The sequence below is a fragment of the Lepisosteus oculatus genome, chromosome 5, assembly GCF_040954835.1.
Source record: "Lepisosteus oculatus isolate fLepOcu1 chromosome 5, fLepOcu1.hap2, whole genome shotgun sequence".
Classification (NCBI taxonomy): Eukaryota; Metazoa; Chordata; class Actinopteri; order Semionotiformes; family Lepisosteidae; genus Lepisosteus; species Lepisosteus oculatus.
In genome coordinates, this window is record NC_090700.1 from 6196409 (window position 1) to 6478522 (window position 282114).

Below are 282114 nucleotides of genomic sequence, written 5' to 3' on the forward strand. Positions count from 1 at the left end.
CATGCAAACTCCCCACAGAAGGTATCCCAAAAGTCAAGCCCAGGAGGCAGCAGCTCTGCACATAAAGCCCTACACACTTAATGTTTAATTACATAAAGTGCCATTTCGTATCGACTTCGTAATATCAAATTAGGGGGGGGTTTAAACATCCATTTCCATGTTAATTAAAGGTGGAACTAAAAAGGCCAGTCCAGTCTCAGCATGTCTGGCTTTTTATGAGGTTGTGCTGCAAGTCTGCTCTGCTTTAAGGAAATGCTCACTTCAGGGTGAACAAATACTGGTCAGCGTGGAGGTACCTGGGCAGAGCTAGCAGCAGAAACTGAACTTTCTTGGAAGTGGGTAAGTGCAATATTTCTAGAGAGTCAAAGTATTTGAAGTCTTTTAAGGAACTGGATTTTATGTTTTATATACCTTTAAAAGCAACGATCTCAAATATGAAAAAAAAACACATCTCACAATAAAGATAACATTGAAATGACAAGCTTATGAAAATAAAGCAACACTGATGAGGAAACAATTCCGAAAAAGCCCTTCCAAAACAGCACGTTTTAGTTTTGAACTTGCTTATCTGGCAGGGATGATGCAAGGATTTTCGTGACCACAGGGAATACTGTTCAGATGTGACTATTATAAACAGATTCATGCTGCTTCATCTGTTATCAGGACATCTGACAAATCACATGGATAGACACGATCGTTACAATCCCAGGCCTTCTGTTTGCAGCAAGCACTTGACATAACATTGCTAGAGATCATCCCACATTTGTTCTTTTCCAAAACAGACGAGAAAAAGCCATAGCCCCCAGTTTCTGGTTGATTCCTGTGTGCTTTGTGTGGGCATGGTTTGCCTATTCCAAACAGGGACGGCAGTCTACACGTCTGTGTATGTGACGGGTGTAGAGGAACTACTCAATGTACCGTGTACAAGGCACTGTAGTGGGGGTCAAAGGTCTGAGGGCAGGAAGTTTCTCTTGCACAATCGAACCTTACATTGAGGAATTGCAAAATAAGCCTGCAAGCAGAGGAAGTGAATGAATTCAAGCGCCGTTCTTCGGCTGCCGCCTGCGTGTCCGGAGGTCGTGTGCCGTCTCCCCACAGACCACCATGAAGGTTCAATTTGCGCCTTTAAACATTCCTCGAACCAGGAGGCTGCAGACCGCAGCCGTGCTGCAGTGGGTTTTCTCCTTTCTTGCGCTGGGTAAGTCCTGCTTATTTACACCTTCCTCCTTGAACATCTCCGTCTGAACTCCATATTCAGAGCGCTACTGGTTAAGACGTCGCTTTTGTCAGCGTGTTGGCTTCCTGTTTTGGGGGGGGGGTTAGGCAGCTCCTTTCCTGTTGCATGCATCCATGTGACAACGGCTGTCCCGAGAATTACTGCCCTGACGGTTTCTTACAATTCCATTCTTACAAGGCAGCGCTGCTCCCTTCCACCTCGGTTTTTTCAGCAAAGCTTTGCTGGAACGAGGCTGAGAAATACGTCCCAACTCATTCATTAACACTGCAGAACCTGAAAAACCCATCTTTAATAAGAAACATATCTGTACACGAAATAGCGGTGCCTGCAATACTGTTCACACAAGCGGTAGTAAAGAGAGTCCCGCCAGCTGAAGTGTGTTTGGTTGAGGTGTTATGGAGTCTCATGTGCTGGCGATATTTCAAAATAAATGATCTGACACTGGCAGTGGTGGAAGAGGCAAACACAGCATTGCAAGTGTCAGGCCCTGCGTCTTGTCTTGGAAGGAGACTCTGGATGCCTACTGTCTGGGGCCGTAAACTGAATGGATTTGTGCGAAAGAGAAAATGCATACTGTGCATTAAAAAAATGCACATGACAAAAAATGTACAAAAAATTAGTAAATTAGTGCTAGAAGTGCAGTCGATGGGCAGCACGGTGGGACAGTGGTTAACATCACTGCCTCAGAGTGCATGGATCTGGGTCAATGGGGTCTAGGGTGTGATCTGCGTGAAGTTTGTATGTTCTTCCCATGGTTGTGTGGGCTTCCTCCTTATGCTCTGGTTTCCTCCTGGAGTCCAAGGACAGGCTGGTAGGTTAATTCCCTTCTGAGAAGACTGGGCCTGGTGTGAGTGTGTGTATGTTTGTGTCACCACCGACATCATGGACATTTCACTGGTGGGTGTGACATCCCATCCTAGCGACTCTAAACAGTATACAATATTCTCCATGCTCGTTTCTCCCTGTTGGCAGTGTTATTTTCATTTTTTCTAAGGTTCAGAAACAGTTTTAGCTTTCATTCTTATGATAAAACAATTGCACGGTGGAAATAACAGTACTGTGCATCGGTATTATGCGATTCAGTGCTGCACCAGAGTGTCGATCAAGCACGATCAAAGAAGTGGCTGCAGACTTCTGGGAACGCCTGCCCTGCACCTGCAGGCTGGCAGACTGCTGCCAAACACAGCCAGGCCTGTCTGTGCTGCTTGGGCCTCGTCTGAACAGTCATTTGTCAGCAGGAAAAAGTGCTCCAAACCGTTCTGTATTTCTTACGATTCCCATCATACCTGCAGTATTGCGGTGTCATCAGAATGTCAGTGATGCAGACTCAGGCTGATCTGTATGGAGTGGCACCTCATTTACTCTCCAGTGGAGCCTTTCTGCACATCAAACACTATTTGAGTTCTGTGTCTGCAAAAAACAAACAGGCAGGAAAACATGTACTTTTACATTTATGATGTCGTTTTCTCTTTGAGGAATAAATGCCGTATCCGTGTTCCTAAGCTCATTGACAGAGAGAGGATGCTGTGTGCACCAGTCCTTAACTGGGTTATTGTCTTCTCAGCGCAGTGCTGCTTCGTGCTGTTTTTCGCCCTGATCTTCACTCGATTCTGGCTGATCAGCGTCCTGTATGCCACCTGGTGGTTTATTGACCGCGATACACCATCTCATGGGGGTAGGAGACTCCCCTTCATGAACAATCTGCCACTGTGGAAGTATCTCCGGGACTACTTTCCTGTTAAGGTAAGACACCTGAGTCTCATTCGCTCACTGGGCTGAAGGCTGCGGAGGATGAAAGGCGTTAGTCCGAAGAGCAAGCATTGAATCTTTTATGGGATTTCAAAGTCCCACCAGTAGAAAATGTGTATGCACTCTGAATCCAGGCTCCTTGCCACGTTCGGAGAGGAGGAGGGGAAGATTTTCACCCAGTAGGAACATTAGCCTGCAGAATGGCGTGTGTACATTGTTGGACTGCAATACCCAAATGCCTCTTACTTGTTGTACACTTACACAAATATTCAGATCATAAACAGTCAAAGGGTGGCCTAGGTCATTTAAAGCAGGCACAGCAAAATGTGGAAAAAGTTCTCCACAATAACAGCATCACCGATATCAGTGTGCAGCATCAAAAAGAAACGTGGAGAGTTAGTTTGAGGGAAAGTTGCAGTTTGTTGCTTTTCTTTTAATGGGCGATTTGCGTGCTGACTCAGACCACCCGTGCTCTGTCTGTGGTTGTTAACAGCTGTTTAAGTTTTCTCAGTCAATTTCTTGTTGTCAGTTGACCTTCTCACCTTTGCCTTTCTGTCTGTGCAATATCAAATTAGTCTGGCTGTTGCGATTGGGGAATTCATTCTAGAAGGTACTGTAGCCTGTTGCTGTCATCCAAAACTGCCTTATAGCTTTTTTGGTCTGTAAATAGTTGGAGATAAAGAGCACCCTTGACAGATAAGATAAGGTAAGTGTACAATTAACCTCCGTATCTCAGCCCATTACAGCTATATTTCTCCTTCAGACACATTTCTGCAATTCTTCAGATCTGCCTTGAGAAAATATTGCAGATCAAAACACTATTTTAGCTGCTCGGCAGTTTGTTTTTTATTAACAATAAATGTATTTTTTCTTAATTATTGTTTCCCACACATTAGCACTAGTAAGTGACCCCTCTCTCCTGAAGCATAGATTCTGCTAAGCAGCATGTTCCAAACTATTTTTTTTTAGCAATTGAATGTTACCTTTCTCGATGCTGTTTATTCTTAGGTATGGAATACATATATGGCTTGGATTTTAAAATGAATTTCACCTTAATTTCTGGTATATTCCATTCCCATATGGAGCCATTTTATCTTGCCTTCACAATAAAAGCTATATCTCATGCTCTGCCCTGTAAACATCGTCCTTGATGGAAATCAGAGATCTTTGCATTTTGGACTCTCGGTGAGAGGGGCACATCTCAGCCTGCCAGAAGATCTCTCTCAGCTGCTCTGGCACCGACTGGCTCCTTGTTCCTCTGCCAGGGCCCGGCGCACACCGGGGCTGAAGGGTAATTGCTGCAGTCATGTACTGTTGGCTGTAGAAATACTCAGTTTCTAGGATGTCTTTACAAGCCTGTGGCGGCCTGATTGTTCCTGTAAATTAATTTCTATCCCAGGGAGATCCTGCTGGTTGCTCTGTGCACAACACTGTGAAGACTAGTTCAGTTCTTTATTTCCAAATGGAGGTTCAGCATAGACGGTATCCAGAACTTTCTCGTGAAATGCGTGAAAGGAAACGTAATGTGAGTGCCAGTCCAGTCCAGTCCAGGCAAAATAAACACCAGGACCATTGGTGAAAAAAAAAATAACTGGCAGAGTGAGTTATTGCCAGCTCTTTAAATCTTTCACTGCAGAACATTTGGTAATGTATTCTTTATAGCACACATCTTAGATTTGCAGTTTGTGTTTTGTCTATTCGTGTACCTCACATGTTCTGATTAATGGCTTTTGAGGCCTGAATTGCCACTGGTTTACCTTGTGCCAGTCTGGCTTGTGTTGTGGTGATTATAAAAAAATGTTTTTCAGAAATTTCACTACAATAATAATAATAATAATAATAATAATAATAATAAACAAAAAAACATGTTCTAGATGTTGAGATTTTACTCCCAAACGTTATGTGCATGCTTGAGTGACATTGTGGCATGCACCTAAGTGCTGCCACTGTACACAGTTCTAGGGTCCTGGGTTCAATTCCTGCCTGGGCACTTTCTGTGTGGAGTGTGCATGTTCACCCCATGCTCACATGGCTTTTCTAGCTGCCTCCCTGGGTGTGATATTGCAGCCTTTAAAGCATCCCGTCACTCTGTGATGGGTATGGTGTCTCCTTAAGCTCTGTGCTTCCAGTAAAGACGTGTACTGTCCAGTATATACAGCATACAGTACCTAAATATAATTTTTATTGCCATGACCCTTACAGGAATAAGCCATTTTCTGATAATAGTTGGATGGATATCGATCCTGATTGACAAATGGTATAAAGTCAGAAATTGCTCGTGCAGAGGTGCTAGCCAACTGTACCAAAGATACAGAGCAAGAAGAGAGAAGAGAGCTCCAAGCTCAATTCTGGAGACAGAGAGCAAATCTGGCTGACAGACCAGTAACCATAGAAACCTTTAGAGTTCTATATTTTAGAATTAATCTGAATATTGTAGCCAAGTCGACGCTATGGAAATGCAATGGAAACACGACAGATTACAGGCTAAAAAAACTCAGAGCATGTCACCGCAGTTGACTGGTTTAATCTAGTTTGGGGCTCATCTGTGCATCAGAGTCCTCACTGGTCTGGACAAGCTGTCATTTTTGTCCTCAAGTTCAGCTGGCAGCTCTCATCAGTGTGATTCCAGTTTTCTTACATAAGTACAGTTCATGGATTTACTAATACTAATACTAATACATACTAATAAGGATTGCTTACTTAAAAGAAGAGGCGTAATAAAAATGCTTTCTGAAATGTAAAAAGTACAGTAGTTGCAGTCAAGACCACGTGAAATTTAATATTTTAAATAATATTTAAATCAACTATAACTGCATAATGAAAATTTGATGTAGGGTTTATTAGTGCTTTCTCTTTCATCTTTCACTATTTTTCGGTGGACTTTCAGTTAAGGTGTGTCTGTGTTTCTTTGGCAAGCATAAAAATATAACTAACATTACTTTCATTATTACAAGTGGGCATAACTTGTTGAAAAATAAAATAAGTACAGAGCAGTCGAAACATGGGAAATCGGGTGTTTTGTAATTACACAAAGTATTAAATACAGATTTACATTCCTGTCTCTATGTGCCACAGGTGTTGAGGAATAGACAGGACAGTTCCTTCAGAAGCAGGTTATATTAGTAATATTTGGCAGAAGCAGTACAACACAATGCTGCCACATTTTGGTCGTAAACGGTACTACACAAACCCCGAGAAGAATTTTTATAGGATTTTTAATAACCTCGAACAACACGAATAACTGTAGATTGGTTTTGTTCAGGACAGAGTATATGATGAGCTATTGACTTCTAATGTTAATGACAAGGGAGTGCAGGTGTGACATTATCACTGAAGTTTTATTTTTAAAATATAAAATATTAATGAAATATACATTATTTTACTCTTTTATATTTTGGTCAAATAAAAGTTGCCCTAAATGTACAAATGTTCCCAAACTGTACAAAACGTAGTCATTAAAGGAGCACACAATAGTGCCTACAATTGAACAAGGAGTTGAATATTGAACACTCTGTTATTCTTTGTTATCTTTTACTCCTGTCCTGTGGACTTTCAGTAAAGGCGTGTCTGTGTTTGTCTTCCTCTGGATGCCTGTTGTTCTGACCCTTGTCTAACTTTTTGACCTCAATACCAGATAGCTGTTAATGTTTTCTGCGGGACAAGCACTGAGAGCAAAACAGCACCAAATCTTCAAAGCCTAGTACCCACATCAAGGATTTTATTCTTTCTCCAGTTGTTTGCAACAGGATTGGAACTAGGGGCTCTGACACAATGTCGGTTTGGTGTTTGTTGCAGCTTCAGTAGTCAATTTAATCAATTAGCCAAACTATTTACTTTGTCAGAATTTTCTTAAGCTCTTTTATGATAGTTTACTCAACACATTTACATGATTAAGGGTAGATTCATATAACTCCACAGAGCCAGGTTGCACTGTTCTTTTACATTTAAGTAGTAAATTCACTAATTGGACCAACTAAGTAGTTGAAAGCCTGGTTGGAACAAAAAAATCTAAGGCACTGTGCTGTCCAGGAATTGAGTTTGAACTAGAGGTATTTATGGGTTACAGATGGAACAAAAACTCCTAAGCTTCATCAAGTTTGAAATGGAAAAAATCAACTGTTAAAATCAACCACCTTAAAATCAACTGTTTTAATCAGTGGTTGTTTTATTGAAGCCACTTAAATGCTCAAAGAAAGAAGACCAGAGCAACACTCATACCAAATTCATTTACCGACAATAATAACTTCTTATAACAATAAGGATAAAGTCTTGGCACTTCAACCTAGATCAGAAAAAAAAACCACAAAGATATACAGTAAACACAGATAAACACAAGCGTCCCCTTCACTCTTTAGATACAATAAACACTTCAAATGACAAGCGTGTGAAAATGTAACTTCTAATTATTTTATAATACCTAAAAACATTATTTCAGAAAGAATTTGATCAAGTCCAAACAGAAAATGAAAAACCATCATTCATTAAGTTTTATTATAAAAAGGAGCACTTCATTCTACAGCATGTGCCACCCAATCAATCTGACCTGGATAGAAATACACCAAATACTACAAATACTGTACATCTGTCTTACTTGTCACGTCACTGCACTGAGCACAGTGGCTTGAATTCATACGTCACGAGATTCTTGCTTGTTACTCGGGCACAGTTTGAAGGGTGCCGAAGGGTACTGTATCTTGCCTAATTCACTGGTTTAGACTCCAAGCAGAGAGGAGGGTTTGGGTGTCTGTCTTCTTGCACTGGAGTGTGCAGCAGGAGCCCTGGTCTGCATATCCTTGGCTCATCTTTCAAGCCCGTCTACAGCTTTGCTCAGATAAGCCTGCTACCTTGGAAACTCCATGCAGTGTGCGTTTGACTCTTGGTTTGTAACCCAGAGTTGCTCACTGAAGCTCGGATTTGCTACGCTGCTGCAATAAGGGCTGGAGGAGAAGATGTCCTCTGTTCGTCTCTATAGTTGCGGATTTGTTCGTGTAAATACTGTGCTGTATATGTCTGTCCGGTCATATCAAAAACTACATCTGGGTGTTTGAGTTTGGTTTCACCTGATTTTGAATACATACTGTAGGCACAGTGGAAACATATGTTGTTCCCAGGCTAAAAAAAATGAAGTGGTATTAAAATTAAGTAGTGAATAATGCAGTTAGGTTTTTAGGAGCTGGTGGCCTGGGGCTTTCTTGGAGCAGAAATGCAGACCCCTTCTGTAGGGCAATGAAAACCTAAGAAGTGAATGAAGGGAGACGAGATCCTGATGGAGAGTAAGAATGAGATATTTCAGACTACTCTGGTGACAGAGATACCCTTTAAAGGTGCAGAGCATGTATGCAGAGCTTTAAAAGAGGCACAGGGGATGGGGTGGTCTGAGCCAACATATGACTTCATGCGTCATCATGGAATGTGTTAAACAGCAAATTTCACAAGTCAAATGCGTATCCTGGAAATTCAACATCGATTTGGGAGAGGTTCATTAAATCTGTGACTGTCTCTGAACAAAATCCCTTTGTTTTTCAAAAAGGCTGGTTTGTATTCACTCTGTCACATCACTGCTTTCTGTTATAAATCCATCGTGTGGGGATTCTAGATATGATAAATGGCCTTCATGTGTCAAAGAAGACTCCTGCCCTACTGTCTAATGCTGATTTTAAAAGAATTTCCGTCAATTAACCTTTAAAAGGATTCCCTGCACATTTCCTCAGTAATGTATATCTTCCTGTAGACATTATAACCATGCAAAACGCGAAATCTCTTAGACTTTCAAAGATGCAAAATTGATGAGACATTCAAATCTCTCACCTTGAATTATGCGCTCATAGGCTTTTTGTTCTGAGTTTAGCATTCAGATTTGCAATAATATGTCTTTCCATGAAGGAAAATATAGCTAGTGTCTAAATTTTTGGGCTCAAAAACACTGTTTTGAGAATGATGAAGAAAATACAATTTAGCTGCCATCAAGTGACCAGATGGCAATGGATATCTGCTTCTGTATTCAAGTAGATAAGACTATCTCCCGCAAGCCAATACATATTATTACATTTCTATTTGAAAAAGCCCCAGATCTAATGGAGTTTCCTTTTACACATTTAAAAAAACTGTGTTGCTCGTGGAACGTATAGGTGAATTAATCGGTTGTGTGCATTTTTGTCATTCACGTCATTGTCCCTCATATCAGCACCTTCACCTTCCAGTTTCTCTGAGAAAAACAAGCTGTGAGGATGTTTTTTGAAAACGGGGCCCAGTGTTTGTAAACACTTAAAGAGCCTGAGCTGAAGAACAAGAGACAATGATTAATCTGTGGGGACAGAGGCTGTTGGCACAGGCAATGAAAGTAGTGCCTTTTGCTTCAAACAATGGGTGAGTGTTCACAAACACAGGCAGCCTAGTATCGGTAGACCCATTCCAATAGCCAATGTTTAAAAGATTGAGCATCAGCTTTTTAATTGACCAGTAGACCTTTTATTTTATAAATATAATACGCGAAAAGAGAATGGCCTCACCCATGAAGATATTACGTCCGTCACTCTCAGTATTCAGTCTCTGTCTGAGAATAATGTGTCCCGATCCTTATGGCTTCTTTGCTATAACATTACATAGACATTGGCTGTAAGTTTTACCTACAGTAAGACACTTTGAAATCCTCTTTGAAAGGTCATTCAAAGAAAGAAAGGTCAAAATAAGTCATTTAACTAATATCTTTCACTGAAGGAGGTGGTTACATTTCTGGGATCTTCTGTTAACTGTTCTGGCACTGAGGCAGTACATATTCAAACAAACGTACACATAAAACTACACATGTACTTAAAGCATCACTTTTACTTCAAAAGGGTGCTACTTTTACAAACAAGCTATGTTGGAGCTTTCATCACTTTCTGAGAAAATAACCCTAAGAAACCAGATCAGTATGAAATAACAAACCTTCTCTGTTTTTTAAAATGCATTTGATTGGGGTGGTTTTCTTCTACGCATTCTCGGAGTCACACAGTAAGTTCTGACGTGGAAATGTTTATGTAATATTTACGTAAAGTTCCTGTTGCTGCTGTTTTTAAAAGACAGAGGTTCTCAGTCCAGATCTTGGGAAAACCCTGTGTCTGCTGGTTTTTGCTTCTGTTGGGGCCTTACTAACCAAAGCGTATTGCACCCAGGAATTAATCTGCTTGCTTGTTGAGACGTTTTTCCCTGCACACAATGTAAAAATACCCCAGTACGGCAGTTCTCAGTCATGGACCGGGGTATCTTCTGGTTTTGCTGCAGCCAAATGCTTTATCATAGGCTAATTTATATCTGTAAAAGTGAGACTCAGGACTGTTGTCATTCAGGTGAGGCAGGAGGAGAAGAGCAAGAGAAAAACAGAAGGAAAAACACTGACTCACCGCGGGAGTTGTCTGATACTCAATCAATTCCCAGTGTCTGTTCATTATCAATTGATCACCTGTTGTAGAGCTGTTTAGACAGTGATAAGGATTCATAAATAGCAAGGTGGGGAGAGACTGTATGAAGTTTTGCCTGATAAAGGTATTGGAAATAATGTACTTTATATGGGGTATTTTTGAAACCAGGTGATGAGTGCAAAAAAAGTCTAAACCAGCAAGCAAATCAGATACAGGTCCCGGTTAACACTAGTGTTTAAGGGCCCAGTTAGGACAAAAACCAGCATACAGGTCGTCCGTGACCAGGACTGAGAGCCTCTATTACAAGATAATGATGCAATAAAAAAACCCAGATAGTTACTTAAAATGGTAACTTTAAAGTTACCATTGATGAATGTAATGCTTGGCTAATTAGTCAGGTTTTTGTTTTATATGGAAACATAGTGTTCTTCTTTTTGTCTGCTTCAATGTTATCAGGCCCTAATATTGTCTTGGCTTTGAACATTGTGATAATTTCAGCTGGGGGGGGGGTATTGATCTCAGAGATCTCTGACCTTGGACTCCTTCTAATCTCCAGCACTCTGAATACAAACAAGCACGTGCATTTTGTTTGGACAAGGATCCTACAATACATTGGCACTCATGGAGCTCACATGGAGAGCACTTGGGTGATGCCCTTGCCTTGACCGATCCTCACTCAACTGTGGGATTACCCAAGCCTGATGTTCTGATGTTTATCTCTCGCTGGGTCTCCAGGAAAGTAAAAAAAACAAGGTGGAAAGCAATGTGCCCCAGTACAAAAAAAGAATTAAAAAAATAAGATTTTTAAAAAGCACAAACTAAATTTGAATCGAATACGTCTCGGGAGACGCAAAAAAAAAACTTTTATTTGCCATATGTTGAGTTTTTCAAAAGCTAGCTTTTCGAAAGCAGACTTCTCCCCATCTTTAATGGGAATATCGGTTGTGATATTAACGTACTGTATGCCTGTGCAAGACCAAGTGTTGATATTACTGTATATTAAATGGGGAGCTCAGGACATATCCTTATTTCATTCTGAACTTGTAACACAATTTCTGCTTGGCCTGCTGTTTCTCTGGTGCTCTGGCCGCTCATGTTTCTATGCTGTGTGTCAGAGGTTGACCAACTCTTAGTTTGAGCAACGCCAGAGTTAGTGACATGGGTAACATGCCGAAACCCACTCTGCACCTCCGGCTGGTTCATTGCGATTGTGATTTCGGTGGCCGGCACGTTTCCATCTTTTAATTCCCCGTCGTTCCCTGTTTCTGGCCCCCAGCTGGTGAAGACGGCCGACCTGGACCCGAGACTGAACTACGTGTTTGGGTTTCATCCTCATGGGGTGCTGGTGGCTGGGGCCTTCGTGAACTTCTGCACCCTGTCCACCGGATTCCTGCAGCTCTTCCCCGGAATGACGCCCTTCCTGCTCATGCTGCCGCTGTGGTTCAGGGTGCCTTTCTTCCGGGACTACATCCTGTCTGGAGGTGAGGAGAAGCCGGCCTGCCTCTGAGACAGGGCGAGCTGCGTGTGCTGGGCAGAGACAGGGGGCATTTCTCAGGGCTGGTTAATGATCACAGGGGGGCGGGAAGGGTCCATTTCACCTCACGGGCCTTTTAGCAGCAAAGAACTTCCTGTAAAAACAAATCAATGCGGAATTGAAGGAATTAAAAAGAGGACACGTTGGAACTGTGCTTTCCAGGACTGATCCCCTCGGACAAAGAGAGCGCCAGCTACCTGCTGCGGCGCCCGGAGGGCGGGAATGTGGTGGTCATCGCAGTGGGAGGGGCGCCCGAAGCCCTGGACGCCCGGCCGGGAGCCTTCACCCTGCTGCTGGCCAACAGGAAGGGGTTTGTCAAGTTGGCGATTGAGCACGGGTAAGAGCATGGGCGGGTGTGACCGCTCCACAGGAAGCACTGGGGCAACGTGCTACTGGAGACTCAAAACTCTAGAACTGGACGTGCCTCAGAGCTCAGACGCGCAAGGGTTCAAGATGACAGATCCGCGCGACCGCTCGGTATCCTAATCGGGGGGGGGGGCTCTGAGAACGAGAGCTGGGCAGTGACGGTGCCGTCTGTCCCGGTGCTCTCCAGGGCCCAGCTCGTCCCCGTGTTCTCCTTCGGGGAGAACGAGGTGTTCGACCAGCTGGACAACCCCCGGGGCACCTGGCTGCGCTGGCTCCAGGAGCGCCTGCAGAAGATGATGGGCGTCTCGCTGCCGCTCTTCCACGCGCGGGGCGTCTTCCAGTACAGCTTCGGACTCATCCCTTACAGGAAGCCCATCTTCACCGTGGGTAAGCCGGGTCAAAGGTCGGGGCCTTGGCTGGGTGAACAGGGCGGGCTGACAGACCTAGGCTCCTAGCGCCGGCGTGACTTCAATTCCCCACGCCTACCGGGAATTTCATTTCGGAGACGTGTGGTTTGCTTCTTTTGCCACTGAGGAAACGATGCGTTCCTCAATTCAGTTAGAGCAGTTGGAGAACACAAATTGTTCTTGGAAAGCAGGTGGGCAAGGAGGTCACTTTCTCCACTTTTCTGACATCTTTATTTTCCCAGGGCAGCCTCAAGGAGTAAGAAACAAGGGCTGGGGTTGCAGGCCTTGGTGTCGCAGACTCAATACATTAAAATCGAATCCACTGCTGTGTCTCTGCTCATGCATTCTGTTAAATGAACAAAAATGGAATCATGGCTCGTTTGCCTGCATTACCTTAAATTAGTCAGGTTGTGTGTACTGACATGCCTGTGTATAATGCTGGCTCTTCAGCAATATACAGTATTTTATTCTGATATCATTATGACCTTCATCTAAGCAAAAAGGACATTTTCAGAATTCCTCCTTCAGGCTCAAGGTTTCCTCCTTCTGGTTTTTGGATACCACGCAAGTATTGTAGCACAGGGAGAAATGCAGTAATGCTGACCCTCTTTTTAAATACTGTTTCATTTGTGGACAGCAGAGAGCACAAATCATGTTTACTTGCTTTCCTTATCATTCTAAAAATGACCTAGATTATAGATTACTGAATCCCAGGGCCTTGATGTAATAAAATGTTTCTCATCCTCAGACATCTGAACAATTGTTTAAATAATTACAGTGTGAAGCCAGTAGCTAAGGCATTGAACTTAAACATTGAAGTGCTGAAAGTCTAAAGCTCTAACCAGGCAAGCACTTTGTGATTTAACTGAAGATGCTGAGTGAAAAAGATTACTACATAAATCTACATAAAGCACAAGCATTTTATTTACTATGTCCTGGAGTCGCATTAGTGACCTAAACATGGTGCATTTTGATGTGTGAGCAACAGGTATCATTGTGTGAGAAACAGAAGAGCAATGTGCTCAAATATAGGCACCGAGTTCTTTACTAACAAGTAGCATGTGTGCTGCAAGCTGTGGACAGGAAAGTATTACAGCCACTTAACACGATTGTGGGCCCATGATCTGGTACTGTATATCGGGGCTTTAAAGCAACTGCGTACTAATGTCCAAGTAGAATGTCATCTGGCTCACGGACAGGGCTAACACCCCTGCACTGCTTTCTTGTTTCCACCTGCAGTCGGGAAGCCGATCAAAGTAGAGAGAAACGAAAAGCCAACCGAGGAGGAAGTGGACGCACTTCATGAGCTGTACATCGAGGAGCTGTGCAAGCTGTTCGAGGAGCACAAGGGCAAATACGGCGTGCCAGAGGACAAGCACCTGAGCTTCATATGAACCCTTTCTCACTGGAATCCTTTCTTCAAAAGAGCAGACGTTGCATCATCCCCAATCACATGCAAAGGGGTTTTCTTGTAAATCTTGCAAGTCTGTGTCACTCCCTGGAGGCTTAACTAGAAATGTATTTTTGTATGTAACTTTTTTTTTCTGGAGTTGAATGAAACAGACGGTTAAGTTAATAACGTCGTTGTTTGCAGTTGCCCAGACATTTGAGTTTCTTTGCCCTGACATTAAGCACTTGTAATAACACTGAGGTGTAAATCCAAACTCAGCGGTTCAACCAAGTTCACGAGTGCCTCTAACCTAATGAATGACTGCAAATGAGGCAAACAGGAGAAGCATTTATTTTGACCTTGGCGCCTGGCACGGGACCAGCGTGCTTTAGCCATTGTTTATGCGCTACCTTTGCTTAGTTTAGCCAGAATTGGTGTCTGTGTAACAAAATGTTGGATAAGGTTTTTATCAATTTCAGGCACAGAACTGGGAATTATAGTTTGTAGCTCTTGATTAAATGAATAAAGTTACAATTTACACATGACGTAATGTTGTGTTGATAGTGTACATGCCCCTTATCCAAGTCAAGGTGACGGTGATCGCGAATACTATACACAAATGGCAGCTGAAATACTTCTGTAGTGCTCCCAGGCCAAATTTGTACATTTATTCTGAATGTTAGCTCTCTGAACACCATGCTCATTCCAAGTATTCCTGTCTCGGGGGTCCAGCACAAACACAAACTGCAATGGGCAGCAGGTCTTTTTATTCAAACCCATGACATTACCACTAACCTCTAGAAAGCCGAGAAGAAGCCACAGAGGGTGCAGAGGGACAGGGAGGTTACTTGAGAAAATCACTGGAAGGTCAGTGTGGGACAGGACAACTTTTAAAACTGCATCTATTTAACAAACAAAAGCGCCCAGCACAGACTCTCCCCCACAGTCGGTTTGCCAAGGAGCAGCCTGACTGGGCAGCTGCCTTTGCCACAGCTTCAGTGTCTCTTCACGGCAGCTCAGATATCGTTGTGCTGCTACTGCAGCAGAACCAACGCTCTTGCCTGGACTGGAGTCCTTCCATACAAAAAGGCAATTTGGCTGCCCTTTACAGTTTTATAATAATGTCTGATTTATGGCAGAGATCAGTTATTTCAAAACTGCAGAGTGTCTCTGTCTGCAACTGTCTGTTGCAATATTCCAGACATTTAAAGACAGATGTCCAGGTGATATTTCAACAGAGCACGGTCACATAAAACATTTGGAATGAATGCTAACGTTTTGTCCTTGCGTGGTCCCTGAGAGTAAACTCTCAAGCACGTTGATATTTAACTATCTCTACGGCAACACCACTGAATTGTGTATAGTGAGTTGCACAAAATGACTACTGTATATGATTTTGATGTGCTATGTGAAGTGGCATATGATCAAAATATGATCTCAAAGCACTGTATAATAAGTTTAAGCAGGAAACAAACACTGTACATCAATATACAAATGACAATATCTTTAGGATCTTTAGGATTGCCAATGTGAAAACACACATTTTGAAACAATATTTCACATAATTAATTATTTACTTCACATAAATCAGTTTGCCTAGGAACAGGTCAACAAAAAGCCACAAATCTTTACCGCACAATGTGGCTCAAGAAAGATGGGCCCATGCCCTCCTTTTGTTTGTAACCTTTCGTATGTTCTTGAAAGTGCTAAGCTAGCAGTTTTGGGGGAAAACAGCAGCTTTAAGTTGTGAGAAATGACTTGGACTCAGGACGAGTCCCCTAGATTTGGGGTCTCAGTTCATTCAGGAATTAAATAAAGTAATTCTGTAACCAAAACAAAATTCTTTCACTGCTCGATGACGTGTTTGTTAGCCTAGCAGTACCTGAGACCCAGGAAGGGATGCCCTCTTCCACATCGCACGTCAATGTGTACTTTGTGCCCAATTAGAATAGTAATAGTTTCCCTGTAATATTGACAAAAGCTGTTCTATGTATATACTTAGAATGAGTTTTTGCATGTTAAAATAAAGACCCGTGTCCTGCACTTCCTACTTCCATGGGGTATTACTTTTAAAGGTTCCTAAAACAAATTCAGATTACATATCCTAGGACAATGTACAGTTTCTTTTTAGTCATATTTAAATAGACAAGGACTCTATTGCTGTTCATTGATGTGTCCTTTTAAGTGAGCTGAATGCCAGCTGTATAAAAGCCGATATCCTTTAAAAGGCATATATTACTCAGGTTATCCGAGGCAACCTGAAGTATAATTTTACATGAAATACAGGAAACAAATTACGTATGGTAGAGCAAAAGATAAATGCTGATTGAGTTAAAAAATAAAACATTACGTTAACTGTACCAAGCATTAAAATATAAAATGGGAAAATTGTGTGAGTGGATCACATTTTAGAATATTTTATCAAATTTGACAAATACAGTTGCCAATGGATGGAAAAAATCAAGTTACAAGGATCGTATGCAAGCACTGTGAAGAGAAATAGGTATGAAAATACAGATTTGACCCTAACCTGATGCAAATCCTACTCCTTCCCCTACTGTATGCTTCCAGTACAACTCTCAAAACAGCCTGTGGTCCATCTTCAAGTGCAGCATTGGTCATTTTGAATTCAACCTTTCAAATACAATGTGTCGACTAATTCTAACAGACACCAAATTATTTTTTCCCAAAATACCTCAAAAAGTACACGGTTTATTACAAAGTTATATTTTGGACTGAACGGTTAGTTTACAAAGTAGTAATTTCCATCTATTTCTGTAGCCTATATTAGGTCCTACATTTTAGATAGATCATACAATTGGTAAAGGTCAGCCCATGTATTTTTTTTGGGACATATTAATCCAGGGAAAGGTCAGCAGCGAGTTGCAAAATGATAAAACGAGATGATTTCTTAATTTCTGTAGACAAGAATGCGAAAGTAGGCATGCCTGGCTGCCAAGTTGTGTGTCAATGATTCTGCATGCCTCCCGAAACGATTTCATCAATACTGTTTAGTCAGCTGCCATTTCTTCATCGGTGTCTGTCTGGCTGTTCACCAAATGGTGCCGTTCATGCAGACAACCACACCTTTTACACGGTTAGCATGTTCTGATACAAAGGCTTGTGCAGAAGCTCTTCTGATGTCAGTGCACTAATAGATGAGCGCTACCTCCACTAGAGTCGCAGGATGGTCATGTCAGGTCACTGGGTGGCCTTTGCATGCTCGAGTGTCCTCCGTGACTCGGTTCAGTGCCAGATGAACGGAATGCAAGGGGCAGGGGAAGGCTGCCATGCCGTTCAGACTTGGCGATGGCCGTCCGGGGACCTTGAGTGACTGTGGACTGGACGGCTGGCACGAGCAGAGCCACCCCCTACTGGCTGGCTGGCACCCGCTGTGCACAAGAGAGAGGAGCGTGGCTCTTAGGGGACTGGAAGGAGTGAAAGCAGACGAGGTCTGTGCTGATTGATTGCTTGTTCGATTGATTGAACAAATGATAGTTGCTTACTTACAGCACTCACGTGCCTCCCTGTGCGATTAACCTGACATGAAGTTAAGAAAAAGGTGATACTGTAAGCGAACAGAAAAATAAATGAAGATGGAACCAATAAATTAAAGCAGGTCAAAAAGCAATGCCACTGTACCGAAACATAAAATAACCCTCCATCCATCTCCAGCCCCCTTATCCAAGTCAGGGATGTGGGGGAGCCAGAGTCTATTCTTTCAAGCAATGGGCACAAGGCAGGGTACGCCCTGGGCAGAACGCCAGTCCATCACAGGACACCCAGAGAGAGGCAGACGCACTCACACCCTACATCAATATCTGCATTATACCGATTTTCTACATCTTTTTTTTTTCCTCGTTGCGAGGCCTGCAGTATCACAGATCTAAGAAGTTCATTTGGCATTGTCACTAGATTATTGTCATTTTGGTGCCCCTCTTTCCTACTCCCTTCTGCAGGACAGCTGTTGAGGCGGCTGATGGCGTGCAGAACACCGTGCTTAGCCACTACAGTCCTTTCAATGCATTCAGGGGGGCTTAGGGGGACAGCTTGGATGCAAAATCAAACTTCAGAGAAATCGTACCGTACGCCATTCTTATTGACCTGTGCAACAAGATCGCGATTTGAAGGCAAGTAACTTTCTAGCCATCTCATCCAGGCCTTTTAGAAAATAATACAAGCACTCAGACCCACGGTATTCTCTCTGTTTCACCTGATTGTCTAAAAGCCTTTACTAGTACTAAGTAAAAGCCACAGATGCTGTGTACTGTACATACCGTTTAAATCCACAGACTTGAAACTAGCCAGAAAAGGCCACATTTACACAACTGTCTTTATTAATGCCGGCTAAGAAACCAGAGGTCACTGTGGGATATTCTCTGTCAAGCAACGATATTCTTCAATCGTGACACTAAAACGAAATGCGCTGCTTATTTAATGGAGATGTTTTCAGATCTGCCACTGTGCTTGAATCGAATGTACCTATAAATATTAAGAAACCGAAAGCTACAACTCTCTTAACAACAGAAAGGTATAAGAAAATCGCGCGAATACTTCAATAAAGCAGGAATGAAAGCCTTTATTTTTTGCATTATCTTAACGATTACTGATTTGGAAATAAATAAAAAAACAACCAAATAAACAAACCGGAATCTGAAACGAAAACCTAACCGGCAGTATAAAATATGTAAAAACTGCCGAACTCTGTTTGTTGTATATGCAGCTTCACTGCAATAATCAGTATTCAAGCTACATTGCCTTCACCTGTTCTGCAAGCGAGGAACTGCATTGCAACCAGGCATTTAATTGTGCGACGGATACGACGGGCATTTCTCGGGAGCTGCCTTAGTTTTTGTTCTGTTATCAGAGCATATTTCTGCATACAATGTTTAGAAGTGTGTTATGTTTGCAGAAAATAAATTAATTGTGACAGAAGACTTCCTAACATCTGTATCCTCCTTTCAGCGAGTGCTTAGCTCCTCCCCTGACAGTTAAATCCGTGCTCGCAGCCTGGAGAGCGAGTTAGTCAAAGGTAATCATGGTAGTGTAACAAGGCTGTATCAAGTAAACTTTTCATTTCTTTTTTTTTCTTCTTCGTCTGATTATATCCAAAGACACGATTATGAAGACGATAATTGCTGCGTATTCCGGCGTTTTACGAGGTAACGCATTTCAGTCTCGGTTCCAGGTTCATCTTAAACGTCATATTTGAGTATTAATGTTCTGTCTTTTCGCTGTATTGTTATACAGATATGTCAATATTTCCATAGCCGATATTTGGCAACTACAGTGCGACATTGGCTGCAAGGTGGATTCCACGATGGCTGACATTATTAAACATTTACGCAAATCGTTATTTGTAGCTGACAATTTCTGGGTGGCGTTCAATGAATTCATGTAACGCAAATATTCTTTCACAAAAGCCGTTTACAATGTAGCGCCATAAAAAAACAAAACAAACATTTGTCAGACCTTGTTGGTGATGTCTAGGTTTTCGGTTTTTGTTTTTAACATCCTCGACTGATCTAGATAGAAAACGCTCCATTTAAAGATGCGACAGTTACAGATTTCGGACATGGTGAGGCAGACAGCACGTCTTCAAGGAAGAATAACGTACAGTATTTGAACGCGTTCACAAAATGATTTTCATGTGCCTGCGCTGCCGACGTCCGAACGAGCCCTGTCCCCTTTCAGAAATGTACAGTTTGCCTGTGTGTTCAGTCGTATTCTGTTTGCTGTAATTTATAGTGGAGTCAAAACCGGGATAAGTAGAAGTGCGGTGCATTTGTAATGAAGTTCAGTTCTTGCTAATCGTGGTAATGATGAGAAGCAGCCCTCACACAGACAGGATACCGTCTGGAAGACCTGCTAGCCCTGTGGCGTGACTGGTACCCACCGCTTCTTGTCAGCTTTGTCTATCCACCGGGATATGTATGGACAGTACTTGTCTATCCTTGCTTTTCCATCTCCTGCTTGTCCTAGGAGTGAAGTCCTGCTGTGCACCAGGCAGAGGGTATTTCCTTGATGGCATTACAGGTTATCCGGTATTGGAAGAGTTCGACAGTATACAGTATGTGAACCTGCAAATGACTAGGGGCTCAGTGCAGCTGCAAGAGAGAAGATTCCCTTTGCAGGAAGGGACTGGATTTGTGGAGGTTCTTGCTGTAACCTTTAAAGACGCAGTTTATCTGGTGCTAGTCATCTAATGTAACTCCGGTGGTAATAATACCCTACAACGTGAAGGTTGTGGTTTCTTTTCATGTATCGTGAAAGAACTACGTCGGTAACGTAATTTGAAAAATAAATTGTGCTTCCATGTTTTTTTTTAATACTGATTCTAGTCCCATATAAGATTAGATCTAAATGTTTTATTTAGATACCAAAATCTTTCCTTTTGGCAGACAAGAACATTTACGTAATGCCCAATACATTTTTATTTAACAATTTTACATTGATGGCTAGGTTTGGTGAAATTAAGTGATTAAAAAATAATGCCTCGTTTTTGCTGAATGAATTACTTAAATCAGGACAGAGTAGCTTGATTTGCAGGTCATCGTCAAAATCTGGGGTACAGTATGCCATTGATGATAAATTGATGAAGTGCATATTTTGCCTAGGAAAATGTTTCTTACACTTAATGCTTTTAGGAAGTGTGGGGTGTTTTGAAAGCCTCATATAAGCAGTGTGTTCCCAACCTTAGGTTTTCAAGCTAAATTCTTTGCTGATGAGTTGTTCTTAGCAAAGCAAGTCATTCATGTCTTCTGGTTTGTCTGTATGCTCAATGTGACCTTAAAGGGTCCTTAAATACCCCTCTAGTGTAAAATCAGAAATGCAAAACCTTGATTTTAGAACAAACACATTTGTAGGTCAATGCTTGTTTCTTTCATTACGAAATTAAGATTGCATCCAGTGTGTCATTCCATGAATTTCTATAGTATGAAATCAAGAATGTTGTCTTCAAAGTTTTTTTTTTCTTGGTGCATTTTGTTCCAGCTTAATGTGAGACGATCATATCACATCACATGGGCATTTCAGTGTATGCTAGTGTTAATGTGAAGCAAACATTATGTATAACATGGCCCTGTTAACTCTATTACTCAGTCTGATTTTCACTTTTCTGCAAGTGAATCAATTAAGCAAATACACATTTCATCATTTCTCTCTTTTGGTTGGGGAATGGATAGCAGCTTAAACATTTGTCTTTTTTTTTGTTCCTTCTTAATGGATGTCTATTCAGCTTTACTTCCTCTTTTATAACTGCATGTTAATGTTTTGAGCACCAGGATCACAGCTTGACGACTCTTCTTCCTTGAGTTTAATTTTTCCAATCAAAGCATGAAAGTTTCATACCTGTATTTGACAATCATTTCTGATAGTGCATTGAGTACTTCTTTCAAAGGATCGAAATAGTAGATATAATGTGTCTTTTTGTACTCATTGGTGAAAAATACATGTACCCACAAGAACAATAAATGGAGCAGAAATGAATATTTTAAGTACTGATTTAAATTGCAGTATGCACACATTCTTATATAAAAGAAAATGGTGTGGTATTTTCTGGGCCTTCCCTAGAGAATAAGGTTGTGCTCACTCCTTCTGTGCATCTTTGACTGTTTGTATCTGGCTGTATTTTCAGCTGTTGAAAATGTGAATTAATTGAGCACAGTAGTTCTGTGTCATCCATGAATAGTACCAATTTTTTTAACCCTGACTTGCTGTAAGGAGCTAAACTGACCTTAGGCTGCACTCTTCGGTAACATTCTGTAGTAAGTTACCTTTAGCTTTCTACGTGTAAGGATATTTTTATAGCTTTTTGTTTTAACTACAATCCAGGAGGCTGTGGAAACAGTGCAGTCCCAGCTAACAGTGTCTTGTCTGTGGCTCGGGTACTGTACCTCTGCAGAGAGACGTGGAGAGCTCGTCTGTAAAGTGTGGTACAATGTGTTTTATTCCAGGTGCTCCAGTTTCATACCTTCTTTTAAAGGGCACACTGGCTGGGCTGATTGGATACTCCAAATTGTCCCTAGTGCCTGTGCACTTGCCACGCTATGGACTGGATTCCTGTCCAGTGTATTACCTTGCTTTGTGCCTCTGGAGTTCCCCCCACCTTTATTCACTTTAAATAAGCAGCTTTTCAATGGAGGTTCGAGGTCCTCGGTCATATTCCCTGGTGTTGTATAAATGTGGAGGAACGTGTCAGTGGTAGAGCTGGACATTTGGAAAGCAGGTCTTGCAGCACCGTGTCCCCTGGATAGCTGGTGTTTGAGGTTTCAAAACATCAGCACCTGAGGAGGTGGGAGATGCTGTCACACTGCTCCAGTTAAGCACAGGACACTGAAATGAAATAAAAGCCCAGAGATGCTAGCCCTCCAGGACCAGATCTGAACACCCAGGTGTTCTTCAAGCGGTCATGTTGGATGCACTGAACAGCGCTCTTCTGTGGCAGGGGAATGACATGCACAGACTGAGCCTTCCTGGGCTGGTATGGGACAGCAGTCAAAAAAAAAAAAGAAAACCTTCTGTGTTTCCTTTTTACCAACGGTTTGCAAATCTGTTACTTTTTTTTTGGCCCAAAAAGTGTCACTGTTCTATTCATGCTCTTTTCTTTTCACGTGATTTTGTTTTTAAATGAAAGCTCTTGACGATGAGCTTTCTGTACTTCCCCAGTCACGTGAGCTCTCCGTGGGTTATAATGCGATTGCAAGCTTTAGTGAATGAAAAGATTACCGTGGAAGTTTGGACTAGGCAACTAGCTGATTATATGTGCTTTTCCCTAAATGCAACCAGAGACCCATTTGATGGGGGGGGGGAGTCTTTACCCAGGGGAGTGCTGGAATTGAATTGGTGGAAAATACTAGCTTGACTAGGTCAATAGCCTTGTTAAAACTTGGTACAAAATTCTCTCTATCACCTGTGAAACAATACAGAAGTAACTCAGAAACATGGCCTAGGGAAGTTAGGAGCCAGGGTATTGTTTTCTTCTGGGATCTCGAATCCCTGAGCAACCCAGGTCTCTTGGGATCAACCACCCCATCTTTCCTGGTTGTCCTGCCATGGTTTAGTGTCAAAGTCAACCCCCAGCTTGATGTGGTTCAGCATTTGGGTTCATTGAAACAGCATTTTACAGTATTAAAACAACATGGGCGTTTGTGACAGGACTCCTAGAGGTTCATTTTATGTTGCAGAGCTGTATCCGTGGCAACCGGGACCTTGTTGATTCTCAGCAAAGCAGTGATGAGATGGAAATCTCCTCGTCTGCAAAAAGATGGAGACTACAGACAAATGAATCCAGCTCTTAACGTGTTGTGCAGACTGGCTGCTTGGCTGTGTAACTCTTCAGCCGAAGCGGTTTTGAAGACGGAGCTAACGCTGTGTGTTTTGAAGTGAGAAATTTCCTATGGTTACCTCTGTCAAATGACTGAGTCCTCAATTACAAATCTGTCTTGCCACGATCTTGTTGAAGATTTTAAATCTGTACAGCAGAAAAGTGACGCCATTTTTGAAAGCTCTGTTCTAGCACCCAACCTCTAGACTGCGCAGTAGGAGAGATCTGACTTATTTCTCTTGGAACATCAAAGACAGAACCTCGCTGTGTGCAAGCGACGGTAAAAAGCCTTCGCAGAAAAGAGTCACTCAAAAAAAAATTGCACAAGCAAAAAAAACTCAAAACTGAGTTGCTGCCAATGCTGGTAATGGAGAAAGTGGAGAGGGCGGCCTGTAGTGACGTCACCTGTGTCCTCTTCTCCGCTCTGCGCAGGTACTGGCTCCAGCATCCTCTCTGCCTTCCAGGACCTGCCCTCGGCCCCCTGGCCTACGCGGGCGAGAGTGGAGAAGCAACTGCAGATCATCTCGGTGATGCAATGGGTCCTCAGCTTCCTCATCATGGGTGAGTTGCCGTGGGAAACCAGCGCTCAGCTGCCCGGGACACACCCCCTGCAGTGCCACACTGTCGTGAGTCGAGCCTCAGTTGTAGAGTCAAGTAATTCCTGATTGGCTGGGCTCAAGTATGTTCTGTTTAATTTTAATAAGATGAGATAAGAGCACTTTATTGGCCATTTCCTTGCATTAGGAATTTGTATTTTCGCATACCTCAACTTGCTCTCCACGAGACACACAGACAGGGAGAGAAGCTGGGGGTCAGAGCTCAGGGTCAGCCACTTACACAGCGCCCCCGGAGCAGTTGGGGTTAAGGGCCTCACTCAGGGGCCCAACGGAGTAGGATTCCTCTACCGGCCGTGGATACGAACCGGCAGTTTCCTGCCCCAGGCGCAGATCCTGAGACACAGAACCACTGCAAACTGGTTCACTTGCTTATTCACCCTGCATCTTAAGGTTCTAAGCAACTGTACCAGTATTAAAATTAAACAATTTAAAATTAAGGTTGAAAAGCTTAAACCAGTGCCTTTTGACATTATGTTGTTTGGTTGATTTAAATGCATTGCTAGTCTTGGTGCTGGCAATGGGAATTTCAGTTTTTGTTGCCCTGACATCACAGTCTACGTGCATCAGTTAAAGGGGTAAATAGATTTGACAATTTCAGCTTTCATTCCTGCAAAAGTGGACTGGAACTGTCTAGTTTGAGAGCCACTAGGAAGGTCCTGTTGGTATCCAGTATGTGGTTTTAACATTTAATTTAAGCTACTGCATACGAAGTGGTAATTCCATGTATTCAATGTTAAGGTTTCTTCAATCAGAATTAGAAGACCTCTTAAGGTGTTTAAAAGCAACTCTTGTCTGTTTCTCTAGGTGCAGCATGCACTGTGGTCTTGATGTATGTGTTTTGCACAGACTGCTGGCTGGTTGCTGCCATGTACATGGCATGGATGATCTTCGACTGGGACACCCCAACACAAGGCAAGCTACTCCGCACACTGTAAAACTATTGTTTTACAGATGCTAGAAAAAAAGTAAGCCTTAAGTATGTTTTCAAAGGTCTCCTGCCTCGCTATATGCATATCTCTCACCTAGAGTGAGCATGGGTATTGGAGATTAATAATAATGTTATAATAATGTTTCTTTATTAGCCCTATACAATTTCTTGCATTAGGAATGCGTCTTTTCGCATACCCCAGCTTTTCTCCATGGAGACACAGACAGGGAGAGAAGCTGGGGGTCAGAGCGCAGGGTCTGCCATTGTACGGCGCCCCTGGAGCAGTTAGGGTTAAGGGCCTTGCTCAGGGGCCCAACGGAGTAGGATTCCTCTGCCGGCCGCGGGATTTGAACCGGCAACCTTCCAGTCACAGGCGCAGATCCTGAGCCACAGAGCCACCGCTCCGCCCCCGATCAGGAGATGTGAGCTATGGTTCATATAAAAGAAAATGCTCTGAGGTTTAACGTGATCCAGTACAGGCACTATCTGCTTGTACAGTTTGCTGTACTCTGTTGATGTAAATTTTCTTTTCCTTAAAAAGGATTCTAGCCTTTTTTAATAGTGGAATAGTCTGGCTCATCAATCTTGGCATTGAGCTATAAAAGCATAAAAGTGACAGATCATTGCTCCATCAGGAGCTAATTTAATAAAAGTGATGTCCAATGTTCCAGTACTAAGGATGGCTTAATTGAAGGGCAAGCCTTGCTTTGAAGTTATGACTGCAGTGAAATGTCATCTGCACTTACTAGTCAAGCATTTATGTGCAGGTAGGAACATGAGCTTGCGTATTTTTAATTTCTTTCCTGCATTGCTATTAGGGGGGAGAAGATCCTCATGGGTCAGGAACTGGACAGTGTGGAGATATTTCAGGGACTACTTTCCTATCAGAGTAAGTGTTTTGCTTACAGTATGTATTCATTCCTGCTCCTATTAAGCGTATTGTATTGTGATGGGTTGTAACAAGAAAATATGTTTAATCCCTGCTGTATATTCACAACGCCCAATACAATCCTAAACAAATGTGACCATTCTGAACAAATGTCAAAGCTGGAGATTAAGAAAAAATATTCAGTGGAATATTTTCTTTTTTTGTTCCATATGGTAATAATGGAAGGTAAGGTATTTATTCAAATAGGGGAGCACAGACTATTTTTATGAGGGGAATATGCTCTAACAGAGGTTTGCCAGGCTCTGAGTATTATATCTCAGACTATTATATCTCTCCACTACCGTATCTGAAACAGATCAGGTATGGTCTCAGAGTAATTGGTAGTAAGTGCATACATGCTGAGCTGGTATTTTTAATATTAACTAGGTCTGAAGTATTTTTTATCAGTTTGCAAGAAAGTGCTGGGGACAAGAGGAGTCTTGGTCATGAGCCCAGCAGTAGATATGCTATCTGTCTGCTCTTTGCTGTCTTAGTGCTGTGCTCAGCTCCATCTCTTCATTCTGGGTGCACCTGTGTCAAGACACCCAGCAATCTGCCACGAGAGCAGGCAGTCAAGTAGACTTTGTTCTTCTGATAGGAGACGTGCCCATCTGTTATGAGTGCAGTTTTGCTCTTCTTGTACTTGGAGGCTGACAGTAGCTCCTGGATAGTGGTCTTATCACCTGAAGGTGGGGAGGGGTGAGTGTGGGGGCTGTTAGCACTAATGACTACCCACCCTACTTGCATGGATTACGGTTGTTCTTAATGGGCAAATGTAAGAGCAGATGGACAGCAAATGTAAAAAAAAACATGTTTAGTGTAGATGATAAGCACCCACAAGATATGGACTATAAATATGTAGCCTGAATCGTTGCTGATTTTGCATTTTTTTAGTTTGTAGTCCCTTACGTGTCTACTGTACGAGGAAAGTCTCACACCTCTTCTAGAACTGACGAAAATTCTTGCATACCTACTGTAGTTGTACCTGATGCAGTACTGAGATAAACATCACTGACCATAAGGAAGTCTATATATATTGTATAGACTAATTCCAATCTGAAGAAGAAAGAAGAAACAACTTTTTGAGTCTGCTTTTCGGATCTGTGTGGCAGTAATACTCAGTTAGTATTGCGTATGGATTTCTATTGATTAAATCCACTTGACCTGCATATTGTGCTTCATTTAGGCACATTTCATTTAAAGTATAGAGAAGTTATTGGATGCGTTATTAGGAATTAAAATTAAATTAAACTGGCATGTATTTAGTATTGTTTTGATTTATGGAATATTGTTTCAATGCTGTGTGAGCCTATTTGACCTGCTGTAAATAGGGCATACTGTAGTTCCCCGATTCTACCAGTATGAGAGAGGTTTTGACAGTTAAAGAACAGAACATAGTGAGATGCCAGCCTAGTGCCACGGACGAGAAAATGTAATCCCTGGTGTTCTTGCAGATTTTCAAACTTCCAGCGCCTTCACCTTGCCTACACTTTTGATGTTTGGAATAGTTTGAGGTAAATTGTTTTGCCTAGGAATAAACATAGGAAGATTCCCTCCTACTGCCCTGCCCCTGAAATTGTGCTGTAGATACAGTAGGTTAGGATATTTGGCTCCAGCAGAAACTGATGACACATCTGTGGCACAATGGCTTGTGTATGCAGTGCTGCACGTTGCTTTTAATGACCTCCTGTTAGTCACAGAATAACCCTTATAGATTGCATAACAAACCCCTTCCTTATGGTGTTGGGATCTTAAGAAATCATAGCTGTGTTGTACTGCAGTGTGCTGTATCAGTCTCAGTCTTTTACTGCTGCCAGAGAGTGATTGTGATCTCAGGGTTTTGAAACCTATTGACTATGACAAAGTGAATTTGAACAATTACTACAGCTGGAGTATTGTAAACACGTTATTAATAATGTTTAAATGCTGATACTATCACAAGCTGACCAAAAGCCGTAGCCGAGACAGTTTTGTTTCGACAAAGTGGGTGAAAAGTCAGCTAACCCAGGTAGTGACTCGATGACTAATGGGCAAGAATCTTCTGTAGTGTTGTCACTGCACTGTGAACTTTTGCCTAGTTTACGTTTCTACGTGAAATCTGGAATAACCCAGCTTTTGTGTGAATCACAGTGACGAAATGGGAAATACAGTGTTCTGACGAAGTCTTTGGTTATTTGGCAAATCTTGAACTCTGTCTTATTTACTACAGTCTTCCTTGAGTCTTGCTTGATTAAGAGAACAAGGGGCATGAATTACTCAAAGCAGCATTGAAGATCTCTGTCCTGGACAGAGCACTGAAACGTGCCAAAAGACCAAATGGTCACTTAAAACCCTCCTGTGACTCCAGTTCAACTCGTACAACAAACCATAAAACGACGAGCTCACTGCTTGAAACCAATTTATTTTGGGTCAGGGGTCTTCCCTTGGCTTCAGCTGAAGCTGGGCAGAGGTATCGGAGCAGATTAGCTTTAAAGCAAACCCATCCGATAGGTTTTTACTTTCTTCAGTTCTGCTGTCTTTTTGTATCCAGAAACCTGCCAGCTGTATTTTTAAACTAGTCAAACTATTGGCTATAGCATTTACTTAATGAGTTAATCAGCTTTAAAGCTCTGAAGTACAGTAGATGAATTCTTTAGATTTTTTTCCTTCTCTCCTTTTCTCCCCTGCTTATGTATTGTATTTAGTCTGGTGATCCAGAGAATTAGTAGATAATGTAGAACTGAAACAACTGTTGTTAAAAAAAGGAAAAAAGGTTGCGTCCACCTAGATAATGTGGAATACCTTTATCAATGTGTTTGGTAGAGTAGAATGATAAGTTCCATAAATAAATTGACTGCTTATTGTTTGGCCTAGAGTTGCAGGGGTGCAAACAACAAAGTGGTAGATTACAGTTTGCTGGCAGTTGTTGGGCAAGCTGGTTTGCTGGCAGGTGTTAGAGCAAACTCCCAAGAGACAAAGTGCAGATCTGTGGCTCAAAGTCCCCAGCTGGGTGTTGCGCAACTCCTAGCGCCCCTGTGTAGCATGCAAGGGACGCATGGCTGGATCAGTGGGTGGGGGGGGACAACTTTTAGATATGTGCCTCAGCCGGTTAGGCATCTGCATGGGATTCTCTTCTCGTGGCAGCTCTATTCGTACAAGTGGTTCAGTGGAAATGCAATTAAATCTCAGGAGGCACTTTACCCAAAGGGTTGTGGGAGTATGCAACAAGCTATCCAGCCACATCCAGCGTCTTTCAAGAAATGGCTCGATGAGACTCTTGGATCAATTCACTACTAGCTGCTAAACATGCTGGTTAGACTGCATGTCCTTCTCTTATGTTATTTACTGTATGTATACCCTTTCTTAAATTCTTACTAGGATTTTTTCCACTTTCAGTACATACAGTAAGAGTATTATTGAATGGGCACCATTCAATTAATTCCGGACAGTCTGCATCTTCTCCTTCAATTTGCTTTAGTATAGTTCAGTGAAAAAATGTCCTCGATATTCCTCTGGTGTAGAACATCAGGAAGGAACCTAAAGATAGTGACATAGCAGGATAGCAAAGGTAACTCGTTTCCTTGCCATCTGGATCATAAAATTTAATTGTTAATGTATTTTCTTTAGACTGAAAGCAACTTTTAATTTTCAAGATGTATCCTTAGCTCGGTGGTCCTTACTTTATTCTAATTTTTGGAACACTAGATTTCTTTCTAGTTGGAACACATTTGCTATGTATAACATTTCAAGCAACACTAAAATAATTCCCATTGTACGTGAGCAGACCCGGATTCTGTAACATGATTTATTTTCACACTAGTCTTTAGCACCTAAGTTAGGTAACTTTATTTGAAACTACACTGAGAAAGTGAAAATCTAGGGATCGTTTCTAATACTGCAGTTATGTAAAAGATTTAACGAAGTTTCTGTGTGGGTTGTGCACGTGCCAGTGGTTTAGAAACTATGTCGCAACCACATTCTGTTGAAATTCACATACATACTGCATACATGCATCACTTTCGGATATAATACTATGGCATAGAGTGTTAGATGCATTTTCTTTAATCAGGCCAGTGGACAAAAGAATTTTCAGCAAGATTTGTAGTCTTCTGAACAAGCAATCCCACCTTTGAATGCATAATCCCTTATTTGCAAAGAGAGAATTCCTGCATTTAGCCCTAAAAACCGTGCTAATTGTGGCTGGCAGCATAGGTGAATGAAAACTATTAACATATTTCTCCTCTGTCTCCAATATACCATTGATCGTGAAGAAATGCAGTTTCTGCGAAGCTGCAGACTGGAGGAGAGTGCATGAGAGAACGTAACTATAGTTTTCGCTTTTCCTGCATCTTGTTTTGCAGCTGATTAAAACGCACAACCTGCTGCCCAGCAGAAATTACATCTTTGGCTATCATCCCCATGGCATCTTCTGCTTCGGAGCATTCTGCAACTTTGGAACAGAAGCTACTGGGTTTGGCAAGAAATTCCCTGGAATCCGCCCCTCGCTGGCCACGCTGGCCGGCAACTTCCGGCTGCCGTTGCTGAGAGACTATCTCATGTCTGGAGGTGAGCAGCCAATGCACGATGCAGTCAGTAGGTGGGGATTTTACAGTATGCACAGTAAACCAATGAACTTGTGCTGAACATGGGTTGTTTCCCAGTTAATCGCGAGCTGGGTTGCACGATGCCTTGTATAACATCTCAGTGAAGGATTTAAAAATCTGTCAGGGAAAAAAAAAAGGCTGGATATACAAAGCTAAGGGAAAAGTGCTGTTGCGACAGAAAGCACTACATCAGGGAGCATTGAGCTTTGCCCTCTTGTACAGCTGGAGAGCAGAGGATGTGCTCATGTAACAGCTGTAGCCAGTTGCATGCTCTTGCTTAAGTTGGGTTCATTGATTTGGTTTTATCAGTGCCGTCTTTACAGTAACCACGGGAGTTTGTTTCGGTCTTGGATCAATTGCAGTCCAGGGCCTGGGAGAGAGAGAGTTCGGCATTTAATGGGGAAAATTGTTCAGTTTGAACATGAGAATTGTGACATTATCATACGAACGATTATTAAACCAGGCTTTGACTAGAAGTAATTTGTGCTTTTCTCAGAGCTGACCTCAACAATGCCCTTTTTTTTCCTTAGGCATCTGCCCTGTGAACCGCGATTCCATCGATTACATTCTGTCGCGCAACGGGACGGGCAACGCGGTTGTCATTGTCGTTGGGGGCGCCGCGGAGTCTCTGGACTGCGCCCCGGGCATGAACTCGGTCACCCTGAAGAACCGCAAGGGATTCGTGAAGCTGGCGCTGCAGCAGGGGTAAGGAGAACGCCAGCGAACTGGGCTTCCCAGGTCTTTAACTGTGACAAAGTCAGTAGCCCAAGGGACCCCTGGAAGAAAGGTTTACCATCTGATGGGTTGATAGTAGACCGAAAAACACAACTGGGCACAAAGTGTGATGGGTATTTATTTATACAGCTTTATACTGTAAGTTCAAGTTTCAAGTTTCAAGTTTATTGTCATTACACTCATATACATGGTATATGGTATAACGAAATGCTATTTAGCTAGCTCTCGGACATAAGTAGTACAAGGAGAAAAAACAACAACAACAACAATACAATTGTGTAGCAAAAGAAAGACGGAGACAACAGGCAGTGTGCAAAAAACAACAACAAACGATGTGCAAAAAAACAAAAAAAACAAACAAACAAAAAAATGTAGTACCCGTCCAGTAACTACATTTGTTTGGATCCTGAGCTTGCCCAAGCTGCATAGACTCATTTAGAAACTCCACCACCTGGCTGGAATTGTTCTACAAAGATTTTAGAACGCTTGCAGACAAACGGTGAAGAAAATGTCATGTCATTAATAAAGTACACTGTTCAAGCTCTTTTACTTTTGTGCCAGGCGCTGCAGATGGAGTCTGCAGACAGACTGCAGATCTTCTTCAGCTGTGTTGAAAGTGTTGGTGAACGCCAGTTTGGTTTGGCGTTCTTTGTAGAGCTTTGTAATTTCAGCCTGTTTAATTAAAAGAATGGCATATGTACTCGGCAAATCCCTCATGTTATGGCCTAAAGAAGCTTAAGAATTGATCTTTCCGAACAAATTAAGTTTCTCGCAGGAGCTATCACCCCGGGGGTTTCTCGAACATTCCTAGACCTCTTATTTAAAGTCATGTGCAGGGAAACGGTCAACTGACTTGTTAAATCTGGCCCAGGATTTTGCTTTGGCCGGGCGAGCCGGTCTGGAGAGGAATCCTCTCAAAACAAAGGAACGCAGGTCTGTTCGAGTACTGAATTGAGAAAATGTCGTCCGGGATGACGTTCAGGAAGGCCTTGCGGATTAGTATTTGAGCCCTTGGGCAAAGAAGCGTCTCCCGCGGGTGGGGCAGTAGGAGGAGGCCGGAGGGCAGGCACAAACCCAGTGGCAACTGGTTTCTTCTTCCCTGGCAGTGCTGACCTCGTACCAGTGTACTCCTTTGGTGAGAATGAAGTGTACAAGCAGCTGATCTTTGAGAAGGGTTCCTGGGGGAGGCTGGTGCAGACGAGGTTCCAGAAGCTGATGGGTTTTGCCCCCTGTCTGTTTCATGGCTGCGGGCTGTTCTCTGCGGACTCCCGGGGCATTGTGCCATACTCCAAACCCATCAACACAGTGGGTAAGTACCCTTTGCCACATGGCTCACTGTAGCACTGGGCTGTCCTGCAGAGCTCCTGTGAATGATGGGTGGCCATGTGGCTAACATTCTTCCATTCTTGACCATAGCTCTGACTTGAAATGGGAGAAGAAGCAAAGCGGACCCTTTATAGCTTAGTGTCAGGGATTTGTGTTAGGAGATACACCAGCTGACTCAACTTTGAAAGCCATGATGACTTAGCAGTTACCAAGCAGTTCAAGGCTTCAACTCCCCACTTTCATGCAATGAATCCAAAAAGAGGCCATGATCAATATTTACACAGAAGAACGCCGAGGTTATATTAATGTTTAACACTACGACATGCTTTAAGGCTTGCATGCTGTAATGATATTAGTAGTTCATCTTTTCTGTAAAGGCCAAGTTAGCGATGTGCATTAGAAATGTTCTCATGGCTTTTTTGAAACCAGGTTTCAACCAGGTGTCTTCCAGAAGATGTTTTAACAAGAATCTGAAGATTCTTTAAAAAAGAAACCACGTTAAACCAGACGAGTAAGGAATTTGAGTAAATGGTGCAAGGATCTGTATTCTGCTGCATTGTCAGTGGCAAAAGCCCACTTGAGTACAGCTAACCTGTGAAATATCTTGGTTTATTTTTTATTCCATAGTTGGAGAGCCCATCACCATCCCCAGGATTGAAAACCCAAGCCAGGAGGAAGTGGACCAGTATCACACCATGTACATCAGCTCCCTCCTCAAGCTTTTCGACAGGTACAAGACCCGATTTGGCCTGGCTGAGAGCGACCACTTGGTGATCCACTGAGGGGTGTGGATCCCCTGAGGGACTCGTGGCAGCTGTTCAGTTTTTCCCCTTGACAAGTGCCTGGCTCCAAGATTGGCTCAATTAAGAATTTTTTTTATTTTTTTTTGGTCCATACTCATGGTGCCATTCCAGAAAACCCGGGTACACTATTTCCTTGAGATGAAAGTGCAGCGTTTTGTTACCCACGCTAAGTTTCTAGCAGAGGAAACTCTTACTGGGTGTAATTCACGTGCATGTTACCCCAAAATGCAGTTGAGCGGATCTAATGTGTGCTTAGTGGTTTAATAACTGAGCATTTCAGTGTTCCATCCCCTCTCATAACATTTGGAAACGACAGAGGGGACTATAACAGATTCTCTCCAGCAACTGGATGGTGCGCTGCCGAATTCAAGAGAATTCTTAGCTGGAGCTGTTCAGTTCCCCCACTAGGTGGTACTATAGCTCTGTCTTCAGGTATTCGGATGTCTGGCGTATTAAAATCCTCTATTTAAGAATGTATTTTTTGTAGTTGTTGCTAGGGAAAGAACTGATCATACTCTGAGTTATGCAAGAACTTCTGACTAGTTCTATAAATCAAAACAAACAGATCAGGTAGCTTGTTTTTAACCAATGAAACAAGAGGACCCAAAGGTTTAATTATGACACATGACATTCTTGGTATAAACTCTAGGTGACCTGAAAAAGCTAATTATTCAAGAAATGTTTAAGGCACTTTTAATACACCGACTTCTTCATTCTAGTGTAGTTTTAATTTGCACAATTCTGGGTTGTTCTTTCAACTAGTATAGGATATTTTTAAGAAAAATGCACAAACAATGCAATTTTAAAGGGGACTTTGCCCTGTATAAGATATTGGTTGTTTTAAAAAAACAAAACAAAAGCCAAAGAACTGTTTCTTCTGATGTGTATATACAGCCTTTATTCTGCCTGAAAGTTCTGTCGCTGTAAGTTCAGTACTGGGAATGTGTTTCAGCAGAAGCAAGCAAATCTGTGTGGAAGCATAACAAGATTGTGTTGTACAGTTGTGAAGATCTGTGTACGTATGCTGTGATTTAGTGATGCTGTTGGAACGTGACCTGACCTGAGGTTCAGTTTTCTGTTTTTGATTAAGCTACTGGACCATAAGTACAATTTACATTTCCTCATGTTTGCACTGATCGACTGCATGCATGTTCGTATCTGAAGTTCACGGTGATTAATATACCTTGTCCTCTTTTAGTCTGTGTGACTTTAAAATCCGTATTTCGGTGAAAGGCTGAGGAATATTCTTTGGGTCCCTGACCGTGCTGGTAGTGTTGGTAGACTTGAAGTTGGAGCAAATGTTTGGAGGGTGGTGGTTTAGCTTGATGATCACTTATAAAACGTCTGAGGAAGTGGATTGCAATAAATAATGAATGTTTGCAGCAAGACCTAAAAAAGCTGCTTTATTTAACTGAAGGGTGATTTACACACAGATGTTATTGGCTCTGTAGTAAAAGTATCCTTGTAATTCAGTATTTCTTGTTAAGATGTATATCCAATTTTGCTGTATTTTTGCCAAGCTGTTCAAGTATTTCCTGTTTTTCTAAAGAAGTTTACATGTTAAATGGATACAACAATTGAATGTCAGCATTTCAAATATTGGAATAAAGCTTGCATGCTTTTCCATCTTGACCTTTTTGCCGGTGGATTTATCACTGTCTGATTGTTAGGTACAATGAATACTTCAATTATTTGAAATGTCGTATACGCTTTATATTGTCTTTCTAGTCTAAATCTTTTTTTTTGGATTAGTTTTCTATGTTTAAAGAATAAACATGAAATCTGCCTATCTCCGTTGATAATGACTTTGCATTTGTGCTTTTTGCAAATATAGGATAAAATCACTTTATTGACCATGTACAATTTCTTGCATTAGGAATTTGTCTTTCCGCATACATGAGACACACAGACAGGGGGAGAAGCTGGGGGTCAGAGCGCAGGGTCAGCCATTGTACAGCGCCCCTGGAGCAGCTGGGGTTAAGGGCCTTGCTCAGGGGCCCAACGGAGTAGGACTCCTCTGCCAGCCGCGGGATACGAACTGGCAACCTTCCAGCCACAGGTGCAGCTCCTTAGCCCCAGCCACTGTACTGCCCCCTGGGGCTATAGACTCTGGGGCTCCTACAGATCATACTGTATGTGTATATATTATATCCTGAACTAGGTGGTGCCAGGTTACAGCAGGAACATGAATGCTGCTGGACTATAAGAAGAGTTGCAGTACAGGTGCGAGGATATGGTTCCTCCCATCTCGCTTATTTGGTTGGAAAACTTCTTAATCTAAAATTTCTCTTCTGTAAGACTTCTTCGGTTCTGGGAGTACGGGCTCTCGCTTGCGCGGAAAAGTGTTATAGTTCTGTGGGAGGTCAGTAGTGGCCCTGGCTTGCTGCTTAGGGGTCTTCCCGTGTTTTACACGATCCTGGTGCCTTCAGTGCAGAGTCTGCACGTTCTCCTCGTGTTCCAGGTGCTCCGATTCCTTCCCTGCTTCCAAAGACATGCCGGTTAGGCTTATGGGTGTTTCTAAAGTGCACTCCAGTTTACTGGCATGTTGCCTAGCATGGTAGTTCTGCCTTGTACCCCATGCTTCCAGGACAGGTCGGGTTCTGGGAGGCTCCAGCCCTTACCAGGAATAACCAGCTTTCTGATACCCTTCGAATGGAAGAGTAAGTCCATATACCTTCTTGTTTTCCCTGTATTAAGACGCATCCACTTTTTGACCTGGAATATATTACTCTGATACTTCCGTTTGCAGGTAATGGGGTGAATGAAATGTCTGAACTTGCATGTGCTTCCCTGAATCCCAGCAATAAATTAACTTTTGGAGTTTTACTTTTACTTCAGCTGGGAAATTTCCAAACAAACAGTGTGGTGAGGTAGACACTGTGTATGGAGATAATGTGAAAGGGTTAATAAGATTGTAGCATCTCTAGTGGATAAAACCAACACCTGCTAAAGGCCTACTGTGCTATTTCAATCCACAACATGAATATAGAGGGTTTAAAGTACAGTAGTAGTTTAGCACATTAACGACACAGATTAATCATTATCCTTAAAATAAAAATTAATCAGAATGGACTGCACCATACAATAAATTTTACATCTACAGTGAAATATTTATAGGGCTGTCACATAATGCTGTCAGAAAAAAAGATGCATTGAGTTTAGGAAGCAAATTGATAGCTCATAACAACCAGAGTCACAAAAGTAAAGATACTTATACTACTGTATTTTAAAGATCAATCAGTTTATTTAAATGTTTTGCATATTATCTCCAATATAACAGGGCATGCGCACAAACTGGAACCAGGTTCAAGAGCCGGCACAGTTTGTTTTCTGTAGAAGAGGGATCTCAAATGTAGTTCCTGCAGGACCTGCATGTCTTCTGTGTTATATTTCACCCACTTTCTCATTAACAATGTTGGCCTGTTTATAACCTGGCTCCAAGGACATCTATTGGTCACTGTAACTTTAATGAAATGAATGTCTTGAGTGATCAACTGTAAAATTTGTAATACAAATAAGTTAATTCCCTATTTAGGCTTAAACATAACGCAGAAGACACAAGGCCCTTCAAGAACTGTGTTTAAGACCAATGCTTAAGTTCTCTAAAACCACACTTAACCATAACTTACCTCTGTTCACCTTAAAACCAGCCCATTCATTTATCACTACATTGATTATCTCCTAAAAATAATTGATAAGTGTACTTGAAAAGCTCAATAACATCATTACTTTAAATCCTTCTGCAGCTCATCTAGACTGTCAGTGTCAACAGCAGTCCGGTTAAAATCTTATTTTATCTTAGTTCATCCAGTACAGCCTCCACCCCCTTATGCTTATAGACCCCGACGTCATCAGTGGACAAGTAGCAATTGACTTCATCTGCAATGAAGACACAGACCGGTTCAAATGAAAGCTGATCACAGATTATAGTCTCCAACCAGCCACATCTGTCCTATCACAGTGCTGCTCCTGCAGAAAGAATTGAAATGCACAGATAGCAGACTGCTAAAACTCTTCATTTAGAGACATGGACATATCAGTAAATTACGATCATACAAAATGATATCTTGCCGAGTAGTAGATAGAGAGATCTAGCCAAAAGTTATTATATTTACAAAGACACTAGATACACTTGAAAGTAAGGAAGTCACAGAGAGCTTAACATACTGCCCATCAACCATGACCCCAGAGAAACTCCTATCACAGAATGATTAATGCAAACCCAGATCCTGATGTTAGAGGACAACCTACCTCTGAGAAATTAACCTGCTCAGGACTGTCCAGTCCTTGTCCTAGAGGGTGGGTGTGCCTGCAGGTTTCCAGGTCTTTTCAAATCGCCAGCACCTCAGCAACAGTGAGAAACCCTAGAATCGGTCCAATGAAATAAACAGTCTCTTAATTAGTTGCGTAGCAGTGAACCTGTGCACACATGAACCAGGCCAAGTATCAGACATACTCTGTGCTCAGCACTTCTTAGCTGTGCTGCAGATCTGTCCGGAGGCTTGAGGGATATCCCCTGGGCCCCTCCCTACCTGAGGCGTGAGACTTCACAGGGGACAGCGTGAAGCAGGTGACACTGCCAGCGCTGTACCAGTCTGCTGGAGACTGGAGCAGCAGTGACGCCACCTGCCCGGGACACCTCCCAGTCCAAACGTGCTGTCCATATTGGAAACTAAGATAGAGAGGCTCACAGCGAGAGAAACAAAACTACCCTTTTCTGCACTACTGTGTTCGGAATATATTATTGCCAACAGTGGTCTAACTAAAATGTCCATTAACACCTAATCAAACTCACTGTAATGTCGGTCCAATCTCATGCAGGTGGGGATTGGCCAAGACTGTTCTGTCAGTCTCAGTTAATAAATAAACAATGACAAAACAATACTGGACAGGGCTAGAAAGGTCGACGACTCCTACGGCACACACACACAAAGCTAGTTGTACACTGGCAAAACGCATTTAAGACCCGGGTTAGGTTATCCCCTTAGCTGGATATATGACACGTTTTTCACCCTTATGCTTTAGTAGAAAAAATGAACAGCAACTACACAGGGACAAATAACAAATATACAATACCCCTCACGGTTTCTTAGCTTTCGATTCCGTTGTAGACGATATATATATTGTGCAAAATTAAGAACGCGTGTGAGGTTAGCTGCTCTCTGTAAAACTCACTTTTAATTTTACTGTACGATCCAGCTGCAGCTATAGTGCTTTATATACTCTTTCTTTGATGGTCTGGCTAGCGCCTCGGCACAACCCAAACCGGCTCACCCATTAAAGAGTGCACTGCACTGCACTGCACTGCACCGTACCGTACCGTTCCGTTCCGTCCCATGACTGTCAGGTCTTTCCTGCGGCCACAGCACTAACTCCGAGGCAGATCGCTTTATCAGGGCAGTCCTCCGCCCGCCTCGTCGCTCGTATTGACAGGAAAACAGACCCCGACATGAGTTCCTGTTGTACTGGATGCCCCGCCCCCTCTCCCGTCCCCCGTGATTGACACCAGAGCGCCCAATCAGCTGCGCCGCGTCTTCTACGTCCCAGCGCCTCACCGTGATCGACGTCGGCGCCACTCAATCGGAGCGGGGCCGGGGGGCTTGACGCCGCACGGCGGGGTGGGCGCAAGGTAATGGCTTCCTGAGCAAGTCTCACTTTGTTTATGTCGCGGGGTTGCCGACAGCCAAGAGGAGCCCGCGTTCGCCGAAGTCCGCGCTTGTTCCCCCCCGCGTCTGGTGGCGATCGGCAGGCGAGGCCGCTGTCGGGGCAGTCGGGGCTCGGGTGGACGGGGGATGAGCTGTTGTCTTGAATGAAGCGGATGCCCCCATAGTCCCGTTAGGAGGATGAGCTCCGTCGCCGGTCGGGAAATCGTCTCTGTCAGTAACCCCGGAGCCGCAGCATCCCGGGCCCTGCATGTCGAGCTCAGGTCCCAGCAGGTAGGGCAGACCGGGGGCACCTCCGTCTCACCCGCCGCGGGGGCGCCGCGACACGGCGGCTCAAGCCGAGCGCTGCGGGCGAGGAGCGGGTCTCAGCCGCGCCACTAGCCCCGGGCCTGGGCAGCTCCCGCGACATATGCCCGTGTGGACGTAGTGTCACCTGGGCGCGGAGAGGGGGGGGAGAGAGATCGCCGATGAATGACCCAGTCGGTTAACGCACAGGGCTTGCCCGAGCCCGTGAGTGGTGGGACACGCACTGGACAGCCCTGGAGCGCTTGCGAGAAGTCAGTCCGGCTTGAGTCAGATGTCAAACCTTGCAAGTGCCCTCCACGAAATCGCCCCCCAAGATGAATGAATATCTGAGGTCCACCTGCGTGTTAGGAGCGCTGTCAGGTTGTTTTCTTTCTTTGCGCGAACGGGAAAAAAAAGAAGGCAGAGCTTTCATTTCTTGAAACAGAGCGCCGTAGTCCCCTGTGTCGCTTGTGCTGGGGGGGGTCAGCACGTGTCTGGGAGAGTATCCCACTTTACCGGTGTCACTTCATCCCGCCGCTGTGAGCTTTGAAGCGTCTTGTGCTGTGTTGTGACAAAATGGGTAGTGAGTGTTTTCACCTCCGGTATTTCTGTCTCATTGAGTCCCGTTTAGCATCTTTGTCATATTTCAGTTTGGGGGGGGGATTGCAAAATTACTTTGCACTCTTGAATGAATGGTAACATATTCCTGAAGTACTATGGATCGTTGGGACAAACAACCTTCTGCAATTAACCCTTTTCACCGCATTTGACACCCTTAATATGAACGGTTGCCCTTTGAACAGCTCTGTTGTTACCCTTGCTGCGTAGAAAATGATTCTGCTCGGCTGTGCACTGCTTAGTTTGATTCTCCCCTGGAGTGTGCACGTTGCACCTAATGCATGACAGTGTGTTTTTGGATAGAGCTGCTGGATATTAGTATTAGCCACTTCTAATTTTCCAATGGTTGATTTGTTTACTAGCTTGTTTCGTTGTAACTTAACCTAGCTATGAGTTTGCTCCGAAGAGCACCAGTCCCTAACCTGAAAAGCTCGTCCCAGCAGGATGTGCCCTCCTCTTTTCTGTCATTGTCAAAAGCAGAGCAGAAATTCAAGTGGTAACGTTTTACTGCGACTGTAGAACTTCTTAAGTGAGCACAGAAGACCTGTTACTGATTTTACGGTGAGAAAAAAAAAAAGGAGCCCGTGGGTTATAAACCTTTCCCCTCTGGGTTAACAGACTGTTTTTTATTACTTGTCCCTCCTGAAACGTTAGCCTACGTGATAACTGTGGGACGTGTCTCTCTGTATGCAAATACCTGACAGCGCCTCAACCCGCACAGCCATGGAGCATGGAAAAAAAGGGAGATACAAAGTCTTCTCGAGTCCAGTGGCTGTAGGCATTGACAGACAGGTAGGGAAAGATGAAATGTGGGGTAAGGGGGTGTATGAGTCTGTGCAAACGCATTTTGTTCTGGTGAGGCAGGGGGTCTGTTGTTCGTTAACTGGCGAAAAGCCTCAGACCTGCTAGGTGGCCCAGTACCCTCCTGTCATTTGTAACCTTTCCGGTGTTGTCAGTTGGAAGGTGTGTATGCAAAAGCAAAGTGCCAGGTGCCTTAAAACCTCTTAAAAAAGGAGACCATTTCATGCAGTAGTACATCAAATAACAAAATAGGCATGCACCACTGAAATTGCGCTTTGAAATGCATTGACTTGAAAGGTACTATAAGCTGCTATATAAAATTATCATCCTGTATTACCAACAGTTTTTCCTTTTTTTGAGTATGTTTAATTTTTTTTTATGAATAAGACTACGGATCATAAACAATTGAAACAACTGGCCTCTCTTTCCGAATTCATTCTCAGATTCTGGAAATGATACCAAGCTCTGTTTTAACTCGTTTACTCCTCTCTGCATTATTTCGTTAAGCCCCTGATTGTTGTCCGTGGCTTGGTTGATTGGACACGCAGCGGTGAAACTTATTGAATCAGCTGCCGTAATGGGGCCTTGGCGTCTACACTAACCCTTTCATAAAGGGTAGCAACCTTTCAATGCGATTTCTGAATGCCTTTCACCGATTTCAGAAGCATCAGTAATGCAGTACAGTATCTTCTGCTTATTGGTTTCCAAATTCATGTAAAAAACCCATTGTACTCTTAAAGGCACATGGATGAACCCCAGACCTAAGCACTGTATGGGCTCAACTATTGTTGAGAACACACAGATAAGTTAGATGAGGTTAATGGATAAACATGCCTGTGTATTTTTGGTATATGAGGTTTTCCTGGTGCAATATGAACAAGCTTTCATTTATGCTGGTCGCTGATGGTTGAGAAACACTGGAACAAATGTCATTTGTTTAAAGACCTAGACTTACAGGGAGCCCCATGACTTAGATTTATGCTAATGCCTGCAGTAATTTTCTGTGGTGGTAAGTCTTTGGCTGAAGAATGTAATTCACAGGATCAGCCTGAAGTTAAGTGGTAGAAATTCCTTAATAAGTGGTTCTTTGCTGGTGCCCAGTTGAGCCTAGAAAGGTCTGTTTGTTTTATCTTTTTTCCTATCAGACAATGAGTACGGTCTTCCATTAATAAAGTTTGCCAAGCAAACTGCAGACATTAGGGCTGTTATGGTGGTTATGGTGGTTATCAAAGGCATCCTCCCCTAGAAGTTTGTCAGGAATAAATGCTTCCTTTTTTTCTTCATTGTCTTAAGTATCGGTTTTCTGTTAAAACATATAGAGGCAGTTACTACATGTCTGCACAGTAACAAAAAGTTGCTAAATTTACATTTTTGAAATTCTGTTTTAGGATTTCATTTGTTTTGCAACAGTTGTGTAGCTGTCTGACGGGCTATTTCTTGTTACGGCGTATGAATGTGTCATTGCAGATTGCGTTTAATGACAGTTGCATCGTATATAGAATTATATAGTGAAGTACAGGTTTCATCTTCCTTTGCCAGTTGTATCCTTATTATAATTAACATTTCCATACTCCATGATTTATCAAAGTATGTGTAGAATAAAAATAAGTAACAGCCAGCTGTTTAACTGGTTAACAGCTCAAATACTTTTGGGCCTGACCTGCAGGGAGCTCAGTTACACTGTTTGTTAATGCTGGTCTCTACAGAATAACCATGAGTAGCCTCTGCCGAATAACCAAGCTGTGTTGAGTTAAGCTCACCATCCATTCTTCTTGGGAAGGCCCAGCCCCCTTACATGCCTGGTCTCTGAATTTTGAAATCATTTGCGTTTGTCTTCCCCCCCCCCCCCCCCCGTGTGACCTCCTCGTTAAGTCTGTACCCCGTTTCTCTCACAGCGTCGCTTGCGACACCTTCGGAGCATCGCGGCCCGCAACATCGTTAACAAGAATGGATCCCACCTGCTGGACACCTACTTCACTCTGCACCTGTGTGACGATTCCAGAATCTTCAAAGGTGACGGGTGTTTTCTAAGCAGGAATCACTGGAGTCCTCCGTGATCCGCTCCACTTATCACAACAAGGCAAAAACCAGTGGCATTTTTTCTTTATAATGATTATTCCACAATTTTTGCCATTTCAGTTTTTTTAATATACCTTTGTAGTTACGTAATCAAAACGCGTGTGGGAGGAAAACCCTTTAAATCCATTTTTATTTAGGTAGGAACCTAAAACTCTCTGTTGTTTGAGAATTTAATACTTTTAGCCAAGCCTGGAGCGCATTTCAAACAATACTCTTCCAAGCAGCTCCTGGTAACCATCAGACTTTTTTTCTGAAGCTTGTCTTTTTTTCCCCCACTCTCTCACTTGCAGGTTTTTACAAGAGCGAGGTCATAAGGGACTCATTGGTAAGTACTTTAAAAATAAAATAAATCAGAAATCACACTGTATAAAAAGCTGATTATCACCGATAACCTGAACTCGGGATTCCCATCTCCTATCATTGGAGTCCATAAACCAGCAGGTTTTTCTACATCTTTTAAAAGTAACTAACAGCTCATCGCCTGGGAGGAGGTTCAAGCAATTAAGTTTTAACTAGACCAAATAGTCCCTTCTTTACAGCTTTCTGCACCCGATTAGTTAAAATGACCTAGACAGCCTGCCTCATGATCCCAGTGTTTAGAATTGGAAACAACTGACCTAAAGTATCTCTCTCATTTACCATTTTACCATTTGCCATTGTACTGTCATTTGACGTGCTGTTTTGCGAATGTCAGCACTGGCACCATGATGCAGTGACCAGTGTCCTCAAGTCTTTATTGTCCCTCTTTGTGAAGACGAGAGCGGTGAGTCTGCCCAAGAAAAAGAAGCAAGTGAACCATTTGGGACTTCAGAGACTGTGTGTTAGAACTGATCGAGTAAACACTGTTTCTAAAGGAAGTCTAAGCATGGTAGTCCGTGGCTAGTTTCTTTTGTTCAATTGTTACGTTAAAATAGGTTAAAAAAAAGGAAGCACTTGGTTGCATATCGCTTTTCTTGGGTAGAGATGTCACCTTCCGACGCGCAGCTGAAACTTCACGTCTGGTAGTGGTAGTACTTGACTGCAGCATGAACCATCTGCAGAAGGTTAGCCCTCACCAGAGATCAGGAGGTGATCCGCCATCTGTTAGAAACGGTGCTGAAGAGTGGAAGCTCTGTTGGTCTGTACAGAAATCTTGGTATTTTAAAGGCATGACCATGTGGCTTTCGTTTGCAAGTATCTAGATGGAGCACCAGTTGATTACTATGGTAATTCAGAAACTTTCCATAGTTTTTTTATCTGTACTTGCAGTGGGTTCTAAACTAGTTAGCTCTTGTCAGCCATAGGGGCTATAAATGGATGCATCTTTCATGTTTTGTTACGGAGCATTTGGTAAGATTGACAAAGCGAGCTTGTTTTGGAGGAAGCTGCTGTAAACAGCTTTGTGCATTGACATCACTCGACACCGCACAGAAGTGCTTTAACAGGGTGTTGTGGCTCACAGTGGGCTTGTGTTAGCTTTTTAGAGGGCAAAAAAGACAACGACGAAAAAATATACTTTTTCACGCCAACGTCTGCCTTTCATGAGAACAAATATGACAAAGAATCAGCAGAGGCAGAGTTTTGTTCAAAAACATTGCAGGCGGTCCAGGTTTTTTAAAGTTAGCCAGAGAATGGGTGAGGATATAATTGTCTTTTAGGTTCATAGGTGGAAATGTATAAGCCACTACAGGTACTTATATCTGGGCTTATTGGGCTGCCATGCTGCCTGTTGTATTGCTGATGCTACTAATTAAGTTTTCGTCTTGTACTGAGAGCTATCCTGCTGCAGATCTCTGGCAACCCACACATATAGTTTTAATGCTTTAGCTTGGTGAGGCTCTTCTGGTTAAACTTCCAAATAAGCCTTGGAAGAAATCCCCCTGCAAAGTCGTCTTAATCTTTCAATCTCTTTCCTTCTCCATCGCAGCAGGGCCATGTGATGACAGATAGAGATTCACAGGGCAAACTTTATTTCACATTGTTCCTGCTGTGGTTTGCCGTCATTTCAGACGGGGGGAGGGCTCAAAGTTCACAACATTCCAATTCCTTGTTTCATTTTTGTTTTCTAAGGAGGGTGGCCATGGGTATTGACACGACACAACACAACAACTTGTGATCGTTTTAAGAGTAATAAAACCGAATCTGCACTGTAAATCTCCACTTTAACACCATTTGATATGTAGTGAATTAGCTAGCTACGCTGTTTGACAGTTTTGCTGGTGTCTGTGCTATAAGGGCGAAAATGCTAAGATCGAGGCGATCGTGTTATTTGTGCAAGTGGCAGTGGAACGAAATTCGTTTCAGAGACCTGGCTGGTGTAGATTGGCTGCTGTGTAAAAATAAAAACCGAGGTGAGCGGAAGCCATGCAGATCCAGGTTCGAGAGGGGGAAAACGAGAACAGGATGGTGAGAGTCAGGCTCTGCTGCACCTGCGACCAGTGCTGATTGCAATGTTAACTGCAATGGGCAGATCTATAACGGGAGTGACTGACGTGCGGGGCCCTTTTTGGGTCAAAAACATGTCAGAACACACGTTACATTTTGGACATGTGCAGCATGCTCTAGAGGTTACATGCTGTCATTCATGAATGAGGACTCGGACAGAGATCCATGTTATCTTGACACTGCTGTATGTAAGTGGTGTCTCACTGTGACTCAACAATTTCTAGCTGGGGGGGGGTTTGTCATCGTTAGTCTGACCAAAAATATAAATTTAAGTCCCAGGAATTATCATGTTTAGGTTATACAGTACATGTAGTCCTGGAACAATTTCAGTTTCCTGAAATGCAACCAAATGGACCTCTCCAGAAAGAGAATACGATGTCTGGAACTCTGCTCGTCATCAGTTGATCACCCAGTAAGAGCTGTTCAGTCAGACATTGCAGCTAACAAGCAGAGGAGAGGCTGTGTGCTGTTCTGTTAGCTGAAGTTGTTGGCACCCTAGACGTTGGACATTTTTGACGCTCAAAACTGACAGAAGAAAGAAAGTTAAATAAAAATCTTGGCAAGCAAGCAGATCAGTTAAGTCCTCGGTTATCACTGGAGATGTTGATCTCAGCTGCAATGAAAAGCAGTAGAGACACATTATTCCTCCAGGACCAGGGTTGGCCATTCTTTCCCTAGACTGAAGACTATGGAGCTGTCTGCTCAACTCAGCACTTTGCTGTCTGTTTTGGCACTGGTATATATCACAGTTTCCTGTGCAATCTTCTGACATCCATTTCCTCAAAGTTTTTTCTTTGTCCAAGAAAGATTATTCTCTTTCCCTTTTCCTGTTTTCCCCTTTTGAGTCTCGTAATGCCTGTTTTTATGCTGCTTCTGTCCTGCTGACAGCCTTCAGGTGTGATTTTTAGGAGGCCAGAGTGTCTTTTTGCAGGAAGGTGTGCTTGATTTCCTTTATTAACCACATGCATTGTCTCCTTCGGCCAGTACTGAGAACTGTTAGACAAAATGTATTTGCAAACAAATTGGCACACTATTTTGAAAATGGATAGGAATCACAAATTCTTTTTCTAGGTCAGAGCCACAAGGTCTATATGTTTGAAGTCCAAAATAGAAGTAGAAGACCTGCTTACCTCTTGGATATCAGACTGTTACACCTTGTTCCAGTTTAGTTTAGTGTATGTGATGCTTTCCATGGCTGTGTGCTGGGGGAACTGTGGCTGTGCAAGTAGCTCATTTTTATTGTGATGTTGAAGAGCCACTCTTGGCTGCAGAGGGAGGAGTTTCTTTAGCTGCCTGGACAAGACTTAGCCGCCCACTATCTCTTGAGTATGTAACTGCATAATCCAGCTGAGTGGAGACCCCAGAGGTTCCCTGCCATCCCAAGACTAAGGTTGCTGCTGGAAGAGGTGTTAGTGGAGCCAGCAGGGGGCGCTCACCCTGCAGTCCATGTGGTTCCTAATGCCCCAGTACAGTGACTGGGACACTATACTGTAAACAGGCGCCGTCCTTCGGATGAGATGTAAAACCGAGGTCCTGACTCTCTGTGGTCATTAAAAATCCCTGTGCGTTTATCAAAAAGAGTTGGGGTGTTACCCCGGCGTCCTGGCCCAATTTCTCATTGGCCCTTACCAATCATGGCCTCCTAATAATCCGCATCTATGAATTGGCTTCATTACTCTGCTCTCCTCCCCACTGATACCTGATGTGTGGTGAGTGTTCTGGCGCACAATGGCTGCCGTCGCATCATCCAGGTGGGGCTGCACACTGGTGGTGGTGGAGGGGATCCCCATTACCTGTAAAGCGCTTTGAGTGGAGTGTCCAGAAAAGCGCTATATAAGTGTAAGCAAATATTATTATTATTATTATTATTATTATTATTATTATTATTATAATAAGAAGACACCAGCGGTGTACCTTACAGCAACAGTCAGTGAGGCATACAGGATTAGGATATGTAGCAGAGAAGCAGGAGGGAGCGAGTGAGAGCTTCACAACCCATCTCCACCATTCATATTCCTCCCAACCAAACCTCTTTCAGGAATTAGACACTGAAAGGCCTAACATTATGTAATATTATGGAAAGATGCTGGGTTTTCCCCCATTTCTATGAATATACAAGTTTCCTTTTCAAATCCAAGAGGCATAGTTCCTCACTTTTATTTATTTGGGTGCTTTTTTGTTAGGAACCATTATCTGATCTGTCTGACCTGTGGAGCGTTAGTTATTTTATATAGTCTTTCTTACTTTGGCTTATAAAGATCAGTATGGTCAATGTTAGTGATTTAGTGAGGAATGGGAAAGTTGCTGAATTCCAAGACTTTTCTGTCTAAGACATTACTTCAGTTGTAAATATTTCAAGAAAATTCAAAGATAATGACCTGTTATCAAAGCTGTTCTACCTCTGTTACCTGTCACGACCTCATGTTCAGTAAGAGAGGGGAACATTCTGCAATGCAGGACATCTTCAGCTGTTTGTCTCAACACACTAGCTTGTGTAGCAGTGTTGTAAGTACATGACTCGAAAGGGAAGTGCCGCCCATCCTCAGATAGATTGGTTTTCCTTAGCTCATCAGTCAGTCATTAATGTTCTGTTGCGTCCTCAGATGCAGTTTGCCACAGAGTGCTTTGCAGATTTTGTATTGCAGTTCACAGTTTAACAACAGTGTAGCAGGTGGGCACCACGCAGAGGAAAATGGAAAGTTCACCCAGTGCCAGAAAGGACTGTTCTGGGGGTCCCAGGCCTGATGGTTGCTCCACCTTCAGGCAATGGGCTTGTGGCAGAAGATTATTAGAATAGCCAGCGGGCAATCAGTGCGCGGTCCAGGGTTGGTGTCCGGGGTCTGTAGTCGGGGGTTATTTCAGTGAAGTGAACACCATGACCAGTGCACAAGCAGAACACAACGCGATTTAGCAATATTCCCACGATTCCTAAAAATAGCTGCCATCTAATCCAAAAAGCCTATAATCCTTTTGAGGTTTCCCAATGGATTTCTGCTGTAAGAACAGTTACACCTTGAACACCAGTCAGCTGGCAGTTTTCCACACTGTGTTACCCTCTACCCCTTGGGGTTGCCACGGAGCTGCTTCTAGGGCTGCCGGGTTGGCGACCCCTGATGTGGCCTCGAAGATGGAGAGGGGGTCCCCCAGAGCGTTCGGCACCGTTCTGCCGGGCCTGCATGCAAGCAGGCTGAGGCCTTATTCGTGAACACCTCACTCGTCAGTCTTCCTGTCATATTTTGGGAATCTCAGAACCCGACATGGAGGAGTCTGGACTTCGGCATGCTGCCTGATCTGCTGGACACCTCCGTGTCGTGCTTCGTGGTGCGGATCTGGGGAGGCCAGAGGGAGCAGTACCAGCTGCTTATTGAGTGGAGAGTCAGCCTGGATGGACTGAGATACACCGGGCAGCAGGTAAGAGAGCAAACCCTACCCGTCATGTCCCCCTCCCTCGTCTGGGTGGCACCGGGAATGAAACCAGGAAGAAAACGCAAGCATTGTCGTCACTGTGATCGCAGTGCAGCGCAGGGTGGTAAATGGATCTTGGCAATGAATATTTACACTCCAGTAGTAGAAGTCATGCCAAGGGACCGTGAGCGAGGACATGTGATTCTCTTGTCAACTTCCAAAAGAACGCGGAGAGGTTAGAGAAGGTGAGGTGGCCGTTTGAGCCCTTGTGCACGTGGGGCTGTTAGTTGCTTGTGAGCCCAGGTGTCACATGCCGCTGGTTTTTAGAAAGTTCCCAGGGAGAATCGCCTTCTGCAGTGTGGCTTGGCAGCTTGTTCCTGACACCCCCTCAGCCGGGATTCCTGTTATCTGTCCTAAACGTCCAGTTACAGACCCGGCTTGCGTCTTTGGCTCGAGGAAGGAATCCGTTGGGTGAACTCCGGCAACACCTCCCGAGATTCCGAGTCTTCGAGATGGTTCCCTGCTCCATCTCCTTCAAAAGCCGTATTGAATTTTTTTTTTCTGGTTTTTGTTTTACTACAGATCCGTTCCCGGAATCCAAATGAGATCATATTTGGATTGAATGATGGCTACTATGCAGCCAGTTTTGATCAAAAGGTGAGAGATCTTCGAGAGGGCACGCTTCACAGTGCTTGCAGGAGGCATGTGCCTGACCTGTGTACATGTAAGCACAGGAGAGATACAGGCCCTCTGGATCCCTGCCTCAGCTTGTACTGCTTCCACACAGAATAGAATTAACCTCTATTAACACAAAATGTCACACACTCTTTACCCCATTTGCATATAGTTCATTTTAATCATGTAGTACTTGCTTATTTACAGTAGTTAGCTTTATTTCTCACTACTTTACATGCAATGTGTCTCTATCAAAAAGCATTGTTATTTAAGGGGATCTAATGGTACTGTAAGTCCTAAAAGGACCCTCTGCTCTAGAGTGCTGCTTTTCTAAACCCTCAGGCTTCACTAACCTTGGGTGTGTGTTTCTCTTCATTACTTTTCCACATTGAATACAAAGAGATTACTAGGCAATGACTAATTCTCCTGTTTGTGCCAGCAGTCCTCGTGTAATTGGTTGCCACTTAATACAATTAAAAGCAGGACTTCAGTTACAGATAAAATGTTTTCCTCAACTACATTTATCTGAAGCTAATCTTTCTTTTTTTCCATGCATGTTTCTTGTGCCAGCATGAGAGGATGAGTAGTGTATTTCTTTGCATGAAACTCGCAGGCAGATTATAAAGTAAGCAGTGCAGATGGTGCTGAGAGCAGCATACCAAACTGAATGCCAAGTGAAGCAATAGCAGTTTTCTTCCCTTGAGTGCCTGTTTTTTAATACTTGAGGCAGTACAGCCAAATAACAGACAGTTGTTTGATTCTAGTCCCCTACTGAGGCATCTTCCAGCTCAGCCACTTATCAGAACATCTTCAGATAGGAGTGTGTAATTAGAGGCTATTTGTATTTGTTTCTGTGTGGGGTGAAGGTTAGGGAGGATGTGGGGGGGATTGTCTGGTGATCACAGAAGATCATGTGGGGGAAAAAAACAGCACCAAAAGGCAGTCTGTTCAACCTTCTGAGGAAAAGGGAAAATATGACAATTCAAAGAAAAATGAATGTGCAAATGTTTCAGTGTTTATAGAGAGAGTGAAATTGTATAAATATATATTCATTTTAGGATCACTCTGACAGAAAGAAAAACAGCCTGCTTCAGGTGGATCAGAGTGCAGTAAGAAACTCCTACAGCGTCTTCTCTCTGCTGAGGTAAGGCTGCTCCTGCTGCTGGGATCAGAGAGATCTCTCCGCCTGTCACTGTGTGTCAGTGGGTTCACAGGGCTGACCCTGGAATACAGTCAGCAATGATTTGGCTTAAGTTCTGGGAAAATAAACAGGATTATTGCTCAGAAGTTGTCTTTTTGTGCTATGTACACTGAAGTCATGGCTCTCAAACCAGTGTCCAATAATTAAATTAATACAATTAAATCCAATCAATTTCCATTTGCTCACCCGAATGAAACTCTTATGCACACGAAGGTTTGGGGGTGATGTTGGTGAACGATCTGATTACAGGGCATTAACTCCCATCAAGACATTCCTACATACTTTTTAGCCATAACTTTCAGTTGTTTCTGGATAATATTGAAAATCCCTGCCAGGTAAACTGCAAACTGTGTTATTGTTTTACTGGCTGGTCCAGTTAAAGACTGATAAAATTGCATTGTTTTAACTGTGAAAAGCAGTTTGATGATCCTAGTTAGGAACGGTTGATGGCTTGTTTCTGATTCAGCCACAAGGGAGTGCAATTGCATTACTTTATGCATGTGTAAAGGCTGAACTGTGAATATGCCCCGACCCTGATTTTGTTCTTTGAGAACAATGAGCACCAGTTTACAGTTAACAAACTGCCTCTCTTTTCAATGTCTTATCTTTGAGTATCCAACGCAGTGTAGCAGTAGCTTTTAAGCAAAGGTTGAATTACCACCACAAATTTAGTTCCAGTTCAATGACAGGAAGTTTCTGTTCCTAGTGGGAAATGTGAGTCTGTTTCACACGGGTTAGTTGTGTTACCCTGGTGGCTCCATGTGTGAAAGGTGGCTTATGTAGGCCCTGGCATTTTAGGTGTTTAAGGGATCAGCCCAGAAGGGTTTCTGTAGTATGTCATGCTCTGGGTCTCTAGACATGTGTGCTGTGCAGTATCAAGAGATAGATTACACTTAACCTGGGAATTGGTGCCTGTCTGAGATAATTATGTGACTCAGATGAGTGCTTGAAAAAAATCTGCTTCCTGTAAGGGCTTTACATTTCTCACCTCTTATTTTTCTGTAGATTTTTTCCCCAATGTCTTTATTAGCATCCATTGCTCACTCTGGCTGCTCTGTTAACCCTGTATTTAACCCATGTGATCTTTTTTAAAATTGCAGACCTGGTAAAACCCTACTTACAGGGCAAACAAGATATTTGTCAAGGATGGCTGTGAGTCTCGTCTTTGGGATTTTGCTTCTCATAGAGGGATGGAGGTGCTTGTTGTTGGGATTTAAAGCTCTTCGGCTAAAAAGAAAATCCACTTAGTAATTCATTATTGTGTGTCTGTGTGGAGCTGATATGATGATTCTAACTTTCGTTCTGCACATCTGTCTGTAGGAAATTGACAGTTTGTTCTGTATTTACTTTGTATTTCTTGTCGTTTAGCTTTTTTGAGACAATTTACAGGGTTTCTTGCATTTTCTGTTTGTTGCTTTGCTAGTTGCAGTCTGTATGGGTTTTGGTTTTTAGATGCTGGCAGTATGGAAGAAAGGAGTGTAATGTTGAGGGAGATCTCAAGAGTTAAAAAAGCCAAATGTTAAATAGTTCTACTAGCTTTAATATGCTTTTGTTTGACTCCTTGCTAAATTAAGTGTTTTGTAACAGCTTTGAAAGATTTTTTTAGTCCGGAAGCACTGCTAAAAATTTCTGCCAGCAGCAAAACAGTGCCTTTGACTCAGAAGGAACTGTTTAGGTAAAGGACATGGACAGATCTGTGGGGTTCATAGATGCTCATCATTCACTGTAATGTAAGCTGACCTGACAGGTCGCTGATGGAGTGACTTTGTATTGCGGGCTAGGAAAGGAGTTGAGTTATTACAGTGTAAAGAAGTATGCAAACCGAGGAAGAAGTGGTCAAATATCAGCTACTGAACTTCGGGGGAAAGGTCATGCAAGCGTTATGAGTGTTTGTATATTGTTGAAATAAACATCCACATTCGTTGCTCTTTTTTGACTGAAAATACCAAGTAATTGTACAAAAATGTACGTTTTTAGAAAGATTGTTGACACTTTGGGTCTATTTTCTTCTGATTGGTCACACTGCTGTCATGTATGAAGTGCTTTAATATGCAGCTCCCATGCTGGCCACGCAGAAGTGCTTTAATAAGCAGCTCCCATGCTGGGCACACAGTTGTAGACCTATTGTTCTAACTAATGTGCATTACAACCTCAGTCACAGCCAGACCAACCCCCTTGTAGATTGGTTCAGCTGTTTGGTTCATTTTCACCTTGGGAAGAAAAGACAGAAAGGTAAGTGAATCAGGGTGTGAGAGCAAGTGGAAGAATCAACATGCATACCTCTTTGGGGCAAAACTGAGTTGTTTAAAGCCGCAGATGGTTTCACTTAAATGTTGCTAAATAGAACAATTACTGCATCAGGCTCAACAAGTCCTAAAAGTATAATACTGCTTTAAGGAATAAAGGATATATTATGACTTTCATCAGTGGAATTCTGTCCGAGTGGTAAATTGTATTTATGTGCATGAAAGTATGAATTGATTTACTCCAAATAAATGTCCAGAGATGAGTGATTGATCAATGGTTTAGGTTTAAGTCACGAATGCCAGAAAGGCTCCTGGAAGCGGTTTCCTTAAGACGTAGCCGTGCTGTGGGAAGGGTCTGGTTCGGTCAAGTAGTCTTGGACGCCATTCAGATAGTGATTGACAGCATGTTGATGGATTCTGGAAACAGGAGTAGGCCATCTTTCGGCCACAGCAGCATACTGCACCATGTCAACGAAAAGGGTATTTTCTGTTAGTGTCAGAGTGTGTGCTTGTTATATCCTTAATCTTCTTTTATTTACATAGATATTTTTAATGATTATGGAAACATAAAACATTATCTAAAAGATTTATAGTAAATCTTACAAGCAAAGAGCTGCTTTAAACTGCTTTAGCGCAGCTTTTGTTTTACATAACATACTGTAGTTCACGAGTGCTGGTTTTGAATAGTAACACTGAGGTCAGGCATTTTAGCATCAGGACCTGATTTGGAATAGTTTTGCGGGCACAGGTGGTCCACAGTTTGTTCTCTTTGGACTTCAGTAGTGTGCTGGATTTCTCTGCATGTTCGGCAAATATGTTTAAAGGTGAGCGAATGTCTTCAAATGTCTCCTTGACTTCAAGCCAAGCTTGTTTCTCTGCTGAGCTCCTCTTGAGTTCAGAGGCTGGTTCTCCAACATTGCACACACAACCTTTGATAGCTGAAATCCCTAACTCATGGAAAGGAAGAACAATTTGACTCGCGAACAGGAAGAATACATTTTCATCCGGCACCTGAGAGAGCAAATCTGAATGCATGCGTGCTTATAGACTACTGTAGGAGATTAGAATCCATGCAGAGCACAGTGGACTCGGCTGCTTAGGGAGAACCTATGTATATTCCACAGCAGTCATTCTAGAGCCCAAATTCTTTGTGGCTTTAACATTCGGTCTCTCAAAATGACATGAATTGCTTTTAAGATATGACTTCTTTACTCTTGTCAGGAACACAAAAAAAGATTTGCTGTCTTTCTTTTCCTGTAGATAATGTCTGTTTGCATTTCTAGCAGGTTAAGGTGCCTGTCCATTTTGTCCCATAACTTTTATTTAAAACAATAATCAATGTTTTCTTTTCCTGGTGCCTGACGTTTGATTGGCATTTGCAAAAATAACAATTCTGGCCTTGTGCTGCAGATATTGGGTCAAGCCAGCAAGCCACCGCTGAAGAATCTCTAACCTGCATAACAGTGGAAGTGATAAGCTTTTCCTGCGATTATCATGTTTCATTGTGCTGGCTCTCTCCCTGCGGCGCGCACATGCTACTGACAGTGCTGCTTGTCGCTTGGTGGCAGAGCTGTGTAACAGAAGTCAGCCACAAGATTAGCGGCCTGTTCCGCTGTCCAAGGAGAGAGACGTGACAGAGAAAATACTTTCTGAAAAATCAACGTTTGAAAATGGAATGATGGTCCCTGTTTCTTTTTGACCTCATTACGTTAATCTACACAAATTAATGTTTGCATCTCATTTCCGTTTCATCTCGTTTCTATTTACCCAGTGCCCTAGAGACTGAGGGAATCTTTCCTCTCTGATACGTCCCTTTCAGCAGGTTCTGAGATCGTACTTTTGACGCAGCAGGATGCTTTTTTCATCTTTAGTTGTCTGGAATACTGGAATCATAATTAGGCCTACAGTAAAGTGTGGCTTTTTTTAATGTGTCTTGTATTGTGCTAGCTGCCTCACGTTCTTCTTATCCAGCCAATAAAAAAACAGAACATTTGAAATGTTTAAGGCCACTTTTTTGTTTGTTGTATCTTATTTGTTAATAAAACATACGTGGGGCTGCAAAACTTCAAAAAAACATTTGTTTAACTTTATGGTACAAAAGCAAATTCTGAGTGCCATCTCTACGTTTCCAGCTTCTTTGCTCAACCCGCTCATCACTGGCAAAGAGCAAAAAAAAAAAGCAGTCGGCATTCATCTCTATAATAGAATAGTGTGGAGTTTTTCTGACATTTAAGTCAGAATTGTCTGTTCCCAGGCAAATGCACTTTTTAAATTTTGCCTTTTCAAGCCTCATCAATTTTCAAAAAAACGAGTTGGCTTCATATGCTTATGTATACGTGTGTATCTCAGAATATCTAAACATATAATTAGTTATCAGTGAGAATGTTATTCTGCTGCAAATCCTGGTGCTTAGGCTTTGAATTGGCTCCGTTTTGTTTTGAAACAGGTGGGTAACAGTTTGTGGATCTCTCTGTGCCGTGACTGGCGAAGGTAACTTCATGTAACCTTTCCAGATGCCGACGGATTCGTCCTCTCGGTGAACCAGAGATTGAAGCTGACCCCCCCCCGGTATCTTTCCGGGTTTACATTTTCCACAAATAAAAGCTGCCGGGTAAACAATCCTGTTGACCGCCTTAATAAATCTGAGAAAAAACAACAACGACGATTTCCTTCGGCAGAGAAAAGGTGAAAATCCAGGCAGACCAAAATATTTTTGAAGGGATACAATCTAATCTTAATGGCATTTGAAGAGGCAGACAGCTTTTTGTTATGAGCTGTATAGACCAGGACCCACACATGCTGACATTCTCTTCGGATTTTACAGGGGTGTTAAATCTCTTTTTGTCAGTGTTGTTATGTTTTGTGACACTTTTTTGATATTTTTATAATAATTCTTTGGGCGGATTTTGTTTCCCCAGATATTATCTTTGTGCATGCGCAGACAATTTTAAAACTCAGCTCTGAAAGGCTGCTGCTGAGATATTTACTATTTGAGTGAATGACTTAGCCCTCAAGTACTGTTTGCAAGCTGACTATAGCATTTTGTTTGGGTGAATTAAAATACAGTAATTATTTAAATGTGAGTCTTATTACATTTAAATTGGAGTCCTGCAGGGCACTCCAATCTGTGGTGGACTTCACTGACACAGTTCAGTTCTGCGTACAGATACAACACTTTAAAGGTGCTGGGGGGGATTCTTTTTGTCTCGCCATTTTGAAAAGTTTCCAAACCAAAACATTTTGAAAATGCTTCGCCCGGGCTGGGCAAAATCAGATCTAACCATTTTTGTCCAGGTTTCTGCATTGTTCTTTTTCCCCTGTTTTACAGTGGGGGTAAATAAAAAAAAAATAAGTTTCAATCGACACTCAGTGCTGTGTATTCCAGCAGAATAAACTGCAGCCCCTTTTCTTATGGCACAGCTCGTGCAATGTCTGTTTCACTTCCTCTTTCCTTCTTATACGGACGAATTCTTGGATAGAATGTCAATGAAGTGAAAAGTGAGCTCGGCGGTAGCAACAGTTCTACAACGCAGAAAATAAAAGCTTAGGCATTGGTAGAGGAAAGAGTCTTTATTGCCGAGGACAGGATAAGTACTGTGTGTCCCATGTGACCTGTCACCTCTTCGCGGTGGCCAGCATTCTGTTTGCAGGTCAGTGGCTTGACGTTGTGCCGGAGCACTGACGTAGCGTGTTGCTTGATGTGTCCTGGCTCATCCCTCCGATCTCTCAGCTCTGACGGAGGGATCATTCCTCACTCTCGTTTCAATTGATTAGGAGGCAAAAATGTCCTCAGGCTGCACACGCTTTTAAATATTTATTCAGAGATCATCAATAAAGGAAACCCTCATCTGTTTAAATGAATGCCAGACTGCAGGGTGGGACAGACATTTTGCCAGGGGGGATTTTCTTGAGCTCTTAACATTTCATTTGTTCTGTACTTTCCCAGGAGTTCTGGGGGGTATTAATATTATACCAGTTTTTTTAATGTCCAAGGTTTTTTTTTTTTGTCCTCTGCATATTGGGTGAAGATAATAGTTTTTGCTTTCCGCTTTCTGTAAGTTGGACATAACGACGGCAAGAAATATGGTTTTTAAATGGTCATGGTTCTGAGATTAACACCGTTTCCTAAAATTATTGAGAGGAAACATTTTTTCCTGCAAAATTTCTGCACCCGATTGATTTCAAATTGGATGTTTAAAAATAACCCATTTTACTCCTGTGATGTGAATTTTCAGTGTGTTTTTTTCAAGTTATAACATCAGCTTAAGTGTCAGTTTTCCTTTTAAAATGTGGCTTTCTTTCCTGAAAATAACTTCTGTGTTTAAAAGCCTAAAGCCTCTGTTAGTATATTATTGAGAAAGCTGAGCTGTGCCTGGTAGCAGACGTGACAAAGTGTTCTCTTTACATGTTTTATGCATTCTACAGTGATGATCTTCCTTTGCTGAAGATTCACCAGATTTATTTCAGTTAATTAAATAAATGCCATCAGTGTAATTTAGAAACACTGTTTGTTCTACTTTGCAATTTCCTCAAAATTCTGCTCTAAATAAACTATAAATACTATAAATATAGTAATACTAAAAACTTTTTGGGAGGATCTATCTAGTCTTCTGTGATGGTGTTCACCCTCAGACAGCGAAGCCTGTCCTCAGTGTACTACAGCAGGTAGAAAAGGTGTCTGAGTAAACAGGCACTGATGAACAGGTGTGCAGCAGTCTCATTCCAGATCTGCCGATAAGCGCTCAGACATGTGTGAAGTAGACCGACTATTGCTTTCTCCTACAGTAGGGGCCAGTGGGGTCGACAAAGTACCGATTGCTGTATTCAATCAATATTCTGCCAGCATCTGAAAAGCATAATTATGAAGTCTTTTAATATAGCAGCACAGAATAGAACAGTTTATGCAGTAAACAGTTTGTTCATTTAAGTGTTTAATTTGTTTAATAATAATTATGCTTTTTATTTCTCAGGCCATTTAAAATGAGCAAGTCTTAACGGTCAGATGTTTGACTCACTGGCAGTCTATAGCGCATCAAAGCATGACTGTGGATATTTAAAAAAATGTCATACTGGCACATTTGTAAATGGGGTGTGCGTTAGAAAGTCAGAAGGTGATTAAAAGGATTCTGGTGGATGAAACATGACGGCCTACTCCAGAACCACTTCAGAAACATATTCCTTGCTATATGTCTGAACAATCTATAGCTGCAGTCAGAATTTGTATTTTTTCCTATGTGGGAAAGAATCAGTTTATGAAAGACTCATACAAGCCTGTTTTAGGATAGGTGTGGTCAGCCCTGGCAAAGAGGTATTAAATAGTAAGACTCCGTGACTAACAGAGACAAAAATATACATTGGCGTCATGGTGATTGATACATGGTGATTGATACATCTGATTGGCGGAGAGGAGGAAAATAAAAACTGTTGCGTGTTTTCTACTACACATTGATTTTGGATGTACCGCAGGCTTTGATTAAAACAACTTACTCGTTAGGGAAGGTTAACATCTGGGTAGATTCGGAGCTGGAGAGGAGTGGAGGATGGGAGGAGAAACTGTCTGTGTTCTTGTAACGTGGGGAGCGGTGTTTCTCTTCCTCGTGCTTGATCAACTCGGGCATGCTTTTAGAGATGAAGTAAGGTGCACCTTGTTTTCTCCTATCTAAGAATAACTGAGACCCAGTTCCAGTTGATGTCGTCCATGGTTGAAAGAGACATATGTAGAGTAGCTGGAGTTTTCCCCAACCCTATGTGGACAATCTGAAGACGCGCAGCACAGAATTTGGCCCCCAAGCAACAGGATGGTGGCACCTTGACTGGGTGTCACTAATTGGGGTGGGGGGGTCAGGTTTATTCTGCCAGAGACGGTGACTGTTTTTATTCATGTTTTTCTGACGATAGCAGTGCCCTGAAAAAAACCCCCGAGAATAATGTAGATTTGTTTTCAAATCTGAACCAATCGCCTATGAAAACTTATAACACGCATATTAGTGTCTTGATCTGTTTTCACGCGGGGAAAATGTAATTCATCAGCTTCACAGCAGATATTTCTTTTGCTCTCCTCCGGTGCAAAGCTCGGTGACATAGCGCTGCAGTCCGAGGCTGCTGGCAGGCTCTTACTCCACGAATGCGACCCTCTGGGGGCAGCGGCGCGGATGTGATAATCCTTTTGGTTTACAAGCTGAGAGCAAAGCTGCCGGAAAAAAAAAATCGCAGCATGCAGTCGCGAGGCGAGGTGAAGCACATGCAGAAAGCGGGTTTTTGAAACCCCGCTATGAAAGCATAACAAGGGGGAAATGGTTAATGAGAAAAGCACACCCCTTGGGCTTAAATCCGACAGGCTGTTAAACGGGGACTATTCCTCACCTCCAGAGCCAGAGAGGAAAAGAAACAGCCGTGCCGAGCAGAGCAGTTGTCAGCTTTTTTCTAACGTTCTCGAAAATCGCCATGAGCTCCAGCAGCTTTGACAGTGCGGTGATGAACGGGTTTCCCAGCCATCCCTTGCTTTCCTGTTGCTGCAGCAGTGTGTCTCCTGGCGTGACGCACAAGACTTACCCACACAGATTGACTCCTCCGTTCTTGTCGGGTTTTTTTACTGGTTTTTGCCCACTTTAGTGCTTTATCAATCCAATCACTCTCTTGTTTGGGGAGCTCCAGTTTTTTGATGCTGTTCGGTTTTATGATATATTTTCAGGCTGAAGGGCAGACTTTCAAAGTGGGGCACTTTTGCTCCATGGTTTTTCAAGTGGTTATCTAACATCTGTGGGACCGGTCAGCATCCTTACATCTAAGGATGGAGCAGAATTGAATTAATTCCAAATGAGAAGTCACTGCTGTGTCCTCTGCCTGACCTGTTGTTTTTTTTTCCCCGCTGATCTTTTTTGAGGGGTTAATATAAGGAAAACGTGTGTCACTTGAAGGCAGTTAATCAAAGTGTCCATTCTATAGGGGTTATTTTTACAGTGTAATGGGTGAAAGAGTGATGACCACGTCTTTTTGGATCAGGACATTTGAATCACATCAGGAGATCAATGGAAATGTCCCTCAGCTCAGAAAGCCAGCAGTACTGTTCGGATGGCTGTGAAAAGATTTTGGTGCAGTTTGTGATACATGTCATATGGGGTCCTGTTGTCGATCCTAGAAGGCTTGGTGTAAATCCAGGATTATAGAGATGATTCAAGTTCATTAATCATTGTCACGTCTAAATTTGTGGAGTGTGATGGGGGCACATAACATATTTCACGTTTAAATTTGTGAAAATGTTGAGAAAGGTAAGACTGAAATTCACGTGCAGACACTTCCCATGAGGTATTGAGTAAATCATTAACTGGGGCTTGCACTGGCAGGCTGGGTCAGGGCTGGCTGCCCCAGGAAAAGGTTTGCCCACTGTTGACTGCTGACTCCCTATCCAGGTTGCACACTGCCCAGAGGGCCATCAAGCAGACCCAGGTAACAGTGCAGAAGATTGGGAAGGAGATTGAGGAGAAGCTGAGGAAAACAGAAGCCTGCACTGAGAGGGTGAGTGGCACTGTGAGACGCCTTCTTTGAATCTTGCTGAATTAGTGAACACAGCAGGATCTTCCATTGAAAACATATTGAGCCTGTTTTGTAATGGGCTTAAGTCTTAGTCTGAATTTGGCCTTTTCATGAATGAAGTAAGGGCTACCTAGCGTTTTCAGTAATGAACGCTATCAAAGCCTGCGAACTGTGTGTTTGTGTCAGCACTGTGTTTCTTAAGACTACTTAACCTTTCAAGTGATACAATATTCATCTATTTGCATTGAAGTCTTCATGTTTTTTGTGTATGTATTTCTGCTTCTGCAAGTTCTTTATCTAAACTCCTCATAAGCGGTATAAGGTGAGCATATTTAGCATTTCTCAAAATATGGACCCTATAGCTAGCAGCTGTGAAAACGCAGCTGTAAATCCGGAGTTTTAGGAATGCGTTTATAGTAAACAAAAACTACGGAAGCTTTTTTTTCTGTTATGTATTTTAATGCAGGTTCTAACATGTTTTTTAAGATGTCATATATTGCTATACACTGCCTTGTGGAGAGACGTGGTGTGTCTTAGGTGTTTTTTTCCTGCATTGACTCCAGACAGGACTCTTGCTTTCTAACCACAGATCCCCCGTCTCTGTATCCTGATAGGCAAAAGCTATTAAGCCCATTCTCTAGCCTTTACTAAAGCACACAGTACCTAGAAAATGTCTACACACCAAAGTAACATATTTTGTCACCTAACTGCTTGGAATCAAGACACGTTATATCAGAATTTCTTTGACCATTATTTACACATTGTAACACCTGACTTCAAGGTGAAACACAAATGCTCAGAAGTTCTGATAAGTGAGTACAAATGAAAACCTAGAAACATGTTTTTTTGAGCTTTTAACCTAGGGTATCCCTGTCTTGGTAGGGAAAAGCTATTAATCCCACTTTTCCGCCTTTAACGTACCATATACGTTTTGTTTCAACGCTGTGTCCCTGCCTAACTGGAACTATTGCTGATGAACACTGTAGTGTGCCTGAGAGGGATATCGAAAAAGGACCAAGGACGTGCCAGACTGAGACATCTCGAAAGCCCATTTCTTACAGAGCAAGGGTGGCATTCTTCAATTCGTGCGAGCACCAGCTGCGGTTAACACGCAATTCTCGCATTCCTGGAGTATATGGATTTTAACACTTGGGAGATGTCGGCCCTATCTGCCTCTCCAGAGTGATTGACACCCTCTATTTTTATCCGGAGGGGCTTAGTTTTTATCAAGAATTCCATGATAAGAGGTTATCAGGGTTTACTGCTATCTCGGCAATGATTGCTATCAAATGACTTGGCTCATGTGTGTGACCACTGCTGCAGGCAACCGGGGAAATACAGTACAGGGTCCTTAAAAACAACACGGTTTGAATTTTTCCCCCTGCTGAAAAAGAGCAAGACTGGGATACGAAGCCAACACATTTCCGAAGCACTGCAAACCTTGTCCTTTCGGTAAAAAGAAACAAGTGTTTCCTCGTTTTGAGGTATGTGAGGGATTTCGTTACGCATCAAACGACCCGAGGGGAAGACGATCACAGAATATGGACGATTTTCCTTTTTATGGAGTACTGTGGAATCCCATGCTGACAGTATCATAAAGGAACTGTAGTCAATCTTGTATGGTTTGAAAATAGTGCGCGTTTCATGTGTGAGTCCTGGACAATACATCTAAAGAGGTGGTATTGATGTGTTTCTATATGGATGCATGTTTTGCGTTTCTTGTGATGACTTGTATGCTTTCCCAAAATTATCTGCAGCTAGACCCCAGCAATTTAACTGAACCTGTAGCCAACCTGCTTCCTAACAGACACTGGCTCCGCAAGCAAGGCACCTCTGTGGTCTTCCTGTGATAAAACTCTCCTTGTCCCAGCTCTCTTGCTGCTGACTGTCCAGAGGGATAATGAGAGAGGCAGAATGTGTGCAGCTCAGAGGAAAGAAGCAAAGAAAACTTTCACTGTGACCCAGCGGGTCAGCTTTTCCCCAGATCCTTCTCGTTCTCTGGAAATGATCTTGTTGCCTTCACGGGACAGGCAGAAAAATGTTCCTGTGGTCCCGACATTCATCAGGGCAGCGGGATACTGATAGAGCTTTGCTCCTTCACAGGGTCCCGACAACCTCGTCCCCTGAAGATGATAGTTTCAGATCTGCCAAGTCTCCCCCCCCTCCCCCCCCATCTCCTTCTGAACAATAAATAGCTAGAGGTGGCAACCCCCAAGCATCTGGGATAGATCGACTTCAGCATCTGCCTCTTCCGCCTGAGCTGATAAATTTTGACAGGTATCTTAAGGGTCAAGGGGATGAAGCCTTTTATTAGATCATATATTAGATCATCTCCTCATCCCCAGAACATCATGTAGCCAGACGTGCTCAGAGCAGTACACCCAAGAGCAAAAAAAAGTGACCAGGAAAGAGCAAACGTGCCCTTCGGAATTATGCTCGAGTTTGTGATTTGTTAGGAAGCGTATTGTGGTTCTTTGTTAAACTCTGAAGGGCTGGCGGACGAGCAGAAGACACCTGGCAGGACATTTTTCAAGGTTAGCCCTCAGCCTGTTTGCTTTACTACAGCTAAAATAAAACATTTTCCAAGACTTTAATCATTGGTGAAAGCTTCTCTTAGAATTGTACACCCAGTGTGCTCACATGTGGGCAATTTACTGTAAGTAAAGGATGAGGCTGTTTTCCAGTTTTCTTCAGATGCTGGTCAATTTGAAAATATATTGAAAATATATATTTTACATCTCCCTGCAGGCAGCCTCCTTTAAATAGGCTTCCCATTTCCCACCGACTCCTACTGCTCCCGAATGATTTAAACTTATGGTCAGCGTGTAGTGAAAACAGGGCCATCCATAAACCATGTGCTTCATACTTAGAGTCCCTCCTGACATCCCTTCTGACAAATGCCCCCTCGGTTATATAATAAGATTTGACAGTAGAATGAGCAGACCCTGTGTGTGAAAGGTTAAATGTTCATGAAGGAAAAACACTGAAAAGCTGTTGGTCTTGAGCCCTGTCACCAGTTAAGCTAGGCGTTTCTCTTACACTAGGCTAGTGTGTGAGAGAGCCGGTCTTCTTCTTTACTGTAAAACCAGAGGATTCATTCAGTTCCAAAGAAATTGTCTCAGTTGGTTTTAAGTTCCAAATAAATGACTCCAGTGTTTTTAAAGCAGCGTGAATATTTAAAAATGCCAAGTGCTCTCCAGGCCAAGGAGCCTGGAATGTTTGTGGAAAAAGAAAGACAGCTCTGTGTCCTGCCTGTTATGTTCTAGGTTTATTCTATTTATATGATGTGTGTTTTAAAGTCTGCGTATCCAAAAACAGTATCGTTTTGGGGTAAGGTTTTTCTGGAAACACTCATGAGAACATTTACAATGGAGGGGAGGCCATTAGACGCATCTAAGCATTTGGCCGTTTGTATCTAATTGATCCAAGGATCTCATCCAGGTGTTTCTTGATACAAGCCAGAATGCTGGCTCAGACACGATGCCAGCAGAGCCTGCGTCTTTCCATTATCTCTTTTAAACATCCAGAGACAACCTAACAACTGTAGGCTGCAAAGGAACAAGTCAAAGGTTTATTTCGTGCTGAAAAGAGAAGAAAGGAAACGCAACGTTTCGGCTGTGGAGCCTTCTTCGGGTTTCAACTTGGCACCCTAAGAAGGCTCCACAGCCGGAAAGTTGTGTTTCCCTTCTTATCTTTTCAGCACGAGATAAACCTTTGACTTGTTCCTCCTCAGTCTACGCATGCTGACGCAGCTCCCTACTTGAACTGTAGGCTGTGCTCTCTGGTAACACCCTGTTCCAAGTAAATTCTCCGTAATAATCCGTTAAATTAGATATCCTTTGGCTTTGCATTTTTTTTTTGAACAGGTAGGCCCCGTGTGCCCATAGGCAGGTGGACGCAACGGGCCGCATTCGCGATCGAATGGTCCGGTTTTGGAGCGTGGCGATGGAGCCGCGCCGGCGCGTGCGGCGTGCCCGAGCTGTCCCAAGCGGGGGGGAACGGCGGTGGTTGAGGCCGGCAGCGGAGGACTAACGGTGTGTGTTTTGGCAGAAGAAGGAGCGGGAGTGCATCCAGTTGCGGATCGGCGTGCTGCGCAGCGAGCTGGAGCGGCAGAGGAGGGCGCTGGGGCGAGAGACGGACTTCCTGCAGAAGGAGAGGGCCGCGCTGCAGAAAAAAGGTACAGCGCGCCGGCCCTGTCCTGCCCGCCGCCGGCCCCGCGGCCCGCCTGGCTTCGACGCGACCGGCGCCTCCGGGTCGGGCACGACGACAAGGCTGGGGGAGATTAAGCGCCTTGGATCGAAGAGGAGATGCAGGGTTGGCGTCTGGGCTGGAAAAGGGAAAGAACTTGGTCACTTGGTCACTTGGTCACTTGGTCACTTGGTCACTTGGTCACTTGGTCACTTGGTCACTTGGTCCTTGGTCCTAAGCCGCCTTGCCTTAGGGACTTAGGCAGCTGTCCAGAATAGTAAGAGTGGCCACTAAGGGCCTGTTCCTGAGAAAAGGTAGATGGGTACTGGAGTGGAAAACAAGGGAGTGTTTTAACACTTATCGTTTTAAAAATGGAGGCGTTGGGCCCCGGGTCTGTCTCGCGCTGTCCCGCAGGTGGATTGTGGTCCTTGAGCAGCCCGTCCCGACACACACACACACACACACAAGCACAGCAAGCTTCAGGGGGGGTAAACCGGTCAGCCCAGGAGTGAAGTGGGGGGTGGGCGGCGTCAGGTAAGGGGGTCGTTTCCCAAGCTGGCTGGCTTGCAGAGGGGATTGCGTTTATCCTGTAAAGCACACGTCCGATCCGATCTCCAGGCGGGAGCAGGCGGGTGGGAGCCCTTTTAGCTCAGAAGCCCGGTTGTCTCTCCCCTCTCCCTGGTCGTCTCTGCCCCCCAGCGTTTCAAGCGCTGTGAGGCTCAGCGGGTGACTTCAGCACTGGGGCATCCTGTTTCGCATCAGCGCCGCCTGAGCTGCTGTCCAGATCCTTTCCATATTTCCTACTGAGACGCAGAGCAAGATCACGTTTAATAAGATGTGAAACCGCAGTTAGGAAAGTTGACACAGACTGCCAGCCTTTTGCAGAGCTGCTTATGTATATACAAGGTTTTATATTTATATAAAACATTTTTTTCTTGTTTTAATTGTGAGCAACACACTTTTATATATATATTTAAGTCATTTAGGGTTTTTCCTTTTTTATTTGATGAGTTACAGTACATCTGCCATGCTTTGCCAGAGATAGAGATAAATATTGGACTATTCCAGCGGTGTCAAACTCATATGCTATAGTGGAACAGGTTTGATTTAAATGTAGTTAAACAGGCTATATTGTATATAGTAAACCATAAAATATCTAAATTCCAGGGACAACCATCACATAGTATTACTTTTTTTTACCTTTAAAATGCAATTAGCAGTCACTGTGTCTTCACTAGATGGTTACTCTCTGAGGAAGGGATGTTTTAGCATTATTAACCATAATTAAAACATCAAAGTCTTGATAATTGTACCCTAGGTAAATCTCTGTTCTATTTAAAAGAATAGTGTCATGATATTGTTCTACAACTATAGGAATGCTCAACTTACAATTTTTTTTTGCTTTTTGCTAAAGAACACATTTATTTTAATACCTGTGTTGCAAAATGCAAAGCCATTTTCACCATGATGACGGCATCTCATTTGAGATTTTGTTTACCTAGTAAGTTTTAGCTTTGAATATCCTCCTTTTAGCATCGAATATCCTCCAGCTTTTTTAACAGAAAAACTTATTGCTGATGGTTTTGTTTTACAAAAGGAAAAAAAAGACTTTCTTCCTGGCTGTAAAACGTGAAGTGATAAAAAGACAGGTGCTCAGAAACCATTTGCAAAGCTATGCTGTGAATATGTACAACAGTTTAGAATTTTTGCACATTTTATTTGTACTACAGTTCTATGTGCAAATGACAGTATCTTGCACATGCTATAGTGCTCTTAGTTTGACATTTCAGTATCTTAGAGTAGAAATGAGTAATACTGCAACATATTGTATATCATGTATATCGCTGGAACAAATCAAAAGCTTTTACATTTAAATTCAATTTGCATTATACTTTCCTTATGTGAAATTTCACATCGCAGACGTTTTTTGAGGAATGAATTATGAGAGCCGAGAGGAGGGTGTATATCGGTTGGTAAACAGCCGGATTGAAATGCAGTCCTGAGCGGACTCTGAGATTCATGATTAGCATCACCAGTCAATTCTGAGTGAGTGACAGACACTGTCAGTACCATTGATGATAAGTGAGCAGCAGCTAGCCTTGTTTAGTGCATTTAGTAGAATTTTAGTGTTTTTTTCCAAGGCAAAGAATCGACAAAAGACATGGTTAAAGGGATGTTATGTGGCATAAAATGCAGAACACTATCCGGCTGCTATCTGCAATCTAAAAACAAAAAATCACTTCTACAGCTATGGCTGTTTCTCTTTGGAGAGCAGCTACCTGTTGCATACAAATCCAGCAAGATGGCTTACCATTCACTCCCATGAAGAAATATTAATTTCCCACTTTTCTAGAACCACACCACCATTTTTTTTCTTTAACAACATCATTGTAAAGCCCTTATTATAGTGTTCAGGAATTTTCTTTTGACATGATAAAGCACACGAGGTACAGTTTGAGTGAGACCAGTGGTGGTTCAGTTGCTTGGAGGTTTGGAATTTTCCTTTCTTTGGGGTTTTGAAGGAAGTGAGTTTACAGACTTGAGTGCAAAGACACGTGATGTCACACTAGATTTGTGACATCACCAAAGGGGAGCGCTGTGATTGGATAGAGTTAGAGAATAGGGAGCGCGTGTTTGCGAGACTGGGACAGTATCATCACTAAGGGCTCCTGCTTCATGTGTGGATTAAGTGTGCTCAGACTAGAATTGATGGCTCTGATCTCTTCTGTCACACATTTTGGACAAAAAGTCTACCCCGTGGATCGTATACTGTATACTGCGTAGCACTGTGTATCATGTACTTTAGATGCAAAACACAATTAATGTGTATTGTTTTCTTTGCTTTTTCATTTACTTTTAAATTAAAAACATTAACATCATGAAGGTGATAAAGGAGATGATACATGCAATATGCAGCCAAATAAAAGAACCAAGATTAACTGTGATTCTGATTCAGCTATTTAATTCCTGTAAAATTGGCTATTAGTATAACAACTAACAATCAGCTAGTAATTACTGTACATCCATTTCCTCCATTTGGATGCATCAACAAACTTTAAAATAGCTGTACGTAGGTTTTCTTCCCCCCAGAATTCCTTTCATTATACTTAGCTTCACGTAAGTATTGCTTAGCTTTTTATGTTACATTTTGGAAAAGGAAATGGGCTTTAGAAATCTGAGCTTCGTCATCTGTAAGATGTATGTTTTTTTTTGCTAGTGAGGTTTATTGCCACATATCCTTTCTGTCCACGGGGAAATAAAATTTTCGTAGCTGGGTTCATATTTTATATTACAAGGCACACCCACTGCTCTTTCAAGGTGCACTTTTATAGACTCCTGGCTTGAGTTTCCATCAGCACTGTAAGCGGTCTCACAGGCCAAACGGTGAGTGTGTACGACTGTAATATTAGTCTGCCATGTGTGTTCTGAGGCCAACCTCTAGGTGTGTCAGATATGTTTGCACACATTTCAGATCTCTCGGTACCATGGTGTTAATGACGTATTGCTGTTACACAGTGGTATACACTGCATCTATATTTTGGATGGTATTGTGATTTGCGTATTACACTGTGGCTGGACTGTGGATGACCAAGAGCCACATTCTCTGGTCTTTGCAGAAGATAACTACTTCAAAGTAAGCTCAGGGTTACCCTGCATCTAAGGAGGTTAAGCTTTGCTGACGTGCTGCAGAATTTAGAATAATTCTTACAGTCTACTTGTGGCCCAGCCTTTTGGTCCCCTCAGTATCACAGTTACGATATCTGTTTGAATCTGTTAAGGTCTACAATGTACTGTAAAAGGTGTAGTTTGAAGTCAGGAGATTTCTGTGTGAGAGTTCCTAAAAGGCTCTTTCTTCTGAGGGGAAAGATTATTCATCTTGGAGCAATTTTGCTTTAGAAACAAATAAATCTCTGTGTGAGTGTGATGGGACTGTTGATCTGCTTTTGCTGTCACAGAGTGGAGAGAGAAAATGGGCCTGATTTACAGAAAGTCCTATGATTTATTTAGAGCCAGCAACAGATGATAGCTGCTTTTGGCTGAGCACGAGAATCGGAGAACAAGTCGTTTTTTAACATGGTTTCCAGCATTTTCTTTATCTTTTCGTCTCCTTGTTCATACAGTAGGCTTCATATTGTCTAAAATTCCTTATTTTTTATTTATTTATGCTCTAAAACTGTCCTGCTGCAAGGTAGATTGAGTCTGGTACACGTTTTAGCAGAGGAGCCTGTGCAGTGATTCTTTATACAGTATAAAGACTATGTGATACAGTTAAGGAGCTGCTGTGAGAACAGTTTCATTCTTTGGGTACATAAAGGTCCTTCACTCACATCACAGTAAAATACTGTACAAATGGGTAAAAATGCTAGAGCATGAAAGCATGAGAAAAATAAATTATTAGTAATACCAAATACTAGACGGATTAAATTCTTATTAATTTTCTCTGTGGTTTGCAAGAGAGTTGACAAAGGCAGAAATGAAAATAGCTGAAGTCCCACTCATTTTTGACAGATTTCTAGCCTCAGTATAAAATGTTTCATTCTTTTTCTTTTGTAAAACTGGCCCCTGTGATATAAGTTCCGAAGATCTAACTATACGACTGAAAGTTTCAAGCTTAAGGTTAAAGCTAATGAATCAGGTGAAGCTGTCAGTCAGAATGTGAAGCATCAACCTACAGTAGGAGATAGAAGAATCTTTGTTGCAAGAAGCAAATCCTCGACTAGAGGAGTGAGAACAGACAGCCTGTTGATTCTGTTAACTAGGGCACCAGAGGTTTGGGCAATCCGGACATACTGTAAGGGAACTAGTTTTATATAATAGATATTAAACCAAAAGAGCAGAACCTGGAAGAAATTCTTTAGCATAATTCATACCAACTCTGGCTTTTTATTCCGAGACAGTTTGCTGAAACATATTCATTCTGTTAAGATACAGCTGAAACGAATATGTTGTGCGAGTCATGGGTTGGTCCCAATTTTTTTTGTCCCGATAGTTGTCCCTGCTTTAACTTAATTTTCAATGGAATCTGAGCATCATAGCTATAAGTTAAAACAATGAAGTCTTGGTGCATTTATTTATTTTTTCTCTGTCTTTACTATGTCAAAGCAAATGAGCATCACTTGTTGGGTTACCATGGTAAGAATTGCGTTTCTAGAATAGAAGAGATTTATATGGGTGGAGGACGGGCAGCTCTGGACTCCTCGTCTGATGAGTGTGTAACACTAGATTATTCTCATCCAAAGTGATGTCTCTTCTACAAACACTAACATTTTAAAAGAGCAGGCGCGGAAGCAGAATTGTTTTATCTTTAGGATGGAAAGGTTGATTGAAAGGGTTTGATGTGTAAGGCGGATGAGTCAAGAAAAAATAAGCAATTTATTTTCCTGATTTGAATTAGAAATGAAGAAACCGCATCTGTGTCCAGCTGTCTCAATTGCCTCTAAATATACAGTACTATGTACAGTACCAGCCTTCTTCTGAATGTTGTTCTGTGTCCAGGATCGTCCCTGAGATGTTACAACAAGATGGTAAAATAAAGACTTGAATTACACTCAAGATACATTTAAGACCAGGCAAAATGACATTTGTAACAAATACAGATTGTAGTGAACAAATACCCCTGAGGTACAGCAGTGTTTGTGTGAATTTGCTTTCATGTATGCCTTAATATTTTGTGTCCCTCTCTGGTGACTGGTGTAGAGTTTGACATCCTTAACATGAAGTCACAAGTGAGAATGGAATGAGGGGGTGTTCGTTCTTGAGATTTTTCTAAAAGAAAAAAGGCTAAAAGAAAAAAAAGAAATGAGCTTTGACTGAAAAATGAAAACAGGATTTATTATTGCTGAAAAATAACATCTCGAGTGCGGGATGACATCTCCAAGCATTCCACACAGGTTAGGCCTGCATTATTTGTTTGGTTTGTGCTTTGAGCCACTTTGATGTAATCGCGCAGGAGCTGAGTGTTGGTACATAAAAGCACCAGTACACAGAAGGAGCATGCAGGCACAGGGGATGTCATCTTTGAATGCCCTTTCAAGTCAGAAGTTGCCTTGAAGTAGTAATCTGTATCTTTTCTTTCCTAATCTGATGGAGATTCCTCTCTTATGGTATTTTTGGCCTTGCAAATTGCTTTGACAGGTAACAAGCAAATACAATTTAGCTGCATCATTCAAACCAGCCACTTGTTTCTGGGTGGAACAGCAGTCAAGTTATGACTGAGACTGTTCTTTGCTTTTATTAAAATTGGTGGAGCTCTTTCTTTTGTCTTTTAACTCTGCTTTTGTAGCTAAAAAAAGCAGCAATATTTTTCTTAGCTGCTCTAATGTTACATACAGCGGACTTCCTTCTTTTCTTCCCCCTTGATAAAAACAGCAGAAGTCTGAAACTAATTAGACGATGTAATGCTATACTCTTCTTTCCTCTTTTTTTATCTGGATCTTATTTTTCACTTTGCGAATATAGTTGTGTTTTAGTACAACCTTGTTTCCTTGCGTTAATTCCCTTTCCAAGGGATGGTTTAAAGTCCAAGACAAAATTGCTTGCTTTCCTGTCTAAACTATAGAGAATCAGGCAAATGGAGAGCATTAAAAGCCATATCTACATGTCTGTATTAAGGCTGAATAAAAATAAAGCAGAATTGAAAAATAATAAATGGTTATACTGTATAAATAATACTAAGATATATTCGTACATTGCAAGAAACAGGCACCGTCTAGTTTGTTTTTTTTGGATAATTTGTTGAAGTTATGCAAGGTTTGCAAGTAATTAAGAGTTCACAACAGTATCAGGCTTCATTGACAAGCATGTCAATCTGTGCAGACAAATCATCCGTGCGATAAATGCATGTAATCATGTTGCACGATTATGTGTTTCTGATGTGGATAAAATGTTGCAAAGCAGTTTTCCTGAGAGGATGCAAACGTTTTTTTCCACAACTATCCGTGTAAAAAAATATTTTCTTTTTTTCCCTCCCTTTGCATACCTAATTTGCTTTTTCTCACTGATCTCATTAGGTGGGCGAAAAGCCCAGAATTCACATGACACCAGTACGTGATTGTGGTATGCTTGAATCTCCTCTGCAAAGCTCTTTTTTCCTGAAGGAGAGACTATAAATTAGTTGATGTAAACAGTGCAAGGGTATTTTCTTCCCTGTGAATAACAGAGCAGGATGATGTACTGTGTGTTTTAGAATACTTTCCAAAATTAACATTCTAGCACTGAAAGTATTTCGTGAATGTTATACTTACGGTATAAGAAATGTTGTCTTTTAAAAAAATAATCAGTTTAATTAATTATTTATAGAATGCATATATACTGTAAGTAAGCAAAGGTGTCTTGTGGTGTTGATTAGAATACCATCATAATCCTTCATACAAAATATTCTGAAACTTATATAATAATAATAGCTTTAATAGCGTTATAATACTGTAGCTTTAAGTGAAATGTTGAATTAAAGTAAAGCAAGAGATTCTGCTAAGGCTGGTGGCACTAACTATAATTATAAAAATTTATTATCTATTTTCATAATTAACACTGTTTATCTTAAGCCATAATTTAGATGTACTGAGAAGCATTGAAATGTGAAAAAAAGGTGGAACCAACTGAATCCGTTGCTTTTTTAAATGCCTCTCATTATATGACTGATTTTGATCATGGGACCATTTCTCTGTTCAGATCTGTATATTTCACTTTATATGTCAGTGTTTGTGTGCCAGCCTTTGTGGACAGTTTTACACATTAAGGCATCATAAACTTATCAGTTGCTCAGGTCTTTAAGGAGTCAGGAAAGTGAGAAATATTTTCAATGTCATCTATGAGAAACCGCAGCACCCTCACACATGTACAGTCTACTTTATTGATGGAATAATTAAGACATTGAGCGGCGTTCAAAGGTATCGTAACAATTCAGATAAAGTATTTTGGGAATCCAGGCACTGGCTGTCTTTTCGTAGCGATGAAGAAAGTCTTTTGAAATTATATTTGTATTTATATGATCTCTTGTCCAAAATATGAAGCTGTTTGTGGGGAAAAAAATGGCCGTATCGAAGTAGATGAGCAAAGTTCAGAGACGGATGGCAGAATACTATACAGTTGCTTCTGTTTAGAGCTCGGCTTTTCCAATATAGCTGTACCGGTTATACTCTTTACTTTTCCGACGACTCCACAGGGCATCCCAGATACGAACAGGCCTTGTAGGAAGCGATAAATCTTGCTTAATTCGTTGTTTGTCAATTCATCACGTTTTTTTTTTTTTGGGCCTTTTGAGCAAAAATAAACAAGAAGGGAGGAAATGAACTTAAAAGCAGTATGTGACTAGTTTCTTTGATATTGCGAGATGGTGAGTATTCTGTGGCTCCTCGGGGTTGAGCAGTGTTAAAATTGTTTAGAGAATGCTGGCGGACCTCTTCCTGGAATAGGTTTTTCTCATGTCTGAGGGATGAGTCCTTGTAACTCCCTGCAGTGCAACTTGAAAACGCATCTTTGAGCAGCTGAGTTCTACGTGAGCTGCAGCCAGTCACTATTCAGTGTCCTTGAGACAAAAACACAGCTTAGGCTAAGTCCGGTAGGTCCTGTTTGGCTGTATTTTAGTTTTATGTGTTAAAGTAGAGGTGGTAGGGTTGTGTAGCTCTACGGAGAATGGAGAACGCTGACTAAGCTCACAGCCATCACGAACAATGCCTCTCATCCGCTATATGGGACTGTTATTAGGCAGCGGAGCACTTTTAGCAACTGACTGCTCCAGCTACGGTGCTCAAGGGAACGTTTCCGCAGGTCTTTCCTCCCGGCGGCTGTCAGGGTGTATAACACTGCCCTAGGCTAGGACTGTTAGCCCTTCATCTGCTCGTCTATGGACAGCATGTTTACTCCATTGTACTTTTTGGACACTCAATCCGTATAAACCTATGCGCATTTTGCACATATTTTATTGTTTTGCAGTGCCTATGAGCATATTTTGCACACACCTAACTCTGTATATTTATTTTATATTGCTGTACTTATTTTAATTTTTCGTCTATTCTGATGTCTGTTTTTGCTTCTCTTGGGCTGGGCTGCTGTAACACCTCAATTTCCCTTGGGGATCAATAAAGTCTATCTAACTAGCTATCTAACTATCTAACTAGCTCTGCTGCCTTACTGCTCTAACTCCAGAGTGGGGTGCTTTCTGTGTGGAGTTTGCGTGCGCTCCCACGTGCTGAGTGGGTGAATTAGTGTCTCTAAATTATCCGTGTGTCTCTTCCCTGCAACACCTTATTCTCATCTGAGGTGTATTCTCACCTCTCGTCCTGTGCTTGCTTCCACGACAGGCTCCTGGTGGCTGAAACAGTTTCCAATGTTAAATACGTAGGTCAGATTTATGGATAGGTGCAATACAAATAAAAGAATGCTGTATAAGCTTGTTTTTCTGTACTTATTTTTTGAATTTTTCAAAAATGCATGATTTTGTGTAGCCAGGCATCTGTTTTCTAAGATCTTTACCTTTGATCATTTGTTGTTTTTTTTTTGCTCTGTAGTTTGAATATACAGTACATATACTCATTCGGTTACTAAAGTAAACAAACAGTAGCTGTGTTTTTAATTTTTAATTAAATTTATTAATGTTGCCAAAATGAAAAACCAGTAAATAAATCAATGCAATGTCCCCGAATTAACAAAATAACACAATAGCTACAGTTTTGATTAACTCATTTGTTTTTTCTTTCATTAGAAGAAGCATTCTCGAACAAACACCAGAGTTTGGAAGTGGAGAAGGAGTCGTTAACAGAGCAACAGAAAGAATATACTGGCAAAAGGTAGATCTAAACTTGGAATTGTGTAATCATGACTATTAAATGTAATTGCTATTTGTGAAAAATAAACATGTTTAATGGGAGGTCCTAAAATATTATTATATTTGACATATCTAATATATGGTGTATATTATGTTCTGTGTCTGAAGCAAAAAAGGTCATGTCCAACCTATTGTAAATTAAAGGGCATGCTAACAGGTATAGTATAGCATATACAGTATTTAGGTTTTTACATTATGCACTTCCATTGCAAATTACTATTCCACTTTTCCATAGCGTAGCGAGGATTAATCAGTTTTTAAACTTAGTAAGACATTTTCTAATTGCATCTGCAGTATATTGTACATCTGTTAAAAGTTGATATTCAAAAAATATTTTTCTATAGGTTGTTGCATTACAAAATACGGAATTATGCTATAATTATCCCAAATTATGTAACTCAGATACGGCCAGCCAAAGCCTTTTCTTTCAGTTTTTGTGTTTTTAGATGCAGTGCATGTAATTATTTACATTTCGGTGGCCTATTATATTCCACCAGCTAGTCACTGAAAGATTTGTCTCACAAAAATGGGTTATATGTTGAGTTGCAAAACAGACCATGGGTGTTTTGCATTATAAATGAACCACAGGTAATATGATGCCTGAGATTTAAATAAATATTTCCAGTAAGAAGAGTAATTCAAACAATCATTGCAGCCAATGAAATTCCACCGACAAAGTTCTGTAAAGCAAATGACTGAGAGAGGAGTCACATGAACCACAGGCATTGGAGGATTCTGGGACACATCTGAAACTCATAGCATGAGCATAATCACATCAGCACTTTCATTTGCCATTGGAAAAAAACAGCAATTTCCATACTTTTTATTTTTAAATAGATTTTTTTATCTATTTAAAATAATTGCTTTTCTTGTGCAGATGCTTAAAGTATTTGCTTTCATGTTCTTTCTTTTACTTTTCATCCGTATTAAATAAAAAAAGGTGGAATGGTTAACATGGAATGACAGAAAGCAAACTATCCAAGGCATTTTCTCACATTTAAGTTAGGTCCTTGTTCCAAAATGTTGTTTTTTTTTCTCTTCATGCAGTACAGAATAATTGCTGTCCATTGTTTTGGGGTGAAGCAGACTGCTTTTGGAGCCTGCAACAATTTGGATGTTGTTCTAAGATTCAGAGGAAATCATTAACAGCACTTTAAAGCCAGAGGCACATTTATCTAATATGTTTAAATACCTCTTCTCTCCTCATGTGGCCCCATAGAATTATCTTGTCATGATGCAGGAAATGTGCTGACTGTAAGACCATCCACTGTCTGTGTTCTTTTTGGAATCTAGAGAGCTGTTCCTAAAGACCAACGCACATCTCACCCTGCGCTGTCGACAGCTCCTGTCAGAACTCTCCTACATATATCCCATAGATGTGGTGAGTAGGGTGAATTTGACTTTTCTTAAGATGCCTCCTGTATGGAAAAATGTAATAAGCAAGATTAAATAACTTAAGTTTTGTATGCTACAGATCAGGGGTCACTGACCCTGGTCCTTGCCCTAATCTATTTATTCTTGTTAGTCACCTGTTTAAAGATTAGGAAAACCTGTTTAAGCACACGATCAATTAATGTTTCAGTGAATGGAGCACTGATACTTGATGGCTGAAGTGTAGTCTTGTTCCACGTGATCTCTTAATTACTTAATTAAACACACACAACCTGTTTAATTGATTAGTTAAATTGTTTCCGGCCTTTAGAAATCGATGATCTAAAGACAGCCTATAACACCTCTGGACTGGAGCTCTCCAGGAGCAGATTTTGAGATCCTTGCTCTACACTGTGCACTGTAAACAGTTTGGATCTTGTATAGGAGAGAACCTGTCTATCCATTTCCAGTCTGCTTTCCCTGGTGATGGTGATTAGAGAGGGTATGTAGGGATACTCAGAATAGACACATTCTCTTCTTTCTGCGCATGAGTAGAATGAAAAAATTGTGAGCAGCGAGTTGATGAAGTTAATGAATTTTGAGCACTTTGTCACTAACACATTACGAGCATATGTTATTTTTTTTTCCAAATTGAAAGTGCCATTTGCGCTAACACACATTATACAATTCACAGAACAATCAAACGGATTATGTAATCTGTGGAGTGAAGCTGCCGAATTCAGAGGATTTTCAAGGTAAGCGCGGTTTAGACCGCTGAGTTAACCACTTAATTAATAGCATCTGGTTCTGCAGACCTGACAGTGCAGCCCGCAGGACAACATCAGACCTTAACTGCCTGTTTCCAGCAGACCCTGCCAGTCAGCCTTAGCAGGACTCAAAAGAACTACTGAACATTAAACCTTCACGCTTTTTTAAAAAACTTTATCTGCAGTTTCACTTGCAAGTCAAGGCAGGTTTGTGCCCGGTAAGATGGGATACAGAAGATTGATTATTGAATTATTGTCAATACCCAGGAAGCGCCACTGGATTAACCTTGTGATCAGGAACCAAAGGGCAGCTGAGAATCGTGCACTACATCCAAACATTTTAGTGCTGAATTGATGGATTTTGCTCTTTTGTTTTATGCATATTGTTTAATACCTTTCGACACATTCAAAAATGCAGAGCATAGTTTTTATGGTTGCTTTTCTGGGGGTGCAAGGTATTTGTGTTTTTAAATGTTGTATTCTTTTTTTTCAGAAGAATGAGCACTATTGACAAATTTAGCATCCAGATAAAGTCAACTGATAATATATATTTCATTAAGTTGTGGGTGTTGGACACATTTCACCAGTCTAACCCATTTCATTCTCACCATGCTTTATTCATTCCGAGACATCATTTTGCGTCGTCATTGTTTTCATTTAAATGAAATCCAGTTCCCCATTACCCCCCTGCCGGTTGTCATAGGTTTGGAAAAAGTCTAACGTTTGCCTTCTCGGGTTCTGCAAACAGAAGCTGTAGAAATCGCAGTCAACTGCAGAGCGCCCACTGACACACCACTTTAAACACAATAAATTATGGATTCAAGCCGCTCCACGTTTTTGTTTTAATTTTTGAAGCATGAAAAAACGAGTGGCCCAAGTGTCCACCCTCTTTATTTAACAGTGTGATTCCTGTATCGGAACCAGAAGGAGCGTGCATTTGAGTGTAGTCCTGTTGAATAAGGACATGGTACGCTCCTATATTTGGTTGCATAGTGCTCTCCTCTGATACTGATATTGCCAATCCTGTAAACGCCAGTGTGGTGCGTAAGGGGGGGCTCATCTGAAACACTAGCGGATGAGGCAGCTGCAGGGTGGGTATATTAAATGGTCTGGAAATAACAGAGTCATTATGCAGGAAAGCATCCCCGATCTCCAGCGCCTCCCCTCCCGGGTAGCTCTTAACCCCCTCCTTAATGAAAGCTGGCTAATGGCTTCAGAAATCCTCTGAATGATTCAGGAATTTAGAAATTGCTTCCTGCCCGTTTCAAGGGGTGAGCCTGTAATTTCTACCCGGCTGCTTGGGAGGACAGGCGGGGTGAAGGCAGGGAAGGCCAGCTTGGCGCTCGGGATCGGGCAGATGGGAAAACCTCTCAGGGACCTCTTCCGATCTATATATATATAAAAAAAAAACCCCAGGTTAAAACAACAGGTTTAAAACCTACATTTTACGGGCGGTAATAGACATGCCACTTGCTTGAACTCGATCCGCATGCAATAGCAGTAATGCTTCCCGAGAGAGGGCTCGGAGAAGGCCGGGAGAGGGGGAGAGGTCAAGTTCAGTACGGCGAGCTCTCTCCAACGGTCACTGTGTGAAATTGCCAGGATAATCGGGCCGGTCCCCTGCAAAGGGCTGATTTTACATAAGCATCTGTCCCACAGTACCATAGAAGTCCTTTTGTTCTTTTCTGTAGCATCTGTATATGTGGACGTAAACTGAGTACATGCAAGTAAATACATCTGCACACAAAGATATATATATATATGTGGATATATAGATATATGTGTTTGTGCATTTGTATTTTTTATCTATGTGCTTCCTATGGGATGAATTATTAGTTTACATTTGGAAAGTGTTATTCATCTCATTTCCTGCATGTCACACTCGTGTGTCTTGTGGAAAATCAGATTTCACTTGCCGGAGCAGACAAGCGTGACTTCAAAGAGCCGAGCAGTAATGAGAGCCAGGTTTGTCTGCGGGGCTGAGCCTCCGTTACCTAGCCCTGCCAAGCCCCCCGTCCCGTGCGCTTGTCGTTTATTCTAGTTGCCGCCCGGGCTCTGGGACTGGGGGGGGGGGAGGCGAGGTGTGGCGGTGCGGCCCGAGAGCCCTGACACGAGAACTCGGCGTTTTGTGTTGCAGCCGCCGGGGCCTATTCCTACAAGGATGCCTGTGGCTGTTGGGGGCACAAAACCGTATTTGCGCTAAGATGTAGTGAGTAACGTCAGCATGCGTTGTGCCTGGAGTGTGAGGGGGGTCGGCAGAGCCCGCTCCGAGCAGGGGCCGGCTCCCGTTTGCGAGAGAGACGCGCCCCGCGGCCCGGCCGTCCGCCCTTCCCTCATCGCGGAGGAAGCGGGTGTCACTGTGCTCTCCAGCTCAGTCCGGCCGCCGCGGAGAGAGCCGGGCAGGCTGCTTGCATGTAACGGGTTCCAGATCGCGTTCAAATGAAACGAATGGCTAAGGTTTGGATTGGGTGCAGATGGGATGTGGCCACTGGAAAGGTGTCAAATGCAATTCAAATAAGATAAGGATATAGCCGCTCCTTGAAAAACTGAATATGCGGGAATGTAGTGGGCTTGTTTAAAAAGCCTGGAGATGTGTTCATTTCCTTTCAGGAAAGGGCTTATATACAGTCTGTTAAGTAATTTTATTTTCTGCGTTTCACAATACTAACAAACTGAATGGCAAGTGCAGTCATTTGTACGACCCATTCTTTGGAGGCTGACTGTTGTCTCTCCGATGACATTGTACGCAATCACCTCACGCAGGGCGTGAACACAAGAGTGTCGGCGACACTGAGTAAATGGAAGAGGTGATGAACCGCGCTGTGACCTCGGAGAAGGCAAACTGTTTCTGATTTCTTTCAAAGTCAATATTTGGTTTTAGTTTCTGATCACTGAGCATCGTCATGATGTTTTTTTTTCCATCAGCAGAACATGTCACATCATGTTCATTCATCTGTTTCTGTGTGCCACACCAGCAACTGGAGTTATTAAGGTGCTGTCTCAAACTTTTTTGGAATCTCAGTGGGATTGTTGACATTGTTGTTTGATGAAACGAGCATGCAGATAAATAGTTCTGTATGGTATGTGATGTTTATTTTCCTTGTGCCAGAAAACCCTTGTGCATTGTTTTTAAAGCTGCAATTTAATGCTATTTTAAAATGTACAAGCATATTTTCACAGGAACTCAAGATTATTTTTTTTAGAAAGGTGGCCTCCTTGTTCTTCCTATTGAGGTTATTTTTAAAAAGGAAATCAAACTAACAAACATTTTATAGTATCTTCTATAAGGGTTTGCCATATCTACCAGATTTGCCAGATTCGAAACTATTAATGCTGAAAGTTCAGACATCTTTCATCAAGCTGAAGTACAGCCTCACTGGACATGTTCCTGCAGTGCGTTTAACATGAAACAAGTGTTCAGTACTAATAAAACTCACACATGCCAGTTGTTGTTTTTTTATCTCTTCATGTGCAACAACATTTTTGGAATTAAATTGAACTTTCAGCAATGTGGCCTTTTTCAAAAGTGAAGTATTGATATATGCTTTTAATTAGTCATTTTATTTCTCTCTCTGTTATGGGCTGTGAATTCTTGTTCCTAATGAACCAATGGAAAGGATCATTTGGATCCATGTTTATTAAGGCATGATACTGTATAATGCATTTTAGTGGAGAACAGTGCTCTCTAAGACTTTACATGTTATTAAGGCAAAGAAATAACTGTATAGTCCTGTAAATTAAAAAAACAAAAATAAATGTATTTTCCTACAAAAGTACAGTATATATTCATGTGCTAAATATTTTAACCATATCTTTCATTTTTCAAGTCAGAATGGATCATTAAAAAAATCTTTTATTACTCTTGTTAAACAGCTTTATATTGGTATATTGTATATTGAACAGGTAGTACGACTTCTAGTGAGTCATTCATTTAAAAAATGAGAGTAAGGATGCTGCTTTCCATTTTATTTTATCCACTAGTAATTTTTTCAGCTGCCCTATAATCAGCGAGTTTCCTCTTGAGTTGAATCGGTTAATTAAAATGAATATCAGCCTCAAGCAGTAGCCTTCTTTTCAGTGAAACAGGGGAGTCAGAAATACAAAACCAAATGCGTGACTAAAATGTTTCTGCCAGAAGTAATGCATTTATTTTCATCGGAAAGAGACCAGTGTGTGAAAACTGAAAACACTAACCTTTAAGAGTTTTGCACGCTCTTAAAAGCTTGTTCTTTGGTACTTGGAAGCCTTCAGGAAAAAAAAAACATTTGGTTGAACTTTTTAACAATTGAGCCTGGCATTAACAAAATGATTACTTTTATTTAACCTTGAGACGCAGTTTTTCATGGTTTGAAAAGAAAAGCCCGGACTCCTGAAAGGATGTCTGTTTTTGTGAAGTTGGAAGCATTAACAGCAAATTCTCCTCTTGTTGGTTTTGTTTTCCTGGCGCAGCAAAGGATGATGGGAGTGTGGCGGTTGCCCTGGGTTACACAGCACACCTGGTTCTGATGATCTCCTGCTTCCTGCAGATCCCTCTCAGGTATCCCGTAATCCACAAAGGTTCCCGCTCCTCCATCAAGGACACCATTACCGACAAGCTGAGCGAGAAGGAGAGAGAGTAAGAGCCTTGTCATGCCTTCCATTATTCATTAATGTTTTTTATTAATTTCTCTGAGCCAATACAGCAAAGCTGCCCTGTTCTGTCCACACTGTTAAGAGTGCGTAGTGTGAAAATCGAGGCCTGGACAGTTGCCTTCAGGCCTGCAGTTACAGGCCCTGCTCTCGGTGTGGGAGGTCTGAGCAGTTAATATTTCTCTCATCACCTTGCTCATCTTTCCTCTGCCTTGCCCTTTATCTTCCCATCTGTAAATTAATTCTTTATCCTTGATACTTCTGTCAGTGTGCATTATATATATTTGGCACACTCTCTAGACATTTCTTTACACCAGCTGCTATGAGGAGAGACCATAAAAAAGAATTATAGATTTGATTGTTGACTAACTGTCCTTAGTGAGTAATGCGTCTATGAAGCTTCTCTTTTTTCCATCCTGGACTACTTGTAATGTTGTCATTCTAAACTTCTGAAATATTGAAGATGTTTTGTTTTTCTCTTCTCGGGTGTTGGGCGGGGAGGTGCAATCCACGTTTTTTTGTGCTCGCAGTTGTGAGCCACGGTTATCTGCTCATTTGGAATGGGTTATTTCACCTTCATGTTGTTCTTTATAGGGGACCAGAGTAATGCCTAGGTGTTAGAATTTATGTTCACGATAACTTTTATATGTCATTCTTTAGCATTTTCAGCGTCCCTTTTTTTCTTGAAGTCCCGATATTACTGTAAAGGTCTAAAGATGTGGTACACATCCCAGGATTCCTTTAAGGCCTTCCAATCCCTGTCCTTACTGGTGCGGGTTAGGAGTGTACTCTCCAGGGCACGTCAGTCTTCTCCCATGGCTCCGATTCCGCCGAACTGTAATATGGAACTATATCTCAGGGGGGGGTAGCATGAGACTGTGCCACTCGTTTCAGTTGTGAAAACAGTTACACTGGGGGAGGCACTGAAGGGTCTTAGGAGCGACCTTGCAGTGCCTCCTAGTTTCTTCTTCATTCAGGTCTGCAGGGCGCTGACACTTAACGAAAACACACGTCAGCGGGGGAAAAAACGAGCTCGCTGTTGCGTGGGGTCTCGTTCACAAAATGTTCAAATGGGATGAGAGGGCGTGGAAGCCGGGACTGAAAGGGGACCAGGATGGAAAGCTGCATTCGCAATTGGCACAATAAAAGTCCTGGGAAGTCTTGTACGCGTGGGGGGCCCGCACATGTCTGAAAGCTTTGTGGAAATGCTCACGTGCTGCATCTGCTGAATGCGTGTTCCAGTCTGCAGGCGACGTGGGAAGGCAGTAGTAATTAGGGTTACGATATGCCCGCAGCACTCGCGGGCCCCCGGCGGTGAAAAGCAGGTGCAGGGACACGCAGCGCAGGAGGTTTGTCCGATCAGGGGGGGCAGTGCTGGCACACAGGGAGAGGTGCTGTTGCTCAGGGAAGGACCTGAGCCCAATGGACAGAGATACCCCAAATTTTATTTTAAGTGTGTCATTTTTATTCTGCAAAATAACAGTGGTTAAAAAGCAATCGGCCCACATGTTCTGCATTGCTGTCTGTCCTTTGTTATCCGTGTTGCCTATCTATGGCATCAAAACACTTAGATGCCCATCATCTTGAGACACACGTTCGGAATAAGGACATCATTGTTTAGGAACTTAATATAAACGTACTTTATGCTATGATATGCTTATGATTTCTAGGGCACACATATACATTACAGACTTTCACCTTTGTGAACGCAAACTGGTGCTTATACTCCTTATCTCTTTTGTAGACTTTAACTAAATTTATGTGAATGAGGCCTGTGATCTCCAGCAAGCTCCATTGCTATGCCGAAAGGCCGGCTTTTAAAGTCAGCGGAGAAAAAGAAAATGATTTTGGCTGGGCAGCCGTAAGTTGTTTAGGGACATATTGTGAAATTAATAATGATTCAAATATCCAGTTTCTTTGGTAAGATCAGAAACCTTACAGGAGGACAGACGGTTGGCTAGTTCTTGCATAGAGGATACGAGTCCGACCCCTCCCAGTCTCCACAGATCATAAATGTATTTATCAGGAGCCAGAAGGCGAGATGTTCCTGCTGCTGCTCGGGTGCATTTTTAAGTTGAGATTTATTTCAGATTCCTTCGGACACCATATGTGCTCTCAGATCTCTTTGCAGCAGCTTAACATTTCTGAATGATTACCTGTGCTCTCCCAGCGTGCATGTAAGCACTGTATCAGCTGTCCAGAGGGACCTGTACAGATTCTTCACTCGGCCTTGGTGTCATTTTCTCTTGGGTGGAGAATAGTCCTTCATCTCTCTTTGAAATCCAAGCTAGGGGCTTTGCTCTTCTCTTCTGAATTCCCAGTGTGGTTTTGCTGGGAGTTTTCGCTAATAAAAAGCTTAATAGCCAGTGTGTTTGCCTCGTCCCTCAAATGCGGCAGCTGGAATCGTAATAGACAGTGAGACTTTTCTGTGCTAAACTGAGATTTGTGGTAGCTTCTTGTTTTAGATTTAGGCATCTTGTGTTTTCACTTGTGGTGCAGTGGTAGGTGCAGGCAGTGTAATGCACAATTATGTTTGCTGCTATTTTTTATTGCGTTTTAAACTAGTTTCCTATTGTTGTTCAAAGCTGGAACAGGTGAGTGTTACAGCCTATAGATAAGACCCGAGTTCAGACTATTATCATTGAATGTTTATGTTTTTTTCTAAAGTTGCAGTAAGGCTTTTTGTAAACAAATTAATCCTTTTGTTCGGTTTTAACACCCCCATACTTCTCTCAAAGCCAAACCTATACATATTTACCTTAAAGAATGATAGATTTGAATGGAATTCGTGTGTAGATGAGATTGTAACCATAGATGCAGAGGAAGTGTATATTTGGTTTTCACCTCAGAATACAAAGACAAAAAATCAGATAGTTTTTAAAGGGTGACTTAATTATTTAACTTTACTGTTTTATTATATTTCATATTTATGTGTTGCACTGTTGCTGAGCAAAAAAAAATAGAGACTCTATAAACAGTAATAATCTGGAGGAAACTTATTATATACAGTAGCACCCTTGGTATCCAATATCTTGTGAATTCAAGCACAGGTTTCAAACTTTATTCTATCTGAATACTGAATGCTTCTCTGACAAACACCATTTCCTTCCTAAGTGATTTTTCTGCTAAGGAGTAGTGGTGATTCAAGCAAGGATACAGCTTAATTATGGTTGGAATGATTATGATTAAAATAATTTGTTTGTACAATCAGTGTTCTCCCTGTATCTGATCAGCAATAGGGTTCTATTACATTGGTGAGATACTGTAGGTGTATGAATAAGTCAGTCAGTGTAGTGTTACAACCAGCACAGTGGAGGAATGATTAGGACTCTAGACTTGTAATTGTAAAAAATTGTAGGTTAATGTCTCAGGTGAGGTACTTCTTTGACTCAGATTGCTTTACTGAAATGCCCAGCTTTTTAAGATGGCGTAGAAGTAACACTATGGATAAATGTGTCAGCCAAGTAAAGTAATTATGGTAATGAAACATTGGAATAAAAGGAACTGTAGTGAAGGATAGGAATTTAACGCTTTGACATTATTCTTTAGATTGAGCCACAGATCATTTTGTTTTAAACATACCGTTAAATGGGTTTCGCACAATTTCATTCCCATAAATAATACCTGCTGCTGTGAAACGAGTGGTTTCCTACAGTAAAAAATCCACCCAAGCTGGGGAATTCAGGATGAGATGATGATGATGATGATAATGATGACGATTTCTTTGTGAAAGAAAGAAAATGGCCGCATGCTTTGGCCAGGAGCTGCACCTCGGTCAGCTCTTTGGTAGCTATGCTAATCGCTATCCCACCAGAGGTAGCTGACATAATGATGCATGGTTCCTTTACTTCACCAGGTAAATCAATTGAGAGTAAATCCTCATGTGCAGTCGTGACCTGCAGCCCCCTTTCTTCCAGCGGTGCAAAAACTGGAGCAATTTGAGTGAGGCACCTTGCTCCAGGGTAGAAGAGCCGGCTCTGGGATTTGAACCCAGGACCCTCCAGGCTGTAGCCCGAACCAGTGCGCCACTCTGCTGCCTGGCGAGGAGAAGAGCTGGAGGGGTTAGTTACAGTACGCAGGCTGCAAGAGGCCTGTGTTCCCCCCGGAATCACTGACTGTGGCTGCAGTTGGTGATAGAAACTCATCTAACAGAAGTTCATCACCTCTCCCTGCCTCAGTTACACTACACCCAGAGGTTTACATTGGGGGTGGACTACACAGCTGGCTTGTATTAAATCCGCTTTGTCTGTGAAAAGAGTGTTTGTTGTCAGTATATTTTTCATCATTTGAAATGTTTGCAGGAAGGATTGCTTTTCTAACTGTATTTAAATAAATTTATTATTCTTGCTCGTAAAAGCCCGCGTTCGGATATGGTTGACTTGCCTTTCTCAAGGGAGCGTATAGTTATGAGGGGGTTTAACTGGAGCTCAGAGACCCTCAGTGAAACAGCTCGTACCAGAACAGAGTTATGGGTTGGGGTTCCTGCTGACCCTTCTCTGCCTTCAAACCTGATACACCCCTGTAAGAGTAAATTACTGCCACAGCGAAAGCAGAGGGGGAAAAGGTTTATTGGGTGTTAGCGAATTTTCTGATCAGTAGATGCTCCTCAGCTGTTCTCCCCAAAAAGACAAAGATCAGAGTAGTCCTGTATGATGTAGGAGATGAGTGCCCAGTGGGTACATCAAACTCGTTTTGCTGTCTCACCTCGTAGGAGAACCCGTTTGGCTCACTGTTCTGGGGTAACCAGCTCAGATCATTGGCAAACTCACCGAGACTGGTTCCTGGGTTCACCTTGTAGTTCATTGGTGGGTGGGATTGCCAGGATGCCCTGGGGGTAAATGGGACCAGGTTTGTGGACAAGCAAGCAAGCTCTTATGGGTACATAATGGTTTCCGAGCTACAGCTCATCAAATTATACATTTTTATTTATTTTGTGTTTAAAATGGTTGGTCTTGCCCTTGTCTCACTGACATTGCCTCACAAAAAAAGATAATACATTAAATGTTACCTTAGAAATGGAACATCCAGACCCAGAGAGCCTATTTTTGTTCATCTCATTTTGATATATGATGACTTGTGGCTGTAAGGATTTGCAGCTGGAGTTTATAAGAACCTCACTAGGTTGTAATTCTGAGTGGTAGAACACTTTGCGATGCTGGGTTTGTGAGGAGTGAAGCCTTCTGTCCTTTTAATAGGGCTTCCCTGCAGAGGGAAACTGATTTATTCCTAACCATCTATTTTAATATGCCTTTTGCACAAGCTGGATCATGAAAAATAAATAAGAGGGGTAATTTAAGAGTATCCACACCTTCAGCAAGCTCCCTCAGGTGTTAGTGAAGAGGGAAGCATGTAAAAGTGATCTTTCACCTGACCTCCTTGACAGTATTTATTTATTCTCACAGTCCTAATGTTCCATCTGCTTTACAGAACGAGGCGTTATATACACTAAGCGGTAAATCTCCCAGGATTGCACGGTAGGTCTCTTAATAATAAAATGAAAAAGCAATGTATAAAAATGTCTTAACGGATTGAAAATGAGATTCGTAAGGTGATACTGGACAAATGTCTGAATTCCTTAGCTTCAGTAAATTAGTAAATTTATCATTGTGACACGCTGAAAATAATCACAGTCCTTTTATGGTATACCTGCCCCTCTGAAATCTTTACACAGCCTGTTTTGAGAGAATTCTTAGGTTACTTATACACAACCTGCTTCTAACCTGGCTTTATTGCCAAGTTTTAAGAGGTCATGGATAGTAATAGCTGGGCTACAACTTAGCCTTTGAGGTCTTGCTGTCCACTGGCAAAGGGGGACTGCTGTCTCTCTCCCAGGGTGCCGCACCTCAGTGGTGGATGACATGGGTATTGTCCAATGTGTAAAGCACTGTGGGATCCTTTAGGATGGAGCAGCCATATATAAATGTCCTGACTTTTTTCAAGCCCAGTTTCATTGTTCTCTCAAAGACAGACTAACCCTGCTGCACCTCTGTTAACAGATTTTCCTACCTAAATCTTTTTAATTAGCCTTCAGTACGCGCAGCTCATGCCAGATATGCATTCTTGAGCCTTGGGCTTTCAGTGTGGTTTAATTTGATTATATTGCCCAACAGTATGTAGCAACTTGTTGTTTTTGCACACAATGTCCTGTTGTATCAAAAGAAGAAAAAAGTGGTGCAAGTAGGATGTGTTTTTGTGTTTGTTTAATGGTTAGTACAGCGCCACCTTTGTAAAACTTGTCAAATGTTCTTCAGGGCATGCATGCATTATTTCTGTATCTTGTTTTGACAAAGGCGTTTAGAGCTAATTAACTTCTTGCCATTTTGCAAAAGAATTACAGTGAATTACATGTCCGTTGGTTAAGAAGGTGGCAAAAAGTCCAATGCAATAGTGCCTACAGTATATGTACCTTGGTTTAAAATCTCGGAAGCTTTTTAAAATCAATGGGCTTTGCAACATGTTGCACCCACATTTCAAAATCTGAACTCCAGAATTCCTGATTATAGCAGAATAAAAGATCTAATCCAGATGTGCAATGTTTGATTGAGAACAGGTGAAGGCAGTTAAAATCAAGTGGTGCCTTATAGCAACTTTTATCAGAGGCTGTATTAAAGGCAGGCCATTGTTTGTTTGTCTGCACAAAAATAAAAACTGACATGGCAGTACAGCGCTTGAAGCGTCGAAGGCTTCAAGATCCGACACTGTCGCTGCAGTCTGTAAATGAGTCCGGGTGCAAAGAAAGATGTGTAGAATCTAGTACTAAAAAAGGAGACAAAACTGGGGCATTTTACAGGTCTTACAAAATGTGCACGTTGCTTAGCATTTAACGTAAGGAGAGGGGGTCCTGCCCAAAACTGAGATAGGCCCGAAGTTTCCCATGAGACTTCTCAGGAGATCTCCAGACTGGAGATTTAGAATATGTGAAATACACAATACAGGGACGAGGAGGAACTTACACATTCAGTTGAAAGATTTTCTTTTGGTGTCCTGTGTTTGCACCTCTCCATGCTGCTATATGGTACTGTACTTACCTCCAGAATTGTGGTGATGGACCTGGGCTTGCTGTGCTTTTCTTCTGTCCTCTGTACTCTCTCACACGCAGCCCCGATAATTCTGAAGTCCAGAGGGATCCCTGGGGCTACACTTATAATTAACTGAAGAAGGGCTTAATTCCATTACACAATACTAGTTTATGTTTTAAAAAATCATTTTTAACCATTAAAATGGCATTGACAATATCCAGTGGCACTTGAAATGACACTTTTTTCCAGGTTTCCCTGTTTCATAGTTTACAAAAGTTAATGTCTCTAAAGCTTTAACAGAGTTACACTTTGTGTTGCACATCTATGAAACTAATATTGTAAAAATTTGCACTGAGTCATATCGGTGACTGGGAAGACTTCAGATCCACCGACTCAGACACGTCTGCAACCATGATCGTCGGCTGTTTCTGTTTCCAATAAAACTCCCGAAGGTTAAAACAACTATGGATATTTTTAAGGGCCCTAATAAAAATCTTAAGAGGGGAAAAACAAGCAGCAGCACATTGTTTTGAGACATTTTTGTTGTGACTTTATAGACCGTGTCACATGCCTGTGCTGAAAAAATGTCCAATAAAATCAATCTTTTGTGACAGATACTAAATATAGTAGATTTTTGGATACTGACAAATGCAGTTCCCTAATTCATCTTAAAACCTGTGCCGTTAATGTTAATAGGCAAGTTATTTTCTCAAGTGTTCCGTTTTATGGTTTCTTGCCTTTTAAAATTTGCTTTAGAGACAGTTACAGTACATGCTTAGTGCTTGAGATGTACTCCCTTTTTGAAATGTTGGGTAAAGCCAGTTTTAATTACGTGAACTTCACTTTGCTTTTGTCTTTCAGTCCACCTTGAAAATATTCATATAGAAATATTATTAGAAGAAATCCAACCCCACAGTTCTTGTCATTGCATTGTTTTCATTTTTACAACAGGTAGAATGATTATGTATTTCCGGTCTAATACTGGCAGGGATTGGCAGAAGGTGTTGCCTACACCTCTTCGTGGGTGCACATCTTCCCGTATAAATACATATACATATAAACTGCTGAAGAGCATGCACAAAAAAGCAGTAAACAGCAAGCTAAAGCTGAAAATCCTAAATAATTTTGCAAGGAAACCATCCTTCAGTATCTGTGGTGCTAGAAACTAGCTAGTTATCAGAGCTGATGTTTCAGGAGGACAGAACTGCGATTCTCCAAATCTCTTTCCATTTTGTGGGTTGTGTGCAAGTGCTCCACATCCCTCTCAGTGGCCTAAACCGGCTGAGAACCCACTGGCAGAATCTTGGTGTTTTTTTGTGCAGGCAATCTTTTTTGTCCTGCAGTTCCTCGATGAACCACCAGGTGTAATCACGCCAAGGCCCCAGTCTCACCCCATACCAGCGCCCCTCGAAGAAATTCAGGGGCAGGAGCAGGTTGTGTTTACGTACTTAAGGTAGTTGAGAGAGTACGTGATTACAAAGAAAATATTTTCTTTTTAACAAGGGATTTGGATTTGAGACTATTTTCCTTCTTTTATAATGCTGTTCTGTACATTAAGTTTAGACGCTTGACATAATAAGGAGTATAAAAACGTCTGGTTGTTGTAATAGCTTGCTCAGACTTTATTGCTGCTGTCCCGGGCTTTTTTTTTAGGGCTGCCTTGGTTCTTTTATGGAGAAGAGAACAATTAAACGGTATCAAGTAATGAAAGGGCTGCAGCAGTGGGATCAGTGCCTGGCCAGTGTTTCAAGCTGTTTGGAGTTTTCCAGATATCATATTTTATTGCACACCAAGCGAGACTGCGTTGTAAATCACTGACACCGTGAATCGAAAGATGTGTAAATACAGTATGTTGTCATGTTAAAAGCATTTTCTGCAGACTGTATGCATGCAAAAAAGCAATTTGTGTGTCTTCATTATTGTGCACCACACATTAATAAACGGCATCCCTGTGTGGTATTGCCACCAGTGCAAGGTGTATATCTCCCAGGCCTAAGGAGAGTCGGCTCGTGTACTGTAGTCTGCTTGGTTTTCGGGCTTGGCAATGTTTTCAATTTTAAAAAGATAAAATGTAACTAATAAAATTAATGTAAAGAAATGCAGAAAACCATAGCTGTAGCTCATGAGAACATAGAGAATAGACCATTTGGCCCATCTTACCCTTTTGGTATTTAGTGGCAAACTGAAACTCTTAACTCCAAATACTGTGAATTCTAACGTTGGTAGGCCGTTAGACACAATCTGCAATCTGTGAACAGTTGTATATCCAACCAGATAATTTAACGTAATCCCATTGCATGTATTATATACAGCAACCAAACCGACCCAAAAGATTTTTAATTGTCTCCATTACAATGCAGAACGTAGGCTTGTATTTGCAATGTTAGACAGTGCAATAATGAGCTCTGAGGCATGCAGCATTTATTTAGATTAAGTATCAGTTCATGTATGACAGAATACTCTGGAGGATTGTGCAGTTTAGCTATAGCTTGAAGAACCACTTTGTGAGAAAGAGGCTGCTACTTGCAGAGTAAGAGAGTAACTGCTGACTTAAGCCTGTCACTTATTTTAGTAAAGCATTGTATCAGGGAAGTCCAAACCACTCCTGGTTTCTGTGTGTTTTCATTCCACTACCATTCTTATAAACCAAAGTCATCTCTTTCTTGGCTTAACGGGACCAATTTTACAGCTTCTTTAGGTACTGCTACTTTGAAGAGACATGCCAGCCCTTCAGGTCCAAGATTGTATTATATAATAAGCTTATCAAAAGGCATTGGCAGTTTGCAGGAATCTTAACAGTACTACAAATACCCAAAGTTACAAACAGGCCTGAGGCAGTGTTTGTTTATAGCATCACTGAACATCACAGAGTTTGGTGAGGTCGGATCAAATAATGTGTAATCGGAAAGTGTTCAGTTTTCCAGGATGTTCTTCAGACATTCCTTCTATCTTTTCCAACCATGAACTACAATGTTAGTAGATTTAGGTAGTAAGTGCTTAAGATGGTTGTTAGCGTTGGGTTTTCAAAACACATTTTTCATGCTTTTTCCTTGAGAGACTCTATGAAATAGGTAGTAAAAATAATTTTAGTCGATGACCTAACTTAGAAAAAATCAAGTGATTTCAATCAGGTTAATTTAAATCATCTGACCCTGATATACACAGTATGTGAGCAGGAACAAACGTTCTTTATAAAAGCAGGCAGGAGGTCTTCGGTTATGTATTGCATTTAAGTTTTTATTCCCAAAAACGATATTGCTGGTGTGCATAAATTAAAATATTTTTTTTCTGAACTTCAGCTTCTGCCGTAAATATGTCAGAAGTAATCGCATTAGTGCTCAGATATTGCTACACGTGTTTTTGATGCGGGATATTATTGTAGCATGTAGCCAATGTTCTCATTACATTGTCGCAATACCAGGCGATAAATCAGATAAGTGGATTCTGCTGGAAAGTACAATAGTGTTCCGAGGGATTGAAGGGAAAAGTTTAAGCAGACGCTGATTAGACGGTTCCCCCTTTCTGATAAATATTTAGTGGAAAGGCAAAACACCAGCTCCCCACAGCTGGAAATACAAGTAAGAAATGATAATTAAATACAGAACTTGAATACATGGACTCAGTTCATGGTGTTGCTGAAACTGCTCTGCCTCAGTAAAGGTTTCAATAAATTCTGCATGAGCTCAGAGCAATCCCCTGGCTGAAGAGTGATGTGGGGAGGGGGGTGTCTGACTTTAATCCACTTTATCCTGGTTGTGTAACAGATCGTTTCACCACAGCGGCCAGCGCCGGACAAGTGATAATAATGACTTCTTTCCATTCTCGGTCAGACAGCTTCAAGAATGATTCGCAGCTCTATTGGTGTGTAATTATACCTTTAGGGTTACTGGAAGTTTGCGAAAGGAATTCCTGATGTTCCATGATCCAGGATCTCCTCGCTTCACAATGGCCTAACGGGAGTTTGGGAAGTACAGACCCATAAATCATGACAGATATATATGTTAGTTTGTTTTCCCCCCCCCCCTTTGGTATTGCAGATTTGCCTGTCGGTCCTGTACTCATCATTTGAAAGATCAACAGACAGCCTCAAGACATCTCCTCCTTCTTTCAGCATCTATTTCGTGGCTGCATGTGCGATGGCTGTTCGGTCAACTTGTTGGCAGCAGCTCTCGTCCCGCAGCATTTTCGATCGAGGTTCAGATACACATACTTCCCGTGAATTCATCTTCTCAGGAAACAGCTGGCCGAGACCCTTGGGTCAGTTATCAGCTAACCCACCGAACGAGTTAGATGGGGCGAATGGCCTCCTGGTTTCTACCCTTTCCTCTGTTCCCTTGACTGGGTCTTTTTAACGTATCTGAGTTCTGCCATGGTTGGTGCAGACTTTTTATCGTGGGAGGGGGGCGGCGATAAACCCCACGGCAACCCAGACCCAGTGAGAGCCCATCGCAAAAATGAAAACCTGGAAGACGCTTGTGCACACAGCCGTGCGAGAGCGAGCGAGCCGGTTTCTCCGGGGGCTGGATGTGTGTGTGTGTGTGTGTGGGCACAGTCCCACTTGGTGGGAGAATTCCACGGCGTGCTGGGCCGGTGCTCTGGTCACTTGGTGATGCGAGACGCTCCCACTCGGCCCCAGCACTCCAAGGACATGGTATGTGAGTGGTGTCAGCTTGTCTCCACTCACGCGGATTAACGGGGGAGAAGGAGCTGACCCGTGGGGGTCTGTGGAAGTGGCCGCCCTTTCTCCTGTGATCAGGCCGATAAGAGCCTGGGGGGGGGGGTGGTGTGTGGGGGAGAGGAAAAACCCGCTCTCTGTCAAGAGTTCGTTTGCGGCGGGTCAATAAACCCACAGCTGAGATGTCGGCTCGCCCCACAAACCGAGCTCCTCGTCTCTTCGCTGTTAAAAACAAAAATGGGGATCCGGAATATTTGATCCTTCTCACGTGCTGGCCCGTGCACGTGGATGAAAGACAGGTGACGCGTGAGGAGAGTTCAGCCTCCGGCCAGTCATCGGCACAAGGTCTTCTGGCCAGTTAAAGACAGCATGAGCAAGCAAGCCAACTAATGAGAGGGCTACAGCTCACCTTCTTTTGAAATATTAGTTTTTTTTTTACAAAATCCCTGTTTGGCTCCAGTTCCATGAATTCATTACTTCTCTTGCCACGGGAAGGATTCAAAGAAAATACTTACATAAAAAGTTTGGAACTGATGAAGAATAGGGCACATTGCTCATTTCTAAGGGCTTGAGGGATCGGTGTTTAAGGGCGCAAGACAAATGAACACATCAAAAGGTGAAACATGGTCACAGCAATGAAATGGCTGATTGTGATTTTTTTATTTGGTTTTAACTGTTTAGAATGTGATGTTAAAGCTGATGTTATAAATGCTGCATTTACTGCTGTGCAAATGTCTTATCTTAGACTTTTTGCCTCATTCTTTTCTTCTCACCATATTTCCCTTTTCCTTCTTCTGGAGATGCATTCCAGTGGCATCTTCGATTGAGATTCTAGCCTTTTTGTTCTAAGCCAACAGTTAATCCTGACAGACCCGTGTTCTGTAGCTCAAAAAGTAATTACCCTCTTAAGCTTTAAGGCTGAGTACAGAGGAACAAGATGAGGAACACCTGACAAGGATCGAATAGTTTAATGGGATGGTTTTCTATTACAGTACTTCCCTCTGTCTGTTGCAGTATAGCTTACCTGCAGTTTTGTCGTCATAGAATTGTGGAAAATTCTGATACACGTGCATTAAAGATCACTGAGCAACAAACTTGGTTTCTTCTGACACCAGCTAAGCTGTAGCAATAACAGTCAAAGCTGGCACAAAATCAGAAACCGTGAGCGGAGGTTTTGGCTACAATACATCGTTAATGCACGTAACCTATTCATACATTATTGTGTTGGTATAGAGTAACTCCTGATCATGTCTAAGATGCATACAGTACAGCTTATACATGTATTGCAGATAGCTGTACATTCAAAAAAATCCCCCTTGTATTTTTCAGTTTGTTTCTGAGCACTGATATCATCCAGCAGACTCTGTAAAGGCCAGGAGGGCTATAGGGTGAAAACAATCTGCTACAGTCAAAAATCCACAAGCTGCCTGCCGTACCTGCTAATTTCCCTGCTTGACCGATGTGTTCTTCTGTGTGTTTCCAGGTTTCCCTTATACCCCAGGGGAGAGCGCTTTCAGTTTGAATATGGAGTCTACCTTTTGAACAAAAATATCGCCCAGGTGAGTAGGCGGCATCACTTTAATAATAATAATAATTGCTTACACTTATATAGCGCTTTTCTGGACACTCCACTCAAAGCGCTTTACAGGTAATGGGGACTCCCCTCCACCACCACCAATGTGCAGCATCCACCTGGATGATGCGACGGCAGCCATAGTGCGCCAGAACGCTCACCACACATCAGCTATCAGTGGGGAGGAGAGCAGAGTAATGTAGCCAATTCATAGAGGGGGATTATTAAGAGGCCATGATTAGTAAGGGGCAATTGGAAATTTGGCCAGGACACCGGGGTTACACCCCTACTCTTTTCGAGAAGCGCCCTGGGATTTTTAATGACCACAGAGAGTCAGGACCTCGGTTTTACGTCTCATCCGAAGGACGGCGCCTGTTTACAGTATAGTGTCCCCGTCACTATACTGGGGCATTAGGACCCACATGGACCGCAGGGTGAGCGCCCCCTGCTGGCCCCACTAACACCTCTTCCAGCAGCAACCTTTAAGCGAAAAGCCTGGAGACCGTACAGTAACGGCACGTCTAGACCTTTTCCCCATCCCCGCTTTGAAGAAAGCGTTTCGTCTCGGGAGGCCCTCCACAAAGTGGTGGGGGAAGCGGTAACTCAAGAAATATGTTGAATTGTCCAAGGGCTGAAGCTCGTGGTAGCTGGAGGATTAAGCCGTCATCTTTGGAGCTTGCAGAGTTCATCTGGCAACGCGGAGTCACAGTGGTCGGCTTCACAGTCTCGCGAAGCCACCCCAACACGCCTCTCGGCGTTTGCTGGCTGAACACGTTCCCCTTGGCTGAAGTCTAGCGCGGCCTAGGTAGATGAAAGTGTGGCTTATGTGTTGACCTGTGAGAGTTTTGCTTCTAAATCATTTAGCACCGCATATAACAATTTGCATTCCATCCCTTTTACTTTTAACACGGCAGAAAGAATGAGAAATTATGGCCTCTCTAGTGAATTAGGAAGCAATTAGAAGGAACAGGTGGCTCGGTTCAAATGATCTTACAGGGAGGTTGTGAGCTGATGTGCTGCCACAGCTTGCAAGCAACAAGCTAAAACTGCACTATCTTCCTCCTGTGAAATACCTTAGCAACTGAAACTAAAAGAAGGAAAAAAGTACCCGTTTTGCATTTTCTAGAAATGGGACCTGAGGCTAGGACTGGAGGCTGCCTGTGGGAGGTTTTGAAGTTTCTTAAGCATTTTATAAATTAACATTTCTTGAGCTGCAAGGTTATTATTAGCATAGCAGCCTGTAAAAGAAACCAAACTTGAAAGAAGATGGTTTCATGCTTTGAAGCAGAGGAAACATCTTTCATGATAAAAAGAAAAAATGCTAATAAAAAAGACATGAGGCCTTGGAGTTTTTTTTTCCTTCTTCTAAGTAAATAAACCAAATGGCTGGATTGAGGTTTTACAAAGCCCAGCTGTGAGTAAATGTGTCAGGACACTGAACCCTCACTTTATTAGCTCTGAAACACTGGTGTGAAGTGAACCCATGACCTTTTTTTCACTCCGTATTAGCCTTAATTGGTGACTAAAAATGAAATACTAGTTCACGCCAATCTATTAGAGCCCCTCAGACTGGAATGAACATCAGAACTAGAGGGCAAACTAAATTGAAAATTGGTTCATTACCTCTCTCGTGTTTCTGGGGCTCATGGAAGTACAAGGATTTATTTAGAAAGCAAATTTAAGGGGGCGGAGGTGCAGAACATTGTCTTAATTAAGGCAATATCATTGGAATTAGGGTTTGCCATCCATACCTGTTTAAGTGAAACAGGATATTAAAGTCAATCAAGGGTGTTATGGGCCATATGGAGCTGGTCACGGAAGAGTTTGGTGATGTCACTGTCCCTAGATCCATAAGAAACTGGTGCTGGACATTTGCCTTAACTGCTGCAGGCATTGCCCTGTGTTTGGCAGCATTTTTTTTTTGTGTTAAATTAACTTGTTTTGTAGCTTTATTGGTAATGCTTGCTTCGTTCTAAATCGGTTCAGTGTGCACTGTTATCTGGCATTTTTAATAATTGCATGTGCCTGTAAGTACTTAATATAATGTAGAACTTTCAGAAATCATATCAGCATTTCCTTTCCCCATGTTCATTTCCAGTCTGCGTCTTCACATGCAATTGTGTCCACACACGTTTTACAGCAAGCCACACACTCACAGAAACCGAGACTAAGTGCTTAATGATTTTCAGAGTAGCAAAGCTGAGATCTAATAAACCCTACAGATTAAAGTTTGATTGCAGCTCATTGCCCTAGCTTTCACTGTGACTTGAACTCTGTAGAACTGACAGAGAAAACACCATATTCATGCAACTGCCTGAGAATGTGAGGCAGCTGCCATATGGTCTAGATTCAATCCAAAATACACTCTTCAGAGCACCTTTTTAAATGAATGGACTCAATACTTTCAGAATAGAAGAAAGGTTACAATCAGAAGGAGACTGTTTGGCCCACATAGCCTTTTTGACTGCAAATAGACAGTTAATCTTATTGGGACATTTATTAAGAATATCACCTTCAACAAAGTGGCTGGATAGCTTGTTTTGACTCTGCAACAACCCTTTTGTGCAAAAATACAATCTGTACATCATCTTCAGCAGACGAAATGGAAGAAAATGAAAGAGTTTCGCTTAGTGTATCATTTTCTACCATGTTAATTGTAGCCCCATTTGTGTATATGAAACTTTACATGACAAAATGGAAGGTTTTTGGAACGATGAAGTCATAGGACTGTAGAGCAATAACTAGTGTCTTCATAGGTTCCCAGGAATGTGTGCAACAGGGTGACCTTTGATACACAACATGGAAAAAAAAAACCCAACATTTGCTGTTCTTTATTTGCCTCATCGGTTTCTCACCTGCATCTGTGAGAGGGGCCGGAACCTGCCCACGATCAGTCTGAATGGCCAGATAACATCTGTGTCTTGTGTCTTTCTTTCCTTCATGTGGTACTTTAAAAGGTGACTGGACTCCAAGGACCATACCACACAGAAACAGAAATAAAAATAAAGCAATAAAGGTTTGAAAATTATAATGTGTCTATAAGGAGAAAAAAAACATCACAGTGTTTTTGGCCTAGTGAATATAGTTTGCAGATGCTTTCCTATAAGATTTCACATCTGTTACAGTTTCAGAATGGAAGTACATTTATTGTGTGATGTGAAGTGTGTATCACTTACTTTTATATGGTTTTGCTATTAGATATGTAGTCCGGCATGAGTATACTCACATCCAGGATAAAGTCACTTCAGGTATTGCACCGCTTATAACACCCAGACCATAACACATACTGTACATTAGCAAACTTTTGCTGTGCACTTCGGATCGTGTAGAATGGACTCCCAGAATCTGTTTTATGACCGCCAGGGGGTCCGCGTCTTTCATAGCTGTAGAAAGACTGTGAGAGTTTTCTGCTGTGTTGGAGACAAACCCGCCTTGAAAGAGCCCAGCAGGTAAACTGACTCACCTGACAGCTCGGCACGATTGTCTGCAGAAGGACAAATCAGACAAGACAATGCATTGTGTAACTAGCATCCCCCAGTGGCACAATCTGGAAATCTGTGAAACGTTTTCAGTTTGGACCTTTGTGCATGCACACTTCATTCCACAAACATATGTGCTATGATTTGGGAGTTATAAGCAACGGTATGCATTAAGTAACTTTGTAGTTGCCCTGTATATGACTTTCTTTATTAGTTGTAATTGGGGGCCGGAAACCCAACAGTTCAACCTCTTATTCTGTAAGCAACAGTTTTTCCTTTTATAAATTTGCAGTATGGTTCTTGTTAACTCTTTGGGGTTTATTAGGAAGTAGCAGCTTTACTGACCCTAAGTATTAGAAAATTGAGCTTAGTTTTCTACTAAATATAATTTACTGTGAGGCTGTTTCTAAAGGGCTGGTTATTATTATTTTGTTTTGAGTGGTGTTATTTGCACCCGAATTAGTCTGCCGTACATAGGAATTCTTGTGCCCTGCCGTTGAAACAAACCAGATATCTGGTTTCACAGCAGTTTCTGTCTTAAATGTAAAAGATTAAACATACATATTTTATAAAATTGCCCCATGTGCTCTGTTTGAAATTGATACAGGGCAGCTGGTTAAAGAACAGCACCAGGAGGGGCTCTTTGAAGTTCTGGCCTCTGAATATGTTGTTTTTATTTATACCTCGTGTCAAAGGTAACTGGACACTGCGCAGAGTCAGGTGTTATCAGTTCCTCTTTCTGTTTTCATGTCTTTGGTGTACAGAGAAAAACGCAAAAGCAGCGCACTTCATCACATTTGTCTGCAAGATGATAAAACCCTTTATTGTAGCCCGCCTTTACGGACTCGCTTTGTTGTATCTGTGAGGTACAAATCTCCATTTGCATCTTAGGTTCAATCCAGTGGTGACTTCTCATCTACAAATCCTGTAATTTAATATGCACTTATATATTACAGGCACAAGCTCACAGATTGTGTGGCAGTTAACACAAAGGCATATGCAAGTTAAAAAATAAACAGGCACACCACACATTTGCAAAAGGCAGCAAAGAAATGACACACTGTGTGCTTGGAGTGTGCGTGTTTCCTGATCGAGCAGCAGACGTATTGCCAGTAGTGTATTTTATTGTGCTTGTTTCCTTTTTAAGTACAGTATTGCATTGTTTCTTGTTAGTTTTCCATTGACGTTAACATTATTAAATTACCTTTCCGGATGCTGGCAGCGCTGCCTAGTATTAATATAAAGCCTTGGTTTCTTAGGGGGGCTGGATACAGTTCCACCAAGCCCATGCCAGAGATCTGTTCAGGTGGCAGCGTGAGCTGACCCATCAGAAAGGCCCCGAAGCCATAGATGCTGTGAGCGAAGTGGCGGGGCTTGTAGTTTACACAGACAAATTACCCACGTGAGGGAAACTGGCTCTTAACAAATGCAATTGCATGGACCTGTGCCACGCGCATTTTTCATCCGCAAAGGCTGTGTGAAACAGGCATGTGGGGCTAATTACACCGATGCAGTTTGTGTTGCGTATCTGAAGCCTTGGGTATTGACCAGGCCTTTACAGTGTTACTCTGTGTCCCTTCACGGGGAAGCACCAGGAAAGAAAGCATTAGATACGCTTGATATGTCTTCCTGTTAACAAATACATGTTTAGCTTGTGGGCAGCAACACAGAGTAAAAGGGCACTTCTGTAATGGCCAAGATTATTCCTCTGAATATGAGAAGTGAAATTTTACAGGATATCTTAAGTTCTGTCCGCTGTACAATATCGAATGGCACCAGGAGCTACAGATCTCATATGGCCTTTACAGATTCAGCGCTTGTGTGACAACAGAGAAGTCATGTTGAACAGGTGATTTGAATAACCTCTTAAAAAATAAGCAAAGGTTTGCTTGTTTCGTGTTTATAACGGCTGAGCTTCACTGATCAGACGGACCAGCTGAGCACCTTCCCTCTGAGTCCTGTTGCTGGGAAATCGTGCGTTGCTTGGCTTTTCACACAGAGGTGCTCACTAGTGAAGGGATATGGATGATAACTGTTCCCTGTGCTATAGCAACACACTAGTGTAGGCATGGGGCTTCTGAAGTCTTAAAAAGAACACAGACCCCCCTCCCCCCTTACTGCAGGCAAGAGGCAAACAGTTCGGCTGCGGACATGGAACTGGCTTGGAACTGGTGCGCGTGCAGTAGAAAAGCTGTTCTGGTAGACATCTCTCAAAGGGCATCATGGCGGCATTAGGAAACCCAAAACAAAACCCAGTCGAGTTGTTTGGTGCCGCAGTTTCAATCCACTCGAAGCGCGATTCGGTCTGCTTATGATCCAAAAAGGCCCCGCCAGTGGAAACGAAGCCAATCAGCTGGCAAGACAGAGGATGTTTTTGGCGCTGGAAGGATGCCTCACTGCCATTATCTCCTGCGACTGTATTTTATGGAAACCATATGAAGCCGGCACGACACAGGAGCATGTGAAAAAGAACAGCCTGGAACTCTGGTATCTTAATTTCCTTGGAAGTTAGGGCTATTAATTTGGTGTATTGGGGTATATCAGGAGTGTTCTAATGCTCGTGAAAGTTATCTCCAGCTATTACCTTATTTCCTTTTCTGTTTTTCTGCAGCCTTCTTCAGGATTACAGTGGCTCTTTGTGACTTTGAAATACTTGTACCTTATTAATGAAACAATGTCACATGTTTCATATATGTATGTGCTTTTTAATGTTTCCTAGAGTTTTTGTATGTTTACCTGTATATAAATGTGTAAAACACACTTAGCTAAAGCAGACACTTTTTTTCAATTTAAAGTAAGGTTTCAAAATTTTAGATTAATAAAATCCGATCTGAGTCGGGTTGAGTCGGGGAATGCAGCCTTTCATGATTCAGAACTCTTCGAAAGTGCTGCATTCAGCAAAAGTGTAGAGCTTTTCCCTGCTTGTCGCTGTTGGTTTTATTATGTTTTAAGCTAGACGGGTAAATAAGAAGGGGAAAAATAATACTCCCTTTTGCGATTATTCACGTGCGACGCTCAGAAGGATAGACTATTTAGAAGGCGCTAATCTAGTGCCCGACCTGCGATGCCGAGGGTATTTGCGGTTTGTGAGCCAACCTGACTCGTCCCAGAAACCCTCACCCACACCGAGCGTCTGTGTGTGCTTGTTCATCCACACAACCAGGCTCTTATTCTTACAGCCGCCCTGTAACACCTCATCTCAACAAACAACCTCTGTGTCTCCTAAAAAAGCCAGTCTACGGGTTATTTATCCACCTCTTTTGTAGCTATCAGGAGCAGGAATTGAACTTTTTGTTAACCCTTTGGTGCCATTTTCTTTTCCAAAGCACTTTTTTTCCTCCTGCCACCCTTGAAGCAAACAAGAAACATCAGTTTCCATTTTAAAGGTTTTTATTTGATAACTATATCACTTTTGTTTCTTGAACGGAGGCAGGAAGTTACGCTGGTACTGGACATATGTGTCTGCTTTTTGTCCACCCTACTGGAGCTCCACAGAGCTCAAGGCAGTGGCCTCTTATGGTCAGATTAGGACCCACTGGCCATTAAACCCCCCACACTACTTGACTCTTATTATATTTAAACGGGGTTCACTTCTTCTGCCTCTGTGGAAATGTGTTTTATATTTCAGTGCCATTAGGATGCCACTTTAGGAAAAGAATTTTCGACATACCGATGTGAAAAAAGAGAATCAGTCAGCTTAAAGAACATAAAAAAGGTTAGAAACGAGTGGAGGCCTTTCAGCTCATCTAGCCTGATTGGTAGTTAGCAGCCAATTGACTCGAGAATCTTATCCAGCTGTTTCTTGAAAGAATCCAGGGTATCTGCGTCAACAAGGCTGGGGAGCTTTTATCATATTCCAGAAAACCGATGATAAACAAAGCACAATTTATCAGAATGTGAGCATAAGCTATTTTTTACGTTGGCTCCCGCACGGCTGGACCAGGAAGGGAGACTGCCCAAGCGCAGGTTGAGCTCTGGTCCCGATCCAGGCGTCGCGGGGTCGATCCCGGGAACGTGCCAGTCGGCCTCCTGCGACACCGCACCCCCCTCCCAGCCTCGCCCTGCTGCGGGGGAGAGAGACGCAGCGCTGCGCCTCCCGCGTGGTAAGAGGGCAGGAGTCTGGAAGGGGGTTTGGTTGGAGGAGTCGGGCGCAGGCAGGCATCGTAGCACTAAGCCGGGAAATGTAAAACACAAAACAGGCGATTCCAAATTGGGTGGATATATAAAAAACTGGCGACTCCTGATAATAAAAATGTTCAGCAGCCTGTATGTTAAATAAGCTGGTGGAAAGTGATAGGTAGCATACAACATCTTAAAATAATATGCAGGGGATTACAGCTGTGTTGGGGCTGCGTACTCCACGATGATTTATTAATTGTGAAGTTCGTACCGAGCTTCCTGGAGGCAAGACCTGATTCTTCATTGTTGTAAACGCCTGCATTTTACCCACTCTTTATTCCAGGCAGCTAATTTATTAGGTAATATTGATGTTTTTTGTGACCCGAAGGAATATTGAAGAGAGCGTCCTTTGAAAGTGAAGCAGGGGGTGTTGATGTAGGAAAGTCAAAAGGTCTAAGATGTCCCTAATAATACCTTTCCAAGAATCAGTGGCAGAACAGCAACCATTTTCTTCACTAATGTAGCTTCAGTGCTTCATAAAAATTTAAAGGCAGGAGTCAAGCCCCTCCCTGATTAGAATCTGCAGAAATATGTTGTTTATATTTGCTTTACATAACAACCCACTACTCCAGACTACAGAAGTACACGGAAAGAGAAAGAGATGTCATAGTAAAGCATACAATTTTTAAACACACATGGTAGCCTTATATTATCATTTTGTTAATACTGCCAGCTCAGGAGCGTTTGACAACAAAAAGTAGAAGATGAAATGCTCCTTATTTTTCTTTAACACTTATTGGAGGCCGCCGGTAAGTTTCAGATGCAGGTGCTTGAAGCATTTTGTATATTTGATGCACAGCCCTGCTTCTGAAATTGGACTTGTGTTCCAGAGTCAAAGTGAACATTTCTGTTGTGGGATCAGCTCTGACTGCTCTGAAACCACTGGAAAAAATTAAAAGCTACTGTGCACAATGAGGATTTCAAAATATGATCTGGTGGCTTACCACGTTATCCAATAAACCTGTGAGTGTTTTATTAAGGCTGTCATGTATTATTGGCTGCTCCGCTTTTCTAAGAGTTCATAATTGAGCCTTGAGAGATGTCTGACACCTCCAGCATATCTAGTGGTGAGACGTCCTTTAGCAGAGACTTCACAGATGCTTTTATTTTTTCGTTAGCGTGCTATGCGAATATTTTCTTTGTCGCTGTTGCGCCAGGTCATTATATTATTACAGATTCACATATCGATGATGCAGACTTGTTAGTTATGCTTCCTTAACTGCACACAGTGTATCTGTGGTCCGTTTTTCAACAACTACAAAAAACATGGAGGCTCCAGCTGCTGTGGATCTGCCGTTATGAATGCGTATTATTGCCATTATGAGTGATTTTTCTTTCCTCTTGATCTCTTGATTTTCCAGTAGTTAGTGAAGAGGAATTAGTGTGGTTCTGGATTTTCCTCAATTGCGCAGTGTGGGGAGCTGATGGCAGTTGTTGATCGTGTGGAATTCATCTCAGATAAACACACATTAAGGATCAGGGGGCCAGGCCAGCCCATAGGTTTGGCCTCCGCTGGCACACAGGAAAGTACCAATTCACAGCCGGCTGCTCTTTCTGGGGTCTGGAGTCTGAAGTGTCGTTGTCACCAGAATGTCAAAAGGAAGTCCTTTTGGTTATGCTTATGACACAGGGTCATCGCCATCATGCTGCAGTTTTCACAGCTGTAATAAAGACGCCTAACTTTATAAAATGGCGGACTGGTGCCCTTCCTGGAGGGCTTCCAAGATGATCGGGGAGGTACGGGCACAGCCCTAACCTTACATGAGCCAGGGGTGACCCCAGAAAGACACACCTTGGGCGTGTGCCCCACGAGCCTTTCTGGCATCCCAGAGAGCCACGGCGCCCCTCGGGGGGAGTCCGCCCCCCCGTGCGCGTCAGGGTCGCCTTGGCGGTCACCCTCCCCTGACCAGGGGTGCCGGGAAGGTGGCCTTCCTCCGGCCTGGCGCGGGGGTCCCGGCTGCCGGCCGATCGCTCGCAGACTCCCCCCGTTCACGTGGCCCTCCCGGTCCTCCCAGGGGCCTGCGCCAGCAAAGTGATTTATAAACGTATCTAGGACTGCAATAATATGTCATTGGCCTGCGGTTTCTCATTCTATGCTTCTGAGCCAAGTGCGGCCGTCCGCGCACTGCGATTTGCTGCTGCTGTGTTTTATTAGAATTCCTCTGCACAGCCACCCATTGCTTTATGAAACACTTAAATCGTCTAATTGAATTTCCATGGTTTGAGGTCAGTAAGAGAGGTTTACCTATCGCCACCAATGAGCCAAGTACCAGCTTTGCAAAACAAAATACATACTGGAGGAAAAGGCTAATCCTGTGTGCTGCATCCCACATCTGTTTTTATGAGCTGAAGTAGGGTGTGTGAAGGGGGCAAGGCAGGAGAGGAAGCCGGGGGCCGAGCTCTCAGCGGGCCTCGGCGTGCAGGAACCCCAGGGTCTCTGAGCATGTGTCACGCCGTGCGTTTCTCTTGCGTCGGCTTCTGGGTGGCTGCCCTTTCCACGGCCGGGGCCTGCATGGCGCTTGGCCTGGGAAGAGCTGCGACAGTAGAAAGAGAAAGAGAGGGTGGCCGCGTTAACATCCAGTTACTCCCACTCCCCCAGAAACATCTTCCTCCAGCTTTCCAGTTCTAAAACTCGCCCCCTTTTCTGGACGTCAAAAGGATAAGTGACCTGCTAATCCACATGTGAGGTTTTTTGAGCTTTCCTAAATCCAGTGTCTGTTAGTGTGTATAACCAAAGGTTCCGGTCAACTACGTATGCCCTTATAGTGACTTTGCCTTTTTTTATTTTAACAGACTAGTGATTCACCCTGGTGATTCGTAGGACCTCCAGTTGCTTTGTACAGTATTTGTTTTCCACCAGTAATTCACCGTTGTGGCCATTTAATCTCGCCATGAAATGCCACAAAAAAGACAGGATGTTATCTTTAGATGAAATAGGTTATGTTATTTAAAGTGCCTCTTATTTTTAATGCAGTGAGTGTTCCATATGCCATGTGGCAGATGGAGACCAGGATGCTTCTTTAACTCTCTCTCTGTGCTGTAGGATAAAATAGGAATGCGAGCTACAATAACGAACAGATTTTGTACACGGGGAAATAACAAAGCTGAGCAAAACACAGCTACACGGCTAAGAGCTTCAGGAAAGTGTTGGCTTTAAGAGACCAGTCATTTTGTTAATGGCTTGGCTAGTGTTTACATCTGTTTAAAATTTGTAGCTAACAGTCATTTTGGAAAGTGCCTGCAAAAGGTTAATGCTTCCTCGAATCCAGCATTTTCCACATCGCTTTGATATTAAAAGCACATTGAGATGAAGCTCCTTTTATGTTTGATAACTTTTATATCCATCCAGTCAGATTTCTACCAGAAAAAAACAGAATGTGCAGACCGAGATGAAGAGAGAAGGAAAATGAATATTGCAGCATTTAACAGGGGTGACATTGTAGAAAACTCCTAATTTACAGCAGACCATGAAGTCATGTCCTTTTTTTTTTTACAGGTATTGGTAAAATGTACCTGTCACGTACTGGTATAGTCCAATTTTTTTTTATCAATGGCCATTTTGAAGTAATGCGCTAATTGTCTCTCCAAGATTTCCAAATCATGCCATATCACACAGGGCTTGGATGCTACAGTACTTTGGGATTTGGGAAGATTCAAAGGGTTTGCCTGAGACAGGAACCTAATCTAATACAGTGAAGAAAGTGATCTTCCATAAAACAAGGAGCAAAACGCTTTTTTTTACAAACCTAGTAAAACTACCAAAAAAGTTAATGAGTTTTTTAGGACTAACAGTATTGCACTGTCACAGGGATCTTCATATGCAAAATGGAAGACAGGTAGCAATGTGTGAAATAAAGTGAATTTAAGTGGCAGAGAAACAGCCTTTGCTCAGAGCAAATGATGGGCAGATTTTGATTGCAAAAAATTAAGACCTATTAATGACAAAAGGTTTTCAGACTCTCCTTGCTGTTAATTTATGCAAACCCTATGTAATATTCAAAGTTTATATCTAAAATGGAATGTATTCTTCCTCTGGATTTAATTAAAAGTCATTTAAAATAAAACAATGCTTACCCATATGGTTGATATTTTAAAAATGTCAACTATTCAGATACATGTCAGGATTTTGATTTTTTCCACGCCATGTGGTTTTCATCAAAATTTTCAAAGCTGTGACTTTTCATCTTCATCAAATGGAGGGTATCGTGGGTTTAAAAATACATTATTACGGATGAAAATACAACAAAAAAAATCAAATTCAAACATAAATTATGGTCTCATTTTGTTTTTGCAAAGTCAACAGAATCTTTCTCCAAATGTCGTAAGTGTCAGGACTTGACACACAAAGGAATTATAACCTCATTAGAAAGCTCAGTTACCTCCTTGTCACTGGCAATTATATTCTGCCGGATCGCCAGGATAATTAATTGTATTAAAATAGCCGTTGCTACAGCATACCATTCCTAAATGTAGAGTTATTGGGTTTCTTATTAATTAAGAGATTGCTGATACTTTTTTTGCACTTTTTCAGTTTAAGACCCTTAGTCTTATGGAATCATTTTACAGTTGGAAGTGGGTAATGAAACCAACTGTAAAATAAATTGCTTTTAGCTTTTAAAGCTCTAGAAGTGTTTGATTAAATTAAAGGAAGAAAAATTGCCAGTTGCTAATTGGGGGAAGGCGTTTGCCACAATCTCTAGGGAAATATATCTCTTCTGACTGAAAGTAGTGTTTTCTGGGTAGATTAATCTTTCAAATGATTTCACTTGATGAAAACCCCCTAATACATTCTGTTGCTTTACTAGGGTGTATACGTCCTAACAATAACAATTAGATCTGGCACAATTAGTGTATTGTGTAAAAGTGATATAAACTTTAAAATAGCTCATATAGTGGAAAAGTGGTTTTTTTCCCTAGGAAACTGAGATTGTAGTAAATCTAATGTGTGTGTCTGTGAATAAATAATATATAAGTATTCGTTATGTACATATATATAAAGTGAAAAGGTAATTTGATATATGTTATCTAGTAATGCAGTGAGACCAACATGGTTTAATGTTTATTTTCACTACAGAAACAATATAGGACTAGAAATTTAACCACTGAATACATACTGTGTATACACTTGGATTTCAGTGCATTTAGTTGAATGGCCTTAAAATTAAAAACTCAACCTGTTTGTCTGTGTGTCTAGAGCAGTGCCATTAAAGTCAAATAGAGATCTGTGTGATAAACCTGAGAATGTGAGAAAGATAGGTCCCGCAGTATTCCGCCATAGACAGGAAGACACCGGAATTTTAGGTGCTTGTTCAGGAATGTCGGAGCAGTATCTCTGAGACTCTATGAGCTGACTTGTAAGCGGTTATCTGGTAGAAAGTGCGGAGAGCCATGTTTCTCCTCATTACGGCTTTCCCGAGATGGGAGTGGATAGCAAAGGAAGGTGGCTTTCAACACCAGAAAGGAGTGCTCCACTCTGTGATTTTATCCCGTTCCATTTCTTTGTTCATCTTTCCAGGAAGCTTTGGAGAGATAAGGTACAATGACTATAATGTGCTTTTTTTGGTCAGCACAGAACTGCCTTTTGTCTAGCTCATACTCTATGTGAGTGGACTGTACGCTCATACTGTTTGTGAGTGTTTGTTCAGAAGGAAAATTTCTCTCGCACACACGACAATTCATAATCTTCTCCCCTTTGTCTGAATCCATTTATTTCGAATGAATTTCCAGTAAAAACTGCTAGCACACTGGTTTGGTACTTTGCACATTATTACATTTGCAGCTCAATGTGAGCGTTTACAGAAAATACCTTTATTTTTTAGGCACGTCATTTAGACATTTGATTAAAATATATTCTAATTAGAAAATCTGTAATATTGTAAATCGTTTTTCTACAGCTTTAGATGTTTATAGACGTTATATATTCACTTCATGTTTGGGGTTTATTTTTATTTGAAGCTTTTTTATATGATAACTTTAAAAACAGCTAAAATGCACCCTTCGCCCATCCCCCCCCCCCCTCCACAAAAGGCAAGCTTCCAAAAAAGAATAAGGAAATTGCATTAAACAGGCTAAGCCTTGACTGTAATTACACTCAGCACAAGAATCCAAGTGCTCATTAGCCTGGTACAAAACAGCTCTCGTTCTCAATCAGATTCCATTTTCTGGGCTTTGTATTTGCTTTTTTTGCAATTAGTGGGATACACTGTGGATTTCTGTTGTGTTGAAATTAACATGAAAAAGGTGTGAGGTTGGTCCTTTCTTAGGTGAAACCATCCAGGATTTTGTCTTCCACTCCTTCTTTCTTTCTGTTTAATCCCTGACCAAAGCCTCGGCCAGTGGCGGGGACCACTGGAAGGGGCCGTCCGAGTGGCGGGCAGCGAGAGAGAAGGTAGCGCACAGTGCCGGTGATTTGGAAAGGAAGGATCCCAAGCTTGCGATCTGTCGCTGGGAGCTTGTCAGGGCTCAGCACAGAGCTCGAGCAGCGGAGGGGACAGTCACTGGGTGCTAGCGAGAGGATTCACAGGAAAACACGAAGCCCGCCGTCAAGACTTCCGAGCTACGGTCTTCAGGACGACTCTGCAGATAGCAGTAGAGGCATCACGGCAGACAGACGTGACTAGTGGATGTTTTCTGAGACATTTAGATGTTATGTTTTTCATCCTGCTTGCTCAGGCTGTGACACATCTGGGCACGAAAAAAAAGATTTGTGCTCTGTGTAAGCTTCTTGGTTTTCTATTGTGAGGCATCATGGTGGAATGTTTTTTTGACTGGTAGATTGCGGCTCGACGCCGAGTCCAAAACGGAGATCTGATGATCTTGTGTTTTCTTCTCCCGGGGAGGGATTATTTGCTCATGATCTTTGTTTTGGTTTTGTTTTAATATCGCACAGCATCAGTATTATTAAACCATAATAAAAGCCCGACATTTTAATCTTGATGTGGTTCATTTTAAGAATCTGTGTTAGAATCTATAAATATTAGTCTAAGAAACTATTTCCGTAGTGTTTAAGATGGTAGGAAATGTGCTTTATTCACTATCAGGGTTCATTTTCATTATTAATCCGTACCAGCAGAGCTTTTGCGCTTGTCTTCACGGAACGGGCAGTGACATTGAGCAGGATCTGTTCCCTGGATGAGAATGCGCAGCCTTACCCTCTGAACATATACCATGCTGCAGTAGGACGGATCTGAACAAGTGGGGAATGTTGTTCACTGTCCAAAATAAACTTAAGACCTGGAATCGCTATGGGCCATACAATTTTGAATGGGTACCAGATTTGCAAAACAAAAAGAAAAAGAAAATAAAGGTTTTCCTCTGCTCCCCAGATCCCATTGTGTATCTTCCAGAAGTGACCCTGCAGCCACAGTGTATTAATTGTGCCCTGTGTGTCCTTTCTGCCACTGTGCGTCGGCCTTTCACCTTTGGTAGAAATACGCTTTCTATTTGTAGGTTTTCTGAAAGGAGGGAATCTTGGGAAGAAGCACAGACAAGCTGCTATTTTGCTGTTTTTGCTCTCTGTCTCTCGGTGTAGTTTTTAATGAGCTGAAGTTCTTTTTCAGCCAAGCCTTGGGGTTCATAGTTCTTGTTCACCCCCATTTTTTTCTCTCTCTCTCTCTTTTACAAATAGAATGAAAACTGAAGCTAAAACTTTCCTAAATGTTTTTTTAGTGTAATTGTTTAAATACTTTTTTTCCACACTTAGGAGCACCTCTGGGTCTTTTCAGAGCGCAAGATCAAGCCATTATGTTCATCCAGCTTTAATACTGACTAGATCCAGCTTATATTGGAGAGCGCTTTGTATTTTAATGGACCTCTTTAAGTTTTACCCATTCAACCCTGTCTCTCTCATTTTATGTGAGTGTTTTTCTTATACTAAAGGGTGCCAGAACAGCCACAGATACACCAAACCATGTCCTATTTTCAGTTTCTCTCTTCTAAATCTGCTGCACAGATCACTGACTTTTTTTTTCTCAGCAATATTCCGGTAATCCTTCATGGTTTGAATGATGAACTGTCAGCAGCCGTTCATCCCACTTTCAACTCTTTTATTTTCCTGAAGTTCGGAGTATTTTCTGAACACAACTGTGCCCTTTCTCAGTTTAATGGGAGTGCCCCATAATAAATGGTTTTACTTAGAAACAAAAATGCTGAATGGCCCGATTGTCCGTGAAAACAGTTGCCGTTTGGTCTTTTTTTATTCCTGATATAAAAACTTCTGGTGCATGTTATTCTTTTCAAAGTATAATATACACTTTGTTTCTGCTGCTCTAAAAACAGAACACAGTGTCTGAGCTTTATGGTACTTGAGATCAGGAGCAGCTTATCTTTATCCTTCCCACTTACGAATCGGAGGTCTGCTAATACTTAAAATGTCAGAACTGCTCCTTTTATTCCTTGCTCGTCTTTGGCATCAACCTGTAGTCTAATAAGTAAAACAACTTTTCTTTTGGTTTTTGATAATTTGTCTATCTTCGATAATGAGCAATAGAATGCAGTCTGTGGATGTCTAGGGGGATATTATGGGTATCTTTACAATAATTGTTAGGCCTGCAGGGCCAGTATTTATCTTCTGGATTTCAAGCCCTTTGAGAGGCAGATCTGACAGTAGGCTTTTGTTTGGTAGTTCTCTAACTTGCCATAAGCACAGACATTGCAAAGTACAGTAGAGCTTGGTTTGTTGGCTCTGTCACTACCACCTGTTGCATGTAGAGTGCAAGAAACAAAACCCAGCTATTCTTTAAAATAGAAGCACTTTATCTTTCTTTTTCTTATAAGGAAAAGCATGTCTGTTCATTTTGCCATGTGGAAGCCTTCAGTTTCAACATCCTCTTAGATTTGGGAATTACGCTTTCAGATTGCACACAACTGGCTTTGTCGTTTTAATAAACCCTTAATTTGTTTCACAGGGAGTAATTTTCACCAAAGTGAAATCAGACCTTGATTAATCTTGTCTATGCTCGTATAATTGAGACAATTAGCTTTGACAAGTTTTTCTTTCTTTATGCAGGCCTTAGCAACTGTAACACTGCGAGTACAATGAGTTGAGTTAAACGGGCCATCGTTTTCTTCCAAACAACATAATGACTCTGACTAGACTAATTTCCCAGATCATGCCAGAAGTTTGCGCTGAGAATGAAGTGAAATAGTTTTAATTGGCAGTGCTTTTGTGAACCCACAGAGACTTAACTGCACTGAAGTGAAGTCTTGCCAATTCAATCACGTAATAATTCGTAATGTACAATTTTGTCATTAAGTAGGCTTCAGGAACAGCTCAGTGGACCAAATATCTTGGAACTTTTTTTTTTCTTTTTTTGCTTGAAACTAGTGTTCTTTTAACAATGTCTTTCCCTGCAGGGGAATCTATGCTGGGCCATAGCGCCTCTAAAAAGGGGTTGCTCTGTGCCTGACAGGCTGCTTTTGTCATTAATTCATCTTTCTACCTTTAAAAAGCCATTCAAAATAAGATGCCCTTCCACTGCTTATCAAGCTCCTGTCAAAGCAGAAAGTGTTTTTTTTGTTTTGTTTTGTGAACAACCTGCACTGCAATAAGGCACGATTGGCATCCTCCCCCACACACAGCCCCTGTCAGTCACCCCATCACGGGTTCCTTGCTCCATCTGTTCTAAGGACCCCTAAAATGTGGTCAAGGGCCCCCCCCCCCGTGCAGGGAGGCCTAGACTGCACCCCACAGCACCCCCAGTCTCATCATGTGTCCCGGTAGCCAAAAAAGCTGATAAATGATACAGGGATGGCAGCCCAGGGTCGAGAGTTTCAGTCTGCAGTCACGGCCGGCACCCCGGTCAGCTCCTGCGCTTCCAGAGGCTGGGGCTAGAGCCGTTGTCCAGCAGGAGCACTGCCGTGTGGGCGGAGAGTGTGGCCATGTAAAATAATGACAGAAGAGAACCACTGATCTTGCAGTTGCCAGAATTACAGCGGTAGTTATTAGTAATAACAACGATGATGAGAAGAATAATAATTTTTATTCTTATCACATTTCCCAACGTTTCCAGCAGGCGTCGCTGTGTTGTCGCATGTTCTTGAACAATTGGCTGTTGCGAACGTATATATGGGTTCACTGGATTCATGGTATTTAATGCCATTTGTATGTGCCTCTGTTTATCCCTTATGGCAGGAGGTTAAAAGCTTGGCATGAATTTGTAACAGACCGTGGGCCACATGCAGTTTTTTGGACACAACTACAATAGTTCTGGGTTTTCATGCTTAATTAGGTTACCATTTCATCCTAAGTGCTATTGACTGATAGCATGTATTCATGAGGGGTTGCTGTTGTTCTGTGAGCCTTGCAGTAAGGCGTGAGGGCAGTGTCCCAAATTTCCGCTGGAAGCCCGGCATTTTTGCACATTATAGTAAGATCAGCTAATTTTATGGATGGCTGACATGGAGATTTCATACTATTGCTCATTCTTTCCCCATATATTGGGTTTTAAATACTCTACCTGCCCACGTGAACTGTTCATGAATGTTGGAGGTGCAGAGAAGTAGTATCTAGTGTGGTTTATACTTTGCAAACATCTCTGTAACCTCAAGCAGAGGACCATTTAGGTCCTGTAGGCCAGTACCTTCAGAACATGTGATGAAGATATAAACGTGCACAGACAGGAAGCATGAATTACTGTAGATAAAAGTTTTGTGAAAAAATGAAGTGCAACTTTTAAGATCACGAGCATTAAAAAGTTCAACGGTCTTGTCCCGCTGGATTGATTTTGGACAAGAGAGTGGGTTCCAGTGCATATGTTATGGAATTCTAATTACCTCTTAATAAAAAAGCCTCAGATAAACCATAAATTATTTCACCGATTATTTGGAATTCCACTTAATGCTCTACTTAATAGATGAAGAGACCATTTTTTTCAAACCCAATATCATTTTCTGCTATTCAGTTTAATTCACCTTTACAGCCGCAGAGCTGTAATAATATCTGCCAGAAAAGCAGGCTTCAAAGCAGCTGAGGTAAGACTTCAGTGAAGTCAGTAAAAAATACAGACAAATTCACATATGAGAGTGGATGATACCGAATCGTTTTACCATCAGAATCCGTGGAACAGCTTGGCTTTTTGTGCGTGTGGAGATATTGGCAAAAGAATAAAATTCTGGCAAAATGAAACGAAAGGCAGCTTTTATTCACTGCACTCTGACCCAAGATTTGGTCAGAGATAAAAGGCAGTTTGAAAAGAACCACTTGATTCTTAAAGGAGAGATTATTTTTTATTTTCTGGTATCGAGCCTTATTAGAGCTGTCTTCTGTATTTACTGACCAGTGTTACAAGTCAGGGCGATTTCACCAGCACAGGAATAGCATGGCTAAATGACATTCAGGTACAGTTCTCAGTTCGGCTTGGATCCCTCAGAAGTGCTGCCCAGAATTCAAAGTGAATTAGGGACAACAGGACACTAATTTACAATGACTAACATCTTTTGTTAACTTTTAAGAGGAAAAAGACAGGGGGCAGGTCAGGAAATAATTAAAGAACAAAAGATAGAAGTAAGGAAGGCGCAATCTGATTTTTATTCTGGGTTATTTTTGCCTTATTTTTAAGAAAATTATTCATTTTTACTGAACAGTACCATGGCTATCATGCTGCCTCTCAGTACTGACAGCAGGGTGCAGATATGTGTAGTGCAGATACAGGAATACAGATCCCTGTTGTTTCTTATATATATAATCATAATGATAAAAACACTTTTCAGAAAGAAGAGCAGCAGAAGTAGGAATCCCCCCAGTCTTGAGTGACCCTGGGACATGTTTTGTTATCCTTCAATGGGAACCAGCATCTTGGTAATGGGTTTATACTGTAGGTTGATCTGTGATGGTGTTCCAGATCTGTTGGACAGGAGTTTTACTGTAGCTCTGAGGTTACCGTAGTCTGAGAAGAATGTTTCCAAAGCCTGTAGCTTGCTGAGGATTGTGTATTGATCTTTCACTGTTAATATACATGTTATTTAAATAGAACAATGGGAATTTTGTCCGTGTGCCAAGATTGAGTTTGGGACTGGCTTGGCACGTCAGATTTCCTTTGTGCGATTTCACAAGAACTGAGTGTGATAACTAAGGGGACCATGTTGGTTTTTTTTTGTAATTTAACATTTGTTTTTTTCGCAGCATAATGCTCACATACAGGGATTAATCTCATCTTATGCTGTGCTGATGGAAAACGAATGACTAAACAATAGCCCACAATGCACTGCTATATAACCCTGTTAACCCTTTGTTAACCGAGCTGTGCCTCTCCTACAGAGGCCAATGCAGGCCGAAGAAGATCTGCGAGTGGGTGGCCACAGTTACTCTCCTAACGTGCTGCCTTTGAATAGGCCATTTTTAGTCCACAGATGCAGAGAAAGTGGTCTCTGATAGTTTTGCACAAATAGGCGAAAGTGTGGATATTGAACTCATGAATATCGAGGTTATACTGTATAACCTTTTAAAATCAAATTACTGATTCTAAATTGCAGTAATTCCTTTGTGTTTTTGTCCTCCGGGATCAGTGAGTAGACTACTTCATGGTATGTAAGATAAGAACGTTTTGATGAGAAGCTACCTTAGAAAGAATTTCCTCTTTTTTTCTGACTGTTCTTCATGTCATGCTAAATAGCTCTATTCAAGCACTGCCGATATTTTTGACAGGTCATAACAGATGTGACTTGGCTATGAATGTCGAGTTACGATCTCAAAGTCTGGTATTATTACATGATTGAACAACTTGTCACATTATATATACAAGTCAAGAGCATCGTTAAACCTTCTTAGCTTTGAAAGGTGTCTGTAATTAATATTCTTAAGAAAAATACATGATAAACTCTTAATATGTTTCCTTAGCTATGCTAATAACTGGAATACAGTTTAGCATGAATTATTGTCCTTAATTTCCATAGGTGTTTTAAGCTTAATCTACTTTAACCAGGGGTTTTGTACAGCTGCTGGGCAACAGAAACCCGCGTAGGAACTTCATGGCATGAAACTCCCGTGTACTGTATGTATCCCGTACAAATCGGGGGGGAGTTGGTGTTGAATAAATGTGGTAGAACCATTCTAATTTCTTTCACTAGCTTATTAGGAAGTCGTGAAGTGGTTCAGTAGCTCCCCATGAATGGGAAGCTGGAGAGAACACAAAGGTTATGCAGAGACAGCCCTTATATCTGTTACAGGCAGGAATCGCGTCTGACTGACAGCTCGCTGCCTACTGTAACAAGGCCTGTGGGTGCGGTTGAATCGGGACCTCTCACTTTACAGGTCCCTTCAATGGGCCGGGTGAATTTCTCACCATGATCTAGTTAGCATGTACAAAGCGCTTTCTGCCAAGGGAGAGGGGGCCTGTGGGAGCGCCGGTTTGTGCAGCTGTAGCGACTCGCAGGTGGATTGAAATCAGGATACTCCCCAGCTGATAAGACGCCTTTCTGAATGCAGTGCAGCCAGCCCTGCCGCGCATGAGAAGTACAAAGAAGAAAGCAGCAGTGGCTTTTCTGTTTTTGTCCTCTTTTGAGCAGGAAGAAAGAACAGTGTAAGAGTATATCTGAAACAAGGGTGCGTGGAAGTCCAAAGCTTTGCGAAATCTTTTCTTTCGATGTGTTACATCGTGAGCAGAGGAAATGGTGGTCAGCAGTGCACTAGTGTGTCTGGTGCAGCCATGAAATAACAGACAGCAGTGCGCTAGTGTCTCCAGTACAGCCATCAGCTAACAGACAGCAGTGCGCTAGTATCTCCAGTACAGCCATCAGCTAACAGACACCAATGTGCTAGTGTCTCCAGTACAGCCATCAACTAACAGACAGCAGTGCACTAGTGTCTCCAGTACAGCCATCAGCTAACAGACAGCAATGCACTAGTGTCTCCAGTACAGCCATCAACTAACAAACAGCAGTGCACTAGTGTCTCCAGTACAGCCATCAGCTAACAGACAGCAATGCACTAGTGTCTCCAGTACAGCCATCAACTAACAGACAGCAATGCGCTAGTGTCTCCAGTACAGCCATCAGCTAACAGACAGCAGTACACTAGTATCTCCAGTACAGCCATAAAATAACAGACACCAATGCACTAGTGTCAAAAGGCAACATTATTATCTGTGGTACAGACAGACAAAAGGAGATGGGGCTTAACATACATGAAAAAATGCATAGTCCCATGCAATTACAACAACGTACCGTACCACACCACAAACTTCATAATCCTGCCCTTAATAATAATCTGCACAACTCCAATACTGTAGACCCAGGTTATTCAAGACCCAATATCTTATTACAAGACATGAAGACTGCAGTTACAAGATTGTCTTTTCACCTTGGAAAGTTGGAAAATTATTTTCAAAAGACAAAAAGGACCTGCACTCTATATTATATTCTAAATTATATACTGAAAGGCCCTTAAATTATAATTTACTCTAAGACTGGGAAAGTGACCAGTGCAGGACTATTATGTGTGAAGCAGTGAAAAGGGGGTAAGGGGTGCAGCTAAGATAGCAATTATTTTGGTCATGGAAAGTATTACTGTCCTGAGTAAGAACCAAAACAAGGACAGAAAAGTGATGATGAATCTACTTACTGATGATAGGGAAGTCACAAATGAAAACAGCTGAGAGATCAGAATTTTAAATCTTTACTTTTCCATTGGCCAACCATTTTTCTCAGCCTGCTCAGAAGCAGCCAGACTGTGCTGGTCTGTATTATTGTGTTAAAGCTGAACATGGTTGAGGCATATAGTGAATGCCATACTGTAAAGGACAACCCTCAAAGGGGTACCATGCCAAAGTTATTTTAAATAGCCTTCAGTCAGTTGTAATTTTCAAATCATCATGGTGTGTTTTGTGCTATGCATGAATATTAATCGGGCCGAGTGTGCCAAACGTCAGCCATGTGACAGGTTGGATACAGCAGAGTCAGTGTTCACATTGTTTTCCACTTCTGTGTTCCCAGTTTGCACAGAGCTCAGGGCAGCCTGGAAGGACACTGTTCTGTCCAGGGCCTTTAGTCAGACCTCACAACCTCGCATGTGTTTAACCACAGAATTTCTTTCCAACCCTTTTGCCGGTGAAGACAAATGCGAACAGAAAAACGGAGCTGGATCGAATGGTCATGGTGCAGTGGAGTCCGCCCAGCCCTTCGGAATCAGGTTGCTTTACAATCCATTTGGCAACATTTCAATATGGATTTGGGGAAATGGCTGTCACAGACCTGAGATTTTACATCATGCAAGACCACGGATTTCCAACTGTCCATTAAGTTCTGGCAGTAGCAGGTGTGCTCTCTTTAGGACAGTGTGTAAGTAGAAACCATAAGGCAGTCTAGCTTTATCTGTATGCTTTGCATTTGTTTTTTCAATAGAAAAATGCAGTTAATTTTGCTAGACATGTATTTTTTCTCCTTTCCAGTTGAGGAATAGGAGAAATAGCATTCTTCTTCTCTTACACCGTAGCTGAAGAGTAGAGTTTTTATGTAAATTGATTACACTATGAATAAATACTTTATTCACAACAGCAAGAGAGTGCAATCTAGCTTTAGATGAGGTGAGGGTATTGTTACACAAAGGTCAACTTCAAGGATTATTAATCTGGTGTCATAATATGTTACCTCTTTTGTGTGTAGACAACACCATTTAGTTGTCTAAAGTTTAGTTAGACAGCTCTTAACAGTTATATTGCTGAATGATTCCATCTTGCAAAGCTGTAGCATTTCAGCAATGACTGGGATTTAAGCGATCTTCCTTCGTTTGATCCAAACTGTGATAAAAACCTCCCATGAAAGACAGTTTCACGAAGAGCTGACGGACGCTCAGCCAGGGCAAACCATTCCAGTGGTTAATAGCTATAAAACAGAGGATTTTATTCAAACATCATATATATTCTTTACATGTTCTGGTCTTAACTTAAGGCATGTGTTAACACTTAAGCAGCTGGGCATGTTATTGGTCTTGCCTAAGAGCATCTTCAAAGAATATTACTGTTCCGGCCACACAGCAGAAACAAAATAGCATAGGTGGTTCTTACATAATACCCCATAGTAAGAATTTAGAGTAAGCAATATTTCATTGTAATGGAATGACTGTTCTTCACACTCAAAGCATTATCTCTTAATTATTTCATAATAACCATGTTTGAAAGTGTCATAGTCTGAAGGTTATAAATGCACTATTTTAGGTGCATGAGAATGTTTCGTTCTTCATTCTCATATTGTTGCAGCATTTTTGCACCTCCTAATTGGATTCATATGCACCTTATTAGAGCAACGAAGTATTGACTGTCAAACTATAATTTTCTATCATAATACCTGAATAACATTCTATGCATGAGGATTGCGTGTGGATGCACAATTTTCGGTGAGGTTATAATGCTGTCTTGTATAAAACTAAATTAGATTATGAGTAACAACAGATTGCACTTCTGCCCTGTTGGGAGATTGTGTTGTATAATAGATGCTGAAGTAATTAATACCTATGAAGGTTTTATATAACTTTTAGGAATATTAATAATTGATTGCATTCTTCATCCCAGTAGGATCCCAAAGTTCTTTGCATATAAGTAAGTATCCAGTTCATCAGCCACTGAAGTGTAGGACCCAACTGGGTCACATGCACCAGTAACCCCACTCCAAAGATCAGATGATTTAAGGGGGGAATTTAGAAAGGCCAGATTGTTCAAGCCCAGATTTGATTTTTTTCAGGGTACAGGAGTTAGCGTCCCTGCTCTTGACCTTGTCCTGTCGGGACTTTGTTTTAATGTCTTATCTGACTGTGTTCCTGATCACCATTCTGGGGCGTTGGTTTGGAAATTGAAGTCCAGAAGGAAGAGCGGCACCTACCGGTCCACAGCCCCACTTACAGCAGCAACCTGGTTTTCCTTAGAGGTCTCCCCTCCCAGTGCTGGCCAGCCCAGCCTTGCTTAGCTTCTGAGATCTGAGGAGATCAGGTTGCAAAGGTGGTGTAGGTTTTCAACAGCTTGCAGACATCTTTTAGTATGTTCATCTTGTGTGATATGACTCGTAACTACATGGAATCAGTTTTAAAAAACTGTCAGGAGTAGTATTGCTAGACTCTATGGGGAAACGTACCACATGGAAATTCAAATGTGTTTTGCAGGAATCAGACTTTCCACGCACCTTGCTCAAATCCCTTCCAGATGCGTAATGTGGATTCCCTGTCTTCAGCTTACTGCCTGCTTCCAGCTCTTAAACATCTACCTGCGTTGTAACTGAAATCTGAAGGGTTTTCAAGGGTGGCTGCCCAATATGTCGGCATTAATGATAGGCATTGAACAGAAAGTAATCCAGCGCGCTGTTGCAGCGCTCAGCTTTGATGATTTGTAGTTTTGAACTCGCTCCTGACCGATTTTGTTAATGCTCACGGGGGATTAGCACGCGAAAAACCACCAGGAAAACAAATTCACCGTGAAACTCAGATTGAATACTGTTCTTTTTACCTTTGGTAAAGCTGGGCTTTCATTGGTTTTACAACTTAGATGGATAACGGCACACGCCGTCAATTTCCAGTATGTTGAACACTTTGCAAAAGAAAGCAATACTTGTGATAAACAAGGATTCGCTCACACCTCCCTGAGCAGGCAAAAATGACTCCATTGGTAAGTAACCAGTCTCATCTGTTCATCTTGTCTGCCCAGAATTGAGAATGAGTGTAGACTTTAGGTTAAGAGAGTAACCCCTGTTGATCTCTGCTAATCACATGGGTGATTAAGAAAGATGTTTGCAAACAACTGCAGAACATTTCACATAGCTTGCTTTTACCTGACTGGTCAGACAACCTAACCACACTGAAGAGCTGAACTTTCTGTGGCGTCTTCGAAACCTTTTTTTTCCCCACTATAAAGGTGCGCCGTAAGGAAAGGGTTTTAACTCGGCTTTCTTTGTGTGTTCTCAGCTGAGGTATCAGCATGGCCTGTCCACACCCGACCTCCGGCAAACACTTCCTAACCTGAAGAACTTCCTGGAACACGGGTTAATGGTGCGATGGTGAGTACTCTGCATGTGACCTCGGCTCTCCCCAACTCTGTGTCATTGCTAGATTTCAGATCGCTAGGGCATGACCCGTTCCTTCTATTAATTTTGTGCAGTGATTCAGAAATAAAATCAGCCTTGCTCTCAGGAGTGTAGAGATGGTAAATGCAGCGACTAGCGGAAAACCTCTCCTGCCGCACCAAATGGGAGCTGCTGGTTTCCGAGGAGGGACAGTGGATATTTGAAAACCACAAGGCCAATGCTTGAGCATGCTTCTCTAACCTAATTCTCGCATCCACATTCTACAAAAGAGCTTTTGTCTCACAAACCAAAGACGTACTTTTTTTTTTCCTTCTGAGTCCCAGATTTTAGTCTAGTTAAATTCCTGAAAAAATCTCAAAATCCCCATGACTGATGTCATTTCAGTCTCAATGAGGGCCCTGACCGGGCGCGGTCGATCAAGAGCGCAAGGATTGTCACGAACCTGCTAAGTCGAGGTCAGGGTAATTCCGAAGATTATCTCTTAATGATCTGATGCTCATTTTTAAAGAGAAAGAAATAACATAAAGTAATTATATCCCCAAATTTAAAAAATAGCTCGAAACCCTTAAGATAAAACAGATGAAATGGCTGACCTTTGAGCAAGGTTGAAATAAATGATAGCCGTGTTCCCTGAGGCAGCTGCAAACACGTTGCAGGGCTGCGGAGGTTTGCAGTTCAGTCACTGGGTCACAATCGGTTAGCTTCAGCTTCAGTCCTAGCCCTCCAGGTTTGTTATGTTTATTTCTTTTTTTAATCAGTTTTCGATCCACAAAAATTATCTTGTGGTAGTCTTTCTTCAAAAGACCTGATCAATTTACAGCGGCGATTCTTGTATCTTCGGATACTGCACATATGATTTTCGCTGTGTGCCTTTTGGCTGCATGGTCCTTCAGGTGAGCGAAGTGTTCAGTTCTGCAATAACAGAACTTGGAAGTACTGGTGAACTGACTATCAGTGATAAGTGGCATTATGGTGAAATCTTCCAAGATGTTGTTCTTATGTAAATGACAATACTGATTAAGAAACACAGCCATCAAGACAAACGGCAGTTGCTTTTAAAGTTTACTGATGGACAGGACATTATCGCACATTGGAACAAACACGGGGGAGTTTGCAGGCATTCATCCCAGCTTGTTGTTTGCTGTTACGTGATGATGAGAAGAATGAGCATTGCTCGCATTTTATAGAATCCCAAATGTTTGCCAGAGTTTGTTACACATAGGAGGGGACGCTTTTCATCCCCTCTGAAGCGCAGTGCCCTGTGAGCGAGCCGAGGTGTGTCTGGGTACTGTAGCTCGCTCTAGACTGTTACAGCACAGTGTGTGTGAAGATGCGCCTGTTCTCAGTCTTAAACTGAGCAGCAGAACCATGATCCAAGCTGTATATGTTCTAGGAAGTGGGGGTGGTGGAGGGGGGGCGTTGATGTAGGAGGTAACACAGACAAGCTAGCAGGTCAACCTGACATGGTAACAGCGGAGATTCTCTGCTTTTTCCCCTCTCTTGTGCAAACAGCGTCTTAGCATTTCTGTAACGCTTGAAATACACCCAGGCTAAGGTCTCAGTGTAGGAATGTTTTCAGACCAGAAGGGAAAGTGAAGTGTAGATGCATTCGAAATCCAGCATTGCAGCTGTAAAGAGTTAACAGCGGAATGAGTTCAGGAAGTCTCAGATTAGTTTCCCTGTATGGGGATCTTTACCCAGGGAGTAATTTACTTTCATGAACACAAGCCATACCTCAATATGGTGTAAATTCAGCGTAGCGGGAGTTCAGGCACATTTTTCTTCTTCTGCAAGGAAGCAAGGGAGTACATCCAGTGGTTGGGGCACTTTGCACAGACGTGGAAATGAAAGGATGAAAACGACAAGGAAATGTATGTAAGGTGAATTGTATTGGGCATAGAAATGGGGATTCATTTAATGACCATGCAGGTTAAACTGGTGTAACATCACTAAATGCTGATTTATTTAAGTCCCGTAAGCTGTGTACTGTTGGATTTACAGTACATCAATTTCTTGTTTGGATTCTGCACTGTGACGAAGACATGACTGTGGTTAACGTTATTCTCCTACAGCTACGTCAAACTCTCCCCGTGTGTTTAGGGAAACAAAAATAGGGAAAGAGCAAACTGTTTTACAGGTGTTGTCGTAGGGGGTGGTGGTTGAGCTCATAGAGCCAGGATTTCTTGGGAAGGAGCTGCAACGCATGTGAGAGCAGAGGAATAACACTTCTGCCTTCCAGCTTTGTCATCTCTGGTCTTTAAATGGAAAAGCCTGTGGAGTTTAAAATAAACTAATTTAACGTGTTCCTGTGTACTTCACATGTGAGGAAGCTCTGGCTGTAGTTCACAGATCAGAGCTTCATTCCTGCACACTGTGAAGCTCGCTGATTAGTTGCAGGCCTGCTCACTTGGGTGCTGCAGCCCCATTTCTGTTTTTCCGATTCCAAAACGCTTGGTGTAGGAGCAGTGATAATGGCTGTAAATTCCTGCCTCTTCTGTTTGATTGCAGTCGCTCGCCGTGCATGCCACGCCAGAAACGTCTAAAAAGACGCGTTGTGGAGGGGTTTCTCGCGGTGTAACCCCCACCTGTGATGTCCGTGTTGAGGCTGGCCTGAGGCATAGTCACTTCATGAGGTTTGAAAGGGTGGGGGATAGGAGTCTGAGTTAGGTGATAGTGAGATTATATATAATAACAAGAATACATTTTGATTATATCTCCGCTTGACAAAATAAATTATGGAAAGGTATTCATTTTAGTGTTAAAAGAGCTGCCTTCAGACTGTAATCTGGCTTTGCTTTTGGTAGAAGTTGATACCCACACTTACAGGCATTTATAGCGCCTGTGCATGGAAGTAAATGCCCAACTGTGTTGCCTCTTATTCCGTTGTCTGCAAAGGCTTCTGAAACTGACAGCGAGGTTTTACAGCAGAAGCTTGGCTCCCGTTTTGAGAGCTGAATTGCCATTCAGAGTGCAACAAGAGCAACACCATTCTCAGCCACTCCGAGGATAAGAAATTGGAAGTGTTTGGTTTTGAAATTCCAAGACTGTTTTAGATACTGAAGGCTCATGTTGACAGAAGAAGGAAAGGTGACCTCAGCTCAAAATTGTTTGGGGAGCCTTTAACCTATCAGCGTAGGAGACTGCCAAGCAAAGCAGAATGTCTTGGGCAGAGATTTTAGGTTGACTTTATGCGGTGATATCATTTAAACAAGACTCCGCAGAGGATTCAGGGAATAGTAAAGCTTATTAAGGACCCTAAAAACATCTAATAAAAATATCGCAGCTCAGTGAAACTAAATCAGCCCTCACAGTGACCACCAATGCAGTGTTCACAAACTTCGGTGTCATAAAAGTTGGCTGACCTCACAACAGGGGCAGTATTGGAAAGCAGATGATGACCTACGCTGTGTGAACGCTCAGCTCATTTCTGAAGACTTCTTTCTCATTCACATTGGGCTTTCAGGGCTGTTCTTCACATTTGTAGTTCAGTGTGAAAAACAGCCTTATCTTGGCAAGAGATTCAAACACAATCTCCCTCTGTCGGAAGTCCTGCTCTGACACCAGCAGATCTCCATTTATTACTGCGGGGCTGTCATTAAGAGGACAGCTGACACTTTTGTGCTTAACTGTCAATCCGTAGAAGGGGAATAATAATTTTTGGAAATTTTCTTAGTCACATATTGTGCTCAGGCGTTTTAGTTCCACTCCAGCTCATATTTGTCAGGTCTCAGCAGACTTATGAAAGAGTCCGAGGAGTAGATTTATTCCAGCGTTCCTCGCCGAATGTGTAATTATGCTTACATCAGTGTGATTTTCACATGATCTTTTCCTTGAGCGTACTGTGTGGTAGATGCAGGTGACAGGCTAATTGGACAGAATAAGAAGAAAACTGGACTGAGAGTGATGATAAATATTCTGGCAACATCTCAGAATTTTGGCTTGTTATTTATTGCACGGTAGAACAAGTTGTATAGGTCTTTAAAATGAATTTAAAGGAGGATTTACCAATTTTGACTAATGCAAAAACCTTTTTAAGATTATGTTTCTAATTAAAGCTTCAAACATCAATGTCAAATACTCTGAACCTTTAGACAATAATTTTACCAATGATTTCATTAGTCATTTGTTATGCTTCATTGTTTCAATATTATATTGTAATTGAAGTCAAGAAGTATTTTTTAGAGCTCCATTCTTGAGTCAGGCTGTTAACATATTGATTTTCTCAGTGGAGTTTCTCTTTAATTCTCAAGGGTGATTTCATTTTATTCTTCACTTAAAGCTGTATGGTTTGATATAGAGCTTGCCCCTTAGAGCTTGTGATTAAAAGCGATTTGATCTCAAAATCATGATGACGCGTCCATCATTGGAAAATAATGAATTATGTACTGACTGCCATCTTTTTTTTTCTGGAAACTGGATCGGTGTGTCTTAACATTATTGTGTGTACCAGTGACATGGATAGCTATGGAAAAATGGACTTTGAAAAGTCAAACATAAGGGTTTTAAGCACTTAAATCCATGTAGGAAGCATTATTGATTTGCTTTGATTGTGGGGACTTACTGCAATCGTGCGTTTTAGACTGACAATATTTCCTATTCCAAAGGTAGTAATTCCAGTGAAAGCCAGAAGTGTCTAGGGGATTTGGAATACACTAGCATTCCAGTAGAAGACTGGATTGTTTTTATATTGAACATTCAACCTCAGCTGCCTTCAGTAATTGTTGAAAGCTTGAGCCCTGTCATTTTGAAAGCCAGTTTTAGGGGTTCTGATAACATACGATAAGGACCATTACAATCCCATCCTCTGGTAATTTTATTATAGCTGTGAAGTGGAATGCTGTGCTCTGTGTTCTTATCTCAGATGTCTGCATTGGGCAGGGATATTTGACCTTATCATGCCCCTTTGTAAACTACCATAGAAGACACATGAGAAAGCGGATTAACAGCTAAGGGTCAGCATTCTAACAACAACCTGTAAGCTCTGCACAGGTATTTCTGTTATCTGGATGACCTTAACAAAAGTTGTTGCTTAATATATACTGATAAAATAATGTTGATATTACTGCTTAAGTAATAACAAGGTCGTCCCTGAGAAAAGTTTTGTCTACAGGTGTAACCAGAGAGATAACCCAAATTCGCCATCTTAAACCTTTATCCTTCGGAGAAAACTGTATTCATTCCGGATAGGCAGTTTGTGGATGCTGTGTGATCAGAATGGAGCAGCATCGCAGTCTTTCAAGTGAGAGCAAGGCCTTTGATCTGTCTGATCTTCGGTATTACATCATGGCTAATTATCTCACAGAAATAATGCCTTACTGGCAGGGTTGGTGCACAGACAGCATGTGGCCTGTTGCTCATGTGATTTAAAAAAAAAAAAGACAGTGTAAGCTGCAGTTCCGCCAGAGTCTTTTGAAGGAAATGAATCAGGCTTCCTTGACAGCGAGACGCATCATCTGCCTGTTCGCTCAGAGCGGTAGTGCTGCATCCCTACTGAGCAACTGGAGCAAGCGGCTTGCGCTTCCTGGGCAGGTTCCAAGCTGTCTGCAGCTGTGAAAAAATTGGTGCCTTGGAGTCCAAAAGGCAATTTTCCCAGTTGCCAAACCGCTGTTACCAAGCGTCTATTTAATTTTTTTTAAACCAATTACCAAATTGGATCCACCGCATCACTTGTCGATCTTCTGGTGCACGTCCACTCTCCGCTGCATCCAGGGGTGCTTGGCTGAGCTGGGCTCTGTCCTCGCCCCCTGCCGCCCGCCCGCCCGCGTTCGCACGGAGCGCACAGGCCCCGCTCGAGAGCAGCCACCTTCCCGAAACCCACCACGTGCGGTGCGCGCGTCCAAGGCTGCCTCCCCGCCAGACGCAGCACCACGGCAGCTTCGCGTGACGCGGGAGGGTGGTCCTGCAAGCCGAGCGTGAAAAAAAAAACACCCTGGAAGCCAGGACTTGGTAATAACTGGAAAAGAGGTTCAACACGTTTTAACACCAGCCCTTCGAGTTGAATAATTGAAATCGTCTGAGGTCTTCTTTTTCCGCTCACGTAGGGGGCAGAAACATCAGGGTGTTTTACCTCCTCTGTTAAAATGGCAGCTTTCGAAAACAAGAAGTAAGGTTAGCGATCTGCTTAGCACAGCTGTTTCCATTCTGCATAGCTTATGATTGTTTTTTTTTTGTGTGTGTGTGCTAAAGTAGAGAAGGAAAAAGGCAAATTTCCCTGCTTGGCTGACTTCTCTCTCTCTCGTGCCCCAGCGATCGGCCTTCAGTCTCCGTCTCCATTCCGGTCCCGCTGAAACCCCAGCTGAGCACCTCGGTGATGTCGGAGATGGGCTATCCGACCAGGACCAGCTCTCCGGACAAGGGGCTGCGCAAGCGGGCCAGCTCGGAGACAGACAGGACGCAGTACAAAACCCCCCCGCCCAGCTACAGCGCTGCCGTGACCCAGCCCATCGGCCTCGCGGCCCCCGCGCAGCCCGAGCCGCCCAAGCAGGTCTCGTCCTCCCTGGACTCCGCTATCGACCTGGCCAAGAGCCTGGAGGCGGGAGAGCGCCTGAAGGACGGGGACTTCGACGGCGCCCCGGCCGGCGGCGCCCAGGACGCGCCGGGGGCCGACGGGCCGCCCCCCCGCGCGGTGAACGGCTCGGCCTCGCCCGGCGGGGGGCTGGCGCCGGGGCCCGAGCTGTGCTGCTCCGTGGAGCGGGCGGAGGAGATCATGGGCACGGAGGCCACGGGCTTCGGCGGCGGGGAGCACCTGGGGGACTTCCCCTGCATCCCGGTGGACCACGCGGTGGCCGTGGAGTGCGACGAGCAGGTCCTGGGCGAGCTGGACGCCGCCGGCTTCGAGGAGTTCTCCCGGCGCATCTACGCGCTAAACGAGAACATGTCCAGCTTCCGCCGGCCGCGCAAAAACTCGGACAAGTGAGCACCAGGGCCGGGGAGCTGGGTCTGGCCCGTCTGCACGAGGAGAGCGGGGCAAAAAGCAAATAAAGAGATGAAAAGGGGGGGAATGATAACCCGTTTGCACTTCTCAGAGCGATTCTATTGTCCTTCGAATAGAAATTCCGGTATAAAATTATGGGTAAAATAATTCATTGGCCTTGTTGCGGGGTGCGTCGTAGGAACCGCAGGAGAGTTGAGTGCTTGACAACTGACTCTTCGCAGCGCTAGGCTTTTAGCACGTCTGGGCACCGAACAGCTTGTAGCAATCTGGAAAAAGATCCTAGGGGAATTACATAGAAAGTTCTGACTTCAGTTCCCCTCCCCTCGCAGAACTGTTCCTCTGCCAGGAAACCTGCTCTCCACTAAGCCTGCTGGGAGAAGGTGGGCAAGTCCGTTTGATTCATCGAACCTCGGCCCACCAGCGCTGAGGCGTCGAACGCGCCGAGGTTTCAGGGCCCGGCAGGCCGCTTGCCCAAGATGTTACACGCGCGCTTGGCAAGAGCCGGAGCTGGCGCGGTCCGCTGCGAAATCCCCTCGGCCAGCGATTGCCCGGTCCCCCGCGGTGACCCCCCCCGCACGAAAGCTGTTCCCCTTCCTCCCCCAGTCTGCGTTGAGCGGTTGTACAGAGAAGGAAAAAAGAGATAAATAAAACGGAAGCGAAACGGCACATGACATCATTGTATTCTGTTTACCGCATCAGTATGATGGTTTCTTTTTTTTTTTTACCTTTATTTCCATCAATAGAATATATAATGCTGTGGAAATAAATACAATACTTAACCTGATGAAATATGACCAAAAAACCTATATACTGTATGTATACTGTGAACAACTAGCTTTGAGTATCTCAAGCCGACCAGTTATAGTGTTATATCATAATCACAGTTAATCAGCCAGGTGTGGTTTTCCATTTCGTTTTATATTTTATTGGAAATTTCTTCTTTTCAGGGTCAGTTATCTTTCCTTTGTTTAACTCCAGGCCCCTGTTCCTGCTTGCTGTTCGTCAGAAAGCTCGTGGGATCTCTGGTGATTAGACGGGCATGTATGGTTAAATGAGATTAGGCGTGTGGTTAGTTTAACTGTGGGGGGCTGAATTGTGCTACTGTAAAACATATTTCCACCCTGTCAGAAGTCCTTCATTTTTTACTAGGTGCATAGGGCTGTTTTTTTTTTAAGGCAAATTAAATTTTTTTTTCCTAAACTAAAACCGACCATGAAGACTTAAACCAGTCAGATGCCTTCTGCTTATTTACTGTATCTGCGCTGTCAAGTATAATTTCTTGTCATTGCATAGCTTATGATTGAAGTCCACCATGCATTAAGTTGCTTTAAAATGTTTCAAAAGGACCGTGATTTCCACAGATTAATGCAGATGAAAGTTGACGTACCTCCTTGCTTGCTAATCTATGTATTAACATATACAATATGGGTAGCCAAAAGCAAATACCCTGCACATCCAGTGTAAACTGCATTTAGTGGTGTACAACTACTGGCATACGACGTTTTTCATTATGTACTGTGGTTGAATGACTGTTGAAATGTAATGTATTTAAAACCAAGATAAAAAGAATTTACATAAAGCGTGACGTTAAGTGTACAATGTTGTCTGAACCTTCCAGGGTTGACTATGTATATATGTATAATTTCCTATGCAGGGTTTTTATTATTAAAATCCACAGTTAAATTGCATGACATTTTCTAACTTATATAGCCTTTTTTCTAAGGTTAATAGTTATTGGGATGTATAAAGCAGAGAATAACCTGCTTATTCTAAGCAATAAGACTGTTATCTGGTAATAACCGTTGGGTTTAAAAAAATTAAGTGATTCCTTCGAGCTGGCCAGCAAATCATCCAGGTTCCTCTTTGCTTAAGAACATACACCATTCTTCAAAAAAAAGTCCTGTTGGGAGCTCTTTACCTACTGTACATGCAAAAGTTATATCACCTGGAAACATAAAGAAAAGAAGTTTCCTTTTACAAAATTTCGATTGATCAATTTTTTTCCAAACAAAAAATCGCATCCTAACCTGTTCTGTCACGAATTTAGCGGGACATGAGGAGAAGCATTTAAAAATGATGGGCAGTATCTGAGCTGCTGTTCTGTGTGGGGTTAGACGGTCAGTATTTCACTAGCTGTCACTACTGTGCAGGGGGTTAAGTACATTGGAATTGCTGTGGAATGCATATAGTGAATCTCAGGTGTAAGAATCGTTTGCTTAAATCATTTGTTAATGCAGAGTCTCCAGTTTGTAGTTTTGACTCATGAATGCACACCACTGTTGATTCAGATGGTGAGTTTTTAATGCATTCTTTTTTTCCTACACTCGGGAGAACACATCCCAACTGTACTTTCACCATTGCTGTGTTGGATAAAAGCATTGTGTCTGTTAAGCAATGAGTCATACCAACTTGTGCAGAAAAAATACCGGATGATTACAGACACCATTATTAGAAGTGATTTTTGGAACAGCCCATCTAAAAATCTCGTCTTTTTTTTTTTTGCTTAATTAAGTCTGAAAGCTGGTCATTGCCGTCCAGTGGATTGTGTTGCCTAAGCAACAACATGGAGAAAATGGGGCAAGGTCTAGATTTATGTGTTTTGGCTGCTCATCTTCAAGGAAATGGTGGTTCTCAAATTTTGTTTAATCATAACAGATTAAGGCCACCGTGATTTTCGTCACACCTCTCAACAATATTTAAACTGCTTGGAACGTGTCTAAATAAGCCAGACAGTGATGTGTGGGCCTCTTACTCCTGCACTTTCACCATCATGTGGAAGAAGTTAAATCCTGCACATGCCTTTCTTAACATAGCCTGGTTTACCAATTTTCTTGTTTTCCACCATTGAGATTATTGGCCCTGACTATATTAAACAGCATTGTAACCGTTGCATGGAAGAGAACACACCAGAATGCATATACAATGAACTGTTTGGTTCGTCTGCAAGATAGGTTAAAGCGCTTAGTATAACTTGTGCAGGGTGTTCTGTGCATGTCCATATGCAAAGGGTGTACCAGTCTCTGTTGCAGAGGTAACGGAAGTCAGTTGTCCCTCAGCTTGGACATTTGTGTTGTATTTCAATGAAGTCTGCATCAAGAAGAGTCTAACCGGAATTACGTACTGTATATAAACAAATATCCGTGTGTGAGACGTTTTCCAGCTGTGTTTCAGAAGACCTTGGAGACAGGCATTATGGAGTTAAAAGAGCAACACACTGTATCCAATTAGTCGTGTCGTTACCATGTAATATGTAGTTACTGTAACAGTAACTGAAGGTGACTGTTAATGGCTGTAGTGAACGAAATAAGCTCAACTTTTCTTCATAATAGATTAACTGAATAGATCTGCATGATCTGAAATCCACGTTTTGTTTGGTGAATCTCGCTAAATCTTTAAAGCACCCGTGTGGATTTGGTTAAAACAGCAGTGCAGTGCCAGAGCATATTATGTTAATCCTGGAGTTGCAGCCTGGGTCTCGGTTACCCAGCTGAAGTATTAATTAACTTAATAATAGAAGTAATAGGAACCATTCGACTGTTTTCAGCTCTTAAATTTGTTTGACGTTTCCTTTTATAACGATTTCATTTTCTAAAGACTGTGAAATAACATCCCAGTTGCACATGTTCCCGTCAGGGCGCTCGTTAGTTCAGCTCAGGCTTTGATCGGAGAGTGGGGGTGGGCCGGAATGGAAACCAGTAGGTGTGTGGTCCTCCAGGGTGAGGAGGCGAGCTCCTGTGGCGCAGGCGCACGCGGCCGAGCGAGAGGTGACGCGACGGGGATAGCCGGAAGGGCCAGCTGCCTGGGCGCTGGAAGAGGCACGGAGAGCCCTCACGGGGAGATCTCTCTCCGTGACGCCCTGCTCGGTGTTCGCCCAGAGGGAAGCCAGCAGGCCTCCGTTCCTGTGGAGTCCCGAGCTTGGATGAGGGAAGAAAAGTAGCACACGCTGGAAGATACGGGGAGCCTGGGCCAATACAAATGCTGTGTGCTTGCATCCTAAAGGACGGTAAAGGTTTATAATAATAATAATGTTTCTTGATTAGCCCTATACAATTTCTTGCATTAGGAATTCGTCTTTTCGCATACCCCAGCTTGCTCTCCATGAGACACACAGACACAGAGAGAAGCTGGGGGTCAGAGCGCAGGGTCTGCCATTGTACGGCGCCCCTGGAGCAGTTGGGTTTAAGGGCCTTGCTCAGGGGCCCAACGGAGTAGGATTCCTCTGCCGGCCGCGGGATTTGAACCGGCAACCTTCCAGTCACAGACGCAGATCCTTAGCCACAGAGCTTAAAGCAACTCAGTACAGAACATTATGTGGCCTTTGGTTGCTCTGGTTTGTAACGCTGTGTAATCTATGGAGAAGACAGTCTATCATTAAAGTGCGATATATCAGGGCTTGCCGATTGTGGTCTTTTGGCCTTAGTGCCTGCTGGTCTTCATTGCCTTAGTTACTTAATTAACCTCCTAATTAACTCCATTCAGTTCCATTTCCAATTCCAAGTCTTTGGCTTTCATCCTGTTAGGAGATTCTAGCTGATACAATGTATGAGTTGCTGTATGTTACGAGACGTTTACAGGCCAATTCAAATCTCTTAACGTTTCAAAACGCAAATGTAAACTGGCGGCTGGAATGGCTCTCTGCCAGCACCCAGTGGCCTTTGGAAACCTGCAACCACACCTACTGTAGGAAAGTTGATTCAGAGGTAGTGACTATGCTTGTGCTAATTATTTCTTCACTGATTTGAAGTAGATAGATAAGACTTTATTGATCCCAAAGGGAATTTGAGGTGTTGCAGCAGCCCAAGACAAGCAAAAACAGACATCAGAATAGACGAAAAATTAGGTACAGCATAATCGCTACAAGAACTGCATTTATTGAAATCCTTTATTTTAAAAAACCTAATAGCTGCCTATATCCAAATTGTCATGCAATAGCTGCAGGACGTGAGAGTCTCTGAAAGGCCCTTTGAATGCTTCTCGCAGAGCAGAAGTGCCCATCAGTTGTCTTGGAGCACGATCTAACAGTTCTGCTATGGTCTGCTGTTATTTATCAGACCTTTTCATCGCAGAGACTGATGTCTTTTAAGATCCGGGATGCAATGTGCCCGACCAATGTTGAAGCAATTTCAAAGCTGGACCGTAGGAAAATAAAATCCATCTTCGGAGCTACATGTGCAGCATGTCACACCACACTCCTCAAAGTTTCTTTCTGAAGAGCACGAAACCCAAAACTTAGCGGGATGAAAAGTTTGCATCGGTGTCCTCACTGCTCTGATGTTTGTCACAGTTGCTTTACACGTTTTTCCTCGGCCTCAAAGAGAGCTGCTTTAAGTTCTGACCGATGGTAACACCGACTTTTTTCTACCCTGTTAGTAACAAAAAAATGATTGCAATAAATCCTTTTTTGTTTTCAGGTAAGAATGCAAAAATTCTACCTTCAGTGAAAAAAATAGCACACATAATCTAAACCAGTGATACCTGGTGGGATATGAGCCCAAGCTTATAGAAAGCCAGCATGTGATCGACAGCCCTGGTTTCAATACAGAAGAGCACAGGGCGTGCCAGAGAGAGATCACACGTGCCAGACACAGTATCATACTGATGAGCTGAGGCTTCTGCTGCTGCTGCTACTAATCATTTGTCAGCACTTGTCAAAAATCTCAGGACACTGTGTGATCGGACACACATAATAATTGTTACTGTATATGATATAATGCATATATCTCCTGCATTTCAGTGATGACAGCACAAATTTTGAATTGCATCTCTGGAATGTAATTGTAAGTGTAAATTGGAAGTTTGACATGGTGTTTTGTACATATCCCCAAGAAACGGAGGGGGGGAATGACAGGAATTGCTAAATACTGTGTTCTACAATATCTCATTTTCTTTCTCATAGCTGCTTCAGTATCTGCGTGACAAAGGTGAGCCTTTGATATTGCACCTAGTGAGAGCTTTCTAGCAAACCACTCCATACACTTTGTTCATGCATGTCCTCAACTCCTGAAGCGCTTATCAAAAAAGAAACATTATCTGTTAAGGGAAGTCAAGGAATCATCTTTATGGCTGCCTGCTTACACCTATTCCCTGTCTTCCACGGCTGCCCAGAGTCTCCATAAAGAGATTGTACTCATCACCAAAGGTGCTGCTTGTAACCTTTTTGCAGGAGTTTATTACTGCTGGTTTTACTATTAATCTGTAGTGTCTCCATTTCCAAGGCTACACATGCAATTCTGCGGGGCGGGGGGGGGTTGGGGGCACTTCTCTCTTCTTGAAAGTGTTCTCATTTTCCATGGGATGAGCCAACAAGATAGGAAACAAATATTTCTTCAGGGTCACTCGAATATCTACCAAACCACACTTTCCATTCATGGTCAACTTTTAATAGTCTTCTAGGATCTATCATAATATAAGGATATATTAGCCTTATAGGACTGTAGACGTCTTCTGTGTGTATAAAACCAAAGGCATATGTTACCTGTATTTAAGCAGAAATGATACTATTTCAGAGCGATAAATACACAATTGTGCAGAAATAGCATTGTTGCATGCAGGTGTTTCATGCATAGTTGTAATGCTGTTTGTAGATATGATTACTAGATTTTGGTACAGAAGCTATTTTGCGTGTCATTATTTTGGGCATTCAACATTCCAGTGAGTTATTAAAAGGATTTCCTCCATCGCTATGGATTTATTTTGATATAGTGGCATGGACCTAATTGCTCTGTTGTGTTTGAAAAAAATACTGCTAAGGGTTTATTTAAAAAAAAAAGACAAGGTGGGTGTCTTTTGAACTTTCGATAAAGAAAATAAAAGACTTCAAAGGAGCTGTGAAGTTCCTACTTGGTGTACAGTTGTAACTATGCATCTCTGTTCTTCTCTGTGTTGTTATTTTGTGTCTTGAAGCCTTTGAAACCTTTGTGAAAGGCTGGATGCTGACGGCTGCAGTGAGTCCCAGCAGCGGTTCAGCCAGTGAGAGAGTGCAGGGGAAACGCCTGCGCGAAGGCCTTGGGTCTGCAGCCAGGCTGGCTGAGGGTGCCTCCATCCTTTCATCTCAGCGGAACAGCTGCAGGTCAGCAGACCCCTCAGCTCTTGTGACTGACAGGATGGGTGATCATCCGTACACAGGCCAACAATGATTGCAATTGAAGCGCTCTGTGCAGACCTGGCCTTGGAGGATTAGAACAGGAAATTGCCTGAGGCAGAATTCGGGGAGGGGATTGGGGGGGGAAGGAAGACTTATTTTTGGGGGCATGCTCTTTGCATCTCAGGACAGTCAGCCTCTCGAGGGTTGGGGGACGGTGTGGAGAGGCCCAAAAACTGTCAGATAACAATAGTACAGCTTCTCTGCACCCCCTGACAAAGGCCTGAGAGCCCAGAGAAAGACGTCACCATAAGACCCAACCTTCACTGCTTAACAACCCCCGATTGTTCCAAGGTCAGTGCAAGGTGAGCCCTGATCCTGCACACCACAGGTCGGGAGTTCAGAGGTGGCTGCTGCTACCTGCAGCACAATCTCGCCAGAGATTATTCTGAAGCACTTCCAAGGTTAGACATCTTAAAAAAAACACATCAGCAGATCCCTGTCCTGTGACGGCAGTTCAAAGGACATGGAAAGGTTTTTTTCAGCTTCTGGGTGTCATCTGTGTTTCACAAACCTTTATAAAAAAGCATGCTTCATAGGCAAAATAGACAAAACAAGTTGGTCCTGCTGATTTTGATTTGCCGTCTTCCTGTTTTGTTCAGCTGCAGGATCAGCTGTTAAATTTGCCCATTCTTAGGCTTTCTGACACAACACATACAAGGAATGATGTTGACTGCAAACCCTTAACAATATCGGCATGCTTACTGTGCCTCATATCCAATAACATTGCAAACCCTTCAAAAGCATCTTTTGAGTAGATTGGAAGAAAAATATTTTGGTTGATGCAAACCTAACATTTTTTTCTTACATTCATTGTGTTGCAGAGTTCTGAAACCCATGTAAAATGTGGTAAGAATCAATGATTTCTCTGTCCAAATACCTTTGTAAGCCAACAGCTCAGATTTAAGAACCAAACATCTGGGTCCAATGGTTCAGTTTCAGAAATCTACTGTTTCCTCTCCAAGTTAACCAGCAGCAAAGTGAGCATTGGAATCATTTAGACTTCACTGTTGATGCTTTAGGTTAATCTTTGGATTGGCAGCTTGCTTTCTGATGAGGATTAATCATTCCCCTGAGGACTTAAGTTTTTCTCAGAGCTATTTCATTCTCCAAGCTCTGGCTTGCTGTCTAATCTCTGTGCGGAGCTGCACAGTTTGGCAATGCTGCCTATGATCAGCCTGAGCTGCTTGGTAACTTGAGCAAAATACCTTGTGTCTGCCAACCTGCCATAAGAGCCAATCCTTGGATTTCTGAAGAAATCTATCTTGAAGTACATGAAAACACTCTATATCTGCCATAATTCTGTTGGGTTGTGCAAGCCTGAATCAGCAGTGCGTGACAATTAAATTGCAACAGAATTGCCGTGGATGGTAAAATAAATCTCCCATTATTTAAATATTTGTTTGTTGTTTTCCATCAACTAAAGCTGTCAAGATGTCTTCCCAGTATTTAAAATGTCTGGCCTTGTGTTGTATTTATGTAATTTGTGATGTTAACCACATTGCAAGAGATGCAATAGAAATCTACAGCAGGGATTAATTTTTTCAGCTGCCTTCAGGGGTGGGAGTAGGATGGGCTTGAAGGACTGTCCAGGGTTGGGTCAAATGTCAAGCGCTGTCAAGTCAAAAGTGTGCTACAGAGAGAGAGAGACAGGTTTGTGTCCTTCAAAAGGGATAACAAGCAAGTTTCCAAAGCTCACAAAATTAAATTAAATGCAGGCTTTCAGACCACAGCTGGGAGTGGTGGGGTTGTTATTTTTGAATTTGTTAAAATGTAGTCTTTCTTCATTGTTTACCTGTAGTTGTATTTACTCAACAGCATACACAAAATCCATGATTATCTCAATGCACAATTATTCTGGTGTTATATAGATATACGCCATATAAGGAACAAGTAATAGTAATTCCGAGCTGAAAAGAGAAGAAAGAAAACATATTTCGGCCGTGGAGTCTCCTTAAGTGTGAGGGAAAAATCTCTGTCGTGATCTGGTTCTAAACAAGGTAACTGGAGAGGAAGAGTCAGAGATTCCATTGAATTTTTGGCCTCGTACTGCATGTTACAATTTTAGACCCACCTGATCTATATCGTATAAAGCTAATAAGGTTAATTTATTCTAATTATAATGAAAGACCCCTCCTGTCTCTAATACTGAAATAGACGACTCTTTTAAGATAGATTTAATTTTTACTACCTCTTGTAAGTGTAAGATGACAATAAATTAATTGAATACATTATAGACCTGTAGAAGTATCTCTAGCTTTAAACCTGACGTTTGTGATCCGAATCTAGTGTTACTGCTCATACAGAGAATTTCAAACCAAGGTACTGTATCTCATGCAGTATTTAAAGAACGAGATTTGGCCTGCAGACCAAGCTATGATTATGCTTCAAACCTCAAATGCCATCAGACAGAAAAAATGTGGGGGAAAAATTTCTGTCGTGATCTGGATCTAAGGAAACTGGAGAGGAAGAGTCAGAGATTCCATTGAATTCCTGGCCTGGTACTGCATGTTACAATTTTAGACACAAACTCCTGGGTTTCCCAAACTCTTGTAACATCTCCAGTCTAAAAAAAAAAAGGCTTTTTGGGGGGGCTCCTGGCAGACGCCCCTTCATTCCTTTTGATGTTTACCATTTATTGTACTCATATTTCATGAAGAGATGCATGGCCAATTCCTGTTATTCCAAAACATATCAACAAGGCTGACACCAATTGGCATTCTTCACTGGGTGACCATTTCCGTGGTGCTGGTTGGAGAACTTCGGTTTAATTTTGAAATATACAGTAGGCTCAGGTTACACGTGTCACACATTTACTACACGTATTAACTTCTAAGGGCAAATGGTGGACTTCCAAAGGTACTTCTAAATTTAAGTGATGGGCACAGCTCTGTTCTGCCCTTGTTGGGGGTTTTGGCACAGTCTCGAAAGACCAGCTCTTCTTCTGCAGCACAATTCTACTCTGCCTCGGTTCTGAGGCGAGTGACCTCACTCTCAGTAGTGGGTTTGGTGCCGCCAAGCCCAGTTACATTGAGCACAGTGTCATCTGGGACACATGCAATTGAGGCCATTGGTTGCACTGAGCTGATGCACTGCCCCGCTGAAGGGGAATTCTTTCCTCCTGTGCCATTTATGTCTTCCCCCGACCACATTGCTCTGCAGCGAGACGGTTTTCAAGATATTGTTGATGAAGCGGCCAACTGATTTGTGCTTTCATGCTTGGCTAGAAGCCACATGCAGACCAGAGGTATTTCTAGATACTGAAACTACATGTATCAGATGGCCCTCGCAGATGCTGAGAAAAGGAAGTCTGGAAATGGTCCTATGCGTTGTACATGTTACTTAAACTAAATAATTTTAGTCTACAATTACACTATATGTACATTGTAAAGTATTAGTGTGGACATGTCAGTATTGCATCATTATTCATTGATGCATATTGTAACATCAATAACATCATTATTGCCCATGGCATTTTATTTCTTTTTTATGGTTAATAAATCAGTGCCAGGGATATCGCAGGGGAAGCTTTGACTGCAGAGCTCTTAGGGTTACAGTTATTGCAATGACAATTTACTCATTTTCACTTTGTCTCTTCCCAAGAATTAATCTTTGGTGGCACTCAAAGCCCTGTTTTAATTTAGAATAAAATTCCTTTTGTTCTAACTTAATCAGCAGCTTTCGCTGATCACAAGAGCCCCATTTCAGCTCCCATTTACTTCAGAAGTGTTTCTCTTCAGAGGGTGAAGCCTCTACGACCTGTAGACATCTGAGCAGAAGATGGCATAAGTCTAGCTGAACACAGAGAAAACCAACATCTTCTCTCCACATTCCTGCAATCCTTTGTTGTAGTTTGTAAAAACAGTTTTTGTGATTTTGTGCCAATGGAAAATCATAGTTAAAAGGAAACATCTCATATTAAAATTTAATTTACAATTTAAAAAACAATCCAGCAAGTAGAATGTACAGCAGGAGTGTGTGCAAGCATCCTGTTTGTCGTTAATAACTACCTGTAAAAGATGTCTAGTGTGTGAAGTCCATACCAGTGCCAGAGCAGCTCATCCTTGCTTCCACGGCACACAGCCGACTAAAGGACACACGCCTCACTCCCAGCAATACTGGTCTCCACTTCTACAGCTGGGTGGACTGGAGTCACTTGGGTGAATCACTTCAGTCAAGTACAGCCATAGTGTGTGCAGCAGGGACTTGAACCAACAACAGGTCAGGTACTGTATGAGTCCAGAGGCCCACCCTCTGTGCTTCACTACCCCAGAATCAAGGGTACCTTCTTTATAATCTGTCAGTATCTGAATGAAACAGCTAAGGATTTTTTATCCTTTAAGAATCACAAGGAATTTTACCGAATCTTTTTACTCACTGATTTTTTTTTTATTCTCAGTTTTTAACAGCTTTTTGTGTCCACATTTTAAATTGTTTTCCAAGTTGTTTTTTTTTTTTGTAGGTCTCATATTTTCCACATTGCTGTACAACCCTTACTTTTATTTCCATTCTTGGCTGCTTTTCTGGGGACTATCTGGAAGCAATGGGGGTTAAATGATTTCTGGTTCTTTGGGTTGAGGAAAACAAAGCCCTTTTATGAGTGGGGTGAGTTCATTTTTAAATCCCAATGAGACTAAAACCTAACAATGTCCTTAGGTTTACAATAATCAGCTTGATAAACATAACTGAAAGAAAGTCTGTCACCAGCCACTGATGAACACATGTAGGCGTCATGCTTTCACAACTCAGTAAGTGAAGACATGCTGCCACAGGTTTAGCAGTTACCTTGTCAGTCAGGATTTGGCTTCACAATTAGCTGTCATTCATAAACCCTGATGAAAAAGAATGCTTTTTTAATGACTACTCTTGACTAACCTGCTGCCCAGAATCAAAAGCTACATTTTACTAACAGAGAATGCTTCTGCCTGCTTCTTTTTGTATCAATTTATAACAAGCATATATGTGCAAGTACTATTACAGCAATTCAAAAGTTTCTGACTCAGATACTGCACTTAAGGAATATTCTTTTTTTGGCTGCTAACAATCCTGCCATTCTGCAAGATTATTCATGCAAAATGCCACATGCTTTAATTTCATACTGAAAACTCTTTCAACGTGAGTGCAAAGAGGTTAATACATGTTATTACAATGTTTTAGCCATTTGTATTACTTTGTAATTAGGGTTAATGAGCACTGTACAATTGTGTATCCTCCTTGACTGCGGATTTGAAGAAGGAAAAATATGAAGACGGGAATCCTTAAGGGATCTTGTTATGAGTGACAGGGCTTTTAGACTGAAGTCTTAGAGCTAGATGAGGGGGTAATGTTAAAGATTGCTTTAAAGTTGTGATTACATCAATCTTTCACGGTTGGCTTGAGTCTACCCTGCCAGTCTGGATAGAGTAGGGGCCAGATGAAAATACGACAGGGGTACTCTATCTCTCAATCACCTCTGGAAAGCATCCCAGCTCTATCTGAAATCTTGCTGAGGTTAGATAAGCCAGGCAGGTACTCAGATCAAAAGGTCTGTCTTCACATACCCCTGCCTTGAATTAAGATGACCATCTGCTTCTGTAGCTCTGTAAAAAGTAGCATGTGTTGTCTTTCCTCTCGCCAGCACCCTGCAGATTCCTACATGGTCTGAATTGAAACAAGTTGTTAAAGAGGAGACACTCTGGCCAAGTTTACCTCCCTTCTGCCGTAGTAGAAGGCCTTCTATTACAAGATGCATCCAACACAATTGAGCTACCTTTGCGTGATGAATAGCAATAATATGTGTTACAGGAGACCATCGCTACTGTAGTTTAAATATGTTAAAGTGTCCGAGAAAATCAAAAAAGAAGAGATCAGAACGGACTTGGTAGAGATCAGGCATCATGATCTCTGTGAAGATCATGAAACCCATGCACAGGCGTCATTAATAGCAAAGCCATCAATTAAAGCTTATCTTTCTGCCTACCAATAAACATTGAGCCTAAAGATCACATTTAATTAAAAACACCCAGGGGTAGATTTTCAAAATACTTGTTACATTCTCATTTGCACGAATTTATGCAACACGTAAGAAACAAACTAAATTTATTAATTACTAAGCCTCCTAAGTTTATTCTGATTATAGGTCACATACCTGAAATCAACCAATAGCGTACCTACTGCACATTCCCCTTCATCGTTCATTTCCCAGTACAAGAAGTGTTTCTCAGTGTAGCACAGTAGAGGGCAGTAGTGGAGTCATTCGTAAGTGCCAATAGATAATGATATTAGTGTTGTTCTATAGCACTGACCTGCTCTTCCTTTACAAATAAGAGAAAAGGGGAGACAGAGCACTGAAAGGTCAGCATGGTCATTGTTGCTCAGCTGTCTAATACAGTTCTTCAAAAGAGATCAACTTCTGAATTTACAATTCACAGTTGTCATGCAAATAGCTCTGACTAGTCATGTAAAACATTGCAGCAACAGTTAAACATTAACTTAACTCGATATAGACATTACATTCAGGCATCTCTCATACTAGGGAGGTACTGTAAGTAGTGCAATAAATTTCTGATATACACATATTTAGATTTTGCATAGGACATAACATGTGCTTAAGGCATGAGATGGATGCATTTGATTTAATGATCATGGGAAGACAAAGCCTTTTTAAGTTTTTCTGAAGCAATCCACTGTAGCCTCTAAATAATAAGCACTGTCTTTGTGATTAATGACTCACATTTGGAAGTACACTTAAAATTCCATCAAACAAGTGCAAAAGCATTCTGAACTCCACATGTATTTCTTGCACAACAATTCTTCAAAGTGGGTTATTTCAGATGTGTTCTATTTTGTATAAGTTTTGGCAGTCAAAAGGGGCATCTTGGTAGTGTGTTCAAGTTTCTGTAGATCATTCTTCGTGTCCTTTGTTGTCCAGTTTGGGAGCTTTTAAAATCATAAGAGACAGGAAGTCTCAACCAAGATTTCAGGTAACGTGGATCATGATGTTCCCAGGTAACTGGCAGGGTTAAAATGAACAGTTAAAGGTTCTTGAAGAAGACATGGTAAAATAGCCTGTTGAACAGTCATATAACATAATGTACTGTATGTCAATGATCTCAACTCCATGTTTTATAAGTCTATGTATTTCAGTGATGCCTAATAGTGGTTTTCCTTGAATGTTCTTGGAACTTAGATTAAGAAATTATGGCAGGAAAACCCACATCATCTCAACTTGGTATAATGTGTGTCATAAGATTGATTGCTCTACAATAATTAACAGAAGCAGGTTACAGTACTGTATATCAATCCGGAAAAACAATAAAAGTGACACCCTTTGATTTGTACTGCTTATTCAGAAGGTCAGAAGAAGAATTTTAAGGTAGTAACTTCCAGGACACCACCATCACAGACACTGAACTCCAGACAGTCTCAGCACCTTCTACTAGTGCCAGAGATGCCACCAACAAATAAAGAGAAGGTTTGGTGTTCTCAGGAGTACTTACAAGCGAGATTTGCATCAAGGCCGCCGAGCCAACAACACACTGTTTCATTGTTTCCCTTGAGCTGATGAGGTTGGCACCCATGGAGCAGACAGGCTCCTAATAGGCAGGTGAAGACCCAGATGTTGTCTATGCTGGGGCAAATGAGTTGACATTAACAGTGTGCCTTTCACAAAAAACGAATTCAGACAGCTCGGACACTAATGGAAACACGGCTCAAGTGGCAAAGGAAATTGAAAGAGACTTAGACAAAATTAAAGACTAGGCAGACACCTGGCAGATGGTATTCACTGTTGAGACTTGCAGGGTTACATGCAGATTGTAAAAACATTAACCTAAAGCATCGTGAAGGCTGGGAGGAAGTGATAAAAAAGGCAAAAGGGATGATGGCATAGTGAAAAGTGTAGAATTTATAGCATGAATCGTACAATGAGCTAGTGAGACCTGCTTTAGAATATTGCATATCATTTTATTCACTATGTTAAAAAAATATTACTACTATGAAATCCTTTGCAAGGACAAGCAACCAGACACATTCCTGAAAGTCTTGTCCTTTTCTGACATATTCAAAGAACAGAAGCATTTGACTTTTCAGTCTTTAGTTTTTTTTTTAGACGTCTGGGGGTACCCGATTCAATTATTTACGATTCTCAAAAGCGTCAGGGAAGTCACCCAAACGGATCGTTCAGAACACTGTTTCAACGGTGAAGCAAACAAAAAACTACACAGTACATATCCGAAACTGGATACTGACTGAGGAGAAGTCTGTAAAAAAAGTGAGACTGGGACCACATTTATTTAAATTTTTTTCCACACAGAGGTGTGGTACAGAATAAGCTGCCCAGCCCTGTCACCTCTCTCACGTTGCTGTTTGAAGGTCCATCCTGTACCGTCGCCTCAGGGAGGCAAGGAGGCTGAACTGCTATACCATGGTGAGGCTGCAGAAAAAGTAAGGAGGGACAAGTGCTCTTGGGTCTCCGGAGCTGAAATGTTATTGAACTCCGTCAGGCAGCCGGGGGAATAGGAGCTGCCATCCCTTCAGCCCCGCTTCTGGGTGATGAACGAGCAAACCGTTTGCATCTTCGGCAAAGGGGAACATCAAAGGGCTCCCCGAGCAGAGGAGAGCCAGCGCTGGGGACAGAGGATGTGGCTGATCAAGGCAGGAATTTTCATTCAGAGCTGGAAGATTTATGAAGAAGCGTCTGTAAGTTGCCAAGTTATTTCTGTGACAAATACTGAGCATAAAGCTCCCTTAATCCTTCCCCCTTTCTCTCAGAGGGACTCTAATCAGTTGTTGGGGGTTTCATTCCAGGATCATCGTGAGGTAATGAGAGTAAGGGAGGTGGGAGGGGGGACAGGCATTTTATGACCAACTAACCATTCTACAGGCTCTCTGGTTTGAGTGTATTTGAAAGAAATCTAAACTTTGTCAGACACCAGGAGTTTGATTTAGTACCAGGCTGCTGAAACAACAATTCAGGTGCAGGACATTGAAATTCTGATATGTAAGATTCAGGATTGAGATCAGCATTGATTTAATAACATATGGTTCACATCCTAATCTCTCACACAGCATCTGGGTAATGTTTTTTTTTAAACAGCTAAGTAGAATATATTAGGTCACTTCGGTACAGTTCCCCTCCACATATGAAAAATGATTTGCGAATGGCTACAGTGAAAGATATCCTTCTACTGATTGCTTCATGAAGGAATGAATATAAAGCTTCCTGCTCCTCTCTTGACTTACAAAATGGGATTATTACAGAAATGCCCAAGTTTTATGGCCCCTTATTTTTGACCTCCACTCCACTAAGGGGTGGCCAAGGAAAAAAAAGATGATATAAATCTGTCACATTTTGTCTGAAGTCTGTGACACAAGAGAAAAGTAAGATATAATTATTGACCTGATTATTTACGTTGACCACCTATACTATGAAAACAAATTTTAGTTTTTAATTTACTCTTCATATATTAAACCACCAGCAGGTGGGAGACATGTATATAGGCAGTCTTAGCGATATTATTGTTTGTACAAATTGGTAGAAATGTTTTATATATATATATAAAGGTTTCATTATATTAAGATGTACAGGAAAGTTTTTGTTTGTTTTTCATCCAATGCACTGGTCGGCGCCAGTATAATGTTCATTTTTGATTTCTAAATGAGAGACAGTAACTAACACAAGAGCTCTAAAATTACCATACCAGGATGAGATGTAAGAATATTAATACAGCAGGTTTCTACTAAATACGATAGTTCACAAGGAGTATTGCCAACCTGGAGCTTAAGAGCTGAACTCCCCGGCAGCAAACTGCTGGCTTCAGAGAAATCTCTTCCTACTCATATGAAAGGCTATAATTTTTTTATCCGCTTAATATTACATTCATAAGTAAGCAGAACGTCATGCCACAAATTGAGACAGTTATACTCTTATACTGTTAGATAGTTATGCGGTCTCAATTCATGACAGCCTCAACTTTAACCTCATCTTAAAATCCTTTATTAAAATCATATTTGTCCTTTTCAAATCAGGTTCACAGCAGAACCCACGTCTTAACTACAGGGGGGAGAGAATTGAGCATAACCTGTTGATGAAATAGGCTTAAATGTCTGTGCAAAAATTAACTTTTCATAGACTGTTTATGAGCTATTTTACACTTCTGTCATTAAAGTATTTTATGATGGGCTTTTCTTATACTGTAAATACATCGTGGCAATTGATAATTCAGAATTATTTGTTTGCATGTACACATTTTGTTAACAAGTGTTATATGTGTAATGTAGTATCAAGAATATTTGCACACTGCATAAAGGATTTCAGCCAACATATCTTTCTAAGCAGTTCATTTTCATATGACTTAACAGATGTATCAATTTCCCTCCTTCCACAAATCTGCTTTAAATCAGTTAAACAAACTGTATCATCTCTGAACTGGAAAAGTGATTCCTGAGTTCTTGCCTGAATAAAATTGCAAAAAAGGAGGATACTGTTACATTTTTTCCAATTCTAATTCTTTAGTCATAGAGGAAAAATCACTAGAATGCTGGTCTTTAAAAATTAAAGATTGGCTTAAATTGCCCTATGCAAAAAGCCACAAATAAAAAAAAAAATTGAAAAAAATCTATGAGTACATCCATTGTCTAAGATCCATCCATTGCACAGATTTTGCTGTTCCATAACTGTTAATAGGTCTGACCACTGAAGTACCAGAAGTATCAGTAACTTTTTCTCGTGACTCCTACTTTTAATTTAATGTTTTTAAATTAGTCTGAGAGTAAGAATACATTCTTGGGAACTCTAATACAAATAAACTAAAGAAAACTTGCAAATTGCAATATAAACATTTGAACTCCTCAGTGAATTTCACTGTATAAATATTGAAGGCAACACTTGAAATAAATATCTATAGCATTCTTGGTAAGGAACCATAATAGCAAAGAACAGTGGATAATTCAAAAGCAGATGCAGGTGAATACTACAGTACATTAACAACTACACCTGCTGTTGTTAAATACTTGAATAGGAGGACTTGTGATCTAGTCAAACTTTTGTACTTCACCTCTGCTTCTCTACTTTCAAGTGACTTCAGAGCAGCAAAGTCATAGTGTCATGTGTAAGCAACCCACTCATCCACATTTTACTTACCATTAGATACAAACATAATTTTAAATTGATTCTTTTTTACAAAATCTTTACTATACTTATCTATTGCCCAGAATTAATCAATCACTGCACCACAGTAGCCACTGTCCAGTTATATCTAAAGCCCAGAATAAATCAATATTCTGCCAGAATAACCTGTACAATTAACAGTATGGGTAAAAAACACAAAACAGCTCATGAATAAGTCCAATTCCATTTTCTTTCTAATTCTAAAAGGTGCACATTGGCTTTGGAATGTAAGAGAAGGAGGTTGTTTTTAATTATACCTGCAAAATTAGTATTACACTCCTCAAACGAAGATTCAAATTAAGGAAAAGGGATCGTGAAAAACAAACTGGGTTTGTGGGAATTCAAATACACAAAGTATGTAGACATTTTGCTTTTCCCAAAGCTCTTGACCCATCATCATATATTTACAGAGAGTAGATTAAAACTGAGATAACTGAGGAAAGTCTTTAAGGCTTTAGTAGTCTTTAAATTAACAAAGTGGGCTGTATGTCATATGCTGACACAAGGGTGTATAATTAGTTGACATCTGTGTATAAGTACATTAAAGCAAAAATGCTAAATTGTTTAATCAAGTACTTTAGCTGTGTGGTGAATGCCGATTTGTAAAGTTCAACTGATATCCTGAACTCCAAATGCCCTTCGGTAACTGCGACCATGAGGACAAAGAGACTTCACTGCAATGTAAAGGCAAGGTCAGTGGAAATGACTGAACCAGTCCCAAACTGGGAAAGAAGATTTCAGTGGGCTTTTTCAAAGAGGAGCATGAAAATCCTTCATTTTTGACACTGACAGTTTTATTCATCCTTTTTGCAGTGCTATTTACTGGGCTGATATTAAACCACCAGTGTCTACTCTTACTAAATTACAGATTGGCGCTTGGAGTAGGAACAGCCATTGTGCATCAAACTAAGGTTTAAATGTCCTTTGGTGGCACTGTTGGTCAGGGTATCTGTTTAGTTTGGGGAGGATTTTATTCTGTGTGGTAACTGGGTGATTCTGGTCAGTTAGTCATCTCGTTACCGGCTGTTAAAAAAAGCTTTTGAGTCAGCAGCCATTTCAGATAGGGGCAGTCTGTGGGATTGTGATCTGGAATGGCTTCATAATCTGTAGGCAGTTTACTCTGAATCAAGGAGCACAGTCATTATGACCTCAGACAGGCAAGCAGTGAGGCACTAGCAGGAAGACACAGGCTGAACATCTTTTGGCTTTGTAAGTTTCTTTTTGGGGGGGGGGGGGGGCATTTCTTGTAACTGAAGCCTAAAAAATAAATCTAAATCTAAAAATAAGCAGACAGAGGGGGATTTTACCTAAACCCCAAAATGCCTTGAGTACTCTCTGGGAATAATACTCTGACAAGTTCATAAATAATGAATTGTGAGCCCTTAAAGAAGAACCCCACTCTAAACAGAAGAGGATGTATTTCTTTTTAGGATCGTAATATGATCGCCCATTAGTAGCATAGATAAAATGTGGTATTAATACGAATTCCCATTACTTTGTGGAGATGACAATATTTCCTAAAGATATACAGAGGTAGTGGTATTCCTTTGTAATTAGGTCTTGGACTCCAAGAATATTTATGATTGCTCTTTGTTCCACTGTCTGCACTGTTTCTGGAGAATAATGCCATGTGCGCTTGCATTTAGAGGAGGTTATCTTGGATTTACAATATTAGATCCTTTTGAAGTATGTCACTTATGTCTGAGAACAGCCAAGAAGCCTTAACTCCTCACAGTGGGAGAGGACATGGTACTGTGGGCTCCACTGATGGGAAAAATGCAGCCCCCCCCAAAAAAAAATGATTTAAGGGACAGGCTTAAAAAAAATAATTCCTAATAATTGTAAAAACCCCTTACTCCACGAAAGCTCTATCTGAATGGGAATTAAAACCAAATCAGGCCATGAAGAAACTGAACAGTGCTTCTCTATTGAATGTTTTTAACCAGGGGTTTAGAAAAGCCAGGGAGTTCTCAGAGTCTGTCCAGGGGGTCTCATGAGCAGCTGGGAAATTCCTCCTGAAGCTAAGAGCACTACGACAATACCGAAAAACCACCATTACAAAATCCTTCCTGTGTGATGGTGTCTTAGGTTTTAAGCTCTTTTACCTTGTAGTTCTAGTGCAGTTGTTAAGATGATTCCTCAGGTGTCCACATGTCTGCAGTGTGCTCTGACACAATGCACCATGGGAGTACCAGGAGATACAGTACCATGATTTATCATTTCTTGTGCTTGATTGCTTTAGTACGGCCTTGTTACAGTGGACTTTCATAGGCTGACAGCACCTACAGACGATCTGTTGACTATCTTTAAATATCTGTGAATTAATCGTAGCTGCATTTTTCATTTTTCAATATAATTTCATGGCCGAAATGGCCTTTACTGAGTGGGAGTTTTTGAGTTGAAAACTCTTGAAGAGCAGCTCTGACTTGATTGAACCTTGTGAAACTGAACCTTAACAGCCAAGCACATTTGATTAATTCTGACAAACAGCACTGGTAGTAATTAATAGGACTGGTCTTATAGTCCTGGCCTGGTGGAGAATCAGTCATCCTTCGCCGTTTGAAAACTGCTCTTTATTTTACTGAGGAGGTCTTTTGCTGTGTTGCTATGGTAGGTCTCCATGGGATATATTTGTCTCCAGAGATTTAATCACCTCCTCCACCTCCTCCTAAATGAAAACATTCTGCATACGTCTCTTTGTGCAAGCCCTTGTAGTTTGGTGCAACTGGCTTATTCCATAAAACACTATCATTTCTTTCTTTCTTTTCAAAGATGCTGGCCGGGTTAGTACCGCTTTTCTCTTAACAGCTTTTGGCATCTCAAGAAAGGATCTAATTTTGCATTCTAATGGTGGTGGGCTGAGGTTTCAAGACAAAGTCAACTACAAAGGCCATTTTTTATTAGGAGTGGATAACTTTACACTCCCGTTTCTTGTTCGGCTTTGTGTGCCTGCAAATAAAATAAAAGCTTTGAGTTACAGCCCCCAAGCAGAAATCACTCATAAAAAAAATAAAATAAATAATTGTCATTAAAAGCAGTAGACTGATCTCATATCTGATAGTAGTCTCTCGGACAGATCTCATCAAAGGCTATGTTGTTTTATTAAACATGACCTGCTTCAAAAGACTGTCCCTTGTGTTGCATGTTTTGTGTCTGTGTCTGTGTGAACGTGTATGCACCATTTCTCATGGTGTCTTTAGTGCCGGTGGGCATCACACAGTAACCAGAAGGTGACGGTTTGTAGTCAATCCAAGAACCAGGATCTTTACTCAGAGTTTTGAATCATGTGTTAATGGCTAATTACTGGTGATAAAACCCAGATAATATTCTGACTGTTTAAAACAGTATTGTTTTGTAATAAAAGACAGAAAAGCCCTAAGATGCAGAACTGAGGTATATCTAGAATCAGTGGCACAGAATAGAAACATCCAAACAACCTTCCATAATATTAATTGCTTTGCTTTGCAAGTCTCCAGCAGATTATTGCACATTTCTTTCTTACCTTACCTGAATGTATTTTCATAACCATATTTGTGTCATTCACTGAGAGACACAGTAAAGAATACAACACTTTAATAATAATAATAATTGCTTACACTTATATAGCGCTTTTCTGGACACTCCACTCAAAGCGCTTTACAGGTAATGGGGACTCCCCTCCACCACCACCAGTGTGCAGCCCCACCTGGATGATGCGACGGTAACCATAGTGCGCCAGAATGCTCACCACGCATCAGCTATTAGTGGGGAGGAGAGAAGAGCAATTGATTCAATTATTAATTAATAATTGGGGATTATTAGGAGGCCATGATTGGTAAGGGCCAATGGGAAATTTGGCCAGGACGACTGGGTAACACCCCTACTCTTTTCGAGAAACGCCCTGGGATTTTTAATGACCACAGAGAGTCAGGACCTCAGTTTTACGTCTCAGACGGCGTCTGTTTACAGTATAGTTTCCCCGTCACTATACTGGGGCATTAGGACCCACATGGACCGCAGAGTGAGTGCCACCTGCTGACCCCACTAACACCTCTTCCAGCAGCAACCTTAGTTTTTCCCAGGAGATCTCTCATCCAGGTACTGACCAGGCTCACACCTGCTGAGCTTCAGTGGGTTGCTAGTTGTGAGTTGCAGGGTGATATGGCTGCTGGCTGTGACTTGCTTACTATGGCCACCAGCTACTAAATACTAAAAATTATGTCTCAAATACAGGAGGTTCTCTCAGCAGAAGATGAAAAGTCTGTTGCCTCAAATCGCAAGAATTAACTCAAATTCAGACAGAGGACTGAAAGAGTTTCTCTTTCTTTTGTCCTTTACTGTGATTATTGGAGCATTACTAGCAAATGCCTTACAACTAACGCTACTCTCTTCCAGCCCTCCCCAGATATAGAGGGCAAATTCTTAAGAAATAAGAGCCTATAACGAGAAGCATTTTCTGATCTTGTTCGCCAGTGTCGTAGAATGTGCACAGACCTGCTGAAACGTGAGAAGAAAAATGATCATCAAAACCACATCCACATTGCCCTTGGTTTTTCTAACATTTGGGAATGTCTGTACATTTTATTACAGTAAACGAGTAAATTACAGTATTAAAGTCAACTGTAAAAAATGACACATTCCCATACTTCTTGTATGATATAACCTCCAGCACTTGACAGGTTATGCCTCAAGACGGCCCTGTTCTGGGAAAGCCACAGTGAAGTTATTCTTATTGATCACCCTAGATCACCTGTTAAACATTAGGAACACTTGTTTAAGCAACTGATCAAGCAAGTATTGTTTCAAGGAAGGGAAGACTTGTCATAAGGAATGAAATATACACTGTTTTTTGGTTCCCAGTGATCTCTAAATTACGTAACTGCACACTTCACCTCTTGAATTGATTATACTCTAGGTAAATTGTTCCTGGCCTTCAGAAATTGATGATTTTAAGGCCACCTATAAACCTGCTGGACTAGGGCTCTCCAGAAACTGGTCTCAGCTGAAGGCATAAGTCCTTGGAGACTAAAGTTGCTACATGTGAGAGTTTTAATAAAGTTAGGTATGGAGACAGTGATGGGAGAAACCACATCTGGAAGAAACTAGGGTCTGCTGCTTATGAAAGGATACTGGCTTTTCAACATTTTTTGTTTGAATGTGAAGAGTTTTTAAAGTTGTATTAATATGGCAAATGAGAGGGGTGATTATGTAAAACTATCGACAAGTGCTACGAGGCAGGTTTCTATACTTTACATAGAGATAGTGGCAGGAACAATAGCTAAATTCACACTGGTCATCACATCGGCGGCAGTCGACTTGACCTAGCTGCAAGAGCACATAGCTGTGCCCTGTTGAGGACACAGCCACACTCAAAAGCAAGGCCTCTGTAGGACATTTGTTTAGAGGTTTTTTTTTTAATATAGAGCATAAATAACTCGGACACACAACCACGATTAATGCACAATAATGGTGAAATGGAGTTTAAACTGTATTTTTCGTTGCGCCTTCTACATTTTGATGCTGTTCTGAAAAACTAAATTGCAGTTGTCTTGTAACTGAAATTATTTTTTAAAAAAATATGATCGGGATCTGAGGATTTCTGTTTGTTCCAATATTGTTACCAGACGCAGTTCTGCAACCATCTTCCTTTTATCAGTGGGAAGTGTCTTCCACGAAAGGGACAATGGAATCATTCATTTAATGGTTCGGCCCCCACTGGTACGTGATCAGACACTGTGACCTATTGAACAGCAACAGGAGGATCAAGGTTTGAAGGCGGGAGAGTATTATACCGAATAAAAGGTAAAGTTTTCCCAAATTACGCAACACCACTGAGAACAGTCTCTAGAACTTTTGCTCTTTGTAACCAACACAACTGGTTATAAAAAGCAAGAACGCTCAAACCTGGGGGGACATTAGATAACGTCATGGTGTTTCCTGTGGGGCCGATTTCAAGCCTTTTTTAGTCCGTTTGTCAAAGAGAGCGAAGTGAAAGAAAAGAAATTGTCCTCGCCATTTGGTCTGTTTATAGGAGACGTGGAGAAAATTATGAATTCCCTCTACAGCCATCCGCACTGTAAGAGGAGAACCCAAGGAAGTAATTGTTCTTCCTATTATGATGTGGCTGTCAGGCAGTGGCCAATGGGGCCTGGTGTGAAGGCTCCCTGTATTCTTCCCATGAGCCCAAGCACGAGGACTTATACAAAACACACCGAAAATACGTCAGACACTGAGATTGCGAAGATCAGCGCCTCCACCCCATCTCACGTGGCCTTGGGGAGTCATATACAAGCTGTCGGGCTATTAGTAGTGTTACCTGACCTCGTTTAAAAATGCTGCTTATGTAGTAAAAATGGTTTTTAGTCTATAAGAAGTTCACCTTTAGCCTTTTACGTAAAGCAGCCCTTTTTGACACTAATACAACCCCACTTTTAATACGTATTCTTGTGTTTCTCTTTTTTTTTTTACAGGAAGGGTATCAGCTAACACCTGACATTGCGTTTATAGGCCAGTAACAGGAAAGAGAAGGGTCAGGCAGCCTGGACCCACAGGCCTCTTCTGACGTGACCTGCTCCAGCAGCTGAGACTGAGCAGACCTGCCAGGAGAGAGCACAGCGCTGCAGAACGTTTCCGCAAAAAAAAAAAATATCTCCGGGACCGCTGTGCACGGGCCCAGAAAAACACATCAGGAGTCTTGGGAGTTTGGGGGAAAGGAACTTTATTAGACATTGCAGTTGTTTTATTGCTTATCAAGCTTCTCTGTGTCCTTCACCTGCTCGCTCCTGGGGTTCACAGCCTCCGGGAGCGATCCGTGAGAAACGTGGTTTCTGGGTGCTGTCAATTCCATGCACATTACATTTACTGCCAAAATTCTATTACGATCCTTCCCCCCCTTCCCTGATTAATATCCACACATTCTTCCCCGGCCTGGAATGAGTATGTACAGTATACACTGGAGCGCTGGAGGAAGGAGCTGCTCAGCGAGGTGGCCCAACTAAAATCGTCTGCAGGGGAGGCTGATGCTTCTGTTGTTGAGCTAGGCTAGGACCCCCTTAGATCTGGGTCTGTGACTGGTTGAAGCTGTGGAGTTAAAGAGCTGTTCTGTTATGCCATCTTACCTCCCAGTACAGTTCTGGGTTTGCCTCTTGGGAGGTGATCACACAAGGGGTGAATCGACCCTCTCCCCCTTTGCCCTCTGTCTGCACCCCCTTTTCTGCTTATGCCCGTTTTCGGGAACCCACAACTCCCTGAGAAAAGCAGGGCAATGGGACGGATTCCAAGAGCTTAAAAGTTCTAAAATGCGTCAGGTACTTTGTTCTTTGAGGATTTGAACATAGAATCAAAAAGTAGAAATACAAAACAGGTCAAGAAAATAACCCAGTTAAGCCACTGAACCAAATGATACCTGATCACACTACAAAAGTTAGGAATAAAAGCAAATCTTACTCTGTGCAGGGCTAAGCAGAACAATTGTGATCTCCTCATTTTGATTTTGATCTTTTTACGCTTTTTAAGTTAAAAAACCTAAAAGTTACAAGAAGAAACCTGAGTCTTGACACCAAGAACCAAGCAAAGTCTTTTGCACGCAGCCAACACAACACCCATTTATACCTGCTACACTGTCCTTTGACAGTGCCACGCAAACTACTTTAGACAGTAGTACAATTCGCAGTTCAGACCGACCAAAAAACACCAAGGTATGAAATGTCTGGTGACTCAGCCAATCTAAAACTTAGGAATGGATAGCATTTGAAAATATCTACTCCCTCCTTCACTACAAAGCACGAGCATTGAAGAGCTGCTCCTGGGATAGATCAAAAGCCAGGCCCCAAATAAGTGAGATGGACTGAGTGGTCTGCGTTTTGTTGCTTTTCTTCTGAATGAAGAGTGTACCATTAAGAAAGTCATACTAACACTACTAGTATTTATATCTCAGAGTATAGTTTTAAGTGTAACAGACTTACTGCCTATATTACATCTGTTTAAATACAACGGCTGAGTTATAGTAGGAGAGTACAGTATATCGCGTTTTAAACCATTTCAGATTCACTGCCTACATCTCTGACAGGAAAGCATTAGGAAATCAAACTAAACTCAGACTGGAATGAATTAAAAGACAATCATGTTGTTACTGTACATGCAGTACACGCTCACAATTAAGAAATTTCTAGGCAGACTGAAGTTTCAGAATCGCAGGACTAACAAAAGCGCTAACATGAGACAACTAGCAAAATAATTGTCACTATGTTGACATTTAGACAGACATCATTGTGAAAATGCCATCTGCATTAAACAAAAGATGTATGTATTGCAATGAAAAGGCATATCTGAGTGGAATGCCAATGTAAAAACATTATAACTTTATATCGTCCTGGAGCTCATAGCAGACAACCCACTGAAGCTAAGCAGGTGTGAGCCTGGTCAGTACCTGGATGAGAGACCTCCAGGGAAAAACCAAGGCTGCTGCTGGAAGAGGTGTTAGTGGGGCCAGTAAGGGGCGCTCACCCTGCGGTCTGTGTGGGTCCTAATGCCCCACCAATCATGGCCTCCTTATAATCCCCATCTATGAACTGACTTCAGCACTCTGTTCTCCCAAATGAGAGCTGGTGTGTGGGGATTGTACTGGCGCACTCTGGCTGCCGTCACATCATCCAGGTGGGGCTGCACACTGGTGGTGGTGGAGGGGAGTCCCCATGACCTGTAAAGCCCTTTGAGTGGAGTGTCCACAAAAGCGTAAACATGGTCAATTATTTTGTTTTTAAACTGTTTCGTTTTCATTGTGAATAGCAACTTGAGGCAGTAGACTTTTGTAGCAAGACTGAACGACAGAGCAGTTACATCTGGAAATAGAAAAAAACTCAAACTGAGGTTTAAAAAAACATTTCAAGGTTTTAAAATTATTTTTCTAATTTCTACTTCTTCAGAAAAGGAATGTTTAGAATGAACGTGCCAAAAACATTGCGAAAACCAAACATCCTGCTAGAAACACACTGAAATAATGTTTACAATGAAATAATTATTCTTTCCTCATCAAAGACAATTGAAAATTGTTTCACCTATTTGCACACCTTATGCCGGAAGACAGCATGCAAAAAAAGATACCAACAAACCATACATGCTGATGAAATTACACCTATAATTTTACGTTAGGTATTTACCTAGATAAAATATGAGGTTGCTTCATTTAAGAACATCACCCTTACTTTCAAAAAGCTTTCAGTTGTCACAAGCCTGAACCCAGCCACATTCTGCTCCAGTAAAAGAAAAAATAAATAACATTCCAGTTCAGTTCTGTTTTGCCCAGAGCTATTTCTAATGCACATATAAATATATTTATTGAAGTTAATTGCAGTTTCAATAACCATGAAAGTAGAAAGCACATGGACTGTGCAGTCTAAACATTTATTTCAAAGTAGAAATGCCTGGATTTCACGTTGGGAATATTGCAAACTGGAAATACCTTTTTTTTTACTAGACACTAGGAGTCCATGCCGAAAGCATGAAGCAAAACGACATTAGCAGTGTGTGGTTCTCTAAAATTATTATTTTCCGCCAAAATGACTCTTTTCAGACAGTGTGAAAGGTATTGTGTGATATGGTCCAGTGAGGTCACAAAGTGGGGTAACAGAGTCGCACAGTGGTTGCATTGCTGCTTTGTGGCACTGGGGCCCTGGGTTCAGTTACTGAGCTGGGGTGCAGCCTGGGTGAAGTTTGTACAATCTCCCTGTGTTCACGTGGGTTTCCTCTGGGTGCTCCAGTTTCCTCCCACAGTCCAAAGACACAATGGTAGGTTAAATGGCTGCTGGGAACATAAGAGCGAATGTGTGCCCTGTGATGGACTGGCGTCCGGTCCAGTGGGTGTCCTGCCTGCAGCCTGTTGCATGCTGGGATAGGCTCTGGCTCCCCTGGGACTATGAATTGGATGAAGGAGTAAAAAAATGGATGGTCACAAAGTGCAGCTTTGCTTACAACAAGGAGCTACTACTGACTGGCAAAAGTCATAAAGAGAAAGAAAGACCTCCGTGAAGTTCAATGTAAAGTACCAACACTTAATCCGACTTGTTTTCCATTTGCCGATATGAATTTGAAACAACTGGGACAGAGTGTGCCTTTCAGCAGCCTCAGAATTGCTTGCAGATTAAATCTAAATCTTTTGTGCGCCTTGTTTTGAACTCAAAATCATATTTAGGAAGTACTGTTAGTGACGAATATATGCATTCAAAAAGAAGATTGAAGTAATTAATTGAGAATAAGTCTTTCAATTGCAGATGTATATATCTCCTCTTTTAGAATAAAATTGTACATTCTAAACATTTTTCCCCTGATGTCATATTTCATCTGGATCATATTAATAAAAAGTGTACTATAGATGTCTTAACTGAGGCTACATAACACCCAGGAGGGTTAAGAAATCGATGTAATTGTAATGAAGTCTCTATCAAGTTGTTACGAAAATAAAATCAATAAAGTCACAGCTAAATGAAAGCAGCAGGACACTGCTCATTAGTAGATCAGAAACATTTGTGGACTGGATTGATATAACCAGCATGTGAAAACAAAATCAGGGAGGCTTGTGCACATTTATGAAATGCAAGTCACATTCCTCCTTAAACTGACAGCCCATACCAGTTTGTCGGTTTGCCCCTAGTCTTAACAGTGCTGTTATTACTGCGACACCAGGAATGCATCAGACAGCAATTTTCTTTACTTAGGCCGCATACAGAAACTATCCTAAAGTCATCCATGTGCCCGCGACATGGTGGACTCCAATTCTTGGACCACAGCGGTTTGATAATCTTAAAGAACCTCCAGCGCAATGCTTCTGAGCTTGAGAGACAAGGCAGTGAGAGAAGACGCACACTCTGCACTCCCTCTGGCTTGCATGCGAGGTGAAAAAAAAAAAAAAACGAACTTGGTACACCAAATCAGACTGAAAAATTGGAATGCACACATAAAACAAACAACCCCCCCCCAGAAAATGTCTACAAAAAGACCCAAAGGCTGAAACATACTGTAATCACAGAGGTGTCAGAAGTACGAGAGACAGGAAAAGTGCTAGGCGTTCATTATAGCCAGGAAACGCAGGGGGAAAGACATCTCCACAGTGCCCCAGGGTGGCAGCGGATGAATGGGGAGAGTCCGACAGAGTGAGATTCAAAGGAATGAAAATTGTCTATAGTGGCAGTATCAGATGAAGAGTTAATTACTTTGAGTCTGTACCCTACGGTAACACTGCGCCTTGCTCCCACACCCAGCCAAGAGAAGCTCGCCGGATGGGGGGGGGGTGGGACAATCGCGATTCCGCTGCCCCTGATTCTGACAAAACGAATCCCCGTGCTCAGGCGTTTCCGCCCCGCCATTCCTCCAGAATGCCTTTTTATGCGCTAGGTTGTTGGGCGTCCACAGACACAGGGTTCACTGGGAACATCTCTCACTCCGGCAGATCCAATAACAAATGAAACTGCGGAAAACTGGAGAGTTATTGAAACGCATCTTTCTCACTGGGCAGTGCTGCTGCTTGCCAAGGTCTGTGATATACTGCCGCGCTTGGCGAAAGTACTGGGCTATGCTTTTGGTGCTCTTTAATGAAACTATCAACTCTCATTTCACAAGGAGCAAATCTTGAACCCTTGTGATGTACTGTATGAGTATGCTGAAGTATGTTTTCCTGAGATCTTCGAAACATTACCATGTGATGTCTAAAGTCTTCCCGGCTTTCCTTTTACACAGCTTCTCAAACGATTTCAGGCAGTTAATCTGCGTGTTACTCTGCAAAGCCCGTTTTTTTTGTTCTATTTGTTTTTTGCCATCCTTTACTTTGCACCTCTGCTGTGGCAACTGTCATAAAAAAACAGGATTTAGCAAATACTGCAAAAAATAATCATTTTCCATTACTATACAATTTTAAAAAAATGGGAAAATTCCTCCTGCCCGTTTAGGATTTATTTTCCAGCCTTCATGGGTTTTAAAGCCCCTATACTAAAATATGCTGCAATTACCCTCAAAAGCAGACATGTTTGTGAAACACTATGCTCATATCTCTTTCATCAAAGAACAACACAGCATCATGGGTTTGCATTCTTACTTTGGTGATTCATTCTGCGTTCTGTAAATCATTAACAGATCTGGAACACAAGCAAGTCCAAGAAGGGTGATGATGAGGGTGGATTTCTGTATTTTTAAGTGAGAGCCTCAGCCTGTGACATTTGCCTTGAGGTCATGCTTGAGAAAAATTGCTTTCTCCTAACGAGTCAATGCACAGTCCTTCTGTGTTTTACATGGCAGAATGCACTCAGAGTGGTTGAAGGCATCTGATCTGGGTATTTCTGACTTAAAAAGTACAAAAATAACTATATTCAAATGGAAACCAACATTTTTTACCAACTTCAACCTCAAAACAAAGCTCCTTTCAATTATAAATATGAAGCAAATGTGCATTGAAAACTACATGGATAACATTATTCATTGAATTTCTCCACCTAGAAAAGTCTAAATGTGTTTCAAATCAGCCTCTTTACCAAAAGCATCCAATGAAAACACACTGCTGTATTTTATTTGGACCACGTTCACCTCAAGTGGGCTATTGTTAGTGTCATTTGTTTTAAGTTCATTAGTTACAGATTTTACTGTGAGAAACTTTGGATTAATAGATTTCAGCCTAATCTGTTAGTGCTCTCTGTATGTCTATGGGAAACGATGGCATGTGAAACACCACACACTGTCCACATCGATCTCTAAATAGACATTTCATGGAACTGAGACTGCCTAGTGATCGCAGACGACTTTCTCCTTCCGAGGTGAAAGAGATTGAAGCAGGACTACCACGCGTGTAATGCAGAGAGGTTGTAATGGATTGAGCTCGCACAGATGAGACACACTTGTGAGTCAGGACCCGTGTGTGTGCTGGCTGTAGGACAGATAGGCTTCTAGAGGTGTTGACCCTTAGTTTCCCCCAATAAATCTGTGAACAGTGTGGTGCTCCCAGCTTCTAAAGGAACCCAGTGAGTGTCTGATGGCTGGGGGTCAGAAAGATGACTCAGATGTGCCCAGTTGGGAGTCAGAAGTCTGGCTACTTGAGGAACATTTGTCAGTCTGTAGATTATAGGGGATTCTTCTTTGGGCGGAGCAGTGATGGTGGAGGTTGAGGTGGAACTATGCCTTGGTGCTCCTAACCCTTGACCTAGCACAGTCAAGGAGAGCTGGGTCACTTTTCAGCTCTTGGCAGCATGTGTCCGAGGCTGCCCTGAAACTGAAGACCAGCAATGGCCAAATTCTGATACTAACTCCTCGTTAAGGGTCCAGACTGGGTGTCTTGCATGTTCAACACAACTCAAGAAGGACCAGCGGCACGAAGGGTCTGCCAGGAGTTAAATGCCTCTCCCGAAGATGCACGGCTGAAGATTCTCGGGGAAAAAAACAAGCCTGGGTATTTCTGGAAATTTTCTAAAAAAAAAAAGCCAGGCCTGTAGTTACTTTGGGAATTCATTCAATGTGCAGAAATTTTTTTAAATAATTCAGGCACTATGAATATAAATGTGTGCACAATTAGGTTTCCATGGCAGTTGAGACTTCCTTTGGATAAATACTTTATAAGTAAAGTTTCTGTTCCTGAAATATTTTATCTAGACGAAGTCAACACAAAAGAGTGATCTAGTGTCCTAGTGTCTGGTGGAACACGACCCACTGAACAGTTGTGCTGTTAACAAAAGCTTATATATTTGACCAGTTGTGACATGATCCATGTGCACCATCAGCACACAGGAGATAAAACATGCTTCTTTCATTTACTTCAGTGAAACAGAGCATGTGTGTTTTAAGCCAGGTTACACATCTGGTTATAAGATGGGAATATCATTTTTACAACTGTAAATAAATGTATGCGTTTCATGTATGGCGCAGCATGCACATTTAATTCAGAGGTGTTGCATTAGTACTGGCATTACTGTTTGATAAATTCAGAACATATTTGAATGAATGTGTAGTGTGCGAGTGTACAGTGTGGTTTAATGGCCCCCAATGTTTATCTGCATTCCAGAAGAAGTCAGAGATTCACAAGGTTTGGACAGCTTCAAGGCAGTATGGCTAATCATGTGGATGAAATTAAAAATCCCAGCAATAAATACATTCAACTGGGAGAGCTATAAGCCACTGCTAGATCTGGTGCGTGCTTTTAGAGCCTTTAGGATGCCAAAGACTGACAATGAAGACAGAGACAATAAATCAGTGCCACAAATATTTAACTCTTTCTTTCAGAAGAGATCCAGCCACGGTTCGGCGCTTCGTCTAATGTCAATGAAGGCTGACGCGCCAGCTGCTGCTGTTCCAGTGTTGACTCTTTGGGGTGGTGAAAGTCGCTTGGACGCCAGCTTTCAGGAATACCCAGCGCGCTTTGAAGGAAAATAAAAATACAAGCTATGAAGAATGTGTTTGTGGGGAAAAAGAAAACTGCCTTGTGTCTTTTGGGGTTCAGTATTTCCTTTTCGACCTTCCGGATGACCTCAGCTGCGGCTTTTGTACACGACTGCGTTTTCTTTCAATGAATCATTTTTGTCACGAAGGCACGGCTGTGCACTTCCTTGATGACATAAAATATCGCGCTTTTACCACAGTTTAAGAACACGAGAGCTTCAGCAAATATAGTAGTATGTTGCAGACCACAGCTCCCTCCTCATTAAGTGCCCTGGCGTCCAGTTGCATGCTTTGATGCTTTGTGATTCCACATGGCACAGCTTTCTCAAGATTCTGCGGGAGCAAGGGTTCGAACTGGCACTTCGGTGTCACCACCCATGGCAACGCAATCGGAGGAGACTGCGTGGCATCATCGGCTCAAACGTAGAACCTCGTCTTTGAAGACCGCCTGCTTTTGTTTGTATGGACCGCGCCAACATCTGCAAAACTGAAACAGGAGGTTACTGCTGCTCGGCTCTCTTCGCAGGACTCATGTCGTGTTGTGGAGGGTCAGCCATTTTGTATGGTGTTACAGTGCGAGTCGGAAAAACGCCTGATCAAAAACAGACCCCGATTCGGCATCTTCCCACGGAGCTGGGGAAGACAAAAAAAAAATTGAAATGGAAGTCAATATAATTACCGTATAGCCCTTTTCAAATTTCTGACTTCCTTTGTTCCTTGCTTGAGCTGGAAAAATGGTGAAAGCTCCGAATTAAAGGACGCACATTCAGAGGCACATAACATAACCTTATATTTTCAAACTGCCACAGTCCATTTAAGGATGGATTTCAAAACAAAAAATATAGAATTGCAAAATTTGTTATACCAGTTATTTTTTATCACAAACTCAGAAAATTTTGCCCATTCCATGACTGTTGAGAAAATAGAAGATGTTATCTTAACTCTTGATTGGATTGTAAAATATATATATATACACATGTTGGTATATTGTTGTTTAAGCAATAATTACAAAAGACAAGACAACAAATGTGGCTTCAATTCATGGTAGAATATTCAAAAAACAGCAAAATCTAGGTTTATGACTTTTTGAGATCTCAGACTTTTTAAGGAAGGTTGCCATTGTAGTTCTTGATTACCTTGATATTTTCTTTATATATAGAACTTTATTTTCATTCAAAAAGCTAGAAATTTGTCTTTGGCATCACCACAAAAAACAAATAACACATAAAATAAATACACATTAAAAATAAAATTGTGTCCTGGCCATTCAACAGTACATAAACTGCACACACAATTCGCTCTGCACTTATCTGATAGTTTTGTCACTTGTCAGGATTTTTGTGTAGTGGAGTGTATCTTCCACCTTTCACCTTTTTTATTTTAAACAAATCTTACCTCCAAGATGAACAAAATGCTTAAAACAGCATTCATGTACAAAATAATCAAAACTTTAAGACTGTAAAAACAACGGATTGCTGGAAAATGTATTTTAAACAATGGAAAAAATGCTAATGCTGGTTGTTAGATTGTTTCTTTTGATTTTGTACTGAAATGTTTTATTTTTTTCCACAGCCAAAAGCCATAGCTTTTTTTGTCTCCTGTTTTAATAAGTCATCCCCTGTTTGTAGAGGAAACAATAAAAATATTTTTAAAAGGTACATTATTAAACTTGGGATGTAGGTTTAATGTAACAGATTGAAATCGGCTGTCGGAGGAAAAGTGCTGAAGAGGATTTAAAAGGAAATGAATTAGAGAGGAAAAAAACAGATAGCAATGGGGAAAAGATATGAATAAGAAGAGATTAATCTTTCAATTCAATCCTTTTTTCAGGCTGCCTTTCCATGTAAGAGTTATGGCAAAATATATCTTTCCATCAGATGTGCATTTTAAAGTGAGTAACATGTTATTTCATGTTGAATTAAAAAAACGCTACAATTAAATCAGATAGAAGCTCGTTGTCAGGTTGCAAAACTTTGCTTTCTATATAAATGTGTTGGGTGGTAGGCAGCCCAGGACTTTTCAAACTTCCTCTCCTAAAAAATGTCAAATCTGGAACTGGGTGGTTAAAGCCATTCAGGAAATTATGTCATATTGTGTTTTAGGTAAAGGAGAATGTGTCTGTGTGTTTTATAACTGTGCGAATATGTGGTGTTGTCTCAAATTCCTGATACATACAAGCTCATTCCCCACAAAAACAACATTTTTGGTGGGTGGGCTTCACCAGCTTTTAAGGACAGCCTGAGATGTTTCAGGGGACGTGGGGTCTGGAGAGGTTTGGAGGGGATAAGCTGGGAGACGTCACAAACAACATCAGTTTTCCGCATTTATTACAACGTCCTTAGCACTCCCACCGAGCTGGGGAGACTTTTTACGCGGGCCCTCCTTTGATCACACATGAGCGATGTGAAGGCTTTTCTGTCCAGGGCTGACCTGCACTCCCCATCCAGCAGGGCAAGCAAACATTTGGGAATGCTTGGAGCCCACCTCCTACTGCCAGGTGAAGTGACCCCCAGTGCCTGATGGGATACAGTAGGTATCCTTCACATCATAACTCCTCCACAGGCAAAGCTGCAGGACAGCCAGCTATTAGCAGGTTTTTGGTTTCAGTAAATAGCATGGCAGGGATGTCAGTAAATCCTTTTGTGGTAAGACGATAGGTGCATCTAAGGTTAAACATCAAATGCTTTTGTTCTCAGTTAAAACAGTCCCCTGGAGTTTCTCTCACATTGCCTGCCAGATCATTGCACCAAGGCTAAAATATATATCACATGTATTGCCAGTGTGGTTTTCTATCACTTTTGCTGAAATTGACGAGTAAACATTCTGCTGTTGAACCACTAAAACATAACTGGACTAAATTCACAGGATTCCTGTTAAACATGACAACAGTCCTGTCAAAGAGGATCAGCAAAACCTATAATTTATAGGCTAGATTCAAAGCATCAGAATTTTTTTAAAAAAGAAGAGAGCTGCCATCTCTAACTGGGATATAAAATTTTAATGCCATGCCAAGAATGATAGGGTTATTTAGCATTTTCTAGTCTTTTGCCAAACTGTCAATGTATATTTCTATCGCACAGTGAGAATGTTTGCAGATACTTGAAATTTAACATTTGAGAAAGGTCTGAATTTCTTTTTATGGTGGTATTCTTTGCAGGACTAATGCTCTGAAGAGATAAAACCGACTGTGCAAAGCCAGCTACTTACCCATAACTCACACAGATGAGCAGCAGAAATGCGCACTGACCAGGCAGCCCGGTCTGGAAATTAGAGAGAGACCCAGACACTGTGTCTGTGCTGTTCGGGCCTCCTCAGAACAAACACTGCCAAGCTGTGATAAATACGGAGGCAGGCATGTTTGCGATATGGAATCTTGTCAAGTTGGGACCGATTCAACGAGCTCATTCGCGGAACAATAACCTACGTTTCAACAGCTCGGCGAAAACACGAATATAGCGAGCCCGCTTGATCGTTTAAAGCCGCTCACGTGCTGATGATGGGGGAAAAAAAGAGTAAAATAAAACAAACTAAGAAATGAACCACACATTTCTCATATAAAGATGAAGCTGTTGAGGAGAACAAACAACCCCCCCCACAACGGCACAATGCTATTGCAGTGTCAGTTTAGATTTTCTTTTTCCGGTGCGGTGTAAAATTCCAGCAGTAGGATTGCTTTTCGTTATTATCGTTATGGTAGGTCAGATGGCTTAGGCTTTATATGAGATTCCCTTGCCATAAGGTACTCAGCAGTTTTTAATGCAAGGAGTATGAATATTCCTCTTTGGGTTAAACTTTAGAAAAAAAGACAGCGAAATCCACTTCTGGTATCTAATGGTAATGATTACTTTTTTAAAAAGTCGTTTTATGCTGAAAATAAATAGCTAGAGATAGCGTTTTGTAGTACGAATAAGTGTGTTTATATCACGTATCTGAACTTTCAATTTATAGTAACTTACCTGATCACCATGTTAAAATATCCCCTTCTATATTATTGTCTCAGTATATACTGTATCTCAGAATGTACTGTATGTGTATCCACAATTGCTGCAAAACTAAATTGTTTTGGTGGAGACACTTTGATTGCCAGACCTTGATTCTTCTGATTAACTAGAACTGAGTTTAAAACAGAAGTGACATGTTTTGTGAAATAATATGCTGGATACCGATGCTTTAAAGAGTAATAATTGGGCTGTTTGCTTTTGAGGGGGAGAAAACCATGGAAGAGAACAATAAATCTAAATATTTGTGTGGGCTGCACTTTGCTGAGTCTAGCTGTCACGTTAGATGGATGAAATGATGTGGGAAATTTTGTTTTGGTATAATTTAATATTACACACCATAAACAAACATAAACAGCGAAATATGGTTTTAATTGATTTATATATATATATAAATAAAAAATCTATGCAATCAAAGAGTTCGCAGTGATTTTGTATACATGAATGAAATATACAAAATACGGATGAAATGAGGGGTGAGTGTAAGGCACGCTTGTGCCAAGGGTCATTGGTCAGCCGCGTGTGTGAATGTATATGACTGTGGTTCGCCAAAGAACAGCAGATCACAGAAATAAACTGGAACTGAAAGAACAGCAGCTCTGTGCACAGAGGAGTTATCTGTTCTACAGGGAGCTGTGAAGGGAGGCATACACCTCTAAGGTAAAGACTCAACAGTACTTTATTTTCAGTTGCTGTTGCTGGAAGAGATGTTAGTGGGGCCATTAGGGGGTGCTAAACCTGTGGTCTGTGTGGGTCCTAATGCCCCAGTATAGTCACCGGGGCACTAGGCTGTAAAAAGCCGCTGTCCTTCAGATGAGATGAAAAACGGAGGTTCTGTCATTACTATGTGGTGTTACCCCGGCTTTCTGCCCAAATTTCCCCTGGCCTTTATCAAACATGGCCTCCTAATAATCCCCATCTCTGAACTGGCTCCATCACTCTGCTCTCCTCCCCACTGAGAGCTGGTGTGTGGGGAGCGGACTGGAGCATCATCCAGGTGGGGCCGCACACTGGGGGGGTGGAGGGGATCCCCATGACCTGTAACGTGCTCTGAGTGGAGTGTCCAGAATAGTGCTATATAAGTGTAAGGAATTATTATTATTATTATTATTATTATTATTATTATTATTATTATTGACATTTTTTGGAATATAATAATTCTGAAATTCAGTCTCATAGCATTTTATCAAAGGGGCATTTTCTTAGAAAGCAAAAAAAAAAGGCGGAACAAATGAAACAAAGAATCCGACCTCTCCATCAGTTGTGAAGCGGATGCTGCGAGATTCGTTAAAAAGATGGAAAACATTAGCGTGACCTTGCTGAGAGGGAGCTCCTGTGTAGCACGGGCCCCTGTCGGTCTGCCTGTGGTGATCCTGCTCTGAATTAACAGCTATAAATTATCTCCCTGTACCCTTTAACAGGCTCCTGCTTAAAACAGGCATTCTGACCCTAGTTCATGCTTCTCTTTCAGCTGGTTTGACATACTTTACTAAAGATTTAAAGAAGTGCTTCAATGAAAATTAACAAGAATTGAACACATGGCATTAAGTGGAAGGGTGTTGTACATAGAGGCCCATACTCTTTAAACTAGTGCCATCTTTACAGAGCAATGTTCTGGCCAGGGCTCATAGCGTCACTCTTACTCGGACCAGAGAGTGATGTGCCCGGGGACCCAGCAGCGCATTCTGTCCCAGCTATGCAAGCACGGTGTGGAGCCCAGGGATTAGGGGGGCTGTGAGAGAGAGAGAAAGGGCAGAGACGAACAGGAAATGATCTATGAGGATAAAGGCATGTTCAGCATGTATAGCTGCAATACCAAAACTAGCTCAGACAAAAAAGTGTCAGCTCAGTAGTGCACAAAGACCCACAGGAAAATGGGAAAGAGAGATAACGGAGGCATCACACATTATCGAAATCCACTGCACTCCCAATACAAACGCAAACCTGGAGGGGAACAAGACCACGTAACTGGACTGAATGTTTTATTATGATGTTCAGTTTAGCCTGTGAAGGTTAGGCTTTGTTTGCTTTTGTTGTACCAAGTACTAAAGATAGGTCTATCACAATTGCCATGCTGTAAATGGGATGAACGTCATGAAAAAAGAGAATCCCAGATGGGTTATCACAGGGTACACAACAGCATCCCCGCTGCTCACACGTGCCACAGTGAGCTTGCAAGAGCGGCACAAAACGAGCTGTACTTAGTTGAACCAGTACCTTTAAATATTCAGCTTGTACTGTACGTGATCTCTGCAACAATGTTCCATTCACAATCTGAACGATCTGCTATTCCAGAAAATATTTGTCCAAAATATAGAAAAGGCTATTTAAAAATACAGCCTTTTCACAGTAGGCTTAATTTTTTTATTTTGATTCTATGTGACGTTTCCATGCATTTAGAGGGAAAATGCCTGTAATCAAACCACTGGTTCTTCATTTAATAGTTTTTACTACAGGCTTGTGTTGACAAAGAATGTAGTTGATGCCTTTGCGGGAAGATCTTCAATAACTGCCATTTAATGCTGGTGTCATTAAACCAAACTTACAGATGTCCAATTCGGGCACTTATTTTAAACCCTTCCCTATAGACGATAGTCTCTAGTGCGTCTCGTTTTCTGCGCGTTTGTCCGTAATCTTTATGAAATAAGGCTGTGCACAGGTGTTCCTCACTAGTGCAAACAATTGCGTTCAGCGATTGTCTTAGGGCTTTTGGCCTGCGCAGTGGAAACATTCCTCACCATTAAGTGTTCTGGGTCACCATGATCATGTTGGCAGCAGCAATTTTTTTTTCCAAACCTCCCCAATATGAGGGCACTAATTCTTTGGCAGCTGAGTCCCATAAAGAAGATCCAGTGAGGACAGAGTTATGAGTCCTGGAGGTTTAGAAGTCTCCCAACTCCTGCGCTTTTTAAAAGAGAGCAAGTGGTCACTATTTACTTCTGCCCCTTCTCAGTAACAAGTGCACAAGTAAATCTTCTTGCACCTCACACTCACATCCTTCTCCCCATAGCCTCACAGTCAGAGACCTGCTTTCCTTGTAACTCCATGTTCTCTTAAGTGCAGCCTACACTGACGATGGTTCCCTAGGGGCATTAATGTTAAAGATCCTGGTCATAAATTTAATTACGCCTTTCCATAATTTCTTCCTTCCCCATTCCGTCCTGAGCGCAGACCTGGGAACTCTGCTATGCGCCTTCACCCCTGCAGTTAATCAGGCTTTGCAGGGGATTCGTGAAGCATCTGTTCGCTTTTTTTGCGCTACTGATCTCTTGAGACAAAACGGTATTCTTCTTCACCCTACAAAGATTTCCGGGAACAGCATGTATATTTATTCGAGGTCACAAGCTAAAGTCCTTTTCAAAGAGGTCCTGCTCAAAAACGCTGAAGGCAGGAAAAAAAGGGCTTCAGGACAGAACCTGCAGTAAATTCCCACACCGCCAAGGGACTGGATCAGTTTACAACTGCATTTGAAGATTAGGTTGACAATAGGATTTTATGGTAATCATTATCCATTTGTTAGAATGATCTTCTTCACAATTAGCTCTTGAGCATTTTTCTTGAGCATGTGTAAATGCACATTGGTGGAGAACAGCTTAGCTTTTCTGCAAAAAACACAAGGGTTAGGCTTACCCAGGACTGCACCAATCTGCTGTTGTAAAAACATCAAGCAAGGCACCACTGTCTATTTAGTCACTGTTTCGCATGCACCAGATATGTGCTGGGAGGACAGGAGGACAGAAACTGGGCAAAAGGAGAAAGTCTTGTGTTCCTGGACAGTTCCAAATGGGATGCACACTGTAGGGATTTGAGAGCTTTTGTTGATTGTACTGAGTGTAGCGACATAAACTGACACACCATAATATAGTCCATGTAATATATTATATACCAGACACTATTGTTCCACTGGAGACGAGAAACAGTTACACAAAGACTTATATCATGAAATTAGCAGGGACCGTGAACGATTGAGGAAAAAAAAACACCTCCACAAGACCTTTACCACCGAAAAAGCCAAAATTAAATGACACCACTAACGATGGTTGTTCTGCTAATACAAATCTAGAAGATTCAGCAGGCTTTGAAATGTCCTGTAGCCTGACTGATTTAGTGGGGGAAGATTAGGAGATCCATTTGTGCCTGTTAGCAATGCATTTTAGAATCTAATGGAGTTTATAAGAAAAGGTCGGGAGGGATGACAATAACCAAACTCCATCAGACTCAGCTGTCAGTAATTAGCAATCACACCTGACAGTCCATTCCACTCCCAAATGCTATAAATACCTACGAGATCCCCATCTCTCTCTCTCTCTCTTGCACATCTCTTGCATCCCACCTCCACCTCTGCAGCTGCCCCTCGGTCACCCTGCATGGGGGTCCTGGTCTCCTTGTCCTCTGGCCGGGAGACCAGCCCTCAGCCAAGCGGGTTAAGCCACAATTTCGCTCAATGATGCTTTCATCTTGGGTGTTTGTCACTCCTCGTGAATGGAAATAATGTCCTCTAATTATGGCACACACAACACCAGCACACGTCTCGTGTATTTGGACATTTGGCAGAAGTAGTTTTTGCCCTCTTTCTGTATACAATTTCACAAAGAGGTTGACAACTTTTCTCCTGTTAATACCAAGCTCTAAAAATACAACTCAGGCACTTACAGTATTTACAAACACTGAGCACTATTTAGCAGAACAATCGACAAGTGAAGACCACATCCGGGCATGATTATATGTATTAATCTTTTTCTTTTGTTTAATTCCAACGTACCTATTTTATTTGCTTCATGTGTTAATCATTATTTTTCTTTGCATCAAAAACGGAGATGTAAACAAGCTCTGATTCGTAGAATAAACATCTCTGCTCTTCTTAATAATAGGAAAGGATGGAGTGGGAACGTCTATGAGATCCTCCTGGCTCAAGAGCTCAGCTCTCGTTCAGCAGGGGGGACATCATGAGGCCGGAGACAGCTGAGGGGGTTTCCAAGGGTCACACTGTGGAGACATGGGTGTGGCCCAAGAGATCTCTGCTGTGCCAGGCCCTTCCCCACATTTCCTCCTTGCTCGGCTCTTCCCTGAACTCAGGACCGACTCCGAAGCACAAACGCACACCTGCTGGCACTTCCTCACATTTCCTGTTGCAATACCACTGTCGGTCGCGGTAATGAAGCAGTGAAGAAAAAGTAAGCAGGAAGCAAAGAGAGGGAACCCCCAAGAAAGCCTGGCTTGTTAACTGCAGATACAATATACATAAAAGACCAGCAAAAAAGGCTGTTGTGCACTAGTGTCTAGTGTGCATTTCATTTGCCGGGCCTTAAGCTTTTGGTGAAGCTTTTGGCTGTTAGGTTTCCCATCTGCAGCATTTACCAGTCTTTTTGGGTGTTTACCACCATGTACTGTGCTTTTTCCATAGTACAACACAGTGGACTTTTCTTTGGTATGGTGGATGCTGACAACCAAAATTTCAATGGTTACTTCATGCACGAAACATCCATAATTATGCCAAGCATAATTGGTTGCTAACTCTAGTTGGCACTCAGATCCAAGAGCAAAAAGCAACAAAGAAAAATCTCCTTGAGAACTTGGCTGGGGCAGATGGAAGCGTTTGATACTCCTCCAGAGAGCTTTCACAAAGAGGGGCTTTAGCTGTCATGACTAGCTCACCAGAGGGACCAAAGGGGCCTGCCTCGGCAAGGCCACGGAGCAGAAACACTGAAAGAGCCTCAGTTTACTGACACGCACTTCCACACAAATCCTCCGGCCCTCCTCCCCGAGCTGCTCAACTTTTTTTGTCTGGTTCAGAACAATAGAATTGTGTGGCTTTGCAAGTCTGATCCGCAAAACAAAAACCTCCGATTTGTCAATTTGTGTCTTCGTTGAAGTGTTGGGAGGCACAGAACAGTGCTGCCCAGAATCATCAGATTTTCTCTGTGATTGTAGAAGGTTGGACGATCACTTGTCCACAACTATGTGTATATTTGTAAACATTTAAGAATATCTGATCTGCTGGCAGCTACCCATTTTTTTAGTTTGATCTCTTAAATCCAATTGAATTTAACCTGATTTACATTTAAGTGGCGAAGCATGGCTATTCAAATGACTGAAGACTTTCTGCATCTACATCTCATTTTGGCTTAAAGATATGTACGTGCTGCTTGTTGACTTGGATATATGTTCTGAGTAATGATGGCAAAAACCTTACCCATAAGCACCCCGTGACGGACCATGTTATCTTTTGTTAAAGTGACATGGCTAATCTTGGCTAAATTATGGCACGCTCAATTTATCACACAGAATGTGCTTTCTTAACCAAATTCCAAACTGATTGCCGATCGCGATGAGCCTTGTTTTCAGAGGAAGAAAGTGAAATCTTGTACGCAAGTCCCGATATGTAAATGCAATTTCCTTGATTTAAAAAAAAAGTCCACTACAAAAACACCAGGTATAGTCTCACAGACAGATATGAGGTTTGGCGTTGGCTATCCTCTGAATACCAGCATGCATTGCTTCCAGAGCTGTAGAACAGAAACACAACTGGGCTCAACATCTAAGACTTGGGGAATGTTCAATACATTGTATGAATAAGGGTGACTGAGCTCTCCAGCAAAAAAGCTTTTAGTTGGCCTATATCTTGGCCAGCATTACTTGACTAAATCCAAAGTCTAAGTGGTGTGCAGAAACAGTAACGGTACAATTTTGTATCTAAGGAAGTACTGTTGTTAGACCTGGGTTCCAATTCAGTGTAACTATTTGGCTGATAGAACAGTGAGGTTGTTGAGGAGATTCAAAGGTGTTATTATGTACTGGGTGTGTTAAGTATAACTCACCACTACAGGCAATTTTTCTAGCAAGAAAGACAGCAGAATTATCCAACTAAGAGCCAAGACTGCTGGGCTCTCTTTCAAAGCGCTTAAAATGCAACTGCATATGAGGCTTATTGTATGATCGAAGTTTATTTGAAAACTACCGTCAAATCCAAAACCAAATGACGTAAAGTCCCATTTAATTGAATGATCTTTAAAAAAAAAAACGTTTTGACTGATTCAATTCAGTAATCGAGGGCGATTCACTTTTGTTTGTTTTATTGGGAGAGAGAACTGCTTAATCCTTCTGAAAAAATCCATGGAAATTTTTCCAAAGGGAGGCACTAACACAGTACAGATGTAAGAAAGTAAATTTTCAGGTTGTGTGTAGTTTTGTCTCAGTTCCTGCTGATATTCTGTTATTTTGTATGCCATATTACATTTAAAAGTCACATAAAGGCTGCAGACAACACCTGCTACAGCAACCTGTAAGCAGTAAAAGCACACCGATGTCTCCAGCAAGCTGGAGAGCCTGATAAGCTCAGAGCCCTTAGGGATACATTTACTCTGTCCTATCAATCTTGCACATGTCATTCTTACACTGGCAAATATGTAAGTGGTGGTATAATAAATTATAACAAATTTCCAGGACATTAAAAAGTTCACACAAGAATGCGTGCTTTGCTGTACAGACTGCATGGGAGGACACATGATGATTGATACTGTACTTAATAACAATTAAATTCTGCAAAAAAGAAAAAGAGGGAGAAGGGGGATTGTTTCCATGATTCACTGTGTGCCCAGCCCTCTGTGCATCTCCTACTCCTGGGCTCGAAAGGGCTCCACGGATGAATGCAAACGTTTAATCGTGGCAAACTGGCACTTCATCTCGCCGTGCACGTAGGCTAATAGAGTTGGCTACATTACAAAACCAAATCTTGCAAAAAGAAATTCCTTCAGCTATTACACAGGTGAAACTGCCTCTTTCTATATTATGAATTTGGTTTTCAAAGACATTCCACAGCCACATGTTCTGTGATAAATTGGAAGCAAGGTAACCACATGCTACACGCTCATACTGAACCAAGAAAGGGGTACAAGGAAATCACAACTGTAGGAGAGGCAGGAAGTAATAATATTATCAGCAAAATTATTGGAGCAAAGTACGCCCATAAAATTCACTGAAGGGAAAAGTTTTCCACAATTACTGTAAGGTTATTGTAGGCGGAGCAGTATCTGTAGCACTCACATAGATCTCCAGAACAGAAACCATTCTCATTACAATGCAGATCTAAAGTCCCAGTGCACTGTAATGCTTTACATGAATGCAGCAAAATTAATCTGGGCAGGAGGATTAGAGAAACCACAGAAGTAATGCTGGTTCTGTTTTGCTGGATTAAGCTTGGTTTTGGCTGTTCTGCACCCTTGTACACGGGAATGTTTCAGACACTGACAGGTGCTTGTCAAGTGACAGGAGCTACCAGAGGACAGAAATCCTTCCTTTAAATCTCCTTCCCTGCAAAATGTATTGCTGAACAAAAATGCGAAAACAATTTGGGACCGTGATTTGGTGATTGATTATTGCTAAAGCCGCACAGCTCCTTGGTCCATAGTTGGATTCCAGCCTTGGGCATCTGTCTGTGTGGAGCTTGCATGTTCTACATATGCACTTTCTCCAGGTGCATTCCTCCTGGAACTGGGAGGTCTGAATGACTGAGTTGTCCATTTCTCTTTACTGCTGCAATAGACTGACATTCCCTCCACAGGGAAAGTGGAGTCATGGGCCCTGAGCCCCACACTGTACCCTGGTCTGCCAGGATCACCTTCGGCTCATCACCACCCTCAGACTGACCCGGATGCACCGCTTTGTGGATGGAATCGCACCCGGAGGAGCCCTCATTAATACAGGCGCCCACAGTCCCCTACAAGTGTGGAAACTCCCATGGAATCTCATGGCATGGAATGTGAATCTACCACTTTAAGAACAGCAAAAAATAGTCTTCGAATGAGAAAGTGCACTGTAATATGCCTTGTTGGACTTCCCTTTAGACTAACAGATACAGCAGACTAAAAGTTAAAACAACTGTGTGGCCCGAATGCTAGAAATAATACGGTGATTCTTCTTGTAATATTTGTTTCCAATGGTCACTGTGGTTTGCTGGCAAACTCCACATCTAAGCCTTGTGTCCTCTGGTCATTCAGCCCAAATACACTCCCTCACACACAGCGGTTGCTTGCACAATAAGATACAAACACTCTCCTTTCTGCACAGACACACAGCTCTGCAAAGACAATGACCAGCCCATGTTTGTTCTCCCCCACTCCTCCCCATTTTTAATGAAGGCATCAGTTTCATTTTGGACTGTTTTTCTTTCAGCTACAGCTTGAAGAGGGGCAAATATTTGCATGCATTGTTCGAACACAGGATATGTCCAAGGACTGAAAAGAAAATATGGAGGGGTGAATTGTAGAGAGGGCGTCCTCCAAAGCAGTTCCCCAGAGGAGGTAATGGTAGGAAGATCAGGAGGGGAAGGGCTAATTGTCATGAAAACTGATGCAAAACATTTGCAAGCCATAACCAAGGGTCAGTGGCAAATGGCTGTATGCAATCTCTGAGGAGTGCCACAGGTTACTGAAATACGGAGTCACTGTGGAGAATTCAATCAGACAGGATCTGGACTGCAAAAAAAACCCCAACCCTGTCTGGAATCAAGCGCTCGATTCCCCCCTCCTCTCTGCCCCCAGCATGCACACAACGCAGCGACTGCAGCTGAAGCAAAGATAAATACACGACAACATTCATTAATGTGACCAAAGCAGAATCGAGATGGGGCAGCACATTCTTCCAGCAGCGTTAGCCCGCAAAATGCAGACGAATTCCTCTCCATCATATTTTACAGAGTGTATCCAAACTTCGTCTAATGGTAACCAAATGGCTTTGATTCGTTCTTTTAAGATATTATTGAGAGGGGAAAAATCCTTTCCTGTTTTCATCGCAGCGTCTCTAATCAGTGTCCCTGTCTGTTATTGTTAGTCTTTGCGCACTATGCTCAAGTCACTGCGGGACTGAGAGACTGAAAAACACAAATCCAGACATGAGCACAGTGTTTCTGAGGGCCCTGGGCCGAGGTCTGTGTGATGAGATACAGTGCTCTCTGGCCCTGGTAAGCTGATACCTTCTTTCTTTTTTTCCCCTCTCTCTTTTCCTCCAGAAGACCCTCTACTTTCACTGTGTTTATTAGCTGGGTGGTCTCGGCTCCAGAAAATGGATGTGGTTTGGAAGAGGGATCACACACATAACGTAAGTGGCCGAGCTTGCGGACCGTGGCAGCCTTGAGCAGCGAGATCTCTGGGGAGCGAGGTGAGAACATGCCTCATGTTCCAGAGCATGATATTACAAGGTAACGCGGACAGTACTCTTCACTTCAACCAGGCATGGGCTTCACAGCCTGAACAAGCTTTAGCATTGATATGGCTTTGTAACTGTCATTAAAAAAATCAGGCCTGGATCCCAGTGTGTTCAAAAAGTGTTCAGCATACTAATATATTAACAGTGGCACACTTGGATAGACTTCCAGCAACCTAGATGCCAAAATGCAGTAGAAAGTATTAAAGAACTTCATGCAACGAAATGGTTAACAGCGTAGACTCAGTACCATTCTCAAACAACGTAAATTAACTCTCTTGTCTCCTGAAACTCTATTGTACTGAATTCCTTGCTGATAATATTTGTTTTTGTAGTAATGTTATGTTGTCTACTCTGCTGTAGAAAACAAACTTCCTCCAAGGGATAGTAATGATTGAATTGAAAGTTAATGCCATGATCTTTAGTAAGGCCGGAACTAATTGAGAAACTCAGACACATACCGTATACAAGACCAACATACATTTTGTTGAGTTTGGCCATTCATTTCCAGCAAAGCAAACCTATTACTGAGGAGAGATGTTGTTATGTTCTGTAGGTACAACGAAAAACAATGAAATTAACAGGAATGAACAAAACCTGAAGAGAAATAATATGCAGGGGGGCTAAACTAAACATGCACTCATTTCCCCTGAGGAGTCATTTGTGACTGAAAACTTTGCGCAATTTCTTTATGCACAGAATCACTTCTTATGAAGCTACAGCTAAGGAGCTTAATAGTACATAATGGCTATTTAGTCTCCTATTTATGCTCAATCTACACTAAATAGGTGGTATTACCTCATCTGATCTTAGAAGCATGGAAGCAATTAGAAGAAAAAAATTGGCTAACAAGCAAAATTAGATTTGAATGAAAATTAAAATGACTGTATACTGTATATGTATTTTCCTCCTATGCAAACACTTACAGTGTATTTTACTCCTGAGCATTTATGATGTCCACCAGCTAAAAGTTTTAGAGAAAGTGAGGCTGAAGTAGAGTGATTTGCTCAGAAATGGAGTACAAACAGGACTGTCTCCATGTTGTGAATATTGTTCTAGGAGTCTAGGGATTATTATCAGTTTTTGATTTAAAAAACCAGCGTGGAATCCTTTTATATAATGTGTTGCTGATGGCTGTACAGCAGTTTAATGTTTTAATAGCACACATGCACTTGAATGGAGCACTTGTTAAATTAAAAGGAATCTGTGATTGTCCATGTTCTTGACTAGGGTTTTGTCCCAGGTTTAGTTTTCTCTGGACAAGCTGCATTCAGATGTGCTGTATATTTCTGGTACGAGAGAACTGAGATTTAAAGTGTCAGACCCCTACTGAGCCTTTGAGAGTTTGACATCCTCATCTGAAATAAGATGCCTCCGATCTTGGCCCTTGTACAGGGACAGAAGGTGCTCTAGTTTAGGACGACAAAAAATAATAATGTTCTCTGTTGGCCACTGAGTTCACAAGGCAAAAAGATTCCTAGGCAGAATCCTGCCTGGGTTTGGCTCTGCTGAGGTTCTGTGGAGGAAGAGGCCGAAAGATTAGCTGTAATTGTCTGGTGGTCGTGCTGGTATCCGAATTGTATAAATTGAAACACTGCAGTTCTCATCTGGACCATTGTTAAGATCAGCTCTGGGCCCTCTGCTGTCAGCTTCTATTCCCACTTGATTTCTCTTGGAAGTCTTGATTTTGCATTCTAGCTATTGACAGCAGTGCATGGCGCAATGTGATACTAATAGGGCAGTTCCTGTATAGTCTTGTAGTGAAGCACTGGGAAATGGAGAATTATATACATTGGTGTAAAGGAACAGGTAGAAATTAAATTTCTCAATGCCAAGTAAAAGCCAACACGTCATTTCAGCTATGAAGCCATCCTCAGCCATATCGGTTTGTGTCACTCTTTCACTTTTCTTTCCTGGAATTAACCTGTATGTGTTCCTACACAGTTACTCACCCTTATTCCTAAAATACTTCACTTTATATTGCTTTTTGTTAATAGGGGTCTGTTAATATCTCTGTAGCTTATGGAGGTTTAAAAGAAAGCTACAGGACTTTAATGTGTGACTGTTGTGTTAGCTGATGACTACAAGAAATTATGGGAAACAATTTTGTCTTCAGTTCAGTCTCATCCTGGGTTCCATTTTACTTAAGTCCAGGTGGTGGCAAACCATTTGGTGTATATACTTTTTGTGGTCACCATTTTCTTAAACTGCAAAGGACAGCATTCCAATAATATTCTTTTACTGAAAGACACCGAGAGGTGTAAAAGCATAAAAGGTTTAAGAAACAGGAACAAAACAAGCCAGAACCTTGGAGGAAATGCTACAGACTCTTGTATCTTATCTGTTGATTTTCTAAAACACAAAATAACTTTAATTGATGTTCAAAAGCAACGGACGTACTGTTGACATAAGGCTTTGAAAATAAAACACTGATTCAACTCCGTGAACAGGTCCTTTGTGGTCACACCTTCAAAAGCACTTTTTTTTCGCTCCTTTTTTCATCCTCCAGCTTCCTTTGTACATTTTCCAGATTTATCATGGTTCCATTCCAGTTTGTGTACTTTTCCCAGGGTATTTCTAGCTCAGTGAAGACAACCCCCCTATTAAAAATCTGAGACGCCCTGAAACTCCAGAATCCACTGTATTGTTATTCAGCCAAGAATCAAGATATGGTTACAGATGTTGTTATTAGTGTTTTTAAAATGCCTAATATGCACAACAATTAAATTTGCTATTTGGTAGATTGTTGGAATAAATACACATTCTTTCAACTTGGTATTAACATTTCTTTGAGGTCATTAGGATGTCAGATTGGATTCTGGGCAAGGGTTAAAGGCAGCTTAACATTGATGGGACGTTTAGAGTTTTAATGACTGACCACTGTAGAAATATTCAGAATACTTATGAAAATATATGTCAGGCTATATATACACATTTTCTAAGCTTTAGCAAGGAATAGTTCCAGGAGCAGTTTTTCAACAAAATATTGAATGAATGTGAGAAATCAAATCAAAGGTTTTTTTGTGCAGAAACACCAATATCTTTGTGAACATGTGTAGAGATGTGTATACATTTTCTTAACTTCTCCCCCCAAAACATCAAGCAAAACAAATGACAACAGCTGCCTTTCTTCTGCTTCTAATGCCGAATCACTTCCCATAAACATCGTGCAACCACTCTCACAAACAGAACAGCTTAATCATAGTTTTCTGGGGTTTTACCAAGCATCTTGTTAATTAAGCCGAATAAAAAGGTTTTCTTACATCCATTTAATAAAGACTGCGGTCTGTGTTTGGAGTATTCCCAGTGCACACAGATCTCATACAGGACAATACATATCATCTGAACTTTCATATAACCACTAACAATCATAGTTATATAGATTTCCAGTTTGAGTCTTTACAGGACAGTTTCTGTAGCTTGTTAGCTACATGTCTTACAAAGCATGTTAACCACTCCCAGACAACCAGTAATGGCATATATTTTCACCAATGCCAACATATACAATAACAAAAATAACATTTAATTACACATACAGCAACGGCTGTGTACAAAGGCATTGGAGGCTCAGTGCACTGAAGTTCTTGCACTGTACGGGTCAATAGATTTCAATGCCTTTATCACTCCAGTCAAATTCTTTGTCTCCCTCTTTCAGGATCAACACCTAGACAACACCACACACAAAGCTGATTGTTATTTTTGGGTGAGTGTGAACATTAATCTCAGTGGTGTTGAGTCCTGGCCCTGCATTCTTTAATAATTAACAATGCTATAGTTCAGAGATTCCTGTTGTATTATGAAAAAAAAGAAAAAGTGCAGGTTTACTGTTGTCTGCTGAGAGAATTCTTAAAAACTAGAACCAATATTAATATGAATGAGACAACAGAACTGTATTAGGTAGATCTGCCCTAAGTCAAGAGCTACTGAATAATCAGATATGAAGGGGAGTCTCATCATAACTTGACTCATTGCATTTTTAAAATATTGCAAGAGATTCCCTGTGTCTAAAAAAAAAAATCTTGTTTAATTCTAGTAAATTTTAGTAGTTTGCATGAGAGTAACATTTATAGTAAAATTACAATAAATCTCAAATCAGTGCTTTGAAATCATAATCATAAGAGCTTCTTACCTTCTTCGGCACAGTGCTTTCTAGATGTTGGCTGTTTGTTTGCTCATTCAGTCTCAGGTAAGCATGGTCTGCAGACAGGAAGTTAATCTTTCACTTCCTTCCTAGGCTCCGCCCATTCTTGGCAATTTGAAAGCCCTTCACCTTGACAGTGAAGCTGTTCTACAGACCATTGGGGATAAAAACCACCCCATTGCTGTTATAGTGAAACACAGCTGTCCTGGGAGCTGATTTATTGCAACATAACTTGAAGTGAAAAAAATGGACCATTCATTCATTTAAACCACAACAGGTCCAATTAAGGCTTCATCCCACTGAACTTACTTCTGCCTTGCTTTTTATATTGCTGATTGAATAATTGATATTTTACCCACTACAACCACTCGTCTAATAAAAAAACAGGTTCTGAAACTGTTACTGAGACCCGGTCTGGTCCACTCAAAGGCGCCAAGTTTTCTGTAGCGCTCATCAACATCCTGCTTTTCAGAACTAAAGACCGTATGAAAAAGCATAAAAAATAGAAAGGTTAAAAAGTGAAGAGGGCACTCAGGCCACCTTGCTAGTTTAGATGCAAGTAATCCCTCTGACATAAACTGTATGGAAACATTCTGATGGCAGTCAGTGTTTATCAGTTTTTTAAGGGACTTTAGGTCCAATATTTATAAGACAGGCTGGGATAAACAACAGCCCTCAAGGACATTTCTCAGCGCCTGCAGATGTCTGTGCTGCTCGTTCCTTTTCCGAGTTACAACCGGAGCTGTAGCCTCCAGGAAGACAGGCCCGCTCAAACCCTCGTGCTTTAAATGAGGGGACTCAGAACGTCTCACTCAACAGGGCTGTGTCACCCCCAGCCTCTGGACCCTGCTGCCCCCGCTGGCTGCCCTCTGACAGCCAGCAGCCGTCCTGGCCTGGGGTGATGAGAGTCTTGTGGCCAGCTGCCGGCTCCAGAAATGCCACTGAATGAAGGGCTCTTGAGTCTGTCAGCAGGCTGGTCTGGTGTGTAAGCATGCCCATCCCTCACCTGCGCCAGGCTCACAGAGACCAGAGCCTTCCCAGACACCTCCTGACAGACGCCATCCGTCATCCCCCACAAACATCTCTCCTTCACACCGGATCGCAAGGACTCGTCAGGCCTCTTTAAAGGTCCTGAGCCCAAGACCTTGTTCTTCTGCTATCATTACCGCACTAAGTTGCACCCAAATATTTTAATGATTTACGCACATAAGCAAAATAAAATATTTATCTGTATATACATCAGGCCCGCTTTCTTAAAGGCACATGGCTTGCAATTTTGCGGCGAATGGCTGGGTGATTAATGTCTTATGAAGAACAATATTTCCACTTTCTGCTACGAGGACCGTTCAAGAAAGTTCAATGTTCTGCAGACAAATAAGACTTAGCACAAGGTTTCAAATGTTCTTGTTCTCTTTTTTCTGTTCTCAGTAATGGCCAAAAGTAGACTGATTCACAAGGGAAACTCAGCTCTGGAAGATGCAGAGGATGAAATTGTACAATCCTTTGTTTATAATTAGGAGCATGTCCCTGTCACTTTGTTCTCTCGCGATGAGGAGATCCTGGAGGGGCGTGAGGTGGGAGGGGAGGGGTGTCGGATTTATAAGGTGGATTCCTTGCACAGAAAAACAGTGTACAGCTCCATGCTCACTTAAAGGGTTTCGAAGCAGTGAAAACGTCTACCAACTGATCAAATCCATTTACTAACCAGTGTGTTGCAATGAAGATGAAGCTCAGTAAGCCGAATGCAAATAAAATAATGTCACGATGCTGATTCTACTAAAAACACACCCTTAACAGATTCTTTTTATTTCTGGCATGCTTGTATCCCCCAGGGCTTGTGCTGTGGCACTACACAAGCAGAACACTTGATTTTAGCCACAGCTCAAGCCAATGGGCTTTCTTCCAGGTCTACACAAGCTATTTCAAGAGTAAATAATGTGAACTGCAATAAAATCTGACTGTAAGGTCTTGGCAGAGTTAAATACGAGTTGTAAATATAGCTTAAATCTGTACTGATTTACAGTGTTGCAGCAAATAATTGGTTATTAAATTCTTAGCTAGTTAGGATTAAGATTTCACTCAAGGCAATAGTCAGAGAAATGAAATTTAGTCAAAACAATAAACCTATAGTGTAATTTTTGGATTGTTTTTTGCATCTTCTGGAAACAGAGGCATGATTAAAAACGAGTTTATACTGGAAAAAAAAACATATTTAACATTCTAAGAGCTTGGTAAAGGATCTTTAATTAGTTTATATAAATATTTCTTTAAATTCCGCATACAAAAGGAAGTATGTACACCCACACAAAAGTGGTTTATTATCTACCGTCATGGAAAGCCCATGTAAGCAGTTCACATACTCTGAAGTGTGAGCTTTGGACTACCTGCATTCCTTGTATTATGGGAAATTTAACAATGCAAATACTCTTCTTCATACTGTCCTTGCCAGGGCCGCTGGACAAATACAGTCTTCTCTTCTCTTGGAACTTCAGAGATGAACTGGATATCCAGGCATTTAACACAGGACTCTCTTCCATTCCTGAAGCAAATAATTGAAGTGCCCTTTCCATATTCAGCACTTGTTTTGTTGTTTTCATAAAAGAGTCCCATTAAATAATCCCCAAAAGACCTTAAAATGCTTACAGTTCCATGGAATGGTTTTGAACTCAGTAATTAAAATTCAACATCAGTCCAAAGCTAGAAATGCACCATGTATTGTCCAGAGACTTGGAGGTTTCCTGCAGGATTCCGATATCATGTATTTTTTTTTTATTATAAAATGTGTAACAAAATAGGTTTCCACTTTCCACAATAAGGTACTCTGCCCAAATTCAGGAAAATCCTCAAGCACAGTTCTCTTCGCGTACAAAAATATGCACCTTTCGGACACTTTCGCTTCAGCTGTCCTCAAAACGCAGGGTCCATCGGCGACAAGAGGTTAACGAAAAGAAAAATAGAATTGCTCTCGACAAGACACACATTGAAGCTTAAGACAAAAGGAAGCCCTTCTTCGTCTATAGTGCTTTGGTTATCTGTTGTTTAAAGAGGTCGACAGAGATGGAAAGCGGCTCATTTGCACACATATCTCTCCACAGTTCTCTCACATTTCTTACAGGTCACGTAGCAACACCAGTGGTATTTGCAGTGGCACCTCTCCACCAGCTTCTCTGTGTAAGGGTTGTAGCCACGGCCACAGCACATCAAGTCACAGCTGTCACTGCCATTGGAGGTCTTGTTACATTGCCTGCGGAGCAGAGACAGGAGAAAAACACCCTTAAATACCTCGAGTTCCACCGCGACGCCTAGAGAACAAGACAAACTCTCCTTTCGGGGTCGTGCAACACATCTGAGCGCTGCTGACAGTTTGTTTCAAGACCGCGGCGCTCTGAAGGCCTCACTGAAGGGAGATGCTGATTTTGTTCTCCCTACCCCCCCGAGTCACACTCAAGAACTGCCCAGATCTTCCAGTCCTGCAAAACGACTGTTCACAGACACACACAAGTTCAATCTCCCACTGAACACTCAACCCCCAAGCAAATGGAAAGGCCTTATTTCAGGATTTCTGATCTTGGAGAACTTTCCTCAAGATAAGAACCATACTCAGACATCCCTTTTATTCATAAGTCCTACCCCAATAGGCTCTTTTCTAATATATATTCTTTCTAATACCATAAATCAGTGGGGGCTGCAAAAGAACACTAGGAGAGCTTGTACGCCAACTGGGTTAGTGAAGTGTACACAACAGTTTGACCAGTTGGACAGAGGTGGATTGAAGTTAATCTTACTCTACATTACAAATGCACACTGGAATGCAAACAGCTCATTATACATTTTAACCAGCGAGCAAAGGCTTGATTGCCAATCATCCTTGACAGACAGATGCCCTTCCTGATCCATATGCAGGTGCAGGTTTCGTCTAGGTGACATGAAGTTGACATATCACAGATCACCCTTTTGACAATGGCTAAAAAAAACTTATGACTTTCTGCTACGCTGTATGTAAATCCAGTAGTACCATATCATGCATCTTGTGCTATGGTCTACAACCCACTCCAGTTAATTTCAAATTATCTGGTTTGAAGAGAACAAGCTGCAGAGAGCACAACAATGGATGTTTCACCTGCTACATGTCTCTAACCAGTGTACGTATCCTTACAAACACAATTCTGTCCCACTGCACTGTAGTTTACAAGCAGGTGAAGGTAAACTAAGGAGTGAGATCTCAAGCAAGAAGCTCTAAAGCAGCTAAGATAATATTCATATGGAAAATCATATATGTATATAATATAACAAATGTATTCGTTCTGCAAAAGGGGTTCTGTATTTCAGAGCTATGCTGCCAACATGGGTTTGGAGAGAGGTTAATATTCTTAAGGCCTCATGACCTGACGTTTATCTCCTCCACATTAAGCAGGTTATCAGCTGTCAAAATCGAAGCAAGCACCGACTCTCGGATTTCGTATTAATAAATTATTATTTAGGTTTTCGGGTGAAATAATACAGGTGATCCACAATACCAATATGCTGGCCTTGAAAAAAGAGGGTGTTAATTGGTTATTTCTAAAGGATAACAATTAACATTACATTTTTACAATGTTTTAAGTGTGTACTTGTCATTTATAAGTGTATATGCTCCTTTAATTGTTTTGCCCATTTAGAATAAGACTCAAGACAAAATAACCCCAATTATGGTGATGTTGTACAAAAGCACTGTAGGTTGTACTTCACAATAAATATCTGTAAGATTCGTTTCCATTCTCATTACAATGGACGACAACATTCACTAACAAAAGGCGCAGTAAAACTCCAGCTGTTTCACGCTGGGCATTATCGTTCTGCAGGAACGTAATGGTTCAACACATGGAGACATTGAAGTTCCTGCCTTTTCTAGAAGATTCAGGAATTTTCATGAAAGATATCTGGGACTCCTTTCCGCAGACTGAAGTAAAACAGAAACAATGTGACTGGGCTATAAAGCTGATCCCAGATTACAAGGCAAAAGTGTGCCTGCCTGCAGCTTGCTTGGAGAAATGTCTTCCGCCAGCACTAACCACCCCCAGCACTTCACAGAACAATTACTTCACTGTCATAAAACTCATAGCCCCGTTTTCAAAAGGATCTTAAAAGCATATAACCGATAGGGGAAAAGTCTGTACCAAAATGATTTTCACAGCTCCGTATGTCAGTACACATAATTACTCAGGGTCTGACAGTTTTTAACTATTCGTTTATTATTTAAAATGTGTCATTATCCTGTTATAGCAAATGCCAGTAACGCCCTGATGAATTATTTTAGATTCTGATTCTAATTCCAGCCTGGAAAATCGTTCTCCAAAGGCACTGCTCCAAGTTCACCATCTCCCCCTTGGATATATTTAACCCTGTCACCTTTTACTCCATTTCCTCACTGTTTGCTATTAAAATATTCAAGTGAACCACAACGTTAAAATTAAACAATCTTGTTTAACTCCATTTAGAAGGCAGCAATTGAGATGTTTGTTTTTTTTTTTGGGGGGGGGGTATTTTTTTCAGGTAGCTGAAAATTTCAGAGCAGCTGAATGCAGTTTTGGTTCTCTTTTCTCACAGTCTTCTTGATGTACTTGGGACCTAAATTAAATCGATGATAGCAGCCTAAGTGGAGCCTCACAATCCTTGTATCACTCGCATAGATACAGCCTGACAATAGCTACTGCACATATAACACTGACACAGCATCACAATAGCTATGTCACTGACACATACACAGCCTTGTAGATACAAGGCAAGCTCATTAGCCCGCTTGCTTTATCAGTGCTTTTAAACACGTGGACACTGCTAGCCACATGTTTCAATGAATTGCTCTTGACAATACACAGAATACAAAGAGGAAAATCCAGAAAAAAACACAACCTATTGATAGAACAAAATTTCCTCTCACATTAGAGAATGATCACCCATAATGGTGTGTCATAGCCTGACATAAAACTCACACAACTGTTTCTTTATTTAGACGTGTCAGTTCCAAACCACACTGAGCAATTCTTAACTTTTTATTCTAGTAATTGGAGTCAATGTAAAATGAAAGTCTCTGCCTCTGATCCCCAGGTGTCCCATGATGTTTTTCAGGATGTGTACAATACCAACACAAAACAGTCAGAACGCAAATCAGAAAGGACAAGACTAAGATAAAGCTTCTCTTTGCACAGTGGTGAAAGGTAAATAGGTGAAGGTAAGGACAGTACTTATACCAAAGGATACCTTAATCTTTTAAGAGTTACTCAAAGGAGCAATTCTTATTGCTCACAGCCTACGCATCAGATAAGGCACTTTATTGTCACAATTCATGAAAATAGCTAAATTCTCATTTGCCCTTCCAGAAAGCCTGAGAATAAGTATTGCAAGGGTGTGGGCTGCCCAGGCAAAGTGCAAAGTGGAAAAGAAGCACCTCGAAATTCAGGGCCCGGCTCACCTGTCCTGTGTCCCTAAGGAGCCCAGCTTCTCGTTCTTGGTGCAGAAGTCCGGCGAGCTCTGCAGGTACACCAGCTCGTTCTCCTGGACCGGGCGGATGTCGATGTCCTTGGGGACCAGCTGCTTGCGCGTGCCCATCGGCCGGTGCACCACCTTGGTGGCAGACAGGTACTTGGTCTTCAGGTCGATGGCAATGTCCTTCAGGTCCTGCAGGCCCTTCCAGCAGGTCCGTATGGAGCAGGAGCCCGACACTCCATGACACTTGCACTTCATCTCCAAGGCATCCCGCAGGGCCTGTGAGCACGCAGACTTGTTTCAGGGCCAAACAAAAAAGAACTGGAGCCAACGACTCCATCTACATCATCTAATCAAGGTTGGTTTTATCAAAGGTGGACAATTAAGCCTTTTAAACTGATCCCCTGTCACTTGTTCTCATAGCTTTACTGCTGGTCCTCTTCTGCCAATCAAGAGGCAAAACTAGTGTTTTCCTTTAGCCATGTGTCTTTAGCTAAATGCCATTGATTTCCATAGTTTCCATGCCTGGTGACCAGAAACTTGTGTGGTGACTGTATGAGTGTATGCACGCTGGAGCAAGGCGAACACTGCAGTGCAGAGACACGTTCAGTGCCCACGCCACCGCTTAAACCCTCAGCAACATACCTGTCTCCCCACTTCGCTGTTGTGCAGGTGCATCAGTTTGTTGGCCTGGGAGCCGGACCGCTTCATCTTCATGGGGGCGTCGGAGAACTTGGAGCCCATCATGAGGCCGTAGTGGAGGTTGTCAGCACAGCCCCCCCAGCGGTGGCCCTGCTGGAGGACCTCCGTGGGGATCGGTCCGCAGGAGCATCCCCGCAGGTCCCCCGAGGTGCAGGCGCGCGCGATGGTGTGGCTGATGGCCGCCGCTGACAGGGCGTACACAAACGCCGACTCCCTCGTACCTGGCGCAGGTGAGAAAATGGGCACATTGGGTGGAATCCGTCAGTCAGCTGTGGTTGACACACAGGCTCTTGTTTTACATGAAGAAGGCCCAGAAAAGTAACACACCCAAACATAATCCCTATTCATTACCATATTTACACAACACTGCTCATATGTCTTAAGGCAACCTCTATCGTACCTAAAGCTGACAAAAACTCCTACTCATCTGAATTTGGTAAACGGCTGTTAAAAATTAGCCTCAAAAAGGGTTATTTGGCCTTCGTTTTAATCTTTTTTACGTTATCTGGGAATTAAACAGGTCACACACTCAAGCAGGGGAAACACTGTCTGTGACGGATCTCTGCACCCTAGAATCATATGCCCCGCTGTCTTAAACTGTTTCCCACAGAATAAAAAATATCTCAGTCACAGGGATACAATGTGACCTGCTACCTGTACCAACTGTATGTTGTACCTGCAGAGCCTCAGTATAGTTGCATTCTATAATGAATTCCCTTTATAATTTTACACATATCAGATGGGAACAATTTTTTGAATGGGCTGATGCAATGTAGCATTTATCCCCGTGTTAAATGTGATTCAGATGCCAGGCAATGTGTCCCAGTTATTTCATAGCACACTGAAATGAGAAGCCTCACTGGATGCCAAGATTGGTTCAGGAAGCACTGCATTTGCACAACCACATGATGCAATGAGAAAAGCTACAAAGTAAAATGTCTTAACCCCCAAAGGAGCTCAAAGGATTTTACATGCAGGAAAAAATTCATTTCATCCACCAGTGAAATGCAGCACCTGTCTAGATAACGCTATGTCATCCATTGCAAACCCAAATGAAAAATGTAAAATTTTATGCTGCTATCTGGTCCATTCTAAAACACAGTAGCCTTGTTATGGATGGGGATGATACAAGGATTTCTTTAGATATAAATCTACATACAGGGAAGTGTAATAAACAGGAAAGAAACAGCTGGTGGAGGGCCCAAAAGAGCCACACCTTGGTTTGACATGGGGATACATCAAAGGAGCCTTTGGACTGTCCAAGATGCAAGCCATTTGTAGCCGAGAGAAGGTTTTAAGGTAGCTTAAATAGTTGACAGGTGGAGGCCGTCTTCTTAAAGGCATGTCATTCGGCCTTCAACACTCGTTTGATAGGGAGCCAGCTCTTTGAAGTGAGCTTAGAACTTCACACAGATTTAGCAAACCTGCTTTGGCAATTGGCGTTTCTGGCACAGGAGAAGTTACTTGGCAATTGGATTGATAAGCAAATAAACCTATTAAAACTGAAAAAAGGGGTGCACGGCGGCGCCTCTGGCCAAGACTTGGCAGGACGTGAACGATGCCTCTGTAAACATCTGCATCTGCACGGCATCCGCCTTCATGACGCTAAACGGCATGTAATTTCAAGTTAGACTGCAGACAAAAGCAACATTTCAGCTTCTTCGGAGAACACAAAAACAAAAGGTTCAAGAATGGGAGGAACATATAATAGAAGCATGATGGATGAAGTCCATAAAAAGAAGTACTAGGGACAAAAACTAGGAAGTATTATACCTTATAAAATGGCATTGTGAAGTCAATCTGAGCCCTGATGCTGCCCGCACCACACAAACTTCAATCACAACTTCCTCTTCAACCTGCAAATTGTAGCAATTGTCTACCCACGAAGCATGGAGAGTATTTCGGTCTAAAAGCTCACACTACTTTTCTGAGCTTGATCCGCAAAGATAGGCTTTGTAATATTTAGTTTTTACAGCACACGAAGCCGACGGCCTTAAGGTTCTCAGAGAGAGACGGGCCCGTCGGCCCAGGCTGAACAGGAGGGGTTTATGAACAGGAAATTGTAGGAGGCGGGGAGGAGGTGACTTCTATTGTGCAGAGAGTGACACAATAAAGCATTCTCTGCCTTTGCGTGCCTTTGATTCAATGCCGTTGTGAATTCCGTGCAGTCTACAAAGCCAATGAAGAGAGGCCAGAACCTCCCTCCCTCACCGCTATCCTCTTACACAAGTTACACAAGTTTGATAATGTCTGGGCGCACAGAATTCCTCCTGGGCAGCGGCAGATCACAGAAGACACTGCAAGGCCTGGAGTCCACAGAGCGGCATGTGTTACCTCTCTCCAGGTCTGGCATGAACTGTGGCACGCTCTCTATGGAGGAGCAGTTCCAGCGCATGTCGCCGAATGTTTTCTGACAGGTCTTCTTCACTTCCCTGGCGGCCTGGATGATGGTGTGCATGAGCTCCAGGTTACTGCGGCACAGCTGCACCTGAGACGAGACCAGGCCCTGTAGCTGTTTGCAGTGTTGAGTCTGGTTTAGGTGTAGGGAGGCAGATGTCTTGGCCAGAGCTCTAAATACCAACAGAAATAATGATTTTGCCTTTTAAAACGACTAAATAAAAGTTCTGCTCTTTGTAGCATCTCCTAAGCCACTGTGATATTATTTTCATGGTCCATGTAACTACAGAACAAAAGCCTGGTAAACACAAACCTAACAGATAAACTATATCATTATAAACTATATAACTATATTACTGATCAAATATAAAGTATTTTGTATTTCTTAAATCCATAGAGATCATGGGGAGAAACTATTACATCTGTCATTGCAGAATGTCACAAAGCATCGTAATCTATCTGAGACAATCAAATTAAAAAAAAAAATCACAAACTCATTTGCATCTTGTTCTTGACTTTTGCCTGATTGTACAGCGAAATTTCTCCATGAGAACAGCTTCTACCGCACCTCTACAATTCAGATTGGTTTAGCATTCATAGTAGCGTGCTGATTTCTAGTAATTTTATATAAATTTTATATAGTTATAATATAACTGCTACTTAATAAATGCAATTTATTAAACTGTCAAACCTAATTTAATATAATAATCAACACAAGTATTCTAATTTTGAAAGCACTATGTAAAACTTACATTACCTTTCCCAGGTCTTTAATCAAGAGTCCTGTTACAGCAATAGACCATTGAAGGCAAGTCTGTTCAATAAGTTGTATTTATTCTAACCAGTACAGTCCTCTTTATGACCCTTCTCCAGCCCCATAAAAATAACTTTCTAAATATATCTATATAACTAATTAAAAAGGAATGTTTTATTTTCAGTAACACTGGAATAAAAAAAAACAACATTCTGCGTTAACACAATTCGAACTGAAGACTAAGTTTTAATTCTGGCACAGGCATGTGCATTAGATGATTCAGATGTTAAAAATACAACACACTACACCAGCCTGTCAGGGTATTGCTCCAGTACACCTCCTTTATCAGCAAGAGCTGGAATAAGAGTGATTGTGCCACCTTTGACTTAGGCTACTAAATACAGATGCACAAGATGTTCTGCTGTTCTGCAGTTCACTGGGGTACCCTTCACCCATGTCTGCTTCCGATTAAGGCTACACAGTACTGTGCCCATACCGAGCTATGGCTTTCACTCTGGGTTACCCACTTAGGGCAGGTGTTTATTACTGCATCTGTTTCAAATTGGTTCTTAGGCTTGAAAGCTGTATAAGCCCTTGCTTGCTTGCATTCATCACATCTGTGCTTGTCTTTTAAACAAAGCTTGCTGAAAAGGGATTTGAAAAGCATGCAACAGTTTATTCCCACCAGGACTGGTCACCACTGGTGCTACCGATGTCTGACCCACACAGCACGTAGGTAAGGAAACGGGCAGCAATATGCTTTCAAATTGAATCAGATCTAGCAGCTGAAATTGGTGAGAGGAATTTAATTCCAAGACAGCTGAACATCACAGAGTCACACACCCTCCACTGGTGTAGAGCAATAAATTGGTGTAGAGCCCAGGCCTTTTTGTGGAGGAAAACGTGTAAGTCATCATAAGATTACAAAACATATTCTGATATTATAATTCTGCGTGTGTGCATGATTTCCTTGACGAGCCATCTCGTGTAAGCAATCAATCAAAAAAAACTTGTATTCAAAATTATTTTCAGGGAATTATTATTTCACAAGGAATTAATGAGTGTGTGTCTAATTCTTTCACAAAACTTTGTATACCATTTATTGACATTTTTACAAGGAAGAAAAAGGCTTTCTTCATCTTATTTCTAAAAGAAACGGATACATCACAGGAAAGCTTAACTGAGATAGGTGCTTGGGGCACCTGTCTGAAACATGACCTGATTTTCTTGATTGCCTTCATTAAAAACCCTAGAACAAACCCTCCACTACTTGCACGTTTAACACTGATATGTGTGCCTTTCTCTCTTCAAAACAAGGAAGTTCTCAGGAATGGCCACAGCCCCACAGAAATGTGACGGGGTGTGTGTGTGTGTGTGTGTGTTTGTGTGTGTGTGTGTTTGTGTGTGTGTGTGTGTTTTGGGATCCAGAGTAGAACGATTGTGCGCATTTCCATTGGGAAGCACCCCTGCATCTGAGGGATAAAATGGAAATAGGAATGCTTACAGCCATTTAATCCCAGAGCAGAGTTCCGTCTGTAGCTGTAGGATGATCAAGGTCAACTGCAGAAGGTGAAGGGTGGCTTTCATTTTTTTTTCCGGTCCGAGGCGCTCGGAATTGAATCAGGACGATGAAAATGGCTTCTTAGTTTTTTACCTACAATAAAAACCTTCCGAACGCAGAACCGCCGTTCTCTCCTCCGTGAGTCTTCGGGCTGCTGGAACATAAAACACAGGCGTTTCGCCCCTAATATATTAAAATGCATACAAACGTCAATTCAATTAACACATTATTGCACTCTAGGAGTGGGTCGTGTATGTGCATGTTCACACATTTCTTCTACTGATGGCGTACTCGAGGGATAGCAGGTGAAACGTTTAGAAAATTGCACGCAAGCAAATACACGTCGAAAAGGAAACCGAAAATAACACATGACTCTGCGGTCATCCAGATCTGTTTTATCAAGATATAATTGTAGCTCGTAATTGAAACGATTACTAGGATGTCAAAATAAGGGTTATACTATACAATTATGGAAAGCCTGTTATACTAAACCGAACTTGCGGTGTATATTACCATCTTTAGCCAGGTAAATCCTTCATAGTAGGGCTCCTTTAACAAACGCCTCGATCCCTATTAATTACACCGGTGCCAGTAGCTTCAAATCACAATAATGAAGCTCCGGGTTGCCTGTCTCAATGCTTCTGTCTTAGTTATATTAGTTCCACTTAGATACACTCCTCGTTGACATCCAAGCTTCTACGAGCGGGCCTGTATTTCTTATAGAGTCTGCTAGAAGAAACACTGTTCTTGCTCCCCGAATCAAAATAACTATCCACCTTATAGCTGCAAATCGATTAGAGCTACTACTATCTGCTTGGGTGGAGGGGTAGCTTATTTCACGTTTTTTAAACAAAGATGAGAATTGACTTCAAATAATCCAAAATTTTATAAAATACGTTTTCAGGTCTACTATGAAATACATTGATGTTTTAGTAAAGACTCTGAAAACACGTTTTGGAGGAAATGTAACACGTAGATTTAAAAGCGAATATTAAATTCATTTGTAGTCCATTTCAATGAAAGAATACGGGTTTAATAAATGCATATCTATACTACACTAAAGGCCCATATACAAACATTAATAAAAGAGTATACCCTTGCACAATTTCGCAGCTTTACATCATAATTGTTATCTGGCATCTGGTAAAGAAAAAAAATTAGGTCTGAAGAAAACCTTGTTGATAAGTATAGGAAGCATTTTTTGCGTTTGGCGTTTTTCAGAATCCTGAACTGCGGATGGAAAGGAAACACCTACTGTAACTAACCTACTAGGGCATCTTACTATACGTAACATACAAGTCTATCTCGTTTCACAGTCGAGGAAAACTTTTTTTTTTGCCGTAACAAAAAGGTTTTAAACCCATTAGTATTATTTCAACACCAGTGACGCAAAGAAAGGGTCGAAAGATCACCACTAGGGTCATTAAATTCAACTGTACAGTCCTGCCAGGTCTGGGCTTGGTTTGAAAGCAACCTGCTGTGGCGAACTGAATTTATCTCCCTGCTCTCGCTGGGAAAGCAGTAGTTACCGAAGTTAATTAGGTATAACGTAAGCGGACAAATTCTCTGTAGTTTTCTTTCCAGTGGAAATATCGTATGTATCTCAAATATGTTAATATTTAAATGCCTTATTTCCAATGACAAAATATCTGAGTAGATTTCAAAGGTTTCCATTGTGTGGTATATACCTTATATATTCGTTCATTCACTTAAGGCGTTTTAAAAGAAAAAGCCTCTCATGGCCCGGAATATAATGTTAGCCTCGAAATACTGTAGTCTCTTGCATCTCACAAAACTGTCAAAAGAACAAAATAGTGCTCTTAATTCTTTCACTACATTTGGCTTCAGCAGGTCCCGTCAATGCTTGCAGTTATCATTTTTCTCATTGAGTTTAGTCACAAAAGTGTGATAAAATTCTTTACATAAAAATAAATGTTCTATTAAAGCAGACATTTTTGGGCTAAACTCAAAAACGAATAGGAAGGTCTTGCAAGTCGTTTTGTTAATTTGCTATGATATTACAGTCCCATCGCGTTAGAAGTTAGGATTTCAACAGAAACCTAAATGCTGTCCTTAATACTGTATCGGATTACCATAGTCGATACGCTCATTAGAAACAGAACCATAATATATATAAAACCCTGAACACGTATAAATACAAAGCACATCGCAGCTTTCCAATCAGAGCACAATCTGAGTTTCACTTACTTTTTCCGATTTAAAAAAGAAGCCTGTAGGTTTTCACTTTTCACTGAGGACCAGCCGTCAAAACGTGTTTGTAAATCCAAGGTGTTTACAAATTGGTGACCCCAAACTTCCAAGCAGCATCATTGAACTGTGCCTCCGCAGTTTAAGTTGAAGTGAGTTGGTTTAACGGAGCGAGACTGCGCAGGCACACAGCTCTTGTGCGGAAAGTGTGAGACTCGCGGTGTTGCTGAAGCCCCTACTTATATGAGCACTGCGCCGCTTTGATCTCACTGTGATGTCAGGCGTAATTAGCATAACAAAGCACACGGGATTTAGGCTTTTAAAGAGAACTAAAGAACATTACTACATCTTTCTTTATCTAAAAAAAACGATACGAATCTGTGCTACGCATTAGTATTAGTTCACGAAAGGGGAAAATGTGCACCAGTAACATAGCATATTACAAATACAGAAAACCGTAATATTTTCATATTGATATTATTACCATGAAATGATTATTTTAAAAATGCACTTGTAGAGCCTCGAGTCCCGTCCGAGTGACCTGTGATTTTCATTTTCAAAGTTTCCCACACGAAACAAAGCACTATTTATATTTTTTTTAAATCGACATACCAGTGAGAAAACAGCAGCTTTCATAATTGCGCAATATTGTGAAAAAAGTACCATATCACTACGTCATAGCTCTTACATTAACTTTACCGTTGACATCGATCGGTAAACATCTGTATGAATCTTACCCGGCTGTTCCGTGTCATCTCTAAACTATATTCTGAATTCCGTTATGGACAGTTTTGGGTTCAGTTTTGCAATATTGTATAGAGTATTTCAAAATTGCATCTACTTGATCTAATGGTTTAGATAAAGTAATCGCTATTAATACAGGCATGTTTACCCCATCGTGTTACCCATTAGATAAATGTGTTTGTAGAGAACAGACACAAACTATGAGAAATTCTTTTTCCGTGTTGTTTACGGTTATAATTATTTAATGAACAGTGAAAGTTCCCGATAAGTTATCAGGGATTCACTCATTTTTTAGCTTCAGAACAAAACGATTCATAACTTACAGCTTGGACATGAAGCTACAAAAAACTTTCTCCAGTATCAAGGGTTAAATTGCTAATATTTTTACCAGCTATGTTAAGCATTGAATTAATAGTTTCTATGTTATAATAAAAGTCAAGATGTTCTCTATAGGACTTCTCCATATGCTTTTATTATTAACCTGGCTCTATGGTTCAGCTCAGTTCCTCTCCTGCGGAGAATTCCGTGTAGCGCTCACAACTTTCCCTATAATAAAAAAACACCACACACAAAACACTTCAAATAGCCTTGCAATTAAGATACCTTAATTAATCCACTTTCCATCCACATTGTTCCAATGGATACTTTTAAAAAAGGAAAATTCTTTCATTTGCGTGCTATTTATAACTTTAATTTGGAAAACAGGAAAGAATAGCATTTTTAAAAGTAGCGATTAGAGTGAGACCATAAAAGCTATTTTAAGATGAAAAAGGAACTTGTCTAACTCTCATCTTAAATCCTGGAATTATTAAAGCAATAAATAGTTAAGAATGTCCTCCAAAACGCTAACCATTTAATTTAAAAATGCACAAAACACACTAAAATAACTTGGAACCTGGATCAAAGATATCCAGGCATAAATATCCCATTAATAGTGGCAAAGGGCATCAAGCATAATAAAAACATGTTTGGCTATACACAAATAAGCGGGAAGTTTATGGTAACTGCTGAATTATTTCTCCGGTGTTAGAAAAACGAGATGAAGAACAGGGGAAGTTCAGTTTTTCTGGAATACGATAGCTTCAGATTGTAACGTTATTTTTAATACGTGGAATCAAATAAAGCTTAGGACAATTCTCATTTACTGAAAACTTTCGTTAATGTTGCAGCGTTTACACTGCGGTGCCAAAAGCCGACACGTAACTAAAAAAAACTTGAATTGGTTTTAATTCGGTGTATTTGTGCTGAAATTCGACGATTTTCGTGAACAAAAATGACGTCTTCTCCTCAGCGTTCACACGCTTACAATTAGACTTCACAGGATAGAACACGTTTAATATGCCTGCCGGGTGCACAGCCTTGCTTTGTGTTTTATGTCATTAACGAAAGTGCATAAGAAGAGTTGAAAAACAAATGAAAATGAACCACAACCACATATTTTTAAGTGCACCGTATACGAAACGCACACGCAGTAGATGTGCAGTCTGATGTTTAGGGTTCCATGAGGATCAAAAGGACTTCAGTCCACAGGGACTATTTTCTGCTGTAAGTTTCAAACCGCACAGTTTAAAATATTCTTGTTTGTGTTGAAGGTTTCTCTAAAATGGTCATGGTCACAGTAAAAGCAGAAAATATACCGTTGTTGACCTCAAAAACTCTATAAGCAAATCAATCCCAAACTTTTTTTTTGTGTGCGGGATAAGTACAGTATATGGAACAGGTTTACTAACTTCCGCTCCCCAGCTAAGACTTAATTGAACAAATAAATTAAATATTAAGCACGGCCTAATTAAAAACAAACTGCGCACATACAGTTGCGCTAATACAGAAATTCCACTTTCCCTTTTTCTCTTTGAAGCATTCGGCTTTTTAATGCGTTGAAGACCGTTGAGACAAAAATCAGACCCATGTGAGTTAAATACTGCACATCTTATTTTGTTGGCAAACTCCTTTTCCAAAGTCAAATTTGTCTGGTCGTTTTTAGTTTGGTCATAAATTTATGAAGCTGAACTGCAGAAACAAAAACACAAAGGGGACATATTTTTTAATCTTTCTCATTTTAAAAGTAGTCTATCCAGGAAATAAGGTGGAAACAGCGCGATGTAATAAGCGAATCAATGAAGCCGTTAATGAGATCAACATTTCAGAAGAGAACTCTAAAAAACGTGAATGGTTACTGATGAGTTGTGAGGCTATAGTTAAATAACTGACATTAAATTGCATGAATTATTACAAGTTCGTCTGCTGGAAACCACGCATCTAGTTTGGGAGATCAATATGAAACAAGGACATAATTTAGAAGATAACAGGCAGCCATAGCGACATAGCAGTAGGAAATGTGTGGTTTTAAATTATGAACGAGAACCGTCCCCTGATGGGTCAATACTTCTCTATAATGTATGCACTTGGTAATTAGGCGTGGGGCTACAGTTTGTGAAGTAAGTCTTAAGGAACCGTGCCCAAGTTTAATTCACGTTTACGATGAAAATTATTGTTAATCCGTAAGGACGTTGTTCCATTCGATTTGTCCTTCGGAAAAAAAGTCAATTCATAGCACATCGATATCCGAAAATATTTAAGAAACACTACGTTTGAGGATACTTTTCTATCCACATGACCTACATTGATAACAACACGTATCCAGTGATGCTAATTGTATTGTAATTATATACAGTATTTGACCTATTAAATTCGTAAGACCGAAATCCTAAAACAGAAATGAGTATAGCAAAAGAACGACAAGCTCTCAGAACTACAAAGGAAGATGAAAGATGGAAACTATCATATTTCGTCTTCTAGGCTGTCTGTACGGCGAAAATAATTAACGGTTGTCAACAAAATAAGTTTTTATTTGATCCGAATGCACGGACGCAGTCGAGTGAAGGATGTTGGTGTTGCAGAAGGTTTGAGCCACGGTGGGTCTCTGAAAAACATCAAAGGAAAGCGCAGAAGAATTTAAGGACCGGACATAACGCTGAAATGTCCATTGATTGAAGTTGCCTAGTATAGCCAAATATTGGTTCGCTAAGCTGATTTTATATATATATATTACACGAATTGAAAGCTCAAATCGCAAACATTTCATTTAAAGAAAGAAAATGAATCAAAGAGAACCTTTCCGTATAATTTAATACAAAATAGGAACTAAGTCATTTCTACCAAATGCATTTGGGTAGTTGAATTCAGGCTACGGCTTTTAAAGGATTGATGATGTGTGTATCTACAAGCATTCAAAAATATGAAGTGATTTAGCTTTCAAAATCTTAGGTTTCAAACGTATGGATTTTAAGATTTAATTTAAATTTGATTTATGTAGCCTGCTTTTTTAATTTTTTTCCCTTATTGGCTATAAGGCCTCGGTGTTTCTGATTGAGATTATGTTGAGATACTGGGCTTTAAAATACTTTTATTATTGTGATTTATTATTAGAAAAATTAGCTTCCAAAGCCTCTTTCGACATTATGGCACTAGCTTAAAGTTATTGTCTGCATTTCTTTTTTCTTTCATATGGGTCTGACAGATGTTTTCGTTTTGCTAGGTTATTCATGGGACAAAGATGCGCAGCCCTTGAGCGCACAATGCGTGACTCCCGAACTCTCCGAGACGTTCTCTGTAGCCGTTCATGCCATCCAGATATTTCAGTTATGCGTTAAAACGGGTTTTCTTGAATTTCGTTTCTTCTTTTTCTTTAATCAGTAGTATTTTGTTTAATTTGACCATGGGCAAATGCTGTATGTGACCGTTTTTTTTTACCACAGTTACTGCCAAGTTCAATTATAGTTTGGAAAAATAACAATAATCAGAAAATACAGAGGACCCATGAGTGACTTCAAAAACCAGACTGAGATCTGTATGTACACTTACTATCAACACAGTGGGTAAAGAAAGCTGTTAATAGCCACGTAGTCTCTTGCAACCAAATTCAGCAGATTTACTTGTCCAGTGAAGAGAGACTGCGGCGTTCCTGACGCCATAAAACTCCAATAATTCACATATAGAAACACCAACCGCAATTATAACCATGGGATAAAAAGTTAAACGCAACTCTTGGCTGTACGAAACGGAATTATATATCTGGGAATATACAACTAAAAACTCCAGATTTTATAACAACTGACAGGTTTGCTGGTGTGATGGTATGATTTTCGCTGCCTGTCCAAGATAACTCGGGTTATGACGGCGATCCCGAATTTATGAAATGCTTCGCAAGTTATTCATCTTAGCCAAATAACATTATCCGACCTGAAGAGTATACGATCACATTACATGAATTTTTACAACTCAAGTAACAAAAAAGCATCACAGCTCATAAAATGTACCTCAGAATTTGGTTTAGTACTAAACCAAAACCCAAAGTGAATACTGTAAAAAAAATTGGATAAAATACATTGGCCTTTCGGAATAAGAGCAAAATTAAGAACCACGGTGCTCGTCCGGGATTTTGAACCCCAACCGAGAATCATACCCCTAAACCAACGAGCCTCCGTACAGCCACTCTTTAAAATAAAATAAAACTTTATTATATAATTAAACTCTTTTACGGCCTTTCAACTTATATTCCTTTCATCGTGTTTAAATCTCATATTAAGATACACAGGAAGTAGTGCAATTCCACGTTCCACTCGAAATTCCTTGTCGTTCACGTTACTGGTGTAAAACACATGATAAAAGCTAGATATATTCGTACAAACTCATTCATTTACTTTTATTATTTTCGGTACATACGGATATAGTTTAGTTAACCTCTAAACAGATCACATGTCTCGAAATCCCTGCTAGCTCACTACTAACGCTCATAACTCACTACACTTCCTCTTTGGTCTGGTCCCCAAACAAACTCTTCCGTGCGGGAAACCAAGGTCGTTTTTTAAGACCCGTTCGCCATCTGCAGACTTTCATTAGATTTGTTTACAACACACTGGCTAAATTCGTCTTACGATGACAAAATCAGGAACTGTCATAGAAGTGGCACGCTGTTTCATTTAGTATAGTGAACACGGTGATATTTTTTTTTATTCGAAAATTTAAATCTGTTTTATGTCGGACAACCTGCACGCTGAAAGGTGTTTCCTGATACAGTCATTTGAAAGTGCTAGATATCTGTTCATTTGACGTATACTTCGGTTTAGTTTAATTGAATAAATTGGGGTTTAAACGCTGCTTTCCTTAAAAAAATGTATTTTTTATATTTATCTGCTCACAGTTTATATTATGATTACAGTTCTTTAATTTCACATTTGCCTCATTCTGTCTTGAGTTCTTGAAAGGACAAGATCTATGCAAGCATGTCCTCTTGTAGGTTCTCCCAAAAACTGGTTAATAAAGCAGTCATTAATCATATCTAGCATTTTGATTTGTTTCTGACATTCCTACAGCATTTTTTTCACAGTGTGTTAGGAAAGTTAAAGTCACCCATATAATTATTTTTTCTTTTGAACATACATTTTCTAATTTCACTGTACAGTGTTGAATTGTAATCAACATCTGCATTTGGTAGGATACAACATAACACTATACATTTAGAATATTATTTGACCATTCCGACCAATGTAGTTTCTGAGACTTGTGATTACTTCAATGTTAGATCATGAATGTGAATATGAATACTCCTTTTAATAAATCGTGCAAAACCACCCCATCTTCTGTATTTCCTGTTTCTCTGGAACAGTATGTATCTGGTTATATTATAGATATCTAAATCTTCCATTTTATGCAAAAACATATATAAATATCATTTGAATTAAAACGACAGTGGATTTAACACTTAAAAAGAATCTGTGTCAATGGTAACATCAAGTCACAAAACAGAATTGGACCGAGCACAGTGCCTTGCAGGATGCAAACTTTGTAGAGGAGATACAACAACCGATTTGAGCAATTTGTTTTCTATCTTTTAGATAATATTTTAAACCAGACCAAGCAGTTATTAAATCATACATTACAAGAGCAATTGAAAGAATACATATACTTTTAAAATGAAGTTCTAACGTGAGCCAGGAGTATCTTGTCTATAAATGTTTTAAGTTAAATGTCCATTCCATCCAAGGCAGCCTAAGAAGAGAAAGTGTCTTGTCAATGCAGGCTGATGTCTCTAAAGCACAACACATTGATTTGTAATCACTCGAGTCTGATTTACAATCTCTCGGTCGTTTTATAACACACCTAGGCCATGACTGTTCTTTACAAACCTCTGATTGTTTTAGCATACATGCTCGTTTACAGCAAGGCGCTTATCCACGCTGAAGCACTCCGTCTGACACACACACCCATTCATACCTGTCTGAGGTGTCCTACTGTCCGGCACTGCCCAAGGCGGCATTTAAACAAGTGACCTTGTTACCCCAACCTGGCTCTGTGGTGAGAAACATCACTGGATGCTGTAGTGGTTGCTTAGGGACTAAGAACTGTCAGTTTTTCCCACAGCAGTTGGGATCACGTGGAGACATGTTTATGAAGCAGAACCTGCTGACTTCCTTCTGCGCCAGAGATTAACGTCCTTACTTTTTAAAGTTCTTTAAAGCCTTTGGTACTTTAATTCCTAAAAGGGGGGGGGGGGAGGGGGGGAATCAATATGTGAGTAACCGCATGGATGATAAACATACTTGTCACATGCCAAGAGCATCTGTAGTCATTTCATAATTACATTTAAATGCCACACAGAAGCAGTATTGAGCAGTGGTCTTGGCTCTGGACTTGGAACTGGAAGGTGGAAGCCTGTGTGTTGTATCCCTGAGCTGTAAACTTGGCTCCTCTTCAAGTTGCAAAGGAACAAGTAAAAGGTTTATTCCAGGCTGAAAAGAGAAGAAAAGAAACACAACGTTTCGGCTGTGGAGCCTTCTTTGGGTGTCAACTGCCTCTTCACACCCGAAGAAGGCTCCACACCTGAAACACTGTGTCTCCTTTCTTTCCCTTTCAGCATGGAATAAACCTTTACCTCTCACTTTGCAGCCTACGCATGCTGACTCAGTTACTTACTTGAACGTCCTCTGCAAGTTGCCCTTATCCATTGATAATAGCCTCTGCCGAATAAATTAATCATCTAAAAACTGAACACATACCCCTGCATCCTTGGCAGTCAATCAGCAATGCTGAAAAGCAGAGCCCCTGTGGAATTCTGTGAGCAAGCTTTGTGTGTTTCTGGGCTGTCATCTGTGACTGGGGATGTATTGTGCATCTGTCAGGCGAAATTCACTGCGAGCTGAGGGCATAATGACCCAAGGTGGAGAGCTCTGTCCACAACAATGGCTCTAGTGTCACAACATTGACCTTCTCACAATGAAACTCCCTGTCTTTGTCAAAGTCATGTTCAAGGTGTAGGCCTTTGATCTTCCATACCTACCTTTTAAGTTAAAGCTGTTTTTGTTTTAGAAAAAGCCCAGACTCTGATATCCTAAGGCAGCTGTTTAAAATAGTCAGGTTCTCGTTTCTGTTAAAGCATTGTATGCAAGATGTGTGCATTGTGTTTTTCCATAACTGCAGCTCGTGTTTTTGCATGCGGAAAACAAGGGGACATTTGAAACAAACAGTTCAGCGGAGGGAATTATTTTGCATTTTGGACCGTGAGGAGAACAACATCTCTCTCCACTGGGGGCTCCATCTCAAGCCAGTCAAGTACACAGTAAGAAAAGTGGCTTCAAAAATAATTCCACATTCAAGGTGATATGTGTTTGTCCTCTTACAGGGAAAGTGCATCATCTTAGAGGGATGATATTCATTTTGTTTTGTTTTTTAAAAGCTGATCTTCTTCTGCATTTGTAATCTTCTTTAAATAAATGTCATTACATCATGTAATTTCATTAGCCTTCCACTAATTACACCTAAAACGGTTAAATAGTTCACCTCTTTAGTTATTTTCCTTTAGGTTTTTCTTTACACAGAGACCAGCAATGAATTCCTAATATGGACATCCCATGACATTGCACAATACCAGCAAGACAATAACATCTATATTTTCCTGTTTCTACTCAGTGGAAGAAAATACTGATAAGATTAACAATGTATTGTCTCCTGGAAGAGAATGAAGTCATACCCAAAGGATTGGAACCACAGTGCCTGGCATTGCATTGACCCGAATCTCTCAGACTGGCTGTGCTCCTTTATCACCCACTCTTCCCCTCTGCGCAGAACAGCTTACCTTTCCCACTTCCCCTGACAACCAGCGCAGTTTGAGGAAATGGTATCCATGCTCTCCTGAGGGGCTACTGAAAACAAAAGCCTTCCTTGAAGTGACTTAATCAGCCACACAAAGAAGGTAAAATGCTTTAAGAACAGTTTTTTTTAATGTTTGTATGCGACCGTGCCTACGGCCAACAATGTACACACATTGTTTCCCATCATGGATCCGAGAAGGAAGGGAGCAATATTCCCATCCGGAGACAGGCCAGTCAGAGATAAGGACACTCACCTTTCACCGCTGGGAGCTGTGTTTGAACTGGCCCTGGGTCAGAGTTCTTTTTGAAAGTCAAGGCCTGTCTGGCAGACATTCAGAGCCTCAGTGAAGTGTGCTCTTTCATCTGAGCCTGGGCTCCTTTTTGGTCACGTCCATATCCAGACCACAGACACCTTTGCTGGCACCTCGCCCTGCAGCTCGGCCCTCCCAGCGGCTCCGAGCTCAATTCCCAGACATGGCCACCCTTGTCTCGTCCCCAGAGCTCTAGGCTCCTTCTCTTCGAGATGAAATACTGGGGATTCCAATGTAAACACCAGACTCGTGCCTCTCCATACCAAAACCCTTCATACTCCCACTTTGCTTATCAGACAATGAGAGCTGTGTACAGAATTTAGAAACCTTAACTCCTATTCTAACTTCCATGGCTTTATCTTTGGATGCTCTTGTTGCCTAATTTAGTCAGGGCTGGACAACAACGGAAGCAACTTGTGAAGTGTGATCTCCAAGCAGGGGGAAGAGTCGGTCTGTGGAGTACAGGAATAAGGAGGAAGTGAATGCTTCCTTTCAGAACTTCTCCTTTTAAGAGAGGTGAACAGGTCTATGTTCCTGCATGGAACCTGTTGATGAAGAAATGAGCACTGCAAAGCACAAAATCATTTAAATAGTTTTCAGATGTGTAGTCTTGAGGTTGACCCTGATGGTTCATTTCTATTTTGAATTGTTTTACTGAGCTTCTACACTGCTTAGCTTATAACACTCTGATGACAACGGCTTAGTTGTGGTCACAATTGTTGTAAATTGTTAACTGGAATTACTTGGCCTGTACTTCACCACAGTGAATAAATGATGTCTTTTCTCACAGGCGCCATGCACTTTTCTTGTGGGGGATCATTGTTATGGCATGCAAGACGTCATTTTTATTTATTTATCCCTCCCTACAACCTCTTCAGCACACTTCTGTAATAGCCTCATTCAAGTGCCATTTTGGAACCAAAGAATGCTTTCTATTGCCATCAAAAGCCAGACTACTTTGTCCTTATTAGGGATCTTCTTGTTAGTGTGTCTGGAGATCGGTTTTGACAAATATTCTTAACAGTCAGCTGCAGAGACAATTTAGTGTTTGTATTACAGAATAATGAATTGCTCGTGCAGCTCAACTGTTGCTCAGGACAAGCACGGAAAAACGTTTTTGAAAATACCTCATTTTCAGAAAAATAAAGATAAAAAGCAAGGAAAAAATAATTTGATGAGCAGGAGGCATGCCATTGAACGTCTTATACTCAGATGAGGCCCCTGATCTGACAGATATGTCTTAGCAGAAGGTGTTTACTGGGTATGCTTCTAATCTTAAGAGTGTAGTTCAACAGACCTTCTGTACTGCGTCTCTTGTCACTGTTGCAACAGAGCTAAACTTCCTGACCTCATCTCCTCACATTCAGCATTCATAAAATAGTTACCAGTTATACTTGCTAAACAACAGAGGAAAGACTAAAACATACACAGCAAGTAATGGAACGATGAAGACATTAAATGTTACAAACAAATAACACAAACCATTGTTTAACTTTCTTAACCACTGTCCACTACACTATTATTTATTTATTTCTGTTCCACATTGAAAACATCATCCTATCTCAGAGTTCTCTGCCTTGGTTTACTCAGCATTCAGTGTGCTTTATGAAGTTCACTGTGTACAGTAGGGGATTCTCCTGAGGTTATACCATTGAATTCCACCATATACGATTAGAGGGTATTTGGAATTCAGTGTGAAAAAAATCACTGTTTACTGTTCTAGAGCTGCAGGTGTTCTTTGGTGTTTTACATGTTGTCAACAGCCCATCTCAACAGAGATCAACACCTCACGATTTGGTGGAGAAAAGATATCCCATCTCGGCGTCACTGAGGAGGCTCACAAAGAAACAACAAGCAAACGAAACATGCATGCTGTTTAATCAAAGAGTGCCAGAAAATGGCCTTTTTTAAAAATAAATCCTTTCAGCCTGTGAATTTAATTTTGTTTCTGAAACTTCTCCCTTAAGAAGTCAAATGTTTTCAAGATAGACACAAAGGCAAAAGTGTACAGTTTGATTAAAATAGTGAAAGCCCCCCAAATCTCCTTCATCTGAAATAAAAGAATAGCTGAATTCCTCAGGTTTTTACATCATGACACACTGGAATTGAAAATAATAATGTGAGGCACAGGTATTTTGTATAACTGGTTCAATTTAAAGTAAAGATAAAGTGGGTTCTCTAATGTGGTGAACTCTGTAGGAGAAAAAATAATACAGGGGTAGACACGTTTTTTTCAATACAATAACATTGTTTTTTCAATACAGTTTTACAAGCCCAACTGTGTTTATCCAACAACACAGACCTCTCTTCCTGTCCATCTCTTCTTTCAGGTCAGAGTTTACTAGAACTTTGTTCATCCTGGTAATTAAGAAACACAGGTTGCCTACAGTAAAAAACTGCTTTTTTGCCATTGCTAAAGAGAACAATAGAATATTTCTGATTGTTTTTAGTTAAGCATGTACCTTTACAGCATGCAGCTTTAAAGTGATTTATATTTTCAAAATGACTTGCTAAAATGTAAAAACACACATTAAAAGTAATGACCTCATTGTATCAACACAGTTAGTCAACAAGTTTCCATTATAAGGGATTGTACTTAGCTTATCTTATATGACTGTACCAGGGATTTAGTAAATGTCAGTTTTTGTGTTTCACGCTATCTGCTGTGAGTTTTGCAAAAGCAGACAAGGTGGAAAAACTGTTGGCAGCTAATGTTAACACTTAAAGTCAATACATCATTAGAAACCGAGTTTGTTTTAATAAATTGTGCAAGCTGCACATAATGTTTTTTTAAATAGTTCTTTTAATAGGGTCAAAGTTGCTCTTGGAACAACAGATTGGAACTTAATAGAGCTAAAATCATTAGCTTCTGAAACTGCTTCAGTGTCTACATTAACATTCTTTAGGATAACATACACAGATTCTTATAGAGATATATGCATATTGTATTAATCACAGCTATTCTGCTCTGGGGTGATACTAGATATTGGTTCTTTAATGCCTCTCAAGATAGAGCCTATTCTAAAATATAGATATTGATATAGATATAGTGTACTTGACATCAGGCTTTGGAAACCTAACATTTGTTGGTGTTCTCTTGTCATTCCATTGATATTATATTTTAAATCATTTACTACAAAACTATTTCATATTACTTTTTAACACATATATTTATGGTGATAAAATATAATTTCAGTGATAAAAATAATCATTTTTTTTCTTCTGAAAATGATACCACTTGGTACAAAAAAAATCTGACTGCTGTCTCGGATGTTACCAGTTCTTCCAGTTTTCCAGTACCTGTAGTTAGATTTGACCAGGAACAACTCTTATAGCCGTGAGTGATGTTGGTAGACCAGTAGGTGGCTCTCTTCACTATGGACCACAATTTCCAATTCATTGCCCCAGTATTATGAAAGGGAATACTGTTCTGTATGAGGTACTGCCCTTTAGATGAGATGTTAAACAGAGGAAATGCCTATATGGCCATTATAGATCACATGACACTGTTTATAAGAGTAGGGTGTTAACTTCAGTTTCTGGAGTGTTCTGGTTAAGGTCCATTTTGGGTTTTCATAACCCGGCTTCCCTAAATTTCCCCCTTAATTCAATCTTAATTTTAAAATCACTTTTCAGAGAGAAATCATTTCCTCATTCCGCAGTGTCATCTGTTAGTGTCTTCATCTATTTTTAAGATGAAGGGAGCTACTCAAACGCAAGCAATTACAATTATTCAGCAGCTCCTTGAAGCTCTTAGTAAGGTGGAGAAGTGTGATTCACAGATGAAGCTTTATTGGGGTAACTCACCAGGCTGAGGACCGATGGCCGTATCCCCTGGTCTTTAATAAGAGATGAGCCAGGAAGTTGCGGCAAGGGCAAAGACGGTGATGAGAGGGATGTGAAAACGAAAAGCACATTCTTATAGTAGTAAGCAGAATGCCAGATCTTTCTATGTAGGCCGGTGGAAATGGGTGAGTTTAGGGCTTGACCTCCCTTTATTATGATTATTTGGTTCCTTCAAGAACAGATCAGATATCATTTTGCCCAGGTTTTGGGGTGTCTCCTATGTCTCTTTTTATCTCTGACAGTTTATGCATTTCCTTTTCACGAAGGGGCAACAGTCAGAAACAGGACGGAGAGCTGCTAAACCATATCCTATGAAAACATGGAACTGTAGCGGTCATGCACAGTACAGCCCCGCTAACCACAATGAGCTAAAAAGCAAAGCTGCCTGTTAATTTACACATTGCTTTCCGTCTTTACGAGCTGCTCAGGTGCATGGGCTGAGATACATATGAAAAGAGCTTAAGGTGTAAAAGGCTGCTAGCTCTGGTTCTGTTTAGGGGTAAAACCTATATTTTTATATAAGGTTACATTGTGCCCACACATCTTTTTTTGGTTTTCAGTGTTTTGGAAACAGTCAATATCCCATTCACTCCGTGGCATGTGTGTTCAGTTACTGTCCCAGCCGGCTGGAAACACGGCTGCTCCCCTCTTCGTGCACTGAAATGTCACCCCTCACCTTGAGCCGTGAGCCAGCCCTCAGCTGAAAGCCAGTACAGTTCCTCTCTTTCCCCCTCTGTCTTCTTGCTTCCTTTGAAGCTCCCGCCGAGCTCGCGGCAGCACTTCGAACCTCACCCCAGGCCTGTGTGCAACACGTGGAGGCCGGTGGCTGTCGAGAACTGAGAAGCAGTAGAAACTGCGGGCAGCGGGAGATCGGAGGGCAAGAGCTGTGGTCCGCCCTGCACCAGGGAGACACAGCTGCGCCACTGCACATCTAAATCGCCTTGTTAGGACGTTTCCAAAAATGAAGGAATCGAAACATGAAGTCTCCCGGTTTTCTCTTTCGTGGGACTTTGTTTTATTTGAAAAATGATGCCGCTTATTTTGGGGTTTCGTGGGATTCACCCACAGAAAAAATACCCTGCCCTGCTCCAGGGCCGACAGGACTGCAGGTGCCTGTAGATGACAAAACCAAGGAGCCTTTTCCATCCCCAGTGACGGGAAGAGAGGGTAGGGAGCCCCAGCAACCACTGAATGCGATGCGAAAAGAAATACAGGCTCCTGGCAATATGTGAGGAAGTGAGAGTCCAAGCTCTGCGCTGCTCTGAAGGATGTTTCTGTGAGTGGGCATCTGAGCAGCATTTACTTACAAGGGCTCCCCAGGGCCAGCGTGTGTGTCAGAGAATGTCCCGCTATTATTTCTGATGAGGTGTTGCTGGAAAAGGAGAAAGGGGAGTGCGAAGCTGTCAGAGCGAGAGATAAGGAGAGTGACAGAGGTGTAGGAAGAAGGAGACCGGCCATATGGCCATGCGGATGGGGGGTTTGTCCATGGCTCCCAAAGAGCTGCCCCTGACACACTTCCCTGCATCGACCCAGCCAAAGAGCGAGCTACAACCCCGAGGACAAGAGATAACCTGTTCTAAAACATCTGTTTCTTGCCATTTCTTCCAGCAGAGGTTTAAACAATTAGAAATGCGTGGGCCGATGACACTCATTCCAAATGAAGTGGCCGAAAATAATAAAAATAATACAGATGCTGTGATCCCAATCATTCCAAATCATAAGCACATCTTTCTTCAGGCTCACTGGTAGATACGTCGTCCTGAGCATGAGAATTCTAACACACCTGACATCTCTGTTGTAAAGGTGAATGCCATTTCATGTTTCTTGAGCTAGAAGGTCATCTAACCTTCGAGTGCTAGATCAGGGCTAACGAGTAAGGCTGACATCTTGTTTTATTAAATAGTAAGGTTTGGTTCACTGTGGGTGCAGACTCTCAATGTACACCATGGTGCTCTACCAGTCACTAGAGCATAGCAGGGCTAATTCTCAGACTGCATTTAACATTACTTTGGAACCCTGGGTTTATGAAACTACACCTTCTATTTTTTACATGTTAAATGTATAAATGCATGGTATAGCTATACATGCCTTAAACGTAAAAAGAAAACACTCTTTCCAGATCTGATCGTAAGCCTTGACATTGTTATAATTCAAACCAAATGCCCAGTTTGTTGGTGGCTCTGATTTCTGGCTGGGGCTACCTTTTCTTTAGCGAAACCCTGAAATAAATCTGCTTAAGCTTTCTGCTTTTTCCTCAAGAGGGTAGTTAAGCCCAAGCTTTCCATGGACGTAGTTATGAAGTGCTGCAAGTTCTGCATCAGAGCACAGCCTTGACTTTCAACAGGAAACCAGTAAAGAAGCTAGGTTCTGTTTGTCCTGCATTTCACCAGGAGTACAATCTCGCAGTACAAGGAACGGAGGAATTGGAGAGAATGTTTTTTGCTGCGGGTGTTGTGTGCTTGTCGATAAGGCCACTGATGTTCTATGAGCAGGGTCGCAAACGACCACATTTCTAGAAGGAAAGTTTTGGTTTTGAAGAGTTCATTGTTGAACTCCAGCCCCAACACTTCGCAGTGTTCAATCACCAAGCTGACACGTTTGAAGGTTTTCAGCTCAGTAAACCTGTTAGGTAGCTTGTATTGAAATAAACAGTACTTTGGGTCATTGGAGACACCTGTGTTAAAGTTAAGGTTCACAGGGCAAAAGAGACAAGAGTCCCTGGTGAAATGTAGTAAAGAAATATCTGAAGACAGTTTTTAATCACCTTCCATTAAATTCCATTAGCAATTTATGAAAAGGAAGAGAAAAATGCTGATGTTCACATGGTAAGGGGGAAAAAGAACTTTGTTTTGCTTCAGAAAATGTACTAAGCTTTAGCTATGTTGCATTTTTTATCCCTCAAAAGGAAGACGACACTTCCTTAGCCAGTTTCTCCTGTATGAATTCATTCAATGCAATAGTCTCAAGAGATCAGTGGGTCGAATTAGCTAGTAAACCTTGTTTGTTTTAAGTCAATAATGAGCAGAAATTGATATATATAATATTCTGTAAATGTAGAAAGATGCATGTTGCATCAAACCCTTTTGCGTAGTGCATTGCCTCATTTCACTGTACGACACCGATTAATAAATTGCTAAAATATATATAGTATATATAATTACAAAGCATGACACAAAGTAGTAAGAAGCACATATCAGTCCATACCTAAATAATCTGATACGAGACAAAGCCTCAGGTGCACCTCCCCATCTCCTCAGCTTGTTTACAGGGTGTGTTAATAGAGGGTGGTAAACAGGAGCAGGGCAACTCTGTGTTAAAACCCTGACACCTGATCCTCCCTCCTGCTCTGAGAAACATTACAAGACGGACAAAGAGGGACCCTCCAGTAATCCTGTCAGCAAACATGACCGTGGGCCTCCTGACTGCTCACATGAGAGACAGATCTTTTGCTCAGCCACTGTGAGGACACGGAGATGTGATTTTCACATGGAATTAAGTGCTTATAATTCCTCCTTGGTGGGGACTATATGGTTACGCATTTATACTGGTAGGTAAGAACAAGGATCTAGGACAAATTCAATGCCTAAACAACACCTCCAACTGTACTGATCATGAAAGGAAGTCAGCTCAACGTGCTCAAAAACAGGGCTCTGTGGGCTGCATATAGCTGATGGTTTACATTCAGATGAAATACCCTTTGCCCTGGTGAATCTGAGAGGCCGCCTCTGTAAGAACAGCTGTGCACACTTAAATTATGGAGATTCTCAAAGTGGCCATTGAAACCAGCCCTCTGCAAGACTCTCAGGGCTTCAATATGCAGAACAGTTTTCTTAAAAGTAGAACTTACTGCCTGGGCTTCTTTGCAATTCTTGTTATTTATCTGCCCCACAGGAGCTCTTACACAGGGTGACTTACACATACATGAAAATGACTTGTCTTTGTTCGAGACATTTATGGATTTCACAGTGAACTACAAATATGCTGAGCGACAAACGAAACATTTCATGTACACATGTATGTTTTTAAAATGAGAAATATTAGACATTTATTTAATGTTTTTAAATAATTTATAACAGACAGTACTGCACTCAGTTGACTCTGAGATTTGCATATATATGCATATATATGCTCTGCTAATTAATGAAACGACACATTTGTGCCCCTGGTATGTTGGAGGAACACCTCAGGTAAATTTAATGGCCAAGTCCTCTTTACTGATGATTCAAGATTTTGCGTCGACCCCCCTGGTGGATGTCAGAGTGTGGTCCAGACATGCAAAACAACACATTACATCTTGTGTACAACAGACAAATCCAAGGGCCTGACCCAGAGATGCTGGTCTGGGCAGGAGTATTGCAAGGTGATTGCACAGCGCTGACCTGACCAAGGGCCTCTCTTGCAGTTCTGCCTGTGAGTTCATCCTGCAGGACGATGCATGCACTAATGCCAACAACAGCCTACTTGCGAGCCGAGCATTTGACAGTGATGACATGGGTGCTCTTCTCTTTGGACTTGAGCCCCATTAAACATCTGTGGAATGAGTTGGGATGACATGTGACACAGAATAATGACAACATACTGTAAATGCATGCCCATCATCTATGAGAGCAATAGCACCGAATCCTACAAGACAGCAACTGCAAACTGGTGAAAAGCATGCTGTGATGCAAAGCCTGTATTGTGTCCAGTGTTGGCAACACACACTACTAGTGTGTCATAGCTGATGTGAAACATTATAATGCATTTAACCCTGTCATGTATGTTTAGTACACTTTTGCACCATCTGCTACAAAATTGTCATTTTCCTGCTAACTGATTTTTTTGCAGTTATAAGTTCATGCTCACTACACAACAAGCCAACAAAATGAAAAATAAGGCCAGCACAATGCCTGCGTTGTTCTTAATAATAATACTGTTACAATTATAGCACCCACAATGAACAATTCAAATCTTTATGTGATGACCTAAGGCATCTTGCAAGTAATTGATTTGCGTAAAAGGAGTTAGTTATGGAAATAACTGTCAGAAGACACTTATTAGCCAGAAGTTGCTATCTGAATGTATATACGAAGGAATCATTAGCATATATTTGCTCCTGGATATTTCAAAGCGCTGTCTTGGACTTGGCCAAAGTTTGATTTAAAGGAGCCCCAGGACCTTCAGTCTAAAAGCATTTGGAAGTTCTGTTCTCTGACTAATATACACATGTTAAGCATACCATGTCAAGCCTAGAATTCCCCTTGTACTAAACATCAGAAAGCAAAGAAATCTGGCTCACAGACTACAGGAATAGGAATAATTTATTGCTTGTGGAAACTGTGGCCAGCCCATAGCTCAGACCCCAAGAATTAGGAAGTAAATTACGACGGACCCAGGTTCAGGTTGGCTTTATCTTCCCTACTGTTTTTCAAATTAACGAGCTGGTATCGACCCTTCAAAAGAAAAAAGAAAAGATATTGCTGGGAGCATTCATGAAAAATGTCATTACTGTCCCCTCTTTGGGAAATGTACAAAAATCTAAACACACATAAACAGTTGCACTAGATTAGATCTTGGAGACATAAATGATTGGAGTGACTCAGTATGTGTGGGTGTTGGGGGGGATGTGGCCAGGAATTAGTCAGGAAGATAATAAAAAGGCGAAGCCCCCCGCCCCTGTTCATATGTAGCGGACTGGCATCCCAAATCTCTCTCTGATCCAGAGCACAATCATGGTGGATTGGCAGGTCGGTGTTAATCAGACCCTATCTGGCCGGCTGTCAAAGCTGTCAGTGAAGCTGGCCGCCAATACACGCACTGTATTTCTCAAGCCCAAGAGTGTATTCGTTACCACACCCTCTCCTTTATACTTCATGATTCACCGCCATCTCTCGTACAGGAACCCCCTGCCGAGATGCATCTCCCAGTTTTGTTTATGTGCTCTTCCTGCTGGTGGAAGAAGTTCCAATCGGACACGCAGCCGCATCCGAAGAAATCAAAGCAGACAGTCGGCCCCGCATTTACTCGCCATAACATTGTGTCACCGCGGCATATACACAGGATTAACTGGTTTACTGGACGGACCACAAAGCAAAGAGGTTTTACAAGCAAGACGTGTCTAGTCTGTGGAGGAGAGAAACGGAGAAGAGCGGAGTTGGGAGGTGGGGGTTGGATGAAACTGTCTATAAACTGTCAATTATCCCCCATTCCAGTCAAAAAACAGGACAAATCTCAAGCGCAGCAAAAAAAAAACATTCAATCTTATTCACAGTGGGAAAAAAAGGGATTCCTTTCCGTTTTCTTGCATTTTCAACTGATTAATTGGACCCGATTTCAAAGCAATGAAAAGCTACTGAAAAAGCCATTTAGGATTGTAAAAGGAAACCAAATAGGAATAGCATTTTCTGCCAGATTTCGTTTGAGAGGCATTTGAAAAGAAAATTGTAAGTCTGAGTGTCATGAAAATCACGCGAAGGTGCCCCCTCTTCACAAAGAGCACTACTGCAGGCACCGGCAGACTCATCAGGCGGTTCCCGTCTGGAGACACGGGGACTCCAACTGAGAGACACATGTTGGTTTGGAAGATACTTAAAATATATGGGCCAGTGAAATCTGTGACATAACGTAGATCAAATCATGGGAGGATGCATTAGTTACCGGACCTATGCAGGGCCGTTCGAGTCCAACCCTCGCGATTCGTTGAATTTCCTCGTCAGATCAAAATTGAGTGGAGTGTCCAGAAAAGCGCTCTATAAGTGTAACAAGGAATTAATATTACTAAATGCGTGATACCTACACCCGCAACAGCGGAACATATTGACATTTGCAGCTGTTTTTAAACAGAATACATCTGACAGCATTGAATTTAGCAGTAATATTGCTATTACACACTGCGATGAGTTATTCCCTATGAATCCTTTAATCAAGCCATTTGGAACTTTCCGTTATTAAAAAAAATGCTTAAATTGCATGCTAAGAAAATAAATCGCTTTAATGAAACAGTCAAAGTACATTAATTCTCAGATGTTTCGCACAGATGACCTTTTTTTCCTGTCCTTATAAACTCTATTATAATGCGCCATAAATCAAGCAGACCACAGGTATGTACACTGGAATTCTAATGAAAAACGGACTTTCACTTATTTTATGATTCTTCCCAAATTTACTGCGTCTCTGGCAACAGTTCTCCGACGAGACACTTTCACCACTTTCCCTGACCTCCTCACCCCTCCCCACTGTCGGGGACTGCACGCAGGACCCTTCAAAGGTAAAAGGTCGTCATTTAAAATGCGGACGTCCGAGAACCGATCCAGGTCACACAAAACCACTGAGTGATTGCCTCTAATAAACGTCCAATCAGTGCCTGAAAGAGAAGGAGAAATGGACTCTGCACCGACAGGAGCCCCCCCGCCAGCTATCATCGGACACGGGGGAGACCAAGGCACACTGAGAAAGGGCAAACCCGAATGACCTCTTTCAAAAACGCACACACCGCTCCGGAAAACAAACACGGCCAAAACGACTCGCTAATATTGCAGGAGAAAAGCAAAAAAAAAAAAACTTTGCTGAAGGGGGGTGTGTGGGGAGTCCAGCTTGTCTTTGGCATGGGGGGGTTTCCAAGGCTGGCACTGGAATTGTCAGCAGGAGTGACGAAGAAAATCCATCTTCCAAGTGAAAGTGGAGAATGTGATACTCTTGGGGCTCACACCGGTGAACCATAATTCTCACAAATCGGAACAGCACGGTGCCCTTTCTTATGCCTCAAACCACCCCCCTAGTGCTTAGGTGCTCTTCTCTGGGTTTTATTGTTATTATTAATCTGTTTTGAACAAATGGATCATCCACACAAAGAAAAGCAATCACAACTAAGTCGCACAGTACAGAGAAGGCCATGCAAGTCAATTAAAAAAAAAAAGCCTCCTTATAATATAGATTAGTGTGCAGGTTATTTTGCACCTGAGGTAAAATAGCATTGAAAAAACGAACCTACTCAGTACTTCTTCATAATTGGCATTATTTTTACACAATTGCCACTATTCCGTAGTGTAGCAGCACAAGAGCAACCCTTCTATGGGTACGCGTGATACACTTTATACCAAGCTCAAGGAAATTATTTTCCTGCAGCTCAGAGCCATACAGTATGCAGACGCAGATGGTGTGCTCGATGCTAAAGAGTCGGCGTTATCCCATATGTATCAATCATTGAGGTGTCTACCCATCTGGAAGACAAAAGGAACCTCTCTTCTCCATGTTGCCAAAACACTACAACAGCTAAAAACCGGGTGTCACAATATCCGACTAATAAGGCTTAAATGGATTGTGCGAGATCTTGTGTCCAAACATCCGGAGTTTCAATAACAGGCCAAAATCTGTCAGATCATGATTACACTTTTCCCAAGAACAAGCTGCTTGTGTATCCGGGCCAGTTTTTTAAAAACTGGAGTTCCTCATATTCCTGGTTATGCAGCAGTCCATTTTACTCCGAAAAAGGTTACACATCTTTACCCCTGTGAACAGTGTAGTGTTGGGAAGATGAATACACTAATCTGGTGGGACAAATAATCATCAGTCTCCCTTTGTCGGATGTCTATCCAAAACTCAATGTAAATGAACACTGTTGTTATCTGCCCTGGTAGACGACGGGAAATGTGCATTGGACTGCATGTACTGTAAAAGTTGCCAAGCTTCTAAGAAAGATCAGGTTGCATAAAAACTTGGATTAAATGGAAACATGTGACAGTGACTTTTTGAGGGACAGGCACAAGACAACTCCGCCAACTACACTTGATGATGCAGCTTTATAAGGGGATAAAACCATTTACCATGTGGAATTTGTGAAATAGCATTTAGGTATCAGCATCCCATAATGCAGGATCTACACAGGTACCACATTCGGTCATCTTACAGAATGATCTGCCTCCCTTAATATCATGTACATCACTTTGCAGTGCCCTTTCTCATGACTGACACTTAAAGTGGATGAGTGGAATTTCACCATTCGGACCGCTAAAATGGATCTTAATCACTTCTTCATGGAAAATATGTCAATGTCAGGTTTTCTCAGAAAGCTGATTGAAGTCTAGATCATTCCATTTCTGGCTGATAAAGAGGTCATGTCATAGGCTGTTGTATCATATATCAAGAGAACTCCCTTGAAAGGCCTATAAAGCTCAGTGACAATTTGAATGGTCTGTTCTTCTCTTTCAACACCTTCAATGTTACCACTGTTCCCAGAGGGCAAACATTCACATTGTTCTGTGTGCGATAGTAACGGTTTTATTCCTAAAGAAACCACAGTCATCTTCCAAAGGCATCAGCAAAAACACGAGGAAAATACTGTTAGGTACATTATTTTCGATACAGAAACAAGATGCTAAAAAACAACGTTTTAAAAAAAACTATCAAGAGTGTCGGTTACCCATGTTAATTGTGTATGAAAACAGGCAAAGAAAAAATCCTTTTGGAAAAACATAAAACGCATGGAAAACAGCTTTTCCATGCACGTTAAATAAGCCAAAGCTATTTCCTGAGCATGCTTCCTAAAAGATAATACCATTTTATTACTGGTCAGTCACTTCACTGTAGAAAGTAAAAGGTAACTGCTCCCTCTTGTGGTTACTTTGGGAAAAACCATGACCCCAGAACAGAGCAGAACTTCCCAACTTTCCTGCCTAAGGAAACACAAAATTCAAACGTTCTTCTTTCCTTGTTTATTTGACAAATATAACTGAAATGAGTTGTTTCCTGGGGGAATATTTACACAACAAAAGTTCACACATTCAATCTTACCTCCTGAAGGATAAAACTAAAATGTCATAGGTAACAACAAAGCCCCACAAGGTTTTACATGGTGCGCCTTTAGAAACAGAAATTCTTGTACAACAGACCGGAGAGAAATTTGACTGGCATCCTAGCTGTGTTTCGGCTGTTACAGAAAGCACTAGTGTCCTTTTCATCGACAGCTATGAACACAAACAATTCTGATTACTCTCCAGAACCACATGACGCAGGTGCCTCTCTGGCTGAAACAGGAAACCTGGGATTTCTCCACAAGCCTAAACTTCACCAAGTTTGGTTTTTTTTAAATATGAATGGAATGCAAAACAAAACACAAACGGTAAGATCTAAATCCTTGTGAGTTTATGTCTGAGACCAGTAAGGCACGCAGAATCATTTGGAAGCCCCTAACAGGCTGTTTTTGGCAATTGATTGGTCACACTGATACTCAAAGGACTTAGGTAGTCCATTCTCATTTCAGAAATTAAATGAAAACACTAGATAATGAAATTCAAACAAATATATTACACCAAAGGCTATACAGTTAGAGGTATTTTATTTTAAAAAATTAGTTTCAAGGGTAGAAAAAAAGCTAGCTCAGGCTTAGATAAAGCCTGGTTTTATGTCCATGATGTGGCGGTGACACACTAAGTTATTTCTGCATGCTCAGAGGAGATGCACTGTCAGGAAGAAAGCCTCAAAGAGGAAACAGTTGTGAACGATGTCTTTCCCTCTGGAGCATGAATTCCTGAAGGCTCTTTTTCCCTCGTCTTAATGTGCTCTCTGTTCTTGTGACAGGCAAGACGACTAAGACCCTGAGGAGGGTTTCCACATTGCAGAAGAGCCGTATGTCGGACACCTTCAGCGTGTCCAGCGCAGTGGCCGGCAGGCACTCCACAGCAGCAGACTTCCATTTCCTCTCCCAGGTCTGCAGTTCAGCGGCCAGGGAGCCGGCGTCCGGGAGATCATCTCTGTAAATGCTAGCGACATCTTCCTCCCCGCCAACAAAACCGTTTTCCGACATGACGTAAGGCACAAGAGTCAGACACTTCAGAGCACTGAGGGTCTTGTCCGAGAAGAGCTCCGCGATTTCTGCAACGCAGTGATCTACAGCTTTGGCCGTCAGTGCGTTTTTGTAGTACCCGTTTAGAGTTTCTTGCAGAACAGGGTGGAGCAATTTTACCTCTAACTGCAGAGCCAGGGCTAAAGCCTCACTGTACCAGGTCTGGTGGTAAAAATCGATATTCTTCTGGATTTCGTTCAGGGATTCCTTGACTGCGGGCAAGAGCCTTACTGCTGACAACACGTCCGCGGGCATGCCTTGAAAGTTCTGGCTAAGGCTCCTAGTTAAAGAGGTGATGTTTTTGAGGACTACGATCGTGAAGACAAAGTCGAAATCTCTTACGATGCTATAAAAGACCTGAGCCTGCCTTCTTACATGTAGGTTAGGACTCTTTATTAGCTCACTTAAACAGCTGATGAGCGGCTGCACACCGTCCACCAGGAGTTGGAAGCTGTCGTGATGCCTGTGCCACTCGCCGGCGAGTTTCTCCTTCAGCTCCTGTTGCTTCCCTTCATCGTGCGGGTACTCCAAAGCAATGCTGTCTCCCAGCATTCCCTGCAGCTCTGTGGCGTCTCTGAACCAAGCGAACATCTTCTCTACAGTGGCTACATGGCGAGAGATGTTGAGGACAGAAGAAGACCGAGCCAGCCACATATTCAGCGTGACGGAGGAGCTGGAGGTTCGGATGGCCAGAGGGTACTTCTGAGAAAGAATGGCAGTGGCAGACTTTATCTGGGACCCTGCATACCCAATGGCTGAGTAGGCTTGCCCTCTGCAGTACTCCATGTTGAGGCCCCATTTCTCAGAAAGAGCAGACTCGATGGCATCAGCAAGAACGTTGGGGTCACTATAGCAAGGGATCAGAGCCAGGGTCTCTTCGCACTGGTTGTCCGTTTTATCCAAGTACCGAACGCTCAAAGGAATGTAGGGCTGACCTTCCACATCAGTCACCTTCTCGGTAACCACAGCAAAGAACTGCGAATCCCACAGATCCGTAAGGATTTCTTCCCTCTCGGACGAGGAATAGAAACTCAAAAGCTCCCCCGGCTCCAGGCTGCTGTTCTGCCCATGTTCTGGATACTGGTTAAGCATGATCCTCAAGGCTGCCTCCAGCTCCTTAGCCTCTAGAGGGCATCCAAGGTCTGTCTCTTCCAAAGCTTCGGACGTAAAAGAAAAGAGAACAGGCTCATCAAGTTCCACTCAAACAAGAAAAAGTGATATCTGCCAATTAAACCCTGCCGGCACATTTTGAAACTTTGCATGAAAAGGGCTAATTTTTTTTACACTTCAGCTGTTAAGCTTGAGTATCTAACATCTTTAATTAAGTCAAAAGAAGCAAGGAATACATTAAGATCTGCTATATTTCAGATAGTAATTGTTATTTATTTTGTCAGTATGAAACTTGCATTTTATAGCTGCACATATAGGTTTTTACTATGGTATGGTGTGAAGCCATACTAAAGATGTACTTAGATTACTCATCAATTTCCAAAGAATAATAAACATTGTTCTTCTATTACACCCCTGAACTCAAGCATCCTAGCATGTCTTAGTTAACAAGTTAGTAAATTTAATAACAGCTGCTAAAGACATCGGTCAACAAGTTCAAGCAAGTCTAGACACAGGGTGTATTTGTGGGAGTAACATGGACTGTCAATACATTTGTATACACTGCTTTCTAAATAAATGCCATCTGAAAATGATATTTTTCTAAGGGAACAATCTATCCAATTTGAGCTTTGCTTAACTAAGGGAAAAAATATATATTTATTGTCCTGAAAAAATTATAATTATAGATTTTTTCTATTCGAGGCATGTTAATTCATGCCTCTACTCCATCATCCATGGGAAGTTATGATCTGACCAGTTCATATTTTCATTGAGATGCCTTTTTTGATATACTGTGAACTTGAACAATTCTGAGTACTTCATTTTTGCAAAATTAGTTTTGAATTATGTAATATTTTAAAGCTGTGGACTTCTGCATCATTGGATTCGAAGAAAGTATTACAGCAAGAACAATAATTCTTGCATACAATGGTTAGTTTATCTCCAAGGCAGGTTAAACTTACTGCTTGCTTTCTTCAAGTGGTCCAGGTTTACTTTGACCTAAGAAATAAAATAGTGAAAGCACAGACAAGAATGTGAAATTTTGACAAGAATTCTATAAAACACTACAATTACTTGATACAGCGCTATACAGAATACACATTTAAAAATCAGTATTGTATTAAATACAATTTATAATTATAATAATTAACGCTCATTATACATATATCATTGACTCCAATTTATTATATAAGATACCAAAGAATATAAATACTGCATTTACAAGGGAACAAATAAAGGTTTATTCTAAGATGAAAATAGGAGAAAAGAAACACGTTTCGGCTGTGGAGTATCTTCGTGCGACACCTGAAGAAGGCTCCACAGCCAAAACATTGCGTTTCCTTTCTTCTCTTTAAACCTTCAATTGTTCCTTTGCAGCCTACGCATGGTGATGCAGCTGCCTACTTGGACTACTTCTGTATATTCAAGTTTACTTTACCAATTGTAATTGTACTATTTTAATCTACTGCACTTAAAACTTTATTGATATATATATTTGATGTATTTCATGCTTTCAGAAATGAAGCATGAGAATTTGGTGACTTTTCTCTGCAGGGTACCTAAAGATGCCACTGGATAACACTTAGGAAACTTGCTATTAATCAGCTTGGAATAAAATTAATTCTAGACCATATCTCTGAGGATACACGAGTTCAGAGACTGCAACACAGAGGTGGGATGTGCCAGCATTTTGGTACGTACTAATTTATTCTAAAACATTCTTTACGACACACCTGAACTCAAACCTCTTTAAAATGGCCAAATGTAAAGAGAGATATGTGTAGTAATTTGACGCACATTTTCGCTACATGGAGCACTTCCTTCAATTATTGCTGGGTAAGGGAATTAGCTATGACCTCCTTACATAAGGCGACGCCTCTGGTTGCTTACCTTGCTTAGCAGAGCTCGCCTCTCTGGATCTGCTTCGATGTACTTGTCAATTACATCATCCAGATTTCCAACTGCTCTCTGGTGCACTTGGAGTATCAGCAGGTCTGGTTTGCTACTCCTGTTCACAGCACTCCTCAAGCAAGCCCTCAGAGAGGTCAAGCCATCTTCTGTGATCGAGGACTGAGGTCTTATGCTTGGCAAGACAGCCAATACCTTCAGCAAAGTGAACACATTGGAATTGCATTCTGACTCTGGATGGAGTAGAGTATCATAAACAGAAGCAGGCAGTGAGACCCCAGACTTCTCTTTCCAAAAGCTCCCCCAATTACTAAGATCCTCTTGGACTGTGTCTGGCTCAGGGAGGTCAATTTGATGGATAATAGGCATTTTCTCCAGGCATTCTGGGACACTGGTACCCGGATTACAGGATGGGACCAGAGCCAAGTATTTCAGCGTCTTCAAATGACTGTCGGAGAACGCATGTCGGATTTCTTCCATGAGAGAGCTCAAAATGGGAATGCTCAATGTCTGCTTGTAGTAGCGTTCAGGGGATTCAAAGCTACAGGAGTCCTGAGGGAAACTGACACGCCCACCATTCACCTTATTAGCAAGCTGCAACGCCTCCTCAAACCAAGCAGGATGTACCACGTCGATGTTTTCCAGTGCATTTTTCAAGAAATCAATGGTCGCCCCTGCCTTGTCCATTTCACTAACAATGCTGGCAGAATTTCCACATTGGAAAACATGGCAGAAACTGCGCGAGAGGGAAAAGGCCCTTTTCAGAAGTACGAGAGTTACCACAAAGTCGGCGTCTCTCATAACCCCAGACAACAGGGACGCCTGCAACGCCACTTTGTCGCTCCAGGAGCCGCTGGTGTTACTGCTCACCATGTCCAAACACTTCAAGAGCCCTTCAAACCGGTCCACCAGAATGTCAAAAATATCTTCCCTCTTCACCAAGTTCAGGAAGCTTGTTCTGGGCTCTTCGGCCACGAGTTCTTTCGGGCCGTCCAGCAGTTCGCCCGCAACCTGCGCCACTTCTTCGGGCTGCTCGTGTGACTGGTCAAAAAACAACAGCAGCTGCTCCACTGTTTCCAGCCCTCTGCTGACAGAAGGACAAGGTAAACACCCTGCCAGCCAAAAGACCACACCTGATGAGGAGCAGGGTGTATTGATGGCCAGAGGGTACCTTCCTAAGAAATTCAAGGATGCTTTCTTAATTCCCAGGCTCTCAGCACCAAGTCTCATGTACGCCTGTCCACGACAGTATTTCATCTGCAGTCCCCAGTCCTCAGTGAGAGTTGCATGGAAGTTCTCTGCTAGCGCATCACCATCACTTTTGTCATCATATGGCAAAAAACCAATCAGTTCAACCTTCGGTGAGCAGTCGAATAAGTACTTCACAAATGTGGGCAGGTATTTTTTCCCTGCAATCGTAGCTACTCTATCTACAATGAGAGAAAAGAACGGAGATTTCTGAATCTCAAAGAGAACTTCTTGTCTGATAGACCTTACTAAGAGTGTGAGAATCTCATCCATGCTTATGTCGAGAGAATGTTGTTCTCCTGTTGGTGCCCAGTGACAAGTGTTCTTGAGATCTAGGAGCAGGTCCTGTTGTTCTCCGCTGGGCAGGTCTGAAACCTGGCAATTTCGTCTCGCCAGCTGAGCAGCAGTCCTAAAGATGGCTTCCAGACCCTGTCTGTCATCCCCAGGATGTCCATTCTCCGTCAGGACCTTCAGCGGCTCATCTTGACCGGCTTCAATTGGCTTTTCTACCTTCTCCTCATGATGCTCAACTATGAACGCAAACAAAACAGGATTTATCAGGATGGTACCAAAATAGCAAGGACAAACATGATCCCTCCATTTCAGATTGTGGGAATATCACCCCTAATGAAGTTTCAAAGGTATCAGTCAATCAAAAGCAAAGAGTACCTGCAAGTCAATTATGTAACTATCACAAGGCGGAAGATACTGTTCAAATACTACCTGCAATTCTTCCAGCAAATATTGAAGGAACTCTTAAAAGAATATAATAACTCTCACCAAAGAGTACCCAGGTTTCTTTCTGGGGATCTTTTCGCCAGGTTTTCTATGAATAACTTGGGAATACAATCTTTTGGTGACTGCACCATAATAAGAACTTACAGGTACTCCTTCATTATTTGCTATTGACTTTGATCACAGAATTAGAATGGCATTTTTCTCAGTAAGTCAAATATAAGATAAACTACAAAATAATTATTAAATAAGAATTACTGGCATCAACTTAGTGACTTTCAACTCAAAAGATTACTTACCCTCCATGCCAATCTCCGTATTCTCTGTATTTGTCACCAGATGTTTAAGACCTTTATCCTAGAAAACAATTACATTCATTGAGTCAAAGTTTATATTAGTCCTTATGTACTAAAGCTTGCAATTCCCAATCTTCATCACGTAAACCACATTTAATAAGAAGCTTCACATTTAAACCATTAAAAAGATTACTTGCATGGAACAAGCAAGGCCCTTACTCCACATTTGTAAACGTGCAAATGTATTGACTTATCAGTCTTGAATATGGCAGCAACAGCAATAGCGCTATGATCTGAACAATTAAATGCTTTGAAATGACCGACATGAGGTAAACATGACTTACCACACAGAGCACTTCTACAGCTTTAGGAGCAACTGTCATGCAGCGCTCAACCATCCTGTCCAGATCTCTGGTTAGGTTGCACCCAACCTGTAAGACAGCCAAGCAAGATGACCTCTCTTCAGCCACAGCAGTCCTCAGGTACTCCTGAAACTGCTTGTGATGCCGGGCTTCGCCGCAGTACTCCATCGTGGTGCTGGGCAGGACGCACATGATCCGTAGCAGGGTGTTGACGTTCCCGAAGTACTTCATGTCGGGCAGGCGGAGCGTGTGGAAAATGGTGTCCGGGATCTTAACGGAAGCCACTCGCGTCTTCCACTTCACCCTCCAGCAGCAGAGCTCCGTGAAAAAGTTCCCCGGGTCCGGCAGGTCGCTCACGTAAAGGGGAGCCTTAGCCTTGAGAATTTCGAACATGTAGCTCACCGTCATGGAGCAAGGGACCAGCGACAGGAAGTTCAGGGCTTCCTTGTGCTCATCGGAGAAGTGGTCCTTGATGGCTTGAATGAGGTTATCCACGAGAGGGGCGCTCAGTGCTTCCTTATAATAAGCAACCGGCTTTGTCATGGTATCCCTAGACACACCGGAACTTTCAGGCACTTTGATTTGAATGGCTAGGTTTAACGCCAGCGCGCAGGCCTCATCAAACCAGCTCTGATGGAAGACCTTAATGGTGGTTTTCACCCTGTTCAAGGTGGACAAGATCCCGCTGATCTGGCAGAGCTGGGTGGCAGCTGTAAAATGGTCCTTCTGGAGCCCGGCGCTGAGCTCTCTGGTGAAGGAAGAGGCGTTCTTCAGAGCAACCATGGAGATGATGAAATCAAAATCTTTAATCGACCCCAACAGCTTGCCAGCTTGTTCAGACACTGCAGCGCTCCATTTCTGTTGCCTGTTAGCTCTGATTTTTTCTAAACAGTCCACAAGGGGCTCCAGCATCTGCACCAGAACTTCATAGGTGTCATGCTTTTCCAGCCACTGGGCACAGAAGATCCCCTGTAATTCCTGCACTTTTTCATAGCTTTCCCTGAGGCCAAGTGCGATTACGTGGTCCAGCTGTTTTTCCAGCATTGGTGAACTGCTAAAAAACAAAATAACCTCCTCCACGGTGTCCATTGCCCTACAGACAGCAGGAACGGGAATGGATTTCGACCACCAAACGTTGAAGGAATAGCAAGAGCAGTGAGTGCAGATTGCAAGGGGATATTTTTCCCGAATTTTGTCAGCAAAGGCTTTCAGCTTCCCAGCAACTTTGCCAGAGCCAAGGTAGGCCTGGCCACGGCAGTACTTCAAGTCGAGATGCCATTTCTCCGTGACGGTGGAGTACAGCTGCTCAGACAGGGAGTCAGCATCCAGATCAGCTTCTACAAAGCCCATCAGCTCCAGCCTCATGTTATCAAAGTTATCCACAAACCTCAGGAAGAGAGGGAGGTAATCCTTCTGCCCAAGAGTGACCACCCGGTCTATGAAGAGGGAGAAGAAAGAATTTCCTATCTCTGCAAGGATCCCTGCTCTCACTGCATCTTCGCAAACGGCCAGCATTTCCTTCATTTCAGGTGTGCACATATGATCTAAGCCTCCGCCCTTTTCCGAACCTCTGCACACACCAAGGGCGTCCTCAATGTGACTGCCACAAACCATCTTCACAACAGCCTTCAGGGTGGACTTCAGGGTCTCCTGATCTTTCTCAGGACTTTCAGACTGATGAGGGCTCCCTCCTTTCACATCACCAGTCATTATCTGCGACTCCTCTACCTCCTCCTTCGACACACATTCTTCACCATCTTCAGGAACTGCAAAATAATTGAAAACATGGATGCAAGCAAGGTCAAACCAGCCCAGAACAACATAATCTGAGAATGAGGTTGGTCATGAATGTGTTCTCAAACTAAGAATACGATTTATAGAAAAAATTCTAGGATGGAAGGCAAAATGAACTTGTTACCTTTAAGATGAGGTTCTGTCAGGTCTTCTTCCTTTGAGGTGCAAAAAGAATGGAGTTAAATTATATATTGGATAACAATGAAGCAATACCTAGGAAAACATTTCACACACTTTTAAACTTCTTTCAACTTCTGCTGCAACATGTGTATGAAATCCAGTTCCAATGCTTGGGAGAAAGTGAATTTATACATCCTACATTTACGCAAACCTGATCCATTGCTTATATTGTTTTTCAGTGCCTGGGAAACTTTGGAGACCGCTAGATCACCACCACTTCTGCACTCATAGATGTCAATCGCTCAAGTTGTACTACAAGTTGTACAGCTCTAGACGTGAGTGCTTACCTTCCGCAACAGCTGCAGAATGTCAGGATGCTTTTCCACGTAGGCATCAACCATGTCTTCAACGCTGAAGTGCACATCCTGATTCACGAAGACGAACGCCACGTTGGAAAGCCTCTCGTCAGGAGGCGTCACCTTCAGGTAGGAATGGAATCGTTCCAGCACCATGTCATACTGCCCATACACGTCCGCTTCCACGTTCACACAGGGAATGGTACCTAGGACCTTCAGCAGGCTCTGCACGTTGGGATAGAACCCGATGTCGGGGATTTTCAACGTCCCGAAGACGGTGGTGGGGAGAATCCTGCGCTTGCTGGCGTGTTTCCATTTCACCTCCCAACAGCCAAGCTCATCGTAAAAAGAGTCTGGCCTGGCCAGGTTGTTCAAGTTGGCATCCGCCACCTTGTCTCTGCGGATGCTAAAATTGTGGTCCGCCATGTAAGAAGGCACTAAAGTCAGCCACCGGAGGATCCTGACCATCTCCGAACTAAACACCTGCTTCACCTCCTGGATGAGGTACTGCAGGACCTGAGTGCTCAGCGTTGCCCGATAGAAGTCTTCCGGAGAGGTTTGGACCTTCCGGCCTGCTCCTTCTTCCGAGGTGTCCAGGTTTTCCGGCAGCGTCACTTCCACTCCCAGCTTCCTTGCCCTGTTGCAGGCATCCGAGAACCACTTCCTGTGGAAAATGGCAATTTCCTGCAGCTGCTTGCTGAGTAGTTTTAAGGCATTGGAGATGATGAACTGCAGCGTGCTGCTGATGCTGATCGTTCCTTTAAGGCTGGGGTTCAGGATACTGACGCAGCAAAGAGTGTTCTTCAAGACGACAAGCGCAATGATGAAGTTGAAATCTGTCAGCACTGGCTTCAGCTTGCCCACCCGCTCAGCAGTAGCCGGGTCGGCGCGTACCTCGCTCATACACCTAATGAAAGGCTCTAAAATGTCCAGCATCGTCTGGAAGGCGTCGGCGCCGTACTCCCAACGCGTCTGGTAGGCTTCTCGGATCCTCTCCACCTCGCCCTTGATGTGCCCATAGACCGCGACGAACTCCTCTTCCAGTTTTTCCTGAAGAGCCGCGGAACTTCTCAGGACCGCGGCCACTTCTTCCACGGTGTTCACCACCCTCTGGATGGAGGCGATGGGCATGCAGCGGATCAGCCACACGTTGAAGGCGTAGGGGTCGCTGGGCGTCAGCACCACCTGCGGGTACTCCTGCAGGATCCGGCTGGCGACGTCCTTCATCTTCTGGCTGATGCGGCCGCTGGTCAGGTACGTCAGCCCCCGGCAGTGTTCCATGCGCAGCCCCCACTTGTTTCTGACGGCGGAGAGGAGCATGTAGGCCAGCGTTTCCGCTTCCCCGTCGCACGGCAGGAACCCCATCAGATGCTTCTGGGGGAAGCCGGCGACGGTGACGGACCTGACGAACACGGGTATCTGGTCCCTCCCTTCGATGCTCGCGACGTCCTCCAGGAGCACCGAAAAGAACCGCGCCGACCGCAGGCTGCCGCGGATCTCGTCCCGCATGCAGTCCTCCCCCACCTGCAGGACCTCCCTCGGGTCAATCTTCCCGGCGCACGCGCAGCTCGGACGGGCGAGGCCCGCGCGGCTCTCCGGGGGCTCGCCCGCGGCGGCGCTCGCCCTGATGCTGAAACCGGTGAAGGCCAGAGTTTCCTTAAAGTACAGCTTGAGGGTTTCCTTGGTTTTGGAGATGGAGGGATCCTCTTCCTCGCAGGCGTCCCTGTCCAGCCCACACGCTGCGCTGCTCTCGCCGAGCACATCCTTCGGCTCGAGCGCGGGGCAGGGCTCGCCATCTACAGAGATATTGCAAGAACTTTTTATTATCCCCAGCGCTGTAAAATACATGAATGAAAACACACCGTGTTCAAAATGTTCAGAATCCACCTCTGGATTTAAGTGAAACCCAACTAAGAGCCTGTGTGACAAAAATGTTTTCAAGTTACCAAGTAATCAGGTGGAAGCCTTATTACAGTATCAGTAAAAGATCAAAAGGGGAGAATCTGAATGTCTTACTAAGGTCCCGCTGTCACTGGTAGAATTTCCCCACAGGCTGGGTTTCAAGATAAAAAGCGAAATCCCTCAAACGCCATACATTACTCACGACTAGGAACTCCAAAATAATTGCAAGCCAAGCGGCGAGAACCCCCCGCCATTTACTGACCTTTTGCTTTCTTCGAGTCCGACGACTCTTCTTCATTCTAAAAACGTCAAGGAAAATGTCTTTCAAAATCTACGAGATCGGATCTTGACAAGATAAGATCTTAGGATGTAATTGGTCAGAGATCAATTCATTTTTTATGGCAAAATCTATTAAAGATGAGATAAACAGCTCATATTCCCCCACCACCCCCCTCCCCAAAATATCACTTAATGGAAGATGAATGGAAAGCTCTTTTGCTTGAAAGAAAAGCTTGGTTCTGGAGAGCTAAACCACACTGGGGGAGAAAAGAGAAAAGTATGCCCCCTTAGAACAGGAATAAAATACGAACAAACTATCTTTTTGACTTTGACCTTACAGGATTCCAAGGAGATAGATGCCTATAAGAGCCTGAAGGTGTTAAAAGAAAAAAAAAACATACATTGCAATGACAAAATACAAAATAAAACCTGCAACATCTTTAGGTTAATTAAATATGATCATATGCTTTCCGCCATGGGATTTCTTAACCAAGAGTTGGAATCCACGCATTCACGTTACAAATTAGATCACCGGCACCGACAAAATGAATAACAGACTCACAATTTCTCTTATTCTTTTCCTGTTGTGGCTGTTCGGGTTGTTCAGATGGCTTGTGAAGTCGAATATGGTTGGAACAGCATCCTGTTGCAGAACTGTTCTCAGAGTGCTCTAAAAATTGGGAGTCAACACGCAAAAATGAAAATCTTGCACAAAAAAAAAACCCACTTGGGTGTATTTGAACAGGCACTCCAGGTGGGATTAGGTAGAGATACAATGTGCAGACCCCCAACAGCTAAATATATATACACAGAAATAAGTACAGACTTTAACCGAATTAAAAAAAAAAACACTTTTTATCCTTCCCCTTATAACAGAATCGCAAGATGACTTAACTATGGCTTTTTACTTTTCTTAGTAAACGCATTAGAATCATCAAGATTTACGAACCAGTCTCATCTGCAATGCAAAATCAAAATGTATTCCACTCCGAGCACGACAAATGCATTACTGCTTGGGCTTTTTAAAACAGCACATAAAGTAAAGACATCTCAGTCGGATTCTGGCACGGAGATCTCTGGGGTGGGACCGGGTTTTGTGAAAGATTAAGAACCTACGGCTTTCATCAGCCTCCACCGGTTCGCAAAAGTGAAACCCAACACTGCAGTACACCTGAGGAACTAAATCCCACACTGGCCACGGTGACTGAAAAAAGAGAAGCGAGACGCCGAGCACACGAGTCGGGGTGAAAAGGATCACTCACATTCTTGCATATCAGGGAGGGTTCGAAGTGTCTGGCACACAGCTTGTAGAGTTTGTGCAGCTGCTCGGGGGTCTTCTGCTCCAGATCTGGCCGGCGGCATTTATCCAGCCACTGCTTACATCTACAGCAGGGGGACCCAGAATATCAGAACATTCCCAACTGCACGTCAGGCGAATAAAACAGCAAACTTTGAACGCTTAATAACAGCCACAATCACACGGACCTCCTCGTACTAAAAATAAGAGTCATTGCAGCCACACTGCAGAAACCACTGTGGACAAAAGATACATTAGACCACATCTATGCAGGTTCAAGGCCCCAAAGTGAACTTACGCTTTTAGGAAAAGTCAGTAGAGAGTAGAGTGTAATGCAAGCACGAGAAAGAAGAGCCATACTGACAGCAGTGTTGCAGCCCTATAAGGTGCCTGCGTGACATTTCAGAAACTAGTTCAGGTGGGCAGCTGCGTCAGCATGCATAGGCTGCAAAGGAACAAGTAACGGGTTTATTCCCTGCTGAAAAGAGAAGAAAGAAAACACGACGTTTCGGACGTGGAGTCTTCTTCAGGTGTGAGAAGAAGGCCACACCTGAAGAAGGCTCCACAGTTGTTACGTTATTTACGTCGTGTTTTCTTTCTTCTCTTTTCTGCATGGAATAAACCTGTTACTTGTTCCATTTCAGGAACTAGGCCAGGCTAGGCCTAGTCAGTACTGCGATGGTCCTCTCAGGTAAACCTAAGATGTTTGCAGCTGTAACTGGTGCTGGTGCCTGCTAGGTGGCGCTATTTTCCCTGGTGCTTCAGTGTGGCGACAGAAGACACTGTGTTGTAGGAGGTGTCTCAGGTGGGGCTGCACATTGGTGGTGGAAGGGAGTCCCCATTACCTGTAAAGCGCTTTGAGTGGAGTGTCCAGAAAAGTGCCATATAAGTGTAAGCAATTATTATTATTATTATCCTGCAGACGAGATGTTACATCAAGTTCCTGACTACTGGATTATTGAAATAAATGCAGGGGCACTACCTCAGGGTGCTGGCTCAGCTGAACTTTGGGCTGGTCAGATCCAACCTTCCTCAATCCCTCACTTCTCTGCCTGATCTGCCCTGCTGTGGGGCACTCAGTGCTCTTCAGTGGAGCATGGAGTAAGCTTCCTCCTATATATGAAGTGCTTTGGGATCCTTTTACAATACCAGGGATGCCGAACTACATTTCTGCAGAGACCAGCGTCTTCTGGCTCTCACACGTAGTTAACTACATAATTGTAAAATATTTATAAATAACCTGGCTGCAAAGTGTTTGATAGGTAACTGTGCTTTCAATGAGGGTCACGTGTTATCATCTGCACAAGTATCCTAAATATATAGGTCTACGCACGTAAGTAATTAGGTTAAACTGACTACGCAGGTTGGAACAAACCCTGAAGACACTAGGCCCTCTAGGAACCGAGCATGAGACCCACCCCTGCACTGTACAAAAGCAAGGAATTGTCGTGTATTATTACTGATACAAACATCTGCCGACATGCTTCACGTTTCTTGAATACTGAACTTATCAATTTAATCCGGGATGTGTAGGTATAAAAAATAAGAATGATGATGTATAACAATGTCTTGTTCATATCAAGTCAGTTACGCATTTAATGTTTAAACTACACAATCTGCTAGAACGCATTTGCTGTCAAATGTTTTACCATAATCATTTAGTTTGCCAACACTAAAACGCGGTTTTTGCGATCGAGTAATTTACATTTTTAAGTCGTATCATACTATTCATACAGTACAAGGACGAGTAAATTTCATATATGAATACAAGCCGCCCTGGATATCGGTTTATGCTAACCATTATAATCACCACTATAATAAGCATGTACTCATCCTGCTGAAAAGACAACATTTATTCAGATAAGGGAACTGCGAAAGAAACGTAGATTCAGAGTGACAGTGCCCCTTTTAATTTGAAATATCTTTACATGTTTTAAAGATCAATGCAGCTAATCGTAGAATATTAAAATATCTTCTGACTTACCGCACTGGGTCTCTCGGAAACCTGAAGAAAGCAATGTTGGACTGGTCTGTACACTGATTGCAGTTCGCGGCGGCACAGATATCGGGCATTTTGGACTGCATGTAGTTTGGAAACACTCGGCGTGAAATCCTAACGCATCGTTAGTTTAATTGTACTCTTCTTCTCTACAGCTTATAATTCGCGCTGAGTGTACACATCAAACTCCCCAAACGCCCCTGCACTAATTCTCAGCATGTTTATGCATTAATGCCCCCCAAAACTTGTATTTAACCGTGATGTAATTCTGGCGACTCGTTAAAACAGGAAGAGCGTTTGGTTAAACGGAAACTGACAATGCTAAAAGGAGACATGCATTGTGCACAGCCATAGAGCCTCACCTATAAAGACCTTTATCCTGTCAAAACTTGTCTTGCGCATTCACTTTCGTACTCCATAAGCGCAAGTCGCAACGTTACCCCTCACTTCACTAAAAAAAAAATACTATACATTAAAACATCCCCCGCTGCGATTTCGTTGAAGTGACCACGAGGCAGAAATTCTCAGTCGCCAGCTCCAGTCACGTGACGGGTGCTTCCACCTTCACTCCACTCACTGCCCTCAAATTAAGTGTCATGAAGCCAGCGGCAGCCATTTTAGATAATGGCACGGCGAGCGTGATTTCGCGCTCTGCAGGCAGAGCATATACAGTATATATATAACCCGCAAAGTACGGTGCTTTTTCTAACGTTCCCTTCTGCGACGTTGACGTTTGTATTACACCCACAATGGCAAATTACAGTTTATAAAGAACATCCCCAGCATTGCACTTGCAGAAGAGTTATGCACAACCCAGTACACGTGGTTCAATGGGCCATGGCAGACTGAAATTTCAACGTTGTTTTTTTTTTAAAGCGTAATATAATATAAAAGGTGATATAAAAGACTCGCGTGTGTGTAGCAAAGCATTCAGAACTTAAAACTTAAGTTTTAACTTTGCGTGAACACACAAACTCCACTTTTCCTAATTTGTCTTGCCAAATAACAATTGCTTACACTTATATAGTGCTTTTCTGGACACTCCACTCAAAGAACTTTACAGGTAATGGGGACTCCCCTCCACCACCACCAATGTGTAGCATTCACCAAATGAAACCTCTTTTCAATATCAAGAAGATGCTTATTCCTGGTGAGTGTAATGGCAATATGTAGCCCATGTGACAAACAGAACACACACAAGACACTCCACCTTGGAACCCAGGATCCAAACTAACAACCACTTCACAGCACCGCTCATCAAAATGAACCAGTATTACATAAAATAATTAAACCTCCCACTGTGACACTGTACTGTAGCATTAACCCCAAATAATTTATCTCTACAGTAGTGTATCACAAATAATTCAAAACAAAATCTAAACCCAAAAAAAAACCAATATGTAACTTGCTTTATTTTAACAGATAATGGTACAACTATTCATTAATGCATCATACAATTCATATTTAAAAATGAACATCTTCATCTCCAACTCAGGGAACACAACCTAATCATTCATTGCAATGGGATACCACTCATAATATTCATCAACTGATACACTCTAGGTTTAGGTAAAATATTCAAAAGATATTTGAATATTTCTGCTTTAAACCTTTAATATTATGTGTAAAAACAGTTCATTGTTTACTAAAAAAAAAATTTGATTCCAGATTATAAGTGTAACAGTCTTCTTCCTGGTACAACATAGAAGAAAGAACCAACTTTCATACTATGAATCAGACACTGTCCGAAACATTTTTTTCCTCTAATTCTCATACAGCTAACCTAATTTACACAGTATTTTAACTCATGATAGTAGAGATATTCACTGTTTTTTTGTTGGAAAATTAAGACAAGAAAACATCCAAAGAAATTAAAAACCAAGTCTCTCCACATGTTCTGGCTCCTCTTTTTAAGAACTCACTCTAAATAAGGGATTAAAAATGACAAACATCACGATGAAATGTCTACTTATAAATAATATGACAACTATAAAATATTAAAAGCAAGGACAACTGGTCTGTACATCTTCACCATGTACAATTTTGTTTCCATTTTACAAAGACAACGGAACGCGGAGTGAAAAATTCCTCTATTTCTGGCCGGTCTTTGAGGAAAACTTCACAACTGTAAACCTGGTCTGTCCAGTCCCCATCTAAGAGGGCTGGTAATGTGATGATTTTCTAATCATTAAAGCCGCAGGACCTAAGGAACTGAGAGATGTTATATAAGCAGTCCAATCAAGCAAAACCAAGCAGATTTAGGCTATCAAGAGCCAAGCTGGGAAAAAAACCCTGCAGATACACAAGGCTTTGAGGACCAGATCAGCCGGCACTATGCTATTCTTTTTAATCTTGTGGTGATATCAACAGGATTTCTTGCACAAGTGCACAATTCGGCCTTGGGAGTTTTACATTCCATCTCCAAACTACTTCTCAACTGCAAACCTGCTGCTTTTTTACAACTTAACCAGCTCCCAAGTGATGACATCCAAGGGTGTAACCTGACTGACTTGTATGGTTAGTGCCTAAATTTTAAATCAAGGGTAATGCTATAAAAGACTCATCCAATTAAGATGGAGGGCCTTGCAAAAAAATTAAAAAATATATTACACGTAGAACACAAAGTATATTAAACTCTTGCTTCAGCACAACCGCGGTGAACAAATGAAATGGTTATTGTTGATGTCCATTCACTGTTTCAGCAGATTTTATTTTGTACAAACAGAAAAAATGGCATCTGTAATGCACTATCAAAGAACATACAAACACAGTCGCTAGAATGTACCAGCAAAAATGTATACGACAGTAGCTGGATCTTTAAAACTATAAAGATCAAGGCTTCCACACGACACATGTTTGCTTCTTGTTTGCTTGTTTTTGTCCTTTGTTTTAATGTTTGTTTTCTAGGTTTCAAAATATACACCTCAGGAAAAAAAAGTGCTTAATGTCAGCAAGCCAGGCCTCACTCTTCTTCCTTCTCTGGGTACATTTTAGTGTAGGTATCAACCATGAAGTCTAAATCATGCTTCACATCGTAGTTGATGTTGAGCAGAGCCAAACTCCTGGACCTGTGGCTTACAGGCGTGTCGGCCAGGTATGCTTTCAAGCGCTTGCGTGCAACTCCGTACTTGCTGTTCTCCAGGTTCAGGACCGGCAGGGTGCACAGAACTTTGAGGAAGGAGTACACGTTGGGAAAAAATTTGACTTCCGAGAGCTGCAGAGTGTCGTAGATGGTGGAGGGCAGGCTGAACTCTTTGCCTCTGTGCTTCCATTTGATCCTCCAGCAGTGGAGCTCAGCAGGGAGAGTGTCGGGGTTGGGAAGATCGTTCTTATAGATGTCCGCGTTGTTCTCTTCCGACGTGTTGAACTTAAGATGCCCCATGACAAAGGGGACAAGCGACAGGCATTTGAGAGCTTTCAAATGATTTTCCGAGAAAACGTCCTTCAGCTCTTGTATGACCCGTCCCACAACGGGGACGCTCAGAAACTCCTTAAAGTAACTTTCGGGTTGGATTTCCAAGCTCGTCTCTGCTCGCTGTTTTCGGAGGTACAGCCTAGGCACCTTCACAGGGATTTCCATGGCGGCGGCCAAATTAATAGCCTCTTCAAACCAGAACTCGTGGTAGACTTCGATGTTGTCCATGACCTCGTTCAGGGAGTGCAGGACCGCCGTTAAGCTGTTGGCGGCAAAGTACACATCCAGGGTCTGCCCCTGCAGATTCTTGCCAAAGGCCCGAGTGAAGGACAGTGCATATTTCAAGACCACGAGGGTCACTACAAACTCAAAGTCTGCCAACGTCTCCGATATCACGTAGGCCTCAGAGGTGATCCGGTCATTCCACTTCAAATCCTCATTGAAATGGATGCTGTCCATGCACAGCAGGAGAGATTCTAAGAGGTCCACTGCCAACTCAAAAGTATCATGCCGTTCTGTCCAGCTGGTGCGGCAAACCTCTTTGAGCTCGTTTGCCTTGGCCTCGTTGTTCTGATGGAAGATGGAAATGGCGTGCTCCAGCTCCGCCCTCGCCAGAGCCGACTTGCTGAAGAAGGAGTCTATCTTCTTCAAAGTCGACATGACCACCTGAACGCTCGTGAAGGGCAGAGAATTCGCCAGGAAGATGTTCAGGGCGCACGTGGAGCAGGGCGTGTACACCGCCATGGGGTACTTTTCCATCAGTCTGGTCGCGACCGATTTCATTTTGCACACAAACACCCCAGAGCTGACGTGAGCCTGGCCCCGGCAGTACTCCATATTCAGGCCCCACTTTTCCGTGATTTCGGTGAGGAGTCTGTCCGCTAGGGCCTCGTCGTCCCCCTCGCAGGGCAGGAACCCGATGAACTCCTCCCGCAGGCAGTTGGTCTGGTCGACGAAGCGCAGGAACAGGGGAAGGTGGTCCTCCCCGCCGATCTCCACGGCATGGTCCGTGACCAGCGAGAAGAAGCGGCACTCCCTGATCTCCTGCAGCAGCTCCTCGCGGATGCAGCTCTCGCACACCTCCAGCATCCGCCTCTGCTGCAGCGCGGGGCAGTACTCCACATTCACAGCGGCCATCTCGAACCTCTTACGCAGGACCTCGTCCCCCGCGTTGATTCGGTACTCCAGCAGGGCCTGGAAGTTGCTGGGGGTGAAGGACTCGCTCCCTTCCTCGTGTTCGGCGTGCCCATTCAAGGGGATGTTCTGCTTCCCGATCACGACTATGATCTCAAACAGGGATTTCAGGTAATCCCGGATTTCCTTCTCCTCGGGGGTCATCGGAGGGGCATCTTCCACACTCTCGCCGCCCTCCTGTCGCTCGCTTATTTCGTTCTCCTTGTTGGTTTCCACCTGCTCGCACGAAGCTTCCACTTCAAGAGAAACACAAACAAACGAGAGAGAATCTGAGCTATTATTCAATATTCGTTGCACAACGGCAAAACCGCTCCAAGTTAAAGTTCTGGAACTTACGTCTCCTCTCTTTAATCTTCCTCAATTCTTCCTCGGTCTGCAAAGAAAAAAAATATATACTGTGCTTCAAGATCTGGATATGAGCAATTCGCATTTCAAGAAACCCAGGGCTCTTTTTGCAAAGCATCTTCACCGTAGTCTCCCCAAAACACGGACTGAAATGTATCTGTAGGTCACTGCTGCTAATCAACTCGTCTGATATATTATATACATTTTTGTTACGTATCACAGTACTTCACATTTGTAAGGTTGGGAAAAAAAGCAAGACCTACAAGATGAGATGTATTTTATGTCAACATATTATATAACTAATTTAGAGTCAAATTTGTTTGAACAATGGGCAAGGTGAAAAAAAAGTTTGCTATGAAAGGGTAAGGTTTATATTGCTCAATAAAATCTTTTTCTGTTGCATGATCAGTACGTTGCAATTTCTCCGTTATCCTATTGCCCATGAAAAACCTGGTTCTTCCCTCACTTTTCTTTGTAGGACTGTGAAGAGCCCATTTCCGGATGTTTTTTTTTCTTTCTGTGAATGACTACAGACAAGATTTAAACAGCAAACGTTATCCCTTGGGTTTGAGTTTTATGAGCCTGGCACTACAGAATGGTGAGCAAATTGTGTTCTTTTTCGTTCGAAATAATTAAACGTGGGAAAGGTCAGACATACCAGCTCTTTTATTCTCTTGCGGTGCCGGCTGTGCGGGTTGTTGAGGTGGCTTGTTAAGTCAAATATGGTTGGCACTGCGCTGTCCTTCAAGACAGTCCGGTACGGGCTCTGAAAATAGCGTGCAACAAATAAGGAAAGGCGATGACATTGGTAGTGCAAAAACTAACAACTAACTAAAAACTTTTGAAGGCCTGAAGTAATTGTAAAGCTTTTAACAAGTTTATGAGGTATTCATTAAGTCATCCAATTACATTTAAATGATGTAAACCCCTAACACTTCAAGACAATTTCCTAGGATTGTTTTTTTTCCTTTTTTTAAGAGACTTACACTTTTGCAGATCATGGAAGCCTCAAAGTGTTTGGCACACAGTCGATAGTGCTTATTCAGCTGATCTGAAGTCTTGCCCTCCAGGTCTGCCCGACGGCAGTTCTCCACCCAGAGCTTGCATCTAAACACAGGACACCGCATGGGAGAAAGAATTTCAGGCACACATACGTCAATACGATTAGGACTCATCCCTTACTTCTGCTCAATCATGATCTTCTCCATTACCCCTTCTGGGCCATGTATTATATTCTAGACTGTTTGTGATGTTAGTAAGTTACAATGATGCAAACGCAACTTCATAGTTACCCTAATTACTGAGCCATGCAGCTTACAGCTACCTGCATAATCGCAGTATTTTCTTTAAAGATGAGCAATACTGCTATGCAGAGAAAAAAAAATTAACTTATCATGAATACATTAGGATGCTGTAGCTTCTTAAAAGTGCAAAACTAGTTTCACTATTACCTATAAAATATTAATACAATGCCCACCATGAAAACTCTTGCATTACTTTAAACATTGAGTACTTTTTTGAATTATAAAAAACATCATTTTATTTAGAGCCTTTAAAAGATGCACCTCAAAGCGCTGTACAGTAGGTGTAAAAAAATTATAAGGATATTATAATTATATTATAACAAAGTTATGAGGTTAGCAAATTACAAAATAAGCATATCAGAAACACAAGCAGATAGAGGTGCAGCATTAGAAAATGGAGCAGACAAAGCCATTCTGAAAAGATTGGATTTAAATGCAGGCAGGGTAGGTGACCCTCCGATACCCTTGGGGATAGAATTCCAGAACTTTGGGGTGAAGAAAGAGACGGCCACATCATCCCTAGAGTGTAAACGAGCTTGGGGGACAGACAGGAGATCAGAGTAGACTCAGACTCAGACAGGTATGGAGGTACCAAGCCACACAGAACCGTATAAGCGAACATGAGGACTTTGAACTCGACTCGAAACCTGATAGAAAGCCAGTGCAAGGACACCAAGACAGGAGTAATGTTATCATTTTCACAAGACCTCCTCAGAACTCTTGCAGACAAATTCTGAACCTATTGGACTTTGTTCATTGTGGATTTAGATACCCCAGCGAGTAGAGCACTGCAGTCATCGATTTTAGAAAAGACACATGCGTTTTCACACAAAGATCAGACGATCATATGCAGTATTAAAGAGTTATGGTAGTGCTTTACATGCAATTTAAAGTGTCCTTCAAACATCTGAGTAGGGATCAAAATTGCAAAAGCTTCAATCAAGCGACCAATTAAATCAATTAAGAGTGAAAATCAGCAGATTTGCGAATCCACAGAACCCAAGCTGGGAAGCCCTAGCCCGAGACTGAGTTTCCTTTTAATTCCTCCATAGCTCAGTCACCATTGAGCGAATTATTTTACTAGATAACTGCAATATTTCTTAACAGGCTCAGGGGTGTTTATATAGGTTGTTTGGAATAACCATCTGTAAAATGCCTTAATAAAACCCCAAGAAATAAAGTAACAAGATTAATTGTTTATTGGAATGCTGAGTTTGGAACAAATACCAGAAGACAGCAGGCCCTGAAGTAACTAAATCTGAGACTCTTAGCATAAGGGTCACAAAGACAGTAATTTTCCAGACCAGGGGTTTAATGCATAGCAGTCTTTAACAGAGTAATCTGTCTCCGGTGAAAACCCCGCCTTCTTCAACAAAAGGCCTAACTTGAGTACTTGCTCTTTCCTCGCTGTTGCGTGCCGGGAGAGCCAAGTAGCTTTTAGAAAGCCAGCTTTAGAATCCACATCATGATTTCATACCTTTTAACAAAGAGAAATCACTCTTAAAAAAACCATTCAGCTGTTTATTATGGCAAACTTTAAAAAAAAAAAGTGATTCGTATAAGTAGCGTGAATGCAGGATGTCTGGAACAGTCCTGCTTTTGTACTACCTGAAACTGCATTTTGAACTCAACTGTTTATTTATCTTTATGTAATAGCGATGCAAGATTATTTTTCTTTCCGCACACCTTATCCTTCCACTGTTCTGTACAAGATTATACGAAGAAACCCTCGTAAGGATTTTGCCACCTTCAAAACGCTTTGTATTTTCCTTATTCTTCTCCCGTGCTTTGCTAGTTAATCTACTTGAAATGAAATAACCATACACCTGTTCGGTTAAAACATACCTTGCGGGGTCTCTAGGAAACCTGAAGAAAGCCAGATCTGATTGAGTGCTTTTCCTGGTGCAGTTCGGGGCCGCGCAAAAATTCGGCATTATTCATGAATGGACGATTCGTGCACCTCCAAATTGTTACCAAAATGAAGTAATTTCGCGTTACGCTAACTTTGGTTTAATGGTCGTAATTTATTTATGTGATCTATAATTAGAAATCGTTAGACGGCTGCAGAAAAGTGCGCAATAGTGCTTTGTGTGGCCTGGAGGATTCAAAGCTATCCGTCCGCCTCCGTCCCACAATGCACTGCCAATCCCCCTCACTTTGCACGACACCCAGAAATTTCAGGGTCTGGAGGAAAGGAATCACTGGGCACATTTTCTTCAATAATCTCAAGGCTGCGATCAGAATTGTGATTTTATGTATCGATGTGTGGGGGGGAAAAGAACTGTTTGAAAATATAATTGGATACTTCATTAAGCCATTAAATAAATTAATCGCACGTGTTTGCACTTAATTCTAATTGGTATTTTTTATGAACAGTATACATTTTCTAATAGCCTGTCGCATTTATGAATTTCCAAAAATAGGTATGTTGGATCAAAGTAATTGCATAAGCCGTAACATACATAAGGTGTGCATTCACTTAGAACCGTTATTGAAACTAATCTCCGCCTTTATATTAATTGAATTTACAACCACCCAATTCTGCATGTTGCCCAACACATGCAAATTGTATTTTAAGATATTTTCAGATTAGTTGTAAAATACAGTTTTATAATTAGAAGTTAAAAGTACAAAGGATTTTCAAAGTCTGTATTAAGAAAACTAACATAAAATAGCATTACCATTTTTTTCCATTTACCATTTCAGAAAGCAAGGGTATTTTCTAGAAAGATAAGGGGATGTTCACTAATATATATATATTCACAGGTTTAGGCTAATGTGTTAGAAAAACACCATGAAACCACCATGAGTGCCATGAAACCAATACGTTGCCAACTTCTATTTATACAGAGGATGTTTCGTACTATAACGAAATTCCTACTGATATTTTAAAAGGGAGTGGTTACAGATTCAACCATGTTTTATTCTGATATAGCACCAGGACAAGTCTTTAAACAACGAAAATCTTTTGCTGCAAAATTTCAAAGTAAAAAACGTCCAATATCTATATGAGGAGAATCGGCTACGTGCATCGCCTGAAGTCCCATAGTCCCTAGCCACCAGACAGAACGATAACAACAATGACGACATGGGTCCTTAAACAGGAAATTTAATTTTCTTGCCTGACTGAAAAGTGTACATTTTCAGTACGCTGTCGATCTTACATTTCTTATCATAACCGACACACAAACGTTAATGTGCATGAATGTAAGGAAGAGTATGAAGGGCTTTAAATTTGATGTGTTTTTTACTTTCCAGGTTTATTTTTATAGGAGTATGGCAGGCTGTCCCAGACGGGGTCCTAGTGTTTTGGCGTCGATTAATCATGGCGGAATCGAAGGGGTGTGAGGGATCCGAAATGGAATTTCAATAAAAAACAAAAAATACTTTAAATTAATGGATGAAAAATTGATTATCGAAAGAAAGTACAATGAACACAGTCGTCTGCCGGCCGGGATTATAACTAAGACCCTGTTTTCTTTTCTACAGTGAATGGTAATTGGTTCTTGTTTGAGAACAATTTTTGTTTGCTTTATCTGTTTATATAGAAGAGATTTCTGTTTCTTCGTCAGAAGGCTGGCCTTAAAGATATATTTAGACAACGTAAAGTGGAGACTAGTATATTCTCTGACCGGGGTGTATGGGGGGAAAAAAATCTGTATTTCGATGTCTTTGGAGAGTTTTTCTTCAGTGGGTCCGTTATGTTAGCGTTCCGTCCAGCAATCCAGTTGGTTTCGAATCCAAGCACTTGTCCTGTACGTAACCGTAACCGCACAGAAAACCAACGTTTAGAGAATCGTTTAGGATCGGAAGGCATTACATTGTTTTGGGGGGGTGGAAGACATGGAGCAAGGTTTTTTTTTTCAAAAAAAAAAAGCAAACGATTGCTGTGTTAAACGCCCGGATCATCTGAGAACGCAACAATCAGACTATTCGATGCGTAAAATGTACTGTATTGTATGTTTAATCGTTTATTTTATAACTCTTAAACAGCCTTAGAGCTCCGAATCGGGCTGCTTTGAAAATGCACGGCACTTAACGCCTGCGCGCTGCCATTCGGAGGCTGGCTGCTGTGAATCTCATTGCGCCTGCAGCGTCTGCGTAATTCTGGTGGGCAGAATCAGAGGGCAGTAGCTAGCGCAATGATTATGGAGGACGGATTTGCGCTCCATTAAGTTTTTTTTTTGTTGATGCAGTTAGTTTTTAGACAATATAGAGATGTGTCTTTTAAAAGGCGTCTTTTAAAAACTCAATAAATCCTAATTTCAAATACGACCGAACTTAACTCTGAAGCAGCTGAAATAACACAGTTATCATACAGGAAACAGTAGGTCTCCGAATTCATTCGAGGCGCCACCATGAGCAGTAAAGGAGGTGGAAAATTCAAGTTTCCTGTTTGATTTTTTTTGTCTTATCATAGTTTCATCTTTTCAGTTGGAGATGAGAAACTTAAAGGTGCAAAGCATGAGAAAAAAAATCTGTTGCCAAATAGAAGTTTGAATTCAAAATTCATGATCTTGAATGATATTTCATTCTACACATATGACTGCACTGAGCTCTGAAACCATCCAGGATAATAATCCATTAAAAGGGAATAGAATAACTATTTGCATTCATCTAGTTTTTTTTTATCTTAAAACAAAGCGTTTAGTTCACTCATCCTCTCACATGCAGAGAGCAACAGGGTGATATGTGGCAGTCATACACCAGCAGCCCCAATACATAGCAGATCTGGTACAGGAAGAATTTACTTCACCAGTTGGATTAAGGGGGCAAGGGTTTATGGAGGACTGATTGTGCAAGCCCAGGATGGAATTTCTCCAGGACAAATAGCCTTCCCAAAAGAAACACCACTATCTCATTGCTACATCTTCCCATAGAAGCTCTTAAAAAGCCATATTTAGAACCCAGCACAGCAAAACTTTAAGTCCAGTGATTTTGTTCTCATGATACCACAGTTGTTGTATTTTGAGTAAGGTTAACATTTTTATTAATGGGTGCTTTTATTGTTAACAAGTTCTTTTTATCATGCTGCATGTCAAGCTCATGACCAGGAAGGTGTGAAAGCTGTGCCGGCTGAAATGTGCTTTTTGTCTTGGGCAGTTCATGATCCAGCAGGAGAGGCCCCAGCCAGCAGCAGCCATGCCTGTTGTGTGGCCCACCCTCCTGGACCTCAACAGGGACGAGTGCAAGAGGATTCTCCGCAAACTCGGTGAGCCTTGCCTCCCAGTAGCTGATCAGATGGGAGTGGAGAAGTGGGTGGGGGGTTTGGGCTTGCTTGTAACTGGGAAGATTTCATGGTACTTCACTCCGATGGCAACAGCTAGATAACTGGATACACATTTTAGGGTACTTTATATAAAGATCTTAGCCAATCCTTGTAATTTAAACACAAAATCTTGAGTATGATGCAAATGTACACAGTATATCGCGTCACTAGTCGCGTATCCTTTTTGTTGTGATTTTTAAATAAACTAGTTAGGCCTTTAGTAAGGTACAATTACCAATTCCGTTTTTCAATGCTTTTATTTTGTATATTGGAATATTGTAAAGCATCTTGTCGATTGTATTTAGCAGTTTAAAATTCTAATTTCGTAAGTACTATATTTTGGGCTACTTTAAAATGATTTGAGTAAGATTTAAAGTGTTTCACAAGCGTACAGTGCGTTTTCTTGCTGAGTTAACTGCAGTGACTGTGAGGATGGTCTGGGTGTTTCAGAGCTCGAGGCATATGCTGGGGTCATCAGTGCACTGAGAGCTCAAGGGGATCTGACTAAGGACAAGAAGGATCTTTTGGGAGAACTTACTAAAGTCCTCAGGTAACTTGGAAGTCCGCTCAGTTTGCCTGCCTCTTTCCTAATGAACTAGAACTGTTTTTCAAGTTTGTTGTCCAGTTTGGTTTGGCCTCATAAAAAGAAATATCACTGTGTAATGTCAAAGAAAGCACCCAGCACATGAGACATTGAATTCTAGATTTGTATAAAACAAAGTTTTGTCCAATAGGCATGATGTATTTCTAAGTCCTGTCTTTTTGCTTTGTCCATGTGATGATCTACAAACTGACCTAAAATGATATTGCTTTTTTCATTCTCAGCATTTCAACTGAGCGCCACCGTGCCGAAGTTCGCAGGGCTGTGAATGATGAAAGGTTAACTACGATTGCTTATCAGTAAGCTATGAAGAATTTGTTTCTCTCTTATACTGATCATCCTGTGTGCATACATTTTCATGACTTTACACGGCACCTTCTAACACAGGAGAAGAATAAATACTAGATGAGCAAAAGGTCTGCTAAGGGCAATTTTGCATGTATTTCACAATTCAGAAATCTCAGTGCACAGTAATCTGTAAGTTGGTCAACAGTAGCAAGTGATAACTTTTATGTGTGTTGAGTACATTTACTAAAAATTAGCCTTAGTGTGAGTGTGTGCATGTTCGTGTCTGTGTGTGATGGACTAGCATCCCGACCAAGCTGTATCCCTTTGCTTGCTGGGATAGGCTCAGCCATGAGTCACATGACCCTGTACTGGATAAAGCTGATAAAGAGATGAATGGATGAATAACCTTTTGTAAAAACAGAGACTTGTTCGAAATAATTGGAACGCTGGTTTGGGAGCAACGAAGAGGTGGCGTACACAAGTCTAGGTCAATAATGCTGCCCTCGTATAAAGATAGTTCAGGTGGGTAGCTGCATCAGCATGCGTAGGCTGCAAAGGAACAAGTAATAGGTTTATTCCATGCTGAAAAAAAGAAGAAAGAGAACACAACGTTTCGGCCGTGGAGCCTTTTTCAGCATGGAATAAACCTATTACTTGTTCCCTCGTATAAAGATGTTGTTCATCGAGTATTGGCGTTGCATTGTCCTCTCCTAGCATGTCGGGGCCCAACAGCTCTTCAGAGTGGTCTATCGAGGGCCGCCGGCTGGTCCCCCTGATGCCCAGATTGGTCCCGCAGACGGCATTCACGGTCACGGCCAACGCGGTGGCCAACACAGTGGCCCACCAGAACGCCTCGCTCCTGCTGCCTTCGGAAACCGGCAACAAGGAAGGTCAGCGCGCGCTTTCGGCGTCCCCCGCGGGGGGGAGCAGGAGGCCGGGGGTCTGGGGAGAAACGGGCCCGCGGAATGACCGGCGTCTGTCTTTGCAGTGGTCGTCTGCTACTCCTACACCAGCACCACCTCCACTCCCACCACCGCCACCGTGCCCAGCGGCAGTGCCGCCGCCTCCGCCATCAAGTCGCCGCGCCCCGCCAGCCCGGCCTCCAACGTGGTGGTGCTGCCCAGCGGGAGCACCGTCTACGTAAAGAGTGAGTCGGGCCCTCGCTCCGCGCCGCGCCACGCCCCTCCCGGACTGTGAAACTGCCCGGAGCCAGACTGTGTTTTGGCTTAAAATTTAAGTAAAATTCGGATAATGTTTGCTTCTGCCTTCAAATTTTGAGTCTGAAACAGCTGTTAAGCTGCTGCTCTTGAGTGGTGATTTTTCAACTGCACGTTGAATATATTGCAAAACGTTCCATTTGTTAATGTTGTCCGGACTTGCTTGGTAATGCCACTTATTATCTATAGAGTTGCACAAGCCTGAGCATTCATTCTGTTTTACACAGTATTAATTAAAATGTATCTTTGTTTTCTTTGATTGTATTTCTAACATACCTTTCAAAAGTAGTCAACTTAAGAGAATTGGTTTTCCTCTGTATGTCTCACTCTCACCACTAGATGTCACTGTAATGTTTGTTTCCTCAGCTGCCATTGTCATTGTTGAATATGTTTTTTCCTCTCTCGCTCTGCCTGAAGCTGAGAAACCAGCCCGCCCTCTCTCCCCAGGTGTGAGCTGCTCAGATGAGGACGAGAAACCGCGGAAAAGGCGGCGCACTAACTCTTCCAGCTCCTCCCCCGTGGTGCTGAAGGAGGTCCCCAAAGCGAGCACCCCGATTTCCAAAACTATCACCGTGCCGGTCAGCGGCAGTCCTAAAATGAGCAACATCATGCAAAGCATCGCCAACTCTCTTCCTCCCCACATGTCTCCTGTCAAAATCACTTTCACCAAGCCCACCACCCAGACCACCAACACCACCACGCAGAAGGTATAAGAGAGTTTGTTTACTGGAGGAAAATTCATAGTCCCAGTAACACGTTTGCTGCAGAATCCCGGGTATAATTTTAGTAGAGCCTTATTTTTAAGAACTTTTAGTACTCAGATTATCTTTGAAACTTTTATGCCTTTTCCATTGTAATATGCTGTGCTGAGCAGCATCAGGATAGACCTTTCAGACTGCAGGGCTGGTAATTCATCTTTGGGTTTGCTATAGTTCCGTTAAGTTCTGTTTCTTTGACTGCAAAATTAAGCCATTTGCCTGATCCTCATTTAAACAGATTGTCAGTCTGTTATGCAGAAATGCAAAAATGTTGAAAGACTGGTTTAGCTCTTCAACGTGTCCGTCCTCAACACATAATATATTTGGCTTCATCATATAGTAGAATTAACCCTTTAACTTTGCAGTTGTCATAACTCCACCCTCACCTTCTGTTAACAGGTAATAATTGTGACAACTTCTCCGAGCTCTACTTTCGTGCCCAACATCCTTTCTAAGTCCCACAACTACGCAGCGGTCACAAAGCTCGTGACCACATCTGTACTGACCTCCTCCAGCCAGAAACAGCCAATGGTCATCACCGCCAGCTCAGCCCCTTCTCCTACGCCCAGCACGGTGGCTGTGACAACTGTGGTGTCCTCTACGCCCTCTGTTGTCATGTCAACTATAGCACAAGGTTAGACACGGACCCCACAGGGCATGGTAATACAGGCCTCATTACCGAGAAGATCATTGCAGAAGATGTAACTATTGAATTGCTTCAGTCAACAAAGTTGCACTCATTTCTTTTCACTATGTTACTGTAGTGACAAATTATAGCAAGTAGAGATATTTTAATCGTGATAATGTACTATGAAAGGTGTCATATAAAGTAATGGTGGTCATTATTATTAACCACAGTTGGATCATTACAATTAAGATTTAATTTACTGTTAAATTTTAGTTTTAGGCTTAACTGGCATTATAGATTTAACTGTATGTGTAGAATTGCCCCCCTAATCTTTTTGGTCTTTATGTGTGCTGAAAAGATTACCTCTTTGCTTCATGTTCTATACTGTCATTATTCCTTAACATTGTAGTTTTATCTGAGAACATTTGGCAGTTTATATTTTAGTTTAACGTTGTTTAAAAATCATGCTTTCTTTGTTTAACCACGTGCGAGAAACCATGCATGTATTTTAAGCATTACAATCAACAATGTCCCCTTCCTGTAGTTTGTTTTGGCAAGGGCAGTTGGTTCTGCAACTGGCTGTTTATTTGTGACCCTGTGCCTGTTGTCTTAGGTGCCTCTTCTGCTGCTGTTAAAGTGGCCTCAGCGAGACTCCCCTCTCCCAAGACTATGATGGGCTCGCCCACTCAGATTCTGGCGCAGTTCCCCAAACAGCACCAGCAATCCCCCAAACAGCTGCAGCAGGGCACCCCGGCCCCAACATCTCTGAGCACCCCGCAGGCTACCCAGACCCCTCCTGCCACAAAGCCCACCATCCAGATCAAGCAGGAGTCAGGTGAGCATTGGCTGGAATGGAGAGGCCTGGGTTTGTTCCCAGCTCCGACTGGTTTTGAAATGGCTTAATATTTGTTTTATCGTGATTTATCAAGAGAAGGAAACTTGCAGCGGGCTTTTCTTTCACTTCACCTTGTTCCGCAACCTTTGTGTAGTTACTCCTGTATCTTTTTTTACAGTGTATTTGAATGTTGACCAGCCAGGCCATCACGCTGCTGTAAAAGTGTTTTATGTGGTGTAAACACGGACTTCAGTGTGGGTGTTGTAAGGTTTATAGTTTCTGAGGAATAACTGCAGATTCTTGTGGTTTCCCTAATGGACTTGTTAGTTGATAAGGTGCCGTTCGACCCCCTCTCCTCCAGGAGTGAAGATAATCACCCAGCAGATACAGCCCAGCAAAATCCTGCCCAAGCCAGCCACTGCTGCCCTGCCCAGCAGCAGCACTTCCCCCATCATGGTTGTGAGCAGCAACGGTGCAATCATGACAACCAAACTCGTTTCCACGCCAACAGGTACGGCCTGTTTCCCTGGAAATTAATTCTCCGTGGTGTAGTCAAGGTCAGAACAGAACACTTTTATGTGGAGTATGCAACAAAGGGAGATTTTTCCGCTTGGGATCATGTTGCTAATGTGGCCAGAATTCCTTACTGGAGTATGCAGAAAAAGGGAGGTCTCATATTTCCAGTTTTTGTTGTTTAGAAATACATTAACTTCTGCATAGAAACAATGTGTGTATTAAATTGTATTGATATTGCCATGTAAGCATCTTATTTGATTATTGTCCAGGTTTTAAATGACAAATTTATGAGAACACACTGCACAGGAACCACTCTTACTGTAAAAGACGAAGTTTTGAATCAAAGATTTGTTGTCTGAGGCAGACTGAGACATGGAGAGGCTTGTGCTTAAAGTGAAAGGTTTGCAAGTGTTTCAGCTTTAATTATGAGCAACAGCCAAGAAACCTGGGATTTTTTAAAGCAATTTTTAGCAAAGTCAGAAATGCATTTTTCTGAGTGTTGGATTGATAATTACCTGTGCTCCGCTATGAAGGGAAGCAGGCCTCACTGGCTGTGTGTGCGCGCGCAGGTACCCAGGCCACCTACTCTCGCCCGACAGTGAGCCCCGCCATCGGCGCCCGCATGGCCGCATCTCCCGGGGGCACCACCTACGTCAAGACCACCAGCGGCAGCATCATCACAGTGGTGCCCAAATCGCTGGCCACCCTGGGCGGGAAGATCATCACCAGCAATATCGTTTCTGGTGAGGAGCCGAAACGCTTGGAGTGAATTCTCCTTCAAGGACTGAAATGCCACAGACCTGCGGTCGCTCGTGCCAGCTGGGATTTTATTTGTGTGCTCCATTTCATTGCTTCTGTACGCTGTGGGCGAGATACAGCTCAATATTAACTGAGATGATGGAAGTATATTGATGGCTGGTCTGTTGAAACTATTAAGTGCGATATGGCGCGTAATTCTTCTTTTCCTGCTCAGTCTTTGCACAGTAACAAGTTTCCTCTTATTCTTTCAACCTAGGTACAACTACGAAGATAACCACTATTCCTATGACATCCAAGCCTAACGTCATAGTGGTGCAGAAGACCACGGGGAAAGGAACGATTCAGGGGCTTCCAGGCAAAAATGTTGTCACGACATTGTTAAATGCAGGAGTAAGAAAAACACAATCATTTCACAAGATAAGTGACTAGAAACCAAAAGAGCCCTTTAGGTTATGAGTCCCAGGTTATCGTGTATGTAGTCTGAAGCATTGGAAATTGTCCAAACACTGTTTAAAATGGTTTTTATTAACACCAAAGGTTTCAGCCACTAGAATTAATTTAAAGCACCATAAGGTATAATATTCAAGAAGGTAGCTGTGCCAGCATGCTTAGGCTGCGAAGGAACAGGTAAAGGTTTATTCCATCCTGAAAGGAAAAGAAAGGAGACACAATGTTTCAGCTGTGGGGCCTCCTTCAAGTGGATCTCTTTTCTTCTCCTTTCAGCATGGAATAAACTATTACCTGTTCCTTTGTAATGTATAATGTGTGCATTTGAAGTCCTATTGCTGTATCCTGGGTGTTGGATTAGCTTTATTTAGTGTTTACCACACGGACTTGAAGGGCAGATGATGTGCATTAAGCATAGCAGAAACAATTCTGCAGATTTCTATTTACCTTTATCTGTCCTTTCGTTAAATGATGTCCGCAAAGGTTTATTTTACTGTCAATTTTATTGCCAGATCAAATGCTTACATGAAACGGAGTATTTAAGTTGTCTGAGCTTTGCCTCTTCCTTTACAGGGAGAAAAGACTCTGCAGGCAGTTCCAGCTGGTGCAAAGCCAGCGATCATCACAGCCTCTCGCCCCATCACCAAGATGATAGTTACTCAGCCCAAAGGCATGGGATCTGGGGTGCAGCCGGCCACTACCACCAAGATCATACCCACCAAGATTGTCTATGGGCAGCAAGGGAAAACACAGGTCAGCACTTTAACGCAGCTATGCAACCTGACACCGCACCAAACAGGAAGTGTTTACATTATCTGCACTGAAACAAACCATCTGCAAGCCTGATTGCAGGATGTAAGAGTCGTGTTGATTTTTCTTTGCTAACGTTCCCGAGTTTCGGGATCCCTGCCAGAATCTAAAAGGGAAAAAGCCAAACAAAGCAAAATGCATTGTGGGTCCGGGTATAACCCCGTGCACGGTGCTGTCTATGCAGGTGCTGATCAAGCCGAAGCCCATGGCATTCCAGGCCACAGTGGTGAGCGAGCAGGCCCGACAGCTCGTGAGCGAGACGTTGCAGCAAGTGTCCCGCGTGACAGATGCAGGGCATGCCTCCGCCCAGGAGGGGGCGCTCAAGGAGGAGCCTCCGAGCTACACAGAGAGCAGCTCCTCTTCATCAGAGTCCTCCCACACTTCACAAGGTAGGACATCCCATCCTGGAGATCCCCTGGAGATCGTCGCTCCCCACTTCTCCCACCTCGTGTCCAGAGAGTCACGTAACATGGAGATCTCGTGCACGTCGCCACATAACTCATAAGCTTTCCTGCTAGGGGCTCCCTGGTGACGGCTGGCTTCCAGAAATTAAGAAATTCCTCTTCATTTCCCCAGAAGGTCTTTGGGGAAAATAAAATCATCTCACAGATGGAAGGGAATCCTCCCTTTCCCAGATGCAGGCAGGGAAAACATTTCCCATGTTTTTTTCCCTGCATAGAATAATAGTTGAAATTGTAGTGCCAGATTAGTCCACTAACGCCCTGATTAAATGTGAAAATAACATAAATTGCATATCAAAACATAACTAAAACATTCATCTTCAAAGTGTCTTAACTTAAACAATAAATCAATAAATGATCACATCAGTAATTATGGCTAATAATGGTGAACTGCTGTCCTTTTCCCCTAAAGATCTAGTGAAGAGGGAACAGTTGTTAACTCCAGTGCAAGTGTAATTATGTTATTGTGATCAAGTAGCAAAAGCATGGAGCACTGTCCATATTATACTTTTGCATGCTGTTTTTCAGATTCCCAACCTATAGTTCATGTAATTACCTCTAGAGGTCAGGAGTGGACAGAGCATGAAGTTGCTGTAGAATCCAGTCCCACTATTATTTACCAAGATGTAACTGGGGAGTCCCAGTCCGCTACTTCCACTATTAAGGCTTTGCTGGAGCTGCAGCAGACTACAGGTGGGTATTACCTCAGGGATGGTGTCTTATGCTGGTTTTCCCTTACGTCACAGTTTTTCCAAAGGCGAGATCGTGGCTTTTCCTTTGTAATCCTTTGATTGCACGGCATCATCAAATTTAGGGATGGAGTTAGGCAACATTTAAATCCATCCTGACTAGCCCATGTAAAGACTATACAATGTATAAGTTTCCAAATCGATGTCTGGTTTGTTTACTTTTACTGTGAAAATGGGTGAAGGAATAGGTAAGCCTCCCATATTGCAGCTGTTGATTCCTCAGGATCCTTCAAGCAAAGACTGGACAAAGTAACTGCAGTGATTGGCTAATGGAAGCTCACTAAGCAGGTGGTGTGCTCATTTGAAAATTGTTATATTTTTTTGTGTGCATATTTTTCTGGCAGTTTAAAGATCATCCCGTTCAGCGGCTCTTCCAAAAGGTTTAGGGTCGGCCACTTCTTTGATTTAGCCATGTGTGCAGAGCTCACGTTTATGACTTATTTTGGGCTTTTTTTTTTGTATGCAGTCAAAGAAAAGGTGGAGTCTAAGCCGCGACAGCACACGATTGACTTAAGTCAGATGGCTGTGCCAATCCAGATGGCTCAGGAGAAGAGGCAGCCCTCCGAGAGTCCCGTAATCGCTGCAGTGGAGCCTGATGTGGTTACAGAGTACATCGCTGCTGGTATGTCACCCAGCCAGAGGAATGCACTTTCTCTTGCATTAGCAGAGCTGTGCTCTTGAGCCTTATCAGCAGATGGTATACTCTTGATGAGCTGTTTTTTCACTTCTTTGTTTCACTTGAACTATTTTCACAAAAGCCATATTGTACTTTGGGATCAGCGCACACCAGCTACCTGAGCCAAAGAAAAATGCTTTCAGCAATATGTTGTGCTAGATCATATATACTTAGGCTTAGAGACCATAATAATAATAATAATAATAATAATAATAATAAAAAACTTTATTTTATATAGCGCCTTTAAAGGTGGCTTCTCAAAGCGCTTTACAGGATGACAATAACAATTAATAAGAAGAATAAACCAAGGTCTGGATCCTAATGTTTCTAAGAATATCTACCCCTGGTGTAGGATATTAGTACAGAATACTGATTATTTGCAGTGTGATCACGACCCCTCGTGGGTCTCATGGGCACAGATTCCCATGGTCCCTTTCAAAACCTCTCTTTGGCTGGGCAGTTGTGTGTGGTTTCAGAAAAAAAAGTTACTAGTAAAGCTACAGAGATGGCGAGGCTTCAGTTAAGATGGTGTTTTTCTTTTGTTGTGAAGTGCTTGAATGATCCTCATAAAACCCTGTATTAGGAAACTGAAAGCACTGGCAGTGTTGTTATCAGTTTGCAGATTTTTTTTTCCTAACCAGCAAAAGGAAACCAAAAACAAAGTGCATGCCGTGACAAGTCGAGCTGTGAGCTGGTCTTCTCAGAAGAGCTTGCGTTACACCAAATGGCAATGTCGCTAAGTGATTCAAGTCGATCGCTAGAATAGAATATTAACACATCACCTGGAGACAAAATGCACTAATTTGTCCTTCAGTGAAGATTGAATTTTATTTTGAAAAAAGGGGGCTGTAATTCATAACTGTTGCTCATAGGCAGAGAAGTGACCCTGTCACAAAGCAGTTGAAGCGGTTGTTCAAATCTCCCCAAAATAACGCCAAACACTCTTTTTTCAGATTTTAGATTGGTGGAAATTTCCGTAATTTTGAAGTGTGCTTCTTCAATAAATAATATAGACGCATAAATAATTTCCCTAAGGAGAGATATTTGTGACCCCACAGAACCTAGTTACTGGTGTATCTCTTTCACGGGAAAGCGTACATATAGTGGAAGTCATAAACCTACGGAAATTGCATTTTAAAAGTGTAAAGATTGCCCTTCAGACCCGTAGATATCCTGAGAGTCCCGCGAGACATTTCCTTCAGTGATGAAGGAGGTGTGGTGTGAAGCAGAAGCTGAAACCGGGGCGCAGGGAGGTTTAACCTGGCGCCCTCTCAGGCAGCGTGTTCTTTCTCTTTCAAGGCAAACCGAGCAAAGCTGGAGTGTCCTTGGCCGGGCCAGGCGGCGGGGACCTGGCCCTGAGCTCCCTGCTGTCCTCCAGCCAGCCGCCCAGAGCCCAGCAGCAGGGGGCGCCCTCGCAGCCAGCGGGGCCGACCCCCGTGGTGGTGAAGCCCCTCCCGTCGGCCTCCCCGGTCACCGTGACGCGCATCGTGCAGCAGGTAAGCTCCGTAGGGACTCGCGTGGGCCTGCGTGGGGGCTGGATCTCCTTCTTGCTCAGCGGCGAAGCGTGGCCCTGTGCTGCTCCCGTCTGCGTCGCTCAGCCACTGACCGCAGTTTCAGCTGAGGGTGCTCCGTGTCTCATGTGGGCTCCTTCCACGGCCCCGCCCCATCACGCACTTTAGGCATCGTAAAAGGAAAAACAACTCGGGAGTTGTCGGAATTTGTTCGAAGGATTGCAGAAGAAAACATATTCGTGCTGAGCTATTCGCTTGTCAGAAGCAGCCACTGAGATCAAGAGAGTCAAACTGGAAAGGAGACACAATGGATTAAGCAGAAGGCTGTCTTCCCTTTGGAGATTCTTGGATCAGTTTACTGCTACAGCATCCCCAGAGCTCTCCAGAAACACCATGAAACTAACACTCTTATTTTAATTCTCACAAATCTTCTTTAATCCTTGCCTTTTATTTGCAAAGTTAAAACACAAAGTTAAAACTGAATACTACAAAGCTAATGCCACCCTATGAATTCATTTAAAATCATTGTTGGACGGGTATCCACTGGTGTACCTGGTTTGTTTTACTGTGCATTAAAAGTGATCTTTTAACTTGGCAAATGCAAAGCTGTCAGAGTTGTACAAATAGAAATCATTCCCTAGTGGGAGTTTCCTTGGACACCTCCTTATGTTAAAACAGAGGACTGAGTTGTAGCAGTGACACAGTATGAACCAAGAGTCCACATGCTTTAGTTTTCATGGATTGTCATGTAGCTCCTTTTGTTGTATTACAAATGTCGTTAATCTCTAAATTGAGGTGAACTCTTTTGTAGATGTACGATAGTGCTAAATTGCCCACTTTTCTTGCACACTTTATGTCCTTAACTACTAGTAGCACTGATCATGTTTTCCACCCCTGTACGCAGTTGACATATAGGAGGGGAAACCTCTCCACTTCACTTGCGCCCCTGAAGTGCAGCCCCTTCCTGAGTGACATTTCTTGCCAGCTGCCCCACTCCCCAGCTCAGGCTGGGAACTGGAATTTGCTTCACCAGTCGAGTAAAGGAAGAAATTTGTGGGCCAGATAGGCAATCACTTAGTATTCAGGACCTCGATGTAATGTCTCTTCAGGAGCATGGCTACTCCTACAGCACAGCGTCCCCTGTCACCACCCTCGAGCATTAGGGAAGATCGCCTCCTACTGGTCTGCCACCTTATGGCAGCAATTTGGTTTTCCAGTCACTGCAAACCAGTCCCAACTTTCCTAGGCTTCTAAGGTATGATAGATCAAACTAGAAGGTTTCGCTTTGTGCAACTAACATCTGTATTCTGATTCCTGCTGTGTGGTAGGCTGTGGTGAGCCAAATGACACACGGCAAGCAGGCGGAGGAGCTGGCAGTGGAGGAGGGGGAGCTAGAGGGGGACACTCTGGACCCGCAAACTGGCTTGTTCTACAGGTCCTCTCAGCCTGCAGCCCAACAGCAGCAGCAGCAGCAGCAGCAGCAGCTAAAGCAAGCCTCACAGCAGCAGGAGCAGGGTAGACACTTACCCCACCCCACTCAGCAGCAGTTGCAGAGCAAACCTGGCAGTGCTGGCAACCAGACAGTCGGTCAGCCCTCCTCTCCCAAGCAAAAGGTACTTGGACTGTTCCAACAGGAGCAGCAGCAAAAGCCAGCAGCCCAACAACAACAACAACAACAACAACACCAGCAACAGCAGCAGCAGCAGCAGCAGCAGCACGTGGTGTTGAAGGAGAGGCCCGTCTCTGGGCCAGGGACCCAGCCCTCGCAGACTGTGGTGCAGGTGATCGCCGTGAAGCCACCTCACACTCCTCAGCTCCCCAAACTGCAGCAGGCTCCCACCACCCAAAACCGGCCCCTCCACACCCAGCTTTCCCAGCCCCCACCCCTGCAGGCCCACCACCCCGTGGTGTCGGAGAAACATCCTCCGAGCCAGGTGAGTAGCTCCATTCGGATCTGCGGGGAATCGCCCGTCGTATTCAGTCCAAGGAGGCTGACAATTAACAGAGCAAAAACCTTTACCGAGCCTCCCGGCGCTCTGGAATAGAGGCAGTCACGATGAATTATTTAGGTGGCAGAACCTGGTGGATTTTGGCAGATGGATGTAAAGTAGTTTCATTAGATAGTATAAAAATGCTGTTGCCCACTGTGAGGAACTGGTTCCCGTTACTGAGAGGTTTCCTCTGTCCCTCAAGGTGCAGCAGCCCATCATCACTCAAGGAGCCACTGTAACGAAGATCACCTTCGGGAGTCACCAGGCCCCCGCGGTCTCCAAACCCGGCAGCGGAGAGGCGGTGGCCAAGCAGGCGCCGGCGCCGGGGCTGGGCTCGGGGCCAGGGCAGGCGCCGGAGAAATCGTCCGTATCGGACATCTTGAAGATCTCGATGATGGAGGCTCGGATCGATCCGAGCGTGGAGCCCATGGTGCTGGACTCCTCCAGCGATGGCAGCCCCTTTGGCAAAGGCGTGGGGGGGTCGCAGGGCGCGGTCCCGGGGCAGCTGATCAGCAGCTCGGCCGCCGCGCTCCTCCACTCCGGCCATTCAAAGCAGCTGCAGCACGGCCCGTTCTCTCGCATTCAGAGCCTGGCTGGGCAGAAGAGCAAGGACGTGGATGTGATACAGGTAGAAGAATTGCTTGTCCTTAACCTTCTCCAATGAGTTCCTTCTTCCTGCTAATTGTCCCCCCTCCCCCTCTCAGTGAGTGAGTCACCCCCACTTTAACTTCAATAACAAACCACTATTATTTGGTGGCTGCAAATGTATTGAGTTATATACTGAGTCATCATTTGATTCAGTATTGGATAGGAGAAGCGTTACACAGATACGAGCAGTAGAACAGGATATTCCCTCGTTTCTGTTATGAGAATCTTCGTGATCAGGTCCGAATTAGTCACTGTTACCCTTAAGGCTTCTTTAAGGTTCCATGCTTGCAAAGATGAGTTTACAGAAAATGAAGTGTCATGTGAAGTTGTGGTTAGGGCTCCATGGCCATATTCCTAAAGTACTTAGGTGAGGGCTCTGGGGTCGGATTTGTAAACTCTTACTTGAGTAACTGCATTTTAAGTGGAAAACAACTGAAGTGGGGGCACTCAGATAATTTCGTACTTTTCTTAGCAAGGTCCATTGTTCTCATCTTAACATTCAGAATTCAAGGAGGTATCTTTAGATTGGTTTATTTGTGAGCAAATACTGTTAGACTTGGACTGCACAATAACGTTGGGCAATTCTAACTTTAATAAGCAGCTTTGAAACTTGTTTGGATTTAATTTCCCTGTTTCATATCAGACTATGTTTGCATTACTCAATTTCTGTAAATATCTAGCTTGATATTTTTATTTTGGTGTGATTTCTTTGCCTATTTTGCTCACAGAGAAGAACAGCAGTATAGTACTACCTATAGTAACCATATGTTTATGATAAATAGTTGTTAGTCTCAGAAAAAGCCAGTGTTGCTGCTCTGATTCATTCATTAATTAGACCATCACCATTTCTGCTTTTTTGTGTTGTTTTTTTTGTATTATTTGTCAGATTGTTGCTTCCTTGGTTGAGTAAACCTTGGATTGGTTTATACGGGCATTCTTCAGATTTTTCCAGTTTGGGACTGGGAAGTTACAGGAAGCTAAGCTGAGTAATGCCTTCTACTCCTTCGGGCTTCCAGGTTATCCCGCAGTATTCCATAACGCCCGATTCCAGCCAGTCCAATGTGGTGGTGGAGCCCAGCGGTTTCCTGGAGATTACCAACTACACCAGCCAGCGGCTGGACGAGGAGACCGTCATGGAGCAGGAAGTGGACAGCAGCAACGACGAGGGGGCGGAAGTCAGCCCGCTGGAGGGCTGTGCCGACCAATCGCAATGACCCACTGTCGCCAAGGGGAGGAGCAAGTCCGAGACCGAGCCGGAGTGGTGCACGCGGTTTTAAACCTTCTAGTTTTGTTTTGTTTTTTAAGGGCCACACGTTCCCAATAACGTCTGCTGACACAGAGAAGAACAACAACAACAAAAACTTACACGCTAAAAGCAACACTGCCGGAAAGGGACAACAGGGGCCAAAGCGAACTCTTGAAACTGCTCATCTGGGAGAGACGACCGCAATACTTGGGTGTTGCAGATCAAAGGAGTGGTGAATCCTGAGGAACCACATCAGTGAAAGCAAAGCAGAATAGACAAAAAAGTAGCATTTTCCTCCTTTCATTTTTTTAACACATGTAAATAGTAAAAGCACATTTTATGTCTTGTGTACATGATACTAAACTTAAAACAGAAAAATACAGCCAGGAGGTATCTGTGAAGTTTCAGGGTTTTTTTTTTGCATTTGAGAAAGTACTGTCTCCCTGGACTGAACCTTAGCATTGTTTTTTGTAAACATCACAAGAATCTAGAGTGATCTGCAGACGATAGGGTTTTTAAAATCCTACGCAGCGGACACCTTTCGTTTTTGTATTTCCCTAAAATGCAAGCAAACCTTTTGTCATCGTATGGGGGGGAAAACACCAGGAAATGCCCTGCATTGTAACAGCATCCACAAGACTGCCTTCTGTTCTGCCTGTACATTGTTTCAAAAGATGACTTAAGCCAGAGAAGTAGCAGAAATTAGTTTTGTCAGGGGGAGGGGAGCTACCAAACCTTTTGACTTCTTTATCGCAGTGTACGTGGAGAAGGTTTTAAAAATCACCCTGAGTTATTAATAATTCTTTGCAGGATGTTTCATGAGCTTTTAGATTTGAGTGATAGCGCTTTGACTATTGAGGAAGAAGGAGCAGTATGTTTTCCATTACACTTGGAACATGCATTCTGTACAGAGAAGATGACATTCATAGGGACTCGGTGTTTGTAACTTTGGCTCAGTTGGCGCCATTTTTGAATCTTATGCCGATCATGTAGTTAAATCACTTTGTGATTTCTCCGTCACAAAATGAGTGAAATGTAAAAATTATATGTAGTAGTCTAAATGTTTAATTAAGCCCGTAAGCTTTAGCACTTTGAAAATAATATTCATTACTGTATTTTAATTTGCAGACAAAAAACATCCATTTGAGCTGCTTTTATTTCTCTGGTTAATTTAACTGGTTAAGTGATTACAATTTCTGAAATTGCAACATTTCCACAAAAAATAACCCAAAATGACAGCAGCATTGAGATTTCCATTTGTCAACTCTACCGGAATGCAGTATTACACCTGGTTTAGAGGGATAACAGGCACTGAAATAAATGAGGTCAAATTACTTTGGTGTTGGATGACATTAGTCCATAGTGTCACAGTTACAAAATAAAACAAAGAATTATAGTTTTCTTGGATAAAACCCTCATCACTTTTGTTCTTTGAAAGGAATAATGCACTCAGTTACACTCTCTACATTTGAGAGATGGTTGATGTAAAAATTGAGAGGTTTTAAAAGAAATAATTCTAGGCATATCTGGACGCGAAATACACTCTTCCTGTAAGAAAGTAGGGAAGTAAACCTGTACAGGTAGTAATATAAATGGAAGGAGATAATGAGATATGTAATATCTCCTAAGGTTTCTCTCACTCCAAGATACTTTATGACTATAAAATAAATACTTCCTCAGAATTAGGACAGCAGTAAGGACTTTAGTACTGTTTGTAAGTGTATTTTGAAGTTTTATGTTCATGCCAAACCAAGAAGACGGCCTTCAAAAATCCAACTTATGATTCATCATTTTAATATTTTGGGATGTAACTCCTGTTAATTATCCTGTTCTGCACGATTCAGAGTGTGTCGCATGCTGCTTTAAAGAAGCAGAATTGAACTCCCAATAAGTTATTTCAAGTGAGTTTGTGAATAATCTGACATTAATTTTCTTTTTGCAAATGTTGTTCTATTAAGAATGTGTATTTTCTTTTGGACAATTAAATCAGCCCAGTTAGTTTTCAGGATGCCTGCATCTTCCACATGGGGCCGGTACCAAGATACAGAGAAATTGCATATGCAGTAATTTTTAATGGATTTGCTGCAGTATCTGTTATCTCCATAATACCAATACATTTATTTCTTCTTACATTGATTATGATTTATATTACAAATAAAAAATATTTTTAATTCTTGGGTCACCTATCTTTGAACAGTTGAGACCAGTTTGATTATTAATACATTTTGACAGGACAGCAGTTTCTCAGTGTCAGGTTGACGATTGATTTGATTCAATGTACATTTCTCTTTGGCATTTCCATACTCGTTTGACAGAAATAAATCCTTTGAAGACATATAGGGTCTTTGAAGCAGATGTTTCACTAAAATCTCTCTCGGAGATAACATACCATGGATCATTTGGCCTTGGTTGCAATTATAACCCTGCCTGTGAATTTCTGTTATAAAGATGAAAGAATTAAATAATTCTGTACATTGAAATCCATGACAAGTCAAATCTCTTACATAAACATTCTCTGCTCAAATACTGCCATGCAGGAGAATTGCAATTTAATTGTTTTTCAATCGGCCTTTTTTAACTGGATGTCAACATATAAGTTATTGGATGATTCTTCTTTATTGCCTTGTAGCACAGATAGAAATGGACTGATGATTCTCAGTGAGTAGATATGAGCTTAATATATGGAAGGGGTGTCAGACTTTGCTTTAGCAGCTTGCTCTCTTAGGTACAAAAAAGCTTCCTTTTGTCTTCAAAGCCCCTAAAATTGACTCGCGGAAAAGAGTTGGTGTCAATGATTGCTATTGCTTTAGCCTTTTCAGAGGGTGCTTTTAGAAAGTTTCCCATGTGAATCTATCCCACAGGTTACCTGAGCGATTCCTATAATGCTGCATTAAATCCCTGGGACTTTCCTTTGGAGATTTTCTTATCCCTGCTATCAGCTTTGCATATCCCAATGGGAGCATGCAAAGACCAAGCAAGCGTGTGATCTGCCCTCTTTTCACACAGCCCATTTTCTCTTGCATTATCCTCTTCCACTCCAGGGGAGACGATAGCATCATAATTCATCTATTGGTAATAAATGCGTTACAGATGAAGATAAACTCTGAATCAATGGAGGGATTTTCATGACTGCATTTTCAGAAACGGAAGGGAAAAAAGAGATACCTGAAGACTTTGAAGTGTGTTTGTTTTCTGTCTTCCTAGAAGACTTGGCGCTTACTGTAAAATGTTCCACATGGCAAGACAAGTCTAACATCAGATGATGTATTCAGGAACTACTGTATGAAAAAACAAACGAGAATAATTTCACATTTTAGGATTACAATATTTTTTTAAATAGTTGTATGTAGCTGTAATCTCCTCAAATGCAATCCTACCCAAAGCCCTCATAAATCCTTTTCCTAAAGTCCTGACCTCCGGCTCTGCTCTCAGGACACTTAAATGAAGTTAACACTTCACTTGCATTCCTTGTTACTGCTCCATCTATCCAGTCTCCATCCTGGCCTGCGCAGTTGCTCCCTGGATCACTTCCCTGGGGGAAGTGAACTGCAGCAAGTATTGCAAATATCTACCAATAAACCACCGGAAAAGGTTAAGGTTTTAAGGTGTTGTCCAAGTTTCCCAAAATTCAGTTTTATATGTGACTTTGGTGGCCAACGTACAGCTGTTGTGCAATGGTGGTGTTGGGAAGGACTCGTCTTTACCTCACTGAAAGGTCTTTTATTTGGGTAGGACCCAGGCAGGAATTGAACCCAGGACAGTTGGAGCTGTGAGGCAGCAGAGTTATCTGCCTTTGACGGTAATGACAATTAGTCAAACATCAGAGTAGTAGTCAGGCTGGGGTTGTTTTACTTTCATTTTAACACAGACAAAAGGGCGATCATGCAAAATAAATTGTACCTGGAAAACCCCATGTTCAAATTTAGAATGCCCATGTCCTACTCTTTGTGCTCACTTTAATAGGCAAATAATCCACGTAACAGTTCTGCAAACACAAACCCTGCTATTGCATGTGAGGTCATCACAATTTGATTAGGCAATGTAAGGTAAATGCACACATTGTGGGTTAAACATCTGGATAATTGTATCACAGGTACGGGGGTGACAAATACATTACACAGTCTTTCTTAACCCTAATTCCAGACCCTTAATAACATTGCTTATGTTCTTAACTACAAATTTAGCAATCTCTGCCATAGGAATTTGCTACAGAAATTAATAAATTTAAAACGAGTTGTCATGCACATACTGTATTATATAGTGATTGGTGCTTGAGCACATTATTTCTCTTATACCTAAATAAGAGATATCATTATATCTATAGTAAATGATAAAACATTTTAACTGTTATCTCTAAGACAATCAGTTATCCAATATATATATATAATATCCTATAATATTCTGAACAGTACAAAGGGAAGAACATCTCTCAATTTTCATTTCTTCAATTTTCCATTAATAAACATTCAAAACCTGAAGTGTAGCTATAGGGCCTGTCCCTATTGATGCCACCCAGAACAAGGAAATATTCCTTTACCTGAAGTGTATTTTTTAAACCAGGAACAGAAAGCACTTTTGCTAACCACTCTACTCTTTCACCATGTGTGTGATGTAGAGTAACTATTCCTTTGATCTGTAGAAAGTGTAGAATCAGAGTGCCTAACGTGCACTGATTGCTCTCCTTTATCTCTGTAAAGGTGTCATCATAAACTTGCAGAAAATCCAATTAAAGAGCCACAACAAGAGACCGCACACTCTTCTAAAGTCAAACATTGTGGCAGGAGCAAAACTGAACTATCCTGCAAGACATGGTGGCGAAATTAAGTTCATACAGTATACTTTGGGCAGCTTTGCACAGCATTATGCACCTAAGAAGAGTTACAAAAGTGGTGGAGGCCAGTCACTCCATCTAACTTATTCAGTTGATATTAAGCTTCATGAAATCTCCCAGGATTTCATCCAGTCATTTCTTGAAGCAGGCCAGGCTATCAGCTTTGACAACGTGGCTGGGTAATTTGTTCCAGACTCCCATAACCTTCTGAGCAGAAAGAACAGCTCCTATTCTCCGTTTCAAATTCGCTTCCCTTCAGATTCCACTGTTCCTCGGTTCGTGTTCTGCTGCTGACACAAGTTCAAAGGGCTGACTTTGTCACTGCCCTTGGGGATTCTGAATCCTTGAATCAGGTCCCCTCCATATCGTTTTTGTTCAATATCAAAAAGAACGCAGTTCTCTCACCCTGCCTGTTTAAGACATTCCTTTAAACTGAAGACATTATGTGACGGCTCTTCCCTGGACTGGATCCTGAGCAGCAATATTTTTTTTTTCTTACATGGTGACCAAAGGTGCTCACAATATTTTAAATGAGGTCTTATTAGTGCATTTTACATTTTCAAAATGACATCCTTTGATTTAAATCTTGCATGTATTTGTATTCCTATTTATAGGAATATATATTCCTATATTCCTAACATAATTTTTTATTTCTTCACAAAATACATAAGGTTTTTCTCTGAGAAAAAGACAAAAAACCTTTCCCTAGTAAAGATGACTTAAATATTAAGTCCGTGCATAATACTGAGTAGAAAATTACGCACATTGTGACATTTTGTGCTTGAGGAGTCACCCACACAGCCTCTCACTTCGAAAGTCTTATTCTGAAACTCCCCAAGAGTTCACTTACCTCTTTTTTAATTCTGTGATTGCACTGAATCTGAAATGGACAGAAAGGCTTTCTGGCACACCGGGAGATACATTGTTTTTTTCATATCGGCAAGATGTGGTTTTTCCAGGTCATTTATTTCTTCCTTGTAGTTCAGATGCATCTCAGTTTAATTTCTGGCAGCAATGCCAGTCTGATTCAGGCCTTTGACATATGGTTTTGTTTAAACGCATGCTGACTTTACATTATTTTCTGCCCCCGTGCGCAGTCCTCATTCAGTGATTAATGCGCTAAGTCACATTCGATGACATTACTTTCCTCTGACCAGTTGCTCATACTTGCTCATAGTAAAAAAAAAGACACGATAAATCCCCATCTGGTTTCAGTCTTTTCTTCCCAATAGAAATTTTAATAGAGCAAAAATTGATACCAGACTGTGAGCCAGCTACCCCCTACCCCAGGCCTGACTGTCTGTGTATTAGTATGCAGACGAGTTTCTAGGTAATGGTTAGAAAAACAACACTGGGATCAGCTATGACATCCGTGTTTGTTTGATATTCTCCGAAGAATTACTAATCCGCATGTAATTCCAGATGCGTCTCAAAACTTTCTCGTCCGTGAATCGGGTCCATTTCGCTCGCTTGTCTGTCACTCGTACGCTGGCTACGGGTCCCAAAAGGGCAGATTTTAATAGTGACTGCTTAGTGAAGCGAATCAAACTGGTGGTGGTGGTGGTTGCCACCAGGCTTTATTTCAGCCTGACTTTCATTCAATTATAGCATTAGATTTTAGAATCGAACCATTATCTGCAAACTTGATATATTTGGACTTCAGGTTTTACACAGGAAGGTATTTGGAAAGAGGGTGCTGGTGTGCACAGTGGGCGCTGTCTGAGGTACCTTGTGATATTGTGGTGTGCACAAGCTGGGGTTGATCTCGGAGTGTGATTGATTGTAACAGACAGAACCAGTTGGCATCACTTCCGTACGTTCATTTCGACCTTTCAGGGAAGAGCCCAGGCAGGAGCACGTACAGGCGTGGACCCTGGTCTGAGCGAATCTCCTCCCCGCACTGTGCTGCAGCTTGGGCAGGGTCCTGACACACGGCTAAGCCCGCACAGTAAGGGCGCATAAGAAAATGAATCAACCTGCAAGGCGATAGTAGCTTGGCCTGAGATCTTCAGATCCAGTTCCACATTGTGATTGAAAACCCCTGTGTTCCTTACGTTCGACGGTGTTGGTAGAAGAGAAGAGAGAGAGAGTCTTGTCAAGAGCAGGGCTGTGGGCCTTTGCTCCAGAGAAGACTGCTGGTCTGGCACCCCCCCCTGGCCCGCGTCATTGGAGTGAGAGCAGCTGGCTGCACAGCTGACACATCTGTGAGGTGAAATGGTGAAGAAACTGCCCCAGCGTGCAGCAGGCAGCTCCTGGACTTCCTGTGCCAGGAGATTGAGGCGCAGCAAAATTACCAGGTCAACTGGAGCCAGGACCCCTAAGGTTCTGCATGTTTTTTTGCTTTATTTTTCTTTAGAAACATGCATCATCTGTGGCATTGGCATGATGTTTGAATAAAGACCCAGTTAATGATATTTTCCTAGATAATAAAAGACACTAAGATAAGATCACTTTATTGGCCATATACAATTTCTTGCATTAGGAATTTGTCTTTTCGCATACCCCAGCTTGCTCTCCATGAGACACACAGACAGGGAGAGAAGCTTGGGGTCAGAACGCAGGGTCAGCCATTTATACAGCACCCCTGGAGCAGTTGGGGTTAAGGGCCTTGCTCAGGGGCCCAAAGGAGTAGGATTCCTCTGTCGGCCAGGGGATACGAACCGGCAACCTTCCAGCCACAGGCGCAGATCCTTAGCCACAGAGCCTCCGCACTGCCCCTAGTGACTAAGATCATTTGATCCTGTAAGTTAAATTCACTCACTGTTTTTCACACTCTTCATGAAGGTGATCCTCCTCAGTTTGTTGCAGGATCTGCGTGGCAGCCCTGAAGCAGTGACAATGACTTCTGTTTTCCAGATGTCATGGATATGTGCCATCAGTCCTGTTTTTTTAATGGCTCTTTCAGGCTGACCCTTGTAGAGACTAGTTCGCATATGCTTGATTGCTTTGCAGCGAAGAAGCCTTCATTTAGACTGACTGGACTATGAGAGATGTGCAACCACTGGATGTTGTGAGGCCTACCATTCTGGGATTTGGAGATATTCTTTCATTGCCGGTTGTTAAATACACATTTGTTCCAATATGCTCTTCTATCAGTGGAGTGTTTTGTTGTTTTAAGGAAACACGTGAGGCTCTTCATGCTTACTCTAGATTCAAAAACACACCGCACAATGCCTGGGTTCTAGACCGAAGCGAAGAAGAGAACTCCTTGATCAGCTGTCCTTAGGGCCCTGTGTAATAAACTTAGTTCAAAGCCACACTGAACTGCATTGTGGCTTACAGTATTGCATCCCTGCACGCTGAAAAAAGTGCCAGACCCCCATTGCATCTTCAAAGCTTTTTTCCACTTTTCTGAAGGGAGCGGCAGTCTTCTGGAGCTCAAACCACCCGGTTTGTCTTTAGTTAAATCCACAGACTAATTAAAAAAATAATTCAAGAAGATTTATTTTATTCCTAAAGAAAATAATTCAGAAAGGACAACCTTTAAAATAAAAGGGAGGTCATAATTCAGAACGTTTTATGTTCTTATACGTCACACTCCCACAGCTGTTGAATAACTAATAAAAGCAGCTTTGTAGTTAAATAGAAAATCTGGTGGAGCTGTAATGGGTAGTGCAGCGATATTTCCCTGAGGGGTGTATTCTAGGAAAAAAGGACTAATAGTTTTGATCCTAACAATCCTTGGCTATGACTCTGGTTATGACACATGAAAACAATTTGAAAACACAAACCTAATTGTTGCTGTTCGTTTCATATAGAAAGGTGTATAATACATTCCTTGGCACTCAGGAATTGTGTATGCTTATACCCTGATGTTAGTTGCTAAAACTCACTTTGCTGGCCTCTCAGGAATATAAAATATTTCAGAGCTCTGCAATGAAGATTTTGAGTTGTGTGTCTTACAGGTTGTTTGAAAACATTTCCACCTGTGATCATTTTCTGGAATGCACGAGTAATGCTCGCCACAGAAAGTCTCTAATGACTTGCATGAACGTGTGGAAAAGTGCTTGATGAAATAAGATCGTCCACAAATGATTTTTTGTTGTTGTGGATCTCCCTTTTGAACGCTGCTGTTCAAATACTGCTGAGTCTGATGGTCTCGGTGTGCACTCACTGCCCAGCTTCTACAGTGCTTCTGAATACAAAGGGGTCCCTCCGCAACCTAACACTTCAGCACACTGACAGAACAAAATCCCAACACTTTCTCCACTGTCCTCATGCTTGTGGCATTTGGTGAGTAATGAATTCCTTATCTGAGCTTTGAACTTCTGACCACTGGGGCTGCCCTGGGTTGCAGGGCTGGAGTCTTACTCTCTGAAGACCACAAGCCTGGAAACTGTAGGCCCCAAACACACACCCTGGGAAGGGAAGGAATTCAGAACAAAAATAGCTGAGATTGAGGGCCACCTTTGACCTCTCAGTTACTCAGATTCTTTCTCAAAGATGCACAGTTCTCGCAAAGTGGTCCTTTCTGTCTTACAGCTGCTCCATTCAGCAGGAAAGACATGTCAGCTACATCTTGTCGTGCAAATCTCCCTTGTTCAAGAATGAAGAGATTTAGCCGCCCATTATCCTGCCCATACATGACAATGCTTTGTGACCAGGAATTACTCTTCTTTCTGTTCTCTGAAGAGTTTTTAAGGCTTTAATTTCCTTTTTGTGTTTACCAGAACAAAAAACAATATTTTAAATGAGGTCTTACTTGTGCATCTTAAAACTTAAACTTAACTACCCTGGAAATACACTCCACACAGTTTCCTATTACATCCAAGTATTCTGTTTGCTTCAATTATTACTTCCCTTCAGTGACTTAATGAGGAAATATTAGAGTCTGTATAAGAACCCAAATGCCTTTCAGGAGTAGTTTCTTAAAGCTCAGAATCACTCACATGATACATGTAGTGTAAGATCGTAATTCCAGAATGGATCGCTTTGCATTTATCCAAGGTTTAGGAGCTACATTCTTAAATTTGTCTGGCGGGATCTGAATATACCTTTTCCGATGTCATTGGATCATGGCAACTGGATCGACACCAACTTTGTCCAGGACCCTGTCGACTCACTCAGCTTCAGCTACTCGGTGCTCAAAGCAGACAGCATACCAACCAAGACCCCCTGTTTCTCAAGCACAAAGCTGCTGTCTAGACTGCTAACACCCCAATCCCCAAACATGACTGCCACCCTTTTACTCAGGTGAGGTTGGCTTTAACCCTGACTTCCACTTCAGGAATGTCTGGTCTTACCTTTCAAGATCTCCTTGATTCTTCTCTCATTCCAGGACTTGGAAATTGCGATACGGGATTCCAGGTTCCATTTTTCTGTATTGAAACCTGCCCTGAGCCATGCCGTGAGGTCTGTGGCCTCCAAAACAGATGACTTTTTGTCTATTTCTTTTAATAGTCACCCTCGTGGCCCAAAGGTGAGAAAACTATAACCTGTGCCAAGCACTCTGCAGATTTTTCGCCTCACCTTTTGTCATGTGGATTAAATTAAAGCATTCCCTATTATGCAAAGCCTTCAAATTATGTAACCACTGTTTTGGTGTTCCCTTTGTGAAACAAAGGCATATTGTACTGCTTTCTCATCTTAGTGCAGAGTTCAGATTAGTTACATTACATCTTTGTGATAAAGTGCTTGTCAGGAAGGCACTAAAGAAAAGTCAGCAGGTACCCTGGAGGAGCTCGGCTCGACATCTTGAATTAATTACTGTTTCCCTCTCAATGCTTATTGCGAGTTTGTTCCATTTCACATGATGAATCAAACTAGCATTTTCAAGAGTCCTCGATGTTTTTTTTGTAGGTTTTGTGATCTGTACTTTGTTGGCAGCAATAAATCGGCATGCATGAGGTAAGACGACACCGTGCTCCAGTGCAGTCTCCATCAAGCCCCTGTTCATTAGCTGCCCTCATGGCAAACGTAGATTTATAAGAAATGTGCGGACAAGGAGGAAATCCCCCGAAGGAGACCAGACACTTGAGGGACAGGGTCTGAATTTCAGTTTTCCAGATCCAGAATAAAAGGTCAAACTTTCCCTTTCACCTCATTATAGAAAGTGTCTGAGAATCTGATCACTTTTCTCCCATATTCCTGGCTTCTCTGTGTGTATGGGTTGAGTAAGGTCAAAGTCCCTCAGTTTTATTTACATGCCTCATTGTCAAGGGATGGAAAGAGGATCGATGTGCTAGCGTTCACAGTCTGTTTACACAAATGCTGGACTTAATTTATGAAACTGGAGAAAAGCATGGATGTCATCCCACTGCTTTTCATCTGGGAGACGAAATCCAAGGCCTGCTCCTTGTCAGAGGCACACGCGGAGAGGGTCTGCTGTACCTCTCGGGTGCTGGCTGTTTTTGCAGGCATGGGAGGAGATCCAGTGCGCACGCACGCACGCACACACACACACACAAGCGCTCTGAACGGCTGAACAGTGCCGGGGTCTCAGTGTGACCTGCTCCCTGACGGAGGTACGCTTCTTCTCAGATCTCTTTACGGAAAAGACACCTGTCAGTTTAATAAAACAGAACGTCCACGAGAGAGAAGCCTTTCTCAGTACAAACACCCAGGAGGGGCAGTTTCAGTCCTGGGGGGCAACAGGCCCCTCTGGTTGGCATTCCATCTCTTAACCTAATTGTTTAATGAAATTAATTGAATAATGATGCTTATTCAGCTGCTACTTGGAAGAACCTCTGAAATTTCCAGCAATATCTGGCCCTGAAGGACTGGAGATCATCATCTTGATATACAGCATATGCACATATACATTTTTATACCCAAGACATTTGTTTAGATAAAATATGAAACAAGAACGTGATAAAATACGGAATGATCTGTTGACCTGAGAGTTCAAGATTGAGTCACAAAGAGAGAATTTTTGTAATAGTCTAATTAAGCCAAAACAAGGAAGTTGTTTTTTTTTTGTACTTGTTACAAAAAAAGCTGTGATTCATGTAGAGAATAGAAGCAATGGGTACTAATTGATTTTTTTTTTCAGCTGAACACTTCAGACTGACATTTTCCCTTCTGCGGGTTTGTAATTTTTCTAAGGAAACCGGGAGAATAATAATGTTTTCTCTGGCTAAGAAGGCTGAAAAACAAGGGGATGTTGGGCTAAATTTAGTTGGTCATGGTCTGGTAAATACAATCAGCTCATAGTGAAATGGCTGATAATGATGAATATGCCGAAAACGGATGTAAACATCTCAGGATAACAATTCAATTTAACTACATGTGATTTCACATGGACTGAAATATCTAACTTCATTATATTTTATTAGTTTTTCATTTGAAACAATTAAGGACAGAATTTGTTTGTTAATAAAGTAAAAAGAAAAGCAATTTAAGTTTAAAAAAAGTAAAATATCAATCTGATCCTAGGCAAAGCATGTAGTTTCTGCCACATGAAAGGAGGAACCTAAATTTAATTTTATTTTTATTTTGTAGAAATGTCTTTCTACGAAATAGAGTAAGACTATTGATAACTAATGATCTCCTTAATTTTTAGGATTATCTTAGAATTTTCTTCACCTTCACCCTTGCTGAAATAATTTTCCACAGTCCACCTAAAGTCCAGTACATGTGTATATGATAAAGAAAAACTCTATGTTGTAAAATCATGCTTGTACTGGAAAAATCAAATGTGACAGCAGGAAGGTAAGTGTGGTTTTATTAAACCATGGTTGTCTAAAATAAACCATGATAAAGGCCAATGAAACCACAATGAGTTCTGTGTAAACCCCACATGCCATTTCTGAAATCGGAGTGTGCTCTTTCTAGAAGGAATAAACAAAAAGATTGTGTTAATAACTTTCAAGTACGATTTTAGTGTTTAGTTCACACTGCCTGTACTAACAACGAAAATTTTAAAAAGCTCACCCAATGTGACTGAGCAATATTTCTGAAAAGTATATATGAGTGGGCTCTAAGCCACTGTAAGACTTCCTGCACTTTACCATATTAAGCAATGAATATTGCAGGCACATTTGAGTGAGTGATTCAGCTTCTTAAGGTATGTGAGGCCATGTTTAATTATACTACTAAGCCGGGAAGCATCTGTTTCCGTTTAAAACGGAGAGTAATTAAGAAGTGGGGTTGTATACACCATGAGTGTTAATCAACTTATAGTAAATCATGCCTTACCCAGCTTTGAAGAAGGCAGAAGAAAAACATTTTAGGGCACAATCACTAGTTTCTGCTTGGCACGGGAACTCCTTTTTCCCTTTCCTGCTCCAATATTCACTGGCTGATTTACTCGAGTAGTTTGGCTTTTTACCGTCCGCTTGCGGCAGTCTTCGGCACCAGTAGGGGCCGAGAAACACGCAACAAGCTCAGAGAACAAAGTGGCATAAGAACACCGTGTTTTAATTTAGGTGTTGGCATTCCGGTATTTGTATGCAGAGACCTGATACTCTGTAAACTTCATTTATTGTACTGTGAAAAGGTAAAATACGTTTCAGACTAGAAAAGTTTATTCTTTGTCTTTGTCTCTAGGGTCTAGCTAGCAGATAGGAGGCACAAAAAAAGGGAGGATGAAAGACGCCGGCCCTTCAGATTGCAAAATGAATCATTAACAGGATCTCAAGCCTGATCTGCTCCAGGGTCTTGAACTGTGAAAGCAAATATGACTCCCCCCCGTCGTCTGATTCCCACTGGGAGTGTGCTGAGAGGACTCTACACAGCCTCAGTCTACCTGGGAGGTCTAATGTACGGTACTGGCTCGGGAGAGGCCCGGCTGGCTGGTTCCTTAAGTGGGAGACCGATTCCTCCGGCGTCTCGCCGGTGCGCGATCGGGAACGATAAGGCTCGGAAGACGTCTGTTTGACGTCAGCCCCAGGGAGCGGGGAGGAAAGAGCGAAACCATTCCTGTGCCTGTCACCCCCCTCATAACCTCCACCCCCTCACCCATTAGGAGACTGGGGATCGCATCACTCACGACCTCCTGCGTGTTACTGGGAGGAAATCGAGTAGCTTTCTTCTTCTTCTTTTGTGATTTGTCATACCCCCTTCTGCAAGGGAAAGTAACAGAAACTATGGAATGAGTAATTGCCACCCGTCCAGTGCTTCTTGGTAAATACCACAAGAAAGAATGTCAGGCACTCGCACTGTAGTGTGTGTATAATATGTCAGCTGGACACTTCAAAGCATCCCAACGCGCTTTCAAAAGAACTCGATGTTCCTGTCTTATATTAAAATAAAACAAAAGCACTAATTGGAAACGAGAACAACTGTGTCACTGGTAACAGCAGGGCTTTGGTCAACATCATCGCTTTTGGATGTTAATGAGAGAAATGAGAAACGGGTTTCCTGACGATGGGCAGAGTACGTTCATAAATTGACACCTGTACATTCATGAAAGTCACGGTGTCACACCTGCGAATTACTGTGTCAAACAAATTCACCATCTGTCAGCTGGCCCATCAGCCAATATCTTTGTTTAAAAACAGTAAGTTACAAACAAGGGGCTATTTGGCCTCTCTCGCTGATTTGATAGCTGGAAAAATACCCAGGGTATCATTTTGAATACTATGACCAAGTAGTTTGTTTCAGACTCACTCAACATGTCCCCTGTTCTTAATTAAAAAAACACTCTCCCTCAGTTTTCATTTGTCTCTTGTGGTTTGTGTTTGACTGTTGATTGTGAGGAAGTCCATTGCGTTGATTTTGTCAGTGCCTTTGAGGATTTTGAATGCTCAGATCAGATCCCCTCATGATCTTCTCTGAGATGAAAAAGATTTAGTTCTTTTAGCCTTTCAGAATAATGGCTTTCCCATGAGCCTGGGAATGTACCACTTTTTCTGAGAGATTCCCAAGCAGCAATATCTTTTTGTGACTTGGTGGCCAGAAGTGTGCACCATTTTCTAAATGGTCTTTGTCGAGTAATGTAAGCCATATATTCTACAATTATGTTTGCCTTTTTATTATGTATTGGCTTTTGTCATCCTTTTATAATGGACAGATACTACATTAGCAAATTTTCAATGACGGAGGTGTTACCCGTCTTCTGGAAGCATTCTTAAAGGGACATTTCTGCCTCTTCTATACTTGAATTGTTTAATTTCCAACTTTCTCTCTTCTCAGCCTGTGGCATGTTGCTGATTTCTTCTGTGGTGAACATCTAGAGAAATATTCATTTAATACATCAGCCATGCCTCTTTTATTGTCTGATGTTGATTGTTGCTTTCATTTCACTTTTTGAGTCTCTTTACTTCTGAAAATGTAGTACAGAAAACATTTAAAATTTATTTTAGCTTACATTGCAATATATTTTAACCCTCCTTTGGCCTTTCAAATATCATTTTTACATGTCTTTGTAATTCATTATAGTCATCTACTGCAGAAAGAAAGTATTCAATTTATTTCATGTTCATTTATAAAGTACTGTACTTTCTACTTCTATATATTTTCTTAATTTTGATTAAACAATTTGGGCTACTCGTCTCTTGCCTGGAATGTGCATATTCTTATGATGAAGCATTCCTGTGCCTCAAGCTGAATATCTTTAAAATGTGGCTTGGTCCATATCTAGCCTATCACATTCTCCTTCTCAATCTCTGTCTCATTTTCCAGTAGTCTACTCTCCTGAAATTGTAAGCCTTTGTTTTAAACGGCTTCAAAATATACAACATTTTGATTGCTCTTTGCAAACAGCTGTCTGACATCTGTTTCTCACACTCGATTTTCCCTCCTGTCGTGATTGTTTGAAACACTACACACTGACAAACTGCGAAAGGAAGCAATTGTTAGCTATGCCAATCATTTCACTTTCAGAACCAAGCGTCCCTGGTGGTTTTTCTCAATCCGTGTAGAGAAAATTAAAATCTCCCATGACAACCACTTCTTCCTTTATACAGACTCTACTTCTGTGATCGCATTACATAACATTGCATTAAATTGGACATGTATTAAGTGGACTGTAGCTCTGACACTATGCCCTTTGAATGTTTTTTTGTTCTTATGTTTGTCAAATATTCTGATTCTGATATCCTGGTTTCATCTAACTTCGTATGCCAGAAAGCTCTTTATTTGGTAGAATGTTAGGCATGTCCTGGCTTTCTGTTACTCTGGAGTGCTTGATTTCCATGATGGTTGTGTTTGTCACCATCACCTCTGTAAATGTAATCTCCTGTAGTTTCTCCCTTTCACAGTACTCTCTCAGTTCCTCCAACAACGTCTGTGATGTAGTTGGGTTTTTCCGGGAGAAAACGAATTTTGTGGTAGTTTAGACAAATGCGACCTGGCTGTTGGGTCACTGAAAAGCGCTTTGAAACTTATTATTTTAAAAAATGAATCCCATTTTTTTTCAGTACATCCAATAAATGTTTTTGCAGCTGTGTTTTTGAGTCACAGTAATAAATGTATAGTAGTTTTCAAGGGACCGATCAGGAGCCGGGGCCACTGATGGACTGATCTGAAGGCAATGCCTACAGTGTCCCTGCACATTTATTTGAACAGGTATTTTTAGTTAAAAAACAGCTGCCTGCTGTTACTCAGAAAGGGAGTTTTTGTGCGTGGTGAAAAACCTCAACCATTCCATTATGCTTTGTTTACAATACAAATGATTATAAATGGCTTTGATGGGGTCATCTGTTCTGTATTGTTGTAGAGCTTTCACAGTCTACCCAGGCTTCAATAAACAAATGTAGTCAGAATAAAGGATTTGTCAGACTAATTCTTTAGGAATTTTCCTCTATTCCCACCCCCCAAAAAATATATTTTCTTCCTTCATATTCATTTAAGGAAATTATTGTGTAGTAACTCCTTTTAATGCTTACATTAATTTTGCTTAAGGGCTGAATTTTAAGAGCACGTAGAGCTTGGCAAATTCCCCTCACAAAAATCAAGAAAGTTAAAATAATTTCCTCCCAGGGTGTCGTATTTGAAATGCAAGATTAAGAAAGAGCAATGGCGTGTGTTCTTGCCAACTTTGACTAAGGACCTTTTCCATTTTTCAAAAACTGATACCAAAGCTATTGCTGTGGCCCAATGCCTAGGTGTGTTTAGACTCAAGAGGTACAAGATACATTTCTTTCCTCTCATGCCGTGGGCTGAAAAGCATGAGGCCAATATTAGCCAGTTATAACAAAGGAACATTGGTGCAACCTTGTTTTTTTCAATGGATGGCTTCTTCAAGATGCTGCCAATGACATTTTTGGCACAGAGCGTAAATCTTATTTTAAGTCTTTATTTACCTGCCAAGAAGAAAGTGAGGGATAATATAATAATAATTATTATGACATTCCTCCCTGTTGTATTATCAATTGTTGTAATAATATAACAAGTAATCCTGTATATTTTTGTTTATAAGCTCATCTGTTATAATTACGTGCACAAGGTGCGTTTGGTTTTCCTATCTGTTTCTTGGTGACTTTCCCTTGTATCAAAATAAGAGAGGGGGTACTTTTTTGTGCGGTGCTGTCAGTTTTCCTAATAACCCACAAGCGTTTTCTTTATGTTACATTTAATCCCGTCCATTTAAAAAAAAATATACGTGTCTGCGTTTGTTGAAGTTATCTTCCAAAAACGTCTGAAGACATCTCAAATCTTCTTCAGTATTTTGTACAGAGAGGTAATTTCAACCTGGGAGCTACTGTTGTCCACAGCGAACGCCATTGATGAAGATTCTGATTTAATTTTTTTTTCTGTATCTCTTTTTAACAAACATCTGATTCAATAATCTTGGGTGCTCTGGGGGGTCACTGCTGATGTGTGGACAGTGCAAGACGAGGAGAAAAAAAATGACCACTTGTTCGGTCGGATTCTAATAAGTGCGATATAGAGACGAAATGGTTTGTTTGGCTTTAACTCTCCTACAGTACCTGGTGAAACGCCACTCAGCCGAAACTACCATGCTAGCCGAGTCCCAGAACATCGATAAAAGATTTATACGAGCTAAGGTTGTTTAGAAACACAGAAGGCGAGAGTGACTTCCATCTCTGACTGGAAACGCCGAAAGCAAGAGACACAAAGGTAAGTTCCGGAGGAGAGATATCTATATACAGTACATAAGAAGTGGAAGCGGACGTTAATGTGACTAGATTTGACCTTTTCCCGAATTTGTCTTAAAACTCCGTAATGTTTATGTCGTGAGACACTTTCCATTAAGTCTTATCTTTAGTTTGAAGTGCAAAGTAAAAGAAAACAGAGTCATAAAAAATTAAGCATTGAGGTGTGACATCACACAATTGTCAACAACATTTGTTTTTAAGTCAGACATTCTTTTTTTTTCTTACAAGTGCATTTTGTTTTGATCTCAGACCTCTCAGACAGTATTGCCCCCTTCCCCCTGGACTATTGACTGTAGTGCGATATTTCTACAAATAAAACCGGGCAAAGCCAAGCCAAAAGGTGAAATGCGAGAAGAAAATGTTCACCATGGAAGACTTCTTGAAAGCAGCAGCAGAGAAAGAGGACAGTAAAAGCAGCCTCTGACATGTGACACAAGTGCTCAGCACTGTAAATAAAGAAGAGACACTCCTGCTTAATGAAAAGAGACACTTCCTTTTAGAAATGTAGCTGTCATGTGGGGAATATGATCATACGCAAAGAGATGTGTTGAATAAAGAAATTCCTACGCCCCCTCAACATGACACCCACAGTTCTTCTCTCTTTGCTGTGTCTGCACAGACCAGGCCAGAGAGATCAGACGATTGAAATCTATCCCGTTTTTTTGGATGAAGTAACCTCTGGATTCTTTTTCGTATTGTTTGTTTTGTTTAGTGTTTTCGTTCCCCTTTATAAATAATTCTCAGCCTGGGAATAGCAGTTTGTGAAAGGAGCCCGATATCCGCCCACTCCCCAGACACCCCACACAGATGGAAAAAGCATCATGTCAAGGTCATTGGTGGAGTCTTTTATATACAACTTTCCACACATGTGGGTAATTGAGGCACAAGAGAGGCAGTAGTGAGCTGTCAGAAAGGGAGGATTGCTGAGCCTTTAGGCCTTCATCAGTTTGAGCTGATTCTTCATGTTCCATACAACTGATTTACAGGATTGAAGAAGAAGAAACTGTATACATATACATGTTTCATTTTTTTATCATCATTCATTGCCTGCCACTGACTAACTATCCAATGGGACTAACACTGGTACCCTGCCATACAGCGGGCATTTTATGGAGCTGTCCGAATAAATTACCGTGCTCACAGGCACATGTCCATGGCCCAGAACCCCAACCACTCCTTCACAAAGTAGGGTAACTGTGTGATCTTGAGGAAGGGCGCATTTCAAAAGTAGAGGACCTATCCGTCTAACAGGGGGCATCTTTCAGCATTGCTGTGTCATTCAAACGCGAAAACCCGCTATGAATTATGGGAGCGTGAATATCAATTTGTACTTTCTAGTAGTGCTAAAAAGCAGAACGACCTCACCAGACTTCTGCTTCTGCTATGCACCTATGAATTCAAAGCTAGCAGCTGTGCACAGCTGTTCGCTCTTATTGAGACTCATGAGTGTGACTTCAACCAGCGATGTCAAGCCCAGACAGTAAGGTTGAAGACAGTCTGCCTCAAAGACAAGTCACTTTTATAATCCATGTGTATATAATTCATATACACACACAGAACATATATCGCAATTTAAGCTTTATTTTTATAAGGTATTATAACTCTTGGCCTGTAGCCATGCTGAGCTATGGAACTGACGGTGGGGAATGATGAAATGTAACATTTGGTATTAGCAGAGCACGGTAAACAAGATTAAACTGCAGTTTGGTAGGATATTAAACACTGACTTACGTTTGGACACCTGTCAAAACACAGTTGCTTCAAGAAAATGTTTTCATCCAACAAAGGCTAAGAGAAAGGGGTCTCTATTGTCTGTCTGTCTGGGTTCTGGCCACAGGAGGCAATGCTATGGAAGAAAAATAAATCAGGCTGCTGTGTAAAATCGTCCTCTAATTGACACCACTTGTGCTTGTAAATTCTGTAACTCCATTTCACAGCAGGGAGTCTTGTTGTACAACCTAAAAGGCAGACTTTACCCCCTCGCTGCATCTTGGAATGTTAAAAACGCTAAAACAGAATCCTCTGAGAGAGCATAAGCCATATTTGCCCCTACTGCATTTGTTTAATATTTTTACGCGATGTATTTTAATAGGATATTGTGAAAAGCTGGCTTTCGGCTGAACACGTTGCATCTGTTTTCAATCAGAATGTGGATTTCTGATTGCCATGTTGACTGGTGTCGGTTATCAATGAAGCATATCGATGAGATATTGGCTTCAGATTTCGATCAGAGTGTTGTTATTGTCCATCAGACTCAAGGTGACGTTATTGTCAATACAGACATAGTAGTGACGCAATGGTGAACTGTGATAAAGTCCCCACATGGTTTCAGAACACACCCCCAATGACAAATCAAATGTCAGCTACAGAAGAGAAGTTGTTTCAGGTATCAGGAAATATCACAAAGTACAAAGAGCCTGACATAGTTCTACGGTTTCATGTGGTATTGAAAAGTGGTATCATTTACCAATGTAGTATGGTAAATCAAATTGAAGCCTTTTGGGGTTGAATAGCTGGATGAAACGGACGCAAAATATTTTACACATGAAGTTTTATTAGGTGCAATCTTTCATTTGAAATGAATCATGCTGAAAGGCAGGTTCGAGATGAAGTGAGTATCGTGAACAGTCCCCATGAACTTTGCATGCAAGAACTGCTCGGAGGAAGCAGTTCTTTTATGTTTCCCGCAAGAGTCATTCGGCCAGAAACCACAACGCCTGTGCCTCGCACCGCGACGTCCGTCCGCGGCGTGTCTGCGGTGTTTACGACTCGGGACGCGGCTTTCACTGAAAAGGGAACAGAATCGTGGGGCAGTTTTTCTACTGGGATAAACAAGAGGAGTGACTAATTGACCACTGTGATGTGTTTGGCAGCAGTGGGCTAGTGACAATGTGAAGAGTGCTTGGAAACAACACACTGAGCAGACGCACAGCTCGGTCTTAAAGCTCTGCAGGACTCCAGAACTCCACAGGAGAGCGTTTTTTTCGATTTGCTCAAGGTGTACTGCTTTGTCCGAGTGGTGCTGGACCTAGAGCCAGCACCACTGGCTCCAGTGTGACACATGGACAGACATAAAATACATGTAATTACAGGAATAAAAACAGCACCCAACACTGGAATCTTTGTGTGTATAAACACTTTTCGAACGAAAACAAGACAATTAATGGCTTACTGTGTAGATGGATTATAATTTTTCAGTATACTTTGGTTCAGGAGTTGCAAATGACTCTGAATGCCTAACTAGGTAGGCGTTTGCTTTAAATTATACATGAATAAAAGCTTTTCTATGAGAAAAGTCTGAACTTTGGTAAAAAGCATGTAGAAGTTATTACCTTACCAAATTACAGATGCTGCATTAATGTCCTGTTAATATAGCACAGGTAAATTGAAAACAGAATTTGCAACCTCCAAATATAAAGCATCCGTAATATTTAAAGCATGGAAAAGAATGTGTCATATAGGTATAATGTGTGTGTGTCATATAAGTAGTATTGTGCCCAGGTCTGCTGTGCCCGATCCTTTGAACGTTTGACCACCAAGGCCATCTGGGAGTCCTGGCCAACCAGGAACCCCACATTATAGATCCCTCCTGTAGAGGGCGCTCCAACCCTTTTTCTTTGTGTTCCCCGCTTTATTTGTCCCAGCTGTGTCCCTTCCCCTTTTCCCTATGTAAGACCGGCGTCTCCGTAGTTCTGGGCTCAGCTTTGGAAGACGGACGCCCAGAAGCCCACATCCCTACCAGGCACAGGAGTAGCCCGAGGGCGTAGGCTTCACCACGGCGTCCTGACCTACTGAGGTCTTGTCCCGTCAAGCTTTTTACTCTCCGTGTTCCTTGTTCCCTGTTCCCGAGTCCATTGGATGGATCTCCCGGCCACCTGGACTTTGGACTGCGCCCTGATTTCCCACTTGGGACTTCCTTTGGACTCGTTCGCCTGCGTTCCCCCCCCCATGCACCAGACCACGGCCGTCACCACCCGCGGTGTTTCTACCCATCCTGATCCTGCTGTGTCTTCCCTGATGTCCTCCTCCAGTCACTTCCGGATTATACCGTCTCGGATAGGGTCCTTAAACAACTCATTTCAGGGGAGTCCGAAACAGCTCCCTCGACACCGCCCTTAGCTACATCGTCGAAGACTGCATCGTGGCGCGGTCTGCAATAAATGATTTGTTCCAATGTCGACTTTCTTCATTCCAAGCTATATTGGCTTCTGAACTGTGAAGCATTTTGACACCAAACGTTGGTTGAATTCTAAGTGCCGTCTTAATCTCATTCCAGAAATTCATAGGTAGGCACCCACGTCAATCTTCCTAACCACAATCCTTTAGGCCCTCACCATATCTGGAATTTCATTGTATCGTGGGAATCGGAAAAGAAGGGAGAAAATTAAATAAAGTGCCACAAGTGCAGACCGCTAATATTATCTTCCTTTTCATCAACAACAAAGAATCTGTGTTTGACGCTGGTGCTCTGCCAAAGAAAACAGTTATTAAAAGCTTTTCTTGGCGGTACTAACTTCACTTATTCCTTGGGATTACGTTTATAAATCATTTTCTAAAAAACTGTAAACGTTTGTAGACAGTGTTTTCATGAAATGATAAGCAAGGATCACTGGCGCATCAATAGTGCCGAAATACTGCCAGCAGGCGCATATCAAACCTACAAATCTCTAAGACGTCTCATATCTCTTGTCGCTACATGACTGCAGGCAAGGAATAGACCGGCTAATGTAATATAATGTCACAAAGGTTTCTGGAGCAGTGTCATTCAAATGCTCAATATGCTTCCCTGTACGTTACAGAGCTGGGTACGTAAAAGTCATCTTTAAATAAGTGACCCAAAATGTATAACGGAATAAAATGTATCACAGGTATAACCTTGGAAACACCAATATCTTTTACTCGTTCAACAGAGGAAGTCTAACTCTAAATTATTAACAATGTTAAAGGAGAAAGTTCCTTTCCCTATCTTTTTCTCTTTTGTAGACTCAAGGAAAGGTGTACTAGAGTCAGACTCCTGGGAGGCAGGACACTCCTTTTCTTCATGAATAACAGATGGCGGCCACTGGGTCGTGGCTTATTTTCACAAACAGGTCACCAGATCTGGCCTTGTTTGTTGCAGCTGTTTTTAGAAGATGACTTGGGATCACTACTGGGTTACACAGGGTGTAGGTCCTTAAAGTTATTTTAATTGGGCACATCGGGCCTGAAGGCAGGAGAGTAACTAATGTAATCACGGAAACAATTCACAAGGGTGGGACAGTCAGACAGTCAAGGGGAATCAGGGAATGATCGTTTCTTTGGGTGAACAGCAGTACGGTTTCCTATTTTCTGATACACTTAGATACGCAAACAAACAGCAGTCTGGAAAATTGTTATAGGCTCATTCTTATCTGATTGTTCATGGCTCTAGTACTGAAGGATGTGTATTATCTTTGCTTGTTCGTAAACAGTTTCAGAATCTGGTGCCAAAGACTCTTTCAGAACTGGTCAGTTTTCAGCTGCTGTTTTCGTGATTTAATGGTTTTGTTTTTACATCTTCGCTATTTCACAAAGTGACTTTTCCTCATGGGTTAAGGATTTTGGTAAAGCTTGCCAGTTTAAGCTGCCTCCTACGTCCTGTTTTGAACCTGCATTCCTCTTTCAAAGCAAAAGGGCTGCTCATAATTCATTATACCCTTTGATTCATCATATATCTTTATACAATACTGATTTCCATTTCTGAATTGAATCCCAAACTCTGTCTCATGCTTGCCCTCTTTAAATTAGGAAATAGTAATGTCCTGTGTCCCAAGAGTATGGGTCTATATTCAGGGACACCCCTGCACAGGCTCATCGTCGAAGTAGGAGCGCTGTCAGGGCAGACCTTTATCACTGTTCACCTCTGTTCAAGCACCTGTTGTGTCACAGAGTGTTTATTTTCTCTCTGATGTACACACAAAGCTAAGGAGCTCTAATAGCGTTAGTGTACCTAAATATCCTGAGAACCCACTGCGGATACTAGTTTCATCACAATGTGAAGGACTTCATCCACACAATAAACAAATAGTACTAGAAAGGTGAAGTAGAAGCTGCTGGATCAGGGGTCTTTGTGATTCGCCTTCAAACCCTTTTAAAACTCCATCTTTGAAATCCTAATCTTTTTGTGTGGCCTGAATGTTTTGATAATGTTTTGACTAAACTCCTGGACCTTTACTAACAAGAAAACTGTTTCACACACAAAACAAATGCAGAGGCCCTAACCTACTCTGTGACATCGTCTCCCAGGCATTTCCTTAAAACATGAAAAGATGCTCTTTTATCAGCCCTGTCAGTAAATTATTTTACTGCTTTTCTATTCACAGGATGCCTGGGAATCACATGGCCTCAGTCTGAGAGCCCAGTAATGAGAGCCTCACCAGCCCCCACCCCATCTTACCCTTGTTTCCACAAGCTGCTGATTTTGATAGGAACGCAGAACCTGAAATAGGAGGTTCACTGGCTTTCTGGAATGGGACCCCTTTTCCAGAAGGCTCTATTCCAGTTTGAAACATCAAACTGCAATTTATATAAAATTCTCTGCAGCTGATTACCCAATATTACAAGAGGAATGTGAGGTGAACACATCCGCCATAAATATTGTCAAGGCAGATTCTCTGTGTTAAAAAAAAGATGATTTAACAAATTCCTAGTCTTGGGGTGAAGGAGCTTAATTTAATTTCTGTTTCCTAGTGGACTACTGGACCCCCGGGGATCGCTGGAACTCTGGTTTTTAAATCTGCTTTTCAAATGGTGAAAGCTGTTAGTGCAGACGTCTGAAATATCTCCATTTCAATTCAACTCCTTTGTATGACACTTTCTTGCAATTTCCGGAGACACTCTCAGCTAAAATCATTTCATTTTAAAATAGCATTTGTTTGTTGTTGTTTTTTTGCTTCAGAAGACATATCAAATATCATTTCCCATACAAGTTAAAATCTTTAAATTTCTATTTGAAAATGTCATAATATGATCTAAAGCGTTCAGAGGAAATTTCAGTTCTTACACTTTGTGACTTGAACATGCTATACTTAAGAAAGTACAAGTTTCAAAGAGGTGTGTGCACTGCACAGCCAAGCACATTTGCAGGCGGTCTGCAGATCAAACGGATATTAGGATTCGGGATGACTTTATATGTTGAATCACAGTATATTCACAGCACCACCAGTAGTGGTGATGAAGTACATATGCATGATACATGAGTTCTCCCAGTAGCATTCAGGAAGGTGACTCTATTCAGAGGTATTTGATTATCTCTCAGTATGACATGGGAAGATAAATATGATGGTTTATTTCTGGTCAAGTATAAGAGAAGAACTGGTTAGCTTTTGCTACTACATTATTTCAGAACATGTGAAGACTAGTGGTTTTGTGTTGTACGTGCCCCATCTTAAATGTTTTAGCCTCCATTTATATTGGATTAACCTTAAGCTTTACTGAAACTAACTGCACAAAGAAGTATTTCATGAGGCCAAGGAGGAAACTAAGAGTGTCTCCAAACAATTTTTGTTTTACTGAGAAACCACTGCACAAACAAATCTTTTCAAGAAAGCAGAGGCATTGTTAATTTTTTTTGTAAATGAAAGCCTGTTTTTACAGTCACAATCTCCAGGTGTCTCACCCAGTCTAAGAATGGCCTCTATTGTTGGCTGTTATTTAGACAGGACAAATCCTCACCTGTTCCTCCATTCTGTTCTTGAACTTTAAAACCTCAAAGAATGGAATTATTGTTGAAGATCTTCCACAACAATTTAAAATGAGGAATAGCTTTACTAAGGGCAAATCATTTTATCAATGGATTTTATTCATAAATAACCCTCTAATTGCTTTTTCTTTGTTCAACAAAATTACTTTTCTTACATCACCCAAAGAAACGGTCACGAATGTGGTGTGTTATTGCTGCAACTCAGCCACAAAAATCCTTCACTCATGGAAAAAATTATAAACAGTAAAACCTTTCCTTGCCATTTTTAAAGGCAGTAAATGTTATTTTCCATTATTTTCCACATTTTGTTTGTGTTTGAAAGATCTTTAAGTGTCTACAGTGCACTGTATAGTGCTTTTGATATCTTATCAAAGAGATTATGAGATTTGAGATCATGATATCTCCCAGTACTGTACTGTGTTTGATTTATAAAAGTCAGGGATTAGGGAGTATGTGGTCAGTTACTCATTACCAGTCACTGAAGTAATGTTTATGTTTGTTTTTATCCAGAGTTGTTCTGTAATATTATGGGTTTTGTCTGAAATGGTGTGTCTGTAATTAAAATAAACAGCTATACTGATTTTTTTCTTTAAAATGCAAACAGTCAACCTCACTTCCTATAATGCAGAGCTACTGAACTTGTGGCCCCTCCAGTCCATTCCTTTACTGCACTAACTCACTTCTTTCTTGCTGTATCAGTCCTTCTTATTATTAATGAAATGAATAGAGTGCTGGTTCTAGGAAACTGTGTAAGGAAGTGGATTGGAGAAGACACTGCATGTTTCTGCAGTGTTGAGCAAGCAATGCCTTTTCAGTAACGTAAATGCTGGACCATGGTGAATTCTGGCCAAATCCTGCAGTATCAAGAAAGTGATTTTAGAAAAATAAAGGAAGGTTTTTTTTTTACCTGCCCAAAGAATAATAATTATTTCATCAACCGCCCTAAAAGCAGACCGCAATCAATAGTCAATTGTGTAGTCTGCTTTTGAAAGAGAGCCTGTGGGGATGAGGGTTTATTTTTAGTTTTGAAAGGTGTTCATTGTGGTTTTATGCCCAGGAATTTTTATGTTGCCAAGACGATCCTGACTTGTGTGTTGTGTATAAACACCGCTGTTGGGTCCTGGTGTTCTGTAATGTACAGGAAGGAGATGACTTATTTCTTAGGGTATTTTCCAGGCAAATCATGGTCCATTCCCTCTGACAGGGTGTACTGGGCTTGTCAGTTCAGCTCAGGACCACCTCACTGGCCACAAAGCAGTCATCCACCAGGACAAGACAGCACTGCAGGGGAAAATGGCAGTATACTAAGGAAACCAATCTAAGACTGGACTCGTCGCTGCTACTACAGTCTCGGTAATAGTCTTTAGTCAGACTTTGTTCCAGGAAAAAAGAGTGATTTACTCTTTTTATTACTCTTTTTTTTCCTACTCATTATTTTCACAGGAATGCTAGAACTGTCCAAAGGCCTTTCCTGTGAGCCGACATCCTGTTTTCTGGAGTTGGTGGAGTATTTTTGAATTTTTGCCAACCTAATGCATTGTGAGTTGTGGTTGTTTTTTTGGGACAAAATAGAGACAGTAACTTATGTGATGCTGTGTCACTTTTAATCTGTCAAAATG

The 282114-nt window shown here is 42.0% G+C and overlaps 7 protein-coding genes and 2 long non-coding RNA genes across 18 annotated transcripts; 4 read left to right on the forward strand and 5 right to left on the reverse strand.

Annotated features, from left to right (window-relative positions):
* The first annotated feature begins 981 nt into the window (after positions 1–981).
* mogat2 (monoacylglycerol O-acyltransferase 2) lies at positions 982–14628 on the forward strand. 2 transcript variants are annotated; one of them, XM_006627769.3, is made up of 6 exons: positions 982–1198; positions 2802–2980; positions 11663–11867; positions 12083–12257; positions 12474–12673; positions 13933–14628. In XM_006627769.3, exons 1-6 carry the CDS (start codon positions 1105–1107, stop codon positions 14085–14087), a joined length of 1008 nt encoding a protein of 335 aa, XP_006627832.2. In that variant the 5' UTR covers positions 982–1104; the 3' UTR covers positions 14088–14628. The 2 variants fall into 2 exon arrangements, with proteins under 2 accessions (XP_006627832.2, XP_015197287.2); XM_015341801.2 differs by having other exon boundaries at positions 1108–1198; positions 2807–2980.
* A 4254-nt stretch (positions 14629–18882) lies between these two features.
* On the forward strand, positions 18883–35130 carry dgat2 (diacylglycerol O-acyltransferase 2). The gene is made up of 8 exons (XM_006627771.3): positions 18883–19245; positions 23841–23969; positions 24830–24937; positions 25772–25842; positions 30222–30426; positions 30995–31169; positions 32306–32508; positions 33153–35130. Exons 1-8 carry the CDS (start codon positions 19206–19208, stop codon positions 33305–33307), a joined length of 1086 nt encoding a protein of 361 aa, XP_006627834.1. The 5' UTR covers positions 18883–19205; the 3' UTR covers positions 33308–35130.
* Positions 35131–36552: 1422 nt separating this feature from the next.
* Positions 36553–38812, reverse strand: LOC107076721 (uncharacterized). The gene is made up of 3 exons (XR_001477894.2): positions 38644–38812; positions 37580–37692; positions 36553–37297 (listed from the first exon to the last, which is right to left on the reverse strand). It is a non-coding gene; the product is annotated as an uncharacterized lncRNA (long non-coding RNA).
* Positions 38813–38886: 74 nt separating this feature from the next.
* Positions 38887–128586, forward strand: uvrag (UV radiation resistance associated gene). 4 transcript variants are annotated; one of them, XM_069189982.1, is made up of 15 exons: positions 38887–38957; positions 42591–42708; positions 43065–43099; positions 48448–48609; positions 49186–49260; positions 50337–50422; positions 60135–60240; positions 64309–64435; positions 74150–74234; positions 75566–75653; positions 76338–76398; positions 80860–81025; positions 94217–94292; positions 119846–119937; positions 126211–128586. In XM_069189982.1, exons 4-15 carry the CDS (start codon positions 48478–48480, stop codon positions 126878–126880), a joined length of 1764 nt encoding a protein of 587 aa, XP_069046083.1. In that variant the 5' UTR covers positions 38887–38957; positions 42591–42708; positions 43065–43099; positions 48448–48477; the 3' UTR covers positions 126881–128586. The 4 variants fall into 4 exon arrangements, with proteins under 4 accessions (XP_069046083.1, XP_015196764.2, XP_069046081.1 ...); XM_015341278.2 differs by lacking the exon at positions 38887–38957 and adding an exon at positions 38964–39264; XM_069189980.1 differs by lacking the exon at positions 38887–38957 and adding an exon at positions 40603–40686.
* LOC107076722 (uncharacterized) lies at positions 64997–66935 on the reverse strand. The gene is made up of 3 exons (XR_001477895.2): positions 66758–66935; positions 65647–65695; positions 64997–65249 (listed from the first exon to the last, which is right to left on the reverse strand). It is a non-coding gene; the product is annotated as an uncharacterized lncRNA (long non-coding RNA).
* A 51547-nt stretch (positions 128587–180133) lies between the features above and the next one.
* Positions 180134–192204, reverse strand: wnt11 (wingless-type MMTV integration site family, member 11). 3 transcript variants are annotated; one of them, XM_006627772.3, is made up of 6 exons: positions 192000–192204; positions 189735–189942; positions 187414–187649; positions 185023–185300; positions 184364–184656; positions 180134–181159 (listed from the first exon to the last, which is right to left on the reverse strand). In XM_006627772.3, the coding sequence occupies exons 2-6, from the start codon at positions 189815–189817 to the stop codon at positions 180985–180987; spliced, it is 1065 nt and encodes a 354-aa protein (XP_006627835.1). In that variant the 5' UTR covers positions 189818–189942; positions 192000–192204; the 3' UTR covers positions 180134–180984. The 3 variants fall into 3 exon arrangements, with proteins under 3 accessions (XP_006627835.1, XP_015196615.1, XP_015196616.1); XM_015341129.2 differs by having other exon boundaries at positions 189735–189945; XM_015341130.2 differs by lacking the exon at positions 192000–192204 and having other exon boundaries at positions 187414–187567; positions 189735–189821.
* A 22520-nt stretch (positions 192205–214724) lies between these two features.
* si:dkey-250d21.1 (uncharacterized) lies at positions 214725–229820 on the reverse strand. Its single transcript, XM_006628040.3, has 11 exons — positions 229261–229820; positions 227242–227362; positions 226542–226649; positions 225963–225999; positions 223790–225594; positions 223447–223477; positions 221511–223294; positions 221170–221227; positions 218870–220665; positions 217942–217978; positions 214725–217026 (listed from the first exon to the last, which is right to left on the reverse strand). Exons 1-11 carry the CDS (start codon positions 229359–229361, stop codon positions 215504–215506), a joined length of 7401 nt encoding a protein of 2466 aa, XP_006628103.3. The 5' UTR covers positions 229362–229820; the 3' UTR covers positions 214725–215503.
* Positions 229821–230669: 849 nt separating this feature from the next.
* Positions 230670–237677, reverse strand: thap12a (THAP domain containing 12a). The gene is made up of 5 exons (XM_069189983.1): positions 237379–237677; positions 235216–235336; positions 234888–234995; positions 234221–234257; positions 230670–234120 (listed from the first exon to the last, which is right to left on the reverse strand). Exons 1-5 carry the CDS (start codon positions 237465–237467, stop codon positions 232238–232240), a joined length of 2238 nt encoding a protein of 745 aa, XP_069046084.1. The 5' UTR covers positions 237468–237677; the 3' UTR covers positions 230670–232237.
* Positions 237678–238833: 1156 nt separating this feature from the next.
* On the forward strand, positions 238834–257117 carry emsy (EMSY transcriptional repressor, BRCA2 interacting). 4 transcript variants are annotated; one of them, XM_015341709.2, is made up of 20 exons: positions 238834–239028; positions 240637–240745; positions 241253–241352; positions 241628–241702; positions 242406–242581; positions 242680–242838; positions 243326–243615; positions 244066–244300; positions 244908–245129; positions 245491–245640; positions 246215–246388; positions 246661–246794; positions 247425–247604; positions 247846–248050; positions 248651–248815; positions 249338–249493; positions 250847–251043; positions 252387–252992; positions 253252–253677; positions 254714–257117. In XM_015341709.2, the coding sequence occupies exons 1-20, from the start codon at positions 239026–239028 to the stop codon at positions 254909–254911; spliced, it is 3960 nt and encodes a 1319-aa protein (XP_015197195.2). In that variant the 5' UTR covers positions 238834–239025; the 3' UTR covers positions 254912–257117. The 4 variants fall into 4 exon arrangements, with proteins under 4 accessions (XP_015197195.2, XP_015197197.2, XP_015197196.2 ...); XM_015341711.2 differs by having other exon boundaries at positions 252387–252839; XM_015341710.2 differs by having other exon boundaries at positions 243356–243615.
* Positions 257118–282114: the final 24997 nt, after the last annotated feature.

What these genes read in the sequence shown, in the direction of transcription:
- mogat2 (XM_006627769.3), top strand. Translation starts at nt 1,105, where the DNA reads ATGAAGGTTCAATTTGCGCCTTTAAACATTCCTCGAACCAGGAGGCTG. An exon ending in TTTCTCCTTTCTTGCGCTGG is followed by an intron (nt 1,199 to 2,801) that starts GTAAGTCCTGCT and finishes TTGTCTTCTCAG; the next exon opens with CGCAGTGCTGCTTCGTGCTG. An exon ending in GGACTACATCCTGTCTGGAG is followed by an intron (nt 11,868 to 12,082) that starts GTGAGGAGAAGC and finishes TGTGCTTTCCAG; the next exon opens with GACTGATCCCCTCGGACAAA.
- dgat2 (XM_006627771.3), top strand. Translation starts at nt 19,206, where the DNA reads ATGAAGACGATAATTGCTGCGTATTCCGGCGTTTTACGAG. An exon ending in GGGACTACTTTCCTATCAGA is followed by an intron (nt 25,843 to 30,221) that starts GTAAGTGTTTTG and finishes CTTGTTTTGCAG; the next exon opens with CTGATTAAAACGCACAACCT. An exon ending in AAGCTGGCGCTGCAGCAGGG is followed by an intron (nt 31,170 to 32,305) that starts GTAAGGAGAACG and finishes CTTCCCTGGCAG; the next exon opens with TGCTGACCTCGTACCAGTGT.
- uvrag (XM_015341278.2), top strand. Translation starts at nt 39,172, where the DNA reads ATGAGCTCCGTCGCCGGTCGGGAAATCGTCTCTGTCAGTAACCCCGGA. An exon ending in AGGTCATAAGGGACTCATTG is followed by an intron (nt 43,100 to 48,447) that starts GTAAGTACTTTA and finishes TGGGAATCTCAG; the next exon opens with AACCCGACATGGAGGAGTCT. An exon ending in GGCCGCGCTGCAGAAAAAAG is followed by an intron (nt 64,436 to 74,149) that starts GTACAGCGCGCC and finishes TTCTTTCATTAG; the next exon opens with AAGAAGCATTCTCGAACAAA.
- wnt11 (XM_006627772.3), bottom strand. Translation starts at nt 189,817, where the DNA reads ATGAAAGCCACCCTTCACCTTCTGCAGTTGACCTTGATCATCCTACAG. An exon ending in CATGCCAGACCTGGAGAGAG is followed by an intron (nt 185,301 to 187,413) that starts GTAACACATGCC and finishes CACCTGCGCCAG; the next exon opens with GTACGAGGGAGTCGGCGTTT. An exon ending in ACAGCGAAGTGGGGAGACAG is followed by an intron (nt 184,657 to 185,022) that starts GTATGTTGCTGA and finishes GCGTGCTCACAG; the next exon opens with GCCCTGCGGGATGCCTTGGA.
- si:dkey-250d21.1 (XM_006628040.3), bottom strand. Translation starts at nt 229,361, where the DNA reads ATGCAGTCCAAAATGCCCGATATCTGTGCCGCCGCGAACTGCAATCAG. An exon ending in TTCTGCAGCTGTTGCGGAAG is followed by an intron (nt 223,478 to 223,789) that starts GTAAGCACTCAC and finishes TGCACCTCAAAG; the next exon opens with GAAGAAGACCTGACAGAACC. An exon ending in GGCGAGCTCTGCTAAGCAAG is followed by an intron (nt 217,979 to 218,869) that starts GTAAGCAACCAG and finishes TTTATTTCTTAG; the next exon opens with GTCAAAGTAAACCTGGACCA.
- thap12a (XM_069189983.1), bottom strand. Translation starts at nt 237,467, where the DNA reads ATGCCGAATTTTTGCGCGGCCCCGAACTGCACCAGGAAAAGCACTCAA. An exon ending in TTTCCTAGAGACCCCGCAAG is followed by an intron (nt 235,337 to 237,378) that starts GTATGTTTTAAC and finishes TCCTGTGTTTAG; the next exon opens with ATGCAAGCTCTGGGTGGAGA. An exon ending in CTTCCATGATCTGCAAAAGT is followed by an intron (nt 234,996 to 235,215) that starts GTAAGTCTCTTA and finishes CGCTATTTTCAG; the next exon opens with AGCCCGTACCGGACTGTCTT.
- emsy (XM_015341709.2), top strand. An exon ending in GAGGATTCTCCGCAAACTCG is followed by an intron (nt 240,746 to 241,252) that starts GTGAGCCTTGCC and finishes TGGGTGTTTCAG; the next exon opens with AGCTCGAGGCATATGCTGGG. An exon ending in ACTCGTTTCCACGCCAACAG is followed by an intron (nt 245,641 to 246,214) that starts GTACGGCCTGTT and finishes GTGCGCGCGCAG; the next exon opens with GTACCCAGGCCACCTACTCT.